At 43.6% G+C, this 288358-nt stretch overlaps 1 protein-coding gene across 1 annotated transcript; it reads right to left on the minus strand.

Moving 5' to 3' along the window:
• Positions 1-113203: 113203 nt before the first annotated feature.
• Positions 113204-238487, minus strand: PDLIM7 (PDZ and LIM domain 7). The gene is made up of 19 exons (XM_073654660.1): positions 238153-238487; positions 237957-238061; positions 201249-201400; positions 197676-197706; positions 185941-186237; positions 180148-180350; positions 156802-156859; positions 156151-156167; positions 155903-155992; positions 155601-155755; positions 153379-153415; positions 147567-147651; positions 145051-145208; positions 138242-138279; positions 133121-133364; positions 123341-123521; positions 120967-121087; positions 120764-120879; positions 113204-115645 (listed from the first exon to the last, which is right to left on the minus strand). Exons 1-19 carry the CDS (start codon positions 238381-238383, stop codon positions 115559-115561), a joined length of 2406 nt encoding a protein of 801 aa, XP_073510761.1. The 5' UTR covers positions 238384-238487; the 3' UTR covers positions 113204-115558.
• Positions 238488-288358: the final 49871 nt, after the last annotated feature.

The raw sequence follows: 288358 nt of genomic DNA on the forward strand, positions 1-288358 counted from the left end.
CGGTATCCTGTATCGTAAAAGAGGACAAAACCGGCAGTTGGTACTACACAGAGTATTCCGTAGGTTGGTCTTCAAAGAACTCCATGAAAACATGGGACACCTGGGAGTGGAAAGGACAACAAATTTGATCTGTGAACGTTTCTTCTGGCCGTACATGCAGAGAGATATTGAAAGGTACGTGACCAGGGAGTGTGGGTGTCTGAAAGATAAACGTCCCAACACATCAACCCGGGCACCTATGGGCAACATCCAAACTACGTATCTGTTTGAGATGGTCTCAATAGACTTTCTACATCTCGAGACGTGCAAGGGTGGTTTTGAATACATCTTGGAGGTGATGGACCATTTCACTCGATTTGCTCAAACATATGCCACCACTAATAAATCGGGTCAAACAGCAGCAGATGAGAGGAAAGACTGGAAGAGTTCTCTGTCAAAAGTGGTACATGCCTATAACTGTACAAAGAACGATGCAACGGGTTACTCACCGTTTTTCCTATTGTATGGACAATCGCCAAGACTGCCAATCGACATCATGTCCGATACTCCGGTGTCAGAGACTTACAGAACGTATCCGGAGTATGTTCGGAAATGGAAGGAATGGATGGCAGAGGCATACGACATAGCGTCCAAAGTGGTTACGCAAGGTCAGAGCAAGAGTAAGGAGTACTATGATCGAAAATGTTATGGAGCAAAATTGGCACCGGGAAGCCGGGTGCTAGTCAAGAACGTACGTAGGAAAGGCGGTCCAGGAAAACTTTGTTCGTACTGGGAAGACAAGGTGTATGTGGTCGTAAGGAGGAAAGCTGATGACAGCCTAGTGTATGAAATCCGATTGGAAACTGGAGACAAGAAAACCAGAATAGTCCATTGGAATTTACTGCTACCCTGTGATTATCTCCCACCACAACAAGACTTCCTAGAAGTAGACAGACATCATCCAAGATTGACTGACTAAGGGACCACCACAGACTGAAGCTCCGGAGGTGGATAGTGACCTTGAGAGTTCCGATGGAGATGAACACACCGTTGTATTTCTCGGATCGGCAAGGAGAGGGTTATACCGTCCTCAGGAGAGTGAACTAAGTCCTGAGACTCCAGAGTTTGTACCAAGGAGTACAGATGAAGTCCAATTCAGATCTGATGATCGAACGCTGGCCCTTGAAGAGACTGATCGACACTCAAGAGGGGTCGGAATTGCCAGACCGTGCGGAAACAAGCGATTCAGGAGAAGTACAGGAACTTACAGAGGCAGCTCCATGAGCAACTGAGGAAGCACGGGAAATGAGTGCGGTGGAAGAAACTTCTGTGACTGAAGAACCCATGGTCTCTGAGGAACAACCCTCCAGGAGTATGTTGACTTGAGAAGTGAGGAGGTCCGTGATGGTGACGTATGAGACACTTGGTGAACCGAGTCAAGTGTCAAGGACTCTCGACTGGAAACAGGTATCTCTGCCTGTGGACCAGGTAAGTCCACTTGAGTGGTATTCACCACCAAGAGGCAGTATGGAAGATGTTGCCTGGTGGAAAGACTTGTTTTCATGCTTTGATTTTCCTTAAAAGACTTTGTAGAAAAAAAGAAATGTTAAAGCATAGAGAAAGAGAGCTGGTTTAAGACGTACGAAAAGCTCCAGCTGAAGAGATGCTAATTGTTTTAATTGTGTAAATTGTTTGTTTCTTACAGGCATCGTACAAGAAAAAAGTCGTAAAATTAGGTTATCAATGTTTATGAACGTTATACCAATTTCACAATGCCAATTTGAATATAAAGTTATCCAACTTTCACCACTGTCTCAGAATTGGTTAGATTGACCAATTAAGACGAATGTCGAGGACGACATTCAAAAAGGAGGGAAGAGTGTGACATGCAGAAGTAGTGCTGTTGCTTTAAAAGCATTCAGCAACTATTAGAAGTAACACAAGCACATGAGACAAGAAGTGTTGTGCTCCAGAGGCATCTAGCAACTAGAGGAGTTAACACAGTCACAGGAGAAGGGGAGTGTTTTAGCAGAGCCCCAGGGGGGTTATGGGGAAGTTGTTTACTGTCTGGCTGGAGCCAAAGAGAAAGGTGGTGTCTGTGTTCTGTATCTCCCAGAAGCGCCCCTGCAAGTGAAAAGGATTCAAGTCAGGAGTGAAGCTAAGCACAGGTCAGGTAGAGTTCCTGAACTAACAGTGCAGAGTATTGTCAGGCAGAAAGATAAGGACTGGATGAAATGGTGTCACAGGGATCATCTCCCTTAGCAAACCCCCCCCCTCCTCCATCTCATTGTGCTGTAAAGAATGCTGTGTTCATTAATGTGCCTTCTCATTAGGACTGTGCTGTCCTATACTACTGGGAAGACTGTGAACTGCTGTGCTGCTAAGGAAACGGTACTGTTTTTTCACTGGAGCCTGTTGCTCATGAGACTTAACTTGCACTGGCTGTGCGGCTTCTTATTAAATGCTACTGTTCTACCGTTTATGAGGACTCTTGTCAAGTGTGTCTGGTCAGCAATTGAAACAACCTGAGTGTCTGTGCCTGAAGGTCAATATCCCTGTGTGCCTGAGAGAAGCTGCAGCACATGGTCTATGATCGCCCTGTGTAACTGTTCCCCCAGGAGTCCAAAGAATTCATGTAACCTGTCTCGCCTCTATCTGAACCTAGCGGCGTGCATGAAACATCCTGAAAATATTTCATACATTTTTATAGCAGTGGGCTGTGAAAAAGAAAAATTATTCTCCTTAAAACTATTTAAACAATGACTCCATTTTGGAGACCTGAACCCATCAAGGCATTTATTAAGGAGTGAACTGAGCATTTTAACTCCATATTAATTATCTTGAGATTACTATATAACAGAGGCGTACCACTTATAGCGACAGACCACACCAAAGTCTCCCTGATTCACCATTCAGCCTGTGCCTTTGCATCTGGGGCTCTGTGATGATGTCACTACATTGCGCCTTCAGTACGGAGCCTCAGCACACAACCTGCACAGGCTGGAGCAGCGCACCTGGGGAATGGGCCAGGGTAAGTAGTTTGTTTTTTTAATGTAAGTAGATTTGGGGAGCCTCATACTGTGTGGCGGACATCATACTGAGTGGGATAGAGTGAGTTTGGCTGTGGTGGAATTATACTGGGTGGGTGGTGGGCTGTTGGGGACTTCATACTGAGTGGGATAGATGCCCATAAATTAAGTTATGTGTAATAATGAGAATAACACAGGGAAAAAGTATTGAACGCACTTACTGAAATGTATTTAATACTTTGTACAAAAGGCTTTGTAGATGATGACAGCTTCAAGACGCCTCCTATATGTAGAAACTAGTCACATGCATTGCTCAGGTGTAATCTTGGCCCATTCTTACACACAAACACTTTTCAAATCTTGAAGGTTCTGTGGGCGCCTACTATGAACTCTGAGCTTTAGTTCCTGACATAAATCTTCTATTGGATTCAGGTGAAGTGATTGGCTGGACCATTCTAGCAGCTTTAATTTCTTTCTCTGAAACCAACTGAAAGTTTCCTAGGCTGTGTGTTTGGGATCGTTGTCTTGCTGAAATGTCCACCCTCGTTCATCTTCATCATCCTGGTAGATGGCAACAGATTTTTATCAAGAATGTCTCGATACATTTGTCCATTCATCCTTACTTCAACAATACGAAGTTTGTCAGTGCCATATGCTGAAAAATAGCCCCACACCATAATGTTCCCACTAGAGATGAGCAAACCTTTCAAGGTTCGATTCGGTTCTGATTAACGAATTTCCAGTGTTTTGCCCAACCGTTCGTCGAATGGTTCGTCGAACATATCCGAATCCCATTGCATTTAATGGGAGGCAAAACCAAACGCATAGACAACACCTACCAAGGGGCCCAAAAGCTGCCAAAACAGCTCAAATTAGGGACAGATACCAGGAAGTGTGGCATCAATTAACCCAGAGTACAAATAGTATAATTATTATTTATTATTATAGCGCCATTTATTCCATGCACTTTACATGTGAAAAGGGGTATACATAGAAAACAACAAGTACAATAATCTTGAACAAAAACGAGTCACTGACTGGTACAGGTGGAGAGAATACCCTGCCCACAAGGGCTCACAATCTACAAGGGATGGGTGAGGATACAGTAGGTGAGGGCAGAGCAGGTCGTGCAGCAGTATGGCGGAGCGAGGGTTACTGCAAGTTGTACGCTTGTCGGAAGAGGTAGGTCTTCAGGTTCCTTTTGAAGGTTTCCACGACAGGCGAGAGTTTGATATGTTGGGGAAGAGAGTTCCAGAGTAGGGGAGATGCACGGGAGAAATCTTGTATGTGATTGTGGGAAGAGGAGATAAGAGGGGAGTAGAGAAAGAGATCTTGTGAGGATCAGGGGTTGCGTGCAGGTAAGTACCGGGAGACTAGGTCACAGATGTATGGTGGACACAGGTTTTGGATGGCTTTGTATGCTATAGTTAGGGATTTCAATTGGAGTCTCTGGGCAACGGGGAGCCAGTGCAGGGATTGACAGAGGGTAAAAGCTGGGGAATAGCGGGGTGACAGGTGGATTAGTCGGCCAGCAGAGTTTAGGATAGATTGGAGGGGTGCGAGAGTGTTAGAAGATAGGCCACAGAGCAGGAGGTTGCAGTTGTCGAGGCGGGAGATGATGAGGGCATGCACTAGTGTTTTTGTAGATTCATAGTTGAGGAATGTGCGGATCCAGGAGATATTTTGGAGTTGGAGTTTGCAGGAAGTGGAAAGGGTTTGAAGAATAGATCAGAGTCAAGCTTGTAGGACGGGGGAGTGTGGGCAGCCATTGACTTTGATGGATAGGTCAGTTGGGGTGGATGAATAAGATGGTGGAAAGGTGATGAATTCAGTTTTATCCATGTTAAGTACTAAATATGTGTGCTTTATTTGTTTATTTTTGTTTGTACAAAAATATATGTATTTATTGCATTAATATTTTTATATTATTTTTTGTTATTTAGTTTGTAATTATTTTTTTTTATATTTTTACAATTTTAAAAAACTTTTTTCTTACTTTTTTACCTTGTTTCAAGATGGGACATCAACTTTCCCTGCCCTGATCGCTGATCTAATACTCTGCAAGGCTTTTGCATTGTAGAGTATTAGCTCAGTGTATCGCACACAGGGAGGAGGCATGTCAGTTCCTGCTCTGAGCAGGAGCTTACAGGCTACAATACCTGGGTGACCCCTTTGCAATCTTTCAGCCCATGGTCACCAGGACAACATCTAATAGTAGAACTCGGCACTCCTAATAGCAGGTGCACATGTAGGAGCCCAATCCGTAGTATATCTATGAAGAACTTGGCATTCAATTGATGTAGAAAAAGGTGATTTGTTTGCAATCCACAGTGAATATATATGACATTTCAGTCTCAGTTTAGACCTTCTTCAGATGTACGGATTGCCATAGAAGAATATAGGATTCAATTCTGAAACTATACAGGATACAGTGCATCTGGAAAGTGGGAATACCACTAAAGGTATGGCACCTAAAGAAGTTAGCATGTTAGCATGTGAGTCTTCATCAATTGAGTGGCAAGTTCTTCATAGATACCATGGAGAACATCGGCACAACGTGATCTCAATTGTGTTGTGCTGATCGAAGCAGAAAGGGAGCTCCCTCCGTCTGCAATGCCCATCACTGTCGTTGTCACTATAGACAGCGGCATAAGAGGGGTTAAACGCCCGTGATTGGTGTTAGCATTGATCGTGGGCATTGCTGCAGGTTGTCAGCTCTCATATAGCACTGACACAGGCTTTCGATCACATCGGCGTTCGGAGTGAACCCACATTAAATTCTTAAATTGGTGGTTTAAAAGACCCTCTATGGCAGGATAGACCCCCCACACGGTCGTAATCATGGGTGCTGAAACAACGGATACTGGAAGCCTGTGCTAGCATTTCTTCTGCGGTGTTGCTATCAGTGTGTCAAGAGTGGGAGAAGAGGGTTGCATTGACAATCCAACACAATGGGCAGCACTTTGAACACATTTTATAAGTGGTCATAAAGATGTAAAAAACTCATGAAAGAATAAAGTTATGTTAAAACCAAGCACACCATTGTTTTTCTTAGGAAATTCTCAATAATTTTGATGACCCTCTTCCCATTGAAAAAAATAAAGTTGGATCCAAAATGGCCAACTTCAAAATGGCCGCCATGGTCACCACCCATCTGGAAAAGTTTTCCCCCTCCCATATACTAATGTGCCACAAACAGGGAGTTGATATCACCAGCCATTCCCATTTAATTTAGGTGTATCCATATAAATGGCCCACCCTGTAGACTTCTGGGTTGAAGACGCCCACCACACATCTAGATTAATTCCTTGAGGGGCCTAGTTTCCAAAATGATGTCACTTTTGGGGGTTTCCACTGTTTAGGCATATCAGGGCTCTCCAAACACGACATGGTGTCCACTGTCAATTCCAGCATTTTGCATTCAAAAAGTCAAATGGCGCTCCTTCCCTTCTGAGCCCTGCCGTGCGCCCAAACAGTATTTTTTTTCCACATATGGGGTATCGGCATTATCAGGAGAAATTGCGCAACAAATTTTTTGGTCCATTTTCTCTAATTACCCTTGTGAAAATAAAAAAGTTTGGGTCTAAGGTAATATTTTTGTGAAAAACAGTTAAATGTTTATTTTTCCTTCCACATTGCTTCAGTTCCCGTGAAGCACCTGAAGGGTGTATTGGGTTTTAAGCTCCTTGAGGGGTGCAGTTTTTAGAATGGTGTCACTTTTGGGGGTTTTCTAAGGAAAAAATGTGGAGGGCACTACTATATCAATAAATATGGATCAACCCACCACATACAGTAATATAATGAATACACAAAAAGAGAGAAAAGACTGTATGCACAGGCAGGGATCACTAAACATCAAATATTTATTAATCAAAAAGACACACATAAACAAACCAAGAAATATTTTAAAAACCGGAATGTTTACAAATCAGTACCATAGCAACATATGATATGGTCAACCCTCATGATGCAGGCCAAAGAACAAAGCATTAAGAAATCAATTGTAACAGCAACACCCCATAGTATCATAAGTAAATAGAGGGTAATGAGGCAGCATCAAAAAGCTGCAATAAATTAGATACGAAATATGCTGCTGACACAAAGAGATTAAACAAAAGGCATAAGTGCCATGATGAAATATGGCCAAGAACTACTGCAAAATCAGAACATCAGTAGAAAAATCGGGAATGATATGCCCGGATCAAAAGGTGAGCCAAAAGCTATGCCTAAGAGGATAAGACACCAAAGACCCCACGCGTATCGCTGCTATGTTAGCAGCTTCATCAGGGGAGGCAACTATGGCATGGTTTGCTCATTGGTCTTTTATACATCCTGAATTAATATTAAATGTAACCAGCTGTGGGAGGCATGTGTTCGTATACAAATTACCTGGTATGAAATTACCTGGCTAGCGATCCAGAATCACATCCAGGGTGAGTTGTCAGAGGTAATAGCGCAATTACCTCTCTGAAACAGAAGCGGAAGTAGAAAGTTGCAGCGTGCGTTCCACCCTGGAGCACTCAAATGTAGTAATGCGCAGGCGCACATATGACCAATCAGGTCATTACCCGTGCGCACGCGCAGAAGGTCGTCCTCAGTTAGGGATGACAGCGTGCGTTCCACCCTGGGACGCACAACAGAATCAATACACGGGCGCTTATATAGCTGCAGCAGTGCACAGGTGCAAAATGCATTCCCAGACCAAGGTACGCCCAGCATATACAGAAAAAATTGTGGTACCACATCATCAGCAAATAAAAATGAAAGAAAGAAAATGAAAAATATATCATTTGCAGGCAAAAAATAAATTCCTGTTTTTAAATGTTTTTAATATACCGTATTTCTTGGTTTGTTTATGTGTGTCTTTTTGATTAATAAATATTTGATGTTTAGTGATCCCTGCCTGTGCATACAGTCTTTTCTTTCTTTTTGGGGGTTTTCTGTCATATAGGCCCCCAAAGTCACTTCAAATGAGAAGTGGTCCCTGTGAGGCAGTGAGGGGGATCATATGCGAGGGACGGTATATATCCCCCAGGATTTGCATAAAGGCATACTGATCCAGCTGGAGCGCATTGCAATCACAGAAATAGCTGTGTTTGCAGTGCAGAATAAAAGTAAATTTGAACTTGGTCAAGTTGTTTGAGCCGGGTAGTTTGCAACCACATATGGGGTATCGCTGTACCCAGGAGTAATTTCACAACACATTGTATGATGTATTTGCTCCATTACCCTTGTGAAAATTAAAAATTTGGGGCAAAACCAACATTTCTACGGGTAGAATTATTCTTTTCATTCTCACAGTTCAACATTATAAAATTCTGTGAAGCATCTGTGGGTTGAAGGTGCTCACCACACATCTAGATAAATTCGTTGAGGGGTCTAGTTACCAAAATGGGGTCACTTGGGGGGGGGGGGTTTCCACTGTTTAGGCACATCAGGGGCTCTCCAAATGCGACACTGCATCCACTCTCGATTCCAGACATTTTTCGTTCAAAAAGTCAAACTGTTCTGCTTCCCTTCTGTGCCCTGCCGTGTGGCCAAATAGTTGTTTTCCCCCACATATGGTGCATTGACGTACTCAGGAGAAATTGCACAACAAATTTTGGTGTTCATTTTCTCCTGTTTACCCTTGTGAAAGTAAAAAAATTGGAGCTAAAGTAACATTTTTTTAAAGTAAAATGTTCATTTTTTCCTTCCACATTCCATTTATTCCTGTGAAGCACCTGAAGGGTTAATAAACTTCTTGATTCTGGTTTTGAGGGCTTTGAACGGTGCAGTTTTTAGAATGGTGTCACATTGGGTATTTTCTGTCATAAAGGCCCCCAATGTCTCATCAAATGTGATGTGGTCCCTAAAAAATGGTTTTGTAAATTTTGTTGGAAAAATTAGAAATTGCTGATAAAATTTGAACCCTTCTAACTTCCTAACAAAAAAAAATTATGTTTCAAAAATGATGCATATATAGAGTAGACATGTGGTAAATGTTATTTCTTAATTATTTTGTGTGGTACAACTATTTGACTTAAGGATAGGAAGTTTCCAATTTTTTTTTCAAATTTTTGATATTTTCATAACTATATGCAAATCAAAATTTACCTCTAACATGAAGTACAATATGTCACAAATAACATTCTCCGAATCACTAAGATCCATTGAAGCGTTCCAGAGCTATTACCACATAAAATGACATTGGTCAGAGTTCACGGGAGCCAGAAAACTGCAGCATCTGAGTTCATGTACTCCTACATTGAATAGAAGCACTTCTCCCTCCTATTAAATGGTGCTGGTTTCTTACAGCAGTGCAGGAATTAAACTGCTCAGCTTTGAGTCTCTCTAGCTTCCTTCCTGGAAGTTCTCAGTGGTGGAGTATCAGCCACTACCCTCTCCTATATAGTCTCTGCTCTGGCAATCTGGATTGCCAGTGTTAAATCTTGTAATGCCTGGTGAGGAGTGAAGCATTCGGTTTTCAGTAGAGGCATTTAAGGACAGTTGTTCTGTTACTGTTGCTTGGTGTTTTGGCTGTGTGCATAGTCCCTTCCTCTTCTATTTTTGATCACTTTCCTAATCCCTTCGGTGTTTTCCCTCTGTTGACTGTGAGTGCATATTTTGTATGTTTTGTATGTTCACTTATCCCTGTACGTCCTTTCCTTGTTTGTCTGGTTTGTGTATTTACATACACTATTCCTCCCCACTTCCCTTGGGAGGGGACAGATAAGGGCTGATTCAGGGGTACTGATTTTGATCCATCATGAATCCTCTCTGCTGAATTCTCTGAATGCTCTGGCTGGGCTACAACAGCAGCTCAGTCTAGAGGTGGCACATCTTCGCTCTGTTGTTTTGCAGCAACTGAACACGTCCGGTTTGGGGACTGCGACTCTCAAACAGCCCCTGGTGGAGCCCAAGATTACTTTGCCTGACAGGTTCTTTGGGGGGCGTGATAAGTTTGTTGTCTTAAGGGAAGCCTGTAAACTATACTTAAGTTGCGGCCTCACTCCTCTTGTACTAAGGAGCAATGGGTGGGGATCGTAATTTCGCTTCGCCAGGATGACCCCCAAGCCTGGGCATTTTCTTTTCCGCACAACTCTCAGTTGCTAAGGACCTTTGAGGAATTTTTTCAGGTGCTACGTCACATATATACGATGACCCCGACCGCGTCTCCCTGGCCGAGTCCACACTACGTCAGCTTCAGGCAGAGGAGTATTGCTCCAAGTTTTGGAGGTGGACCACCAATACTAAGTGGATTGACCCCACACTCTGTAGCCAGTTTATTCAAGGGTTATCGGTAAGGGTAAAGGATGCCTTTGCTCTGCATGAGACTCCGGTCTCATTGGAGGCGGCCATGTCTCTGGCCATCTGGGTCTTAGTCAGAGACATAAGGAGACACTCTTATTTGCGGGGGGCTGGGTCTGAGGCTGCCATAGAACCCATGCAGTTGGGTGGGGTGGCACGTTCTGTGGGTGCAATGGTAATTCGGCGTAAAGGGGGAGTGTACTTTTTCTGTGGTGGAAAGGGTAATTTTGTGGGTATGTGTCCTTCCATATCCCCCTTAATCAGCCGCCGGAAAACTAAGGAGTCTGGGTCGCGGGGAGGTTGGCAATCAGGGTGTACTTATTTCCTCCGTTGGTAGATCTCAGTTTTTTTCTACTGACCGAGCTCCATCTGAGCAAAGATAAGGTGGTCATTTCTGCCTTTCTGGACAGTGGGGCGGGGTTTAATTTGATCGACGCCAGGTTAGTCTAGACCAAGGGCCTCAAACCACAAATATTATCTAAATCAATACTCATTATCGCTATTGACTCTGCACCCTTGAGCCAGAGGTATTTTACTCAGGCCGTTCGAATGTTGCATCTACAGTTAGGGGCCATGCACTCTGAATTTATAGACTGTTTTGTGCTAGAGGGTGTGCCGACTCCTGTGGTTCTAGGATTACCCTGGCTTATGCTACACAAGCCTGTGGTAGACTGGCAGACTCGGGAGGTGGTTAAATGGAGAAAGTATTGCTAAGAACACTGCTTGGGCACCCGGTTAGCCAGGGTGGGTACCCAATCTCTGCCTGAATATCTATCTGATTTTAGGGATGTGATTTCAGAACAGGGGTGTCAGGAACTCATGCAATAAATAAGGACGTCAGTCACAAACGTGTCTGCGGTTATTAATATTTGTGAATTTTAATGGACTTTAAATAAAGAAGAATTTTTTATTGGACCCTTTGCTGGATTTACACATTTTCTTCATGTCAGGAACTCCTTTCACATCGTCCCTATGATTGTGCCGTTCACTTTATTCCTAGGGCTATGTCTTAAGTGCTTCACAGAGGGACCAAACCAGCAAGGGTGCAGCCACAGACGCACTTGGCACAAGCTGCCCAGCTAGGTGAGCCCTTGAGGGCCGGGAACACTCTTCAATCTGCTCCCAGTAAATGGATGAACAGACAGTCGACTGACAGCTGGCGTCTGGTGACACGGCTGGTGCCTAGTCAAGGACCAGGTGAGTACCTCTGCAAGAACCCCAGGAATTGAAACCAGAAGAGAAAACGGGAAAACCCCTTAAAAGATAGCAAAACTTAATGCTAGCACCACTTGCCACTCACCACAAAGCACATAGGGAACTGCAATAAACAGCAAAGGACAGAGCAGGGAGCAGGATTAAATAGCCCGCCAAATGATCAGGTGTTGATTACCTCTCAATCATCCCCAGACAGCCACTCCCTACTAGCTTCAGCAGCAGATTGAACATAATCCCACCACTGCTTAGTACCAGACACAACAGCGTCCTGCGTCCTCACACATCCCACAACACCAGAACGCGACATTTTCCAAGATTGGGACCGTTTCCCTGCACGTGTAGTAGCTCCACTTCCAGGGTCAGGACAATGGCGACTCTTGCGACCAGAGTAGCGTAGCACCGGACATGCTCCATTCCCAGGTGGGAGCACAGAACGACGATTCATAACAGTATCCTTCTCCCTAGGAGAGACCTCTAGGCTCTCACCACCCACCTTGTCCGGAAACCTCTTATGGAACTTAGTGATGAGATGATTGGCATGTATATTACCTCTTGAAATCCAGGACCTCTCCTCAGGACCCTACCCCTTCCAATGAATCAAACACTGAATGGAGTTCCGAACGCTACAAGAGTCCACAATACTTTCTATCTCAAATTCTTCAGTATTATCAACCAGAATAGGAGGAGGAGGACCCTGGGTCACAAGTGGAGTAACTACCTTCTTTAGTAATGCCTTGTGAAAAACATTGGGAACCTGCATAGTGGAAGGCAGACCTCTCCAAAAGCCACTTTATTGACAACCTCGATAATGGGAAATAGTCCTAATAACTTGGGTGCAAGCTTAGGAGAAGGTACCTTAATCTTGAGCTTCTGTCCCCCACTCTGAGTTTGCAACCTTGCTGACGACGCTTATCGGCCTGCCTCTTCATGCTCTCCCCTACTTTCTTAAGATGAATATGGGCTTCCCCCCCCCAAACCTTCTGGAGGCAGTGGATAGTAGCAGAGTCTGCCAGAAGGACACCGTCCCCTCTCTCAAAACAAGGGATCTTGGATGGAATCCTAGATTACAGAGGAATGGACATCGATTTCTCTCCAGGCTAAATGTGCTCCCAATAATCGATAATACAGGTAAATATAGGCAAAAATTATTTCCAGTATGGTGAAATAAAAATTGTACAGGAAATAATGTTTACCTATATTTACCTGTATTATCGATTATTGGGAGCGCATTTAGCCTGGAGAGAAATCAATGTCCATTAAATTCCTATGACAACTCTGAAGGGGTTCTCAATAGCTACCAGGAACGTGCAGCAGACCAGCAGTGAAGGAAAACTCACTATTGTGATCCTTAAAGGGGTTGTCCGGTACTTTTAAAAAAATGGCAGTGTGTTTTAATGATAAATACAACCTTCTTTCTAATTACCTTGCGCTGCTGCTACTGCTTGTGAGCGGCGCTATCGGTGGCCGCTCACAGGCAGCACGTGACCCCACGCTGACGTCACGACAAGTGAGGCGTGACTCAGCGCTGGGGTCCCTGCAGTGGCTGCTGGGTTGTGGGCTGGGTTATTCCCCTGTGTCACACCTAGCATCCACCACACGCTTTCCCAATGAATAGGGAGAGGGAGAGTGCGCGGTGGATGCCAGGTGTGATGCAGATGAATAACCCCGCCCACAACCCAGCAGCCACCGGTGGAACGCGGAAGAGGGACCCCCGGCTGCAGCCGCAACTTGTCGTGACATTAGCGCCGGCTGCAGCCAGGGGTCACGTGCTGTCTGTGAGCGGCCACCGATAGCGCCGCTCACAGGCAGTATCAGTAGCGCAAGGTAATTAGAAAGAAGGTTGTATTTATCATTAAAACACACTGCCATTTCTTTAAAAGTACCGGGCAACTCCTTTAAGGATTGATATGCAAGACTGCAAGATCCATAAATAGGTGAGTACAATATTGATTTGTATGCACCCATCTTAGCAAAGTAGCTGCATTTAGATCTGTGCGTTCTCTGTTTCTTTCTCCTTCTTTTTCTACAGTGAACAGATTACAGAAGAAGGGAAACATTCCCAAACCCTCATGGTGTTTACAGCAATCTCTGCCAAGGCTAAGTATGAACTCCAATCATGCTGAGTATGGGAGCAAAAACATCTTAGATAGAACTCAAGACACTGGTTGGTTCGCTCCGTTTGCCCATTAGTTTGAGGATGGTATGCAGATGAAAATGAGAGTTCTGTCCCAAGGCATTTACAGAAAGCCCTTCAGAATCTGGAGATAAACTGGGAACCACAATCGGAGACAATATTCATGGGAACCCCATGTAATCTTACCACCTGAATAAGGAACAAATCTACCAAGTCCTGCGCACTGAGCAACTGAGCCAAAGGAACCAAATGGCATTGTTTAGAAAATCTGTCCACAATAACCCACACCGTAGTCATACCCTTGAAGTCAGGGAAATCAGTAATGAAGTCCATGGATATGTGGGACCAAAGAAGTACAGGAATGGGCAAAGGGAGAAGTTTCCCTGCTAGAGCGATGCAAGGCCCTTTGTTCCTGGCACAGATCTTGGATGCCTTAACGTAAGCTTCTAACTACAAAGAAAATGATGGCACTTCCACTATAAGAAATAGGTGTGAACAGGTGCTTACTAAGAGGAGCTACCTCCATATACAATGAAAAAACAAAGTAGCACTCTGTAACGCTGAGTATGTGAATATGAAGTATGAAATATGAATAGCATTACTGCTGTAGAAAATAGAAATAAATGAAAAATATTTGAAAAATTCACATACTCAGTGTTACAGCACTCTGTAACACTGAGTATGTGAATTTTTTAAATATTTTTCATTTATTTCTATTTTCTACAGCAGTAATGCTATTCATATTTCATACTTCATATTCACATACTCAGCGTTACATAGTGCTACTTTGTTTTTTCATTGTATATGGAAGTAGCTCCTCTTAGTAAGCACCTGTTCACACCTATTTCTTATAGTTGGAGTGCCGTCATTTTCTTTGTTACTAGATTTGACTGAGCACTCCACCCCCATGCCACAGGTGGTTTTAATTGCATCAGGATCTTACTTTCCCACACATAAGCAGACGGATGTCCCTTAGAGAGGTATTCACATTGGTAGGTCCGGACATTGAGAAACGCCTTATCGCGGCTATCAGGTACACATGAATTGGCCAATTTATGCGCTAAGGATTTCTCATTTATTTCTATATTCTACAGCAGTAATGCTATTCATATTTCATACTTCATATTTACACGCGCTAAAATTTTTCAAATATTTTTCATTTATTTCCATTTTCTACATCAGTAATGCTATTCATATTTCATACTTTATATTCACATACTCAGCGTTACAGAGTGCTCCTTTTTTAACGTAAGCTTCAACATCCTTACCCAAGGATGACCACCAATACTTTCTGCTCAACAGGTGACACGTCCCCTCAATTCCTGGGTGGCCCGCTGTGACCGAGTCATGACACTCTGAGTATCCCAACAATAACTGCACCAGAACGAATAATTTATCATGAGGTGTGCTGGACGGAGACATCCCCTAAGCCTTAACCACCTCCCAAGCTAAACTGACAGAAGAGACTACAATACCCTTTGGGAGAATGAAATCAGGTTCAAACTCACTAGGACAAAGACTCAGAGAGAGGGCATCTGCCCGAACATTCTTGGTCCCAGGGGGAGGTAAGAGATTGAAAAATTTAATCTAGAAAAAAACAAGGCCCATCGGACTTGTCACGACTTCAGCCACTTAGCATCCTCTTAAAAAAAACAGATTCTTATGGTCAGTAAGCACCGTGATTGGGTGCTTAGCTCTCTCAAGAAGATGCCTCCACTCCTCCAGAGCTAACTTTATGGCAAGAAGTTCACGATTGACGATATCATAATTGAGCTCTGGAGAAAAAAAACTCACAAGGCCTCAAATGCGATAGAGTAGTGGAACCTTGGTAGAGCACTGCTCCCACCCCTACCTCAGAGGCATCCACCTACACCACAAAAGGCTTATTGACATCATGCTGGATCAAAACAGGAGTGGAGGAAAAGGCCTTCTTAAGTGTATTAAAGATCTTAATGGCCTCTGGTCCCCAATTAGACACGTGTGCCCCCTTATGGGTAAGATTGGTGAGAGGTTTCACCACCTTGGAAAAACTCCTAATAAACCTCTAGTAATAATTGACAAAACCCAAGAAACGCTGCGATCCCTTGTGGTTAACCGGATGTGCCCACTCCAACATCGCCCTCACCTTCCCGGGGTCAATCTGAAACCCCATGGGAGACAGAATGAGTCCCAGAAACCCCAACTCCTGCACTTTGAAAACACATTTTTCTTTTTTTGACATAAAGAAAATGATCCTCCAATCTTTTCAGGATGGTGCACACATGCTCCCTATTTCCAGCCAGGTCCCTGGAGAAGATGAGGATATCATCGATGTAAAAATAACACAAATACCCAAAAGATCATGGAAAATTTAATTTAAAAGTGCTTGAAACACAGCGGGAGCATTACAGAGCCCAAAGGGCATGATGCAATACTCATAATGACCCTCAAGGGTATTGAAGGCCATTTTCCACTCATTCCCCTCCTTGATGCAAACAAGATTATAAGCCCCCCTGGAGATCCAGCTTAGTAAACCAACTTGCCCCTGCCAGTTGGTTAAAGAGGTCAGGGGGGAGAGGGTACTGATTGCATACAATTATGCGACTGAGCTCACGATAGTCAATACACGGTCTCAAACCACCATCCTTTTTGGCCACAAAAAGGAACCCTGCTCCAACCGGGGATTTAGGGGGGCCGATAAACTTATTTTTCAAATTTTCCTGAATATATTCCCTCATGGCTTGCCTCTTGGGTTCTGACTGATTCCAAATTCTGCCTTTAGGTAACTTTGCCCCCTCAATGAACTGGATGGAACAGTCATATGTTCTATGTGGAGGTAATTTCTGGGAAGCCTCTTCGGAGAACACATGTGGAAACTCTGCCACATTCCACGGGACTTGGGAGGTGGAACCTACTACCTTAGGAGGCTTGATAATACAAAGGGATTGGCAGTTGGAGGACCACTTAACAATATCCCTCCTTTGCCAGTCAATAATAGGATTATGAGTGCGAAGCCAAGGGAGACCTACTACCACAGCCGTAGGAAGATCCTGTAAAGTAAAAAAGCATGCCTCATCTTTATGTAGACAACCTGTGGTGATAGATACCGGTTCAGCGGTGTGATACCCAATAATCCGGGAAAATTATCAAGAGAAGATAATGTTATAGAAGCATACAAGGAGATAAGAGGAACCTCTAACTCTTTGGCCACGGCAGCATTTACGAACCGGGTGGACATTCATGAACCAGATGGTGCGAGGGACTGCATAAAAGACACTGTCGCCGATGCCATCTTTCCTGCCTTGACCACCGAGAGGTACCAACTCCACCAAGCTGCATGGGTTCTTCCTCAGCCTCAGGACCGGCAAAGAGTATGCATGAACTACTCCCGAGGGACAATTTTTCCCGACATCTCTCCCATCTTTTCCGATCAAGTCGCACACCTAAAGTCATGGCGGCCTCCAATGACCAGGGATGAGAGTGGGGCACTAGCATATCTTTAATATGTTCATTAAGCCCAGACAGGAAAGTACTACGAAGAGCGGTATCGTTCCACCCAGTCTCTATGGCCCAGCTACGAAATTGGGAGCAGTAGTCCTCCTCAACAGTAAGGTCCCACTGCCTTAAGATGGGATTCAGCTAAAGCCACCTGGTCCAGTTCATCATAAATCTTCCCCATAGCCTTAAAAAATTCATCCACTGACGAGATAATGGGTGAACATGAGGGTAATGAAAATGGACTGGGGATCCCCTCTAAGTAGGGAAATAACAAGACCCACCCGAGTACCTTCATTCCCGGAGGAAACAGGGCGAAGTGGGAAATATAATGTGCACCCCTTCTTAAAATTATCAAACTGTTTCCGATTTCCCCCCAAAAAAATCAGGAAGGGGCACCTTAGGTTCTATGGGAATGACCCCTGCAGATGGACTGAGTTTAGAACTGTGTCGGGGTCGGGGGGACCCTCTGAGCTAGGGTCTGGCTATGCTGGTTCACAGTGCCCGCCAAATCCTGGAACATTCCCAAAAGACCCTGCATCTGGTCAGTGCTGCTTGACCAAATCCATTTATTTTTTAGATATATATGGCTGTTTATTCTGTTAAAACTTCAATAAACAGCAAAGGACAGAGCAGGGAGCCTGTTAAATAGCCCACCTAATGATCAGGTGTTGATTACATCCCAATCATCCCCAGACAGCCACTCCCTGCTATCTTCAGCAGCAGATTGAACATAATCCCACCACTGCGGAGTACCAGACACAACAGCATCCTGCGTCCTCACACATCCCACAACACTAGAATGCGACGCTCCACAAAATTGGGACCGTTTCCCTGCACATGTAGTAGCTCCACCTCCTGGGTCAGGACAATGGCTGCGCTTGCGATCGGAGAAGCGTAGCACTGGACCTGCTCCATTCCCAGGTGAGGCACAGAACTACGATTCGTAACACTAAGCTGCTAAAAAGCAGATTAAATAACATCTCTGGTCCAGAGAGGCAAACCATGAAGGACTATATCGCTAAAAGTCTAGCAAAGGGTCATATCAGACCTTCTTCATCTCCCGTTGCTGAAGGGTTTTTGTTCGTTATCAAGAAAAATACAGGGGGTTACGCCCTTGCTCAGATTTTCGCTAACTCAATCGGATCATGGTACGGGATCCATATCCTCTCCTTCTCATCACGGACTTCTTTAATCAAATTGTGGGAGCCAAATGGTTTTCTAAACTAGACCTCAGAGGGGTCTTATAATCCTATTCGCATCAAGTAGGGGGATGAGTGGAAGACAGCTTTCAATACCCCTGAGGAACACTATGAGAACCTCGTAATGCTATTTTGGTTGACTAATGCTCCTGCCATCTTTCAACACTTTGTAAATGACATCTTTAGTCACCTGTCTGGCAGGTTTGTTGTGATCTACCTTGATGACATTTTAATTTATCCACCTGACCTCGACTCACATCAGTTACATGTCAGGCAGGTATTTCAGTTACTGAGAGTCAATAAATTATTTGTCAAACCGGTGAAATGCAGGTTCTTGGTTGAGGAGATCACTTTTCTGAGTTATTTTTTATCATCCACTGGTTTTTGCATGGATCTGGCGAAAGTCTGGGCGGCACTGGATTGGGATCGTCTTGATGACCTAAAAGCCTTACAAAGGTTTTTGGATTTTGCCAACTACTACCGAAAGTTCATCAAGGGTTTTCCAATGGTGGCCAAACCTTTCACAGATATGACCAGAAAAGGGACGGACTTTTTCTATTGGTCCAGTGCGGCCAGGGAGGCTTCTGATTCCTTGAAAAAAATGTTTTGAGTCTGCACCAATCCTTATACAGCCTGACGTCACTCAGTCATTTATTGCTGAAGTTGATGTGTCTGAAGTGGAGGTGGGGGTTGCGTTGTCGCAGGGTGCGTCTCCTAGTAAATGGCGTCTGTGTGCATATTTTTCTAAGAAACTATCATCTGCTGAGAAAAAATATGACATTGGTAACAGGGAACTCTTGGCAATTAAGTGGGTTTTTGAAAAGTGTCATCATTTTCTGGAAGGGGCAGTACATCTAGTCATGGTAATCACTGATCATAAAAATCTATTGTATTTAGAATCTGCTAAGTGTCTGACGCCTAGACTGGCAAAGTGGTCTCTGTTCTTTGACAGATTCAACTTTTTCATGATATATAGGCTGAGGGATAACAATGTTAGGCTGTGTGCCCACGATGCGTTTTTTAAGCGTTTACGCAGTGGCAAAAACGCTGCACAAACGCTTAAAAAACGCATGGTAGAAGGCCTGCCATGTTCCCCAATGATAATCCGCTTGTGCTGTGCACATGCTGCGGAAATTTCCGCTGCGGGTTATCATTGCGGAAAAAAACGCAGCACTACCAATTATTTTGCGGAAGCGCTGCGTTTTCGCAGCCATTGACTTGCATTAGAACGTATGTAATCCGCATCACTGGATCTGTAAATGCGGATTACATGCGTTTCAATGTGCGGATGGTACCCGGGTCTGGAGAAGAGGAGACTCTCCTCTGGACCCGGGTACCATAGTACCTGTAAAAAAAAGAATAAAATAAAAAATAAATATTATACTTACCTTCTGATGGCCCCCGATCTCCTTGTCTTCGCTTGCCGGCAGCTCGCGGTGGACTGAAGGACCTGCGCTGACGTCATTTAGTCATGTGACGGCAGGTCCTTCAGTGTAGTGTACTGCGAGCTGCTGGCAAGCCAGGACGGAGTGAAGCAAGACCCCGGGGGCCATCAGAAGGTAAGTATAGATTTATTTTTTTTTTTTTACCATTCTTTAAGGTCACAGTATATAAATCCATGCCGGTTGCATGGATTTATATAGTGTGACCAAGTTGTCAAGCACTTTCCAAGTGATGCTAAAATCGCTTGGAAAGCGCTTGTCAACCCGCATGCGGAAATGCATGTGAAGAACGCTTCACATCCGCATGTCCCTGGCAGGAAAAACACATGTACAATCCGCATGTACAATCCGCATGCGTTTTTTATGCCAGAGAGATGCAGAAACGCTCAGGAAAGAATCCAGAGCATTTCTGCATGGTGGGCACATAGCCTTAAGGTGGAGGCCTTATCCCGTTGTTTTCCTGTGGGTGGATATAATTGTGAACCGGCATCTATACTACAGAAAGGAGTAGTTCTTGCTGCTATAAGTTCTGACCTTGAGAAAGAGGTTATAGAGGCTCAGTGAGACGCCCCGGCTGCCTGTCCTGTAGGTAAACTGTTCATACATGTGACTCTACGTCTTAAAGTTATAAGTGAACATCATGACTCGGTCTTATCCAAAAACCCTGGAAGCCACCTCCTATCTCCTTACCCAGCATTTTTGGTGGTCTGGGGCCATCAGGATGTTCGGGAGTATGTGACTGCCTGTAGTAAGTATGTAGGTGAAAAATGCTGAAGAAACGCAGAAAAAACACTGAAAGAAGTGACATGCTCGATTGTGCAAAAAAAACATGCAAGGCACAAAATACTGATGACACAAAAACCAATGTGTGTGCATGAGATTTCTGAAATCTCAGACTTTGCTGGTACTGTAAAACGCAGCTGAAAATTTGCTTAAAAAAGTTGAAAAAACACCTAGTGTGAACATAGTCTTAAGGGAACCTGTTACCTCGTTTTTAGCTATTAAACTGGCCACAGTGTGCTGTTAGTGATGTAATGTACATCTGTGGCACCCCAGGGGTCTGGTTGCCACAGTAATAGAGATATTATGTCTGAGAGCAAGTGGGAGGTTTCTCTGGTCAGGAGCCCTAAGCATGCAACACGGCCCACCCAGACCTGGGAGGGGAGGAATCTGCCCTTATAAACTGGGTCTGGGGCGGGATTAGTGAGTGAAGTTCCAGACAGAGACGCAGTCAGGTCTGGAGGACAGCAGACACAGGGAAAGTGACAACAGGAGCTCTGTAGGAGCAGGAGCGAGTGCCAGAGGCTGGAAGCTAGAAAGCTCGCCTTGGCTGAAGACACTAAACCCGGACACGGAGTCCGAGGCTGTGGGGACATCCAGGTCCAGCAGCAGAATCCAACCGGCAGGGGATTTCATGTCCTCTGGCCTTAGAAACCCGAAGGCACGGTCACAAGCAAGGGACCAGCACCGCCATCGTGAAGCGGAGGCTAACGGAAGGCCCCAAGTCACCGGCCATACGGGTGAGCACCACACGGTATACTCAGGGACGTGGGCTACTTCTACCCGCATAGAGCAAGGTAGCCAGGAAAGAGTGCAGATAGTCGGGGAGGCCTACAACTCCACCTGGCCAGGGGAGATCCTGCTTGCTCACAGACTGACCAGGCCCCTACTGCTAACCAGTACTCCCGGGAGGGTCTGCTTTATACCACCAGTAAAGACCCTGAACTGCACCACACGTCTCTGTGTTTCATCGCCGCACCAGCACCATTACTACCGGGACGCTCACACCATCACTCCCATCATCTCACATTAGCTGCCCTGAGGCAATACTTCTCCCGTGGGGAGTTATTCCATACTCGGCTGCGCAAATTACATCAGCCTCAGCGGTCTGCAGCGCAGCGGCGGTCCCCACTGACCGCAATCCACGGGTGGCGTAGTCGGACATTGTTATTACCTAAGACTGCCACTGGTTTGACCGCCCTGGGCATGGACCGGGTCACCACCACACTGAGACTACATCCTCCAGCGATTCGGCTCCGGGTATCCCCTACACAGCACAGGCCCAGGGGGCGCGTCAACTTTGGCATAGTCGGCAGGATTTCGTGCCCGCAACCACCGGGTACTGCGTGCCTGAAAAAAGACTTTTATACTTACCTGTGGTGAAGTTTCCCGCTGTCCGGAGTCGTTTCCCGCCATCGGACGCCATCTTGGACCGTTTCCCGCCGTCTTCTGCCGTCTTCCCGCCATCCGCAGCTGCTTCCCGCCTTCGGACGCCATCTTCGGGACGCCGCACGGGAAGAAGAGGGGCGTGGACGCCGAAAAGCGCGCGAGATCCGAAGCTCCGCCCCACGCACTGACGCTGCGCAAGGTCCTGGAAGGGAGGAAGAGCGACGCTGACGTCATCGGAGCGCGACGCCAGGTCCTCAACCCCGACGATCGACTGCGGAGCCGCGGCCTACGGAAGAAGAGAATTGCAAGGTAGGCCACGGTCCACTAGGGGGGAAGGAGGATGTCGGACACCGAGGGGAGCTCCACCGCCACACCGGCCGCCAGCGCAACCGCTGCAGCGGTCATGCCATTCACCATGCCCTATATCCCGGGGGCAACCTGGCTACCCCAGTACTCAGGGGAGTCACATACCCTGAGTGACTTTAGGGAAAGACTTGATAGCCTCTTCCAGGTATACCCCCTCACAGAAGAGCAAAAAGTGAGCATTCTGGTGGCCCAGTTAATCAGGGCAGCCCAAAGGGAGGTAAAGTCCTGGTCACCAGGGAAGAAGAGGACTGTCAGAGAGATACTAGCCCGGCTGAAAGACACATTTGACACCCGCACCTCAGCCAAGATAAAACTAAGATTTTACGGGTGCAAACAACGGGCACATGAAAGTATAAGAGACTATGCTCTAAACTTACAAGAGGCCCTGAGAGCCATTAAGCAGGCAGACCCTGACAGCGTGGGAAATGAAGACAAGCTGTTGACTGAACAATTTATTGAGGGTCTACTGTGCAATGCCCACCGAACCCAGTTGCGGGCAATGGCCTTACAGGACCCTGACCTGGACTTTGCACAGTTCAAGGACAGAGCCATCCGGGTGCTCCGAGAACCGGCACCAGGTGGCGCTGTGACCCACAGGCGCCCTGCTATCACTTACCACCTGCACGCGGCGCCCTTGTCTGCAGGGCCTGTGGGAGCTGATGCGCAGGCTTTGAACAATGACCCGGCAACAGACCTGCACCATCAGGTCCAAGAGCTGACTAAGAGCGTTGCCGCGCTAAAGAGAACTGTGCAGTCTTTACAGGTCTCTTCTCCAGGAAAGATCCAGCTGGCATCCGGACCGGAGGACGTCCCGTGGCGCCGACTGAGGAGGACCCCACCGGCCAGAGGAAGACTCAGCGACAGATACGAGGACAGACGACCCATCTGCCGCCGCTGCAATCAACCCGGACATATAGCAAGGTACTGTCATTTAAACGGGCACAACCTGGGGTAGAGGGCCAACCCCCAGGCTTAAGATCATCAGGCCCATCAAACTGGCGTGACAAATACGTAGGGGGACGTCCGGTCTTGCCTGTGGTACTGGATGGCATTCCTATGAGTGCCCTACTAGACACCGAGTCACAGGTCACCACCATCCCGTACGTGCTCTTCAAGCGGTATTGGAATGACTCGGACATAACCCGCTATCCAGATGACGACCTGAGCATTATCGCCAGCAATGGTCAGCCCATGCCACAGATAGGATTTAAGGAAGTGACCATCAAGGTCGGTAAAGTTGAACTGCCGGCACAAGGACTTATCATTGTGGACATTGACCGTCGCGAGAGTCACCCAAAAATAACCCTAGGTACTAATGTAATCGAAAACTGTCTTGCAGAGGTGATTCTTATTTTGCAACAGGTTGCCAAGAACGCCAGTTCCAGTCAGCAGCGTGTCCTCCAAGAAGAGATCCGGGCACTGATGAAACGGCAACAGGTGGAACTATCTGGTGGTGAGATAGGTAGCGTGAGAATGTGTGACCCGTTCCCTATTGCCATGCCCCCGAAAAGTGAGATGATGATTTGGTGCTGGGCAGCTATTGGTCTAAGAGGTAGAGACTACCAAGCAATGGTAGAACCCGTCTACTCAGACAGTAGGCCCACCATTTTGACAGCACGGGGGGTGGTCGATGTACGCCATGGGAGGGTGCCCATCCGCATCATCAATATCGGGGAGAGAGAAGTATACCTGCCCCGGTATGCCACGCTAGCTAAATTGTTCACCATCAACCAGAACTCTGTACAGGCCGTGGAACCCTTGCCTCCATCTCAATCAGAGGAAGGTAACGGCTCTAATAAACCAATGAAGGACTGGTGTCAGCAACTGCATTTGGGTATTGACTCCACTCCCTCACACCAAAAACAGGGAGTCTATCGGGTGGTTCAAGAGTACGAGAGAGTGTTTAGTAAACACCCGCTAGACTTCGGGCGAGTAAAGGGGGTAGAACATCACATCCCCACGGGAGGCCATCCTCCCATAAAGGAGAGATACCGACCCGTACCACCTGCACACTATCAACACGCCAAGGGGATGCTAAAAGACATGAAGGAGGCTGGGGTAATTAGAGACAGCTGTAGCCCCTGGGCAGCTCCACTAGTCTTAGTGAAAAAGAAAGACAACACCATGAGAATGTGTGTAGACTACAGGAAGGTCAACCGTATCACACACAAAGATGTGTACCCGTTACCAAGGATAGAAGAGTCCTTAGCTGCATTAAAATCTGCTAACTTCTTCTCTACTTTGGATCTCACTAGCGGGTACTGGCAGGTTCCTGTAGCAGAGGCGGACCGGGAGAAGATCGCATTCACCACCCCGATGGGACTCAGCGAATTTAACTGTATGCCGTTCGGGCTCTGCAACGCACCAGGAACCTTCCAACGGTTGATGGAATGCTGTCTGGGACACCGGAACTTCGAGACGGTCCTACTATACCTGGACGACGTCATCGTCTATTCCAAGACCTATGAGGACCATCTGGAACACCTGGCAGAAGTGTTTGAAGCCCTGGCAAACTATGGCCTAAAGGTAAAACCCTCAAAGTGTCATCTACTGAAGCCAAAGGTACAGTATCTGGGACCCGTGGTGAGTGCTGACGGAGTGGCCCCCGACCCTGACAAAATCACCGTGATTAAGGACTGGCCAAGACCATCCAGCATAAAGGAAGTGCGGCAGTTCCTCGGGTTGGTAGGCTACTACCGAAGATTCATTCCCGGTTTTACCAAGAAGGCAGCTCCTATGCAGGACCTCCTGATAGGCCAGTCCAGGAAGGCCAAAAAACAGAAGCCACCCTTCAAATGGGAAAAGCTGGAAGAGGAGTCCTTCCGCCAGCTGAAGATGGCCCTCACGGGGGATGAAATCCTGGCGTACCCTGATTACAGCCAGCCCTTTATCCTCTACACGGACGCAAGCAACATCGGGCTAGGAGCCGTACTGTCCCAGATCCAGCAGGGGAGAGAACGGGTAATTGCTTACGCCAGCCGAAAACTGCGACCCACGGAAAGAAACCCTGAGAATTACAGCTCGTTCAAGCTAGAGTTCCTGGCAGTGGTGTGGGCAGTAACCGAACGTTTCAAGCATTACCTTGCCTCTTCCAGGTTCACCGTGTACACGGACAACAACCCGTTGACACACCTGGACACTGCAAGACTGGGTGCCCTGGAGCAGAGATGGATGGCCCGCCTGTCCAATTTTGAGTTCACAATCAAATACCGGGCAGGGCGCTCCAATACCAATGCGGACGCCCTGTCCAGGATGCCAAACCTACCGGACGAAGGGGAGGATCCAGAAGAATTGGAAGAGATCGAACTCCCTGCGTTTCACCGTCATGGGATTACCCAGTATTCCCACCGTGTGAGGGGCCAGCGATCCACTACGTTCAACCCCTTACCCCACTACAACTGGGTGGAGATGCAAGACAGTGACCCCGCAGTCCGTCTGGTGAAGGAGATGCTGACCCAGGCTGATGCCCGTCTGGACCCAGACGCTCCGGAAGAGACCAAGCAACTGTGGACGGAAAAGAGCAGACTGTTTCTCTACAAGGAGAAGTTGTGCCGCAGAATGGTTAATTCCCGGACACATGAACTGATCTGGCAGGTTGTGGTACCGAGACGGGACGCAGCTATGGTGCTGGAGGCCTACCACAATGGAGCAGGGCACTTCGGATGGAAGAAGCTGGAGTTCCTGCTGCGTGAACGGTTCTACTGGATAGGCATGAGAGGAGCCATTGAGAGGTGGTGTAGAGACTGTGGCCCGTGCAATCTAAGAAGAAGGGACCGTGCCAGCCAGAGGACTCCCCTGCAGCCCATCATCACCAGGCAGCCGCTGGAACTGGTCGCTCTGGACCATGTTAAACTGGCTCCAAGCAGAAGCGGGTATGTCTACGCCCTAACCATCGTGGATCACTACTGCCGGTTCCTGGTGGTGGTCCCTGTCAAAGACCTGACGGCTCAGACAGCAGCCAGAGCCTTCCAGCTGCACTTCTGCCGCCCACACGGGTACCCGGACCAAGTGCTGACGGACCAAGGACCAGCCTTCGAAGCGGAGGACTTCCAGGAGTTCTGCAACCTGTATGGCTGCAAGAAGATAAGAACAACGCCCTATCACCCCCAAACCAATGGACTCTGCGAGAAGATGAACCAGGTGGTGATAGATCTGCTAAAAAAATTGCCTCTGGAAGAACGCAGTCTGTGGCCTGAGAAACTGCCCGATCTGGTGGACCTGTATAACCACATCCCGGTAGGTTCCACCAACTGTACCCCGGCTTACCTAATGCGAGCAAGACCTGGTAAGCTGCCTGTTGACCTGGATATGGGAGTCCTGATACCCGAGGACACCTCGCCAGAGACAGACTGGGATACAGAACGGCAGCAGCAGTACCGGAAAGTACAGGAGAGCGTCGAGCGAAGTCTCTGTCAATCAAGAGAAAGGCAGGAGAGGACTTATAACCAATATGCTCCCGCTGTTCCCCTGGTACCTGGAGAGCAGGTCTTGAAAAGAAAAAGGCGGCTCCATAAGTTGGACGACCAGTGGGAAAAGGACCCGTACATCGTACTGCCCTCAAGCCACAATAATCCAAAGGTGTACGTCATTAGCAAGGATGGAGGAGAGACCACAGCCACTGTCTCCAGAGACCACCTGAAAAAGTGCCCCGAGAAGTTGCAAAGCACGGATGAAGATCAGGAAGACCCTCAACCCGTAGAGGAAAAGGAGGAAATGATCAGCACCGTACTCGGAGACTTTCCCCGGTCCTGGACACAAGTAAACAACGCTATCGTGGTGCCCGTCCTCACCTTTCTCCAGCCAGCCCCTCAAGTGCCTACAGAAGACCAGGTAGAGCTGGAAGAGCAGCCGGCCAAGGAGGCAGAAGAATCCATACCAGCAGCACAGGAGAATCAACCCTCTGCTAGTAGTGAGCCTGCCGTGCCCCTAGTGAGCCAAAGAGTGCGCAGACAGCTGCCCAGCTTGCCCATAACACCTCCTACACCCTGTAGTGCAGGACCAGTTAGTGAGCTCCATAGATCCACTAGAGTCATGCCCGCTCGCTGGAGAATCTAAAGTGATGCACTGTGAATTTATCTGTTTAACTGTTTATGGTTTATGTTTGTTGCCTGTTACTAATTATGTTTCTCAGTTACCCTGCAGATTTATTTGGACTAACAGGTTATGGACACTGGATAACCGGAACAGTTTTGTAGATAGTTGCACATTGTGCCTCTTGCGAAGACGGCCGCGGAAGAGAAAACCTGTCTGGCGTGGCCTCCTTGCGGCCCAAAGTAGCTAGCTCCAGCCTTGCAGCCACGCCCAGGGCCAACGCAAGGGGTTTGCTTTGGACAGGTCCCCTACTTCGCTTAAAGCTTCACCTTGGGTGACATGGACACCCTCTTGTTTCACAAACTTCACCTTGGGTGATATGGACACCCGGTTGCGGACACGCCGTGACCTTTAAAGAACTAAAGCTTCTTGTAAATATGTTATTGTGTTATTGTTATACCCTGCATTTATGTTTCTTTAAAAAAAAAAAATGTGTTTAGTCCCGGAGTACTAAAATTTACTAGGGGGGAATGTGGCACCCCAGGAGTCTGGTTGCCACAGTAATAGAGATATTATATCTGAGAGCAAGTGGGAGGTTTCTCTGGTCAGGAGCCCTAAGCATGCAACACGGCCCACCCAGACCTGGGAGGGGAGGAATCTGCCCTCATAAACTGGGTCTGTGGCGGGATTAGTGAGTGAAGTACCAGACAGAGACGCAGTCAGGTGTGGAGGACAGCAGACACAGGGAAAGTGACAACAGGAGCTCTGTAGGAGCAGGAGCGAGTGCCAGAGGCTGGAAGCTAGAAAGCTCGCCTTGGCTGAAGACAGTAAACCCGGACACGGAGTCCGAGGAGGCTGTGGGAACATCCAGGTCCAGCAGCAGAATCCAACCAGCAGGGGATTTCATGTCCTCTGGCCTTAGAAACCCGAAGGCACGGTCACAAGCAAGGGACCAGCACCGCCATCGTGAAGCGGAGGCTAACGGAAGGCCCCAAGTCACCGGCCATACGGGTGAGCACCACACGGTATACTCAGGGACGTGGGCTACTTCTACCCGCATAGAGCAAGGTAGCCAGGAAAGAGTGCAGATAGTTGGGGAGGCCTACAACTCCACCTGGCCAGGGGAGATCCTGCTTGCTCACAGACTGACCAGGCCCCTACTGCTAACCAGTACTCCCTGGAGGGTCTGCTTTATACCACCAGTAAAGACCCTGAACTGCACCACACGTCTCTGTGTTTCATCGCCGCACCAGCACCATTACTACCGGGACACTCACACCATCACTCCCATCATCTCACATTAGCTGCCCTGAGGCAATACTTCTCCCGTGGGGAGTTATTCCATACTCGGCTGCGCAAATTACATCAGCCTCAGTGGTCTGCAGCGCAGCGGCGGTCCCCACTGACCGCAATCCACGGGTGGCGTAGTCGGACATTGTTATTACCTAAGACTGCCACTGGTTTGACTGCCCTAGGCACGGACCGGGTCACCGCCACACTGAGACTACATCCCCCAGCGATCCAGCTCCGGGTATCCCCTACACAGCACAGGCCCAGGGGGCGCGTCACATCACTAACAAGTTTTTGCCAAAGAATAGCTCCCAGTGTTAGGTTTAAAAAACACTTTATATCATTAGGGGATCCCCTCACATACATTTTCTTTTAGTCATAGGGGTGGCGACTTTATCATGTCTTTTGGGGTGATGAGCTGTGTTGGTTTGGCGTGAGACACAGCCCCTCCCCTTCCCCTCAACTCAGACCATTTTCCCTGTCCCTGCTGCCTAAAAACATCCCCACAGCTTGATGCTGCCAACACCATGTTTCACTGTGGCGATGGTGTTCTTGTGGTGATGAGCTGTGTTGGTTTGGCGCCAGACATAGCGTTTACCTTGGTGGCCAAATAGTTCAATTTTCGTCTCATCTGACCACAGCACTTTCCTCCATACATTTGGGGAGTCTACCACATGTCTTTTGGCAAGCTCAAAACGAGACTTACAAATTTTGTGTGTAAGTAAAGGCTTTTTTTCTGCCCACTCTTCCATAAAGACCACATCTATGGAGTGTGCAGCTATTGTGGTCATATGGGCAGATACTCCAGTATCTGCTTGGGAACTCTGCAGCTCCTTCAGTGTTACCTTTTGGTCTCAGTGCTGCCTCTCTGATTAATGCCTGCTTTGCCCAGGCTGAGAGTTTTGGTTGGCGGCCCTCTCTTGACAGGTTTGTTGTGGTACCATGTTTTTTTCATTTGATAATAATGGATTTGATGGTGCTCCGGGGAACCATCAGACATTAGAATATTTTTTTATAACCCAACCCTGACTTGTACTTCTCAACAACTTTGTCCCCGACTTGCTGGGATATCTCCTTAGTCTTCATAGTGTTGTTTGGTTAGTGGTGCCTCTTGCTTAATGGTGCTGCAGCCTCTATGGCAGGGGTCTCAAACTCGGCTGGGTATATGGGCCGCACATGGAAAAAATTTGAATTTGGGGGGCCGCATTCTTTGTTCAATGTGACATTTTTAGTGATACCATTTTTTTTGTATACACCTTTTGAACATTTTTGCCGTGTTTATTTTTTTATGGCTTGGGTCGTTATGGATGTGGCGATAATAAACGTGCACTTTTTTGTGTTTACTTTAGTTTACATATAAAACAGCATTTTTAGTGCCCAATATTTTTTCATGCTTTATTTTATTTTTTATTTTTTTTACAATTTTATTTCCCCCAATTGGCCACATACAGTAATATTGTCTTACAATTAGCATCATATAGTAATAATGGAAAACATATTGTAGTAATGTTCTCCATCCAAGTCCCCATCTTGTACTAATGTGCCCCATCCAGGTCCCCATCCTGTGGCTATGTGCCCCATCCAGGTCCCCATCCTGTGGCAACGTTCCCCATCCTGGCGCCCATCTTGTACTAATGTGCCTCATCCAGGTCCCCATCTTGGGGCTATGTGCCCCATCCAGGTCCCCATCCTGTGGCAATGTTCCCCATCCAGGTCCCCATCTTGTGGCTCTGGTCCCCATCTTGTAGCTCTGGTCCCCATCTTGTGGCTCTGTGCCCCATCCAGGTCCCCATCTTGTGGCTCTGTGCCCCATCCAGGTCCCCATCTTGTGGCTATGTGTCCCATCCAGGTCCCCATCCTGTGGCAACGTTCCCCATCCTGGCGCCCATCTTGTACTAATGTGCCTCATCCAGGTCCCCATCTTGGGGCTATGTGCCCCATCCAGGTCCCCATCCTGTGGCAATGTTCCCCATCCAGGTCCCCATCTTGTGGCTCTGGTCCCCATCTTGTGGCTCTGTGCCCCATCCAGGTCCCCATCTTGTGGCTCTGTGCCCCATCCAGGTCCCCATCTTGTGGCTATGTGCCCCATCCAGGTCCACATCTTGAGGCTCTGTGCCCCATCCAGGTCCACATCTTGAGGCTCTGTGCCCCATCCAGGTCCCCATCTTGTGGCTATGTGTCCCATCCAGGTCTCCATCTTGTGGCTATGTGCCCCATCCAGGTCCACATCTTGAGGCTCTGTGCCCCATCCAGGTCCACATCTTGAGGCTCTGTGCCCCATCCAGGTCTCCATCTTGTGGCTATGTGCCCCATCCAGGTCCACATCTTGAGGCTCTGTGCCCCATCCAGGTCCCCATCCTGTGGCTATGTGCCCCATCCAGGTCCCCTCTTGTGGCTATGTGCCCCATCCAGGTCCCCTCTTGTGGCTATGTGCCCCATCCAGGTCCCCTCTTGTGGCTATGTGCCCCATCCAGGTCCCCTCTTGTGGCTATGTGCCCCATCCAGGTCCCCTCTTGTGGCTATGTGCCCCCTGTGCTGTTCTTCACACACATAAAATAGAAAAAAAAAAAGATGATTCTCACCTGTCCTCCGTTCCCTCGGCGGCCTTCCTGCAGATGTGGCCCGCAGGCACCACAGAGTCCGACCCCTTGACGATCCCGACCTGGTCCAGGAGGAGCCGCCGACAGCAGCGCTGCATTGCCGCACAGAGACCGTCTCCCAGCACAGCATTTTCAATGTCAGCCGCCGGCCAATCAGAGGCCAGCAGCTGACATCTGCATATGGCAATGACGTCATACTCGCTGCGCCGACACGCAGATATCAGCTGCTGGCCTCTGATTGGCCAGCGGCTGGCATTGGAAATGCAGTGCTGGGAAACAGTCTCTGTGTGGCAATTCAGCGCTGCTGTCGGCGGCTCCTCCTGGACCAGGTCGGGATCATCAAGGGGTCTGTGCCTGCGGGCCGCATAAAGCAGCCTCAGGGGCCGCATGCGGCCCGCGGGCCGCGTGTTTGAGACCCCTGCTCTATGGCCTTTTAGGAAAAGGTATGTATATACTGACAGACCATGTGACACTTAGATTGCACACAGGTGGACTTCCTTTCACTAAGTATGTGACTTATGAAGGTAATTGCTTGCACCAGGAATTTTTAGGGGCTTCATCGCAAAAGGGTGAATACGTATGCACATGCCAATTTTACGTTTTTCAATCATATAAATTTAATTTATGCCTATATTTTTCTCACTTCACCAACTTAGACTATTTAGTGCTGAGGCATCACTCACAAATCAGATTACAAAAATATTTAAACACAGGTTGTAATGTAACAAAATATTTAAAAAGCCATTGGGGTTGAATACTTTCGCAAGCCACTGTATGTGTGTTCATTGTATGGATTATTCCATCTTGGTTTGGCAATAATATGTGGTCCTGGTATTCAATCATATTCTACAAATTTTTGAGCAAATGTACTCCAGTCTCTCCTTGGATTGATTTAATATAAGCCTGAAATCTTTGTGCAAATGTCGCTTTCTAGCAGAAAGATCAACTTTTTGTGCTAAAAAGTCACAAAACTGTTTGAAGACAAAAATAAAAATGATTATTGATTTTGTACAAAATTTATGGACCACGTGGCCATTTTGAAAAATTTGGAGCAAAAAGCTTCAATGAATACCACGAGACAAAAAAAAAAGAAAATTACTCAAAAAACCTGCAACTGATGAATCAGGCCCTATATATCTTGGCAGACTAGTCTGAGGCAGGTTCCCAGCGGCTTCTGCCCAGCCCAATCCCTTTGTCTGACAAGTTTCTCCCTATATACATACACAAAAGGTGAGACGAGCAATATTGATGAGCAGATGGGTAGAAGCTGCTGCGACCAGACTTGATTTAGTCAGTTGAGAGACATAGTCCTCACCTCAGACTGTCATGACATAAATCTAGCATGACACTAAAATCCTACCCCCACCACCGAAGTTTAGTCTTTAGGCTGTGTGCTCATTATGCGTTTTTCAAGCGTTTTTGCAGCGGAATTTCCTCTGCGGATTATCATTGCGGAAAAATACGCATGTCCATTAATTTTGCGGACACGCAGCGTAATTGCCGCCATTGACTTGCAATTGAAACGCTTGATATCCGCATCACTACATGTGCACATGCGGATATGAAGCGATTCAATGTGCGGATGGTACCCGGGTCTGGAGAAGAGGAGACTCTCCTCCGGACCCGGGTACCATAGTACCTGTAAAAAAAAAGAATTTAAAATAAAAAATAAAGATTATACTTACCTTCCGATGGCCCCCGGTCTCCATAGCGATGCGTGCGGTGTGTTGGGCGGCTTGCGGTGGGGTGAGGACCTGACATGACGTCATTGAGTGGTCACGCGACCGCTGACGTCAGCGGTCGCATGACCTGTCACATGACTCAATGACGTCATCGCAGGTCCTTCACACCACCGCGAGACACCGGGGAGACTGGACGGAGCGGAGAAGGAGACCGCGGGCCATCAGAAGGTAAGTATAATCTTTATTTTTTATTTTTCACCATTCTTATACTTTTTTTTTTAACTATTACTTGGTCACACTATATAAATCCATGCCGGTTGCATGGATTTATATAGTGTGACCAAGTTGTCAAGCACTTTTCCAAGTGATGCTAAAATCGCTTGGAAAAGCGCTTGATAACCCGCATGCAGAAATGCATGTGAAGAACGCTTCACATCCGCATGTCCCTGGCAGCAAAAATGCATGTAAAATCCGCATGCGTTTTTCCTGCCAGGGAGAAGCGGAAAAAATCTGCAGCATTTCTGCATCGTGGACACATAGCCTTACCAATCAAGCTTAAAAGAAGGGCGGGATGTTCACCGGTCTTATATCTTGAATGGCAGCCGTTGGCCCCAGGATCATCTTCTTCATATAAGGTACCCTGAGATACCCCACCCCCATAGCCAAATTAACTAATCCTGACCCAGTCCCACCCCATGTGACCTAATTTCTGACCCATGCCCTCTAACTGCCCCTTCTGGTGTAGGTGCAAAACTAGCAGTTAACTCTTACCTAGCCTCCTACTTTCAAACCTCTGTCATGTCCGAGCCTAGTCTAGCTGCATCCGTTCTAGCATCCTATCTTTCTAATCACTTCTTCACACAACGCTTCTTGTGCCTTTTCTCTCTTCTAGTACTCTCTCTTCTTCCTTCTGACACTCTCCAACCTTACAAATCCTATAATGTTTACAGCATTTTATACCTTTCTGTACCTCCCTTTTAGGGCTCATGCAAATGTTCGTGCAAATTGGTCCGGTCTTGAACCACAATGCACTAGCTGACCGCAAGTCTCCCGACCGGAGCATGACAGCTTCATATATTTCTATGAGTCTGTCACACTCGGGTCAGGAGAGCCACTGCTGGTCCATTCTTGGACCGATTTACCCGGACGTCTGCATGAGCCCTTACTCTGATTTATCTATTCCCTGTGCCTTATGAACTGTTATCTCTTATGAGCTGGGCTCCTATGTAATACATCTTCTAAACACTGGAGCAGATTTACTAAAAATGTATAGTTACAGCAAAAGATACCATTTGAATTTGCTTTAGCTTTTTTATGTGGGTTTTTAACAGGAACACTATGTCAGATCCTATCTGGGAGGGCTTCTTTCCCCAGGAGAGCAGGACTTCAGAGGAAGCCTGATTTCTCGGCTATAATTAACTTGCCTTTCTAATGTGGGAGCTGTGAAGACACCTCTGTGGTGGGGTGACAATACAACCCTCATACATATGCAGAGGCTTCACACTGCTCACATTCTCCCGTTACTGGCATTTTCCAAGCAGGGTAAGGTGGAGATTACATATGTTGTTGTATAGAAACAATGTAAAGCAAGATCCTTTACTTAAAGATTCTTAGAATAGCTCAATAGGAAATGCTATATGTATGCTATCTTTAAGTATGTGGGATTCAGAGGGTTATTTTCAAATACAAAGACATTCCTTTTGTTAACTCTCTTGAAGGTCATAACAACAGGAAAACCATTGTTAACATACATTAGATCCTGGTGTGTTTTCATTTTAAGTAATAAATATCCCCTTTCCCCTATATTATACTGAGGGCCTCCAGTGATAGTCACTACCTCACATTCCTACCTATAGACTCCACTAAAAGAAAGAAGCGTAACTGACTGAGCATTATTTTTCCCATTTTCTAAGCAAAAGAGACCATATAAACGACCTAATGTACATGTTGCCATACTTGGATAGAACTGTGACTGATAGCTTCTTAGGTTAGGTTGACACAAAAAGACCAATTCATGAACCCTTCCGCGCCAGATCCTGTATTCACCTTCCTAATAAGGCCAATTTTTTCAATTCTGACCAGTGTGACTTTATGAGTTAATAACTCTGAAACGCTTCAATGTATCCCAGTGATTCTGAGAATGTTTTTTTTCATGACAAATTGTACTTCATGTTACTGGTAAATGTAGGACAATTTTTTTTGCATTAATTTCTGAAAATATCAGAAATTTGACAAAATTTTCAAAAATGTAATTTTCAAACTTAACATTTTCCACATGTCTACTTTACATCAGCATCATTTTTTAAACAATTTTTTTGTTGGGACGTTAGAAGGGTTAAAAGTTAATCAGCAATTTCTTATTTTTTTAACAAAATTTACAAAGTCTTTTTTTAGGGACACACATCATATTTGAAGTGATTTTGGGGGACCTATATGACAGAAATGTAACACCATTCTAAAAATTCAACCCCTTAAACTGCACATTTTTTCCTGAGCGTTTCTGCATCTCCCTGGCAGAAAAAAACGCATGCGGATTTTACATGCGGATTGTACATGCGGATTGTACATGCGTTTTTCCTGCCAGGGACATGCGGAAATGGAGCGTTCTTCACATGCATTTTCGCATGCGGGTTGACAAGCATTTTAGCATCACTTGGAAAGTGCTTGTCAACTTGGTCACACTATATAAATCCATGCAAACGGCATGGATTTATATAATGTGACCTTAAAGAATGGTAAAAAATAAAAAATAACTATATACTTACCTTCTGATGGCCCCCGCAGTCTTGATTCCCTCCGTCCTGGCTGCCAGCAGCTCGCGGTACGCTGCACTGAAGGACCTGCCGACGTCAGCATCGCGTGACCCGTCACATGACTATGACGTCAGCGCAGGTCCTTCATTCAATCGCGAGCTGCCGGCATGAAAGGACGAGTGCAGAGGGGGCCGCCAGAAGGTAAATATAATCTTTATTTTTTATTTTATTCTTTTTTTCACAGTTTCTATGGTACCCGGGTCCGGAGGAGAGTCTCCTCTCCTCTAGACCTGGGTACCATCCGCACATTGAAACGCATGCATTCCGCATGTCCTTATCTAGTGAAGCGGAATGCACGCGTTCTAATGAAAGTCAATGGTGGCGAAAACGCAGCACTTCCGCAAAATAATTGATAGTGCTGCGTTTTTTTCCGCAATGATAATCCGCAGCGGAAATTTCCGCAGCATGTGCACAGCACATGTGGACTATCATTGGAGAACATGGCAGGCCTTCTACCATATGTTTTTTAAGCGTTTCTGAAGCGTTTTTGCCGCTGCGGAAGCGCTTAAAAAAACGCATCGTGGGCACACAGCCTAACAGCTTGCCCTTAATGCCACCTTCCACTATCCAACCTCATGCACGGCCTATGGTCATCCCTGGCTTCAGTTTCATATTGGGGACAAGTATCAGCTATAATTGACACCATATGGGTTCGGGTTGTACTCTTTCCCCTTATCTAGCCTTATAAGACTCTCTCAAAAAACAACGAAAAAGCACTCAATCATTTTAAAATGATTCATTTAATAAATATACACATATAAATCAAAAGACATAATTACAGGAAGACAGACTCAGGGATATATAGTATAATAAATACCCAATAATTCATTTGTTGTGGGGCATAGATCAATGTAGGGAAAAATATAAATAGATCCAAACTATGTGTTAAAGTGCATAGTGCAAACAGATACATATAATAGCAGCCCAAAAGTAAATAAGTAAATTGAATCACAGTGGATATATATATATATATATATATATATATATATATATATATATATATTAAAGTGCTAAAAAATGCATCAAAGATGCTAAAGTAAACACATAGAAGGGAATAACTTCAATATAAATACCATATGGCTAGGCCCCACCACCTCCAATGCCGTTTCGCCGGATGGCTTTCTTAAGGAGTATATATATCTCATATACTCTTGGGGATTGCCTAGGACCATTACGCCTGGATTGAAGAGGGGGGGCGGCCGAGAGAGTGGAATGGAGGGATCATTTGGTGAAGGTCTGTAACACTAACATAGGTGGTCTAATCTAACAAGATGGCTTCAATAAATCAGAGTATCAACTTGATTGCATGTTAATTAAGCTGATGTAAGTTACATTGTTACTAAGTTCTTATATTGTTTTGCTTTACCAATCAAATATGTAAGAACTATTTCTTTATACCCTGTCTGCAAACAGGTATCTGATTATCACCTTAATCTGGTATGTTTTGTTTCTTTTTGAAAAAGTTAATAAAAATTATATATAAAAAAAAAGCAAAAAAAAAAAAACCATTTTTCCCACAAAAAATGTTTTAGCCCCAAATTTTTTATTTTCACAAGGGTAGTAAGAAAAAATGGATCTCAAAATTTGTTGTGCAATTTCTCCTGAGTACGCCAATACTCCATATGTGGTGGAAAACTACTGTTTAGGTGCATGGCAGGGCTCGGAAGGGAAGGAGCACAGTTTGACTTTTGGAACGCAAAATTGGCTGGAATCGATAGCGAACACTGAGTTTGCAGAGCCTTTAATGTGCCTAAACAGTGGAAACCCCCACAAGTGACCCCATTTTGGAAACTACACCCCTTGAGGAATCCATCTGCTGGTGTGATGAACATCTTGACAGGTGCCTCACAGAATTTTAAAATATGAGACCTGAAAATGAAATATTATGTTTTCTTCATGAAAAAGTTGATTTAGCCTCAAATTTCTCATTTTCACAAGGGTAAAAGGAGAAAATGGACTCCACGGTCGACTGCACAATTTCTCCTGAGTATGCCAGTACCCCATATGTGGTCAGAAACTACATTTCAGCGACAGTGCAAAGCTCAGAAGGGAAGGAGTGCCACATTGAAGAGCAGATTTTGCTGGAATGGTTCCTGGGTGAAATGTCCATTGGCAGAGCCCTTGAGGTGCCAGAACAGTAGAACCCCCCATAAGTGACCCAATTTTACAAACTATTCCCCTTAATAAATACATCCAGTGGTGCAGTGAGCGTATTGACCACAGCTGTTTCATAGAATTTTATACCATAGAATGATGAAGAAAAAATACGACTAAAATTACGACTAAAATGTTGTTTTAACCCCAGATTTTTCATGATAAAATAGGTAAAAGTGGCCCCTTAATTTGTCTCCCAATTTTTGCAATACCCTATATGTGGCTGTACAGTACTGTTTGGCAACAAAGCAGGACTGAGGAAGGAAGGAATGCTGTTTGATTATTGGAGCACAGATTTTCCTAGAATAGTTTGTGGACTCAATTTGCCGAGCTGCTAAGTGCCAGAACAGCAGAATTTCCCCTGAAGTGACCCCATTTTGGAAATTATACCCCTCTAGGACTACATCTATGGATATAGTGACCAGTTTCACTCCATGGATGATTTCCAGAAGCAAGCACGCTGTGGATGGTTTAGAGCAATCTAATTATTGCAGATATGCCATTGTAGTGCCTAATATATTGTGCCCAGCTTGTGTCTCTGGAGACATCCACCCCGGAAATTGCTAAGCGAGCTTTACTCGAATGTGTCATTCATTAAATAAACCATGTTTGAATGACAGAATGGGATAAATTAATACAGTTTAAAAACGTGGTTCAATGTGAAAGATTTTAAAGCAGTCAGTGAGGCATAAGGCTAGTGATGATGGTCAGTGTGGGCAATAATAGTAGTTTTCATGCCTCATTCCCCTTTTGGTACATACACATCTTCTCTGAGAGTTCTGGTTTCTGTTGCTGGAATGAGTTCAATAAAATGTCGCTCAGTGAGTATTTTGACATCCTCAGATTCTAATGGATGAGCGGGGCCAACATTTGCAAAAACAAGATTCTCACTTACTTTCCTTGATTATCAGGAAAAGTTATCTGAATTTCCTTTTTTTTTGTATAACACAGAAGAATTATATGTGACCACATGAAACAAGTAAATGACTAACTTTTTATACCAGGTATTTGATTTTCTTCATACCTGGTATGGCTGTAGAACCTGGTCTGCAAGGTCTACACCCCCCATGTATTTGTTGTAATCAATGACTGACAAAGGTTTTTGCTTGGAGTAATGGATCCTAAATTTGGAATTTTTCGCTGACCAATGATTGTGGAAACCTCGGACAGCTTTTACAAATAGTCCCTTAAGCCCCTAAGTTTAGTTCAACCAGACTTTTAAATAAGGGTATGCTGGTGTAGCAATTGTCTAAATACAGATTATAGCCTTTTTGTAAAAATGGAGTTATCAGTACACAAATTATTTTTCCAGATGTCTACAGATAAGTAGGACATTTTGATGGTAGGTCTGATTTTATATAGTCTGTCATGTTCTGGGGCATTTTTTGGCAGGCACTGACTATCGTTAAAATGCCAAACTCTCATAAGCATTTCATAGCGGATCCTAGGAAGAATGACAGAAAACATAGGGGTGGCTTGAACAGGGCGGTTGGACCAGTAAGACCTAATGCTCTTTTTTTAACAAGCCCCATGGCAAATGTAAGTCTTAAAAAAATTAATTTCAGGAAGATTAGTTGGGGTCCATAAATTTGACATAGCATACCAGGATCATGGATTCTGACTGATAAATTGGGAATCATATAAATTTGTTTGCAGGACAATCTGCTCTAGCAACCTAGCTGTCAAGCAAATGAAAAAAAATTAACTGGTCCAAAATCTTCCACATTTATACCAGGAATGGCATTAAAATCATGGATGAATGGAGTAGCCGAAGCCAAAGTGGCAAAGCATTGTACATCGGCATGTGCCAATTCACTAGTACAAAGGGCATCGCTTGTACTAGGCATTATTCACTGATTTGGAGACTTTTCTCCAGTAGCGCTATTTACCTCTATTGTACTGGTCCTTGTTGTTTTTGAGGATGGACCAGGATGACTGCTCATTTCTGAGCTATCACTGTTGCTGAAACTAAAGCCCTCCAAGTCATCATCGCCATCTGACATTACACTTTCTTCACTGTCAGAACATACATAAAAGGGCATACGACTCCTCTGCAGTATAAGACTGATGTGCCATTTTATTACTTTTTATATACAGTTATGGCCTTGACATTGTTCCTGAAAATGAAGCATTTCTTCAAGAAAATTATTGCAATTGCACATATTTTGTTATACACGTATATTTCCTTTGTGTGTATTGGAACAACATAAAAAAGAAAAAAAGGCAAATTGGACATAATTTCACACAACACCAAAAATGGTTCGGACAAATGGTTCGGACAAAATTGTTTGCACTCTCGACTTAATATTTGGTTGCACACCCTTTGGAATAAATAACTGCAATCAATCGCTTCCTATAACTATCAACAAGCTTCTTTCATCTCTCAACTGGAATTTTGGACCACTCTTCTTTTGCTAACTGCTCCAGGTCTCTCATATTTGAAAGGTGCCTTTTCCCAACAGCAATCTTAGGATCTCTCCACAGGTGTTCAATGGGATTTAGATCCAGGCTCATTGCCGGCCATTTCAGAACTCTCCAGCGCTTTCTTTCTATCCATTTCTGGGTGCTTCTTGAAGTATGTTTGGAGTCATTGTCCTGCTGGAAGACCCATGACCCAGGACGCAAACCCAGCTTTCTGAAACTGGGCACTACATTGCTACCCAAAATCCCTTGGTAATATTCATATTTCATGATGCCTTGTAAACAGTCAAAGCACCTGATGCCCGAGGAAGCAAAACAACCCCAAGCATCTTTGAACCTCCACCATATTTGACTGTAGGTACTGTGTTTTTTTCTTTGTAGGCCTCATTCCGTTTTCGGTAAACAGTAGAATGATGTGCTTTACCAAAAAGCTCTATCTTGGTCTCATCTGTACACAAGATGCTATCCTAGAAGGATTTTGGCTTATGTACATTTTGGAAAACTGCAGTCTAGCTTTTTTTTCTTTATGTCAGAAGTGGGGTCCTCCTTTATCTCCTGTCATAGTGTTTCATTTCATGCACCCTGAGCCTGCAGGACAGCTTCAATTTACTTCGGAACTTGATTGAGGCTGCTTATCAACCATCCAGACTATCCTGCGTTGCAGCCTTTCATCAATTTTTCTCTGCCATCCACGTCTAGGGAGATTAGCTACAGTGCCATGGGTTGTAAACTTCTTAATTATATTACGCACCGTGAACAAAGGAACATCAAGATCTCTGGAGATGGACTTTTAACAATGAAATTGTTTATATTGTTCAACTATTTTGTTTCTCAAGTCCTCAGGCAGTTCTTTTCTCTTTCTGTTCTCCATGCTTAGCGTAGCACATGCAAACACACAATGCAAAGATTGAGTCAAGGTCTCCCCTTTTTATCAGGTGTGATTTTCATATTGCCCACACCTGTTACTTACCACAGGTAAGTTTGACTGAGCATCACATGCTGGAAACAAAGATGTTTACCCATAATTTTGGAAAGGTGACAACAATTTTATCTGGCCCATTTTTGGGGTTGTGTGTGAAATTATGTCAATTTGCCTTTTTTTCTCTGTTTTTTTGTGTTGTTCCAATACACACAAAGGAAATAAACATATATAACAAAACATGTGTAATTGCAATAATTTTCTGGGAGAAGTTCTTCATTTTGAGGAACAATTTCAAGGGTGCCAAGACTTTTTGCCATGACTGTATAAATATACACTCAACAGTATTAGTTATATTTCAGTAGAAAATACAATTGAATCAAATTATCTATGTATAGTATTTGCATGTGTATATTAGTAAAAAATTAACAAATTAATTAACGCAACTAAATGATTAACGTAAGTAATTAATCAAATACTTGATGGAACTACTAATAAATGATTGGGAAAATCATGACGATCAAGCCTAACCCTATCGATTTATTTTAATTTTAAGAATATAAATATATTAATTCATTATTAATAATCCCAACTGATAAATTGATGGGACTAACTGGGAAATTGGTGAATCCTCACTGACAAAGCTCTTGTCAGCAGCACTTGTCACACTGTGTTTTATATGAGGCAAATCACCCGGGAAAGTTTGCATATGAGGCAACAAACTTTCCCAGTGATTGGCTTGCATGACGGGGGTCTCAAATTGGTTAAGGTATTTTTGCCAGAATTCTGACGTAAAAACACCTTTAAAATGTTGCAGTTTTTTGTGTAATGAGAAGTTGCACAAAAATCTTGAGAATTTTTGAGAAATGTGTAGAGCTGGGGTATAAAGTGTTGCATCTTAATGAATTAGGTGCATCTTATTCCACCTTGCCCCTTTATTAAGACTGGCATGTAAAGCACCGGTCTTAATTAATTGGGCCCATCGTTTTTTAGGACATTTTTTAAGCAGATTGGCTCCAAAATCATTTACAAAAAATGGTTCAAACATGCTTTGACTACTTTTCCTATTCATTTCAATATCAAATCCTCTATCCTGCATTTATATAAGGAGATTTTTGAGTGTTTTTCCTGATGAAACTTTGAAAAAACATCTGGTATAAAAAGAGATATCAACTCCACAGTAAGAGCTGCAATAAAAAGGCTTCAAAATATGCTTCAGAGGAAAAAAAAAAGCTTCAACGCCAATTCAAAACCTCCTAAAAAAAAAAAAACTTTATGAAAACAAAGAAATAAGGAATTCTTCCTGTAGCAGATTCCACGTGAAAAACTCTTTGGCTTTTTCCTCCTACAAAAACTGCCGCTATAGGAATATATCGTTTTCTTGAGGCGGCTTTGCCAGCAGCTGTGTTAACGTTACGTGGCCACCGTCTCTTACTCTATACCGTTAAGAATGAGCATGTCACTTCTATTAACCACTTCAGCATTTCCCAACTTTATGCATTATGTTAATTTTATGTGGCGCTTTTGCTGTGTTTTTTCAGGTGGATTCTGAGGCGGATCCCACTGAAAAAGAAGACATGTGCACACACACCTAAAATGGCTGTCCAGTAGGAAATAGATCATGTCATAAGTATGATTGAAGATGTTTCCAGAAAACCATTCCCCCTTTCTGACCACACCTTTTTTATGTGCCTTTTGCAGTGCCTTTTGGTGCTGTCTTAACCTTCAGAAACCTTTTTTCAAGGAGGATTTTGGAGGATTCAGCAGTGTCAAGGCTATTACCACTCCAGTAGTCCAAAAGTAACTGTAGGGCTAGAGGAGGAGAGAAAAAACTATATGCAGATGGGTAAGGAATTGGCTAAATGATAGGAAACAAAGAGTCATCATAAATGGTACGTTCTCTAAGTGGGATATAGTCAGCAGTGGGGACCACAGGGATCTGTGCTAGGACCGATTCTTTTTAACCTCTTTATTAATGACCTTATAGATGGGATTGAGAGTAAAGTGTCAGTCTTTGCTAACGACACCAAACTATGTAGGATATTAGAATCTGATTTTGACATTATAATATTGCAGAGCAATCTGGATAAGATGACTGAATGAGCAAACACTTGGCAGATGAGGTTTAATGTAGATAAATGAAGAGTAATGCATCTAGGACGGAATAATCCTATTGCTGCATATACAGTACATTAAATGGGAGTATACTCGGGCTACAGAATGTAACATCCCTGGTGGCGTGCTTGCATAGTGCACCACCTCCCACTATGCAAGACCGCAATCTTACCTGTCAGTCTAGCCTACAAACCTTGCTCCAGTTCATGCTGTGTGCATATCTCTTGACTGACTGCTTAGGGCGGCGGCCCGGTTACTTGCTGATTCTTATAGCTGCTGTGGGCGCACCCCTAATGCGTCTCCAGCCTATTGCTGTGAGTCACTGGATATTTAAACCCCCTCCACCCAGAAGGAGGTGCCTGAGCAACACCTTCACTCAGTTAGTCTTTGCTACTGAATTGCCAGGTCCTGTCCTGTTTCTAGTCTGTTTCCGCCTCTCTGGGGGCTGCATACCCAGACCTGTTACCTGTGACTTCTAGTCTGTTTCTGCCACTCTGGTGGCTGTATACCCAGGCTCGTTCTTGTATCTCATTGCAGTAGCAGTTCCTGTCTGAACTGTATCCTAGCCTGTTACCTGTTTGTCTCTATGTCTGTACCTTCCCTTTTCCTGCAGTATCGGAACCTGCACCTAACTCCAACTTGTTGTCTCTGTACTTCTGTTTGTGAGTTTTGTGTCCACTCGCTACTTCATAGGAAGTACCTTGTGTGTATCTGGTTCTGCTTGTCCCTTTTCCATTCCTCCGTACCTTCCTCCTGTGTTCTAGCCATCTTCCTGTATTTTCCAGTCTTTTCCATGTGAACAGAGCCCTGTCCTCTCTGCCTTGTCCACCGCACCTGCGGTTTCGCTCCGCTCTGTCTTGCCCACCGCTCCGGCGGCTTCTCTCTGCTCTGCCTTACCCACCGCTCTGGCGGCTTCTCTCTGCTCTGACTTGCCCACCGATCCGGCGGCTTCTCTCTGCTCTGCCTTGCTCACCGCTCCGTCGGCTTCTCTCTGCTCTGCCTTGCTCACCGCACCAGCGGTTTCTCTCTGCTCTGACTTGCCCACCGCTCCAGCGGCTTCTCTCTGCTCTGCCTTGCTCACCACTCTGGCGGCTTCTCTCTGCTCTGCCTTGCTCACCGCACCAGCGGTTTCTCTCTGCTCTGACTTGCCCACCGCTCCGGCGGCTTCTCTCTGCTCTGCCTTGCCCACCGCTCCGGCGGCTTCTCTCTGCTCTGCCTTGTCCACCGCTCCGGCGGTTCCGCTCTGCGTTGCCCACCGCACCTGCGGTTTTCGCTCCACTCTGCTTGCTAACCGCACCAGCAGTTCCTCTCTGCGCTGCCTTGTCCTCCGCTCCGGCGGTTTCGCTTTACTCTGCTTGTCTACCGCATCTGCGGCTCTGTACCTGTCTCCCAGTCTGTACTGGACCCTATCCAGCCTGCGCTCCAACCTGCTAGTATCTCCCTGTCTGCACTCCAGCCGTGCTTGCCAGTATCTCCCTGTCTGCATACCAGTCGTGCTTGCCAGTGCCCACCTGTCTGCATACCAGCCGTGCTTGCCAGTGCCCACCTGTCTGCATACCAGCCATACTTGCCAGTACCCACCTGTCTGCATACCAGCCATACTTGCCAATACCCACCTGCCTGTATGCCAGTCTAACCTGCCTGTTCCTGCATTCCCCGGTGTGGGTCAACAACTGTAACCGGGGTCTGACCTGGAGTCGCACCTGGTCCCTCTGCTCGGTTCCTCCTTGGTCCACGGAGTCGACTAGCCGCCGTGCGACCTTGGTTGGATCGGGTTGATACTTAGTTACGCCCCTCCAGGCACTCCTCGGTTCATGGTACAGTGGGATCACTAATCACGCTCACGCCAGTCAGTCCGGGCGCGAGCGTGACACAGAACAGGAGAAGGATTTGGGTATTCTTGTTACAAGTAAGTTGAGCAGCAGTACTCCATGTCAAGCAGCAGCCGCAAAAGCAAACAAGATTTTAAGATGTATAAAAAGAAATAAAATCCTGCGATCCCAATGTACTGTTACCCCTTTATAAATCACTGGTGAGGCCACATCTGGAATATGGGATCCTGTTTTGGGCTCTACATTTTAAAAAGGATATTCAGAAGTTAGAGTCAGTTCAAAGGCGGGCAACTAGATTATTACAAGGGATGGAAGGCCTCTCATATATGATGAGAGGTTGAAAAAGTTGAGCTTGTTTAACTTAGAAAAAAGACGCCTCAGAGGAGATCTCATTTACATGTATAAATATATGTGTGGTCAGTACAAAGGACTGGCACATGACTTATTCCTTCCAAAGACCATACTAAGGACCAGGGGGCACTCATTATGGGTGGAAGAAAGGTGATTCCGGTACCTAAACAGGAAGGTGTCCAAGGAGCACTCATTACAGGTGGAAGAAAGGCGATTCCGGCACCTAAACAGGAAAGGGTTCTTTATAGTCAGAGCGGTCAGGCTGTGTAATGCCCTACCACAAGAGGTAGAGATGGCCGACACTATACGCAGCTGTCAAAAAAGGGCTGGATGATTTCCTCGATACACATAACATTGTGGGTTATAGTTAAATTAGACAAAATATTACACCTATAGTAGTACATTTAATACGATAATAGTAATTACATAACTAGTACCATATTTAGGTTTGATCCAGGGTTCTAGGACTGATCGCCTTTTCTCAGGGTCAAGAAGGAATTTTTCCCCGTGATGCAAATTGGCTGAATGTGTCTTAGGGTTTTTGCCTTCTTCTGGATCAACAGATTTAGGCATATGGATTTTAGTAATACCATTATTAGAATCACAAGAGTAATACAAAATATAAAATGAATTAAAAAAATTATAAATGCGCACATTTTTAATTGTAATAGTACAGCAATAATAAAAATGGTAATAATAATACATTTGAGAGGCCTAGTCCCAGTTAGTTAATAAGTTAGTGTAGTGTTAGTTTAGGGAGTACAATTGGGGGAGGAAGGTTGAACCTGATGGACCTAGGCCTTTATTCAACCTACGTTTCTATGTAAAAAGGTCCCTTTGGGCAATTGAGAAGAACAATGCCATGAAATGTATTTGAGCTTTGAGGCTCTGTTGCAGACTATGTATTGGGTCACTTAAAGGGGTTGCACAGTCTTAGAAAATAGTCTGCAGTAACTCTACGTGACTACAGACTGACGAATTGTGAAATACAGTGGAGAAAATAAGTATTTGATATACTGCTGATTTTGCAAGTTTCCCCACCTAGAAAGAATGGAGAGGTCTGTAATTTTTATCATAGGTACTCTTCACATGTGAGAGACAGAATCTTAAAAAAATCCAGAAAATCACATTGTATGATTTTTACATAATTAATTAGCATTTTATTGCATGAAATAAGTATTTGATACAATAGAAAAACAGAACTTAATATTTGGTACAGAAACCTATGTTTGCAATTACAGAGGTCAGACGTTTCCTGTAGTTCTTGACCAAGTTTGCATACACTGCAGCAGGGATTTTGGCCCACTCCTCCATACAGATCTTCTCCAGATCTTTAAGGTTTCGGGGCAGTCATTGGGCAACATTGAGTTTCATCTCCCTCCGAAGATTTTCTATTGGGTTCTGGTTTGGAGACTAGCTAGGCCACTGCAGGACCTTGAAATGCTTCTTACGGAGCTACTCCTTAGTTGCCCTGGCTGTGTGTTTTTGTCATTTTTATGCTGGAAGACCAAGCCACGACCCACCTTCAATGCTCTTACTGAGGGAAGGAGGTTGTTGACCAAAATCTCACTAAACATGTCCACTTATATCCTCCCTTCAGTACGGTGCAGTTGTCCTGTCCCCTTTGCAGAAAAGCACCCCCAAAGTATGATGTTTCTCCTACCATGCTTCACAATTTGGACTGTGTTCTTGGGGTTGTACTCATCCTTTTTCGCCCTTCAAACACAGCGAGCAGAGTTGATACCAAAAAGTTCTATTTTGGTCTCATCTGACCACATGACCTTCTCCCACGCCTCCTTTGGATCATCCAGATGGTCATTGGCGAATTTCAAATGGGCCTGGACATGTGCTGGCATGAGCAGGGGAATCTTGCGTGCCTTGCAAGATTTTAATCCATGATGGCATAGTATGCTACTAATGGTAATGTTTGAGACTGTGGTCCCAGCTCTTTTCAGGTCAATGATCAGGTCCTCCCATGATGTTCTGGGCTAATTCCTGACTTTTCTCAGAATCATCCTTACCCCATGAGGCGAAATCTTGCATGGAGTTCCAGACCAAGGAAGCTTGTCGGTCATCTTGTGTTTCTTCCATTTTATAATAATTGTGCCAGCAGTTGTTGCCTTCTCACCAAGCTGCTTGCCTAGTGTCCTGTTGTCAGGACTCGAATCCAGCAGCTCTTGTGTACCAGGCAGCAGCTCTTCTCCTTGAGCTAGTATGTTTGCTGGAAAGTTATTTGCTAAAGCTGGTACTAGTGCCTGTGTTGTTCCTGATTGCCTCTACCCTGTGTTCCTTATTGCCACCACCCTGAGTTCCTGATTGGCTCCACCCTGTAATCTCCTGATTGAACACCCCACTTAAACCTGGCATTGTACTTCTTTCCTTGCGAGATTATTAAGCTCCCAGCTTTAGTCAAGCTCTCCTTTCACCTGCTGCCTCATCCAAAACTATACTGCTGCTCCCATGTAGCGACCTCTGGCTGATTCTTGACTACGCAACATGCTTATCCTTCAAACTATACTGCTGCTCCTGTGTTACCGACCTCTGTCTGATTCCCGTCTATGCTACCTGCCGGTGCTGTCACTAGTGGTTGCAATACCACTACTCCAACCCAGGTCAGTTAATAACAGAATAATGTCACACACAAAATGGAGTCTGTTGTAACCACCCTGAGTCAACAACTTGCTGAATTTTCTAAGTTGCAATCACTGGTGTTGGATCAGCAAAAAGAAATTATTGAGCTACAGCCGCAACTTCTAGATTTGCCAACTCGGGCTCGGAATCAAACACGCACATGCCACTGCCCGCAAAGTTCAGTGGGGATCGGCATCATTGCCATGGATTCCTTAATCAGTCATATTTATTTCCAGATGCACCCTTCTCCGTTTACCAGTGTACGTCCTAAAATTCCCCTCAAAATGGGGTCTGGACGTATGCCCCGACAGAGACGCATAACGCAATGTGAAAGCATCCTTAGTTTCTTTCATCACAGCTATGGATCAAGTGTTTGACACGAATTGTTGTGCTACTATCAAGGGCAGCGCTCTGTAGCTGAATATACCTCAGAATTTCGCTGCTGGGTGGCAGACACCAAGTGAAATTTAGCTGCCCAGGAGAGTCAATTTCGAAGAGGATTATATTATCAGAGCTAATAAAGGATGAACTTGCAAGGGTCAAGACCCCGGATAATTTAGAGCACTTTATTCAATTGTGCATCCGAATTGATCAGAGACTCACTAAACGAAAAGGAAAGACTGAGTATTCGGAAACAACCCTAACTACGCCTTTAGTCAATCAGCATTGAAAAAACAACAGGAAATGGAAAGTGTGCCTGAACCTTTGCAAATTTATGTCATCGGAAAACCTCTCTGTAGTAGAGAAGGAGAAGCGACCTACAGAAAATTTGTCTCTATTGTGGGGGCTCTGGACATATTGCCATTAACTGTCCTAATAAAAGGACTATAGCCTTATCAATACCAAAACTGCAAGTGACGCGCCCCCTGGGCCACGTGGGGAACCCGGAACCGGGCCTTTCGTGGGACGCTGGGGGTTGTAGTCACCGTGGCGGCGACCCGGTCCCGTGGCTCAGGGTGGTCAAACCAGTGGCAGTCTATTTGTAAGGTTTTAGGTTAATTGTCCGACTACGCCACCCGTGGATTGCGGTCAGGATGAACCGCCGCTGCAAGGCAGACCGCTGAGGCTGGTGTTGTAGGTGCAGCAGAGTGTAGTACAACTCCCCACGGGAGGAGTATAGCCTCAGGGCAGTGTAGAGTGAGATGATGGGAGTGATGGTCCACGGGCGTCCCAATACTAGTAGTGCTGACGCGGTGAGAAAGTACAGAGACAAGGTGTTGCAGTTCAGGTTCTTTACTCACAGTTCTCATCCAGGTCACTTGTGCACAGATAGGACCGCCCGAGCCGTGCTGCGTCCACCAGGCAAGGGGCTCGATCAACCCCCAGGCAATTCCGGAGTGTGGCACAGGACTCCCTTCTATCCTTTCGTCAGCCGTGCCCCACCAGTGACACTACTTCTGTCCAGCTGCCTCGGGTCTTCTCCTGGGAGGACTGGGTGTCCACTTCCCTGACCCTATGTGGTGTGCCTTTCTAGTAGGTGTAGTGAGGGGTCGCACCAGTAAATGGTCCCGACCGCTGGTCCTTGGTTAAGGATTAGTCGCCTCCACCAACTTGGGATCCGGTACCCTGTTCTGCCAACCCATCACCCGCAATCTCCTGGGTCCTTAGGGTTCCTTCTGCTTTCGTGTCTCTGGGCCCTTCTACACTTTGGATACTTCTCTTTCTTTGCTGTTCCTTTCTGTTTCTGTTCCTTTCCTCTGGCTCTGGCCTCCACTCCAGGCCTGCCTCGTGGAGCTGGGCCCAGACTGAGCCACAGCTCCCCGTCAGCCCTCTCTGGCTGAACTCCTTCTCTTCTCCAACTCTCTGCACGGACTTCTTCTCTTTCAGTGCTGGCTGGGCCTCACAGGCTAGGCCCGCCTCCGGAGCAGAGCTCCACAGAGGCCCTGCTCTGTCACTTCCTCTCTCAGACTGAACACTGTTCTAAGATGGTGCCCACCTTATATACCTCCCTCTCTGTGTATGAGCCCAGGTGACTTGCAACCAATGGGCTCCTACCTATGCCCAGAAACAGTCCCCTCCTGCTCCTACATCACTGGGTTTTCCTCCCCCCTCCAGCCAGGGACATGTTCTGTCGTGCCTGCATTACTGTACTAATGGGAGCACCGTTGAGCTGTCCCCCGGAAATGGGGTGTGTGTGATGCATGCAGCTAACTGAGTCCCGGTCCACACACCATCCTTATCCGGGAGTGGGATATCACACCTCTGGTTGAGGTGCAATACCTCTGTAGCGACCGAACCCTCGGGGCGCTACACAAGCAATTTAGACCTTTCTGAATGGCCAGATCTGGTTGTTAGAACCTTGCTCTTAGGTTTTTTCCTTTGCTGGTCACATGACCTTGTTGGCCTATTTAATCCTGCTCCGCCCTTCTGGCTTTGCTGGACTCCATTGTATATCTACTTTCTAGCTAGCCTGTGCTCTGTATCTAACTCTGTTAGTTTGCTTGGTCTACGGACCTCTATGTTCTATATATTTTGTTTGTTCGTCTGTCTGCTACTATTTCTGTTAGGAGGTGTCCCATATTCCTCCCAGTCCTTAGTACTTGTAGGGATTCCTTCCCCACATCTATAGGTCTCCGTACAGACTAGCTTAGGACTTTAGCAGGTCTGATCGCAGGATCAGGTCCCCTGTTACATCGTAGGGATTAAGCTGAGTTCTATCGTAGGGACAGATCTCCTCTCTTTCCTTAGCTCTGGTAGCAGAACATAACAGTAAGTCCAGCCTGCAAATTCTCTAAGGAAAGATTTTTCTGTTCCATCATGGTGTCGGTTCAGGATTTGGTTCATCGCCTGCAGGGACTCTCTCTGGAGGTGGCCGAGCTCTGTCAGCACGTGAGTAACTGTCCTGGAGCACATTTCTTGGAGCCTAAGGTATGTTTGCCGGATTTATTTTTTGGTGAACACCGAGAATTTTTTTCATTTAAAAATGCTTGCTTATTGTATTTTCGTTTGAGACCCAAGTCCTCTGGGGATGAATCCCAGCGCATAGGGTTCATAATGTCACTTTTGCGCAAAGAGCCTCAGGAGTGGGCCTTTTCTTTGCAACCTAGTGATCCATGCTTCAGATCAGTGGATAGTTTTTTTTCTGCTTTGGGACTATTATATGATGATCCTGACCGTGTCTCATCAGCTGAGACTGAGTTGAGACGTTTGAAACAGGGATCAGGTAATGTGGAAAAATATTGTACTCATTTCCGTCGTTGGTCTACTCAAACAGGGTGGAACGATTCTGCTCTGAAAAGTCTATTTCTTGCTGGGCTCAATGAAAGGGTTAAAGACCTGCTAATTGCTTATCCTACACCTGAAGATTTGCAACAGGCTATGCAATTAGCTATACGGGTGGATAGGAGACTGCGTGCAAGGGTTAATGAGAACAAATCCTCTGCTATGTCAGTTTCTGGTTATGAGAATGTGTGTACTAACAGTGGTGAACCGATGGAGATTGGATCGGTGGCACCTCGCTCTCAAGAAAAAGACCGTAGATTTTCTGAAGGCTTGTGTTTCTATTGCGGAAAATCTGGTCATTTGATTAAAGGCTGTGAGCTTCGTATTAAGAAAGAAAAAAAAATGGTCAGTCATGCCCGTATTGCCTGTTTAAATTCCAAGGGTGTATTTTTAGCTGCTTCCACGATTGCTCAGGAAAAATTAATGGAATTTCGGGTGTTTGTTGATTGTGGGTCTACTCTGAATGTAATTGATGGGGGATTCTTGGAAAGACTCAATTTAAAACCCGAACCTTTATCATCCCCCATTGCTGTGGTTTCTGTGGATGGTTCCCCTTTGAAGAATATTACTCTCAAGGTCTGTGAATTTCCTCTCACTATTAATGGTGTTCACCATGAGAAATTGGATTTGGTAGTTTTGAATAACTTGCCTTCTCCAGTAATATTGGGATTGCCCTGGTTAAAATTTCACAATCCTGTACTGGATTGGTCTACCAGTGAAATTAAATCCTGGAGCCATAAATGTTATGTTACTATTCCTGAGAGGAAGGCTTTGGAGGAATACATACAGACAAGTTTGGCCGCCGGTCACATTAGGCCCTCTAAGTCTCCTGTGGCGGTTGGATTTTTTTTTGTAAAAAAAAAGGACGGCGGTTTACGTCCTTGTCTGGATTTTCGTGAGATTAACAAAATTACTGTACGCAATCCTTACCCACTGCCATTGATTCCTGATCTGTTTAACCAGTTAATGGGGGCCAAGTGGTTCTCTAAAATTGACCTTAAGGGGGCATACAATCTGTTGCGCATGAAGGAGGGTGACGAATGGAAGACTGCTTTTAACACTCCTGTGGGTCATTTTGAGAATCTGGTTATGCCTTTTGGTCTTACTAATGCTCCTGCATTTTTTCAGAATCTTATTAATGACATCCTTAGACCTTTGATCGGCAAAAATGTGGTTGTGTATTTGGATGACATTTTGATTTATTCGCCGGATCTGGAGTCTCATTGGCGGAGCGTACGTGAGGTATTACAGTTATTAATGGACAATTCGCTTTTTGCTAAGCTGGAGAAATGTGAGTTCGCGGTACAGAGAATTAGTTTTTTGGGTTACATTATCTCCAGCGAAGGTTTTGAGATGGACCCGGTTAAAGTTCAAGCTGTACAGGAATGGCCTAGGCCTATTGGTTTGAAATCGATACAGAGGTTTTTAGGTTTCGCCAATTATTACAGAAAATTCATAAAAAAATTTTCTAGTATTGTCAAACCTCTGACCGATCTCACCAGGAAAGGTGCTGATGCGGTTCAGTGGTCTTCTGAGGCCATTGAAGCTTTTGTGTATCTCAAGGAGAGGTTCACCTCTGCTCCCATCCTTATGCAGCCTGATGTGACTAAGCCGTTTTTGGTTGAGGTTGATGCTTCCTCTGTGGGGGTTGGCGCAGTATTGTCTCAGAATAACGGGGATGGATTACATCCCTGTGCCTTTTTTTCAAAAAAATTTTCGGAGACTGACCTGAATTACGATATTGGTAATCGGGAATTATTGGCTATTAAACTCGCATTTGAACACTGGCGCCACTTCTTGGAAGGTGCGGAATTTCCCGTTCAGGTTCTTACGGATCATAAAAATCTGATATATCTTGATGCTGCCAAGCGCCTGAATGCCCGTCAGGCTAGGTGGGCACTGTTTTTCTCGCGGTTTAATTTCTCCGTTACTTACATCCCTGGTACTAAGAATGTTAAGGCGGATGCCTTGTCTCGCAGTTTTTCTCCCATAGTCGGTGCTGAGAAAGAGGAGAACATTTTACAAGAAGGTGTTGTGATAGCTGCTTTGGACTCCGTTTTGGAAGATGAGATTCTTAAAGCACAGGAGAATGCCCCATCTAACACTCCTCATGGGAGGTTGTTTGTGCCTGGGACCTTTAGGAGAGATTTGTTTGTTGAGTGTCACGAATCTCGGTTGGCAGGTCATCCCGGAATCTCTGAGACCAAGAGACTGGTGGGTCGCAGTTTTTGGTGGCCTGGATGGCAGAAGGAAGTCATTAAGTGGGTGCGTCAATGTACTATATGTGCTAGATCTAAGTCCTCACATACTCCTGCTGCGGGGTTGCTTTGTCCTTTGGAGGTTCCCAGTGCTCCTTGGACACATTTGGCTATGGACTTTATAACTGACCTTCCCCCCTCTGAGGGTTTTATTGTCATCTGGGTGGTCGTGGACCGTTTTAGCAAGATGTGTCACTTGGTTCCCTTCATCAAACTGCCCTGCGCTAAAACTCTCGCTAAGGCCTTTGTCAAGGAAATTGTCAGACTTCATGGCGTTCCTACTGACATTGTTTCTGATAGGGGTCCTCAGTTCGTGGCTCGTTTTTGGCGTGCCTTTTGTGACAGGTTGGGAGTTCATTTGTCGTTCTCGTCCGGATATCATCTTGAATCTAATGGCCAGACAGAAAGGAAAAACCAGGATGTTGAGCAGTTCTTGCGTTGTTTTGTGGCAGACAATCAAGAGGGGTGGTCTGAGTTTCTGCCACTTGCTGAATTTGCTCTGAACAATCATACATCTTCTTCTGCTGGTTGTTCGCCTTTTTTTTGTTGTTCTGGGAGACATCCGTCGTTTGGGTCGTTCTCCAAGTTGGGATCTGCCGTGCCTGAGGAGGAGAATTTTTCCGGTGATTTGGAGAGAGTTTGGACGGATGTGCGTGGTAATCTTGAGGAGGCCAACAGAAAATCTAAAGACTACTTTGATAGGAAACGACAGGAGGTTTTGTTCGCTGTTGGTGACATGGTTTGGTTGTCCTCTAGGAATCTGCGGTTGAGGATTCCTTCTAAGAAATTGGGTCCCAAGTTTGTAGGGCCCTTTAAGGTGCTTCAGGTTGTCAACCAATCTGCTGTTAGGTTGGAGGTTCCTACCTCCTGGAGAATTAATCCGGTATTTCATGTCTCTCTGTTGAAAAAAGCTGTTGTATCGGATTGTGACGCCTCTGCCTCTGTTCCTCCGGTGGTGGAGGACGGGGAATATGAAATTTCTCGCATCCTTAACTCTAGATGGTATAGAGGTAGTTTGCAGTATCTTGTGGCCTGGAAAGGCTTCGGACCCCAGGATAACTCTTGGGTGAGGTCGGATGATGTTTCCGCGTCCAGACTTATCAGAGCGTTTCACAGGAGATTTCCTGATAAGCCTGGTCCTAGGGGATCCGGAGGATCCTCTTAGAAGGGGGGGTACTGTTAGAACCTTGCTCTTAGGTTTTTTCCTTTGCTGGTCACATGACCTTGTTAGCCTATTTAATCCTGCTCCGCCCTTCTGGCTTTGCTGGACTCCATTGTATATCTACTTTCTAGCTAGCCTGTGCTCTGTATCTAACTCTGTTAGTTTGCTTGGTCTACGGACCTCTATGTTCTATATATTTTGTTTGTTCGTCTGTCTGCTACTATTTCTGTTAGGAGGTGTCCCATATTCCTCCCAGTCCTTAGTACTTGTAGGGATTCCTTCCCCACATCTATAGGTCTCCGTACAGACTAGCTTAGGACTTTAGCAGGTCTGATCGCAGGATCAGGTCCCCTGTTACATCGTAGGGATTAAGCTGAGTTCTATCGTAGGGACAGATCTCCTCTCTTTCCTTAGCTCTGGTAGCAGAACATAACACTGGTAATACAGACCATCTCATCTGTATTGCTGGATAAAGGCAAAGAGCAATTACCATCTTCTCATTTTATCAGGTTATAATCGGGAGACAAAAAATACAATGCTCTGCCATGTTAGATTCTGGAGCAGGAGGGAATTTCATGGAATTAAAATTTACTCTTGATAATAACATTGCAAGTAGAACTAAATCCATTCCAATCGATATGAAAACTGTGGGTGGATCACCTTTATCTTCTGGACCTGTTACTCAAGAGAGCTTGAAATCTGGATTGAACCAAATCATCATGATTTCCATAAATTTCCATTTATTCTACGAATTCCCTGGTTTTCCATTCATAACCCTTCTATCAATTGGGCATCGAGGACCATTACCTACTGTAAGGATAATTATCATGCAAATTTATCTGTTCTCAAACAAATTAAAGTAGGCGAGATTTCTCATCAGAATAATTATAAACTATCACTTCAGTACCAGCAGTTCAGTGAGGTCTGCAGTAAGAAGAAAGCTGATGATTTTCCTACTCATAATTCTTATGACTGTCCCATTGAATTACTTTCTGGAGCATCCATTCCATTTGGGCGAATCTACAATCTCTCTGAACCAGAATTGAAAGAACTAAAGAATACCTAGATAAAAATTTAGAGAAAGGCTTCATTCAACCTTCTTCTCCAGCTGGAGCCCCTTTGTTTTTTTGTAGAAAAGAAGGACTCAACCCTGCGGCCATGTATTGATTGCAGAGAAATAAATAAGATTACCATTAAAAATCACTACCCACTTCCCTTAATTCCGAAGTTACTGGAGAGACTGCGTTCTGCCATTTTTACCAAACTTGATCTAAGAGGAGCTTATAATCTCATACGAATTCGCCCAGGAGATGAGTGGAAAATCGCCTTTAGAACTAGATATGGACATTTAGAATACCTGGTTATGCCTTTTGGCCTTAACAACGCCCCTGCCACCTTTCAGCATTTCATTAGTGATGTTTTTCGAGATTTCCTGGATCAAGTAGTTGTTGCTTATCTCGATGACATTCTTATATTTTCAGATACTCTGGAGGAGCATCGCAGGCATGTCCTGTTAGTCCTGGAACATCTACAGAAGAATCATCTCTATTTTAAACTAAAAAAAATGTGAATTTGAACAAACCAGGACTCAATTTCGTTGATATATCATCTCCGCGGAACGTCTGAGCATGGATCCTAGTAAAATCAGAGCTGTAGTTGACTGGCCTACCCCAAGAAATCTAAAAGATGTCCAGCGCTTTAGAGGATTTACAAATTTCTACAGAAGATTCATAAAAAAAATTGCAAAAATCGTTTTACCAATTACTTCACTCACAAAGAAAACCAAAGTATTTTCCCAGTCTCCAGAGGCACAAGTGGCTTTTGACAAACTAAAGACTCTTTTCACTTCTGCACCATTACTAGCCCCTCCAAATCTTGATCTGCCGTTTGTTGTCGAAGTAGACGCCTCAGACTGCGGTGGGAGCCTTTTTGTCACAGCGAGTTGGAGACAAGATGCTGCTTCATCCATGTGCATTTCTTTCTCATACCATGTCATCTGCAGAAAAGAACTATGACATTGGAAGTAAACAACTTTTAGCTATTAAAGTTGCCTCCTCTGAATGAAGACATCTTTTGGAAGGGGCCAATCATCCAGTGACTGTCCTTACTGACCACAAAAATTTAGAAAACCTCCTAGCTATATGGATGAAATCTACAAGACAAACACATTGGGCCTTTCCCGCAGCTGTGACTGTCACCCAGATGACTACTACCCCCATCAGCAGGCACCTGCTGTCATTGTAAATAGCAGGCGCCGCTGGATGGGAGCAGTAGTCTCATCAGCGGCGCCTGTGCCGAAAGTAAAAAAAGTTAAAATTAATAAATAAATATTGAAATAAAATTAAAAAACACATTAAACTCCCCTACATCAAGTCCCCAATGCCCTCTTCCCCTGTAACCTTAATGCATAATCCCGATGCTCATGTCACCGGTAATAAAGAAAAAATAATAAACCACCATAATCCTCATCTATCCGCCATAGTCCTGAGTGTCCCAATCAGATCTCATTAACAGAACAGCCACATCGTTAGCTGTGACCGCTCTATTCAGCAGCCGGCGATACACTGACAGGAGCGTAATTGCTCCCGCAGTGTATAGCGCTGAGCTGCCGGGAGTGAAGTCACTGAAGTTCATCAGATGATGAAGCTCCGGTGACCTCACTTATGGCACAACTGCTGCGTGACAAAATTAATATGCAGAGAGCTGTCTAAGGACACCAGGGACAAAATTTTCGACCTGTACAAGGCTGGGATGGGCTACAGGGCAATAGGCAAGCAGCTAGGTGAAGAGGCAACAACTATTGGCACAATTATTAGAAAATGGAAGAAACACAAGATGACTGACAATATTCCTAAGTCTGGGGCTAGTGGTAGATCTGAGGTAGACACGGGAACACTGGCTCTTTAAATTCTTCCCAGGTTTATTAGACAGGCAGCATAAAACGTGGTGAAGTAAAAATAAACACGGCCCTTTTGGCAAAAACGGGAAAACAAAACAAATTGGTAGCACAAAGAACAGTCCTTGTAGAAGCGGGGATCCGCCTGCTCAGAGTTTAGCAAAAAAATGGTTCAGTTTTTCCTTGTCAGGACACAAAGCACTGGCATTCCTCTCTCCAGCTCTACCGAACACTGAATGATTCAAAAGGCTGGCTATTTATAGCCTAGGCCACACCCTGGGGTGGAGATATGGTGAACAGCTTCCCACCTGCTCTACAACTGTTTACATGAAAACCTAGCCCATAAAAAATGTCCATTTAACCCCTCAGCACATAACATGCTGGAGAAAATTTCAAGGTTTCACATTACTGAAGCTAATAGCCTCAGTGAAACATATCTCCCCTCCAGTACTTTGCCAATGACTTTGACACAGGCTCCATGCAAGATCTCGCCTCGTGGGGTAAGGATGATTTTGAAAAAGGTCAGGAATTAGCCCATAACTACACAGGAGGACCTGGTCAATGACCGGAAGAGATCTGGGTCCACAGTCTAGAACATTACTATTAGTACCACACTACGCCACCATGGAGTAAAATCCTGCAGGGCACGCAAAGTTACCCTGCTCATGCCAGCAAATGTTAGGCCCGTTTGAAGTTCACCAATGACCATCTGGATGATTCAGAGGAGGCATGGGAAAAGGTTATATGCTCAGATGAGAACAAAATAGAACTTTTTGGTATCAACTCCACTCAGCGTGTTTGGAGGAAGAAGAAGGATGAGTACAACCCCAAGAGCACCGTCCCAACCGTGAAGCATGGTGGGGGAAACATCATACTTTTGGGGAGCTTTTCTGCAAAGGGGACAGGATGACTGCACCATATTGAAGTGAGGATGTATGTGAGATTTTGGTCAACAACCTCCTTCCCTCAATAAGAGCATTGAAGATGGGTCGTGGCTGGGTCTTCAAGCATGACAATGACCTGAAACAGACAAACTGGGCAACTAAGGAGTGGCTCTGTAAGAAGCATTTCAAGGTCCTGGAGTGGCCTAGCCAATGTCCAGACCTGAACTCAATAGAAAATCTTTGGAGGGAGATGAAACTTAATGTTGCCCACTGACAGCCCCGAAACCTGAAAGATCTGGAGAAGATCTGTATGGAGCAGTGGGCCAAAATCCCTGCTGTAGTGTGTGAAAACTTGGTCAAGAACTACAAATAACGTCTGACCTCTGTAATTGTAAACAAATGTTTATGTACAAAATATTAATGTCACGACTCTGTTGTCGGGTATCCCAGGGCCAGGGGCTCCTACCCTGTTCCCAATGCTAGGGGCACCCTAGCTGGCCCTGTTCCCCAGATTACTTCTAAAGGTGAAGACGCCGGGACCACGTACCTTGTCTGAGCTCCTCAATCCGCCCTCAGTCTGTTCCCTTCTCCCTCCTGGGAAGAGGGGAGTAGTAGTGTATGGCAGTACAGAAATCAGATTAACAAGGTAATACAAGCAGGGCTAAAGGACAATACCAATCATACAAATATATGCACACAAACAACAGAGGTTAACACCGGGAAGTGGAGGATGGGGAACAAACCAAAATAGGAGAAGAATAGGATTAACACCAAACTAAACCAAACAGTCTAAGCTGAAATCCACCAAACGCCTTCTCAAATAACCACTCTCCACCACACTCCTAGAACCGTGCAGCTTAATCTAGCTCTGGAAAAGCCCAGTATATATAGCAGGGGCGAGTGGCTAACACTGGACAGCTGAGAGCCTAAGTGAAGGTAAGCTTCCAGGAGCTCACAACTGAGCAGATTAACCCCTACATTGCTATAAGAAACCTGCACCGTTTAATATGAAGATGAAAGGCTTTTAATGAGTGCAGGAGTGGGGGGAATCAGACCCTGTGGTCTTCTGGCTCCTTTCTGTTGCGGTAAACCTGTGACAATTAAGTTCTTTTTTTTTCTATTGTATCAAATACTTATTTCATGCAATAAAATGCTAATTAATTATGTAAATATTGTACAAGTTATTTTCTGGATTTTTTTCAAGATTCTGACTCTCACAGTTGAAGTGTACCTACGATAAAAATTACCGACCTCTCCATTCTATGTAGGTGGGAAAACTTCAAAAAATTGATACACTGCAAAATCGGCAGTGTATCAAATTTCTTATTTTTCCACTGTATAGTAACTGTAAACCTTTTTTCTAAGACCGGACAATCCCTTTAAAGAATACCTATCACCTCATGGGAAATCTAATATAGGAAAAGCACATTTATTAAGGGTATGTGCGCACGATCAGGATTTGAAGTATAAATTTCCTGAGCGTTTCTGCATCTCCTTGGCAGGAAAAACGCTGGGCATTTTTGATGCATTTTTGCCGCGTTTTTGATGAGGTTTTGAAGCGGTTTTGTACATCAATTAATGCTTTTTGGAGCTAAATAAAGTTATTTGGTGGGACATTGCTTAAACCTTTGGATTACCGTCAGAACTGAGGTGAGTATATTGGTTAATTTGAATGATTAAAGACTGTGTCTGTTGTATTTCAAATAAAGTGTTTGCTCTGTGTCTGTGTGTTTATTTAACTCGTTACTTTACTTTAATTTGGTCATGAAAAGGTCAGATTGACACCTTGTCATCACCAAACAAAAGAGCTGGGTGTCAGCTAGTCCCATTCACCCAATCTTCATTAGCATTTCTATTCATGTAATTTATGCGGCTGCTGTGAGCTGGTATTTTTAGCCTGGGAAGGTGCTATTTGCAAGCATGGTCCCTGGCCATTAAATAACATCTCACAGCTGGTTCGTTAGCCACTACGTCCCCCCAATGAGCGGAACACTCATCAGCGCTTTGGACGCAGCGCATTTTTGTTGCGTCCAAAACGTGGTGTTCTAATGCCGCACTTTTGTTGTCGGTACATGTGAATCCACACATCGGTCAAAATCTGCAGCGGAGACTAGTGTGTCCGCTACAGAAATTGACATGCTGCGGGTGAATTTGGGTACGTGGCCACGGTCAGGAGCCACTGCAGGTTTGACGCTGTGTGTTTATACAGCGTCACACCTGCAGTGTCCAGACGTTACGGTATAGTGGATGGGATCTCTAGAAATCTCATGTCCACTATGCGTGCATCAGAGGCTGCGGATCACCCGTGGACACTGACATGCAGCGCGTCTTTCAGGACTGCAGCATGTCAAATTCTCTTGCGGAGTCGCTAGTCTCTGCAACAGAAATTTGACCACTAGAATGTATAGAATGCGGTAAATCCGCATGGTTCAGTGAACACATATGAATTTACCTGCGTTCAATAGAATGCAACGTTTTGGACGCAGTAAAAAATATGTGTCCAAAGCGCTGCTACGTCCGGATCGTGGACACAGAGGCTAAAATGTAAAAAAAAAATGGCGTGGGCTCCCACGTCATTTTTATAACCAGCAGAGGGAAAGCCGACCGCTGGGGGCTAATATTAGTAGCCGGGGAAGGGGCCATTAGCCAACAATGTTTCCTGGCTATTAATATCAGCCCACAGCTGTTCGTTTAGCCTTTACTGGCTAGATTACAGGGGGACCCCAGAAAAAAATTGACGTGGGGTTCCCCTATAAAATCTAACCAGCAAAGGCTAAACTAGACAGCTGCGGGCTAATATTAATAGCCAGGGAAGGGGCCATGGATAGTAGCCCCCTCCGCGGCAATTAATATGACCCCTAAGCAGTCCCAGAAATGGCGCATCCATAAGATGCCCTGTAGTGGTGGTAAGTGGGGTAATGGGGTTGGGGTTCACGTCATCCTTGTATTGGCGGCTGACGTGAAGCCCAGGTTAGTAATGGAGGGCGTCTATAAGACACCCCCATTACCAACTGCGTAGTAAAATGGTCGCCGCTTTTTCAATAAAAGAAATGGCCAGAATAAAGTATTTTAATGACAGAAAAACACACGGTTCTTCAATTTTTTTTATTACACTCCTTCAGCAAAGCCAACGATCTTCTGACAAAAACGTAAAATAACAAACAACCATATCCCTCACCTGTCCGCCATCAATGACGCAGTCCACGGATAGCCAATGATTGTACCACAGCGACCCGGGTCACTTCTACAGCAGTGACATCAGCCATCACTGATATCACTGTTGTAGAAGACAGCACTTTATACTGACAGGGGTGTAAAATGACCTCTATCAGTATACATGCTGCAGGAGGTCACTGGGGTTCATCAGCTGATCAGCCCCGGTAAGCTTACCGCCCTGGGAACATTCTTGTGAATGTTCCCAGGGTCAGGTGAGCATCAGCTGATCGGTCACGTGACCGATCAGCTGATCGCTGACGTCACTGATCAACTGATGTTCACGTGACCATCAGCTGATCAGTGACGTCAGCGCAAGTCCTAGCAGCTTGGTACACTGCGGGAGAGTATAAGGTTTTTTTATTGTTTTTTTTTTTACTTTTTTTTTTCACCACGGGCTGGGCAGAGCAGACTACTGCTCCTCTCATCCAGACCACTCTTGCAGTTATCAGCGGGAGCAGCGGCCGGATAAAAGGAGTTGTAGTCCTCCTCTCCCGACCGGTGTACCACCCGCACCGCATTTCCGCCACAAATTCACAGCCATTGGCTGAAATTGAAACGCAGTAAATCAGCAGGTATAGATATTATACCTGCGGGTTTGCTGCTGTTCAATGCAAGTTAATGGGCGCGAATTTGCAGCAGGATCAGGCAAGAAATGGTAATCTGGAGTGGAAATTTTCTCATCATGTGCACAGCACGTCCGGATTACCATTGCTACAGCTGGCAGACCAATTAACAAGCGTTTTCTCAGCGTTTCCGTGGTGAGAAAACCGCCATGGAAACGCATCAAAAACGCATCGTGTGAACTTAGATTTAATGTATAATTAGAAAAATTAAAACATTTAATGTTAAAAGCTCTGGTCCTTTAACCCTAGAACGCATGACCATAAAAATCTACACTTTCATATACCTGGGGCTTTTTAGGCCCGTGTGCAAATAACATGGAATAACTCAAACAAAAATGACAAACAACTATATGACTGAGGAATACCTAGAGTTTCAAAATTCTAACTAAAGTAATCTTGCAGAAAATAGAAAACAATTAACAGGGCGGGCCTGCGAGGCCCCAGGTATGCGTTCTAGGGTTAAAGGGTGTATGTCACCCCTAAAACTAAAACTGAACTAATTAGATATTGATATAGGGGACGTAACCACTATAATCATATTTCTACTGTAGATTTTCGTAATGTAGTTTTATGTAAAAAATAAATTACATATATAAATGATGGGACATCCGCTGATGTCACATCAAGTTCCGGCTGCGGCTGGGGCGTGACCCAGTGACGCACTCCCCGCTGATTGATGGGCTATGGGTGGGGTTTCCCCGTGCATCACAGCCCAGCATTCACCGCGCGCTTTCCCTCCTGCATTCATTGGAAGTGGGGCGTGGTGGATGCTGGGCTGTGACATGTGGTGAAACCCCGTCCACAGCCCATCAATCAGCGTGGGAGCGTGTCACTGTGTCACGCCTGTCTGCAGCTGGAACTTGATGTGATACCAGCGGATGCCAGAGCCGGCTGCAGTCGGTGGTCACGTGATGCCTGTGAGAGGCCAGCGATAGCGCCGCTCACAGGCAATAAAGACAACGCAAGGTAATTGCAAAAAACTTCTCTCCATAATTTAAATACATTGGGGGCATTTTAAATAGTAGTGGACAACCTCTTTAAGCTGCAGAGCCACAAGCTCTAGTGATGTCATTACTAGAATTCTGTCTACTTGATCTGTAGTACAGGATCTGACTAGGCTGAATGTACTGATTGTACATAACAGTGTATTTCTATGTATATATTTTTATTCTAGATGGAGAATAAGAGATTTTTTCAGCCTGCAAAATTGCTAAAAAATAATAATGAAAAACATTTGACAATGAAAAAATATTGTCATTTTTAATGTGTTTTGTAAAAAATAATGAACATCACAAATCAGCAAATAGCATGGACATATTTTGTCTCTGTAATCGTAACAACCTGCAGAACACAGCGATCAGATTATTTATGGGGCTCGGTAATCGTGATTGATATTTTTTCTCTATTAAACCCATAAAAGATGTAATAACACTTTAAAGCTGAGGTCGTGTTCACACGTAGCGTAAATGCTGCGTTCTTTCTGCTCCTTTTTTTCTGCAGGTGTCCTCACCACACTACGCAGTAACAATCTTCTCTGATTTGTTTGCTGCGTTTCTTTTATGCGTTTTCCCGCTTATTTGATGCGATTTTGCCGCAGATGTGAAGCAGAGTTTTTAACACTTTTAATAGTACAGAAAAGCTTTGATTTTGCACTTAGAAATGCAGCTGCTTTTTTTTTTTTTCTTGCGTTATTTTCAGAAGAAACCTAAAGAGAGAAATGCTCCAAAACCACAGAGCTCACCAGCGTCTTCACACCACAGAGAGCAGAGATTTCATGGAATCACATGCACTTTACTTCAAAGTTTAGACCGTGTTCACATGTAGCGTAAATGCTACATTTTCTCTGTTGCTTTTTTTGACCAAAAATTCTGCTGTGTTTAATTGTCGAAGCAAAGTGGATGTGATTTCATGAAAACTGCACCCGCTATTAGAATTCAAGAAACAGTATTTTACATTAGTAAGTTAGTATTTATCTATATGCGTGTCTCTCCAACTGTTTTACTGGTATCCTTCCTTTCCCTTTTCTTTCCTTGCCTTTCCCGTTCCTCTTCTTCCCCTCCTACCTCTTAAATGTTTTATATATAAGGTATCTTATATGTGTATCGTAACCCCTTTCCCTTGCCTATCCTGTACATACCAAACTTTTTCATTTTCCTTCTATCCCTTTAAATTTTTTAGTTTTCCTTTTTCCCCATTTTTATTAATAAACCATATTTTTACTCCCCCTTCTCATTCTTAACTCTTTCCACCCATTATTTTGCTTATATCTTTCATCCTTTAAATTTTGCTTTTTTGCTTTTATTTTGTTCTTGTTTCTGTCTATATTACTGTGTATTAATAATGTCTCCCCCCCCTTTTTTCTATATTACTGTGTATTCATAATATGTCTCCCCCCTTTTTCTTTACCCCATTTATGTAAAAAAAACCTTGATAAAAACTACTTTAACAAAAAAGGCGCCTGCTGTGTGTCCAAGGACGCGGCTGAACTGTGCGGTTTTGGTGCTTTTTTTCCTCTAGATGCTTCTATGTGGAGTCTAAAAAAAAGCAGACACTTTATTAAGTGCAGAATCAAAGCTTTTCTGTACTATAAAAAGCACATTAAAAACGCGGCTTCACATCTGCACCAGAAACGCATCAAATAAGGGGGAAGAGATTGTTATTGTGGAGTTTGGTGCAGACATCTGCTGAAAACAAAAAAGCCGGATGTCGTATAATGAAGCTACATAAAGATGAGAAAGTTCTGGCGGCTCCAACTGTGAATGAGGGAACAAAAAATAATCCACAACTAGAGATGAGCAGGATGCACAGATGACGTTGGAAGATAAGAGATTCACGGCCTCCTGTCCAGCCGCCAGGTAGCACTGAACTGGACTGATCTGGACGCTGGACTGGAGACCCAGGAATCCATCCGCTCATCTCTAGTCCCAACCGTCCCGGATACAGCGAACAGTCCTGGATTTGGGTCTGCGCCTTGCAGTCTCGAGCATCTGCTGAATGTCCCTCACTACCACCGCCCCTCTGACAACTCTTCCTGCCAGGGGAGAAAGATAATGGTAAATGGGCGTGGATTGGGGTGTGACCAGGTGCGTGGCCAAAATTTGCCGCGGCACATTACGCGCGCCACATGATTCATCCCCCTTTCTGTTCCTCAAAAGTTGGGAGGTAAGCATACTGACACTGTAGGGGGCACAGAGCACACAGTGTCCGTGTGTGTAAGAGCGGAGTTCTGATCCGAGTCCTGGCCGCTTGCTGCATACAGGGTCAGGAAGCAGCGGGAGACCTATGCTAACCATAGAGTAGATGAAAACGGGCACACTGTTAGGGTGGGTGTGCTCTCATCTCCCTCTTCTGTGCATTTCTGTGTGCAGCGGGTCAATAAAAATGTGTTAGTTCTGCGACTCAAAAGCCAATACTTGCAACGGGCCACTGGATGTGAGTGCCAGGTACGGGTCTATTAGACTACTTTAACAAAGAAGTGTGCAATTTTTTTTAACAACATGCACACTTTGTGAGGTAGACAATTTATTTTAAACCTATGGATTTTGGAGATTTGTGTTAAAAAAAAAAAAATTCTTAAGCCTAGGTTTCAAGATTATTTTTACTAGCAAAATTAGGACACAGGGGACGCCCACCTGACCAAGCCTGACATTATTAGCCCTCACTGTGACTCTTCAGAAGTGTGTGAAATAAAGCAAAATGTTTTTTTTTTCTGGGCCTGTTTTCAAATTCGCGGAGACCTGAGAATTTCACAAAATTTAACTCAAAATCAATTACTCCATCCAATAATCTCTATTTAGGATACCGGTAATCTGTGACAAGAATTATTTAATCGATTATCCCATTGTATTTAATGGTGAAGCAAGTGGACAAAACAAATTGATGAGTCCACTGTTAATCCTACAGATCTATCACTCCAAGCTGTGATCATGAGATTCATATGGAACGACAAAAGGCATAGAATCTCCAAACAAACTCTCACCGCTCATAAACTTCAGGGGGGACTATCAGTACCAGAGATTGTTAAATACTATTGGGCTACTCACTTGAGAAGGATTCCATCGTGGGCATTGTTATGGGCTTTAAATAAATGGACTGAGATAGAGAACTTGTGGATGGCTCCGGTGCACCCGAACTCTCTCCTGTGGTAGACTAAGATAGTATTTTCACGCTTGGGCCTATCCAGTTCACAAGAGAGATCTCGCTCTCATGTATGGAGGTTTGGTTTGGCCTCTCCTAACTCACCAATCATCTCCTTCATTTTTCAACCTTTAATACCAAATAGCTTGGAACCTGGGATGGTTCACCCGTGGATTTCAACAGGTCTGTTTATATATGCAGACTTGGTTAACAAGACTCATTGGAAATTCACTCATTTTATTTTAAGAAAACCAAATTCCCTATAACCAACCACAATTTTTTCCAGTTTATGAAAATCAAAACACTTAGGCTATGATCACACATTGTGTTTTTTTCAGCGGCAAAACCTGATCTCTTGCCAGGAGGTTTGTTCAGGATTGTTCTTGCTATTTTGCTTGCTTTTAGCTGCATTTTTGATGCATTTTTTTTCCATTTTTCATTGTCCTTTTGTCTTTGTGCATGTACATAAAGTTCAATGAAAAAAAAAAATCTCATTCTATTTCATCAGGTTTTGGCACAAAAAACACTGAAAAAACTGACACCTGCGTTTTTACTGCATTTTTTCAGCATTTTTTTTCACCACCCATTATTTCCAATGGGTGAAAAACTCTGAAAAAACGCTGAAAGAAATGACACGCTCTATTCTGCAAAAAAAACCATGCAAAGCACAAAATCCTGATAAATAAAAAAAACAAGAAGTGTGCATGAGATTTCTGGAATCTCATAGACTTTGCTGGTACTGCAAAACACAACTGAAAATTTGCAGAAAAAAACGCAATGTGTGAACATAACCTTAGTGTTATCTCTCTTTGGGTCATTGAGTGTATCCCGGCCAACAGAATTTGAAAAACTATGCAAGAGAGGTCCTTCAATTAAGAAGATGATTTCAGATATTTATAGGATAATAAATGGCCCTCAGGCAGACCCCCCGGCAGACCCCCTGACAAAACATTCATACAGTAGAGTTCAAAATAATAGCAGTGTGTTTAAAAACATGAGTTAAGCACAAAATCTTTATACTAGTTTTTATTTCCATGCATTGGGAACATTGCACACTGTTTTCTAATTCAAAACATGAAGAGAAATGTATATAATTTTTATCTACTTTACAGAAAATAACAAAAAATTAACATTAGGCTGTTCTAAAAAATAGCAGTTTCTGCATTTGTCTCTACAAACTCACAATATGTACTCTCTTTTTTTGAGGATTTAGCATTCCTGTTAATCACTAACCTAATATTTAGTTGTATACCCACAGTTTTTTTTAGAACTGCTTCACATATGGGCAGCATGGTGGCTCAGTGGTTAGCACTACAGCCTTGCAGCGCTGGGGTCCTGGGTTCAAATCCCACCAAGGACAACATCTGCAAGAAGTTTGTATGTTCTCCCCGTGTTTGTGTGGGTTTCCTCCCACACTCCAAAGACATACTGATAGGAAATGTAGATTGTGAGCCCCAATGGGAACAGTGCCCGTAATGTCTGTAAATTGTCTGAATTGTAAAGTGCTACAGAATATGTTGGCGCTATATAAATAAAAAGATTATTATTATTATCTACGTTGTATAGAGGCAACAAACTTCTGGCACCTTTCAACTGTTATTCCAGCCAAGTATACTTTGACTACATCCCACAATTTTTTGCCATTTGTTGACTTTGCCTCAGAAACGGCATTTTTTATGTCACCCCTCAAGTGTTCTATTGGATTAAGGTCTGGGGATAACCTCAATTTTGTTGAACTGGAACCAAAATTTTCCTCATTTACTGGTGTGTTTAGGGTCGCTGTCTTGTTGAAATTTCAAGGGTATATCCTCTTCAGCGTAACGCAACATGACCTCTTCAAGTATTTTAATATATGCAAACTGGTCTATGATCCCTGTTATGCGGTAAATAGGTCTGGCACCATAGTAAGAGAAACATGCCCATATCATGATGCTTGCACCACCATGCTTCACTATCTTCAGAGTGTACTGTGGCTTGAATGCAGAGTTTGGGGGTCGCCTGACAAACTGTCTGTGGCCCATGGACCCAAAAAGAACAATTTTACTCTCATCAGTCCACAAAATGATTCTCCATTTCTCTTTAGGCCAGTTGATGTGTTCTTTGGCAAATTGTATCCACTTCAGTACATGTCTTTTTTTTTAACAGCGGGACTTTGCGGGGGCTTCTTGCTAAGAGATTAGCTTCACACAGGCGTCTTCTCACAGTACTCACAGGTAACTTGAGACTGTCTTTGATCATCCTGGAGCTGATCATTGGCTGAGCCTTTGCCATTCTGGCTATTCTTCTATCCTTTCCAATGGTAATCTTCCGTTTTCTTCTACGTCTCTCTGGTTTTGCTTTCCATTTTAAAGCACTGGAGATCATTTTCGTTGAACAGCCTATCATTGTCTGCACTTCTTTATAAGTTTTACCTTTTCCAATCAACTTTTTAATCAAAGTATGCTGTTCTTCTGAACAATGTCTCGAATGACCCAGATTTCTCAAGCTTTCAATGAGAAATGCATGTACAACATGTGCTGGCTCCGCCCTTAAATAATGACCACCTGATTCACACCTGTTTCTTCACAGAATGGTTAACCTCACTAATTGAACTCCACACTGTTATTATTTTGGACACACCCCCTTTCAATTAATTATTCAAATACACAGACTCAAAAACCTGCAGATCATGAATGCGGAGTCTGTTGGTTTTCTTACAATCTACTGCACCAACTGGTAAAATGTTTGACATGTGGTAATATAATTTATACCAAAAACAGTGATTCATCCGGTTAGTCATATTGGACTGTTATTATTTTTAACACCACTGTACATGATTAAATGGGAGACCTTTCTGGAGGTAGAGTTGTCACCTAGGAGCTGGCAGACTATCTGAGATAAAGCTGCAAAAACTTCTTTGTGTTCATTATACAAGGAGAATCAATACAAGATCTTGATGTTCTGGTATCATACCCCAGATCTTCTCCATAAATTTAACCCCCTGGTCCTGGATAGTTTTTGGCGCTGTGGTACTTTGGTCTCAAACTCACATCGTTTGGGCATATCCTAGACTGACTAGAGATTGGGAGTCAGTCAAGTCCCTCTTACAAAAGGTTCTATATGCGGAAGTGTCATTGAACCCTGCAGTTTATTTACTCAATATAACCCCTAAGGGATGGGAAAGAGCTCAGCTAAATTACTACTCCATATGCTGACAGCAGCTAGGTGCTTGATAGCTCTCCACTGGAAGCAGATCAATCCTCCCTCCTATCAGGACTTATTAAACAGGATCTCCGACATACGCCGTATGGAATATATGACAGCAATCTTGAATACAAGAGTAGACATATTATACCATTTCGGCCCCATGGGACTATTTCTGGGCTCAACATAACAATTAAGACCTTCATAAATCCTAGATCCCCCCTTCCGTTTCTTGTCCTGTCGTTTGCTATGTGACTGTCTTGTGGTTGTTGTTTGTCTTTGGTTACAATGATAAATATATATATAGGTTTATGGGAATGGACTTATCCTGATTTTGATGGGAGGCAGACTCTCATCTGAGGATCACCTGGAACTACAAAAGCACTTTTTATGTATAGATATTTAGTTTTTTTTAAAGACTAAGCAGGGATCTATAGGTTTAGTAACAATGTTCCTTACAAACATTATGTTTGTATTAATCATTCTCATACTCTATAATTTTTCGGTGTTCACAATGTGTGTTGAACTTTATAATCTTTAATAAAAATTACAGTTACAAAAAAAAATTCCTACAGAACTAAGCACAAGGCTACATTTACAATTCGGAGGCTGTATAGAACCATTATCCCTCTCTGTTGGCACATCCTAACTAGTGATGAGCGAGCATGCTCATTACTCGAGATTCATGAGCATGCTCAGGTGTTTTCCGAGTATCTTCGGCGTGCTCGAATGTTATGTTTGAGTCACTGTGTGTGCATGATTTGTGACTGTTTGACAGCTTTAATACATGTGAGGAATGTTTGTTAGGTATTCCTCACATATATTAAAGCTGTCAAACAGTTGCAAATCATGCACACACAGTGACTCAAACATAGCATTCGAGCACGCTGCAAATACTCAGCGAGCACTCAATCATGCTCGCCAAAAGGGTTAACAGAACACACTCGCTCATCACTAATCCTAACCTAACCAGATTTTGAGCAGATTGTGGTAAAGTGAAATTAAAATCTGCATCCTTGTAATGCTGAGAGAAATGAACTAGTTTCCTAATGATATGCATTTTAGAAAAATCTTATAATTTTATCCACCATCACTTCAGCCATTTTTCTCAGAAATTATAGGTCTTTTTAAAGTTAAAGGTGTTATCCCACAAACAAGGTACATTTTAATCAATAGATTGTGGAATAATAATTATAAATTATACAATGGATGTGTTAAAAAAATTGTTCCTGTGCTGTCCGACAGTGCAGAGCTGCTCCAGTTCATGGCGGCACATACCACAGCTCCTGGCCAGGGGAAGCTGGCCATAAGTCACTTATTATAAGTGAGTATGCAGACGATCCAGCAGGGGCTCACAGCTGCTGCTTTCTGGGATAACATAGTGGCCATTGGAGACTATGTTACTGACTTGATTTATGATGACCTCAGAAGGCTCCAGATGCGGTAGAAAAATTTGCTACTGTGATAAAACAGGCAGGAAAATGTGTTACATCAGAAAGCAGCACTTGCAAGCTCCTGCTGTGTCGTCTGTACACTCTCTTATACACTGCTCAAAAAAATAAAGGGAACACTCAGATAACACATCCTAGATCTGAATGAATGAAATATTCTCATTGAATACTTTGTTCTGTACAAAGTTGAATGTGTTGACAACAAAATCACACAAAAATCATCAACCTCCTGATGAGATTGCGGATGGTCTCCTGTGGGATCTTCTCCCAGACCTGGACTAAAGCATCCACCAACTCCTGGACAGTCTGTGGTGCAACATGACGTTTGTGGATGGAGCGAGACATGATGTCCCAGATGTGCTCAATTGGATTCAGGTCTGGGGAACGGGAAGGCCAGTCCATAGCTTCAATGCCTTCATCTTGCAGGAACTACTGACACACTCCAGCCACATGAGGTCTGGCATTGTCCTGCATTAGGAGGAACCCAGGAACAACCGCACCAGCATATGGTCTCACAAGGGGTCTGAAGATCTCATCTCGGTACCTAATGGCAGTCAGGCTACCTCTGGCGAGCACATGGAGGGCTTTCATCTGTGAAGAGTACAGGGCTCCAGTGACGACTTTGCCAATCCTGGTGTTCTGTGGCAAATGGCAAGCGTCCTGCACAGTGTTGGGCTGTGAGCACAACCCCCATCTGTGGACTTCGGGCCCTCATACCACCCTCATGGAGTCGGTTTCTAACCGTTTGTGCAGACACATGCACATTTGTGGCCTGCTGGAGGTCATTTTGCAGGGCTCTGGCAGTGCTCCTCCTTGCACAAAGGAGGAGGTAGCGGTCTTGCTGCTTCGTTGTTGCCCTCCTACGGCCCCCTCCACGTCTCCTGGTGTACTGGCCTGTCTCCTTGTAGCGCCTCCAGCCTCTGGACACTACGCTGACAGACACAGTAAACCTTCTTGCCACAGCTCGCATTGATGTGCCATCCTGGATGAGCTGCACTACCTGAGCAACTTCTGTGGGTTGTAGAGTCCGTCTCAAGCTACCATGAGTGTGAAAGCACAACCAACATTCAAAAGTGATCAAAACATCAGCCAGAAAGTATTGGTACTGAGATGTGGTCTGTGGTCCCCATGACGTGCCTCCCTGGCAGCCGGGCCTCTGGTTGCTGGGGGATATCACGGTAGCTGGCCCGGTCCGTGACCCAGGGTGGTCAGTAAAAGGGGGAATAGTTTATAGGGGATTTGGGAAAGTGTTTGTGACCCCACCTGTGGATTGCGGCTAAAGGGTGCCGCCGCTGCGGGGCAGTCCTCTGGAGCTGGTGTTATGGCAGCAGGGATGGTGTGGCTCTCCACAGGTAGAGCTAGCTCTAGGGCAGCGTGGGGTGAAATGAATGGTGGTGCAGGGGAGAGACGGCAGGACGGTCCGGGAGGAAAGACGGACACTCACACGGGGGTAAGCTTCAGTACCTTTACTGGTGATGGTGCAGACGGTCCAGGGTACTCCGGACGAAGGGCGCACTTTTGGACTCTCCCCAGTGAGCATGTATAGGGCCTCCTGATCCGTGGCTTTACTTGCTAAGCTTCTGGCCTGCCTGAAACTAGGCCTACCTTGGTTACTGTCTCTCTTTGCACCTGCTGACCTGGTGGTAGGGCCTTCTCTTGGAGATCACTCTCCCTGGACGCTGGGGCCTCCGTGACTCCTAGCCCTGGTACTGTAGTCAGCGTTTGGTGAACCTGGGACCTGTAGTCCTCCAGGGTTTCCGGTGGTTCCTACTGGGTGTAAAGGGTCCCTGTAGGCGCGGACCCGGTGTCCAGTATATATATCTCGGGGTGAGCCTGGTATGCTCCTCTGCCCCCTCGCTACTTCTTCCTTCTCCTCTCGCCTTCGGCCACACTCTGGGCCCTCACTAGGCTTCAGTGCGTGCTGTAGGCCTCAACTTGCCTCACACAGCAGCCTGCGTTCTGCTCTCTCACTGAGCACACTCTGACTCTAAACTAGACTAGACTGAGCTGCCTGGCTCCACCCTCCCTATATATGTCCCTAACGGGCACCCTCTGCTGGTCTGAGGTAGTAGGGTGGAGGTGTGTGAATGTGTGAGGGCCTCTTATGGAGAAGTCCATCCATGCACCCTTCTGGGTTCTGTGGCACCAATGCGCAGCAGGGCGCCACACCCACCTGCAGAACCACTCCTTTATTGAGGGCGTCTTGATAATTGCCAATAATTTCCATCTATTGTCTATTCCATTTGCACAACAGCATGTGAAATTGATTATCAATCAGTGTTGCTTCCTAAGTGGACAGTTTGATTTCACAGAAGTTTGATTTACTTGGAGTTATATTCTGTTGTTTAAGTGTTCCCTTTATTTTTTTGAGCAGTGTACTTTCTACACAGCAGGGGCACATGTATAAGATTATTTCAGCACAGGAACAATTTTGACACATCCAATTGTGGAAATTATTATCATTCCAAAATCTATTGATTAAAATATTCTTTGTTCATGGGAAAACCCCTTCAAGCCACTGTCTGCATCTAATATCAGTAATAATATCAATAATAAGTTTTAGGCACAGTTGTTGATATCAGCACCAACATTAGTTACTGTGAATCTTTTTCAATTCAGATTGAATTCCCCGAATTACAGAACAATTCTAAAAGTATATCAAGATTATTGGCTGTATAGGCTGAAAAATGTATTTTATTTGTAGTCTGTAAACTACTGCAGAAGCTCATATGTCGGCATAATGACTAAATGATAATATTGTAATACTGTGCAAAAAAGGCTTAAGATAGTGTGAAAATAATCATCCAAAAGGTTGATTGAACCTCCATTAACCCAGTTTGGTAGAATTTAAAAAGGAAATACTTCCTGTTAACTGGAGTGGGCTATATTTCAAGCTGAATAAGAGGTGGCCTAATGTGTCCAGACTGTCAGTAAAGATGAAGCTTTTAGATGTGAAATATAAAGCTAGCCTGGTTTTTTTACGGCTGTGTAATTGACCCATCTGCTTGACCCCTCCGCTTGATTGTTTCCACACACATGCAGAGCAATATGCATGGTTTATGAATGCATATAAATGTGCTGATATTTATGGATTTTCCTATGCTGACAGTAGTATAGGGGCTTTATTTTATGCAGCAAGGACTGACATTTATAATGTATTCTTATATTTATAGCTGCCTTTATTATTCTCTCACTGCACATCTCAGATAACCATTTTTTATTTAGCATCTTTATGCATTAAGATGATTTGCATAATTTGACGCATTTGCGACCTTTGTGATTTCATGCTAATTGCTTCTCAATACTTGATAACCCGATATACAGTACATACATATGTGTCTTTAAAAGGAGAAGGTAGCTTGCTTTCCTTTTTAACCCTTGTGCTCAAGTATTTTTTGGGGTAAATGTCTACCCCATAAATAACTTAGCATAGATAAAAATAGAAAAAGAACAATGGTGCACCTCTAAGGTAGTGTGTCGATAATTTGGTGAAACGGAAAACAGATAAATACTCACCTGTATAAGTTGTGCTAAGATTTATAAACAACTCTAATGAAACATTAAATCCTTTCTTTGTCCCCATAATCCGTGGTCCAGAAAGCATTTACATAGTTATGTAGGTTGAATACAGACCTAGGTCCATCAAGTTCAATCTTCCTCCACCAATTGTACATTTTGTCTAATTTAACTGTAACCCACAATGTTATGTGTATTGAGGAAATCCTCCAGCCCTTTTTTGAAAGTTGTTATATTGTTGGCTCTGACTGTACAGAACTCTTTCATATTTAGCTGCCGGAATCGCCTTTCTTACACCCGTAATGAGTGTCCCCTGGTCCTTAGTAGGGTCTTTGGAAGGAATAAGTCATGTGCCAGTCCTTTGTACTGACCACACATACAGTACAGACCAAAAGTTTGGACACACCTTCTCATTTAAAGATTTTTCTGTATTTTCATGACTAGCTGCTAGGAAACCACTGCTAAGGACAGGCAACAAGCAGAAGAGACTTGTTTGGGCTAAAGAACACAAGGAATGGACATTAGACCAGTGGAAATCTGTGCTTTGGTCTGATGAGTCCAAATTTGAGATCTTTGGTTCCAACCACCGTGTCTTTGTGTGACGCAGAAAGGGTGAATGGATGGACTCTACATGCCTGCTTCCCACCGTGAAGCATGGAGGAGGAGGTGTGATGGTGTGGGGGTGCTTTACTGGTGACACTGCTGGGGATTTATTCAAAATTGAGGGCATACTGAACCAGAATGGCTCCCACAGCATCTTGCCGCAGCATGCTATTCCATCCAGTTTTTGTTTAGTTGGACCATCATTTATTTTTCAACAGGACAATGACCCCAAACACACCTCCAGGCTGTGTAAGGGCTATTTGACCAACAAGGAGAGTGATGGGGTGCTACGCCAGATGACCAGGCCTCCATAGTCACCAGACCTGAACCCAATCGAGATGGTTTGGGGTGAGCTGGACCGCAGAGTGAAGGCAAAAGGGCCAACAAGTGCTAAGCATCTCTGGGAACTCCTTCAAGATTGTTGGAAGACCATTTCCGGTGACTACCTCTTGAAGCTCATCAAGAGAATGCCAAGAGTGTGCAAAGCAGTCATCAAAGCAAAAGGTGGCTACTTTGAAGAACCTAGAATATAGGACATATATTCAGTTGTTTCACACTTTTTTGTTTAATGCCACATGTGTTAATTCATAGTTTTGATGCCTTCAGTGTGAATGTACAATTTTCAAAGTCATGAAAATACAGAAAAATCTTAAAATGAGAAGGTGTGTCCAAACTTTTGGTCTGTACTGTATACAGTATTTATACATATAAATGAGATCTCCTCTGAGGCGTCTTTTTTCTAAGCTAAACAAGCCCAACTTTTCTAACCTTACATCATATGAGAGGCCTTCCATCCCTTGCAATAATCTAGTTGCCAGCCTTTGAGGTGACTAACTTCTGAATATCCTTTTTAAAATGTGGAGCCCAAAACTGGATCCCATTTTCGAGATGAGGACTCACCAGTGATTTATAAAGGGGTAACAATACATTGGGATCTCGGGATTTTATCTCTCTTTTTATACATCCTAAAATATTGTTTGCTTTTGCGGCTGCTGCTTGACATTGAGTACTGCTGCTCAGCTTGCTTGTAACTAGAATACCCAAGTCCTTCTCCTGTTCTATATTCCCGAGTATACTCCCATTTAATGTACTGTATATGCAGCAATAGGATTATTCCGTCCTAGGTGCATTATTCTACATTTATCTACGTTAAACCTCATTTGCCAAGTGTTTGACCATTCAGTCATCTTATCCAGATTGTTCTGCAATATCATAATGTCAAAATCAGATTCTAATGTCCTACATAGTTTGGTGTCGTTAGCAAAGACTGACACTTCACTCACAATCCCATACACAAGGTCATTAATAAAGAGGTAAAAAAGAATCGGTCCTAGCACAGATCCCTGCGGTACCCCACTGCTGACTATATCCCATTTAGAGAACGTACCATTTATGACGACTCTTTCTTTCCTATCATTTAGCCAATTCCTTACCCATCTGCATATAGTTCCCCCAAGTCTTTGCTTCTGTAGCTTCAGTATAAGGCTGTTATGTGGTACAGTAACAAATGCCTTTGCAAAGTCCAGTTAAATCACATCAGCCACATTACCAACATCCAGATTTGTACTTACCCCCTCCTAGAACCCCAACTTGGTTAGACACAACCTATTTTTCATGAATCCGTGCTGATTATCATTTATTATATTATTCTCTGCAGGTCATCTCTTATGATGCCCTCAAAAACTTTGCACACTACCGATGTCAGACTTACTGGACGGTAGTTACCTGGATCCACCTTCTTACCTTAAATATCGGTACCACATCCGCTATCTTGTGGCACCACCCCTATTACAAGAGAGTCTAAGAATATGAGATACAGCGGTCTGTAAGTTACTGAGCTCAATTCCCTCAGTAGCCGTGGATGAGTGCAATCTGGGACAGGGGATTTGTCAATGTTTAATTTGCTCAGACGCAGGTGTACTTATTTTTTTGTTAAACTAGTTATATCAGATGATGAACTTTGATTTTTGCTTTGTTGAAAGGTCCCTGGAACAGACGGTTCGTTGGTGAACACGGATGAAAAGTGCCTATTTAATATCTCAGCCTTTTCTTTGTCATCTATAATAATTATCTTGTTATTATCGTTTTTTAAGGGGCTGATACCATCTGTATGTTTTTATTTTTGGCATTGATGTATTTATAAAAAATTTCGGGATTTATTTTAATGTCGTTGGCGATTTGTTTCTCTGTAGATAATTTTGCTAGCTTGATTTCTTTTTTACATTCTATTTCTGTATTCTCTGCCTTCAAGATTTTGCATGCTCTTTGTTTTTGTCTTATTAAACTTTGCAATGTCTTATTTATCGATAATGGTTTCTTTTTATTCCTTGACATTTTATTACCAGAGGGTATAAGTTTCCTACAGGGTTCTAGTAGTATTTCCTTAAACATGCCCCATTTATGTTCAGTATCCCCAGTTCCCATGACATGGTCCCAGTCTACACGATTAAGCTCTTCGCTTAATTTGTTGAAATCAGCTTTCCTAAAGTTCCAGTTTTTGGCACTTCCCCTTTTGAATGTTTGATTGAAGATTACATTGAAACTTACCATATTATGGTTGCTGCTTCCCAAATGCTCCCGGACCTTTAGGCTGGGCCCACTATGCGTTTCTTAAGCGTTTCCGCAGCTGCAATTCCGCTGCAGAAACGCTTAAAAAACGCTTGGTAGAAGGTCTGCCATGTTCCCCAATGATAATCCGCATGTTCTGTGCACATGCTGCGGAAATTTCCGCTGCGGATTATCATTGCGGAAAAATCCGCAGCACTATCAATTATTTTGCGGAAGCGCGGCGTTTTCACCGCCATTGACTTGCATTGGAACGCATGGAATCCGCATCACTGCATCTGCAGATGCGGATTCCATGCGTTTCAATCTGCGGATGTTACCTGGGTTTGGAGAAGAGGAGACTCTCCTCCGGACCCGGGTACCATAGTATCTGTAAAAAAAAGAATAAACTAAAAAATATACATTATACTTACCTTCTGATGGCCTCCGGTGTCCTTAGCTATGTGTTGCGGCTTGCCGGCAGCTCGCGATCGTCTGAAAAGGACCTGCCATGACGTCATTTAGTCATGTGACGGGACACGCAACAGCTGACGTCGGCAGATACTTTAGTCTACCGCGAGCTGCCGGCAAGCCAGGACGCATCGGATAAAGACACCGGGGCCATCAGAGGGTAAGTATAATATTTATTTTTTAACATTCTTTCTGTCACACTATATAAATCCTTACCGGTTGCAAGGACTTATATTGTATGACCAAGTTGTCAAGTACTTTCCAAGTGATGCTAAAATCGCTTGGAAAGCACTTGACAACCCGCATGCGAAAATGCATGTGAAGAACGCTTCACTTCCGCATGTCCCTGGCAGGAAAAAGCATGTACAATCCGCATGTACAATCCGCATGCGTTTTTTCTGCCAGGGAGATGCAGAAACGCTCAGGAAAAAATCCGGAGCATTTCTGCATCGTGGGCACATGGCCTTACTTCTAAAATTCTTCTATTTGACAGAACCAGATCCAGCAGATTACCTCCCCGGGTTGGTTCATCTACCAGCTGAGAGAGGTAATTGTCCTGAACTGTGGATAAGAACTTGCAGCTTTTAGCACAACCGGCAGATTCTATGTCCCATTGAATGTCTGGATAGTTAAAATCCCCCATAATAAGGACCCTATTATTATTTGCTGCCTTTTTAATTTGTTGCAGCATTTCATCCTCTACCTGTTCAGCTATATTAGGAGGTTTGTAACAAACTCCAATTAGAAGCTTTCCATTATTGCTATCCCCATGTACATTTACCCATACTGACTCTACATTGTTGCAGCTCTCCCCAATGTCATCATTGAGCACAGGTTTTAAGTTAGATCTTATGAAAATACACACCCCTCCACCTTTTTTGTATTTCCTGTTCTTTCCAAATGTAGTGTATCCCTCTACATTTGTCACCCAGTCATGGCTTTCATCCAGCCAGGTTTCCGCAAGGCCCACCACATCATATTCTGTGACCGACAGTCTCCAGTTCATTGATTTTGTTTGCAAGACTTCTTGCATTTGCCAGCAGACATTTAATACTATTAGCACCTTTGTTACTCCTACTCAGCTATATGTCTACATATTTACACATTGTACATGGCCTGATCAAGAAAACACCACACCATTTATTTTATTTAATTGTTCATTTTACCCAGCATATACGCAGCGCGTGCTGAATACATCTCCCATCATTGTCTCCTGCTCTCGCAGATCTCAGAGTGAGCAGGGAACAATGATGAGAGTTTCCTTCAGCAGCTGGTGCCGGGGAACAGCGTGAACTGTACCGCTGATTCCCAGGCACCGATACGTGTCACGTTGATGACATACGGATGTCATCCGTGTGTCATCAGTGTGCACGTGTGCAGCACGCATTTTGTCCATGCTGCGCAAAAAAACCTTGCATGTCTGCGAGTTTTTCATATGGATCCACGGTCCGTGTGAAAAACCTGACATGTGCGCACACCCATTGAATACAATGCGTGTGCGTATGTTCGTATCTGCAGTCCTTAAAATACGGACCGCATACAGACATACAAAAACGGACGTGTGAAGGGGGCCTAATACTGACAGGTCTATTACCCTGCAATGCAGAAGTATTGCATGGTATTAGACCTGCGAACAAATGACTGAAAGTTAATGTCCTATATAGGGACTAAGTGAAAAAAATTAAAAAAAAGAGTAATTAAATTTGTAAAAAAATATATATATTTATAAAAAAAAACAAACAGAAAAATGTCGCAACTAAAAACAGTTTTTTTTGTAAAACCAAAAATAAATCCGAAAACTATATATAGTTGGTATCGCCGTCTCTGTAAAGACCCAACCTATAAAACTGTCATATCATTTAACCCATATGATCAACAGCGTAAAAAAATAGTCATGCCAAAAATATTACTTTTTCTTTATACTGACATTCAGAAACTGATCAAAAAGTAATTTATTAAAAAAAATATCTTATAGGTATCAGAATACAGCAAAGCAAAAACAAATCATTGTTTGTAAAAAATAATATAGGTTTTAGTGAGAAAATGCTTCATCAATGTGATAGAACTGACCCAAACAAACTTGTTTTATCAATTTTACAGCAGTGAATGGCCTAAAAAATAAAATAAAGTAAAAATATATACAGTATATATGTGTCATATATATACACTGCTCAAAAAAATAAAGGGAACACTCAAATAACACATCCTAGATCTGAATGAATGAAATATTCTCATTGAATACTTTGTTCTGTACAAAGCTGAATGTGCTGACAACAAAATCACACAAAAATCATCAATGGAAATCAAATTTATTAACCAATGGAGGCCTGGATTTGGAGCCACCCCCAAAATTAAAGTGGAAAAACACACTACAGGCTGATCCAACTTTGATGTAATGTCCTTAAAACAAGTCAAGATGAGGCTCAGTATTGTGTGTGGCCTCCACGTGCATGTATGACCTCCCTACAACGCCTGGGCATGCTCCTGATGAGGTTGAGGATAGTCTCCTGTGGGATCTCCTCCCAGACCTGGACATCCGCCAACTCCTGGACTGTCTGTGGTGCAACGTGACGTTGGTGGATGGAGCGAGACATGATGTCCCAGATGTGCTCAATCGGATTCAGGTCTGGGGAACGGGCGGGCCAGTCCATAGCTTCAATGCCTTCATCTTGCAGAAACTGCTGACACACTCCAGCCACATGAGGTCTGGCATTGTCCTGCATTAGGAGGAACCCAGGGCCAACCACACCAGCATATGGTCTCACAAGGGGTCTGAGGATCTCATCTCGGTACCTAATGGCAGTCAGGCTACCTCTGGCAAGCACATGGAGGGCTGTGCGGCCCTCCAAAGAAATGCCACCCCACACCATTACTGACCCACTGCCAAACCGGTCATGCTGAAGGATGTTGCAGGCAGCAGATCGCTCTCCGTGGTGTCTCCAGACTCTGTCACGTCTGTCACATGTGCTCAGTGTGAACCTGCTTTCATCTGTGAAGAGCAGAGGGCGCCAGTGGCGACTTTGCCAATCCTGGTGTTCTGTGGCAAATGCCAAGCGTCCTGCACGGAGTTGGTGTTACGATCTGCAACAAGTACTAAGGAAAGATAGGGGAAAGCTGTCCCTACAGTAAGACTAAGCTGAATCCCTACGATGTAGCGGGCTGCCTGTTCCTAGTGAACAGACCCGCCTTAGTCCTCGGCTAGTCTGAACGAAGACCTATAGCATAAGGGGAGGGGTCCCTAAAAGAACTAAGGACTGGGACAAAAAAATGGGACACCTCCTAAACAGAGAAGTTGTTGCAAAACACAAAAAGACAAACAGACAAAAAGATACTAGAGGTCCCAGCAGGACCAAACGAACTGACAGAGAAAGGCACAGAAGCAGCAGGCTAGAGAAACAGTCGAACACTGAAGACCAGCACAGCCAGGAGGGCAGAGCTGGAATATAAAGGCAGGTGGTCACGTGACCGCAACACACAAGATGGAAAAACAAACAGGAGGGTTCTAACAGTATCCCCTCTTTTATGAGGATCCTCCGGATCCTCCAGGCCCAGGCCTATCCGGAAATCTCCTGTGGAAAGCTCTAACAAGCCTAGGAGCAGAGACATCATCCGCCCTTACCCAAGAGTTATCTTCGAGACCGAAACCCTTCCAGGAGACAAGATACTGTAATCTCCCTCTATGCCATCTAGAATTCAGGATACGAGAAATTTCATATTCGCCGTCTTCCACCACAGGAGGAACTGTGACAGTGGAATCCCTATCTGATACATCAGCCTTTTTCAACAAGGAAACATGAAAAACAGGATTAATCTTCCAGGAAGTAGGGATATCCAACCTAACCGCAGACGGGTTAACAACCTGAAGCACTTTAAATGGACCCACAAACTTAGGACCCAGTTTTTTTTAGAGGGAATCCTCAACCGCAGGTTCTTTGAGCACAACCAAACCATGTCACCCACAGTAAACAAAACCTCCTTACGTTTCCTGTCAAAATATTTCTTGGACTTCTTGTTAGCCTCTTGAAGGTTGCAACGTACAGTACAGACCAAAAGTTTGGACACACCTCATTTAAAGATTTTTCTGTATTTTCATGACTATGAAAATTGTGCATTCACGCTGAAGGCATCAAAACTATGAATTAACACATGTGGAATTAAAGAAAAAAGTGTGAAACAACTGAAAATATGTATTATATTATAGGTGTGCCCTGTCAGGTTGAACAAGTGGGATTTCTTGCCTTATAAATGGGGTTGGGACCATCAGTTGTGTTGTGCAGAAGTCTGGTGGATACACAGCTGATAGTCCTACTGAATAGACTGTTAGAATTTGTATTATGGCAAGAAAAAAGCAGCTAAGTAAAGAAAATGAGTGGTCATCATTACTTTAAGAAATAAAGGTCAGTCAGTCTGAAAAATTGGGCAAACTTTGAAAGTGTCCTCAAGTGCAGTTGCAAAAACCATCAAGCGCTACAAAGAAACTGGCTCACATGAGGACCGCTCCAGGAAAAGAAGACCAAGAGTCACCTCTGCTTCTGAGGATAAGTTTATCCGAGTCACCAGCCTCAGAAATCGCAGGTTAACAGCAGCTCAGATTAGAGACCAGGTCAATGCCACACAGAGTTCTAGCAGCAGGCACATCTCTACAACAACTGTTAAGAGGAGACTTTGTGCACCAGGCCTTCATGGTAAAATAGCTGCTAGGAAACCACTGCTAAGGACAGGCAACAAGCTGAAGAGACTTGTTTGGGCTAAAGAACACAAGGAATGGACATTAGATCAGTGGAAATCTATGCTTTGGTCTGATGAGTCCAAATTTTAGATCTTTGGTTCCAACCACCGTGTCTTTGTGCGACGCAGAAAAGGTGAACGGATGGACTCTACATGCCTGGTTCCCACCGTAAAGCATGGAGGAGGAGGTGTGATGGTGTGGGGGTGCTTTGCTGGTGACACTGTTGGGGATTTATTCAAAATTGAAGACATACTGAACCAGAATGGCTACCACAGCATCTTGCAGCGGCATGCTATTCCATCCGGTTTGCGTTTAGTTGGACCATCATTTATTTTTCAACAGGACAATGACCCCAAACACACCTCCAGGCTGTGTAAGTGCTATTTGACCAACAAGGAGAGTGATGGGCTGCTACGCCAGATGACCAGGCCTCCATAGTCACCAGACCTGAACCCAATCGAGATGGTTTGGGGTGAGCTGGACCGCAGAGTGAAGGCAAAAGGGCCAACAAGTGCTAAGCATCTCTGGGAACTCCTTCAAGATTGTTGGAAGACCATTTCCGGTAACTACCTCTTGAAGCTCATCAAGAGAATGCCAAGAGTGTGCAAAGCAGTCATCAAAGCAAAAGGTGGCTACTTTGAAGAACCTAGAATATAAGACATATTTTCAGCAGTTTCACACTTTTTTGTTAAGTATATAATTCCACATGTGTTAATTCATAGTTTTGATGCCTTCAGCGTGAATGTACAATTTTCATAGTCCTGAAAATACAGAAAAATCTTTAAATGAGAAGGTGTGTCCAAACTTTTGGTCTGTACTGTACATTAGTCCAAACTCTCTCCAAATCACCAGAAAAATTCTCCTCCTCTGGCACAGCCGACCCCAATTTGGAGAACGAATCAAAAGATGGATGTCTCCCAGTACAACAAAAAAAAGGAGAACACCCAGCAGAGGAGGATGTATGATTGTTAAGAGCAAATTCTGCGAGAGGCAGAAACTCAGACCACACCTCTTGATTGTCCACCACAAAACAACGCAAAAACTGTTCTACATCCTGGTTCTTTCTTTCAGTCTGTCCATTAGACTCAGGATGATACCCAGACGAAAATGACAAATGGACTCCCAACCTGTCGCTAAAAGCACGCCAAAAGCGAGCCACAAACTGAGGTCCTCTATCAAAAACAATATCCGTGGGAACGCCATGGAGCTTGACAATCTCCTTAACAAACGCCTTAGCGAGTGTCTTGGCGCAGGGCAACTTAATGAATGGAACAATATGACACATCTTACTAAAACGGTCCACGACCACCCAGATGACAGTAAAACCCTCGGACACTGGAAGATCAGTAATAAAATCCATTGTGAGATGTGTCCAAGGTGCACTAGGAACCTCCAGAAGGCAAAACAACCCTGCAACAGGAGTATGTGAAGCCTTTGACCTAGCACACACAGTACATTGACGCACCCACTGGATGACTTCCTTCTGCCATCCAGGCCACCAAAAACTGCGACTGATAAGTCTCTTAGTCTCCGAAATTCCTGGATGACCTGCCAACCGAGACTCATGACACTCCACAAACAAATCTCTCCTAAAGGCTCTAGGCTCTAGGCACGAACAACCTCTCATGGGGAATGTTAGATAGAGCATCATCTTGAGCTTTCAGAATCCCATTCTCCAAAACGAAGTCCAATGCCGCCACCACAACTCCTTTCTGTAAAATGCTCTCCTACTCCTTGGCACCGACCGTAGAAGAGAAGCTGCGAGATAAAGCATCGGCTTTAACATTCTTAGTACCAGGGATATAGGTAACAGAAAAATGAAACCGAGAAAAAAAAGTGCCCACCTAGCTTGACGGGCATTCAAGCGCTTGGCAGCACCCAGATAGATCTAATTCTTATGATCTGTGAACACCTGAATAGGAAATCTAGCGCCTTCCAAAAAATGACGCCAATGTTCAAACGCAAGTTTAATAGACAGCAACTCCCGATTTCCAACATCATAATTCAGTTCGGTTTCCAAAAATTTTTTCGAAAAGAAGGCACAAGGATGTACTCCATCCTTGTTCTCCTGAGACAAAACTGCTCCGACCCCCACCGATGAAGCATCGACCTCGACCAAAAAAGGCTTGGTCTCATCAGGCTGCATAAGGATAGGGGCAGAACTGAACCTCTCTTTGAGATACTCAAACGCTTCAATGGCCTCAGTAGTCCACTGGGCCGTATTCGCACCTTTCCTGGTGAGATCGGTCAGAGGCTTAACAATTACAGAAAAATTCTTAATGAATTTCCTGTAATAATTGGCAAAACCTAAAAATCTCTGTATAGATTTCAAACCAATAGGCCTAGACCATTCCTACACAACCTGAACCTTCACCGGGTCCATCTCAAAGCCCTCGCTGGAGACCATGTAGCCCAAAAAACTAATTTTCTGCACAGCGAACTCACATTTCTCCAGCCTAGCAAACAGTGAATTATCACTCAATAACTGCAAAACTTCACGTGCCAATGGGACTCTAGATCTGGTGCATAAATCAAAATGTCATCCAAATACACAACCACATTCCTACCAATCAAAGGTCTCAAGATGTCATTAATAAGGTTCTGAAAAAATGCAGGTGCATTGGTAAGACCAAAAGGCATCGCCAGATTCTCAAAGTGACCTACCGGAGTGTTAAAAGCAGTTTTCCATTCATCACCCTCCTTCACTCGTAACAAATTGCATGCCCCCCGGAGATCAATTCTAGAGAACCACTTGACCCCCACCAACTGGTTAAACAAGTCAGGAATTCACGACAATGGGTAGGAATTGCGTACGATAATCTTATTAATTTCACAAAAATCCAGACATGGACGTAAACCGCTGTCCTTTTTTTTAACAAAGAAAAATCCAACTGCTATTGGCGACTTAGAAGGTCTAATGTGACCAGCAGCCAGGCTAGTCTGTATATACTCCTCCAAGGCCTTTCTTTCAGGGATAGTCAGATTAAACAAGCTACTCTTGGGAAGAGTAGCTCCAGGAACAAACTCAATGGCGCAATCATAATCCCTATGAGGAGGTAAAACTTGCGACTCCTCCTCTGAAAAAACCCTCCAAAAATCTTGAATAAGTACAGGTAATTCCCCTTTTTCCACAGGCGCGATGCGACCATTACAACATTTATCATAGCACTTCGGACTCCAAGACTTAATCACATTAGTAGACCAGTCCAGCAAAGGATTGTGCAGTTTTAACCAAGGCAAACCTAAAGCGACCGGAGAGGGTAAATTATCTAATACAACCAAGTCCAAAATTTCTTGGTGAACTCCATTGATAGTGAGGGGAAATGCAGCAACCTTGTGAGTAATGAATTTCAAGGGAGTGTTATCAATTGCAATCTCAGAAATACAGTAGGTGATGACAAAGGTTTGGATTTCAATTTAAGGTTTACCAAAAACCCTTTATCAATCACATTAAGTGTCGAACCACAATCCACAAATACCTGAAATTCAATCAAATTTTCCTGCAAAGTAGTACTCCCAAAAAGAAATACTCCTGCAGAGCGTAAACAAGCTATACGGGTGTAACTGACCTTTTTTTTTTTCTTTACTTAAACGAAGCTAACAATACTTAATCAAATGGTCAGCTTTACCACAATAAAGACACAATCCCTCGGTGAACCTCCGGTCTCTTTCCTGAGAGGGGAGCGACTTCGCCCCAACCTCCATCGGTTCTCCGCCGTCAGAGCAGATTTTCTGGGGACCTGGCACTACAGGAGTGTTTACCTCATTCTTTCTAAATCTCAGTCTCCTATCCACATTAACAGCTAATTGCATGGCATCCTGCAGAGTCTTAGGTGCGGGGAATGCAATTAGCAAATCCTTAACCCTTTCACTCAGACCAGCAAGAAATAGACATTTCAGAGCAGGATCATTCCATCTAAATTCCGAGGCCCATCTTCTGAAGTGTGTGCAATAATTTTCAACATAACCTGACCCCTGATTCAAATGCCTGAGTTCTGCCTCAGCAGATGAGACTCGATCAGGATCATCATATAATAGCCCCATAGCAGAAAAAATTCTTCTACAGACCTTAAACATGGATCATTAGGTTGGAGAGAAAAGGCTCACCCTGTGGTTCTTTGTGCAAAAGTGACATAATAAAAACAATGAGCTGTGATTCATTCCCAGAGGACCTTGGTCTCAAATGAAAATATAACAAACAAGCATTTTTAAAGGAAAAAAAATCTTGCTGTTTACCATAAAAACATCAGGCATTCCTACCTTGGGTTCCACAAAATGCGCTTCAGAACAGCTACTCACATGTTGCTGGAACTTGGCTACCTCCAGAGACAATCCCTGCAGGCGTTGAGCCAAATCCTGGACGGAAACCATACTGATCCCCGAATTTCTTTCCTTTTAGTTTTTTTGGGCTGGACTTACTGTTATGATCTGCAACAGGTACGAAGGAAAGATAGGGGAAAGCTGTCCCTACAGTAAGACTAAGCTGAATCCCTACGATGTAGTGGGCTGCCTGTTCCTAGAGAACAGACTCGCCTTAGTCCTCGGCTAGTCTGAACGAAGACCTATAGCATAAGGGGAGGGGTCCCTAAAAAAAACTAAGGACTGGGACAAAAAATGGGACACCTCCTTAACAGAGAAGTTGTTGCAGAACACAAAAAGACAAACAGACATAAAGTTACTAGAGGTCCCAGAAGGACCAAACAAACTGACAGAGAAAGGCACAGAAGCACCTGGCTAGAGAAACAGTCAAACACTGAAGTCCAGCACAGCCAGGAGGGTAGAGCTGGAATATAAAGGCAGGTGGTCACGTGACCGCAAAACACAAGATGGAATAACAAACAGGAAGGTTCTAACAGTTGGGCTATGAGCACAACCCCCATCTGTGGACGTCGGGCCCTCATACCACCCTCATGGAGTCGGTTTCTAACCGTTTGTGCAGACACATGCACATTTGTGGCCTGCTGGAGGTCATTTTGCAGGGCTCTGGCAGTGCTCCTCCTTGCACAAAGGAGGAGGTAGCGGTCTTGCTGCTTCGTTGTTGCCCTCCTACAGCCCCCTCCACGTCTCCTGGTGTACTGGCCTGTCTCCTGTAGCGCCTCCAGCCTCTGGACACTACACTGACAGACACAGCAAACCTTCTTGCAACAGCTTGCATTGATGTGCCATCCTGGAAGAGCTGCACTACCTGAGCAACTTCTGTGGGTTGTAGAGTCCGCCTCATGCTACCACGAGTGTGAAAGCATAACCAACATTCAAAAGTGACCAAAACATCAGCCAGAAAGCATTGGAACTGAGATGTGGTCTGTGGTCCCCACCTGCAGAACCACTCCTTTATTGAGTATGTCTTCATAATTGCCAATAATTTCCATCTATTGTCTATTCCATTTGCACAACAGCATGTGAAATTGATTGTCAATCAGTGTTACTTCCTAAGTGGGTAGTTTCACAGAAGTTTGATGTACTTGGAGTTATATTCTGTTGTTTAAGTGTTCCCTTCATTTTTTGGAGCAGTGTATATATCTCGTATACACACATATATACTAACTGTACCCGTCCACACGTTGCTGTGGCTCAGTGTGGTTAAATGGAAAAGAAAGAAAAGAGAAAGCGCATGTTTCTAAAATATTTAATTTCACAATGACTATGGGTATACAATATTTTTTGTTGTTCCGTGTCTGTGTAGATATAGAGATTGTCTGGTTTGCCGACTCTAGAACACGCAACATATAATTGTCCATGTGAGAAGCAATCCGTGTCTAGATTTAAACCGCACAATTCTAAAGATTGGCCCTGAGCTTTGTTGATGGTGATTGCAAACGCCAATCGAATTGGGAATTGCAATCTCTTAAATTGAAATGGCACATCCGTTGGAATCATAGGAATGCGAGGAATGAGGACATCTTCACCTCTGATAGGTCCTGTCAAGATTGTTGCTTCAACCACGTTGCTCATTAATTAAGGGAATGTGACAGGAGGGGGCGCAGAGATGAAGGCAGGCGGTGGCAGAGGAGGAGGGGGTGATCCGCTTGACATGACTCGGACCAGTACCGGCCAGATCACAGCACCGCCCCCCCAGTGGTGCAGTACGATTTGCAATCGCTCGCTAGCCGTCCACTGCTGTGAGGATCTGGCCCAGCTCAGCGCCCAAAGTGGAGACCGCAGCCTGCGCCTCTCCGTGCAGACTCCCTATCGTCTTCCCTCCCCCGCTTGTTGTTACGCAGTCGGAAATAAGACTCGCCTGCCGGAGAAGCCACAGCAGCAGCGGTGCCGGAGAGCAGAGGCGGCTGCCTCTCAGGTGGTGGTGGTGGTGAGCAGCAGCGTCTTTTGGCCTTGAACAGACAGTCTCGTCAATCCCCTTCCCTCCAACCCCCACGGGGGACACGAAAGAAGCAGAGCACAAGCAGCGGCTGGGGCGAATGGAGGAGATGGAGAAGGGTTTATAAATGTCACTAAGGGGATAGAATGCCAGGTGACCGGGGAAAGTCAGCCTGGGACTGAGCTTGTAACACCCCTCTGTCGCTGTTGCTTTTATGTCCAACAGCTGGTATATAAAAACATGCGTGTATTTGAATGCAACGTGGTGTCAAAATTTCAAAGCAATCAGTGAAAAACTTTTGGAGATTTAAGATTTTGAACAAACGAACATTTACATTTTTATTTATACAGATATACACACACAACACATAAAAATATATATTAGAGCGATAGAGCGGCTTGCTCAGCTGTACATGAAGGTAGACATGGAACACTGTCTCTTTAAGGTTCAGATTGGTTTATTAAAAATACCAACCTAAAGTTCATAAAGTAAACACAGCCCATTCGGCATAACAGCAAAGCAAAAATAAAGTTACAGCACAGTCCATATATCGGCTGGGGTCTGGCCACTCAGGGTTAACAATAGCACACGGTCCAGGTTAGCACAAAACACAAGCTCTTCTCTCTCAGGAGCTAGCTTCTCCATACACTGAACAACACCTGAGTCAAAAGGCCGGCTATTTATAGCCCAGACCACACCGGGAGGTGGAGGACATGGAGAACAACCTCCCGCCCGCTCTATGGTTGTTTTCAACAAAACATGCCATTTTAAATATGGCTGATTAACCCTCTCTGCACCTACCATGCAGGAGAATACTTCCACGTTTCACATCACTGAAGCTAATAGCCTCAGTGAAACATATCTCCCCTCCAGTATTCTGCCAGTGACACACACACACACGCATAAAAATATATATCTGCTTGGTTTTGTTTACTTTGCCTCAAAAAAATGTTATGTAGTCAAAAATAATACTAATAAAAACTTCAAATCATGCTGCAAAAAAGCAGCCACCCACACAGCTCTATTGGTGTAAAAATAAAAAAAGTTATAGCTCTAAGAATATGGTGATGCAGAAACCAGGGTTGTGGAGTCGGTAAGCCAAACCTCCAACTCCTCAATTTCCATGACACCGACTCCATCTCCCTCATACATGGCTCATGTGTAAGTGATAAATTTACTGTAGCACAGATTCATCTCAGCTAAAAGTCTAGACCCTTAGATCAGGAATAGGACAGACATTTATAGGACATTTCATAACTTTCCCAAATTCTTATGAAAAAAATATATGCCCCACAAACTGCATTTTACTACTGTACCCAATTTATTATATACTTTAGGAGTTGGAGTCTGTCCATTTTATACCGACTCCACCAAAATGGACACCGACTCTAACTTAATGACTCCGACTCCACAGCCGTGGCAAAAACAAATACATTTTTGTACAAAAGCGATTGTGTATAAAAATAGCAAATTATAACAAAAAAGAACTATATTAACCTGGCTTCGCGGTCATTGTACAGACCTGATGACTAAAGTAATCTTTTACCGCACTGTGAACAGATTAAGGCAGTGTAAAACAATTTAAAGACAATTCCTGATATTGCTGTTTATTTGTTCATTCTGTTTAATAAAAATTGGAATAAAAAATATTATGTACCATGTTTGCACCTTACTAGTAGCTTAAAGGTGCTGGAAAAGTGACATGTCTGTCTCTCAAAAAACAATGCAGCAACATCCACGCTCCGACAGCCAAATGCGAGCTCCATCCGAACCCTGCAGTGTGCCCAATCAACAGTTAATGTGTACATGTATGGCATCGCTTCTGAGGGGAGAACCAAATTAAATGGGTTCTCCGGGTCTAATCAGTCATGATCTATATGCTGGATAGTACGTGAATATGAGATTGGTGGGGGTCCGAAACCCAGGCACATCCACCAATCAGCTGAAAACTGCTCCGGCAGCAGCCATAACTAAGTGATGTGCGGTATGGGTGGAACACAGCAGCGCTCGTATATTGCTTAGTGGTCTGCAGCGCTTTAACACCCATTGAAGTGAATGTACTTCAGTACTCGGCAGTAATGTATGGGACTGTAGTGTTCTGTCTGTACACCTCTTAGTTTTTCATGAAATAAATGTAATCTTTCATTTTCTCATCTCAATTAACTTTCAAGAAGCACCTGTGATCCAAAAACATCTCTACATCCATAGATAATTCCCTTGATAGGTGCAGTTTCCAAAATAGTATAATTTGTAGGGGGCTTCTGCTGTTTTGGCAAATTGGAGACTCTGTAAATGTAAAATTGCGTCCTCAAACAATTCCAGCCAAAATTGTGCTTCAAAAGTCAAATAGCACACCTTCAGAGACCTGTTGTGTGCCAAAAAATTTTTTTCTGACCACATATAAGGTATCGGCATACTCAGTAGAAATTGATTTACAAATTGTCCAATCCATTTTCTCTTGCTATCTTGGAGTAAATTAAATATATGGGGCTAAAACAACATTTTTGTGGAAAAAAATGTAATTCTTCTTTGCATGTCCCAATGTTATAAACTTTCGTGAAGCATTTGTGGGTCCAAGAAGGTTACTACAATCCTAGATGAATTCCATGATGGTGTCGTTTCCAAAATTGGGTCACTTGTGGGAGAGTTTCTTCTGTTTCGGCACCTTTTGAGGCTCTGTAAGAGCAACTTGGCGTCTATAATCAATTCCACCAAAATTGCGTTCCAAAAGTCAAAAAGTGCTCCTTCCCTTTCGAGCCCTGCCGTGTGCCCAAACAGTAGTTTCTGATCACGTACGGGGTACCATCATACTCAAGAAAAAATTCTTTACAAATTGCGCTGTCTATTTTTTCCTGTTATCATTGTGGAAGGGAAAATTTGGGGACAAACATTTTTATGGAAAAATGTAATTTTTCATTTTTATGTCCCAATGTTAAACACTTTTGTGAAGCACCTGTAAGTCAAAAAAGAGAATTACACCCTTAGATGAATTCCTTGAGGGTGAAATTTCCAAAATGAGGTAACTTGTGTGGAGTTTCTGGTATTTTGGCACCTTGATGGCTCTGCAAATGTAACATGGGGTCCACAATCTGCTCCAGCCAAAGTCAGACTCCAAATGTCATTCAGCAGACCTTCCCTTCTGTGCGATGCTGTGTGCCCAAACAGTAGATTCTGACCTCATATGGGGTATCTAAGCAATTTCTACGGAATGTGTAAACACATTTTTGGGTCCATTTTCTTTCATTACAGCTAGTGAAAATTAGAAATTTGAGGCAAAAGCAACATTTTAGTTGAAAAAATATAATTTTTCATTATTTAATTCCATTTTGCATTAGTTCCTGTGAAGCACCTGAAGGGTTAACAAACTTTCTGAATGTAGTTTATAATACAGTACAGTTTTCTGACAAATATGCCTTTCAAAGTCACTTCAAAACTGAATAGGTCTGGAAAAATAGATTTTGTAAATTTTGTTGAAATAAAATTAAAAATGCTGCTAAACTTTTAGGCTGTGTGCACACGATGCGTTTTTAATGTGTTTCCGCAGCTTGCGGAAACGCATTAAAAACGCATGGTAGAAGGGCAGCAATGTTCCCCAATGATAATTCGCATGTGCTGTGCCCATGATGCGGAAATTTCCGCAGCGTTTATGCTGCGCTCAAAAATCCGCAGCATGTCCATTAATTTTGCGGAAACGCAGCGTTTTCGCCGCCATTGACTTGCATTAGAACGCGCCAATACAGCAAGACTGCATTTGTACTTGCGTTATTGGCGCGTTCTAATGTGCGGATAGTACCCGGGTGTGGAGGACAGGAGACTCTCCTCCACACCCAGGTACCATTAAAAAGCTGTAAAAACAAGAATAAAATAAAAAATAAAGATATATTCACCTTCTGACGGCCCCCGGTCTCCTTCCCTCTGCTCGCGTGCAAGACTGAAGGACCTTCGGTGACGTCACAGTCATGTGACTGCAGGCCCTTCAGCGCAGTGTCTCGCGATATCCCGGCAGCCAGGAACTAGCCAGGAACGAACGCGGCAGCACACGCCGGGGCATCAGAGGGTAAAGTATAGCTTTATTTTTTTATTTTTTACCATTCTTTAAGGTCACAGTATATAAATCCATGCCGGTTGCATGGATTTATATAGTGTGACCTAGTTGTCAAGCACTTTCCAAGTGATGCTAAAATCGCTTGGAAAGCCCTTGTCAACCCGCATGCGGAAATGCATGTGAATCCGCATGTACAATCCGCATGCGTTTTTTCTGCCAGGGAGATGCAGAAATGATGCAGAAATTTTCTGCTTCATTTCTGCATCGTGGGCACATAGCCTTAATCCTTCTAACATCCTAACAAAATAAAAGGGCATTTCAAAAATGATGTTGATGTAAACTAGACATATGGGAAATTGTATTTATTATTTTATCTGATATTACTGTCTGTACTAAGGGCATAAAAAATTTTGAAAGTTTGAACATTGCAATATTTTTAAAATTTTCTCCAAATTTCTGATATTTTTATAAATAAACTTAAATGTTATCTACCTAAATTTACAACTATCAAGAAGTACAAAAACAGACTCAAATTTGCTGGGATTGGAAGACGTATTCCAGAGTTATTACCACATAAAGTGACACTGGTCAGAATTGAAAATTGGGGCTCTGTCAGAAAGGTGAAAACAAGCGTTGGCGGTTAAACAATTCTTAATTGGTGAGCACTGATTTAACTGTGTTCCTTTTGCGATATGCCAGACCCAGCTTCACATACTGACATCCAGTTCATATTAGAGACAGAGTCCTAAAATTTGATTTTCAATTTTTACTTAAGCCCTTGATTTCATGTATACCAGAAATTCCTGAGATTCCACGTTCTCAGGCTTCCTGTTGAATGACCTGTCCACTCTTATTCTAGTAACCTTGTCGAGAACCTTGATAGTAATACTAAAATAAGGAAACATAAACCTCCAGATAAAGACTGAACCAGCACATATCTGTAGCCTAAGCACAGAAGACTGATGACCTTATAGGATGAATTTCGCTAACTCTAATAAGGTTATGTTATGACTAGGAGAAATATTTCTCGGCTAGGTCCTTGAAGGGAGTAGAATGTTTAGTCTGATATGGAGCAGAGACAGGGATAGATTAGTCATTCTGCTTGCAGAAAATTCAACGGAATTTCTACAACCCTTATTACGGCTCCCAGTGGTCAATACATTTACTGACAGTCATTAAATATAGTAACCAGAATAAAATGATTTTTCTGCACGAGTGGATATTGCTGACGACTCGCGTAAAATACTTGTTGACCAAACAACCTTAAAAATAAATAAAGGGAAAAGGACCCAGGATGGTGCCACAAACCTCTGAAAATGCATCTCTCCTAAGGAAGAGAATAGTCTGGCATGTTGTATTTTAGTATCCACAATCCTTGGTGTCCGCCGATCATTGTCAAACATCTGGAGACGATCAAATCTGTAGCTTTGAAAAAAATATTAATGTAATGTATATGCCAGCTAAAATGTAGGTATCTGATCACATTAGAGCCTGAGTAGAGCGTATGTTGCCAGGGGAAGTTGAGGAAAGCCGAATTTTTCTCCTGTAGAAGAAAAATAGCCTTCATGGCAGCCATTGTGGTAATGGTTGCCATTGTCATACATGCCGACTTCAGTCAGTCACAGTGGCTCTCCGTTTTGACTCATAAGGGTGATAATGATCATAAGGGGTGTTAAAAATAAAAATGATAAATCTTGCAATTCTGCACTGGCCACTTGTGCCACTTGTGGTTTTTTTTTTTTTTTTTTTTTTTAGACAGTAACTTCCTGTTTCAGGAAATTCAAATGTACATGAGTCACAATGAACTTTGACTATCTTTTGTACTGAGCATGTGCAAGGGTGATTGTGAAGGGAGGGGGTGCAGGGTCATCTGTGACAATAGGTGATGACCTATTGTGATTGGATACGCTCATTGGTCTTATAAGCTGTGTTTGTTTTTTTTGTAATAAAGATCGTGATTTGAAAAAAAAAAAACATTGCCAAAATGTTTTTAAAAAATTCACGTAACACAAACTTGATTTGAACAATAGGTAATTTTGTGATGGCACATTGCTTTTAAGTACTCCGGAATTGTGTTGTTAAACCTCTTACCGCCGAAGCCTGTTTTCACCTTCTCGACCAGGCCAAATTTTTCAAATCTAACGTATCACATCATGCGGTAGTAACTCTGGAATAAGTCAACATATCCAAGTGATTCTGATATTTTTTTATGATGTACTTAATGTTAGTTCTAAATTCCGGTCTATAACATTTACGTTTATTTGATAAAGTGTCTAAAATTTGACTAGGATTTAGAAAAAGTATCTACATTTTTGAACCTTGAATCTTTATGCCTTTAAAATAGTCATACCACACAAAATTGTTAATAAATAACATTTAACATACAGTGGGTCTACATCATGTTAACTTTATTTTTAAAATGTAAAATGTCATTTTTTGTCACAATGTTTGAAGGCTTAAAGGTTTAGCAACAATTTTTTAATTTGCTCAATGAAATTTACAAAACCTGTTTTAGGGACCACTTCACTTTTGAAGTAATTTTGAGAGCCTACAGATCAGAAACTTCAAAAAAGACCCAATTTTAAAAACCACACCCCTCAAAGTATTCAAAACTGCATTCAGGAGGTTTGTTAATCATTCAGGTACTTCACAAGAATTAACGCAAAGTGGAAGGGAATTTTTTTTTACTAAAATGTTCATAAAGCCCCAAACTTATTATTTTCATAAAGGTAACAGGAGGAAATGGACCTCACAATTTTTTGTGAGATTTCTCCGAAGCACGCCGATACCCCATATGTGGACAGAAACTACTGTTTGAGTGTTCGGTGAGGCTCGGAAGGGAAGGTGAACTATTTGGTATTCAAAGTAGGTTGGATTAGATTGCAGATCACAGGTCGCATTTTTAGAATCCCTGAAGTGCCGAAACAGCAGAAACTCCTGTATCATTGGGCCGTAAAGATGAAAATTACACTTTTTTTCCATGAAAATGTTGTTTTTGTCATAAATTTTACAGTATTTGAGTACATCAATTCTTCATATGTGGTCGGCAACTACTGCTTAGGCACATTGCAGGGTTCAGAAGGGAAGGAGTGTAATTTGATTTTTGGAGTGCAATTGTGGCTGGAGTAGATTGAGGACACCATCTCGCATTTGAAGAGCCCATGAGGTACCAAAACAGCAGAAAATCCTACAGGTATACCTACTTTGGAAACTATACCCCTAAAGGAATAAATCTAGGCTTGTGGTGAGAATTTTGAATCCACAGGTGATTCACTGAAGTATATATACACTGCTCAAAAAAATAATGGGAACACTCAAATAACACAACCTAGATCTGAATGAATGAAATATTCTCATTGAATACTTTGTTCTGTACAAAGTTGAATGTGCTGACAACAAAATCACACAAAAGTCATCAATGGAAATCAAATTTATTAACCAATGGAGGCCTGGATTTGGAGTCACCCCCAAAATTAAAGTGGAAAAACACACTACAGGCTGATCCAACTTTGATGTAATGTCCTTAAAACAAGTCAAAATGAGGCTCAGTATTGTGTGTGGCCTCCACGTGCCTGTATGACCTCCCTACAATGCCTGGGCATGCTCCTGATGAGGTTGCGGATGGTCTCCTGTGGGATCTCCTCCCAGACCTGGACTAAAGCATCCGCCAACTCCTGGACAGTCTGTGGTGCAACGTGACGTTGGTGGATGTAGCAAGCAAGACATGATGTCCCAGATGTGCTCAATCGGATTCAGGTCTGGGGAACGGGCGGGCCAGTCCATAGCTTCAATGCCTTCATTTGCAGAAACTGCTGACACACTCCAGCCACATGAGGTCTGGCATTGTCCTGCATTAGGAGGAACCCAGGGCCAACCGCACCAGCATATGGTCTCACAAGGGGTCTGAGGATCTCATCTCGGTACCTAATGGCAGTCAGGCTACCTCTGGCAAGCACATGGAGGGCTGTGCGGCCCTCCAAAGAAATGCCACCCCACACCATTACTGACCCACTGCCAAACCGGTCATGCTGAAGGATGTTGCAGGCAGCAGATCGCTCTCCATGGCATCTCCAGACTCTGTCACATTTGTCACATGTGCTCAGTGAACCTGCTTTCATCTGTGAAGAGCACAGGGCGCCAGTGGCGACTTTGCCAATCCTGGTATTCTGTGGCAAATGCCAAGCGTCCTGCACGGTGTTGGGCTGTGAGCACAACACCCATCTGTGAACAGCGGGCCCTCATACCACCCTCATGGAGTCGGTTTCTAACCGTTTGTACAGACACATGCACATTTGTGGCCTGCTGGAGGTCATTTTGCAGGGCTCTGGCAGTGCTCCTCCTGTTCCTCCTTGCACAAAGGCGAAGGTAGCGGTCCTGCTGCTGGGTTGTTGCCCTCCTATGGCCCCCTCTACGTCTCCTGGTGTACTGGCCTGTCTCCTAGTAGCGCCTCCAGCCTTTTGATAATTGCCAATAATTTCCATCTACTGTCTATTCCATTTGCACAACAACATGTGAAATTGATTGTCAATCAGTGTTGCTTCCTAAGTGGACAGTTTGATTTCACAGAAGTTTGATTTACTTGGAGTTATATTCTGTTGTTTAAGTGTTCGATTTATTTTTTTGAGCAGTGTATCGATGAGCAGGGAGATAGAAAATTATTATTTTTTTCTATTAACCCCTTTACAACCCAAGGTAGTTTGCACGTTAATGACCAGGCATATTTTTACAATTCTGACCACTGTCACTTTATGAGGTAATTACTCTGTTTTTTTCGTGACATATTGTACTTCATGGCTGTGGTAAAATTTCTTCGATATCACTTGCGTTTATTTTTGAAAAAAATGGAAATTTGGCAAAAATTTTGAAGATTATGCAATTTTCAAAATTTTAATTTTTATGCCCTTAAATCAGAGAGATATGTCATACAAAATAGTTAATAAATAACATTTCCCACGTGTCTACTTTACATCAGCACAATTTTTGAACCAATATATATTTTTTTTTTTATTAGGGAGCTATTAAGGTTAAAAGTTGACCAACGATTTCTAATTTTTCCAACAAAATTTACAAAACCATTTTTTTAGGGGCCACATCACATTTGAAGTCACTTTGAGGGGTCTTTATGACAGAAAATACCCAAAAGTGACACCATTCTAAAAACTGCACCGCTCAAGGTGCTCAAAACCACATTCAAGAACTTCATTAACCCTTCAGGTGCTTCACAGGAACTTTTGGAATGTGGAAGAATAAAATTAACATTTAACTTTTTTCACAAAAATGTTACTTTAGACCCATTTTTTTTTTATTTTCGCAGGGGTAACAGGAAAAAATGGACCCCAAAATTTGTTGTGCAATTTGCCCTGGGCACGCAGATACCCAATATGTGGGGAAAAAAAGACTGTTTTGGCGCATGGCAGGGTTCGGAAGGGAAGGAGCACCATTTGACTTTTTGAATGTAAAATTTGCTTGAATAATTAGCGGACGCCATGTTGCGTTTGGAGAGCCCCTGATATGCCTAAGCAGTGGAAACCACCCACAAGTGACACCATTTTGGAAACTAGACCCCTCAGGGAACTTATCTAGATGTGTGGTGAGCACCTTGAACCCCCAGTTGCTTCACAGAAGTTTATAACATTGAGCCATAAAAATAACATTTTCACATTTTTCCCACAAAAATGTTTTTCAGCCTCCACTTTTGCATTTTCATTAGGGTAACAGGAGAAATTGCACCATGCAGATTGTTGTGCAATTTCTCCTGAGTAAGCAGATACCCCATATGTGGGGGAAAACCACTGCTTGGGCGCAAGGCAGGGTTCGGAAGGGAAGGAGAGCCATTTGACTTTTTGATTGTAAAATTTGCTTGAATAATTAAGGGGCGCCATGTTGCGTTTGGAGAGCCCCTGATGTGCCTAAACAGTGGAAATCACCCACAAGTGACACCATTTTGGAAACTAGACCCCTCAGGGAACTTATATAGATTTCTGGTGAGCACCCTGAACCCCCAAGTCCTTTACAGAAGTTTATAACATGGAGCCATGAAAATAAAAAAAATCAAACATTTTCCACAAAAATGATGTTTTAGCCCCAATTTTTTTATTTTCACAAGGGTAAGAGGAAAAAATGGACCCCAAAAACTTTTGTGAAATTTCTCCTGAGTATGCCAAAACCCCATATCTGGGGAAAATACAGTGTTTGGGCGCACGGCAGAATTCAGAAGGGAAGGAGCACTGTGTGACTTTTTGAACGCAAAGTTGGCTGGAATCGAGAGCGGACGCCATATCGCGTTTGGAGAGCCCCTGATGTGCCTAAATAGTGGAAACCCCCCACAAAAGACCTCATTTTGGAAACTACAGCCCTCAAGGATTTGATCAAGGGGTACGACACAGAATTTGATAACATTAGGTCATCATATTGAATAAGTTGTCATTAGTCTTGAGCGCAAGTGCTCGCTACTTGAGTTTGCATCGGGTACTCAGGTATGCACCATGTATCACGGGCGCTCGAGTCCCTGCCTGCATGTTTCACGGTTATTAGACACCCAAAAAAAAACATGCGGGGATCGCTAGTGCATGGCAGGCAATCCCCGTAAGTTTTTTTTGGCCGTGAAGCATATGGGGCGGAGACTCAAGCACCCGCGATACTCAATGCATACCCAAGCACCCGATGCAAACTCAAGTAGCGAGCACTTGCGCTCAACACTAGTTGCCAAATCTTCATATTTTTTTCTTTTTGTTTTTACTTTTGAAAAAACTCCCAACCCTAACCCGAGCCCAACCCTAGCCCAACCCTAACCCTAGCATAACCCTAGCTCAACCCTAACCCTAGCCCAACCCTATCCCTAGCACAACCCTAACCCCAAACCTAACCCTAACCCGAGAGTTTATTTTTTACGCCGTTCCTCGTGCTGTATAAGTGATTAGACGACTTTATTCTTCGGGTCGGTGCGACTACAGAGATAGCAGAATCATATTGGGTTTTTATGATTGACAGCTGTCACACACTAAAAGACGCAATTTTTGGAAAATCTAGTATTTGCATCGCCATATTTTGAGAGCTATAATTTTTCCATATTTTGTCCGACAGTCATGTGACAGCTTGTTTTTTGCGAGATGAGTTGACGGTTTTAGGTGCCATTTTCAGGCACGTGACATTTTTTGATCGATTTCTATTCCGATTTTTGGGAGGTAGAATAAACAAAAACCAACAATTCAGGAATTGTTTTTTTTTATATTTTTTTATTCTGTTCCGCGTGTGGTAAAATTGATAAGGTAGCTTTATTCTTCGGATGAGTACGTTTACAGCGGTACCACATTTATATTGTTTTTCTATGTTTTGGCGCTTTTACATAATAAAAGCAATTTTATAGAAAAAATTATTTTTTTGCATCGCTTTATTCTGAGAGCTATGACTTTTTAATTTTTTGGATAATAGAGCTGTATGTTTTTTTGCAGGACGAGATGACGTTTTCAGCGGTACCATTTTTATTTATATTCGTCTTTTTGATTGCGTGTTATTCCATTTTTTGTTTGGCGGTATGATGATAAAGCATTTGTTATGATCTGCAACATGTACTAAGGAAAGATAGGGGAAAGCTGTCCCTACAGTAAGACTAAGCTGAATCCCTACGATGTAGCGGGCTGCCGGTTCCTAGTGAACAGACCCGCCTTAGTCCTCGGCTAGTCTGGACGAAGACCTATAGAATTAAGGGAGGGGTCCCTAAAAGAACTAAGGACTGGGACAAAAATGGGACACCTCCTAAACAGAGAAGTTGTTGCAGAACACAAAAAGACAAACAGACAAAAATGTACTAGAGGTCCCAGAGGACCAAGCAAACTTGACAGAGAAAGGCACCGAAGCACCAGGCTAGAGAAACAGTCAAACACTGAAGTCCAGCACAGCCACAAAGGCGGAGCTGGAATATAAAGGCAGAAGGTCACGTGACCGCAAAACACAAGATGGAAAAAACAAACAGGAGGGTTCTAACAGTACCCCCTCTCTTATGAGGATCCTCTGGATCCTTCAGGCCCAGGCCTATCCGGAAACCTCCTGTGGAAAGCTTTAACAAGCCTAGGAGCAGAGACATCACCCGTCCTTACCCAGGAGTTATCTTCGGGACCGAAACCCTTCCAGGAGATAAGATACTGCAATCTCCCTCTATGCCATCTAGAATTCAAGATACTAGAAATTTCATATTCGCCGTCTTCCACAACAGGAGGAACTGTGACAGTGGCGTCCCTATCAGATACATCAGCCTTTTTCAACAAGGAAACGTTAAACACAGGATTAATCTTCCAGGAAGTAGGGACATCCAACCTAACAGCAGACGGGTTAACAACCTGAAGCACTTTAAATGGACCCACAAACTTAGGACCCAGTTTTTTAGAGGGAATCCTCAACCGCAGGTTCTTCGAGGACAACCAAACCATGTAACCCACAGAAAACAAAACCTCCTTACGTTTCCTGTCAAAATACTTCTTGGACTTCTTGTTAGCCTCTTGAAGGTTGCAACGTACATTAGTCCAAACGCTCTCCAAATCACCGGAAAAATTCTCCTCCTCCGGCACCGCCGACCCCAATTTGGAGAACGAAACAAAAGACGGATGTCTCCCAGTACAACAAAAAAAAGGAGAACACCCAGCAGAGGAGGATGTATGATTGTTAAGAGCAAATTCTGCGAGAGGCAGAAACTCAGACCACACCTCTTGATTGTCCGCCACAAAACAACGCAAAAACTGTTCTACATCCTGGTTCTTTCTTTCAGTCTGTCCATTAAACTCAGGATGATAACCAGACGAAAATGACAAATGGACTCCCAACCTGTCACAAAAAGCACGCCAAAAGCGAGCCACAAACTGAGGTCCTCTATCAGAAACAATATCCGTGGGAACGCCATGGAGCTTGACAATCTCCTTAACAAACGCCTTAGCGAGTGTTTTGGCGCAGGGCAACTTAATAAATGGAACCAAATGACACATCTTACTAAAACGGTCTACCCAGATGACAGTAAAACCCTCGGACACCGGAAGATCAGTAATAAAATCCATTGTGAGATGTGTCCAAGGCGCACTAGGAACCTCCAGAGGGCAAAGCAACCCTGCATCAGGAGTATGTGAAGCCTTTGACCTAGCACACTGACGCACCCACTTGATGACTTCCTTCTGCCATCCAGGCCACCAAAAACTGCAACTGATAAGTCTCTTAGTCTCCGAAATTCCTGGATGACCTGCCAACCGAGACTCATGACACTCCACAAACAAATCTCTCCTAAAGGCTCTAGGCACGAACAACCTCCCATGGGGAGTGTTAGATGGATCATCTTGAGCTTTCAGAATCCCATTCTCCAAGACGGAGTCCAATGCCGCCACCACAACTCCTTTCTGTAAAATGCTCTCCTCCTCCTTGGCACCGACCGTAGGAAAGAAGCTGCGAGATAAAGCATTGGCTTTAACATTCTTAGTACCAGGGATATAGGTAACAGAAAAATGAAACCAAGAAAAAAAAAGTGCCCACCTAGCTTGACGGGCATTCAAGCTCTTGGCAGTATCCAGATAGATCAAATTCTTATGATCTGTGAAAACCTGAATCGGAAATCTAGCGCCTTCCAAAAAATGACGCCAATGTTCAAACGCAAGTTTAATAGCCAGCAACTCCCGATTTCCAACATCATAATTCAGTTTGGTTTCCGAAAATTTTTTCGAAAAGAAGGCACAAGGATGTACTCCACCCTTGTTCTCCTGAGACAAAACTGCTCCGACCCCCACCGATGAAGCATCGACCTCGACCAAAAAAGGCTTGGTCTCATCAGGCTGCATAAGGATAGGGGCAGAACTGAACCTCTCTTTGAGATACTCAAACGCTTCAATGGCCTCAGTAGTCCACTGGGCCGTATTCGCACCTTTCCTGGTGAGATCGGTTAGAGGTTTAACAATTACAGAAAAATTCTTAATGAATTTCCTGTTATAATTGGCAAAACCCAAAAATCTCTGTATAGATTTCAAACCAATAGGCCTAGGCCATTCCTGCACTGCCTGAACCTTCACAGGGTCCATCTCAAAGCCCTCGCTGGAGACAATGTAGCCCAAAAAACTAATTTTCTGCACAGCGAACTCACATTTCTCCAGCTTAGCAAAGAGTGAATTATCACTCAATAACTGCAAAACTTCACGTACACTCTGCCAATGGGACTCTAGATCTGGTGAGTAAATGAAAATGTCATCCAAATACACAACCACATTCCTACCATACAAAGGTCTCAGGATGTCATTAATAAGGTTCTGAAAAAATGCAGGTGCATTGGTAAGACCAAAAGGCATCACCAGATTCTCAAAATGACCTACTGGAGTGTTAAAAGAAGCAGTTTTCCATTCATCACCCTCCTTCACTCATAACAAATTGTATGCCCTCCGGAGATCAATTTTGGAGAACCACTTGGCCCCCACTAACTGGTTAAACAAGTCAGAAATTAACGGCAATGAGTAGGGATTGCGTACGATAATCTTATTAATTTCACAAAAATCCAGACATGGACGTAAACCACCGTCCTTTTTTTTTAACAAAGAAAAATCCAACTGCCACAGGCGACTTAGAAGGTCTAATGTGACCAGCAGCCAGGCTAGTCTTTATGTACTCCTCCAAGGCCTTTCTTTCAGGGATAGTCAGATTAAACAAGCGACTCTTGGGAAGAGTAGCTCCCGGAACAAACGCAATGGCGCAATCTTAATCCCTATGAGGAGGTAAAACTTGCGACTCCTCCTCCGAAAAAACCCTTCAAAAATCTTGAATAGGTACCGGTAATTACCCTTTTTCCACAGCCACAATGCGACCATTACAACATTTATCATAGCACTTCGGACTCCAAGACTTAATCACATTAGTAGACCAGTCCAATAAAGGATTGTGCAGTTTTAACCAAGGCAATACTAGGACAACTGGAGAGGGTAAATTATCTAAAACAACCAAGTCCAAAATTTCTTGGTGAACTCCATTGATAGTGAGGGGAAATGCAGCAGTCTTGTGAGTAATACATTTCAAAGGAGTGTTATCAATTGCAATCACAGAAATAGGTGATGACAAAGGTTTGGATTTCAATTTAAGATTTTCCAAAAACCCTTTATCAATCACATTAAGTGTTGAACCACAATCCATAAATACCTGAAATTCAATCAAATCTCCCTGCAAAGTAGTACTCCCAGAAAGAAATACTCCTGCAGAGAATAAACAAGCTATACGGACGTAACTGACCTTTTTTTTTTCTTTACTTAAACGACGCTAAAAATACTTAATCAAATGGTCAGCTTTACCACAATAAAGACACAATCCCTTGATAAACCTCCGGTCTCTTTCCTGAGAGCGGAGTGACATCGCCCCAACCTCCATCTGTTCTCTGCCGTCAGAGCAGATTTTCTGGGGACTAGGAACTAACATTACAGGAGTCTTTACCTCATTGAGCCTGCACCTCAGTCTCCTGTCAATACGAACAGCTAACTACATAGCATCCTGCAGAGTCTCAGGTGCAGGGAATGCAATTAGCAAATCCTTAACCCTTTCACTCAGACCAGCAAGAAATAAAAGAATTAAAAATATAACAAACAAGCATTTTTAAAGGAAAAAAAATCTTGCTGTTCACTATAAAAAACATCAGGCAGTCCTACCTTGGGTTCGACAAAATGTGCTCCAGAACAGCTACTCACGTGTTGCTGAAGCTCGGCCACCTCCAGAGACAATCCCTGCAGGCGTTGAGCCAAATCCTGGACGGAAACCATACTGATCCCCGAATTTCTTTCCTTTTAGTTTTTTGGGCTGGACTTACTGTTATGATCTGCAACATGTACTAAGGAAAGATAGGGGAAAGCTGTCCCTACAGTAAGACTAAGCTGAATCCCTACGATGTAGCGGGCTGCCGGTTCCTAGTGAACAGACCCGCCTTAGTCCTCGGCTAGTCTGAACGAAGACCTATAGAATTAAGGGAGGGGTCCCTAAAAGAACTAAGGACTGGGACAAAAATGGGACACCTCCTAAACAGAGAAGTTGTTGCAGAAAACAAAAAGACAAACAGACAAAAATGTACTAGAGGTCCCAGAGGACCAAGCGAACTTGACAGAGAAAGGCACCGAAGCACCAGGCTAGAGAAACAGTCAAACACTGAAGTCCAACACAGCCACAAGGGCGGAGCTGGAATATAAAGGCAGATGGTCACGTGACCGCAAAACACAAGATGGAAAAAACAAACAGGAGTGTTCTAGCAGCATTGTTTTTTGCTTCGTTTTTTATTTTTATTTTCTTCCGTGTTCACTGAAGGGGTTAACTAGTGGGACAATTTTATAGGTCAGGTCATCCGGACGCGGCAATACCAAATATGTGTACTTTTATTGGTTTTTTTTTCATAATATTTACACTGTGTGCAGAATTATTAGGCAAGTTGTATTTTAGAGGATTATTTTTATTATTGATCAACAACTATGTTCTCAATCAACCCAAAAGACTCAAATATCCAAGCTTAATATTTTTGGAAGTTGAAGTGGGGTTTTATTTTAGATTTGGCTATCTTAGGAGGATATCTGTTTGTGCAGGTAACTATTACTGTGCAGAATTATTAGGCAACTTAATAAAAACCAAATATAATCCCATCTCACTTGTTTATTTTCACCAGGTAAACCAATATCAGTGCACAAAATTTAGAAATAAACATTTCTGACATACAAAAACAAAAAAATTAGTGATCAATATAGCCACCTTTCTTTATGATAACACTCAACAGCCATACATCCATAGATTCTGTCAGTTGCTTGATCTGTTTTCGATCAACATTGCGTGCAGCAGCCACAACAGCCTCCCAGACACTGTTCCGAGAGGTGTACTGTTTTCCCTCCCTGTAGATCTCACATTTTATGATGGACCACAGGTTCTCTACGGGGTTCAGATCAGGTGAACAAGGGGAACATGTCCTTATTTTTTCTTCTTTTAGACCTTTACTGGCCAGCCACGCTGTGGAGTAGTTGGATGCATGTGATGGAGCATTGTCCTACATGAAAATCGTGTTTTTCTTGAACGATACAAACTTCTTCCTGTACAACTGCTTGAAGAAGTTGTCTTCCAGAAACTGGCAGTAGGTCTGGGAGTTGAGCTTCACTCCATCCTCAACCCGAAAAGGTCCCACAAGGTCATCTTTGATGATACCAGCCCATACCAGTACCCCACCTCCACCTTGCTGGCGTTGGAGTGGAGCTCTCTGCCCTTTACTGATCCAGCCTGTGGCCCATCTATCTGGCCCATCAAGAGTCACTCTCATTTCATCAGTCCATAAAACCTTTGAAAAATCCGTCTTAAGATATTTCTTGGCCCATTCTTGATGTTTTATCTTATGTTTCTTGTTCAAAGGTGGTGGTTTTCAGCCTTCCTTACCTTGGCCATGTCCCTGAGTATCACACATCTTGTTCTTTTTGATACTCCAGTAACGTTGCAGCTCTGAAATGTGGCAAAACTGGTGGCGAATGGCATCTTGGCAGCTTCACGCTTGATTTTCCTCCATTCATGGGCAGTTATTTTGGCCAACACGCTTCTTGCGATCCGGTTGGCTATTTGCCATGAAATGCTTGATTGTTCGGTGATCATGCTTCAAAAGTTTGGAAATTTCAAGACTGCTGCATCCCTCTGCAAGACATCTCACAATTTTGAACTTTTCAGAGCCCGTCAAATCTCTCTTCTGACTCATTTTGCCAAAGGAAAGGAAGTTGCCTAATAATTAAGCACACCTTATATAGAGTGTTGATGTCATTAGTCTACACCCCTCCTCATTACAGAGATGCACATCACCAGATTTACTTAATTGGTAGTTGGCTCTCAAGCCTATGCAGCTTGGAGTAGGACAACATGTATAAAAAGTATCATGTGATCAAAACACTCATTTGCCTAATAATTCTGCACATAGTGTATTGATGGGTACATTATAATTTTTATTTTTGGTGGATTATTTTTTATATATTTTTTTTTTATATTTTTACTATTTTTTTTTTCACTTTCTGACATTTTTTTTACTTTTATACTTTGTCCCACTATGGGACTTTCACTTTTTTTATTCTGATCGCCTGCATAGCACAGAAATGGAGCAACATCCCTGAGCTATGCAGGCTGTCAGCACTGCACAGGGAGAAGATAATTTGGTCATGCACTGCGCATGACCAAAATATCTTCCTGCTGTCTGGTGAGCCGGATGTTGTCATGACGACATCGGGTCATCATGGCAACATCCGGGAAGCCGCGGCAGACAGTGCTGGAGGCCGGAAGAGGAGGTGAGTATTGCGATCACCTCCCCTTGCCACCGCAATGCTGCGATCGACTTCGATCGCAGCATTGCGGGGGTTAATGTGTCGGGAGCGGTGCAGGACTGCTCCTTGCACATAGTACTGGGTGTCAGCTGTGACAATCAGCTGACACCCGGCGGCGATCGCAACGCACAGCCTGTGTGCGGGCGCGATCGCAAACACGTACTAATACACGTCAGGCTCTTAAAGCCCAGGGCGCAGATACGTATTAGTACGTCTTGGGCTTTAAAGGGGTTAAAATGATGCTTTAGCACCAAATTTTAAATTTTAACAAGTGACAATAGAAAAAAAAAAGATTCCATAATTTGTTACACAATTTCTCTTGAATGAGGCAAGACCATATGTGATCAGGCACTACTGTTTGGGCACAAGGTACGACATGGAACTAGAGGTGTGCGAGTTCTCTTCTGGAGTGAAATTTTGTCTAGAATAGAATATGGGCACGATGTCGCACTAGTAGAACCCCCGAGGTGCAAAACAGCAGAAACCACCCACAATTTGCCATATTTCGGATACTCTGTCCCTCAAGGGATTCATCTTAGAGTGTACTCAGCATTTTGATTTCATAGGTGCTTCATTACCGAATCCTGCCACGCAGGCCATGAAAAATTACACCCTGACACTGGCTAGTGTTGTACTTTGTGGGTGGAGTCACCGCACTCCCTCATTGACAACAGCAGTGGCGGCAGCAGCCCTTCATGTCTCCTGTGCTGTATTTGCCCCAGCCCCTACAGTGATATATAAGTTTACATACACTATATAAAAAAGACACAAATGCATGTTTTTCTCAATATCTGAAATGAAATAAGAATAAACCTTTCCTGTTTTAGATTAGGATTACCATAATTTTTACTATTTGCCAAATGCCAGAATAATGAGAGAGAATGTTTTAAGACATTTTTATTACTTACTGCAAAGTCAAAAGTTTACATACACTATTACTATGCCTTTAAACAATTCTGGACTGCCCATATGATGATGTCATGTGTTTGGAAGCTTCCGATTTCTTTTTTTTTGGCAACATCTGAGTTAATTAGAGACACACCAGTGGATGTATTTTAATGCACACCTGAAACACACTGCTTTGCTGTGTAGCATCATGGGAAAGTCTAAAGAAATAAGCCAAGATATCAGGAAGAGAATAGTGGACTTGCACAAGTCTGGCTCATCTTTGGGTACAATTTCAAGATACCTGAAGGTGCCTCGTTCATCTGTACAAACAATTATATGCAAGTACAAGCAAGATGGGAATGTCCAGCCATCATACCGCTCAGGAAGGAGACGGGTTCTGTGTCCCAAAGATGAATGTGCTTTGGTCTGACATGTGCATATCAACGCAAGGACAAAAGCAAAAGACCTTGTGAAGATGAAGGCGGAAGCTGGTAAGATTGTGTCAATATCCACAGTGAAACGAGTACTGTATCAAACATGGGCTGAAAGGCCACTCTGCCAGGAAGATGCAATTACTCCAAAAGAAACACAAAATAGCCAGATTAATGTTTGCAAATGTACACAGGAACAAAGGCCTTAATTTTTGGAGACATGTCCTGATGAAACTAAAATTTAACTTTTTGGGCATAATGACCATCGATACGTTAGGAGGAAAAAAGGAGAAGCTTGGAAGCCTAAGAACACCATCCCAACTGTGAAACACAGGGGTGGCAGCATCATGTTGTGGGGTTATTTTGCTGCAGGACTGGTGCACTTCACAAAATAGATGGCATCATGAGAAAAGAAGATAGTGTGGCAATACTGAAGCAACATCTCAAGACATTCACCCAGGAAGTTAAAGCTTGGGCGGAAATGGGTCTTCCAATTGGACAATGACCCGAAGCACTGCCAAAATGGTAACAAAGTGGCTTAAGGATAACAAAAGTCCATGTTTTGGAGTGGCCATCACAAAGCCCTCATCTCAATCCTATTGAAAATTTATGGGCAAAGCTGAAAAGGCAGGTGCGAGCAAGGCGACCTACAAACCTGGATCAGTTACACCAGTTTTGTCAGGAGGAATGGGCCCAAAATTAAGACCAACTATTGTGAGAAACTTGTGGAAGGATTTCCCAAATGTTTGACTCAAGTCATTCAGTTTAAGGGGAATGGTACCAAATACTAATTAAATGTATGTAAACTTTTGACTTTGCAGTAAGTAATAAAAATGCCTTAAAACATTCTCTCTCTCATTATTCTGGCATTTGGCAAATATTAAAAATGATGGTAATCCTAATTGACCTAAAACGGGAAAGGTTTATTCTGATTTCATGTCAGACATTGAGAGAAACATGTATGTGTGTATTTTTATATAGTGTATGTAAACGTCTGGTTTCAACTGTATACGCTCCAGCCCCTACAGTGCTGTATATATGCCCTATGTCTCCTGTGATGTATATAACCCTAGCCCCTCTTGTTCTATATATGCTCCAGCCCCTCCAGTGATGTATATATGCCCCAGCCCCTCCAGTGATATATATATATGCTCCAGCCCCTCCAGTGCTGTATATATGCCCCATGTCTCCTGTGATTTATATAACCCTAGCCCCTCTTGTTCTGTATATACCCCAGCCCCTCCAGTCATGTATATAAGGATCAGTCCCTCCAGTGATATATATATATGCTCCAGCCCTTCCAGTGATGTATATATGTCCCAGCCCCTCCAGTGATGTATAAAAGCCCCAGCCCATCTTGTGATGTCTATATGACCCAGACCCTCTTGTTCTGTATATGCCCCAGTCCCTCCAGTCATGTATATAAGGCTCAGTCCCTCCAGTGATATATATATGCTCCAGCCCCTCTTGTGTTTTATATAAGCTCCAGCCCCTCCTGTGATGTATATGCCGCCAGCCCGTCATGTGATGTCTATATGACCCAGCCCCTCTTGTGTTTTATACAGTTATATGAAAAAGTTTGGACACCCCTATTAATCTTAAGCTTAATGTTTTCTTAAAATTGGTGTTTTTGCAACAGTTATTTCAGTTTGATATATGTAATAACTGTTGGACACAGTAATGTTTCTGCCTTGAAATGAGGTTTATTGTACTAACAGAAAATGTGCAATCTGCATTCAAACAAAATTTGACAGGTGCATAAGTATGGGCACCCTTATCATTTTCTTGTTTTAAATACTCCTACCTACTTTTTACTGACTTACTAAAGCACTTTTTTTGGTTTTGTAACATCATTGAGCTTTGAACTTCATAGCCAGGTGTATGCAATTATGAGAAAAGCTACTTAAAGTGGCCACTTGCAAGTTGTTCTCCTGTTTGAATCTCCTCTGAAGAGTGGCATCATGGGCTCCTCAAAACAACTGTCAAATGATCTGAAAACAAAGATTATTCAACATAGTTGTTCAGGGGAAGGATACAAAAAGCTGTCTCAGAGATTTAACCTGTCAGTTTCCACTGTGAGGAACATAGTAAGGAAATGGAAGAACACAGGGACAGTTCTTGTTAAGGCCAGAAGTGGCAGGCCAAGAAAAACATCAGAAAGGCAGAGAAGAAGAATGGTGAGATCAGTCAAGGACAATCCTCAGACCACCTCCAGAGAGCTGCAGCATCAACTTGCTGCAGATGGTGTCACTGTGCATCGGTCAACTATACAACGCACTTTGCACAAGGAGAAGCTGTATGGGAGAGTGATGCGAAAGAAGCCGTTTCTGCAAGCATGCCATAAACAGAGTCGGCTGAGGTATGCAAAAGCACATTTGGAGAAGCCAATTTCTTTTTGGAAGGCGGTCCTGTGGACTGATGAAACCAAGATTGAGTTGTTTTGTCATACAAAAAGGCGTTATGCATGGCGTCAAAAAAACACAGCATTCCAAGAAAAACACTTGCTACTCACAGTAAAATTTGGTGGAGGTTCCATCATGCTTTGGGGCTGTGTGGCCAATGCCGGCACCGGGAATCTTGATAAAGTTGAGGGACGCATGGATTCCACTCAGTATCAGCAGATTCTTGACAATAATGTTCAAGAATCAGTGATAAAGTTGAAGTTACGCAGGGGATGGATCTTTCAGCAAGACAATGATCCAAAACACCACTCCAAATCTACTCAGGCATTCATGCAGAGGAACAATTACAATGTTCTGGAATGGCCATCCCAGTCCTCAGACCTGAATATCATTGAACATCTGTGGGATCATTTGAAGAGGGCTGTCCATGCTCGGCGACCATCAAACTTAACTGAACTGGAATTGTTTTGTAAAGAGGAATGGTCAAAAATGCCTTCATCCAGGATCCAGGAAATCATTAAAAGCTACAGGAAGCGACTAGAGGCTGTTATTTTTGCAAAAGGAGGATCTACTAAATATTAATGTCACTTTTCTGGTGAGGTGCCCATACTTATGCACCTGTCAAATTTTGTTTGAATGCAGATTGCACATTTTCTGTTAGTACAATAAACCTCATTTCAAGGCAGAAACATTACTGTGTCCAACAGTTATTACATATATCAAACTGAAATAGCTGTTGCAAAAACACCAATTTTTATAAAACAATAAGCTTAAGATTAATAGGGGTGCCCAAACTTTTTCATATGACTGTATAATCCCCAGCCCCTCCTGTGATGTATATGCCACCAGCCCATCCTGTGATGTCTATATGACCCAGCCCCTCGTGTTTTATATAAGCTCCAGCCCCCCTGTGATGTATATGCCGCCAGCCCGTCCTGTGATGTCTATATGACCCAGCCCCTCTTGTGTTTTATATAAGCTCCAGCCCCTCCTGTGATGTATATGCCGCCAGCCCCTCCTGTGATGCATATATACTGCTGAGAGTTCTTTTCAAAATTCATTGCCAAAGACTCACCTGTGCTCCAGACTGACACAAACCTGGAAAATCAGTTGTGATTAGTATAATCCATACCACCTAACATCACAGCCGCACCAAAGAACAGCGGCTCCAGCCATTACATTAGCGAGGAGTTAATTGTTTGACCAAATATAGCAGGGTAAATTTCAAGTTGATAATTTTGTGCGGCCCCCGAATGATGTAATAAATATCCAAATGGCCCCTGACAGAAAAAAGATTTCCCATCCCTGCCTTAAAAGGAATCTAAGAGTGATTTCACCCACCCCCCTCCCCAACTGCTTATATCTGCTGGTAGCTTTTGCAAACACAAATCCATTAGTACCTTTAGCTAATCAGTCTGTTCCTGAGAAATCATGGTTTGAATCAATATGTAAATGGCGCTGAAGTGCTTTGGGAGTGACAAAGAACATCTATTCCCTGCCTAGCACACCTTCCCCTGACTTTGAAGTCACACAGCAAAGGAGAAAATGGATAAGTCATCAATATCATCATAGTGGAAAACCCCTTTAGGAACTGTTGAAAAATCTGGTGCAGCAACATTTCGGAACAGACTGGCACACCTCTTTTATGGGGTGCCAGCATTAATAACATCCCCCGTGTGTCCACTGCTAAAGCACAACTTTCATCTGCTACATATCCACTAACATCTAATAAATCAAAAATAAACTCGCAAACAGTAAGGATATAGCTCATCAACGGAGAAGCATTTATTAATGTGTGTTACATTAAAGCTAAGTGACAAATAGTGAGACCTTGAAGATAAAACAACATTCTTCATAGCACACACGTCTGATGAACGCCTCCATAAATATCATGGCCTAGGCAGATAAATGACTGGAGTGTATACTGCTAGCTCGTCATCACTGCACAATTATTCCCTTACTTGCTCGTATCTGAGGAAAGCTATATAGTTTCTTTTTTTCCTACTTGATCAAGAATCTAAGACTTTTGTAAGAAAGTGTTGTCTGTCTAAATAAAACAAGGGTCTAATATATATTTATTTTATGTAGTTTTAGCCAACAAGAGCTTGCACTAAAAGCACAGTAAATCATAATCAAACAACCTTGACAAGTGATACGCTGCCTTATGTACTGCTTAGGACACATAATAACCTATGAGCGTTTGACCATTCATACAAGGATGCACAATATTAGATTTTTCAGCATACAAGATAGCTAAAAAACAGTCATTAAGAACATCTATGTCACTATAAGTCTTATAAAAGACATACTTGCATTTGTAATATTTTGCTGACAATGTTAGTAAGGCATTTGTATGTCAGAACATGGCTGAATGCTGTACACAGTGCATCTAAATTAGTACGGTCTGTTATTCTCATTAGAAGAGATAGATAGCCTCTACATGTGTTATATTCACCTACAGTATTCATTCTAAATGCCATTCTGCCTGATGGCCTAAAATTGAAACAGAAATCTATATATTAATGTACACCACGTTGTATATCTGTACACAATAAGGTAAAATGTTGTAAACTGTGTCCCATGTAAACGTCCCCTCTAACACCATTTCGCTTAGCCCATTATTTGTAAACTAACTGGATACCTCTTGTAAACGTTTCAACTCTTGTCATGTGCCCCTTTACCCATGCCTCTACCTGCCATTGATGCTGTACTTTACTAAACATGTCTAAGCTCCTAACATGAGCCTTAAATATACCGGAGCCTTCAAAATACTGGAAAAAGCAGCATAAAATCAGATACTGAGCAGGTGACGGCACTGGCCAATTTTATCAGTGCACCCCAGAAGTGTACATAGGAGAAATGATTCCTAGGGGCCCAGCCTACAGTTAGAAAGATATGTGTGCATGTCCAAACTCAAACCATCAATAATAGTTTTAGTATCATCCAAAAAAGCATAGACTGTAATGGCAACTGATCTGCTCCAAAGACTTTAATTGTGCTTGTCCTCCGTTGGATTTTATGAGTTCTTTGGTATTGTGTAAACTTTTACCCCCTGGAAAACTCTCTGCTTGTATTATGTAGGCCTTGACCCTCTGGAGGACCCACTGCTTGTATTGTATAGGTCATGTCCTACTGGAGGTCACTCTGCTTATATTGTGTAGGCCATGTCCTACTGGAGGACCCTCTGCTTGTATTGTGTAGGCCATGTCCTACTGGAGGACCCTCTGCTTGTATTGTATAGGTTATGTCCCGCTGGAGGTCACTCTGCTTATATTTTGTAGGCCATGTCCTACTGGAGGACCCTCTGCTTATATTGTATAGGTTATGTCCCGCTGGAGGTCACTCTGCTTATATCGTGTAGGCCATATCTTACTGGAGTACCCTCTGCTATGTATTGCGTAGGCCACCTCCCACTGGAGGACCCTCTGCTTGTGTAGTGTAGGGCACGACCAGCTGGAGGACACTCTGCTTGTATTATGTTATCTTTGACCCGCTGTAGGACCCTCTGCTTGTCTGTGTAAGCCTTGACCCAATGGAGGACCCATTGCTTGTATTATATAGGCCATGACCCGTTGGAGGACACTCTGCTTATATTATGTAGGCCTTGACCCGCTGGAGGACCCTCTGCTTGTCTGTGTAAGCCTTGACCCGCTGGAGGACCCTCTGCTTCTCTGGTGTGCCAGTCTAATGCTGGTGAATTCACTTTTCTTTGCTTTAAAAGGATCTTTAATGATTAATGCACCTGACATTTTTCAGCTGAATAAAGATTTCCTATATGTTTGTTCTGTGTAACCCCCGCCAATCCAGAACACAAGAGATCAGACACACATGAATTTGTATGGCTAATTTCTCATATATGAGATAGCCAATTAGCACCTAACATTATAAACCATTAAAACTTTAGTGGGAAGCTGAAATGTAATTACAAACGATTATATATTGTTTCCAGCAATTTCTTCACTTGTGGTGCTGATGACATAGCTGATGTACATACATATATATATTGTGGGTCACTAAAGGCTCCTCGGTATTCTTACTGCATGCAGGCAGCTGTAGTGTGTATGAGGTGTGAATGTCTGTGAAATTGTGAATGTGCTGCTGAGCAGGTAGGCCACTGATCACACATTGGAAAAGGCGTGGGTCTTGCAAAGAGGTTTGTCTTTCTTGGAATAAAATGTCTTGCCTTCCAAATTTGTCTGACATATCTAAGTGAAAAAAGAAAAAAAAAGTTTTTAGAGCTAAATCCCAGTGATGTGTTATAAGAAGTGTGATCCAACAATATTTTACTGTACACATTCATAAGCAATAATAAAGACATTAAACCTGGAGGTATTATATAATGTGAAATCCAAGCATAGGACATCCAAATATCATTTTATATAAAGGGAATCTGTCAGTAATCCACACCTTTACTTACACAACCTGTATACCTCTATACAAATGAGGCTTAAGTGCTCTGGAAGTGTCAAAGCACTTCCCAAGACCCAGCCTCCCTGGCTCTAGTCACCACTCAGCCCCAGCTTCCTCTGCTTGTCTGACAGCTTGATGGCTGACTATAGTCAGTGAGCTGTCAGTCACTCAGAAGAAGGTGGAGCTTGGCGAGAAATAGAACAAACAAAATGTATTAAAAAAGTAGCCAATAATGGTATATAAATTACTTAATTAAATAATTGAGAAGAACTGACTAAACTTGTCCATTGAGAACTTGTATAAAAGCACAAAGGACATGATAAATGGAATATTGTAAAAAGGACGGTGAGTGATGTGCCATAATTGGAAATTAAAATACTAAATCATTCAATTTATTAGCAATAACAAATGTAAAAGTGCAGTGTGTATTGTGCATATGAATTTGTTTAAATACATGATTAGTTGATAATAAAGAACTAAATAAATATAAATGTCTAGTGACCAAAGAACAATATCATGCATTAAAGTACGATGACAAATAAATATTGCACAGTGCCCAGGTATAGAGATCCCATTTCAGGGATCAAAATGAATAACCATACAAAAACTGGAATAAAGGAGTCGTAGACGGCACTCGGGTGTGCCCGAATAGGGTTCCAATCCATATATGTAGTAAAATTGAAACTCGGCACTCAAGAGGATACATGGCAAAAATAAGTGAGTTTATTAACAATGGATTAGTTTGTAGAACACAGCAGGTAGATAATGTTTCGGTCCCACATGGACCTTCATCAGATAAATGCTGAACTGTTGTGGTGGAGGGTGAGTATGCTGATACTCACTGGAGCCAGAGGGGGTTGTATGGACTAAGTAAGATGTCTGCGCTGAAGTATGGTGGCCTGAGCCACTATCAGGATGATACTGACCAAGTATAGTACACTACACCCCCGTCACACCACTTCATGTGCGTTTCGCTATCGCTTCGTCAGGGAGTTTTGGGCGAGAATTACTGCCTGCAGGCCCACAGCACTTAAGCCTCATTTGCATATTAATTAAAACAATTTTTCAGTCAGCAAACAAAAAATTTCCTAAAGGGAATCTGTCAGCAGGTTTTTGCTACCTCATCTGAGAGCAGCATGATGTAGGCAAAGAGACCCTGAATCCAATGATGTATCACTTACTGGGTGCAACCATTCTGACACAAAGATTTTAGATTTAGCAATGCAGCAGATGCCCCCGCACAAACCACAGCTGACCATGCCCACACCAGGCTCTCTATGTACATACTCTATAGATATTGAGGTGCTTATCATAGGAATCACAAGAGGGGGCGGAGTCGGACTAGGGCTCTTGCGCTTCTGTAGCTGCTCTAGTCCGAGCAAGCATAATCACCAGGTGATTAAAGCTTCAGTCTAAGTAAACAACAGCACACAGCCGGAAATATGACACATCGTTGAGTTCAGTGTTTTAACCCCTACCTCATCCTGTCCTCAGATTACAAAGCAAAAATCTGCTGACAGATACCCTTTAAGTATAGGTGTGGATGACATTATGTTTCGGGTGCAACATGGCCATATCAACAGTTTGGGGGTTGTAGCGTACTGACAGATTCTCTTTAAGTTGTTGGACAGAGGGAGTGGGCTCCTTGAGTCATACATAGATATGAAGTAAAAATATTTTTTATACCACATGCAGAACAGAGTAAAAAACAATAGCAATTCCCCCACAAAATTAATAAAAGTTAATAAATGTCTTTATCATTATTACTATTATTTAAAATTAACATTATACAACATATATAGTGGAGTGAAAAAGTGTTTGCCCCCTTCCTAATTTCTTATTCTTTTGAGGGTTTGTCACACTTAAATGTTTCAGATCACAAAAAAAAAATTAAATATTAGACAAAGATACAAGCAAACAAAAAATGCAGTTTTAAATGAAGGTCTTTATTGTTAAGGGAAAAAGAAATCCAAACCTACAGGCCCTGTGTGAAAAAGTGATTGCTCCCCCCCCCCCCTTTAAAACATAAATTAACTGTGGTTTATAAAATATTTAGGAAGCGGAGTTAAATTTACCTAGCCACACACAGGCCTGATTACTGCCACACCTGTTCTCAATCAAGAAATCACTTAAATAGAACCTGCCCGACAAAGTGAAGTAGACCAAAAGATTCTCAAAAGCTACCCATCATGCTGTGATCCAAACAAAATCATGAACAAAACAGCAACAAAGTAACCGAGATCTATTAGTCTGGAACTTATAAAGCCTTTTCTAAAGCTTTGGGACTTCAGCGAACCAGAGTGAGAGCCATTATCCACAAATGGAAAAAACATGGCACAGTTGTGAACCTTCCCAGGAGTGTCCGGCTGACCAAAATTACCCAAAGAGCACAGCGACGACTCATCCAAGAGGTCACAAAAGACCCTCAACAACATCTAAAGTACTGCAGGCCTCACTTGCCTCAGTTAAGGTCATTGTTCATGACCCCACCATAAAAAAAAAAAAAGAGACTAGCAAAAATGGCATGCATTGCAGAGTTCCAGGACGGAAACCACTGCTGAGCAAAAAGAACATAAAGGCTCATCTCAGGTTTGCCAGAAAACATCTTGATGATCACCAAGACTTTTGGGAGAATACTCTTTTTGGAATGTGTACGTCCCACTACATCTGGTGTAGAAGTAACACAGCATTTCAGAAAAGGAACATCATACCAACAGTAAAATATGGTGGTGGTAGTGTGATGGTCTGGGGCTGTTTTGCTGCTTGAGGACCTGGAAGACTTGCTGTGGTAAATGGAACCATGAATTCTGCTGTCTACCAAAAAATCCTGAAGGAGAATGTCTAGCCATCTGTTCGTGACCTGAAGCTGAAGCGCACTTGGGTTATGCAGCATGACAATGATCCAAAACACACCAGCAAGTCCACCTCTGAATGACTTAAGAAAAACAAAATTAAGACTTTGGAGTGGCCTAATCAAAGTCCTGACCTTAATCCGATTGAGACGCTGTGTCATGACCTAAAAAAAGGCGGTTCATGCTCGGAATCCCTTCAATGTGGCTGAATTACAATTTAGCAAGGATGAGTGGCCAAAATTCCTCCAGAGAGTTGTAAAAGACTCATTGCCAGTTATCGCAAACGCTTGATTGCAATTGTTGTTGCTGCTAAAGGTGGCCCAACCAGTTATTAGGTTTAGGGAGCAATCACTTTTTCACACAGGGCCCTGTAGGTTTGGATTTCTTTTTCCCTTAATAATAAAGACCTTCATGTAAAAACTGCATTTTAAGTTTACTTCTGTTTTCTTGGTCTAATATTTAAATTTGTTTTGTGATCTGAAACATAAAAGTGGGACAAACATGTAAAAGAATAAGAAATCAGGAAGGAGGCAAACACTTTTTCACACTACTGTACATTGCTACAACATATGGACAAAAATATTAGGATGTATGTCTTAATCATTGAAATCAGGTTGTTCAGTCAGTCTCATTGCCACAGGAGTGTACAATTGTCCAACCGGACACCCCGCCGATCAGCTGTTATCAGTGTCGGTGGCCGCTGGCCGGAAGTACTCACTTGTGGAGCTGGCCGTCTTCTGATAGTGGCCGCCGCAGGGTACTGCACAGCCGCCTCCTATTGATTTGAATAGGAGGCGGATGTGCAGTACCAAGCCTCGGCCACTACCAGAAGACGGAGCAGCTTGCCAAGTGAGCACTTCCGGCCGGCGCCACCTGTAAACAACTGATCGGCAGGGGGGCCGGATGTCGGACCCTGACCGACTAGACACTGATGACCTATCCTAAGGATTGTCCACTGCTTTAACATTGATGACCTCTCTTTTTAAATTGAGTGACAGGACACCGTGTTTGACCAATGCTCCATTCAAATGTCTCCTCATTGCACAATAGGAGGCTAGGTAACGTTATTTTAGTTATCGGTGGTTGTGCCAGTGATGGGGCTCCCAGAGATCAGGCATTTATTATCTATCCTGTGGATGTCTATTGTGGGGAAAACCCAATTAAACGTCCACGGCCAATAACCTGTTAGCAAAGTGAAAAATCTGACTAGCTTCACATTTTATAATTTGGAATGGTATGACATGACTGCTGCCAACCAACGCCATCTACCCTGGTTGCGGGCTGCCGGAATGTGGGGTGCATGATTACTAATAGATGTTAGATGCACTCATGATGAGGCTGTGAAATTAAAAAAAAACTAATCACATTTCCTATCTAGACTAACATAATTGCCTCTTTTTCAAGGAAGTTATTTTTCACTTGAGAACTTCTTTAATGACAATTGGGAAAACTATGCAAATTAGCATGAAATGAAAAACAGCATAACATGTTATAATAATGTTCTATACACATAGAGAATCTGTAACGGTAGCATTGGCATGCACCTTTGGAACGCTGTGCCGCCTTATACCACCATCAGGACAGGCAACAGTTCACTTCAATGCCGACTCCAAGGTACATTACAATACATGGCTATATCATGAACCTGGGACTGTTATATTGTTTTCTTTCTGCATCCTAATATGAACTGATCACTTATTTCTTCGGAAGTGTGACCAGTCGGGAGAAACATCCCAGAGTTATGGAAATGCAATCATTATTACCTGAGCCTATGTTTCTGTAATACAATCCATGTATACTCTATAAAGACTGGGACAAATAATCCACTGGGCACGAGAGCGCCATGCAGGAATGGTGGCCGGTACTATGGGAGGGGGTGGCGTTTATTTTAGACATCGAGAATCATTTCAGTATTCCATTCACAATATGTCATTGTGATGTAACTGTATACTGAATATCTAGTATTGTCTATTTCACATACATTTCAGTTAAGAGTCATTAGCTCACATTTTGAATTAAGAACAGCAAGTGTGTGTCCAGTGAATGTGAATTAGAGCTTACCGCACAGACGAAGCAGGTGTCATGCCAGCTGAACCCTAGCGCTTCCAAGAAACGGTCACCGGCATCAATCTTGAAATCGCAGCCACGACACTTAGTACCAAACATCTTCTCATAATCTATAAAGCAAACAGGAGGCATTTTCAGCAGGAACATCCAAGAATGAAAGCTTTCTTACAGCCTTATCATTATCTCTGGGATCTCACCTCGTTCACAATAAGGCTGTCCTTCCTCCATGTAAAAGGCACGATTGCGAATAGGGGTCTTACAAAAAGCACAGGTGAAACACTGAACATGCCAAGTCATCTTCAGTGCATGCATAATCTCCTGAAAATGTGAGACATAGGAAGCGTGCTGACAATTAATCAGATAACAAAATACACTAGGACATATCAGACAAGTAAATGTCACAGTGAGTTATCAGGAAAATCCAAGAAACGGCCGGCTTAGGTTTATTAACAGAAACCTCCGTGCCAGGCATACCAAACAAGAAAATAACAATGCAAACACTGGAAGAAAAAGGAAGTGGAGAATAATAACTAACAGCTGGCCCTCTCCTTTGTTCTGTAGCCTTTCTCGCAGTGGCGTCATTAACCACACAGTAGCCCTCCTTACACTAAGAATCTTCTTAATATGAGGGTGCCTACACCACAGCTTTACAAGGAATTGCCACGTTTCTCAGTTCGCACAGTTTTTACAGACTGGCACACAGAGAATCACAATGGTTTAATGGGTTTTCTGCTACAACAATGTTGATAGCATATCATTGGGATCTTGAAATATTCAGCTTTTTACACACAGAACAGCAGCTGAACATATGATCGTTATTGACCTTTTTATCTATGGACATCTAAAACAAAATCCAAGTATATCTTCTCAAATCTAAGCGGATTGTTAGAAACATCTCAGTTGCCCGATGATGTCTCTACATATGGGCGACTTTAAGATAAACAGTTATGGATTGCATTATCAATAACTCGGCCAATTATAGTTACTATTGATATTGAATGTACTGCAGGTAAATTATTATCAGCAGCAGGATCAGTAAATGTAAGGATCACTTATAGTGACATTCACATTACTGGAAGGCAATACCACCAGTGCTCACCTTTATGGAAGGCCATATATAACTCTCCATGTGTGAGTAGTAAAGGTATAGGTATTTCTAACTTTTGCATAACGTGAGATGTATGTGTTATCAGACTTTATTGCTTCTGATGCTGGTCATAATAACCTCAGATGCATATTTTTAGGTTCTTTTTTTTAAAAAGACAATCTTGTTGAAAGAAAAAAAAAATCAATAAAAAGAGAAATCATTGATGTTTCTATATGGGGTGCATTGAAAAACATTGTTGAGGTATGTCTAATTGCTCACACTGCCAAATTACATTACATCCAAGTGCAAATTGTTTCTTCCGAGAGGAAGAGAACTAGAACTCTAGCGCCACCTATAGGAAATAGCAATCCTAAAAGTCAGTATCGACTCTCTAACGAGCCTTGTCACATGACTTAGAATAATAGCCAAAACCAAAATCTCAATTTGCAGACACTGTGTTTCGGGGTACTGCAAGGCTCTTTAAAGGGTTGATATTGACTTTTAGGATTGCTACTTCCTATAGGCGGTACTAGAGTTCTAGTTCTCTTCCTCTCTGAAGAGACAATTTACATATTTCCCAGAGGAGTATTGCGGCTTAAAAGTCTCCTCAGCTTGACATGCTTAACATGTCACTCTCCACAAGGAGAAAAATTACCCCTTGGATATTATATCCAAGTAACACAGGTGTACTGCTGCACCCACAATATGTCCATGACGTTGTATTGTATCTCAATGCCTTACATTTGATATTAAAGGCAATCTGTCACTATGTTTTTGCTACCCAATCTGATAGCAGCATGATGTAGGGGCTGAGATCCTTATTACAGCGATGTATCACTTACTGAGCTACTTATTCTATTTTTGATATAAATCACGGTTTTATCTGCTGAAGATCTACCAGTTCTCTGAATACTGAATTCTGTATAAACCCGCCACCACCACTTAATGGCAGTTTTCTGTGTACACTGTGCATAGGCAGAGAGCTTCCAATCAGTGGTGTGGGCAGGGTTATACAGAGCTCATGAACATGGAGAACTACCTGGCAGCAGGTATACTAGTTCTCTAGTGATAATCTCCTGCTGATAAAACAATGATTTTATCAAAACTACAGCAAACAGCCCAGTAAGTAAAACAGTGGGGTCTCTGTCTCCACATTATGTTCAGATTAGGTGACAAAAACCTGATGACAGATTCTCTTTAAGACAAATGGAGGTCTATTTTTTGTCTGATTCTAGATGAATGTGACAGAAAATATGAATTATAGTCATAGATGTATTCTTCTCTGAAAGTATTCTGATTTTCATGCCAACTGTGTAATTTGGATTATTTTTGAGAAGGAAAATCACGCATGTAGATACGGTAGACATTGGCAACATGTTTGGATGTTTCTGTTATAGTGGCATGACAAAATGCCTAAACTCTTTTCCACGTCATGGTTCCTTATGTTTTATGATGGTTTCCAATCAGTGATCCAATCTCCTCACCCCTGTAATCTTCTTTTTACACTTGGCACAGTTTGGAGCAAACCGGACATCATAACAGCGTGGACAGAATATAGATCCCTTCTCCTCAAAGAAACCTCCTTCCTCGACCACTTTGTGACACTGGTTACAAGTAAATTCCTCAGGGTGGTAGTAACGTCCTAGTGCCAAAAGATATCGCCCTCTGTAAAAACAGTTCAAAAAACAACATTACCCCTTTATAATTATTAATGTGAAGAGCGTTCACACACATGCAATACATATGGTGTATTTATATATACAGTTAGGTCCATATATATTTGGACAGAGACAACATTTTTCTAATTTTGGTTCTAGACATTACCACAATGAATTTTAAACAAAACAATTCAGATGCAGTTGAAGTTCAGACTTTCAGCTTTCATTTGAGGGTATCCACATTAAAATTGGATGAAGGGTTTAGGAGTTTCAGCTCCTTAACATGTGCCACCCTGTTTTTAAAAGGGACCAAAAGTAATTGGACAGATTAAATAATTGTAAATAAAATGTTCATTTCTAGTACTTGGTTGAAAACCCTTTGTTGGCAATGACTACCTGAAGTCTTGAACTCATGGACATCACCAGACTCTGTGTTTCCTCCTTTTTGATGCTCTGCCAGGCCTTCACTGCGGTGGTTTTCAGTTGCTGTTTGTTTGTGGGCCTTTCTGTCTGAAGTTTAGTCTTTAACAAGTGAAATGCATGCTCAATTGGGTTGAGATCAGGTGACTGACTTGGCCATTCAAGAATATTCCACTTTTTTGCTTTAATAAACTCCTGGGTTGCTTTGGCTTTATGTTTTGGGTCATTGTCCATCTGTAGTATGAAACGACGACCAATCGGTTTGGCTGCATTTGGCTGGATCTGAGCACACAGTATGGCTCTGAATACATCAGAATTCATTCGGCTGCTTTTGTCCTGTGTCACATCATCAATAAACACTAGTGACCCAGTGCCACTGGCAGCCATGCATGCCCAAGCCATCACACTGCCTCCGCCGTGTTTTACAGACGATGTGGTATGCTTTGGATCATGAGCTGTACCACGCCTTCGCCATACTTTTCTCTTTCCATCATTCTGGTAGAGGTTGATCTTGGTTTCATCTGTCCAAAGAATGTTCTTCCAGAACTGTGTTGGCTTTTTTAGATGTTTTTTTTAAGCAAAGTCCAGTCTAGCCTTTTTATTCTTGATGCTTATGAGTGGCTTGCACTGTGCAGTGAATCCTCTGTATTTACTTTCATGCAGTCTTCTCTTTTTGGTAGATTTGGATATTGATACGCCTACCTCCTGGAGAGTGTTGTTCACTTGGTTGGCTGTTGTGAAGGGGTTTCTCTTCACCATGGAGATTATTCTGCAATCATCCACCACTGTTATCTTCCGTGGGCGCCCAGGTCTTTTTGCATTAATGAGTTCACCAGTGCTTTCTTTCTTTCTCAGGATGTACCAAACTGTAGATTTTGCCACTCCTAATATTGTAGCAATTTCTCGGATGTTTTTTTCTGTTTTTGCAGTTTAAGGATGGCTTGTTTCACATGCATGGAGAGCTCCATTTACCGCATGTTTACTTCACAGCAAAACCTTCCAAATGCAAGCACCACACCTCAAATCAACTCCAGGCCTTTTATCTGCTTAATTGAGAATGACATAAAAAAAGGGATTGCCCACACTTGTCCATGAAATAGCCTTGGAGACAATTGTCCAATTACTTTTGGTCCCTTTAAAAACAGGGTGGCACATGTTAAGGAGCTGAAACTCCTAAACCCTTCATCCAATTTTAATGTGGATACCCTCAAATGAAAGCTGAAAGTCTGAACTTCAACTGCATCTGAATTGTTTTGTTTAAAATTCATTGTGGTAATGTCTAGAACCAAAATTAGAAAAATGTTGTCTGTCCAAATATATATGGACCTAACTGTATATATATATCTATATGTACAAGAAACATGTGACAGACTGATACATAGGGGGAGAGGACTACCCTGTGGGCGTGTTTGAGTTTCATTGCTTACAGTGAACCTGTCACCTTGGAAAACACTATTTACCCACAGATATGGGGTTGACCTGCAGCTAATGCTGCCCGGCTGCCTTACTGAAAGTGGGCCTACCAGGAGAAAATGAAGGCTTTCAGTCATAGATGTGCTGCAGAGCGAGCTGTCAGAGTGCTGAAGTGTGCTTACAGCCAGCACTGACTGCACAGTCAGCGGTAACTGTAATCGCTCCGTGTATGTTCCCATGACTGAAAGCAGCTCACAGGAGGAAATACACCAAGGTTACTTACCGGTAGCCGGTTTTTCCTGAGCCCATGACAGCACACCTTGAGAGAGAGGATCCGCCCCATCAAGGACAGGAAACCGTCTGAAATAAAAGGGCGGCACCTCTCCCTTGCTTCAGTTGTTTACAGAGCATTGAGAGGACCTCCCTAAACAGGTTAGGCATATAACCAACACCCACAATATACATATACACACCACCCAAAACAGTGCACACCAGGGTGTGAGAAACATAGAAAAAATATGGGGGGGAAACCTACGGGTGCTGTCATGTGCTCAGGAAAAACCGGCTACCGGTAAGTAACCTTGGTGTTTTCCCCTCCCCCATGACAGCACACCTTGAGAGAATTTTGGAGAATTTATGAACACCCTAGGGAGGGACCACCGCCTGAAGTACCCTTCTCCCAAAGGTGAGATCAGAAGAGGACAGATCCAACCGATAGTGCTTAAAGAAGGTGGATGGTGTAGAGCAAGTAGCAGCCCTACATATCTGCTCGATCGAGACGTCTGCCCTCTCTGCCCAGGAGGTTGCGACGGCTCTGGTGGAATGAGCTCTCACATTGTCCGGGGCGGGAACCCCTGTGGACGTATAGGCTAAGCAAATGGCCTCCCTAAGCCACCTAGAGATGGTACCCTTGGACACCCCGTGACCTTTCCTACTCCCTTGAAAGGCCAGGAACAAGGAATAGTCCTTCCTCCACAGACTAGTCATGTGAATGTACTGTAGCAGGGACCTCCTAACATCTAGGCTATGGAACCTGACTTCCCCTGGATTCTTGGGATTGCTGCAGAACAAGGGTAGCACAATCTCCTGACTACGGTGAAATCTAGATACCACCTTGGGAAGGTATGCTGGATCTGGCCGCAAGGTGACCCCATCCTCAAAGATTTGTGTGTAAGGAGGATTAACTGAGAGGGCCTGCAGATCACCCACCCTACGGGCTGACGTTAAGGCTACTAGGAGGATGGTCTTGAGGGTGAGAATCTTTGGAGAGACCTTGTGTAGGGGTTCGAACGGTTCGCTGGTAAGAGCGTTCAAGACTAAATTCAGGTCCCAAGGAGGAACTCCCATGAACCTAACCGGTCCTGGTCTGGCACAGGACTTGATAAACCTCGAGATCCACGTATTCCCAGCCAGATTACAATTATAGAGTGCCCCCAAAGCTGAAACCTGAACCTTAAGAGTCCCTGTAGCTAGACCCAGGTCCCGCCCCTTTTGTAGAAATTCCAGGATCCCTCTGATCGGAGGTCTGCTCGATAAAGGAACATCTATAAACTCTAGGAATTTACCCCAAACCCTGCTATAAATCTTAGTTGTAACTGGTTTTCTGCTCCCCAATAAAGTAGAAACTAAGCCTGGTGAAAACCCCTTGCTACTCAATAGTGACCTCTCAAATTCCATGCCGAAAGATGGAACCCCCTGGCCTGGGCATGGAATACTGGTCTCTGCATGAGAAGGTCCGGCCTTTCTGGTAGAATCCAGGGATCTAACACCGACATTAGCCGAAGCAGAGAGAACCAAGGCCTCTTGGGCCAAAATGGAGCTATCAGAATCACCCTGGCGCCTTCCTCCCAGATCTTCCTCACCACTACTGGAATCATCACTAATGGTGGAAAGGCATAGGCCTTCCTGAACCCCCAAGGAATCTGGAGGGCATCTACGGCATGGGGATTCTCTGCCGGATATAGGGAGCAAAATCTCTGCAACTTCCTGTTTGCCCCTGTGGGGAAGAGGTCTGTCTGGCTGCCCCCATAACTGGACAATCTGGTGGAAGACCTCTGGGTTTAACCCCCACTCCCCCTGTCTTAGGGTATGGCGGCTTAGAAAATCTGCTTTCACATTTTCTACCCCCTTTATGTGAAGGGCGCTGAGGGATGGGAGGTTTCGCTCTGCTAGACGAAGGATCCTGTCTGCCACCACCATCAGAGGGCATGACCTTGTCCTCCCCTGGTGATTCACATAGGCTACTGCTGTCCGGTTGTCGGACCTGACCTGGACATGGTGACCTTGGATGTGAGGGAGGAAGCCCCTGATGGATCTTTCTACTGCCCAAAGCTCCTTTATGTTTAAGGATGACCCCCTCTCGTGGTAAGCCCAGTGACCCTGTATTGAGAGTTCTGCCAGATGACCCCCCCATCCGGAACTGCTTGCGTCGGTCGTAATTACCCAATCTACTGGTCTGGACCACTGAACGCCAGTGGTCAGATTTCCCCTGACTGTCCACCACGAAAGGGAATCTACTACTTCTGGGGAGAGAGAGAGCCTGCCTTCTAAATGCCCGTTGCAGGACCTCTGTGCTGACAGGACCTCCCACTGAAGCCGTCTCATATGCCCCTGAGCCCACATTACTGCTGGGAGACAGGCCGTCATAGAACCCAGGAGGGACATTGCCTCTCTCAGAGACATCCCTGGAGCTTGAATGGCCTTCGAGACTAACGCAATCAACCTGCAGATTTTGTCCTCTGGGAGGAAGCAGGCTTGGCGATGAGAGTCTAGGATTAGACCCAGAAAGGTCTGAGTCCTGGAGGGGGTTAGTCTTGATTTTTGGAAATTCACTAACCACCCCAGCTGATGCAACACTTCTGTGACCTCTAGGAGCTGACTGGAGCAGTGGACTTCTGATTTCCCGATTATCAAGAAGTGGTCTAAATATGGCACGATCACTACGTTCTTGATCCGCAGAAAGGCTGTCACTTCTGCTATTCGTTTCGTAAATATTCTCGGGACAATGGAGAGGCCAAAGGGTAGGGCAGCAAACTGAAAATGCCTCAGCTCCCCCTGAATAGACAGGGCTACTCTCAGATATTTCTGATACTCTGGATGGATTGGGACGTGATAATATGTGTCCTTCAAGTCTATTACAGCCATAAAGCAGTTGTGATGTAAGAGCTTCACTGCTGAGCTTACTGACTCCATCTTGAAAGTTTGGTTTTCTACTACTTGGTTCAGACTCCTGAGGTTGATGATGGTCCTTAAGGACCCGTTTGTTTTTTTTATCATGAATAGTGGGGAATAGAACCCCTTCCCTCTCTGTGGTGTTGGTACTTCGAGAAGGACCCGCTTCTCTACTAACTCTAATACCTCTGTTTCCAGGGCTAACTGTTCTTCCTGGACCTTCCGTAGGGGGGTAACCACAAAGGTCCGACAGGGGGTCTGGCTGAACCGGATCTTCAGGCCCCCACTGATAATTTTTAGAATCCAGGGGTTTGTTGTAACCGCCTCCCAAGCTGGAAAAAAGTGGGAAAGCCTTCCACCCACTTCCAGCCTGGCGTCATTGGGAGGATCTCTTTGAACTTGAGGATGGTCCCCCAAACATGTAGCTTTTTGGTCTTGGCTTCCCATCTCCTTTTGTCTCCCGGAGGACGACCTCGATTAAATTTCCTCCTCCGAAAACCAAATCTTCTTGATTCCCCCAAAAATCCCGGGAACCCTTTGCTTTTATCGCCTGCTTTTTCTAACAGGTCTTCTAATTCTTGGCCAAACAGGAGTCTAACGTCACACGGGAGGGAGCACAGCTTCTGTTTTGAAGGTAGGTCGCCTGGGCAACCTTTGAGCCACAAGGCCCGCCTGGCTGCGTTAGATAGTCCAGCTGCCCTAGCTGAAAGCCTGACCGAGTCTGTTGAAGAGTCGGCCAGGAAGGCTGATGCTGCTTGCATTAGAGGTAGATCCGCAAGAATTGCCTCTCTGGAAACCTTTTTATCTTTAAGCTGGTCTTCCAGCTGTTGGAGCCACACCATCAGGGATCTCGCCACACAGGTGCCAGCCACCGCTGGTTTTAGGCCTCCTGCCGCTGCCTCCCACGTGTGGCGCAGGAAGGAGTCGGCTCTTTTATCCAGGGCGTCTTTTAGGGCGCCAGAGTCCTCCAAGGGCAGGGAAGATTTTTTCGATGACCTTGCTACAGTCCCGTCTACCTTGCGGATCTTATCTCAAGGTCCCGCGTCCTTCTCTTCGAAGGGGTACCTTCTTTTAGAGAAGGAGGGTAAAGCTCCTGATCTCTCTGGTCTCCTCCACTCCCGGTCAATGAGGCCCTGAATCTTACTGTTAACTTTTTCTCTCCCAAGCCCGCAAACATGATGTCCTCCCGGGATTTAGATGGTCTCTCTTCCTCCAGACCCATGGTTGATCTTACTGCCCTAACCAGCCTGTCTGTATTCTCAATGGGGAAGCAGGGTCTACCGCCCCCCGATGAGGAAGAGGATGACGAATCCCACTGCTCCTCGGACTGGGAGGAATCAGAGACGGAGGAAACCTCTCTATGGGGTCTTTTCTTCCCTCTAAGGAACCCTTTCAGGGACCCCTGAACTTCTGCGTGCACTATGGACTTCAAATTTGCAGCGAAATCCCGGGAATTCTCAGCTATGGTTTTGGTCACACAGCCCTGGCAAAGTGGTTTCTGCCACTCTACAGAGAGGGAAGCTTGGCAAAGGGCACACATCCTATGCTTTTGCTTGGCACTACTCTTCTTAGGCTCCTAAAAAAAAAGGAAGCACACAAGAGACTTCCCGTTACTAACCAGTGACATTCACGAAGCTCACTCATCCCCGGAGGTCATAAACGGGTACCGGATTCAGAGGCTGTCGCGGAACCGATGATTCCATTCTGGATGGTCCCGAGGCACTTGAAGCCTTACTCCTACGGCTGCCACTACAATTACTCGAGCGGCTGTCTGTATGCGATGCATCCCTCCGCTTTTTCCGTTGCCGAGGGGGGGGGTAAGCTGCTGCTCCTGGTTATCCTGGTCAGCCATGTTTCAGAAGCGTACCACGCTTCCAGGATAGCCCCCCCCCCCTTAAAAATAGGGCCATCCAGCCTCCTCCGGTTCGTGGGCCCTCCCCCTTCCCGGAGCTCTATCAAAAAAAACTCCGGCCTGGAACGCTCCGATGGGCGCCGCCATCTTGGATCGGGCGCCGCCTCCTGATGTCACCCAGCGCGCCGCTCCCAGGGTGCCCTGCGCCGTGACGTCAGGCACGTCACACCCGGAAGCGCTGACGCACGGCAGGGGGAGGACGGCGCCGCGGTCTCCGGAAGGACAGAGCCTGCCTCACCGCGTGCGCCCCGCTCGGCGCAGAAACCCCAGGGGAAGCTGCGGACGGCGCTTCTGGGATACTGAACCCGGTGCACAGGCCAGTGCCCGCTCTTCCACACCGGGACAGCCCCAGGTAAGTCTTCTATTCTTCCTGAGACAGGTTCCCATCAAGGACAGGAAACCAACTGAAGCGAGGGAGAGGTGCAGCCCTTTTATTTCAGGCGGTTTCCTGTCCTTGGTGGGGCGGATCCTCTTTCTCAAGGTGTGCTGTCATGGGGGAGGGGAAAAAGGACATTTTCTTTAGATGAGAAATAGTGGACGTCTGTTCCCTTGGGGTATAAGCTTGACAGAATTACAAAGTGTGTATGCTTTATGGCAGCTGCAGTGAATGGGAGTTAATTGGCAGAAAAATGTTGTATATTGGTGCAGCAACGTCTAGATAGTGAACCCCTTCTTCACAGACTAGAAAGTAAGGCTGGCCATACACATTAGATGGCTGTTGACCAAATCATGCTTCGGCCGACAGCAATCTCAGCAGACTCTCCCATACTCAGGAACACTTGCTCGGCCATACGGTCCTGTGTTCTCTAGGAGAAAGCCACCAGCTGGCAGTTTATCACAAGCAGAACAAAGCGAAAGGCAGTCCGAAATCAGACATGAGCGATAGACATCTCTTACGAGCACCAGTTGGCTGGCGCCCCCATACACAGTAGACAGGAGGCCAAACCGATCAATGTCAGTGGGTTTCAGCTTACATTTGCATAATGTGTATGGGGGCCTTAATATGAGAAATATCCCCAAAACCTTATCTGTTAGATTCCAGATAATCAAGTACAGGAATTGGCACTATTTCGTGCTCATCAGTACTAGAACATGAGTCTCTCTCCAGCTATAGATGCCGTGGTGCTTTATTAACAATCCAGGAGAAGCATGGTGCTGGCCTCCAGCAGAACATTAAAGGGTCATTAAAGGGAGAAGGTCAGCTTTGGAATCCATATCAAAGTAAGCACAGATCCCTTGTGCTTAGATGAGACAAATATTTTGTTCAACAACCAACTGGATAGCTTAGGAGAAAACATTCTTTATGTTCATATGTTAACGGTTGCTTGGGCCGTGTGAGTGGGGTTGCGCTGTCTAGAGCACCATTCCTCCAATAATTGTGCTGGCTTGCCTAGAGTTGACAATAAATGAAGTGGGGGGCAGAGCACAATTGTTGGATGACAAGTATTCTGGACCATGGTCAGGTGCTCTTGGGTATGAACCTAAAGTAGTCATATGACAGACTCCCTTTAAATATTGCTCCATCTGCTGACCCTGTCATGCTACAAAGAACAGGGGAGCTGTACTAAAATGAAATATCAGTTTAGTGTGTCTGCTCTAATGGCCAGTGTGAAAACTGGAATATTTTAAGATTTTTTGAAGGATAGTTAGATAACAAAATGTAAAAAGTACCAAGAAAATGTATATCATATAAACCTAATTTAAATAATATGGCGTTTTCTGATTTTAGAGAGTTTTCCTGTCTTAGGCTGTGTGCACACATTGTGTTTTTGCTGGGTTTTATCAGTGCAGATTTGTGACAAACGCTGAAGCGTTTCCTGATGCCAGCAAAGTGAATGAGAAGCCTGAAGTCTCATGCACACGTTGCTTATTTGTGACTTGCAGATTTGATGGAGATTCAAATCTGCCGCATGTCAATTCTTACACCATTTTTGCTGCAAATTTTACCCCTACTAACGAGTGGCGAATATGTCTGCACCAAAAATGCAAGTAAAAAACACAGCAAAACCATGGCAAAAACGTGCGTTTTTGCAGCTGAGTTTTTCCTGTCAAGAGGTGCAGAAATTTCTGCAAAAATACTTAATGTGTGCACATACCCTTAAAGTGATGGCGTGTCACTAGAAAGGAATGTGAGAATGAAGGCAATTCAATGTTAATGTACTGCTGCAACCCCGTGTGACCCACTTTATTCTCAGAATCTGTGGGGGGGTCCCAGAGTTTCAAATCCCACTGATGGCATATCTTAGCAACATGCCATCACTAGTGATGAGAAAGCATGTTCTGTTAACCCTTTTGGCGAGCATGCTCTCGTGCTCTCCGAGTATCTTCCGTGTGCTCGGGTGTTATGCTTGAGTCACTCCGTGTGCATGATTTCCGACTGACTGACAGCTTTAATACATGTGAGGAATGCCTGTTTCTTAGGCATTACTCACATGTATTAAAGCTGTCAAAGAAACAGGCATTAAAGCTGTCAAACAGTCGCAAATTATGAGCATGGAGTGACTCAAACATAACACACGAGCACACCGTAGATACTCAGAAAACACCCGCGCATGCTCGTAAATCTCGAGTAAGGAGAATGCTCGTTCATCACTAGCCATCACTTTAGGAGATAGGAAATGTTTTTTAAGGGGAAAAAGAACTGTTTATTGCACCGATGGCATTATTGTGATCTGGAGGAAAGCACTTACCGGATAACTTTATTGCACTGTGAACAAATAGGAGTCTTATCACCAGTGGAGGTGGGTTGAGCCGCCAGAAGGATGGAATTGCGGTTTTGGGCAGGGGTGAGTGTGGCTGGCTGACTATGTTTAGTCATTACAGTGGTAGTTTTATCAGGTGCATAACGCTCAGCAAAAGAGGGATCTGTGGTCCAAGGAGGGCGGACAGCAGGTCCTGAGGGAGGCGGAGGAGGAGCTGGGAAATCGGTGGAATCTGAAAAAGAATAATCATTTATCAGAGCAGTAAGAGCGGCTCAGCAGAAAGCCGCAGATGTAATACTCTAGTTTCCCTAGTCATTAAATGCAAAACTGATAAATGAGGTCATTATCACTGAGCGTGGTTCTTGGTAAAGATATTTGGAGGTCCCCTTTAAATTGTATGCTAAACAAATAAAATATTGTTTTAATAACACAAGTCACATTTATACATTCCGGTGTTTTATCATAATTAAATACCTAGAATTGCACATTGAAAAGTGTGCTATTGCAAGTATAGCTAAGATCTACTGGGGGGGGGCAAAAAAGAGAGTGATACTATAAATTGATGAACACTGATTTCTTTTGACATTCAAAACTGGAAATTCATCAGCATTGTGCAGTGAAGAGAAATGTCCATAACGTGTAAATATCACAAGTGGGAGGATACACAGCAGAGGGAATGGAATGAGCACATCCAGCCGATGTAGACAAAATCATTAACAGGTATTATGGAGAAATAGCAGTAATCACTCATTACAAGTGTCCTGGTGAAAGGGCAGAGACTTTGGAAATATAAATGTTCGAAGAAAATTGGAGGTACAATTTTGGATGTTAGATGGGATACCAGAATCAGTGTACCAAGAACATAATATCTTATTTGCTTTAGGACTGTAGGTGGTAGCTTGGGTCACCAGCTGTATGATATTCTTAGTTGGTCAATACCGTGCTGCTTTATCATGTGAACAGAATAGTTTCTAGAAGTAACTGAACTTTCAAGTAACTTTTCAGAATAAGCTGTCCTGTGTGTACATGAGGAGTAAAACTATCTTGGAACTTTATATAACTTATATCCTGCATTTTCACCTGTTTTCCCCTCTGAGGGCTCTATCTTTTAATTTGCAATGAGCTGGTGGGAGGAGACAAGCTGCTATGATATAGCACACACCCATCACAGCACACAGTGAGGGACTACTGCTTTTCATTCCTTAGTTACAGTGCCAGGCAGTCCGGTTCTTTTTCATGATCTGGCTTTACTCACCAAAAAGAGCCAGTTCTTTTGGATCCTAAATGGATCCCTATTAAATATGTGTTCACCATGGGTGAACACATATTAAAGATGACGAAGGTGCCACCGAAACTCCGCCCACCCATGGATAAAAACCCCACCCACTCTCAATTAGCCAATTAAATTGAAAAGTGGGTGGAGTTTGGTTCGGGTAGGCGGAGTTACGGACGCAGATAGCTGCCATTTTAGAGGCATTAAGAGAAGTTAGTGACTCTCACTGGGGGGAGCAGTCACAGCAGGGAGTCGCCTCTTTGTGTCGGATTGTTCACGACTGACATCACTACTTAGTTAGCACACACTGAGACAAGCAGCAGAGTAGCATGGAGAGGATTATACAGCAGTACTAAACTGGGTAGATAAAAATCCAGCTCTGGGGTGAGGTAAAAGCTTGTTAGAAACCTCAGCACAATCTGTCTGTGTCTGCCTCTACCTGTTTTCTCACTCTGGTCCTCAATCATCCTTCCTCCCCCTTCCACACTCCATAGAGTATAATAAGATGTGTAATCTGACACCTTTCTATGCTTGTAGTCTGGTTAGTCTTGAGCAAGAGTTGAGCTGTTCTTTCAGAGTAGATGAAAAGTTCAGGGTGGAGGGAATAGGTGTTGAAGTGTCTCATAAGCTGATGAAGAAGCAGAATTTTCTTATAAGATATATTACAAAGTTTTTTATATTCTCCTGTACTATTAATGTATGCAAAGTTTGTTGAAAGTACAGTTACCTTTTAAGACTCATGAAAGGCAACCTCTTAAGAGAGATAGGTTTATTTAATTCATATGCACCGTTACTGGTAATATAGTTACAGACCTAACAACAATGTGTAAGAGTACGGAGGAACATAATTTCTGTGATTGTATGAGACTGTTACATTTTATGCACGGTTGATTTATTTCCAGTAGAAAATTACCATTTCTATCACTTTCCACACTATTTTACCCAGTAAGCCTCAACATCCATTTTACAAGTACAACGCCAAATTTAAAACATGTTACCAATGAGGATGCATCCTGTGGACAGACTTGATGGATAGAGATTAAAAACATGATGCTAAATAATTTCCTATTTGGGAAACAGTTATTAAAGGACCGAGTGGTATCACTAATGTCTGTTCCCTGCTAGTAGTAAAATACCAGCCATGGTCTTCTCCTCTTCCCAGTGCCACTCCAGTCCTGATCCATCATCTTGTGACAGCAGCTCCTGTCTGATCGGGATTCAGGGCTAACAGTCACAAGATCTCAATATAAGGCTATGAGAGGCAAAATGAGGCTCTCATAGAAATACATTGAGCAGTGTTGGGAATAGTAGGAGACAGTGGCTGGAACGTATTTTACTACAGGCAGGGAACAGACATTAGTGATAGAACTCCAGCGGTGAAATAAGAATAACGCTGGAAAGGTTCTTTAATTATGTGATTGTACTGGAGAAATATTATGGGGGGGGGGGGGGGGGGGGATATAGTATCCAGTATTCTTTACACAATAACTACACAGAGCACACACTGACAATCAGGTGGGGCAATAGTAAACAAAAAATATGTTATTGTACCTCACCTCACCACTTACAGGCGCTTTTCACAAAATTAGAATATCATCAAAAAGTTAATTTATTTCACTTCTTCAATACAAAAAGTGAAACTCATATGTTATATAGAGTCATTACAAACAGAGTGATCTATTTCAAGTGTTTATTTCTGTTAATGTTGATGATTATGGCTTACAGCCAATGAAAACACAAAAGTCATTATCTCAGTAAATTAGAATAATTAACAAAAAACACCTTCAAAGGCCTCCTAAGCGTTTAAAACGGTCCCTTAGTCTGTTTCAGTAGGCTCCACAATCATGGGGAAGACTGCTGATTTGACAGATGTCCAGAAGGCAGTCATTGACACACTCCACAAGGAGGGTAAGCCACAAAAGGTCATTGCTAAAGAAGCTGGCTGTTCACAGAGTGCTGTATCCAATCATATTAATGGAAAGTTGAGTGGAGGGAAAAAAGTGCACAAGCAAAATTTGGGGGAGATTCACAAGGAGTGAACTGCTCAGTGGTCCAAGGTGTTGTTTTCAGATGAAAGTAAATTTTGCATTTCATTTGGAAATGAAGGTCCCAGAGTCTGGAGGAAGAGTGGAGAGGCACACAATCCAAGCTGCTTGAGGTCTAGTGTGACGTTTCCACAATCAGTGATGGTTTGGGGAGCCATGTCATCTGCTGGTGTAGGTCCACTGTGTTTTACCGAGACCAAAGTCAGCGCAGCCGTCTACCAGGACATTTTAGAGCACTTCATGCTTCCCTCTGCCGACAAGCTTTTTGGAGATGGAAATGTCATTCTCCAGCAGGACTTGGCCCCTGTCCACACTGCCAAAAATACCAATACCTAGTTTACAAACAGTATCACTGTGCTTGATTGGCCAGCGAACTCGCCTGACCTTAACCTCATAGAGAAGATGAGACACCAGACCCAACAATGCAGACGAGCTGAAGGCTGCTATCCAAGCAACCTGGCTTCCATAACACCTCAGCAGTGCCACAGGCTGATCGCCTCCATGCCATGCCGCATTGATGCAGTAATTGATGCAAAAGGAGCCCCGACCAAGTATTGAGTGCATTTACTGAACATACATTTCAGTAGGACAACATTTCGGATTTTAAAAACATTTTTTCAAGCTGTTGTTATAAAGTATTCTAATTTACTGAGATAATGACTTTTGTGTTTTCATCGGCTGTAAGCCATAATCATCAACATTAACAGAAGTAAACACTTGAAATAGATCACTCTGTTTGTAATGACTCTATATAATATATGAGTTTCACTTTTTGTATTGAAGAACTGAAATAAATTAACTTTTTGATGATATTCTAATTTTGTGAGAAGCACCTATATATAAGTCCTGAAAAAAGGGGTAATCTATCTTTCTAGGAGAGGAGACTTCTTACTCCTTAGGGAATGCACCTAAATGATTTACATGGATCTGCCCACTTTCCCAACATGAAATATTAAAGCACCACTCCAGCGTTTTTTTTTTTAATTTCAGCACTGGAGTGGTGCTACTAATCTAAGTTCCCTGCCCCTTGTATTATTTTTACCAGTTGTTGTCTTCAGCTGTTTCCGGCGCCGCTATGGTCCCGATCCGCCATCTTGTGACTGCAACTTCTGACTGACCGGAAGATAGAAGCTCTCAACATAATTCTATGAGAGCCTCGTACGGTCTCTCATAAACTTAAATTGACTAGTGACTTCCAGATCACCCAGGAAACTCTGGAGACGTTACAGCAGGTCACACACTGCAGAAGACTGACTGGAGTGATGCCAATAACAGAAGATGGCAGCTGATATACATAATACTGGGGGCAGGAAACTTATATATTAGTCGCGCCACTCCAGCGCTGCAATAAAAAACATTGCTGGAGTGGTGCTATAAAGTGAACACGACATGCTGCCCAATACACAGGCAGCATGCATCAGCACTGGCTGTATGATCTCAACCAGGTATGTTTGATTCTGAAACGCTGCAGCATTTCAGAGAAACACATACTTTAATAGTCGCCCGGTTTAATAGGCTTCTCCTCCAACACTGATCTGGAGTGACAGATCTCTGCGTGTATAGGCAGAGACCTGTCAATGAACGCAATGTTTCCGAGTCAAGCATACATGGCTGAGTTCATACAGCCAGTGTCTGATACATGCGGCCAGTGGATCGGGCAGCATGTATCAGCTGTCATGTTCCTTTTAAGCCCTTGTTTTCAATACTTGTGATAACATTAGAAAGTCAGGGCTGAAAAAAACTAAATGTCGTAGTGCACTTTATTCATAAAAATATCATCCTATCATTTACCTTGGCCGTAATTACCAGACACATTCTTCACGCCTTGCCTGTCAGAGAAAAAAAAAAAGGGAGAGAAACTATAATGTTACAAATTGGACAAAATGTTGATTATTACATATTCTTCTTGGTAGTTGATCTTCACATTATGATTTTAAGAAACTTCATAAAAGGTTTCATCTTGCCAACCCCTTACTTTGGTTAAATGACCAAAACATAATTTTAGTGTCCTTTCTATAATATGAGCATAGTCTTAGTGGTTGAGAGGTCCTGGGTTCAAATCCCACCAAGGACAACATCTGCAAGGAATTTGTATGTTCTCCCCGTGACCTTGTAGGTTTCCTCCAGGTTCTCTGGTTTCCTCCAACACTCTACAGACATCCTGATAGGGAATTTAGATCGTGAGCCTCAATAACAGCAATGATAAAAGCATTATAAAACTAAAGCTAGATAAATAAAATAATTTGTGCCTGTAATGGAGGAGCTTCAATGTTCTGACCTTCCCATGCATCATGGTATCCATAAACTCTGCTCTGTAACTGCTTCTATCTTCATCACTTCCTAGGAGCTCCAGCTTTGCTTTAATCTGCATTACTGCATATATAAATCAGTGTTGTTGTCATCCAATTACAGATGGAGCCATCGGCATATACTCGATCCTTTCAGTATTACAACTATACCATATCAAGTGGTGGAAAGGCTCATCTCTGAGCGCAGAAATATGACTGTTCCTTCACCAGTTATCAATGAGAATGGTTCATGTTACATTTATACTTTATTACTATACATTTACTCGATTATCCTATTGGCAAATTTAGATTTAGTAAGAAGCCATCAACGTTTGCCCTGGCTAGAAGTTAAGTGGCTAATGCTGCAGATTTCCAGACACTCAGAAACCATGATCCCCCTCCTCCCGGCTTGAGCAGACATCTGTCACCAGCCTGACTATGTGTAGGAATTGCATTAGAACGTGTCATGTCCTGGAGCTCAGTCATTACACATGTTACATAAGAGGCATTGCTCTATTCATGTACAACACAATGAATGTGATTGACGCTGTACTTCTCGCCTGCGCACACATGTACATAAGAATCTGCATAGGAGTGACAGTAAGCTGCCCTCGCTGCACTAGCTCATGATTGCCGCACTACTGTAGCTTCATTGAGTTTCTATGGGCTGGAGCATGTCGCAGTGCTGAGATCAGCATGTTCCTGCAGAATACTAAGACATCTACACAGAGAGAATGGGGGTCCTACCGCCGTTTATTCATGAGCCGCTTAGTAAAGACACCAGCTATTGTTCTAGTCTGCCTGGAGGTGGAATATCCATGCCAGGCATCACACACAATTAATAAGGCTTTCACCTTCACCTGTTTAGGGCACCGAGATACATCAATGTAAGGTATTGTTTATTCTGTATCTTTACAGTGAATATCATTTAATGCAGCTGACAGCCATAAACGCCATGCCTATTAATATATAAGAAAAACACTGAAAGTACACATCTCGAATATATTGATATGCATTTTATGAGCATTCAAAATCAGGAAAATAAAAAGTATGCTGGGTGTTCTAGTTTCTCAGTCGCTGAATTGCTTGGGTTAAATGGTTGTTCTTGGATGCCTCTGATCAGGATTGACAGACATGACCGGTTTGGGTGCAGTTACATGTGTGTAGGGGTTATGGCTAATTGCCGAGATGCATCTGGACTTGCCATGGTTTTAGGTTGCATCATGTAGTGTACAGTGGGACGATTAGTGGTAGACTGTGAGTGTTTCCCATGGGCACTAACGCATGTGTTATAACACCATTACTTATGGAAGGTGCTTATTTGCACATAAAAAAAACAAACAAATAAAAGTATGTGAGACTATTAAAATTAGACAAATCTTACAATTGGGCAAGTATGAAGCAACAATAATTAATGAACAAAGAAGCAAAAGGAGAGATGTTTCTGCCCGTAAGAGCTTACAATCTAAATGTGTTGGGAGGTATGACATTGTAGGCAAGTTAGGATAAAGCGCATATCTTACTTCCTCTTCATTGTAATAAGCTCTGCTACAATATGCTGTATATGGTAAATAGTATGTAGCCATTTGACCATGACACCTATTAGACATCCCATTACAAAATCATGGGTGTTAAAGTAGAAACCCTTTTGCAGTTAGAACAGACTCAACTCTCTTGGAAAGGTTTGTAGTCTGTGGGAGATTGAGCCCATTCAACCAAAAGAGTATTTATTCGTGGAGTACGACACAGATGTTGGATGAGAATGTCTGGCTCGCCATAGGTATTTCAGTTCATCCCAAAGTAGTTTAATGGGGTTGAGGTCAGGGCTTTGCACAAACCACTTGAACTTGGTCTTATAGACCGCCCTTCTGGAGCAGGAAAGCAATTTTAAACACAGAGCCATACCTTTTTACCTCGTCAAATGTTTATGGCTACAGTAAAATTTGGCCTAGAACAAATCCATCAGACTACCTATTCCACCATGGAGACTCAGTTCATGAAGGTTCCACCACACAGTTCTTGTGCTGCTAACATTTCCAGAGGTAATTTGGAGCTCTGTGTTGAGTGACGAGAGAAAAACATAGGCAATTCTTTTTGTACCATTTCCAGCTCTGGGAGTGTCCATGGTCTACCAATACGTATTTGTGGTGCTGTTATTCCAAGACATATTCATTTATAGTTTACTGGGACAGGTCTAGCTGATCAGAAAGTTCTCTAACTTGCAGTGAAGATGGCATTCTATGACAGACCGACTGATACTACCAACAATGGCTGTCTATAGAGATTGCATCACTGTGTGCTTGATTTCATGTATCTGTTTGCAATAGGCATGGCTGGAACTCCCATGAGGATGGGACGGGACAAACGTTTAGCCATGTAGTGTACTGTGTCTAAAACATGGTTACCATTACGCTCTTCAAGAACTCTGCGCGCAGCCATTAACTTGAAAGTTATGCAGTTTGCTTCCAGACAATAAAAATCTATCTTCGCCATTTAGTGATTACAATATGGAGGGGCTTCTTACAGTTACAATGCAGTTTTCTCTTGTTAGAGAAGGAGCTTTTGGCATGGAGCTGAAACTATGGGAACTATCTTGAAAACAAGTCTCTCCTCTAGATACAAGTACACTCTCCAGTGGTCTCCCTTTCCATCTACCTATACACTTTATGTCAGTCGATCTTGCGTTGGTTAGGCTAGGCTCACAACATATTTTGTAGAAATAGCAGCAGCTTTGAATCTAAAGCTGCTTCTCTAACAAGAGAAATACTACATGGTAACCGTAATGAGCAATGCAGCTGACTGATCACTACATGGCCAGGTGTCACGCAAGGTGAGGGAAGGACTAAGTGCACAACGATGGGAAGAGGGGGAGGAAGCCCAAACACTAGGGAAAGGGGGAGTAGAGACCCCCTAGGCAGATCTGACAACACCCTGAATCCCCTAGCATCCCTAAAAAGGTTCTGCACCTTTCGCCAAGCAGGACACCTAATCCCTGACTGCCCCTAGCGATAGGCCCTGGATAGGGAGGGGACGGGGTGAGCAATAGTCAGCCCCCTCTGCAACTAAAGACGAACAGGTAAACAGGCAAGGAATAAACTTAGCTTGAGAAGACACCAGAGAGATCACGTCAACTATCCTCCAAGGGAACTCCAAGAAGACACTACCCAACTACTTATGCTTCAAGCCTAGACAGAGGAAAATAGAGCCATCACCGGCGACTCTCTGGAGAGACTGAAGATATTTAAACATCCAGCAAGGGTGTGTCAATTAGCAGCAGAAAGTATAGGTCACTGCTAGGTCCTAGAGGGAGAAGGATATCACTACACTACACAGATGAAAAGATCAAGAAGGTGCCTGCAGAGCCAAGTGCAATGACCTTCTACAGCTGGATCTAGAAAGTCTGTCACACCTGACACACCCGTGACACCAGGACACATTTTCACCCCCTTTAAAGTAAACAACATAAATTCCTATTCAATGACCAGAAGCAGAGATCTTGCAGTGAGTAACTAATAAAACATGTTAGAAATAAACTTAAAACTTTTTATATTATGATGAATAAAATGTATTTTCTGAAGCAGGAATAACCCTTTAAAAGAAAAAAAGCCTATTCTCCATGAAGCTTAACAAAGCGTGTATTCATTATTATTAGCAAGATCTTCCTTTAAAACAGAAGACAAATGCTGAAGGATGTTTAAAGCCCAAACTGTGATTTCCCTGGTATCATACTGAGCTGTGCAATGACATGTCACTCACACTGACATTTATCTCACAATGTGGAGGTGGTTAGAAAATGTACAGCTAACACTTTACTACAGCATGATATACAATCCCTCAAGGATACGCTAGGCAATCATCCTTGTTTCACAGACAGAAGAAACTAATGGTAGGTTCAAATCTCATCCAATGGAGCATCCACATCCAAGCTACTCAATGTAGTGTCTTGCAAAATCATACCAATTTATTGTATTTTTGGACTCTCTTATACACAGTAAACTTGGCAAGGAGAAAAGAGGAGAAAAAAAGAATATTATATTTAAAGTGGTTGTCCAACTTGAAAAAAAAGTTGTTTAAATTGATGAAGAATGAAAAAAGATGAAAATGACTAATATCTGCCCCAACACCTCCACTGCTGACTATGTTTTGACGGAAAACAGAGCTTCCATTCTCTCCATGTGAATGACATGTGTAAAGGGGGCAGGCAGACTGGCTCATTTCAATACACTAACAGCACTAGCAACATGCAGTCTGGGGTTGTCGTATTGAAAAACGGTTAATTCAAGACAGGGCTCTGCAGAACTCTGTTCCCTGGGTTCTATAGGTCCTATCTTGGGATCGCAAGGGGTTCCAGTGATGGACCACCAGCAATCAGTAAGTTATCCTCATGAATAGGGCAGGGATCCCCAACTCCAGTCCTCAAGGCCCACCAACAGGCCATATTTTCAGGATTTCCTTAGTATTGCTCAGGTGATAATTGCATCACCTATACGGGCAATAATTCCATCACCTGTGTAATAGTAAGGAAATCCTGAAAACATGACCTGCTGGTGGGCCTTGAGGACTGGAGTTGGGGAACCCTGGAATAGGGGATAACTTAATACTTTGGGAATAAACCTTCAACATGAACATTATTTTTCCTGCATTTTTCAGAGACCAGTGCAGGATAGCAAAGAGGAGCCGGAGGTCCTGACATGGAGAGGTACAGGAACTTAAGTAAAGTTGCAAGTAAATACTGTGGCAGCATCTGAAATTGAGTTTTTTCTGCCAAGTAATAGGCTTTGACCCACATTCACTGTTGATCAGTCAAGTATGCGAGGTCACAGGTCAGGCTAGTCAGCTATCAGCATGTAAAGGAGGCTGCTAAATAATGCATTGAATGGATATTCATGAAAAACCCTTTTGATACATAGCGGACTGTGAGAAAGGTAAAATTGTAAGAATAAGAAATTAAATAAACTTCAAATGAAAATCACCATTGTTCATTCTGGTGACTGATGCCCTTTAACTCTATATGTTAAGACTTCTAAATTAGCAGTTTTGAATTTGTGGTCATTAGGTCATGATTTCTTTTACCTACCAGATGCTTTGTCCCTGGAAAGTGAAGGGTTATATGAGGAGCAGCTCGCAGCCTAATCAGCCAGCATGTGTAGAACATCTGTTGGGTTTTTTGGTCAGGAGGAGTGCGTGGGCAGACACAGGATTACTTCCTAGCAGGAGAATCTGAACACAAAGCCTGCTGCTCAGAGCCTGCCCTCTGTACCAGCTGCCCTGGGCTCAACAGAGAAAGGAGAATTCTTTGTCACTGCTGGAACCTTCAGCGAGCAGAAGCTTAACCCTCCGTTTGGTAAAATGCAACTGGAAGATGTTCTCATTCATTAAAATAATGTTACTGAAATTGTATAGACCGACTGATGTTGAAGTCCTACAGGTAGTAGATAGGGTTAAATCGCCTTCCCACTGCGATGATTCCAATACATTTCCAATTAAACATGTGAAAGTCGCACTGGAAATGTACAATGACTGGTATTACTGAAAACAGAGTGCCGCCTGTCTGCTGTTTGTACTGTAATACAGGTACCATGAAAAAGATTACATGCAGCATATAGAAATCTTTGTAGATATTCCAACCCCCAAATCTTCAGATCAGCCCAGATTACTCAGCAGTACCTATACTTACCTGCTCATATCACAGGTACAAAGCTGACTAATAAAGGACTACATCAGCATAATGTGAAATGCAAAAGACTCCATCTCTGCACAGGAAACAGATAAAGAAGACTGGTGGCCACGTTCTCCCCTGCAATGAATGGTAAGGGGGTAACCAAGAGCACTTGGGCATGATGGCACCTGGAGAAGGGCCCATGTTAGCACCAGACAGGGGCAGACATCGGTATACACCTGGTATGTATGAAATATAGGATTCTGGTGATTTTCTTTTATTTGTGGGTAGGTCTCTTGTGGCAGATACTCAGGCACAGGTCTGTGGTTCCACAGGTAAAGATATCAGTACATTTACCAAAGTTGTTCCAATAAGTTCTCTCAAACTGAGAGGAATGGAAATGTTCGGTCTGAATGTGGAGCGCTCCTTGTATAGGGACATGTAAGCTCATCATGGGCTGATCCTTCCCAATAATGCACGTGTGACCTGCTGCCACCTGTTGCTTCCTCCATGTGCCTTCTGCGCCCAGCATACCATTCCATGTGATCTTATTTCTGATCATTTCCGTCCCATGTGCACATCATACATGACTATGAGATTATAGGGTACAAAAGACTTGATTGCCAGGTAACAGTGAGCACATATGTGCTAACAATGCAGACGTCAGGTATTGAGTTGAGTTGTAAGGTTTGATTGTGTCTCCCATGTACTGACTCAGAGTTTTCAGCAAAGGCAAACAGAAGAGCTTAGTCACAGAAGTACTGCAGTTTGGGCTAACGTCATAATCATCTTTCACTGTGAAACAATGGGCCTGAAAGAAGCGATAGAAAGAAATGGAAGTGTATACTCTAGCAGCACTGCTAACAAGCTAAGCAGAGCCTCGGGCACCAAGGGTAATTCATATTCTTTTTCCTGCCTTATAGAAATGGTTACTTTTAAGTTTGAAACATTATATTATGAAAAGCTATAATCCTATACACATGGTACATTGCAGGCCGTTCATCAATAGGGCTGTAAATTCAGAATATAAAAACTGAGATTCTCAACTTAAAAGGAAAATGTCAATAGGATCAACCCTTCTAAGCTGTCTATATAGGCATGTAGGTAATAGGAAGCTGAATAACTTGATACCTTGATATCTGCAATATGATGTCTTATTAAGAAAAAAATTGATTTCTCTGAAATATGTAAAATGACATGTTAAAATCTATGGGCATGACATAGATCTCCCTGAGAATCTGCCTCCAGAGCTTACTGTAAATGAAAGGGGGAATTGTGAGAGTGAGACATGTAATAGCAAACAGTCTGCTCTCCTGATCTATATGTCTCAAGCTGGTAATGCCCTTTTTCACTTACAATAAGCTCTGGAGGCAGATTATCAGGGAGATCTATGTACTGCCCATAGATCTTAACAGCTCATTTACATATTAAGAAAAACATGGATTTCTCTGGAATAAAACATATCACAGATATCAAGGTATCATTTTACTCATTAATTTATTTCTATGATCTGCATGCACATATAGATGGCTGACAGATGCCCTTTAACAACTTCAGCGAGTAGCATGCAATCGTTATTGAGAGAAAAAACTGGAGAATGCAAACAGCTGTAACTGGGAATTATTTCTAATAAGATCCTGGGCAGTTGTGAATGCAGATCTGGACTATAGTACAGGTAATGCAGGGTGTAACTTATGAGAAGTAGAAGATAAACTATGTAGCATATTCCCAAAGTTATTCCACTTACATTTTTATGAAAAAGCCAACTGAAATACCATTGAAAGGTGGCTCTACGGGAAAGGACAACTTTTAGACAGTATGTAAAACTGAAAAACAGGACCCACAAAAAATAGGTCCTGTGAGCCTAAACCTAAATACTTTTAATTACATCAGTTCATAGGAAATAAAAAAATGGGGAGTGGGGAGCAATCTGCCCCTTTAATGCTTGCAGTGTATTCCTCTTGTAGGTTATTTAGTCCTGTTGTGTCCCAAAAAAGTGGGTTTGGTTGTGAAAGATATACCTAGGCGCACCAGCAACTGGTAGTGTCGTGGATGATAAGATAATGTTCTTCTGGACCTGCTGTTCCATTGAGAGTCTACACCAGCACTAGGGGAGCTAGTCAACACCTCCTATAGATATGCCGCTGTTGGCACATAAAGAAACCCACCCACTCAAAGTTTTAATGATTCCCTCTTTTGCACATAAGATATTTGATCACTTACAGCGCCTAAGGCCTCATTATGGCTCTGTAAAGTGATAGTGATCCTATTCTAGTGCATCAGCCCTTTACAGTACCTCCTCCATATGGCCACATTCAGAGTTTTTCCCTGTCAGATTACATATGAATCCTACACTAATAAAAAGTGATCTGCTTCATCATGTCATAAATATAGACATATTCTCCATTCAAACATGGTAGAAAGATCTGTTCAAACTGGGTCATGGCTTCCATTTTTACACCTTTGAAGATCCACCATCATTTGTTACGATGCATTTCACTGATGTGCAAATAAAAATTAACAAAAAACACTGCAACATAAAGCAATACATGAAATATATTTATTGTCTCTTTGCTTCCATTGTCTCAGATCTCCCAGTCCCTTTCACAAAATCACTTGTTTTCCCTGCACATACAAATGGGGTTCACCATAACTACACACTAAGTAATACAGAAGCTGCTAGATGTTACAGTCATGGTAGGACAAGTCCTTAATCATGCCATAGGGTCAGGAGGGAAAATAAAGGTGGAAATCACACAAAACACTTGGCAGTGTGTGCACGGGAAAAGAGGAGCATATTTACAACATTATCCCTTGAAGTATTGTAATAGTATGTATATTTATTGCTCTTTATACACAGATATGGACTGAGATCCATAAAAAAGACAAGTTTCTCTGGTAGGACACACGGCATTAGCTAAGCAACAGGCAGTGGAGTAAGGGTTAATGACAGGCAGGTAGGCAGAGATATATGATGTATTTACAAATGCTGAAACAGAATGGTTGCAGACATCATGCAACAATTGGTCGGAGAATGCGCAGCACTGGGAGTGGCTAACAAGACAAAGAATAGTTAGGACATCATTGAAGTGCATCAGCTTCCATGTCGTCTTCCAAAATACTCTTCCCCACCTGGTCCCGCCCCTCTTTCCTCTGCTCAAGGCTTCACATTAAGGGAACAAGCCGATCTTTCATGGTGCCAGTCACGCAAACGGGTGTAACGAGGGCTCTGCAGTTCGGTGATGAACTTTTCCCTGTCTCATGGGAAGTGGGGGAGGATGGGGATATTGAAAATGGAAGGGAAAGATAAATGAAAAGTGAGAAAGAAAAGGAAGATGTAAGAGAGAAGAACAAACAGACAAAAGCAAGTTCAGAGCTCTTCAGAAGGCGCTCAATGGCCTGATTTTAATGAGCCCTTGTAGGGCATGAGAAAAGTGTACTTTACAATTGGCACGCTGCAGCGTCCATCTATTACAGCCCATACGTCATGTGGATGACGGCTGGAGAACGCAGAGTTCTGTCTGCAAGATCCAACCGTGCAGTACAGCAATATACAGGACAGTAGCTCCACTCATCCTACCTGTCCAGGGGAAAAATACTAAATGCCCACTAAATGCTCTCTACATAGCTCCTGCAAGTATAGGTATGCTACCAAGCCAGTGCCCAAATGAGATTGACCAGCAGCCTGAAACAGCCATACTCACACTTTTTCCTCCGTCCCCTAAGAATAAGCTGGGGCTTCCACAACATCCATTTTTTCACTTTTTCCTCCACTCCCTAAAACAGTGCAGGGCTTCTTGAGAAAGACTGAGCCATCCATGGCCTGATGGATTTACTATACTTTATGGAATAATTTGGAACAAATGATATTGGAAATCTAAGGACCAGACTCTGTGGCTCAAAACTGACAAATGTGCGCCCTTTAATACATTTGCTGCATTTCACTCCAGAGTGCTTTGGATGAAACCTATGTCCCCCTGTGCCTCTCTTCACCCATGTGATGGCCTTCCATACACCTCCATTCTGCAGATTAGATTCAGATGAGCTATTAAGAGTCCATGGTTTGCTCACAAGTCAGTGGCCTATTGAGCACTAATGTGAGTGAGGTGACAGGTGTAATGAGCGGGGTTAACTACAGCTGCTGCATTTACTCTGCGCCGTTATTTATAGGATCCAGAGGCTGGTGATCCACTTAAAAAGGAAATGGTTCCCAGTATGTAATTAATACAGCCTAGCAAAACCATAAATTAAAAGTATGTTATATGCGTAAAATAGTAACTAGCAATCTAGGACATCACACATTGATTTGAATTTAAGTAAACCCCTTCTCCTGAATAGTGCAAGCTACAATATTGGAGAGATGGTGGCTAACTGTGGCCTCCACTAGGTCCCACTATTGTCTCAGACTACAATACGAATACTACCTCCAAAAGCGGGGGTGGATACACCACTAATGTAACCTGTGCAGAGGGGCCCAAAGGTACAGGGCCCACATCAACCACCAAACAGAAATGAGCTTCTGTCACGGGCACATTAACAGGTGCGCAAAGGGCCCATGTTCTGTTCCTGCACAGAGGCATTCTTCTATGTCCACCCCTGCTCTAAAGACTATATAATCTGATAAGAGAAATCTCACAAGTCCACATGGAGGTGTATGGGCATCACTAACACCTGTGACAGGCTGCACCAATTTTGGCAGAAGAAGCTTCAATTTTGCAAAGCCCATCAGTTGAAAAATAAACCTTCATTTTTAATGTAAAGAGGCCAATCTAACTAAATGAACTGACTTCCTGAATTATCAACACTATTGTGAGTAGGTAAAAGATACAATGGGGAATGGTCTAGTACATTTAAAGCGCACCTGTCAGCAGGATTGTGCTCACTAAACTACAGGCAGTGTCAGGTGGACAACATTACACTGATTAAAATGATACCTTGGTTGATGAAATCCGTCCTGTGGTTCTTGTGTAATCTTTACTTTCAGTTTGGAGATAATGATATGCTCGTGCTCCGGGGCGGCCTGTAAGGGGCATTCTATCTGGTGCTCTGCTTACATATTCATCTGTATGCTCTTATGACAGTTCACTGTGCCGTCACTGACCTGCCTCCTATTTTACCTAGCTCCGCACTACTAGATGCATTATGTAAAATAGGAGGCCAGTCAGTGAACGATCAGTGAGCTGTCATAAGAGCATACAGATGAATATGTAAGCAGAGCACCAGATAGAGTGCCCCCCCACAAGCCGCCCCAAAGCACGAGCATATCATTATCTCCAAACTGAAAGTAAAGATTACACAAGAACCACAGTTCGGATTTCATCAACCAAGGTATCATTTTAATCAGTGTAACGTCGCCCACCTGACACTGCCTGTAGTTTAGTGAGCACAATCCTGCTGACAGGTGCGCTTTAACCCCTTCAGGACCCAGCCTATTTTGACCCTAAAGACCTTGGCATTTTTGTAAATTCTGACCAGTGTCCCTTTACGAAGTAAAAACTCTGGAACACTTCAACGGATCCTAGCGATTCTGAGATTGTTTTTTCGTGACATATTGGGCTTCATGTTAGTATTAAATTTAGGTCGATAATATTTGCGTTTATTTGTGAAAAAATCAAAAATATGGGAAAAAATTTGAAAATTTTGCAATTTTCAAATTTTGAATTTTTTTTCTACTAAACCAGAGAGTGATGTGACATAAAATAGTTAATAAATAACATTTCCCACATGTCTACTTTACATCAGCACAATTTTGGAAAAAAAAAAAAATGTTGGTAGGAAGTTTGAAGGGTTCAAAGTTCATCAGCAATTTATCTTTTTTCCAGCAAAATTTACAAAACCATTTTTTTAGTGACCACATCACATTTGAAGTCCCTTTGAGGGGTCTTTATGACAGAAAACACCCAAAAGTGACACCATTCCAAAAACTGCACCCATCAAGCTACTCAAAACTACATTCAAGAAGATTATTAACCCTTCAGGTGCATCACAGGAACTAAAGCCACATGGAAGAAAAAAATGAACATTTTTATTTTTCTAACAAAAATTTTCTTTTAGCCTAAATTTTTTAATTTTCACATGGGTAACAGGATAAAATGCATCCTAAAATTTGTTGGTCAATTTCTCCTTAGTACACTGATACCTCATATGTGGTCATAAACCACTGTTTGGGCACACGGCAGGGCTCAGAAGGGAAGGAGCGCCATTTTACTTTTTGAATGGAAAATTAGCTCCAAAAGTCAAATTGCGCTCCTTCTCTTCTGAGCCCTGCCATGTGCCCAAACAGTGGTTTATGACCACATATGAGGTATCAGTGTACTCAGGAGAAATTGACCAATACATTTTAGGATGCATTTTATCCTGTTACCCATGTGAAAATTAAAAAATTTAGGCTAAAAGAAAATTTTTGTGAAAAAAAAAGTACTTTTTTGTTTTCACAGATCATTTTGTGAAGCACCTGGGGGTTCCAAGTGCTCACTATGCATCTAGATAGGTGCCTTGGGGGGTCTAGTTTCCAAAATGGGGTCACTTGTGGGGGAGCTCCACTGTTTAGGCACATTAGGGGCTCTCCAAACGCAACATGGTGTCCGCTAACAATTTGAGCCGATTTTCCATTCAATTTGTTAGCGGACACCATGTCGCGTTTGGAGAGCCGCTGTGTGGCCAAACATTGGAGCTCCCCCACAAGTGACCCCATTTTGGAAACTAGACCCCCCAAGGCACCTATCTAGATGCATAGTGAGCACTTGGAACCCCCAGGTCCTTCACAAATTAATCCGTAAAAATAAAAAGTGTTTTTTTTTCCACTTTTTCATTTTTATGAATCAATTTGTGAAGCACCTGGGGGTTCCAAGTGCTCACTATGCATCTAGATAGGTGCCTTGGGGGGTCTAGTTTCCAAAATGGGGTCACTTGTTGGGGAGCTCCAATGTTTGGGCACACAGGGACTCTCCAAACGCAACATGGTTCCAATTTGTTAGTGGACACCATTGTGTAGTGTATGTCAGGTTGGTGTGCGGTGTGGTATATTGTAGTGTATACACCACACACACACACACACACACACACACACACACACACACACACACACACACTACAACACACACACCAACCTGACAGCCTCCTAAGCTGAGTACGCCCTAGACTGGGATGAGTGGGACGGGCGGGACATTTTGTGTGCTGTGTGCGTGTGTAAAAAAAAAATAAAATAAAAAAAAAAAAATCGAAACTTTATTATAGTGTGAGTGTACGTGTGTGTGTGTGTGTGTGTGTGTGTGTGTGTGTGTGTGTGTGTGTGTGTGTGTGTGTGTGTGTGTGTGTGTGTGTGCTTGGTGTAACCTTCTGCAGTCACGTGTGGGGGCTGTCAGGCGTAGGGGGCTGTCAGGCATACGGGGCTGTCAGGCGTACGGGGAGGGCTGAAGAGATGGAGGAGCCAGCAGCTGCAGCAAGGGGGGTGATCACTGGGGCAGGAGCCGGCAGCAGCAAGGGGGGTGATCACTGGGGCAGGAGCCGGCAGCAGCAAGGGGGGTGATCACTGGGGCAGGAGCCGGCAGCAGCAAGGGGGGTGATTACTGGGGCAGAAAGGGGAGCAGGAGCCAGCAGCAGGGGGGTGATCACTGGGTTTGCAGGGGGGGGGGATGATCACTGGGATGGGGGGGTGCACACTGGGGATGGGGAGTGAACACTGGGGACAGGGGGGGTGATATCACTGGGACTGGGGGATGGTGGGTTTGATCACAGGAGCAGGGCATTTACACTGAGCCTGCTGCTGCTGTGATCACAGTCCACCGGCTGTCAGAAGGAGAGCAGCAGCCGGTGGATGAGGGAGCAGAGGTCGGGGTGCAGGTATGAAAGTGGAGGGGGGGGGGGGGTCGGGGGTGGAGGGGGGGGCAGGGTGGAGTGGAGGGGGGGATCGGGGGGGGAGCGGGGGCAATACTACCTGATGCAGATCAGCGGCGGCAGCAGGCGATCAGCGGCGGCAGAAGCGATCCACGGGGGGGCAGCCGCAGAGGGTCCACGGGGGGGGCAACAGCAGAGGGTCCACAGGGGGCAGCAGCAGAGGGTCCACAACGGCCGGCACCCGATCCATGGACGGGCAGTTGCGGCCATCATTAAAAACTCCCTCCACATCTGATTGGGGCTAGTATCCATGTGACGCTAGCCCCCCAATCAGATCTGGGGGGAGGGGGGGGACAGAGGTGACACTCCCCCCAGCCAATGGCTGATGCTGTAAGCATCAGGCCATGCCCAGATTTAAATATTACACCAATTTTCATTGGTGAAATATTTAATTCATACCGATTGGCAGTTTCATTAAAAGTGAAAATGAAACAGCCAATCGGAGGGGTCCCAGGCACGGGGGGGTTAATCCACCCCCCGGGGGGTCGATTTCAGGATGTCCAGTTGCAGTAGCAACTGTGACACCTGAGCGACCCCGCTCGCAGGCGCTGCATGGGCTCTTTCCCTCCATGTCACAGACGCTGTGACATGGGTCGGGAACGAACTGTTTTCCATGTCACAAACGGTGTGACACGGGTCGGGAAGGGGTTAAGCCTCATACAGATTTTTGTCCTAACCATTATATTTTATAGGCCTTTCAACATGCTCAATTTTTCCTGGAACATCAATTTGCAAATAAAAACAGAGACATGTTCATGTTTGGTCCCATTTCCCAATCAAAATCGGCCATTCGGACCTGTGTTGCAACCTAGAGTTGTCTGCTTTTCACTGTCTTACAGGTAGGATAGAGCTTGGAAATCTTTTATTTTGTATATGCAAAAAAACTGATACTACCATGATAGTAAGAATGGACAAATTTTTTTTTGGATAAAACAGGACAAAAAAAAAAAAAATCTGATTAAAAAATATTGATAAAAATCTGTTCTTGTACATACAAAACATGACATATGAATGAGGCCTAAGTCACAGAGGCACAGACATAAGGTGGGCTCCTTTAATGGAGGAAGCAAGTGGTGCATGCTTACCTCACCCTTTTCATGTGCTCATCATCAGGGTCTTGCACTGCAATCAGTGACAGTAAAGAGAGAAAGTTGGAAGAAAAACAGAAGAAATGAGAGAAAACAGACAAAGAAAGGAAACCAATCTGTAATGAGAAGAAGCAGATACTAGTAGACTGTTTCCATGTACCTAACATGTAGGCACAGATGATTGTAGAAAAGAGTTCTGCTAGACAAAAGTAATAACTGTGATAAATGACAGAGAGGAAACACAGCACTCCCAGTCAGAAGTAGGTGGGTGGATAGGATCACAATCCGTAATACTAAAGTAAGAAGAAAAATCGGCACTCTGAGGTGAGTATGGTGAAAAAACATGAAACTTTTACTAAAGTGGTCCTATTAGATACTGTGTATCATATGTGATGTTTCAGTCAATGGAGACCTTTGTCAAAAATACACGTGTATTAGGCCACAGGGTATGGGAGAAGATATAGAGGAGGCAGCACTGTGTGTATGAGCGACCTCAGTCACTGGAGCATGCTACATGTATAAGCAACGGATACACAGTATCTAATAGGACCACTTTAGTAAAAGTTTCATGTTTTTTCACCATACTCAACTCAAGAGTGCCGGATTTTTCTTACTACTTTAATAACTAATATTCAGACCAAAGGATTTTGGAAATTGCGCTGGTAAATCAGACAAACAGTTTACTCGTGAAATAAAAGGTCAGACCCTTACTAAATTCTTTTAGACGCCATAATCCTGTTTATCACTGTTTTTCTAGTGCTCTTGGTGCGGGCAGCAGTCTACACCACTGTTTTTGGTCTGGGTGCTATGGTCTGCAGGGACAGGTCTACAATACTACTGTAACCATGATTATTTCATGTAGTTTGTTTCATGATGGGAAAAAAATAACATCCTTGTGCTTTCTAAACTTCACATGTGTAAAATCATAGGCCAGAGGTTCAGTACAGCACCTCTCTGTCATAACTGCTAAAAAAAACTACATGCCATTTTTTCCAATAAAATGCTGGACACCGTGATTATGGAGTCCGCTGCGCATAATTTGTGTCCATTATACGACATATCCAGAAGATCATTTTAGTATTTTACTGCCTGGCAATATAGAAAAACAGAAATGTTTAGTGCAAATGTGAACCTAACCGTATCTATATATTGGTAAAGTAAGAAAAGATTGAAGAACATTTATTTCCATGTATAAATATACACTTTCCTGGACAGGGTCATGACATCCAGAATAAAAAGTTTGCTTGTTTCTATGATGATGCATTATTATTTCTACAGCAGTTTCTACCAAATAACTGCATACGTCTATGTTTGTGTGTGTATATAGACTAGCTGTTAGTATGTAAGGTTATGTTTGCATGGTTGTGGTGGGGGTGTATGTTTTCAGTGTAATGTTATATGTTTGTTTGTGAGCATGTATTTTGTGTGTGTGTATTGTGTGTGCATGGTTGTGAACGTGTATGATTGTCTGTGTACAGTACAGACCAAAAGTTTGGACACACCTCATTTAAAGATTTTTCTGTACTTTCATGACTATGAAAATTGTATATTCACACTGAAGGCATCAAAACTATGAATTAACACATGTGGAATTATATACTTAACAAAAAAGTGTGAAACAACTGAAAATATGTCTTATATTCTAGGTTCTTCAAAGTAGCCACCTTTTGCTTTGATGACTGCTGTAGATAGTTTTGTATGTGTGTGTATTGTTGTGTGTGTATGGTTGTTTGTATGGTTGTCTGTGTTTATAGTTTTGCATGTGAGTGTACCGTCGTGTATGTACGTGTATGGTTGTCTGTGTATAGTTGTGTGTGTGCGGTTTTAGGTGTGGTGTTTGTTTTTGTATGGTTGTGTGTGTGTATAGTTTTAAGAGTGGCGTTGTTGGTTTCTGTATGTTTGTGCGTGTTTTGTTGTGTTTGTGTGCACATGTCCAGAAACGTCAAGGTTTTTATTTTTTCAAAAAAATACGATTACACATACAGGATTTAGTAGGAGTAACTTTGGTAGCATTGCATGACCCCACTTCTTGATAACCAACGTCTAAGCTTTTGTAACTCCAGGATTGAGTCCAAGAATTGGTTAAAGTGGCCTGTAAAGATTTTTGATTATAGGCTGGGCCTCATGTTAGTTGATGAGAAAACTCTCTTATAGTGATCTGCATTGGGAAAGCTAGAAATCAACTTGGTTTGGGGGCACATCTGCTCAGATCAACTTACTGAAATCTGTGCCAGTGAGCTGTGCCAAGATGCGGAAGGAGCGGGACTGAGTGGTCCCTGTACGAGGTTTCCAGTCCTCGGTGTCCTCCATCAGCCTCTTTTTACTGGAGTCATTAGCAAGGAAGGCAGGCTGAGAATCCATCCTAAGAGAGTGTCTAGTACAGAAAGAAAGAGTGCAATGGAGAGGCAGAAGGACAGACAGGAATAGAAGAAGAATAGTGTTACTCATAAGACGCCTTCTGGAAAGCGTGTAGAACTGGAGACTGCGTCACCTGCATTATCAGGAATTGTGATGCACTTACTGATCGTCTAAGAGAAAAGCGTTGAGAGAGGCGTGGGTCAGTCCGTTCAGGGCCTGGGAAACGTTCTGCTCTTTGGGGTTTTGGGCAACTCTGTGAGAGTGAAGAACATGAAAAACACTCCAGGAAACGGACTGGACACACAGCACTCCAATCCTTAGTCATCATGCAGGGGAGGACCATAATGTGGACTATTACTACACCAAAGTACACAAGACAGACACACACAACAAGCAAGAAGGCTTACTGACTTTTCTAGGTTTTCAACCTGCAATGCAAAAAGAAAGATAAAGGAAACGGAAGGACACAAATGATGGGAAAGGAAAAAAGGAAGAGAATGGTGCAGATTTAGTTATGGAAAAACATCTCATTCATATGACACACAATAAATGAGAAAAAGACTGAACAGTACAACTGTATGAACAGTACAACCTAGCTGGCATAGGAAGGGTGGATGTGGTAAAGCCACATCCTCAGAGGCAAGTGCCCAGAAATGTACCAAGCGACATGTAATCAGACCACGCGGATACCTCTGCAGCCTGTAGCTGGTATAACGCAATGCGAACAGAGACCTAGAGGAAACTGCAACTCCCAAGTGCATCTTCAGGCATATCTGCGATAAGGCACTAGTCATGTCATCCTCCCTCCCGAATATATCGTATTCTACAGCCCAGCACAACAATTTCCACATCAGGTATACAGCGGGCTATAACCCGTGCTATTGTAAGTTCATCTTTGTCAGGTCCACGATATCACAATCTTACTCACTACTACTCAAAATTCCCTCTTCACAAGACTTGACAATCTGCTCAGAAGCAATAAATGCCAGAGTCCGATTTTATATAGGGCTACTAAGGAAGAAAGAAAATCTCTGTATAAAATGTATGATGAAAGTAACATACCTGCCTGTATGGAAGGATGTGACCAGCTCCAATACATAGAGAGCTTCTGTCACTGATCCTTCAGTCTGCCAGCCCCAATATAGCCACAGGTCAAATTACTCCAGCCCTAGTAAGGCTCTGGCAAGAGGTTCCAGTGCAGTCCCCCACCCCTAATACACTGATCAGAACATAGGTGGGGGGCGCCTCCAATTACACTGCAATTCATACAGTAAACAAGAGCAGATCCCTGTTGTGCAGGCTGGAAGCAATGTATGCCATTTCCTAGCATTACAGCAGACCAGGGAACAGACAGGTCAATAAGAAAACAAGTTGCTCTTTTCCTATTGTTGTGGTTAAATTGTATCTAAATCCAGGAGAAACACAAAACCATTAGTGCCCCCTAGTGGCAGACATGTGAGCTACATTGTTTACCAGTTGATAGCCTGCTGGTCAATTCATTTCTACTGGATTTTACTGGGAAGACAAACCAGGTAATGTCAAGACATATCCACGTTGCATCGGGAAAATGCGCAAAAGCTTGCTCCCAATTTAAGGTGTGTTTTATGCTCATCTCTCAATGAAACAATTCGGTTTAACCCCTGATTTTATATTAGGCAGAGGATGACTTAGCAGTTGATGTGGAAACCACCTACGAATGGGAGTAAATTTCCATAGCCATCAGATAAATACTGCATACAACATGCCAGCCTGAACCAACTGGGAGGCGCCATTTCACACAATTTGGGGATAAAACGTGTAATGTGCATGCACAAGGTGGGCAACAATCAGAGGTGAATGTCCTATTCCACCATATGTATATTAGATGACCAATAGGATATAGTTCAGTGTCCTGTGAATGTATGAGAAGAGGTATTTTGCACAGGTTCAGCTATGATTTAGAGCACAGACATGGTGTACACCTATTGGAAGACATGGATATATTTAGCTTATAACTACAGATCATATTTTCCTAGCTAAGCATGATGTCACATGTATAAGACGGACAATGAGAGGAATGTCGCTGGCCTATAGATTGCATAATAGTCGCCATAAAAGTTCTACATGACTGTAAAAAGCAAAGCAAAACTCCCACTCATAGGTCACTCCAATGAGAGAATAGTGCCCTCAGCTGGACAGAAGCAGCATCACAAGAATACCAGTGATCCACAGGCAAAATACTCAGAGGCAGAATGCCAAGAACATTTACCATACTTTTGTGGATAATAAAAAAAATATATTATTTATGAACAAATAGAAATTGTCCCATGCAGGACAGTGAAAGAGTAAGAGGATCTTTGGCCCCTAATTCTGTATTTTATGGAACCCAATAATGGCCCCAAGATAGTACTAAAGGCATATTCATATAATAACAAAAACCTATAAGGAAAGGAAGCTGATTTCCAATCAAATCAGAAAAAAATCTTTATTATTAATTCAAAGAAACAGTAAACACATGTATAAAAAGGAAAAAAACAAATGCAGAGTGCTACATTACGCAGAAAGATAACCAAAACTCACTTTCCCACATGAACCCCGACAAAAAAGGGGGAATACCTAGAAAATATTCATGTAAATCAGATATAGCTAGTATGATAGTTAGAATAAGAAGCGCAGTCCTAAAAATTGTACAGTATAACTGATTACTGAAATGAAATAGAGTGCAGTACACAGAATAAAAACATATCATATTCTATTCATACAACCCAGTGGTTTAAATACACAAGATATGGATTGTGCAAATCTCATGCAATTATACTGTACTGATACACGTAGATATTATCTATACATAGGCCACACAGCTAATATACATGCAATATATGAATAAATAGAAGGTGCTAGATAAGGAAGAATGCCCAATGAATCACACAAAGTGCAGTGTAACAAGGGCTCCGCAATCATAGTCACCAGGTAGAGTTCTACCATAATGGGTGCCATAATAAACACTCCGACACAGGTCAACCCCATGAATAAAGTGCAGAGCAGCAGTATAATGGTTTACAACACCACAGTGCTCAAACTCATTGACATAGCATTAACGTGATGATGAAACATGGCAGGTACAGACAGAGGGAAGGTCAAGACATAATAAAACATTTTCTGCTTTGATATCAGCTTTCTTTCCTTATATGTTTCCTTATTTTATGGTTGGCATCTATATACAAACAAATACAAAGTGCTCCAGTATCTGAATATTATCTAGCATCATGATCTAATGGCAAAGCATGGCATTACCCCCCAAAAGTTAAATGATTAATAGTTATGTATACTTAAAAGGAAATCTATCAGGTTTTTGCCACACTAATCTGAGAGTAATATAATGTAGAGACAGGGACCTTGATTCCAGAGATGTATCACTTACTGGGCTGCTTGCTGTAGTTTTGATAGGATCAATGTTTTATCAGCAGGAGATTATCACTAGAGGACCAGTAAACCTGCTGTCATGTTGTCCTCCGTATTCATGAGCTCTGTATAACCCTGCCCAAACCACTGATTGGCAGCTTTATGCCTATGCACAGTATACACAGAAAGCTGCCAATGTGTGGGCAAGGTTATACAGAGCTCAGCATTCAGAGAACTGGTAGATCTGTAGAACATAAAGTTTGATTTTCACAAAATGACAGCAAGCAGTCGAGTAAGTGACGTCACTGGAATCAGGGTCTCTCCACCTACATTATGCTGCTCTCAGATGGGGTCAGAAAAAACAGTGACAAATTCTCTTTAAAGGGAACCTGTCTGTTTTTAGAGAAGTAGTGGTATGGCTGTAAAGGTACTTGCTCTCAAAAATATACACTGCTCAAAAAAATAGGGAACACAAACAACAGAATATAACTCCAAGTAAATCAAACTTCTGGGAAATCAAACTGTCCACTTAGGAAGCAACACTGATTGACAATCAATTTCACATGCTGTTGTGCAAATGGAATAGACAATAGATGGAAATTATTGGCAGTTATCAAGACGCACTCAAAGGAGTGGTTCTGCAGGTGGGGACCACAGACCACATCTCAGTACCAATGCTTTCTGGCTGATGTTTTGGTCACTTTTGAATGTTGGTTGTGCTTTCACACTCGTGGTAGCATGAGACAGACTCTACAACCCACAGAAGTTGCTCAGGTAGTGCAGCTCATCCAGGATGGCACTTCAATGTGAGCTGTAGCAAGAAGGTTTGCTGTGTCTGTCAGCGTAGTGTCCAGAGGCTGGAGGCGCTACCAGGAGACAGGCCAGTACACCAGGAGACGTGGAGGAGGCCGTAGGAGGGCAACAACCCAGCAGCAAGACCGCTACCTCCGTCTTTGTGCAAGGAGGAACAGGAGGAGCACTGCCAGAGCCCTGCATAATGACCTCCAGCACGGCGACAAATGTGCATGTGTCTGCACAAACTGTTAGAAACCGACTCCATGAGGGTGGTACGAGGGCCCGACGTCCACAGATGGGGGTTGTGCTCACAGCCCAACACTGTGAAGGACGTTTGGAATTTGCCAGAGAACACCAGGATTGGCAAAGTCGCCACTGGCGCCCTGTGCTCTTCACAGATGAAAGCTGGTTCACACTGAGCACATGTGACAGACGTGACAGAGTCTGGAGACGCCGTGGAGAGCCATCTGCTGCCTGCAACATCCTTCAGCATGACCGGTTTGGCAGTGGGTCAGTAATGGTGTGGGGTGGCATTTCTTTGGAGGGCCGCACAGCCCTCCATGTGCTCGCCAGAGGTAGCCTGACTGCCATTAGGTACCGAGATGAGATCCTCAGACCCCTTGTGAGACCATATGCTGGTGCGGTTGGCCCTGGGTTTCTCCTAATGCCGGACAATGGCAGACCTCATGTGGCTGGAGTGTGTCAGTAGTTCCTGCAAGATGAAGGCATTGAAGCTATGGACTGGCCCGCCCGTTCCCCAGACCTGAATCCGATTGAGCACATCTGGGACATCATGTCTCGCTCCATCCACCAATGTCACGTTGCACCACAGACTGTCCAGGAGTTGGTGGATGCTTTAGTCCAGGTGTGGGAGGAGATCCCACAGGAGACCATCCATAACCTCATCAGGAGCATGCCCAGGCGTTGTAGGGAGGTCATACAGGCACGTGGAGGCCACACACAATACTGAGCCTCATTTTGACTTGTTTTAAGGACATTACATCAAAGTTGGATCAGCTTGTAGTGTGTTTTTCCACTTTAATTTTGGGGGTGACTCCAAATCCAGGCCTCCATTGGTTAATAAATTTGATTTCCATTGATGATTTTTGTGTGATTTTGTTGTCAGCACATTCAACTTTGTACAGAACAAAGTATTCAATGAGAATATTTCATTCATTCAGATCTAGGATGTGTTATTTGAGTGTTCCCTTTATTTTTTTGAGCAGTGTATTTTTAGTAGACATCTGATGTGGCACTCATCAGAAATATAGAATAAAAGCCTTATGCAGATCAGGCTGGAGGTGCACTGGGGGTGTGTCAATTCAATTGGACGGCTTCTTCCTATTACACCGACAAGCCCCCAGTGCACCTCCAGACTGATTTAATAAGCTGATGTGTATCTGGTTACACAGCAGCCAGCGTTCAGTCATTGCTGAGAGATGCAGGGGGAGCGATCCCCTCATATATACAGCGGACTCATACTTGTGAGTCGGAAATAACCTACACAATTAGCAGTGTAGCTTTGGATGACATGGGAGTGACCCTGCAGCAATAATATTGTGCCCTACTACATCTTACTACTGGGGTATATGGTAGGAGTTTAATAGATCCATATGGTGGGGGCTTAGTTATCCTCTCTATAACGTATACTACACTCCCTGACAGAAGTTATGTCGCTTATCCATGTTAGGTAAATAAAAGCTTATAACCGGGCGTTAAATTCATCCATTGGTTTTATAAATTACTCTTTTGCAAGCTGAAACCCTCCCGAATTTGGTTTAGGTTAAGAAAATAAATTGGCATCAATGCTGAAATATTGATCATTTAATGAACACAGAATGGTAAGATTTTGGCAAGACAAAAGTTTTGTTGCCTGGTCATATAATGCACACAATCCTAGTTTACATCCTCACCAGTGCTCAGTAAATGATTGGTTAATTAGTGGGTGTGTATAAAAAGAAACCCAGCACCCCAGACCTTCACTTGAGCTCTGACAACATGCCAAAAATCCACCCTGCGACCAAAGCCTTGATTATCAAGAGGCTGAAGACCAGATCCCCTGAGAGGTGGCTGGCACCTTTAATGTGTCTCAGCGTCAAGTACAAAGAATTAAAAAAAGATATGAAGAGACTGGAGATGTGCTTGACAAGCCCAGGTCCGGCAGACCCCGAAAGACAACTGCTCAGGAGGAACGTTTGTTGGTTAGAAAATCCAAAGCAAGCCCCTCTTTCACTGTAGCAGAGCTCCAACAGGCCTGGTCACCTCAAGTCCCTGTGTCAACTAGAACAGTCTGTAGGATTCTGTCTCGAAATGGCCTCCATGGTCGAATCAGTGCCCAGAAGCCAACACTAAACAAAAGGCAAATAAAAAACCGCGTGGCATTTGCAAAGTCCCACAGCCTGCTAAACAGATGGACGCTGGAAAAGTGGCAGAAGGTGGATTTCTCTGATGAATCTTCAGTAGAATTTACACCACAGCCGCCGCAAATACTGCAGGAGACCTAACTGGAGCCCGTATGGAACCAAAATACACCCAGAAAACAGTTACATTTGGTGGTGGAAAGATCATGGTCTGGGGTTACATTCAGTATGGGGGTGTGCGAAACATTTGCAAGGTGGAAGGCAATATCAATAGCCTAAAATATCAAGAAGTACGAGGGGCGATCCAAAAGTAATGATAATCGGTTATTTCTATTGCACACAGAAATTAAAATAAAATGTTTTCTTCTCTCTTAGGTACCCACTAGTCCAGGAAAAAAAAAATCACTTAAATAGGCCACGATTCCCGGGAGCTACATTCATTTGAATAGGAACTGCCGAGGAGTGAACATCAAAATGGAAAAAAACGATCTCAGAACTGTCATCAAATACCTCTGCTTGAAAAAAATGACTACCAAAGACATACACAGCGACTTGGTGGAACCATTGGGGGACTCTTCTCCTCCATATTCCACAGTTGCACGCTGGGCCAAGGAATTTAAGCTGGGAAGAACATCGATGGAAGATGAACATCGCGAAGGACGCCCATCCACGTCCCTCAATGAAGAAAACATGAAAAAAGTTGAAGAAGTTGTATTGGCCAATCGAAGAGTGACTATCAGGCATGTAGCTGAGGTCACATGGATCTCATATGGCAGTATTCAAAGAATCCTTGCAAAAGAATTGCATATGAGAAAGGTCTCGGCGCGTTGGGTGCCAACAATGTTAACCGACGAGCAAAAGAAGAAACGAGTTTTCAATAGCAAATCTCGAAAAGTTTCAAGCAGACAAGGAGAATTTTTTGTCACGTTTTTTGACCATGGACGAGACCTGGATCCACCACTTTGATCCCGAAACGAAACAACAATCGATGACATGGAAACGAGCCAAAGAACCGACGCCGAAGAAATTCAAAGTGTCAAGCTCAGCAGGGAAGGTTATGGCGTCCGTTTTTTGGGACGCTGAAGGAATTATTATTATGGTGGACTATTTGGAGAAGGGAGCCACTATTACGGGCTCCTACTACGCAGAACAAATAAGAAGATTGCGGGAGGCTATCAAGGAGAAAAGGCGCGGCAAACTGCGGGCTGGAGTGCTGTTTCACCAAGATAACGCGCCGGCTCACAAAGCTGCAGTTGCCATGGCTACCATTCAAGAAGCGGGCTTTGAACTGGTGGAACACCCCCCATATTTGCCAGATCTAGCACCCAGTGACTTCTTTCTCTTTCTTCGGCTCAAGGAACACCTCCGGGGCAAGAAATTTGACGACAATAGCGATGTGATAACCGCTGTTGGGGATTTTTTTGAGGGTCAAGATCAAGAATTTTTTTCGAAGGGAATTCTAAGTTTAGAAAAGAGATGGACTAAATGTATAGACTTGTTAGGAGACTATGTAGAAAAATAATATTTTTTTTTTTACTATATTCATTGTGTTTAGTATTGATTATCATTACTTTTGGATCGCCCCTCGTATTAGCTACCTCTTACATTCCAAATCATAAAAGGGGTCAAATTCTGCAGCAGGATGGTGCTCAATCTCATACATCCATCTCTACAACAAAGTTCCTCCAGGCAAAAAAGATCAAGGTGCTCAAGGACTGGCCAGCCCAGTCAACAGACATGAACATCATTGAGCATGTTTGGGGTAGGATGAAAGAGGAAGCTTGGAAGACAAAACCAAAGAATCTAGATGAACTCTGGGAGGCATGTAAGACTGCATTCTTTGCTATTCCTGATGACTTCATTAATAAATTGTATGAATCATTGTTGAACCGCATGGATGCCGTCCTTCAAGCTCATGGAAGTCGCACAAAATATTAAATATGACTCTAATAGCACCACAACTTCATTCACCAATGTTATTCAACATATATTTGTATTTTAAGATAATTATTTGTTTGAATATCACATTACTTTCTGTGGGCGACAAAACTTTTGTCTTGCCAAAATCTGACCATTCTGTGTTCATTAAATGATCAATATTTCAGCATTGATGCCAAATTATTTTCTTAACCTAAACCAAATTTGGGAGGGTTTCAGCTTTCAAAAGAGTAATTTATAAAACCAATGGATGAATTTAACGTCAGGTTATAAGCTTTTATTTACATAACATATTATTATATGTAAATTTACTGTCATGCTCGGACTGGCCCAAAGGAGATCAGGAGAATCCTCCGGTAGGCCCCTGTGAAGGAGTGCTAATGAGTAGTGCCATTATACTTCATTCACAATTTGCAGAAAAAGGTATAATCTAAATCATTCAGTAAACAAGCTAGCCAAGTTATTACATAGAAGCAAAAGTACATTTGTGTCAGGTTACTCTTGCATGCAGCTGAACAGTGGGCCCAAGAATCATTGTTACTGGCGAGCTTTTGCCAACCGAGTCCAACACGGTTTACAGCGCACAACAACCTGGAGGATGCGGTCTCTGTATACAGTATATCACACACATGCAGGGACCTTTTCTCATCCTGTTCACAGATCCAGAAATTGCCAACATTATATAATTGGATCACTCTCTTTAGTCCAAGCAGCAATGGATCTGGAAAACTAATAATCGCCAATGGGACTGCAACAGCTAATAGTTATCAGATTTACAAACAGAAATCAGATGGTTTTGATTCCAACCCAATTGGCGGCTTAAAGGGGATTAAACAGCGGCTTTACAAATGTGAAAACCGCGCATTACACTGAATTTCCCTTCCTAATATTACATTACTGACATGGCTTTCATTTCCTACATGCTGTTCTCTATGTGATTTTGTGCCGACAGCCTGATGTGTACAAATGTTTAGACTGCCATCCAAAATTGTTTATTCTCCTGAGCAGATTTTTATCCAGAATCCCACTTGATTAAAATTTTATGAGTGGAGGAAAAATAAAAAGTAAAACAAAGAGTATTGTTGGGACAGTGCCCTGCTGGGGCAATAGCAGAAACATGAGCCTCGTATTACAGCTCCATGTAGGATTCAGTGTGGATCTGGAAGTTCACATAAAAAACATCCAAAATTATCTGCTAGACAGAAAAACTGGTGCCCGTGGCAGCAAAACTTGTAGGCACTAAAATCCCCAATAACCCCTCTGCTGCCCACTATTCACCATCCAGTATGAGCTGGAAGGAGAAGGGCAACGCAATTTTGCAGGTAGGGAAAATGTTTGGAAAGGCCTTTTTTCGTGCTGCACATTAGAGTGACGATGCTGCTTCCCCCTATTATTCTACAGAAGTGGCGGGTCACCGTGGTATATCTTGCTCGCCCAGAATTTGACTGTAGGACAGCCATGTGCGTTGCAGTCACTAATGCATGGGACGTTTAGGAGTTTTGGAAGTGCAAGAAAGTTTTAGGATCGATGAAGCCTTGGGGAAGACAGTAGACATTTTGCCTTTCTGCCATAGTCTTCTTTAAAGGAATGTACCGTATATTTTTTTTACTAATTAAACCAGATGCTGCCATCCATCTCTTATTCTAATGTGTTTTCATTTACTGATTGTTGAATTCTTATTCAATGTTCTGCGCGTGGTTCAGGGGCGGCCACCTTGCCTGAGCTGCTGCTCTGCGCTGTTACCCTATGTTCACACGGGGCGGAATAGTTGTGGAATATTTTCTGCAGCAATTCCACCATAGAGCAACATCTGCAGTACCAAGTTCCGTGCCATACTGTTCAGATTTTAATGTCAATTTATGTGCGAGTTGCTAATGGAAATAGGTTAAAAAATACACTATATTCACCACCCCCGGTGTATCGTTAGCTTCTCAGTACAATCTGTGTCCTGCTGCAGCCGTGAACTGGAGGAAGATAATTACAGAAGGCCGGAATATACACAGACCTACATGGGAACAGTCATGGGAGGGGAATATAGTGTACATTTTAGGTGAGGGTTTTACTGTGCATCTGCAGGTATTTCAGCAGATGAATGCGCCACAAATAAACTCAATGATAAAAATCAATGCAAGGCATATGCAAGAGGCAGGACTGAGCAATCTTTTGTCCTTCCGCAGGCAGTTTTGGTTTACCCAAATACAGGATAGTGGGAAGCAGGAAATATTGGCTGATTTCATGGGATGCACCGTGTTTTTGCAACTCTATTTGGGAGCAGCATGATGCAGGGACAGAGACCCTGATTCCAGCAATGTGTTACTTACTGCTTCCAGCAGTTTTGATAAAATTACCGTTATATCCGCAGCAGATCTACCAGTTCTCTTAACGCTGAGCTCTGTATAACCCTGCCCATACCACTGACTGGCAGTGTATACACTGTGCATTGGCAGAAAGCTGCTAAACAGTAGTGGAGTTGGGGATATACAGAGCTCATGAATATGGAGGACTACTTAGCAGCATGTTTACTAGTCCTTGAGTGATAACTCCTGCTGATAAAACTGTGATTTTATAAAAACTACACCAAGAAGCCAAGAAAGTGACATCACTGGAATCAGGGTCTCTGTCTCTACATTATGTTTCTCTCAGATTTGGTGGGAAAAACATAGGGACAGATTCCCTTTAGGACTATAGTTTCATAAGGCATTGACGTGCCCTATCCTGAGTTTATTAACAACAATAAGAAATTAAAGGAAGCTTTTTGGGATTTTGTGTCTGGAGATGACTATGATTGAGCCTTTGAGAGCAGGTGAAAGGTTATGAGCAGGGCTGTGGAGTTAGAGTTGGTATAAAATGGCCTGACTACGACTCCTAAAATATATAATAAATTAGGTACAGTAGTACAATGCAGTATGTGCTGTAAATGTTTTCATAAGAATTTGGGAAAGTTATGAAGTATCCTATAAGGATAAGTGCCGACGATGCAGAAATGCTGCAGATTTTTTCCGCTTCTCCCTGGCAGGAAAAACGCATGCAGATTTTACATGCGTTTCTTCCCGCCAGGTAGAAGCGTTTGTCAAGCGTTTTTGCATGCATTTCTGCATGCGGGTTATCAAGCGCTTTTCCAAACGATTTTAGCATCACTTGGAAAAGTGCTTGACAACTTGGTCACACTATATACCGACGTCAGCGGTCGCGTGACCTGTCACATGACTAAATGACATCATGGCAGGTCCTTTCACACCACCGTGACCCATACAACAGACCGGACGTAGCGGAGAAAACTTTTCCAAGTGATGCTAAAATCGTTTGGAAAAGCGCTTGATAACCCGCATGCGGAAATGCATGTGAAGAACGCTTGACAAACGCTTCTACCTGGCGGGAAAAATGCATGTAAAATCCGCATGCTTTTTTTCGTGCCAGGTAGAAGCGGAAAAAATATGCAGCATTTCTGCATCGTGGGCACTAAGCCTAAATGTCTGTTCTGTTACTGATCTAAGAATTTAAGCTTTTAGTTGAGATGAATCTGTGCTGCACTTTATGTACACGCTCAGTAGTGAGATGAATCTGTGCTGCACTTTATGTACACGCTCAGTAGTGAGGCAGTGAGATGAATCTGTGCTACACTTTATGTACACGCTCACTAGTGAGGCAGTGAGATGAATCTGTGCTGTACTTTATGTACATGCTCAGTAGTGAGGCATTGAGATGAATCTGTGCTGCACTTTATGTACACGTTCAGTAGTGAGGCAGTGAGATGAATCTGTGCAGCACTTTATGTACACGCTCAGTAGTGAGATGAATCTGTGCTGCACTTTATGTACACGCTCAGTAGTGAGGCATGGAGATGAATCTGTGCTGCACTTTATGTACACGCTCAGTAGTGAGGCATTGAGATGAATCTGTGCTGCACTTTATGTACATGCTCAGTACTGAGGCAGTGAGACGAATCTGTGCTGCACTTTATGTACACGCTCAGTAGTGAGGCAGTGAGATGAATCTGTGCTGCACTTTATATACACGCTCAGTAGTGAGGCAGTGAGATGAATCTGTGCTGCACTTTATGTACACGCTCAGTAGTGAGATGAATCTGTGCTGCACTTTATGTACACGCTCAGTAGTGAGATGAATCTGTGCTGCACTTTATGTACACGCTCAGTAGTGAGGCATTGAGATGAACCTGTGCTACACTTTATGTACACGCTCAGTAGTGAGGCAGTGAGATGAATCTGTGCTGCACTTTATGTACACGCTCAGTAGTGAGATGAATCTGTGCTGCACTTTATGTACACGCTCAGTAGTGAGATGAATCTGTGCTGCACTTTATGTACACGCTCAGTAGTGAGATGAATCTGTGCTGCACTTTATGTACACGCTCAGTAGTGAGATGAATCTGTGCTGCACTTTATGTACACGCTCAGTAGTGAGGCATTGAGATGAATCTGTGCTACACTTTATGTACACGCTCAGTAGTGAGGCAGTGAGATGAATCTGTGCTGCACTTTATGTACACGCTCAGTAGTGAGGCAGTGAGATGAATCTGTGCTGCACTTTATGTACACGCTCAATAGTGAGGCAGTGAGATGAATCTGTGCTGCACTTTATGTACACGATCAGTAGTGAGGCAGTGAGATGAATCTGTGCTGCACTTTATGTACACGCTCAGTAGTGAGATGAATCTGTGCTGCACTTTATGTACACGCTCAGTAGTGAGGCAGTGAGATGAATCTGTGCTGCACTTTATGTACATGCTCAGTAGTGAGGCATTGAGATGAATCTGTGCTGCACTTTATGTACACGTTCAGTAGTGAGGCAGTGAGATGAATCTGTGCAGCACTTTATGTACACGCTCAGTAGTGAGATGAATCTGTGCTGCACTTTATGTACACGCTCAGTAGTGAGGCATGGAGATGAATCTGTGCTGCACTTTATGTACACGCTCAGTAGTGAGGCAGTGAGATGAATCTGTGCTGCACTTTATATACACGCTCAGTAGTGAGGCAGTGAGATGAATCTGTGCTGCACTTTATGTACACGCTCAGTAGTGAGATGAATCTGTGCTGCACTTTATGTACACGCTCAGTAGTGAGATGAATCTGTGCTGCACTTTATGTACACGCTCAGTAGTGAGATGAATCTGTGCTGCACTTTATGTACACGCTCAGTAGTGAGGCATTGAGATGAACCTGTGCTGCAATTTATGTACACGCTCAGTAGTGAGGCAGTGAGATGAATCTGTGCTGCACTTTATGTACACGCTCAGTAGTGAGGCATTGAGATGAATCTGTGCTACACTTTATGTACACGCTCAGTAGTGAGGCAGTGAGATGAATCTGTGCTGCACTTTATGTACACGCTCAGTAGTGAGATGAATCTGTGCTGCACTTTATGTACACGCTCAGTAGTGAGATGAATCTGTGCTGCACTTTATGTACACGCTCAGTAGTGAGGCAGTGAGATGAATCTGTGCTGCACTTTATGTACACGCTCAGTAGTGAGATGAATCTGTGCTGCACTTTATGTACACGCTCAGTAGTGAGATGAATCTGTGCTGCACTTTATGTACACGCTCAGTAGTGAGATGAATCTGTGCTGCACTTTATATACACGCTCAGTAGTGAGGCCGTGAGATGAATCTGTGCTGCACTTTATGTACACGCTCAGTAGTGAGGCAGTGAGATGAATCTGTGCTGCACTTTATGTACATGCTCAGTAGTGAGGCATTGAGATGAATCTGTGCTGCACTTTATGTACACGTTCAGTAGTGAGGCAGTGAGATGAATCTGTGCTGCACTTTATGTACACGCTCAGTAGTGAGATGAATCTGTGCTGCACTTTATGTACACGCTCAGTAGTGAGGCATTGAGATGAATCTGTGCTACACTTTATGTACACGCTCAGTAGTGAGGCAGTGAGATGAATCTGTGCTGCACTTTATGTACACGCTCAGTAGTGAGGCAGTGAGATGAATCTGTGCTGCACTTTATGTACATGCTCAGTAGTGAGGCATTGAGATGAATCTGTGCTGCACTTTATGTACACGTTCAGTAGTGAGGCAGTGAGATGAATCTGTGCAGCACTTTATGTACACGCTCAGTAGTGAGGCAGTGAGATGAATCTGTGCTGCACTTTATGTACACGCTCAGTAGTGAGATGAATCTGTGCTGCACTTTATGTACACGCTCAGTAGTGAGATGAATCTGTGCTGCACTTTATGTACACGCTCAGTACTGAGGCAGTGAGATGAATCTGTGCTGCACTTTATGTACATGCTCAGTACTGAGGCAGTGAGATGAATCTGTGCTGCACTTTATGTACACGCTCAGTAGTGAGGCAGTGAGATGAATCTGTGCTGCACTTTATATACACGCTCAGTAGTGAGGCAGTGAGATGAATCTGTGCTGCACTTTATGTACACGCTCAGTAGTGAGATGAATCTGTGCTGCACTTTATGTACACGCTCAGTAGTGAGGCATGGAGATGAATCTGTGCTGCACTTTATGTACACGCTCAGTAGTGAGGCATTGAGATGAATCTGTGCTGCACTTTATGTACACGCTCAGTAGTGAGATGAATCTGTGCTGCACTTTATGTACACGCTCAGTAGTGAGGCATTGAGATGAACCTGTGCTGCAATTTATGTACACGCTCAGTAGTGAGGCAGTGAGATGAATCTGTGCTGCACTTTATGTACACGCTCAGTAGTGAGGCATTGAGATGAATCTGTGCTACACTTTATGTACACGCTCAGTAGTGAGGCAGTGAGATGAATCTGTGCTGCACTTTATGTACACGCTCAGTAGTGAGGCAGTGAGATGAATCTGTGCTGCACTTTATGTACACGCTCAGTAGTGAGATGAATCTGTGCTGCACTTTATGTACACGCTCAGTAGTGAGATGAATCTGTGCTGCACTTTATGTACACGCTCAGTAGTGAGATGAATCTGTGCTGCACTTTATGTACACGCTCACTAGTGAGGCCGTGAGATGAATCTGTGCTGCACTTTATGTACACGCTCAGTAGTGAGGCATTGAGATGAATCTGTGCTGCACTTTATGTACACGCTCAGTAGTGAGGCATTGAGATGAATCTGTGCTACACTTTATGTACACGCTCAGTAGTGAGGCAGTGAGATGAAGCTGTGCTGCACTTTATGTACACGCTCAGTAGTGAGGCAGTGAGATGAATCTGTGCAGCACTTTATGTACACGCTCAGTAGTGAGATGAATCTGTGCTGCACTTTATGTACACGCTCAGTAGTGAGATGAATCTGTGCGGCACTTTATGTACACGCTCACTAGTGAGGCCGTGAGATGAATCTGTGCTGCACTTTATGTACACGCTCAGTAGTGAGATGAATCTGTGCGGCACTTTATGTACACGCTCAGTAGTGAGATGAATCTGTGCTGCACTTTATGTACACGCTCAGTAGTGAGGCAGTGAGATGAATCTGTGCTGCACTTTATGTACACGCTCAGTAGTGAGGCATTGAGATGAATCTGTGCTACACTTTATGTACACGCTCAGTAGTGAGGCAGTGAGATGAATCTGTGCTGCACTTTATGTACACGCTCAGTAGTGAGGCAGTGAGATGAATCTGTGCTGCACTTTATGTACACGCTCAGTAGTGAGGCAGTGAGATGAATCTGTGCAGCACTTTATGTACACGCTCAGTAGTGAGATGAATCTGTGCAGCACTTTATGTACACGCTCAGTAGTGAGATGAATCTGTGCGGCACTTTATGTACACGCTCACTAGTGAGGCCGTGAGATGAATCTGTGCTGCACTTTATGTACACGCTCAGTAGTGAGATGAATCTGTGCGGCACTTTATGTACACGCTCAGTAGTGAGATGAATCTGTGCTGCACTTTATGTACACGCTCAGTAGTGAGATGAATCTGTGCGGCACTTTATGTACACGCTCAGTAGTGAGATGAATCTGTGCGGCACTTTATGTACACGCTCAGTAGTGAGGCATTGAGATGAATCTGTGCTGCACTTTATGTACACGCTCAGTAGTGAGATGAATCTGTGCTGCACTTTATGTACACGCTCAGTAGTGAGGCAGTGAGATGAATCTGTGCTACACTTTATGTACACGCTCAGTAGTGAGGCAGTGAGATGAATCTGTGCTGCACTTTATGTACACGCTCAGTAGTGAGGCAGTGAGATGAATCTGTGCTGCACTTTATGTACACGCTCAGTAGTGAGATGAATCTGTGCTGCACTTTATGTACACGCTCAGTAGTGAGATGAATCTGTGCTGCACTTTATGTACACGCTCAGTAGTGAGATGAATCTGTGCTGCACTTTATATACACGCTCAGTAGTGAGGCCGTGAGATGAATCTGTGCTGCACTTTATGTACACGCTCAGTAGTGAGGCAGTGAGATGAATCTGTGCTGCACTTTATGTACATGCTCAGTAGTGAGGCATTGAGATGAATCTGTGCTGCACTTTATGTACACGTTCAGTAGTGAGGCAGTGAGATGAATCTGTGCTGCACTTTATGTACACGCTCAGTAGTGAGATGAATCTGTGCTGCACTTTATGTACACGCTCAGTAGTGAGGCATTGAGATGAATCTGTGCTACACTTTATGTACACGCTCAGTAGTGAGGCAGTGAGATGAATCTGTGCTGCACTTTATGTACACGCTCAGTAGTGAGGCAGTGAGATGAATCTGTGCTGCACTTTATGTACATGCTCAGTAGTGAGGCATTGAGATGAATCTGTGCTGCACTTTATGTACACGTTCAGTAGTGAGGCAGTGAGATGAATCTGTGCAGCACTTTATGTACACGCTCAGTAGTGAGGCAGTGAGATGAATCTGTGCTGCACTTTATGTACACGCTCAGTAGTGAGATGAATCTGTGCTGCACTTTATGTACACGCTCAATAGTGAGATGAATCTGTGCTGCACTTTATGTACACGCTCAGTACTGAGGCAGTGAGATGAATCTGTGCTGCACTTTATGTACATGCTCAGTACTGAGGCAGTGAGATGAATCTGTGCTGCACTTTATGTACACGCTCAGTAGTGAGGCAGTGAGATGAATCTGTGCTGCACTTTATATACACGCTCAGTAGGGAGGCAGTGAGATGAATCTGTGCTGCACTTTATGTACACGCTCAGTAGTGAGATGAATCTGTGCTGCACTTTATGTACACGCTCAGTAGTGAGGCATGGAGATGAATCTGTGCTGCACTTTATGTACACGCTCAGTAGTGAGGCATTGAGATGAATCTGTGCTGCACTTTATGTACACGCTCAGTAGTGAGATGAATCTGTGCTGCACTTTATGTACACGCTCAGTAGTGAGATGAATCTGTGCTGCACTTTATGTACACGCTCAGTAGTGAGGCATTGAGATGAACCTGTGCTGCAATTTATGTACACGCTCAGTAGTGAGGCAGTGAGATGAATCTGTGCTGCACTTTATGTACACGCTCAGTAGTGAGGCATTGAGATGAATCTGTGCTACACTTTATGTACACGCTCAGTAGTGAGGCAGTGAGATGAATCTGTGCTGCACTTTATGTACACGCTCAGTAGTGAGGCAGTGAGATGAATCTGTGCTGCACTTTATGTACACGCTCAGTAGTGAGATGAATCTGTGCTGCACTTTATGTACACGCTCAGTAGTGAGATGAATCTGTGCTGCACTTTATGTACACGCTCAGTAGTGAGATGAATCTGTGCTGCACTTTATGTACACGCTCACTAGTGAGGCCGTGAGATGAATCTGTGCTGCACTTTATGTACACGCTCAGTAGTGAGGCATTGAGATGAATCTGTGCTGCACTTTATGTACACGCTCAGTAGTGAGGCATTGAGATGAATCTGTGCTACACTTTATGTACACGCTCAGTAGTGAGGCAGTGAGATGAAGCTGTGCTGCACTTTATGTACACGCTCAGTAGTGAGGCAGTGAGATGAATCTGTGCAGCACTTTATGTACACGCTCAGTAGTGAGATGAATCTGTGCTGCACTTTATGTACACGCTCAGTAGTGAGATGAATCTGTGCGGCACTTTATGTACACGCTCACTAGTGAGGCCGTGAGATGAATCTGTGCTGCACTTTATGTACACGCTCAGTAGTGAGATGAATCTGTGCGGCACTTTATGTACACGCTCAGTAGTGAGATGAATCTGTGCTGCACTTTATGTACACGCTCAGTAGTGAGGCAGTGAGATGAATCTGTGCTGCACTTTATGTACACGCTCAGTAGTGAGGCATTGAGATGAATCTGTGCTACACTTTATGTACACGCTCAGTAGTGAGGCAGTGAGATGAATCTGTGCTGCACTTTATGTACACGCTCAGTAGTGAGGCAGTGAGATGAATCTGTGCTGCACTTTATGTACACGCTCAGTAGTGAGGCAGTGAGATGAATCTGTGCAGCACTTTATGTACACGCTCAGTAGTGAGATGAATCTGTGCTGCACTTTATGTACACGCTCAGTAGTGAGATGAATCTGTGCGGCACTTTATGTACACGCTCACTAGTGAGGCCGTGAGATGAATCTGTGCTGCACTTTATGTACACGCTCAGTAGTGAGATGAATCTGTGCGGCACTTTATGTACACGCTCAGTAGTGAGATGAATCTGTGCTGCACTTTATGTACACGCTCAGTAGTGAGATGAATCTGTGCGGCACTTTATGTACACGCTCAGTAGTGAGATGAATCTGTGCGGCACTTTATGTACACGCTCAGTAGTGAGGCATTGAGATGAATCTGTGCTGCACTTTATGTACACGCTCAGTAGTGAGATGAATCTGTGCTGCACTTTATGTACACGCTCAGTAGTGAGGCATTGAGATGAATCTGTGCTGCACTTTATGTACACGCTCAGTAGTGAGATGAATCTGTGCTGCACTTTATGTACACGCTCAGTAGTGAGGCAGTGAGATGAATCTGTGCTACACTTTATGTACACGCTCAGTAGTGAGGCAATGAGATGAATCTGTGCTGCACTTTATGTACACGCTCAGTAGTGAGGCAGTGAGATGAATCTGTGCTGCACTTTATGTACACGCTCAGTAGTGAGGCAGTGAGATGAATCTGTGCTGCACTTTATGTACACGCTCAGTAGTGAGGCAGTGAGATGAATCTGTGCAGCACTTTATGTACACGCTCAGTAGTGAGATGAATCTGTGCTGCACTTTATGTACACGCTCAGTAGTGAGACATTGAGATGAATCTGTGCTGCACTTTATGTACACGCTCAGTAGTAAGGCAGTGAGATGAATCTGTGCTGCACTTTATGTACACGCTCAGTAGTGAGGCAGTGAGATGAACCTGTGCTGCACTTTATGTACACGCTCAGTAGTGAGATGAATCTGTGCTGCACTTTATGTACACACTCAGTAGTGAGATGAATCTGTGCTGCACTTTATGTACACGCTCAGTAGTGAGGCATTGAAATGAATCTGTGCTGCAATTTATGTACACGCTCAGTAGTGAGATGAATCTGTGCTGCACTTTATGTACACGCTCAGTAGTGAGATGAATCTGTGCTGCACTTTATGTACACGCTCAGTAGTGAGATGAATCTGTGCTGCACTTTATGTACACGCTCAGTAGTGAGATGAATCTGTGCTGCACTTTATGTACACGATCAGTAGTGAGGCAGTGAGATGAACCTGTGCTGCACTTTATGTACACGCTCAGTAGTGAGATGAATCTGTGCTGCACTTTATGTACACGCTCAGTAGTGAGATGAATCTGTGCTGCACTTTATGTACACGCTCAGTAGTGAGATGAATCTGTGCTGCACTTTATGTACACGATCAGTCGTGAGGCATTGAGATGAATCTGTGCTGCACTTTATGTACACGCTCAGTAGTAAGGCAGTGAGATGAATCTGTGCTGCACTTCATGTACACGCTCAGTAGTGAGATGAATCTGTGCTGCACTTTATGTACACGCTCAGTAGTGAGGCAGTGAGATGAATCTGTGCTGCACTTTATGTACACGCTCAGTAGTGAGGCATTGAGATGAATCTGTGCTGCAATTTATGTACACGCTCAGTAGTGAGATGAATCTGTGCTGCACTTTATGTACACGCTCAGTAGTGAGATGAATCTGTGCTGCACTTTATGTACACGCTCAGTAGTGAGATGAATCTGTGCTGCATTTTATGTACACGCTCAGTAGTGAGGCATTGAGATGAATCTGTGCTGCACTTTATGTACACGCTCAGTAGTGAGATGAATCTGTGCTGTACTTTATGTACACGCTCAGTAGTGAGGCATTGAGATGAATCTGTGCTGCACTTTATGTACACGCTCAGTAGTGAGATGAATCTGTGCTGCACTTTATGTACACGCTCAGTAGTGAGGCATTGAGATGAATCTGTGCTGCACTTTATGTACACGCTCAGTAGTGAGACATTGAGATGAATCTGTGCTGCACTTTATGTACACGCTCAGTAGTGAGGCAGTGAGATGAATCTGTGCTGCACTTTATATACACACTCAGTAGTGAGGCATTGAGATGAATCTGTGCTGCACTTCATGCACATGCCCAGTAGTGAGGCATGGAGATGAATCTGTGCTGCACTTTATGTACACGCTCAGTAGTGAGGCATTGAGATGAATCTGTGCTGCACTTTATGTACACACTCAGTAGTGAGGCATTGAGATGAATCTGTGCTGCACTTTATGTACACGCTCAGTAGTGAGATGAATCTGTGCTGCACTTTATGTACACGCTCAGTAGTGAGGCAGTGAGATGAATCTGTGCTGCACTTTATATACACGCTCAGTAGTGAGATGAATCTGTGCTGCACTTTATGTACACGCTCAGTAGTGAGGCAGTGAGATGAATCTGTGCTGCACTTTATGTACACGCTCAGTAGTGAGATGAATCTGTGCTGCACTTTATGTACACGCTCAGTAGTGAGGCATTGAGATGAATCTGTGCTACACTTTATGTACACGCTCAGTAGTGAGATGAATCTGTGCTGCACTTTATGTACACGATCAGTCGTGAGGCATTGAGATGAATCTGTGCTGCACTTTATGTACACGCTCAGTAGTGAGGCATTGAGATGAATCTGTGCTGCACTTTATGTACACGCTCAGTAGTGAGGCATTGAGATGAATCTGTGCTGCACTTTATGTACACGCTCAGTAGTGAGGCATTGAGATGAATCTGTGCTGCACTTTATGTACACACTCAGTAGTGAGGCATTGAGATGAATCTGTGCTGCACTTTATGTACACGCTCAGTAGTGAGGCAGTGAGATGAATCTGGGCTGCACTTTATGTACACGCTCAGTAGTGAGATGAATCTGTGCTGTACTTTATGTACACGCTCAGTAGTGAGGCAGTGAGATGAATCTGTGCTGCACTTTATGTACACACTCAGTAGTGAGGCATTGAGATGAATCTGTGCTGCACTTTATGTACACGCTCAGTAGTGAGGCCGTGCTGTGGAGTCGGGAGTCAGGGAAATTGAGGAGTCTGAGTCAGTGGTTCGGCTTACAGACTCCACAGCCCTAGTTATGAGCATACTCTGTAACATGTGCAGAGATCTCTATGCAGGGAGAAGGGGAGAGTAAGCTGTGGCCATCACTTATTGTTCATAGTGGATCCTAAAGCTCCAGCTCAATAAGGGGAATATTCACACATGACAAATTTTGTCGCAAAAGTTTTTATGATGGAAATCTGAATAGTGTTGTTCTGGCAGTAAGCGTGTAGACTTCAAGTTTCAATAAAATAAATGGAAAAATTCCATAACTTTCTGCAATAAGATCTGCAGCATGTGAATCCACCCTAAATAGAGGTATTATCTTTGACAAGAAGCATATCTGTGATGGAATTCAATGAAAATGTTTTATGGTCTCTCCCAATATTAAAGGGAACCTGTCACTAGAAATAAAGCTATAAACCTGCAGATATGTGGTTAATCTGCAGGTTAATAGCGTTATTTTGCTGCCCGGTGCATGCACACAGCTCGAATGCAGCGGAGAGAAAATTAACTTTATTCTCCCCGCCAGAATTCGGTCTCAGTCATGGAGGGAGGAGCACCGCGGGTTCAGTCATAGCTCTGAGAATACAGAGCGGCCGCTGTAACCATGCCCCCGGCCCAGATTGACAGCCGGCCCCAATGAAGAGGGAGTGTCAGTCAGGGCTGGGGGCATGGTTATAACAGCAGGGAGAATAAAGTTCATTTTCTCCCCACTGCATTCAGCTGCATGCAGGTGCCGGGCAGCATAATAACACAGTTAACCTGCAGATTAATCGCATATCTGCATTATTATTAATCTGCATTATTTCTGGTGACAGGTTCCCGTTAACATACATGGATTAAACAGCAGTGTAGTTAGTTTTCTAAGCATTCAGTTGAATTCTCTGCTTTAATTTTCAGAATCTTACAGGCTCTTAAGTGTGGCCCGAAAGTCAGTTTCTCTATGCATTTCTATAAAAGCCTCAATGTGATTCTCATAGGAATTCATAGATAGCCTGTATGAGTCTGAGCACAGTCATGTGACACAAGAGAAGGACCAGAAGAGGGCCTATAATTCCCTAATAGAGTGCTGAGTATAAGAACTCCACTACTATATAGAGTGCTGAGTATAAGAACTCCACTACTATATAGAGTGCTGAGTATAAGAACTCCACTACTATATACCTAATGTACATTACTATCAGTGTGAGACAAGGGAAGGACCAGGAGAGGGCTTATAATTCCCTAATAGAGTGCCGAGTATAAGAACTCCACTACTATTTACCTAATGTACATTACTATCAGTGTGAGACAAGGGTAGGACCAGAAGAGGGCCTATAATTTGCCGGGATATCATTAACAGGCAGAGGCAAAGCAAATTGCTGTTGTCTGTTGTCTAGCCCTGACAATGTAAAAAATGGTAAATGTGGTCGGAGTTAGATCTTACTACTTTTCTTGACTGATTCAATCTGACCAAATACACACACCAGATCACTATTCATAGGTCATATGAAAGCTGCTCCAACACAAAGAGACCTTCTCCTGAGGACAGGTTTACTTTAAAAGGTAATTATAGTGAACCTATCTCTTGGGTTTCTGACAGTAGATAGCGACCACCATGTTATTTTCATTTTTCACTGCCTTACTGGCATGCCACTATATAAAACTTTTTAAAAAGGCCTAGTGTAAAAAAAACAAAGTTATAATCCAATACATGACATATGCAATACCTGGGAGTAGTCATGTGGATGGCATCATTCCTAGGAATAGTCACGTAACTCTATATGCATTTAGGAAAATGTAATTATTGGGAGAGCACCTGTGATATAGTTATTTACAGTAGAGGCCAACGTTTCGGCCCATTCATGACCACAGTCACAGCCTATTTCTTGGTAGAGGTATGAGCGCTCCAGCTTGTGTCTTCACGTCTCTATAATTATTGGATTGACATCCTACTACATAGCACCAGAAACTTGCCCTGAGTGACAACCACACTTTTATTCCAATTGGGCTGTAACCACAGTTATCGTGGTTTAATTGATGTCCCATGGCGCATATTATGCAAACCAGATGATAACTTTGTTTCTTACAATGTGCCTACTCAGAAAGTTCTTATATAACATTCTTGTAAAGACTGAGTGATGAAGAGCATGGTGATGGTGATTTAGGGTGGAAAATCCAAGCAACAGGTTCCCTTTAAATATCTGAACAAAAACATATCTGCCTACTTCATGGGTCTCATGCATAAAAGCTGCGCAGGCAAAAAAAATTTGTCAGAGTTGCCAACAAACAATCAGATTGAAGCTTAATTTTTGTTAAATAGTACTGAAAATGGAATAAGTAAGAATAAGAATCTGATTGGTTGCTATAAGCCGACATTGTACATTTTTTTGACGCCATGAGCCCAGACAACTCTGTTGACCATTAAAATGCATGGTACCACTGTTTGTTTATATGCCAAAGACATTCACATACCCGTTCTGCTTCTGGGCCTGGGGTGTCGGACTGGTGGTATAGGATGGTGGCGGGGGGTTGTATGTCACTGGCTTGGTAACCTGAGCTGCCCGAGAGTTGTCTGGGGGTGGTGTCCCAGCACCAAATGGTCGGGCGGTTTTGTTGAGAGATGCACTCGGTGAAAAGTTATACTTCACGCCTTGATTATCAGCAGTAATCACACCCTTTGGGAGAAGACAAGGGAACAAACCAGGCATCATGCAGCCATATTAAGCAATCTGTGCCCCATACAACCCACCCCGCAAATTTGTCACCTTATTACTTAGCAAGAATGTTATTAAAAGAGAGTTTGTATAGATAGAATATTAGCACATGCATATAAGTAAGGAGTAAGACAGATATAGGGATATTTATTAAACTAATCCAAGAAGAAAATGTGATTGCAGCTCTGGGCAACTCCTCCACATTTCCATTAGTTTTCATAAAGGTCCCCCACTGACACAGACAATAAGTAATGTCAATCAAATATTACAATAACATTAAAAACAGTAACAATGTAAAATGGCAATGAAGATAATGGTTTATAACAAAGAGCCAAATGCGTATTAACATAGATGTCACATGCATTCACCTGGCATTTATAGGATTCTCATTAAATGTTTCTCTAACAATGTATGTGCAGCTCCATTCACAAAGTTCAAGCTTTGTTTCCACCAGATTTGGACAAGTGGAGTTAGGGGATTACTTTCAAGGAAAACCAATTTATCAATAGCATGGGGATAACTTACTTGCTGCTGGGGGTCCTACCACTGTGCTGTCAGCAACCTGGTCCTGCAAAGCCCAGTCTGAATGGAGTGAAAGTGGAGCATGTACACCTTCACTCCATTCACTCCATTCTTTCTGTATGGGGCTTCCAGATTAATCCAAGCGCTGTACTCAACAATCACTGTCAGACCCATATAGTCAATGGATCAGAGGTGTGCATGCTTGAACTCCACTCCATTCAAATGGGGCTCCTTGACAAAAAGACCTGGCTCTACGGATAGTTTTCGAGATGTTCCCCCTCGAGCAATAACCTTCACTAGCTCCATGTGAAAATTAAATGTGAACTGTACTTTAAAAAAAAAAAAAAAAAACAACTTGCATAAATTCATACTACAGGCAAATATAAGAAACTTTTTAAAATATCTTATGAAATAAAAATTAGTCACTTTTCCTACACTTCCTGCACCCTGAATTTTTATTCTGCTCTGAAAAAAACACCGCTAAAATCAATCTTGGTCAAAGTAAGAAAGACTGTCAGCACAGAAAGGTGACAAGTTACACCTCCTATTAAACTCTATGGAGAGGGGAGGAGGAGAGAGGAGCAGAGTGAAAAAACAAGTAGAGAGAGAGACAGAAAGATTGTGCTTGTTCAACAAGTCTTTTGCCTCATCCCAGTGCTGGATTCGTATCCAGACAGCTCAGTACTATTCTATCATGTAGGTAATGCTACTGTTGCTTCTGTCTATGTGCAAAATAAGGAATGAAAAGCAGGAACCCACTCCTGTGTATAGAAGACATCATAGCAGCAAGTCTCCACCCAGCAGCTCAGAGTCAATGGCAAATTAATAGACAGAACCTGCCGAAATTGTGTTACTCATTATGTACACACAAATGAAGGTTCATTTTGTAAAATTACTTGAAAGCATAATTCCACTGTAAGTTTACAACTCTTGCATTAAAAAAACAAAATACAACTAAACTGATAAGTTCACCCTCTTATAAGTGTAGGAATAACATTAGCTTTTTCTGAACAGCGGTTACCCCAGTCCAGACTATACCCTAAAATTCATACATACCCCAGATTAGACTTTTTATTCATATTACATCAGACTTTTAAATTAGTTATACCCCGAAGTAATCAGACTACAGACCCCTAAGGTTTCATACCTCTAAATTATCAGACCACAAGCCAGACGCTAAAATTCATTCAGATCCCAGATCAAATCATAAAACATATTTCAAAACCCAAACCGGACCCTTATAGTTCATCAGACAACGAGCCTCTAAATTATCAGAACCCAAACTAGACCTGCAAGTTCATCAGTTCAAAGATAAATTCCTAAATAGACTAATAGTTTAGAAATCTGATAAATTATGAAACCCGGAACCCGACCCTTAAATTAGGGGTCCTAACTGATTAGACCCCAAACCAGACCCCTTAATAAATTAGACTTTGAACCAGACCAAACTAAGCAAAAAAAAAACATTCAGAGCCTAATATACCGGGATCTCAGGTCTTTTCACTAATCTCAACTTCTGGGCACCAGGATACAGAAACGCCTGATTTTTTGCACATCCACATGTAACACGCCCAACAGGAAGTGGACACAAGCCAGGTTTCTTTCAGCAGTCTTTATTGTAACTTGACCATACAATTTGAAGTGGTACTTTTACCAAGTACATTGTACAATTCCAAGTTCTGATACAAGGTGACATGGTCATTTCCTGAAACAATGATCACAAGACTCGTCAACATTTCACAATTGAAATTAACTTGTAAAGATGAACTTAAACAGATGTAAACTTGCTGCCAATCTTCACCAGTTCCAACACCTCAAGAAAAGTGGTCACAGTCCATGGGATGGCTTCACTGGGGCACTTAGATCATGGGCACTCACCCCTTGGATACTACATTATAAAAATAGGGTTGTTAATCTGTAACCCCCATGCTGACAAAGGGGTCTAAGTAGTAATGATCAACAGGTCCCATTGGCTGTACATGTGGCAGTGCTATTCACACAGCCTGGGACTTCACCCCTCTTATTATACAGTTATATGAAAAAGTTTGGGCACCCCTATTATTCTTAAGCTTATTGTTTTATAAAAATTGGTGTTCTTGCAATGGCTATTTCAGTTTGATATATGTAATAACTGTTGGACACAGTAATGTTTCTGCCTTGAAATGAGGTTTATTGTACTAACAGAAAATGTGCAATCTGCATTCAAACAAAATTTGACAGGTGCATAAGTATGGGCACCTCACCAGAAAAGTGACATTAATATTTAGTAGATCCTCCTTTTGCAAAAATAACAGCCTCCAGTCGCTTCCTGTAGCTTTTAATGAGTTCCTGGATCCTGGATGAAGGTATTTTTGACCATTCCTCTTTACAAAACAATTCCAGTTCAGTTAAATTTGATGGTCGCCGAGCATGGACAGCCCTCTTCAGATGATCCCACAGATGTTCAATGATATTCAGGTCTGGGGACTGGGATGGCCATTCCAGAACATTGTAATTGTTCCTCTGCATGAATGCCTGAGTAGATTTGGAGCGGTGTTTTGGATCATTGTCTTGCTGAAAGATCCATCCCCTGCGCAACTTCAACTTTGTCACTGATTCTTGAACATTATTGTCAAGAATCTGCTGATACTGAGTGGAATCCATGCGTCCCTCAACTTTAACAAGATTCCCGGTGCCGGCATTGGCCACACAGCTCCAAAGCATGATGGAACCTCCACCAAATTTTACTGTGGGTAGCAAGTGTTTTTCTTGGAATGCTGTGTTTTTTTGCCGCCATGCATAACGCCTTTTTGTATGACCAAACAACTCAATCTTGGTTTCATCAGTCCACAGGACATTCTTCCAAAAAGAAATTGGCTTCTCCAAATGTGCTTTTGCATACCTCAGCCGACTCTGTTTGTGGCGTGCTTGCAGAAACGGCTTCTTTCGCATCACTCTCCCATACAGCTTCTCCTTGTGCAAAGTGCGTTGTATAGTTGACCGATGCACAGTGACACCATCTGCAGCAAGTTGATGCTGCAGCTCTCTGGAGGTGGTCTGAGGATTGTCCTTGACTGATCTCACCATTCTTCTTCTCTGCCTTTCTGATGTTTTTCTTGGCCTGCCACTTCTGGCCTTAACAAGAACTGACCCTGTGTTCTTCCATTTCCTTACTATGTTCTCACAGTGGAAATTGACAGGTTAAATCTCGGAGACAGCTTTTTGTATCCTTCCCCTGAACAACTATGTTGAATAATCTATGTTTTCAGATCATTTGACAGTTGTTTTGAGGAGCCCATGATGCCACTCTTCAGAGGAGATTCAAACAGAAGAACAACTTGCAAGTAGCAACTTTAAGTAGCTTTTCTCATGATTGCATACACCTGGCTATGAAGTTCAAAGCTCAATGAGGTTACAAAACCAAAAAAAGTGCTTTAGTAAGTCAGTAAAAAGTAGGTAGAAGTATTTAAAACAAGAAAATGATAAGGGTGCCCATACTTATGCACCTGTCAAATTTTGTTTGAATGCAGATTGCACATTTTCTGTTAGTACAATAAACCTCATTTCAAGGCAGAAACATTACTGTGTCCATCAGTTATTACATATATCAAACTGAAATAGCTGTTGCAAAAACACCAATTTTAAGAAAACATTAAGCTTAAGATTAATAGGGGTGCCCAAACTTTTTCATATAACTGTATATAAATGAATCATAGAATGGTAGAGTTGGAAGGGACCTCCTGGGTCATCTGGTCCAACCCCCTGCTCAAAGCAGGATTCACTAAATCATCTCAGACAGATGTCTGTCCAGCCTCTGTTTGAAGACGTCCATTGAAGGGGAACTCACCACCTCTCGTGGCAGCCTGTTCCACTCATTAATCACCCTAACTGTCAAAAAGTTTTTTCTAATATCTAATCTGTGTCTCCTCCCATTTAGTTTCATCCCATTGCTTCTAGTCTTTCCTTGTGCAAATGAGAATAAAGATGATCCTTCTACAATGTGACAGCCCTTGACATATTTGTAGACAGCTATTAAGTCTCCTCTCAGTCTTCTTTTTTGCAAGCTAAACATTCCCAAATCCTGCAACCGTTCCTCATAGGACATGGTTTGCAGACCAGTCACCATTCTGGTCGCTCTTCTCTGAACTTGCTCCAGTTTGTCTATGTCTTTTTTAAAATGTGGTGCCCAAAACTGTACACAGTATTCCAGATGAGGTCTGACCAAAGAGGAGTAAAGACCGATAATGACTTCACGTGATCTAGACTGTATGCTTCTGTTAATACATCCCAGAATTGTATTTGCCTTTTTTGCTGCTGCATCACACTGTTGACTCATGTTCAGTCTATGATCTATTAGTATACCTAAGTCTTTTTCACATGTACTGTTGCTTAGCTCTATTCCTCCCATTCTGTATATGCTTTTTTCATTTTTATTGCCCAGATGTAGTACTTTGCATTTTTCCCTGTTAAAAACCATTCTGTTGGTTGCTGCCCACTGCTCCAGTTTATTTAGGTCTTTTTGAATCCTCTCTCTCTCTTCTCTAGTATTAGCTATCCCTCCTAGCTTTGTGTCATCAGCAAATTTAATCAGTTTACCCTCAATTCCTTCATCTAAATCATTGATAAAGATGTTGAACAATACAGGTCCCAGGACGGAGCCCTGTGGTACCCCACTTGAGACATTCATCCAGCTGGATGTGAAGCCATTTACAATCACCCTTTGAGTCCGATCACTAAGCCAGTTATGAATCCACCTAACAGTTGCCTGGTCCATTGCATACTTGGTCATTTTTTCAATAAGGATGGTGTGAGATACTTTGTCAAATGCTTTGCTGAAGTCAAGATATACTATATCTACAGCATTTCCCTGATCCACCCAGTCAGTGATTCTGTCATAGAAGGAAATTAAGTTAGTCTGACATGACTTGTTAGTTATAAACCCATGCTGACTCTGGTTAATCACTTCATTCTTATCCAGGTACTTACATACATGTTGTTTAATAATTTTTTCAAAGATCTTTCCTGGTATAGAAGTCAGACTCACCGGCCTATAGTTCCCTGGGTCCACCTTCTTCCCCTTTTTGAAGATAGGAACAACATTTGCTCTTCTCCAGTCTTCTGGGACTTCTCCTGTTCTCCAAGAATTTTCAAAGATTATGGAGAGTGGTTCTAAAATTTCTTCTACGATCTCCTTCAGTACTCTGGGGTGTAATTCATCTGGACCTGGAGACTTGAACTCATTTATGTTAGCTAAATATTCCCTCACAATCTTTCTGTTTACAGATAACTTGGATTCTTCTATTCCTTTAAAAGGACAGTGAAGATCAGTTGATGTTACATTTTCTTTCTGAGAGAAAACAGATGCAAAATAGGAATTAAAAAGTTTGGCCTTCTCAACATCCTCTCTTACAATTTCTCCATTTTCAGCCTGTAAAAATCCTATAGCATCTTTGACTTTTCTTTTACTTTTGACATACCCCCAAAATCCTTTTTTATTGCTTTTGACATCTCTTGCAAGCCTTAATTCATTGTCAGCTTTAGCTAACCTGATACATGCCCTGCAGGATCTGCAGACTGCATTATAATCTTCTTTAGATATGCCTCCCTCTTTCCATTTAATAAACATTTCTTTCTTTCTTTTTAGCATGTGTTTAAGTTCTGTGTTCATCCATCCTGGTTTCCTTAAATGCTTCCCATTCTTCCTACTTTTCGGGATTGTTAACGATTGTGCTTTGAGAATCTCATTTTTAAAAATTTCCCATCCTTCCTGGACATTTTTGTCCTTAAGGACATCCAGCCATTGGATCCCTCCTATTCTCTTTCTGAGTCTCTTAAAATCTGCCTTTCTAAAATCTAACCTTGAAGTTTGAGTCTTCACATGTCTTCCTCCTCTAGTTATCCAAAATTCTATAATAGCATGATCGCTGCCTCCTAGGGTCCCAGCCACTTTTACCTCCTCAACCATTTCCTCCTTGTTTATAAGGATTAGATCCAAAGTAGCAGATCCCCTTGTTTTCTCCCCTACCTTTTGGAAGATAAAGTTGTCAGCAAGAGAGGATAAGAATTTGCTTGACCTGTTAGTTTTACTTGAGAGAGATTCCCAACAAATGTCTGGATAGTTGAAATCTCCCATGACCACTACGTCATATTTTTTTGAGAACTTGGTCATTTGATACATAAAGAGTTCATCCATATCTTCAGCTTGCCCAGGTGGCCTGTAGTAAATGCCTACAATGGTGTCCTTTCCGTTGTTCTCTCCTTGTATTCTTACCCAAACAGTTTCCACAGAACTCCCAGTCTCTGAAGCTTCAATCTCTGTGCAGATATACGCTTTTCTAACATACAATGCGACACCTCCTCCTCGTTTATCAAGTCTGTTTCTTGCAAATAAGTTGTATCCTTTTAGCCTTTTATTCCAATCATGTGTATCGTCCCACCAAGTTTCAGTGATTCCAATGACATCATATTTCTTTTCCTGCGTTAGTAGTTCTAATTCTCCTTGTTTGTTGCCCATGCTTTGTGCATTTGTATAAAAACATTTTAGTTTGTGATTGGTTTCTCTTCCTCCCATATTTTTATTATTTAAATTGTTTTGTCTTTGTTCTTCCTTTCCACTTTCAGTAGCAGAGATCTCAATAGTATTTGTCAGCTGTATGGCTTTTTCTGGCCTTTTGCTTCCCTTCCCACATTGTTCTAGTTTAAAGCTCTCCTGATGAGTGCAGCAAGGCAATTTCCAAATACATGTTTTCCAGTCTTCGTAAGGTGCACCCCATCTCTAGCAAGTAGTCCATCGTATAGGTAATTCATTCCGTGATCCAGAAATCCAAATCCTTGTTGACGGCACCATCGACGTAGCCAGTTGTTCACCTGTAGAATCTTATTCCACCTCATTGTTCCATGGCCATCCACTGGGAGGATGGATGAGAAGACCACCTGCGCTCCCAATTCTTTCACTTTCTTGCCCAAGTCTTCAAAGTCACTGCAGATGGTTTCCAGGTCCTTTCTTGCAGTGTCATTTGTCCCCACATGTATTAGCAAGAATGGGTAGTGATCTGTAGGTCTGAAGAGTCTTGATATCCTGTCAGACACATCTTTAATTTTTGCTCCTGGAAGACAGCACATTTCTCTTGAGGTTATGTCTGGTCTGCAGATAGCAGCCTCTGTTCCTCTTAACAGGGAATCCCCCATGACCACCACTCTCCGTTTTTTCTTCACAACATTCTTCTTTCTCCATCCAGGAGGATTCTGAGGGCTTACAAGGTTATTCATTGCTGGCAAAGTCTTATCTTGCTGTATTTCTTCATGGTTCTCCTGCGAGAGAGCCTGGTACTGGTTCCTGAGCAGTATAGGTGCTGACTGCCTCTCTATCCTCCTGCTTCTCTGGGTCACATGCTTCCATTCCTCTGTTTCGTCAGGTGCAGTTCGAATTTCTTCTCTTTCTGAATCATGAAGAGATAATTCTGCTCTGTCTAAGAACTCTTCACCTTCCTTAATGATTTTCAAGGTAGTTAACCTCTCTTCTAGATTTCGCAACTTTTCCTCCAACAGGGACACAAGCTTGCATTTCTGGCATGTGAAGTTTGGCTTTTCCACTGGCAAGTCTGTGAACATGTAGCAGGATATGCAGCTCACCAAATGGCTCCTGGACTCTTCCATGTTCTTACTGTTAATGTTCTGAAAACAGTGAAAAAAGCTTAAAAAAAAAGCTTCAAAATGCGCGCGCCGGTAGGCGCGCGGTTTACCGATGTCCTCTTTTCAGCTCCAACAGCCAAAATCCAGTGTTCTTTGAGCTCACGGAGACTCTTCACTTACCCCAAAATGCAGTGGGAATATGCAAATTATCTCCTCAGGACTCCTCCCCTGGTTTGAAGGGCCCCTTAGAATGCTGTGGTGTCTAATCACCTCCATAACTGGCCTTCTTATTGGGCTAACAATTCTCTCCCTGTCCGACATCTAGTATTGATGTTGCGATGATGGCACAACCATTTACACAACTCTGGAAGCCAAAAATCCATCACTGTTACATGCCTCCTCACAGTAACAATTACTTAGCAGATAAAAAGCAAAAGCAGAGGGTGACCAAAGACGCAAAGGGGGTTAGATAAGAGCCACCAGGAAAAGACTGGGGGGGGGTTTGTCACTTCTACAGGCACACTTTAAGAAATTGTGTGCTTGTCCAGGTGGACTGGCCGCCGGGATGGCCGTAGTTACACCAGTGATCAAGACATTATAGATCCTAATGAACAGTGAGGGATGCTTTCCACTAAGGTCAATTGTCATATAATACCATTGACTAAAAATAACAATAAATTGGAAACAAAAGTGATCCATTCTAAATCAACGGGTGTGTCATCCTCAATAAAGATCTGTGGATCCATTAAAAAAATGGTATTGCTCCTGTATTAAGGAAAGCTCTGACAGAGCGAACAGAGTCTTCTACAGAGTTACCACAGAAAAAGTTCCATTTCTGAAACTACAAAACACCACTATACCTATAGTGTGACATAGTGCATATTAGCAACAGGTGAAATCACAATGCAAGAGAATACTGATCAGTGGATTTGTATAGCACTTATTCTGAAATGGAGAACTTTAAGCAAATAGAGAGTTTATTAGATTTCTGTATAAGAAATTCCCACCACAAGATACAACGTAGCACTATTCTTCAACTGGATTAATATTTGGCACCGGGAGTAGAACTACTATGGAGAGATCAAATTTATTGAACAGGCTCAATTACTTATAACCGTACCATGCAAAGGTTTGGAGTCACTATGTGTAGCAGAAATTACAGTAACTCTATATGTCGTACATTATTTTTCATGTAAGTGTCATAGTCATCATGTCACATTCATCACTAACCTGTATATTGCAGTCTTCTAGCGATGGGTAACTGTCAATTTGCAATTACCCTAGTTTGTTTTAAAAATAAAACAGGCCTGACTTTATGCTACAGTTCAACCTATAGGAACGACAGGCTGCCATTATGGAGACTATCACGTTAGTTAACCCATCTAAGGGCAGGTGCAGACTACCATAGTTTCTCTCATCTGAGAGAATTGGGCCGATTATGCAAATCACACTCTGATCAGTTGAGGAGAAGATGGAGTAAAAAAATTTCTCCATCTTGTGCATTGTGTCAGTCCGTGAAAACTGTACTGCACTCAGATGACATCAGAGTGCAGTCCAATGTTTTCCACGGACTGATTTACTTGCATGGCTGAGTGCGATCCAAACATCGGATCACATTCAGGAATGCAGTGAAAAAAATTGAACATGTCCACGGACCCATAGAATAACATTGGTCTGAGTGCAATCTAATATTTGTCGGATTGCACTTGGACTGAAAATAGAGTCATGTGCAACATCCCTTACTGGTTCTACATTAAATACTGAGCTAAGAAATATATCTGTCCTTCTGTATGAGGACATTTGCACCACCCTGGCTCTGACGACAGAAGACAATATTGTAAAGATAGCTTGACTACATTATTATTCCTGGGACTATCGGCCCAGTTCATCAAGCAATTTCTCAGGAATCCTGGCACAAAACTGCTCAAAGTGTCACAAACATTTTACACCTCCTTAAACGACACCAAGCACTCCTCCACCATACTTACATTTCTTCTATGTCCTACAAGTTCTGTTCTTTGATCATCTTTTTACTACTTTCTCGCTACAACTTGGTCTGTAGAGTCAGCATCCTTTTTACTGCTGCAGATGACATTGCTATTTGCCCAGTCCTATTTAAGGACACCAGTATGGCATCGCTTTCTCATTCTTCGTGTGTATTTTCTTCCTTTGCTATCCTGGTTAGATCTGTTTATCTTCAGTACATGATCATTTACAAAATCTTTATTTTTTTTCCATTATAATGTATAGAATACCTTTCACTTTACTGAAAAGACTGACTTGTTTCATGAGAAAGCGGTTTCTTCGGCCATTTATTAATTCAGAGTCAAACTTTAGAAATGCCATGGGCTGAGCAGTCTTGTCTGATTAATGATCCACAGTTCCACTATTTTGAGCAGTAAAAGTGATTGACATGATAAAGTTACCTGTATTTTTTAAATTGTAAGTTCATGAAAAAAAAGAGCATAAAATCTTTAGAAAGAAATAGGCTTCAAAAATGTCAAACCTTTGCATAGTACAGTATAAAATAAGTAATAACTGCTGACATTAAACAACCACTGAGCTTCTACATGATTGACGATAGGCAGCAGTTTAATAAACCATTTAGACATTCACACAGAATGATCGATAGTAGATTGTTCTGTGCGCATAGGTCTCGGCAGCACATAGCAATGCGCTGTTGAAAAGTAATGCACCCTAACGCTGGCTATCTACACAGGTGATCTTTTGCCTTTGGTCTAGTAAGATTGTAGATTATCTGCATAGGAAACAAATGCCAGATGAAAAGTACTGATGAACATTAAAGGGAATCTGTCACCACTTTGGAGTTATCAGACCTTTACTATGGGCATACAGGTGATAGAAATGTATGTAACTCTATACATGCCTGTATGGCCATAGTAGAGGTCTGATGGGAGTCTGTCCCCCCTGGGAGATATCTGACCTCTACTATGGGTATACAGGTGATAGAAATGTAACTCTATACCTACCTGTATGGCCATAGTAGAGGTCTGATGGGAATCTGTCCCCCCTGGGAGATATCTGACCTCTACTATGGACATACAGGTGATAGATATGTAACTCTATACCTACCTGTATGGCCATAGTAGAGGTCTGATGGGAATCTGTCCCCCCTGGGAGATATCTGACCTCTACTATGGACATACAGGTGATAGATATGTAACTCTATACATGCCTGTATGGCCATAGTAGAGGTCTGATGGGAGTCTGTCCCCCCTGGGAGATATCTGACCTCTACTATGGGTATACAGGTGATAGAAATGTAACTCTATACCTACCTGTATGGCCATAGTAGAGGTCTGATGGGAATCTGTCCCCCCTGGGAGATATCTGACCTCTACTATGGACATACAGGTGATAGATATGTAACTCTATACCTACCTGTATGGCCATAGTAGAGGTCTGATGGGAATCTGTCCCCCCTGGGAGATATCTGACCTCTACTATGGACATACAGGTGATAGAAATGTAACTCTATACCTACCTGTATGGCCATAGTAGAGGTCTGATGGGAATCTGTCCCTCCTGGGAGATATCAGACCTCTACTATGGGTATACAGGTGATAGAAATTTAACTCTATACCTACCTGTATGGCCATAGTAGAGGTCTGATTGCAGAGAAAATCACTTTAATCAATTCTATTTTGTACAGGCTTGGGGTCCAGGGGACGCCAAGCAATCCCCGCCTATGTGCTTATTATTCCCCCAAATCCTCGGCTATATTTTTTATTATCATATCCCCCCCCTCCCCTGCGCGTCACATGTCTCTGTGACAGGCCCTGTGTCGTGCACTGTGCTCCCTGACTTCCGGGCATGCGCAAAGAGCCACTCACATAGCGCTTTGCTTCATCCCAGCCCATCTGCCTGTGATCTGCGCCTCAGGTTTCTATTGCGCAGGCGCCGGGGAGTCACTGTCACTTCCCGGAGCCTGCGGCGCAGTGCACAGAGAGACGTGGCCGGGATGAAGCAAAGCGCTATGTGAGTGGCTCTTTGCGCATGCCCAGAAGTTAGGGAGCACAGTGCACGACACAGGGCCTGTCACAGGGACATGTGATGTGCAGGGGAGGGGGGGGGGGGATATGATAATTAAGAATATAGCTGGGGATTTGGGGGAATAATAAGCACATAGGCAGGGATTGCTTGGCGTCCCCTGGATGCCAAGCCTGTACAAAATAGAATTGATTAAAGCACTTTTCTCTGCAATCAAACCTCTACTATGGGCCATACAGGTAAGTTTAGATTTACTTTTCTATACCCTGTATGCCATAGTAGAGGTCAGATATCTCCCAGAGGGTGACAGATTCCCTTTAAGGGAAAATAGGGCAAACCCACAACTATCAGCAGGAACAGCCAAGTGACGTGAAAAGGGGGCCCTGACTATGCCTTGCCAAAAGATATCTGGGAAAGAAGAATTAGGCATGGTGGGTTTCATCATTCCTGATCCTTTGTTTCTGCAAGTGGAAACAAGCCCCAGCATGAGCAGCCTGGCAGCAGCTTTTACACCTGGCCCCACTGAATATATATATGCATGCTCAGTCAAGATGAGAGTGCAGGTACATGGAGGAGGCTGGTTGAATTGCTGTTGGCCATGCAATAGTTTGCCAGACAGCTATCCATATTATTACGTAGGAGAGTATTTAGACTCTCTCAAGTTTCATGCAGATTTTCCAACTCTAAGCTTTCTACACTTGAATGCTTATTGGATGAGGAGGATCAGGTGATGTGTATTAGTGTAATGAGTCAAGCTGTGGCCTAAGGATAGCAACAGCCTTTATCAAGATGTGCAGAATTATTAGGATGGGGTCACATGGCCGTCAATTTTCTCTTGCAAGAGAATCGGTCCGATTATGCGAATGACACTCGGCTCAAACTCCGAGTGTCACCTTAGTGTGATCCAATCCTCTCCCATGAGAGAATCACATCACAGGTGCGGAGGAGACGGGAAAAGTCATTTCTCCATCTCCTCCATTACCAGAGTCTGTGGTAATCAGACTGTACTCAGGTGACATCCGAATGCAGTCCGATGTTTCACATGCATCCGCATTTGCAACATTCTCAGTCTGATTTGGCATGTGAAAAAAATCACAGCTCTGCACTGCCCCTTAGTATAACATTTATACACTTGTGTGCGTGCAAGCCCTTAGGCAGCTTGTTTTCCTCAGACAATATGGGCCAAAAAAATTTAACTGACTCTGAAAAGTCAAAACTTGTTACAAGTCTTACAGAGGGATGAAGCACTCCTGAAACTGCCAAGATATTGGGGTCTGATCACAGAACCATCAAAAGTTTTGTTGCAAATAGTTAACAGGGTTGCAAAAAATGCTTGGAGATAAAAAAAAAAAAAATGATGCACATTATCTGCCAAAGATTTGAGAAGAATCAAAGTGAAGCGACCAGGAACCCATTATCCTCCAGTGCTGGCATATTCCTGATCTGCAACCTCCCTGGAGGCCCTGAAGGACAAGGTGTTCAGTGCTCAGAGACATGGACAAGATAAGGGAGGCTGATAACCGACCACCACTGAACAGAAGTTGAAACGCCAGTAATGGCAACAGAATTCCATTCGGACACCAGCAAGATGAGGGTGGGTACTGCTATGGGCTGGTATTATTAAAGATGAGATAGATGGACCTTTTCGAGATCAAGATGGATTCAAAATTAACCCCCGAACCTACTGCCAGTTTTTAGAAGACCCTTTCTTCAAGCAGTGGTACAGGAAAGTCTACATCTTTCAGTAAAATCATGATTTTTATACAGGACAATGCTTCATCACTCCAGCACTGCTTGGCTACCACTAAAGATCTTAAAGATGAAAGAATAATGACATGGTCCCTTTCTCACCCTATGAAGAACTTGTGGGCCCTCCTTAAATAAGAGATTCACAGTGAAGGAGAACAGTCACCTCTCCGTGCGGTGTCTGGGAGGTTGTGGTTGGTGCTGCCCATAAGGTTGATTGTCAACAGATTAAGAGTCTGCCATACTCCATGGCTGGAAGGCTGATTATGATTGTTGTGGCAAAGAATGGCAGCTATCTTGGTCACTAAAATGTTTTGGGAAATGTCATAAATGTATTTTGTACATTTTGAGTAGTTTGGCTATTATTCTCACTGCAACAGATGAAAAACAAATTGAAATAGGAAAATTTAATTTAGTGGCATATAGCATTTTATAGCATTTTGTTGCATATTTTTCCAATTTTTTAAAGGCAGTCAGATATTAGTTTAAAGTCTATAGTGAAATATGAAAATGTCTACATATATGGTACCTGGCCTGTGGTGGTTTAGTGGCATTTTTTGTGACAAGTTGGGTCCAAACCCACATACAATAAGTCTACATTTAAAAAAATTACTATTTAAAGGAATTGTGTAATTAGAAAATGGACTATTGTTTAAATCAAGTTTTTGAGTTAAAGAAGTTGTCCACTGACGTCACGACAAGTGAGGCGTGACATCAGCGCTGGGGTCCCCGCTTTCCCAATGAATGAGGACAGGGAGAGCGCGCTGTGGATGCCGGGTGTGAGGCGGGGGTAACCCCACCCACAGCCTGGCATCCACCGTGGAACCAGGAAGATCGTGACCCCCGGCTGCTGCCAGCACTTGTCGCGATATCAGCGGATGTCAGAGCCGGCTGCAACCGGGGGTCACGTGATGCCTGTGAGCGGCAACCGATAGCGCCGCTCACAGGCATTATCAGCAACAGAAGGTATTTACAAGAAGTCTTAGGGGCCCCGGGGGGATACATGGGGGGGGGGAATATAAAGTAGTGGACAACCCCTTTAAATGTATTTAAAAAAATAGCAATGTTTTTTCCCTATACCACAATCTTTATTAAAAAAAAAAATAAGAAATCTTGCAGTTTTCGTACTGGCCACTGAGACTTTTTAGACTCTAACTTCCTGTTGTTTCAGGAAATCCACATGTGCCGTAGACAATGACCAGACTCAGAACCTATGTTTTGTAATGAAACTTCTAATGAGCGTGTGCACAAGTCATCGTGAAAGGAGGGCAGCAGCGATGCCAGCAGCTATTTCAGCTGGATGTGCATCCGAAGACGCATTGTGGAGCAGAGACCCGTCGGGTCCCCGCACTGCAATACACACCGCCGGCCAATCAGAGACCGGCAGCTGATGTTGACATTTAAGTCACTAGCGGTGCATGGCAATGATGCCAAGTGCTGCCTATCGCTTGCCAGCTGAAGTCAGCTGCTGGCTTCTGCGCCTGCTATGGAAGAGGACGCAGCACGTCGTGGGAGCAGGGGAAAGCAAGTAGAATCGTTAATTTTTTTTATAGTTGTTGGCAAAGAGCTGCAAAACAGGGAAATTATTACTGGAAAAAGCCCAAGATGGGGGAAATATATTACTGCAAGAAACCTGGGATGGGGGGCATTATATCAGGATGGGGAAAAAGAAAACAAGACTATGTTCCACAATCCTAATAAGGATGAAATATTCAACAACCATATGTGCCAACAGACAAAGAGAACCTTATCTAAAGGGCTGTGATTAAAACTTAACTTTAAATAAATTATATTGATAGTAAGACGCTCTACCCAACAATTCAAAAGTACAAGCTCAATTATTCATATTGTGTCTATCTAATCTATTAGAATTAGATTGGAAAGACATTGTATCAACAATTGTGTGTCTATGTTTAATTGTTAAGTAGAGCTTTTTATACGAGGATGGGGGGCATATACTGTATTATTGGAAGGGGTCCGGGATGGGGGACATTATTACTGGAATGGGGCCAGGATGGGGGAAAATACTACAGGAAAGGAGCTGAGGATGGGGAACATTATTACAGGAAGTAGCCAGGATGGAAGACATTATTACAGAATGGAGGACATTGTTATACAAGAATGTCTTCACAGAATGTCTTCACAGGATGTCTTCACAGGATCTGGAATGCTACAAGGATCCATATATCTGACGAACATACATGTTGGGGCCCAGGTTCAAATTTTGCACTGGGGCCTATTGGACTGTAGTAACACCACTGCGGGGCAGGGTCATCTGTGACATCGTCTATTGTGCTGGTGGATCCTGTGTTATCAGCTATGTACAGAGGTGTTACCAGTCATTGCAATCATGAGACTTGCTGATAGGAGCCTGGCTGAAATATTTTCCTGATACAACAGTCTAAAAAGCTCCAGTGGCCAGTGTGAAGATTGCAAGTATCCTAATTTTCATTTCTTTAAATAAAGATTGTAATATGAAAAAACATTGGCAATTTTTTATCCATTTAGCACAACATCCTGATATAAAGAACAGGTGATTTTTTTGATGACACATTTCCTTTAAATGACATTTGGGAGCAGTGTTTTTTCCCCGTTAATCATTATGCATGGATGTTAATTGCACCCACACATAAATGATTTCTGCCTGGAAATGCTTTTATACCAATAACTCAGAACTTAGAGTGACTTTTCCAGAATACATTACAGAACAGAAGCATATTGCTGCTTGATTGGGTGATGTTGTGCAGCTATGAATGCTTGGAATGATTATATATAATATATATATATGTACCAATCAATGTGTTATTTCGATAAGACATAATCAGGTATCGGCTTTTTAGTGGAACATTCTTTTAAGGCTGTGAAAGCCTCTAAATTTGTTTCTGTATCTCTATTTGTAATACCATTCACAAACTAGGTTAGAGCTAACTGATGCCACAGTTAACATGTAAGTGATAATTCATCTTCCTCAAGTAACACGTTCCCATGAGATCACCAGATTCCTGCAGCTTAGAATAAGGCAGCCCCTGTTTACCCTGCGGGCACATAGAGCTCCAGGAAGATGGGAGAAGAGAGAAAGCAGGCACTGTGCGATGAGACAGGGGTATCAGGGACTGGTGGTAAGCTAACCAAAGTCAGAGGCAAAGGGCCACAGCAGGAAGGAGACAGTCTCCAAGTGCATTTGTGGATAATGTTATTGATTAGATTAGAAGAAGAATAAAGCAGATTCATTTTTTAAGTGAAAAGTCAATGTATGAATGAAGAAAGCGAGGATAGATAAAAATACATCAGGTACAAGTTGTTAAAAATAGCTAGTCTGCTCCCCACCTTCTCACAGTCATACAGACAACACCCACACACCATTCATATTCTTACGTACTGATGTAAGAAATTTACCTTTGGCTGATTCCCCAGTCCCATGGAGAATCTGAAGAGAGAAAAACAGGTAATTTTACATTTTTATACTGTGTATGGTTTTTTTTCATATATATATATATTATATAGTAAATCAAGCTTCTGTGAAATCAAACTGTCCACTTAGGAAGCAACAGTGATTGACAATCAATTTCACATGCTGTTGTGCAAATGGAATAGACAATAGATGGAAATTATTGCCAATTATCAAGACACCCTCAATAAAGGAGTGGTTCTGCAGGTGGGGACCACAGACCACATCTCAGTATCAATGCTTTCTGGCTGATGTTTTGGTCACTTTTGAATGTTGGTTGTACTTTCACACTCGTGGCAGCATGAGACGGACTCTACAAACCACAGAAGTTGCTCAGGTAGTGCAGCTCATCCAGGATGGCACATCAATGCGAGCTGTGGCAAGAAGGTTTGCTGTGTCAGTCAGCGTAGTGTCCAGAGGCTGGAGGCGCTACCAGGAGACAGGCCAGTACACCAGGAGATGTGGAGGGGGCCGTAGGAGGGCAACAACCCAGCAGCAGGACCGCTACCTCCACCTTTGTGCAAGGAGGAACAGGAGGAGCACTGCCAGAGCCCTGCAAAATGACCTCCAGCAGGCCACAAATGTGCATGTGTCTGCACAAACGGTTAGAAACCGACTCCATGAGGGTGGTATGAGGGCCCGACGTCCACAGATGGGGGTTGTGCTCACAGCCCAACACCGTGCAGGATGCTTGGCATTTGCCACACAACACCAGGATTGGCAAAGTCGCCACTGGCGCCCTGTGCTCTTCACAGATGAAAGCAGGTTCACACTGAGCACATGTGACAGACGTGACAGAGTCTGGAGACGCCGTGGAGAGCGATCTGCTGCCAGCAACATCCTTCAGCATGACCGGTTTGGCAGTGGGTCAGTAATGGTGTGGGGTGGCATTTCTTTGGACGGCCGCACAGCCCTCCATGTGCTCGCCAGAGGTAGCCTGACTACCATTAGGTACCGAGATGAGATCCTCAGACCCCTTGGGAGACCATATGCTGGTGCGGTTGGCCCTGGATTCCTCCTAATGCAGGACAATGCCAGACCTTATGTGGCTGGAGTGTGTCAGCAGTTCCTGCAAGATGAAGGCATGGAAGCTATGGATGGACCCGCCCGTTCCCCAGACCTGAATCTGATTGAGCACATCTGGGACATCATGTCTCGCTCCATCCACAAACGTCACCTTGCACCACAGACTGTCCAGGAGTTGGCGGATGTCCAGGTCAGGGAGGAGATCCCACAGGAGACCATCCGCAACCTCATCAGGAGCACGCCCAGGCGTTGTAGGGAGGTCATACTGGCACGTGGAGGCCACACACAATACTGAGCCTCATTTTGACTTGTTTTAAGGACGTTACATCAAAGTTGGATCAGCCTGTAGTGTGTTTTTCCACTTTAATTTTGGGGGTGACTCCAAATCCAGGCCTCCATTGGTTAATAACTTTGATTTCCATTGATGATTTTTCTGTGATTTTGTTGTCAGCACATTCAACTTTGTACAGAACAAAGTATTCAATGAGAATATTTCATTCATTCATTCAGGTAGGATGTGTTATTTGAGTGTTCCCTTTATTTTTTTGAGCAGTGTGTATATATATCACTTTTTATATATAAAAGGCTAAAGAAATCAGCCAAGATATCAGGAAGAGAATTGTGGACTTGCACAAGTCTAGCTCATCCTTGGGTACAATTTCAAGATACCTGAAGGTGCCTCATTCATCTGTACAAACAATTATACGCAAGTACAAACAAGATGGGAATGTCCAGCCATCATACCGCTCAGGAAAGAGATGGGTTCTGTGTCCTAGAGATGAACGCGCTTTGGTCCAACATGTGCATATGTGTCTTTTTATTTTTATATAGTGTATGTAAACTTCTGGTTTCAACTGAATAATATAATATATTAGGCTGAAATTTTTGCTCATTCTTCATTGCAAACCATCGCTAGCTCAGTGAGATTAGATGGAGAGCGTCTGTGAACAGCAATTTTCATGTCTTGTGACAGATTTTCAATGGGATTTAGGTCTGGACTTTGACTGGGCCATTTAAACACATGACTATGCTTTGATCTAAACCATTCCATTGTAGCTCTGGCTGTATATTTAGGGTCGTAGTCCTGCTGGTTTTCCTCCAGGATTGCCACATATTTAGCTCCATCCATCAACTCTGACCAGCTTCCTTGTTCTTGCTAAAGAAAAGCATCTCCACAGCATGATGCCACCACCATGTTTGACGGTAGGGATAGCATTTTCATAGTGAAGTGCATTGTTAGTTTTCTGCCACACATAGCGTTTTGCATTTGGCACAAAAAGTTCTGATCAAAGCACCTTCTGGCACATGCTAGCAGTGTCTCTTACATAGCTTTTTACAAAAGAGACTTATTATGGATTACTTTCAAAAATGGCATTCCTCTTGCCACTCATCCACAAAGGCCAGATTTGAGGAGTCTACGATTAAGGCCACGGTCCCCTTGGTCAGTATTCGGTCAGTATTTTTTTTTTCAGGAGAGGAAGCCAAAACCAGGAGTGGGTGATAAATGCAGAATTGGCGACTTGTTTCTATTTTACCTTTTCTCTGATTGTTCCTCACTTGGTTTTGGCTCCCACTCCTGAGAAACAAATACTGACCAAATACTGATAGTGAAGTGGGGGCCTTAGAGTTGTCATGTGGGCAGATTCTCCCAGCTGAGCTGTGTATGTCTGCAGCTCCTCCAGAGTAACCATGGGTATATTGACTGTTTCTCTAATTAGTGCCATCGTTGCTTGGGATGTCAGTTTAGGTTGACAGCCATGTCTTGATAGGTCTGGAGTTATGTCATAGTCTTTCCATTTTTGGATGATGGATTGAACAGTGCTCTGCTAGATGTTCAGAGTTCGGACTTTTTTTTTTTTTTTTTTTTTTATAACCCAACCCTGATTTACTCTTCTCCACAACCTTATCCCTGACCTATCTGGTGTGTTCTTTGGTTTTATGATGCTGTTTGAGCTCTAATGTTCTCAAACAAACCTCTGAGGCCTTCACAGAACAGCTGTAAGTATACTGAGAATAAATTACACACAGATGGACACAATTTACTAATTACATGACGTCTGGAGACAAATGGTCACTCAGGATTTTATTTAGGGGTATGGGTTAGACTACAGGGGGCTGAATACAAATGCATGTCACAATTTTCAGATTTATATTTTTTTAAATAATTAGAAAACCATGTACAATTTCCTTCATGCTTCACATATACTTGCTACTTTGTGTCAGCATATCACATAAAATCCCAATAAAATACATTTAAGCTTGTTTGTATTCTGAAAAAACATGGAAAAGTTCATGGGGTATGAATACTTTTTCAAGGCACCGTATATACCTGGCTGCTACAGCTACAGGGATAATATGATACACTACTGAGTGCATTGTAAGCAGACATACAATAACATCTACATAAAGTAGCCCTCTGGCTTTACACCTGATAGTCCCCATATGCACCTCCAATCATTTTGGTTAGCGGTGAGCTGATGAGCACCATTTCTTACCTGCTCAGAGCTAGGCCTAGATTGTTGCTGCAGGCTCGGATCTTGTTCTGGGCTTCAATGTGGGTCATATTTGAGGTGCTCTCACCGTCAATCTGAAGCAACCAGTCCCCAACATTCACTCCAGCCAGCTCAGCTTTTCCCGCTGGAGTCAGCTGTAACAGAATTCGGACAGGTTACTTTTAGACATGAGAATTATTTACAATGATATCTATCAAGTTACATAAGTCTAGCTTAAGACTTTTACTGGGTCTAGACCTCCTGTCACCAGCATCCTGGCGATCATCTGATCAGCAAGATAAAGAAAGTCCAATTTAGAGGAGCCACTAATTGGGGAACAAGCATTTGCAGGAGCACTCGTTTCCAACTATCGGCCTGTCTAAGGGCTCATCTAGACACAATGCATGGACTGGTTGTGGGTCTCCTGACCCGAGTGTGACAGCCTCATAGAAATATATGAAGCAGTCATGCTCCTGTCGGGAGACCCACAGCCACTCCGTGCATTGCAGTCCGTGATTGGACAGAGATCTATGGACATCTCCATGAGCTCTAAGCAGGTCATCAAACAATCCAAAAACTAGCAAATGCTCGTTTGTTGAGTGAGGTTTGCAAGCTAGCTTAAAAATCATTTTTCTTGGTATTCTATGAAGACAGGTGATGTGCTCACAATAACATGATCTCCTACACGCACAAGACGATCATATTAACATCGTTCCATCTGAGTGATATTGATACTTCTGCCTTTCCAACCCTAATTGTCTTAAACCAGCACATCTAAGGGGTCATTTAAATATGCTGACCATAGTCATTTAACAACCACCAACTGGATACATGTAAGGCGGTTGTTTAATGCAAACCACGCTTCCATGTGCACAGAGTGATTGTGCAGGTAGGGTACCATGTTATCAGCAGCACACTTACTGTTTGCAGAGGATGATGTGCTACCTAGAACGATGATTTTAAACTTGCTTAAAAATCATCTCACCTGACGATCAAGTGTTTTGCTCAATTGTTGGGTTCCTAGAAATGCCTGTTCTCGATTATCAGTTTGTCTAAATGGAATCTCTTAACTCCTGATTCTATCCCTCAGTCTTCACATCAGCCCTGCCAATTGAAATTGCTGGGGCTGATGCTTTAAGACCAGGTTCACGTGAGCTTATTTCACAATCCATATACATATATGTGGGTTTAGGAGGCCTGTGGACAGTCTGTATGTGGACCATGAAATACACTCATGTGAACCCGGCCTTATAGAGACAATCCTGGACTCCCAGGTCTTTCCTCATGAATTTATTTTTAAGCACATAAAATACATAATGAATAAATATAATAGCATACATAAAAATGTAAACTACAATGTAGTAAAAGATGGAAAAAAAGAATGCTCTAAAGGAGTTGTACCATGATTAAATATTATTCATGCAGTTAGATCTCGCACAATAATACATTTTTTTTTATTAAATCCATTTAAAAAATTCTCCTGTGTCTTGATATTGCAGTTACATACTTGTTTTTGCACCCCTGGTGCTCATTTTATTCCCTCTCAGAGCATCAAATGTTATTTAAGTTATCTAATAGAATAAATACATTTTATCCATGGGACAACCGATACAATTATACATGATTTACTAATAAAAACAAAAAGCTGTTTTTACTGGATAAAAATCAGAATGAACATAAAAATATTTGTCATTCACATATGATTGCAAGAAGCTATACAAAATTAAGATATCATGACTGTTCTGTGGACAGAATTAATAAAAAAAATGGCGAACTGATTTTAAAAGTACCATTAAGTAATGACATCAAAACAGGTTATGTTGTTTAACATTTTAAGGTTAAAATCTATTAAAGTCGGATTATACAAAACAAAACAAATAAAAAATAATAAACTAGATTCTAGACCTCACACAGTCAACGCTATAATCCTAGGAATTAGGCGAGACAGAACAGGAAAATACCATGCCGCCTCCTAAGGTAAGAAATGAATTCAAAGTCACCAACATAAGAGAGAACATTTAAAAGTTGGGTTTATTAATTATTTATTTTACATTTGAGCAAACAATGTTCAATGAGCAGTATATATAGGCAAAATGGCCTGCCACTAAGCACAGATAGGACACGGTCATTGGATCTCGCTGGACTGAATGGATTTTGCTGATAGCTTTAGCCTGCCTCCATTTATTTGGTGGTCATTTATTAGATTCCCATTATCATGGATAGTTAATAAAAGCTTAAATGATGTGCTCTACAGGCAAGTGGACAAAATGTAAGCCATGTCAGTGCAAATCACCAGCAAGAGAAAAACACATGGCTGAGTGTCCCTGTAGTATTAATAACCAAAAATTGCACAACCTCAGCACTTGAGAGCAGCCACATGACGGCACCATCCCACCTGTCCCTTTTATTCACAGTCCTCCCCTGGCAGTCACGTACAAAACAATCTGCCCCACCACAAGTGTGAGAAACCGCATTCATGTTATCAGAAGAGAATGATGAGGGCAATGTGCAGTTTTGCCACAAAAAATAAAAGTGTGGCCTATTTAGATAAGCCAATAATTCCGGACAAGGGTGTATAGGAACGCTCAGTCCTGACTAAGCAGGCCAGTAACCACCTAATGAACAGGCATAATGCTCAATCTTTGGGTGTTATGATTTTTACGCAGGTTTAAAAATTATGATTGGTAACACATCGCCCTATATAAAGAGATGATGTGCTGCGGTTACATCACATTTTGTCAACGATTGTTCTGTGCACATAGGATATTCGTTGGCTCGTCTAAACAGGCCAGAAAACCAATGCTGTTTGGCTTGTATACCGCGGTCATTTAACAGCCTGATTCGGCTATGTTCACATGCAGCATTTTCGTAGAGTTTATTTTATGCAAATTAAAAGCCGCTTGTTACAGAGCCAGGAGAGGTTGAGATTTCAGAAATCTTGTGCACATGCTTCTTTTCATTTTCCAGACCAAATTTGAAAACTGCTACGTTTTTGAAATTTGCAGTAGGTCAGTTCTTTCAGCGTTTTTTTAACAATAGAAATCAATGAGAAAGTGAAATCGTGTTTTTTAAGCTTTTTTGGTATTAAAACTAACCTTATTATTAAACATATGCTGTAGACAGGCAAACATGTAAATGCTGAAAAATAGCCGTTCTGAATGCAGCATTTTTACTGCCAAAAGTTCTGCGTGTGAACATAGCCTAAGGGGTACTGGCCATATAATGTAACCATTTCTAGCAGACATCCTAACAGCCATACCCAATGAGATCTGACTATAAAGTACATATCAATGAGCTGAATATAAAATCCGCAGTGAGAAACAATTGTTTTGATGTCTACACGGATGACCTCATCATTAGGAAGCCTTTTACTGTGTGCCATAGTCAACAGATGAGATCATTGTTGTGGCTCATAAAACCAGGGTGTGGGGGTGAGTTTATGATACTTATTGCATGATACTACAGATCCTCAGGAATGATTTAACCTTGGACTGGTAATGACTCCATGTTCCTCAGCCGCTGCTGGAGCATTTATTCTTACAACTCTGCATTCTGCTGTCCTTTTGTAATTACTCTTGAACATTATATACATAAATTGATGATCAACTGGGTGTTACCATTTCCCTTGTCAAATTGGTGTGTCTCTACACACTCTGGAACAAGAAAGCGGAGAACACGGAGGAAACTCACACAAACATGGGGAGAACATACAAACTCAACAGTGCTAACCACTGAGCCAGGACGCTGCCCTATGTGGGGACATGCCTCCAATTGGTAACACAGTTGTCAAGATTTTCACAAATTTCTATGAGTAATAAGAGAGGAACAGCGCGACACAGCGTTCTAAGAACAGATTTCCCAGAAATCTTACTTTGTAGGGTATTTATTAATGCAGACAGCTCAGGGGTGGTGACAGATCATAGCCTAGTAACTTTGGGTTCATAGGGATGTTAACTATAGCTGAAGAAACAACAAAACTATACGACAGACTTGTATTTAGTGCTTAGGTACATTACATTTTTGGTACAATAGTATCCACAAATCAATACGGAAAAATCCCCACAATAAATACAAATACTGCATGAGATGCAAAGCATTTCTATAGACGCCCTAACTGGCCAGCACTGGCCCGCTAACATTGTGGTGTGGGCCACACAGACACACGGGTGTGCACACATCCAAACACCTCTGCAAGTCTATACAAACATCACAATATGTACAGCAGGGGAAAAGGTAGATGTAAGAAGACCACTGCGGGCAGAGGCAAAGCAAGGAGGGTCCCTGGTGTATGAGGCTCCCTGGCAGGACAGCTCACACGCTTCCACACTAAGTGCTATCTGAGGACGGAGAAGATCCCAGCAACAGTGCGGTAATTAAAGACACACAAAAGGACATATGTAGTGAGACTTTAATGTGTGGTTGTAAAGCATGCCATGAGTGGGCGGTGAGGAAGGAACAAGCTGTACAGTGCAGCTCCCAGGGGAAGAGATATTAATAGGAGTCATATGGAGCTGCTTACACAGTACAGTTCAGTGCATGAGGCACGCTGTCCCTGGGCACAATAGCAGAAGCACTTTCCTATCCACATGTTACACCATTCAAGAAAAGCTCGATTCAGTATGAAGCTTAGAAGCGTTGTGACCTCCACTTGTTCTGTCCATTCCTCCATCAGCCATTTAGCATTCTTCTAGCAAATAGATCCAGGGATGATTCAGTCTCCCGGTTTCCATAAAAATTGAAATCCACAGTGGGAGATTCACTAATGGCTTTAAAGAGGACCTATCACCAGGTGAAAAGTGACCAGTTTTTTCTCTTATTTTATTACATATACATATAATTGGGCATTTTAGTTTAGAGCTAATCTTTAGAGGTCTTTATTAAGGGGTCTTGGCTCACAGGATAATAATACAGAGCAGCCTGAAGACATGCCCCCAGAGAACCCCATGATCCACGCCCCTTAGTGAAGACTATAAAAAATGTGCACTATATAAAAAGGCCCATATCCCTGCAACCCTATGGCAGATTTTACAAAAGAAAAAAACAGCACACTCCGGGAAGCAATGGGAATACAATAAGAGCAAAAACCTGCCATGTTTGAACTGGTGACAAGTCCACTTTAAGCCTAATTAACTCAAATGACACATACAATACTCTAGAACATTTCATAGAGTGGCTAAGAGGGAGGGGTGACAGTGTAGATCTGACCACTTCACACATCCAGTCTGGATGGGAGATCAATCATAGCTTTGTCCCCTTTTTCACTTCTGTTTTGGGTAAGGTAACAATTGTCCTGTAAAATTGCCACTGAATAATCCCAACCGACCCCCCGTAGAAGTCATTAAGAACACATTTAAGGGTGGAGCAAATCTGCAGAATTTGCCAAGTTACATCACTGGCTACAGGAGTCTTTCTATACAGTTATTCCAGAGGATTATGAAACCTATTCTTGATTTAGGGCCAAACCATTTCCTTGCTGTCAATATACTACACATATACACTCCAAGTACAATAGCAAATGTGGTTAGTGAGGACACAAATGGGCCAAGCAGCTTTTCCCCACCTAAATCAGTTTTTAACATAGAACATGCAGTCTGATCTGCCATCAGCAGTTTATGGAGAAGCTCCTGACATTCATATATTGAATTATAATAATATAATTATAGGAAATTATTCATATGACTTGAATTTTATTTCTTGGAATCCCCGCTCATTCTGGGGCGGTCCTCATCAGTGACACAACCTTCCCTGTAACAGTCTGCATACAGGATTGTCAATCACTGATGAGAAACGCCTCCTTGACTCCTAAACCAAGAATGAGTAAGAAATCTAAAGAATAAAGTACAAATTACTCCACCTGCTGGCAGTTCATACTGCATGTTCAATGTAAGAAGTAAGATGATTATGACACCTCTCAGCCAGGAGTGTCACCACATGGTTCCTATTAGAGCGGAGCCAAAACATTCATAGGACCCTGATTGGGCATAAACATCAGTACTCCATAGTAGCTGGTCCAGGGTCCTAGGAATTTCCTGAGCAGACAGTTAAAAGCCAACATCCTGGGCACCTCTGGTGATAAGTAACTAGGTCTCACACAAAGTCATGGTGACCTTGTAAAAAAAGAGGCCAAGGAAGTTCACAGCACGCTGGTCCAGGTGTCACAGAGTACTAATATGCATGCTGACAAGGGTACTGCCAATCTTTATCTACTCTAGTTCTAATTGGACAGAGATGACAACAATGGAGCTACCAAGAAATACAAGTCTGACACAAAGGACATCTGTCCTTCTATACAAAACCTAAGAAAGGATAATCTTATTGCTTTCATTTCCCACAAGGAGTTAAAACTGCTTTTGGTGCACATACCATTCTAATTTGTCCTGATTCTATTGCTCTGAACAGTTACCTGATTCTGTCAGCACTACAGGTGCAGGAACTTACATTACATATACCTTTGTTCAAAAGCTTCCCTACTCCAAACTGAATGCAGTCACTCTGTTATACCTGTGTACAATTTGACAGAAAGGAGAATAAGAGCAGAGATTTGACTCCACTTACTGTAATTCCTTTCTGCGACTATCTCAACAAACAGTGTATTTTTTTTTTTTTTTTTTGGGGGGGGGGGGCATAAAACATCATAGGAAATAAAGAGATCTGAAATCCAGTGACAATTTAACTTATTTGCAAACTTTGGGAATGAGTGTAATTAACCATTCTTTGAATCTTTTGAATGGCAAAAATGCCTCGAAGATGGCAACATAGGTGCATAATCAGGCAGACATGCCCATACTATAGCCATTATCAGTACCTCTTATTTCTATGGATGGAGGGATATAACAGATGTCAGACACCCCTGACATAGCAGGTCTCAAAGAAAATAAAGATCTGCCAATATAACCTATCCTATCACGGTGAAGCGGGCGGCCCCAATAGACAGGACTTTTGGTGGCTCTTATCAAAATCAGAAAGATTTCCATTGAAAATCTCATATCTTTGGCCAACTTTAGAACATTTCTGCCTGCTACAGTACGTACAGGCCATATCGTAAGGGCAAGCTTTTCTTAAAAATAGCACTTTCCACTAGTTTACTTACGTATATTGCATGTAACTGGCCTTGGCGGAGGGAGTATAAGTGAGGGGTACAAGGCTATAGAATACAGTAGATAACTTCCAATACAAAGCTTTTTTTAGCTGCTTTATATACGTAGTCACCCCTTTTGATGTGTCACTGACCCCATGATATGCTCCATTTCACACTTATAATCAACTTCGCAGCTGAAATGCTTACCATCTAATTTGTGATATTGGTGACGCAGATCTACAAGGACCACCTACATCACAGGCCAACGCTAGCGGGGGTGGAGGGATCTAGCCCTTTTCACAGGTCTCCTGGCAACAGTTACCTTTTTCACTTATGCTGTGCCCTTGTCTCCTGGGCTCTGGCATGGCTTGTCTTCAAATAGCCCTGCTCTAAACAGCAACCTGTTGTGCTCCGTGCAGCCAAATCTATTTTAAAGGAAAGCCTGCGGGGATGCAAAACTGTTGACGGAGGGGGTTTGTAATTACACGAAAGCACTCAGCTTAGCCTAACCTGAAAAAACGCCAGCATGATTGCCCGCTAAAGTGTGTGAGGCTAAGGACAAAAAAAAGCCTTTAAAAACTATTTCATCTTTCTTCTAAAGGACGGTTAACCTTTCACTGTCATTGTACATATGGGTTCTGAAAAGGACAAAAAAAATAAGCCAATACTACAGCAAACTAAAGAAGTGACACTTGAACAACGGCTTTGGCAACCAAAAGAGCTTTCATAGACATCAACTGGGAAATTAAACATCAGTAAAAAAGAATTGTGGGAATAATATTCCAAAGCTGACAAACAACTTCATTAGGAAGTCATTCCAATAAAAACTAACTATGCCCACAATGCCTATATAGTAGTTCTTGGCTCCACATTGTACAAACAATATAGGGTATTCCCATCGCCAAGATCCTATCGTAATATGTAGTAGATGTAATAATAATATCAGCAAATACCTCCAATTAGAAATATAGTATAGTTCTTCTAATTATCTATGTCACTTACCCCATGTGCAGGGCATTGCAGTAGCTTAGGCATCCATGGTTATGACCACTAGCAACTAACTAATTCAAGATGAGTGGTCGTAACCATGGATACCTAACCTACAGCAATGCCCAGCACATGGGGTAAGTGACATAGCAAATCAGGACAACTATACTACATTTCTAATTGGAGGAATTTGCTAATATTATTAATTATTCTAATCATAATTATTATTATTACTACACCTACTACATACTGGAATAGGATCTTGAAGATCCAAATACTCCTTTTAAGAGTGTTTAAAGGGGGGCTACTAGAATATTAATAGGGGGTGGAAAAATTTGGCCTGTTCAGTTTGGAGAAAAATTAGCCTCAAATTTATTCTCATTTTAGGCAGACTCTCGCATTTGTGTTTTGCGGTCTGAGTACAGACTGAAGTGCATGGACTGGCTGTCCTAGGAGGATGTCAAGTTTGAGGCAGGAGACCGACCTGCGGCCGGTCCGTGCATCACAATCTTTACTCAGACCACGAAACACAGATGTGTGAATATAAGCACATGTGCAATCAGTAAAAAATGGCACATGATGTATCACTTCCAAGGACCTTGCAAAGGACCAGATCACATTCAATATGTGTTGAGTGACTGTAAGTTGGATGTTAAGCAGGAAATGGTTCTTTACAAATAGAGTATGCGCACAAGACATTATTTTCAGGCGGATTCCATGTGGAAACCCGATCAGAAAATGCTCAAAAGAATGAACATCTGCACTACTATGTAAAGACGACTTGCTGTGCATATGTTCAGGCTTTTGAAAGGCTTACAATACAAGTCAATGGGAAATCTCAAAAGAAGCACAAAAAATGACCGGTGTTTTGAAGCGTTTTGCTATCGATTTTTGCTCAAAAAACATCTTGAGGCTTCTTCATTATTCAATGGAGTGAAAAAGCAACTGGAAAATGACAGCTTAAAGAAACATGACAAAAAATGGGAATTGCCCCCACCCCCACAAAAAAGAAAAAAAAAAGTGTGAGGCCAAAACTGTCAAAAAAAACACTCAAAAGGCTATAAATAATCTAAATTAAAGTGATTTACGACACTTCATGCAAGAATTCTTTTCATTTCATTTTATTTTGCATTGGTCAGTATCATGTCTGCCATGATTACAGTTCATGAACTAAATTACTTTCCTGTACTTTAACTCGTCATGGCCCATGATACCTAAGAAAAGTCTTATTGAAGTAGGTCGTTGGGCTCACACATTGCGGACGCATGGCGGCTTAGGTGATGCAGCTGAAACTGAGCCAACACTGAATTGCCATGGTTTCCAAGTGGACTACAAGTAAAAAAGAATACTGGTCACGCGGTTTACCACGCAGCCATTAATAAGCAGCAGTCAACGGGAAACGCACGCCAGGGCGCAGGGCTTCCAAAATGTGTGCACCCAGCCTGCTATCAATCAGCAAATGTTTATTAATTAAGAGGGTCGTCTCACAACAAGAAGCCATGTATGGAAATAATCAGGACGCCCGCTGGCACGCCGCTCCTCCAAATATGTAGTGGCTAACATCAATTTATGTATATTTAACTAGACATTTCGGTTAGAGACTAATTCTTCTGTGCCAATATACAAATCTTTATCCTAGAAACCTGCGCGTGGTGGAAGCTATAAGGCAGAAAAGTGATGGCTCCTCATTAAAGATAAGGGACAATTTCCTGGGACAGATGCTGCCTATTGATGAACAGATAACAGAAATAACATTAGAACCTGGATTAGGAGCTAAGATCTCAGGCCATATCATGGCGTTTTTACACTCCGGCTGGTGTCATATACCGAAGCACTTTCTGCTCACAGTCATGTATTTCACAACCGCTGCCACAAAAGATCATTGCCTGAAAGCACAAGGTCACAAGATGTCGCTGTCTTCTTTCCAAGTCTGAGCGGTGCTCAAGAATACACATCAACTCCTTTCAGCTGTATGGGAGTTCATATACGGGACAAAATGGTTATATGGACAATGTCAGACATCAGACTGCAATACAAGCTCTCACCCTCAGGCTATGTGCCCACGTTGCATTTATGAAGCAGAAAATTTCTGCTGCATAAATGAAAGTTCTCTCCCGGAAAAACGCATGCGGAATTCCGCACGCGTTTATCGCGCATTTTTCGCGCGTTTATCACGCGTTTTCCACATGCGGAATTGCCTTGCGTTTTTTATGCATTGGACAAAGGCAATTCCGCTTGCGGAAACGCAAAATTAAATGACATGCTGCGGATTTTTGAACGCGGCATAAACGCTGCGGAAAAATCCGCAGCATGTGCATAGAACTTGCGGAATCCCATTGGGGACCATGGGGTGCGGATATACATGCGTTTTTCAAGCGTTTACGCTGCGGAAATTCCGCAGCATATACGCTTGAAAAATGCTACGTGGGCACACAGCCTCAGGCACTCAGATACCACTAATTAGGCTTTATTCGCACATCAGTATTTTTGTTCAGTATTTGCTTGCCAAGATGTGCCTCCGAAACACAGAAGAGGTGTCAACCTTTCAGTCATAGTTTTTCTCTGTAAGGCTGTGTGCCCACTATGCGTTTTTTAAGCGTTTCTGCAGTGGCAAAAACGCTGCAGAAACTCTTAAAAAAAACGCTTGGTAGAAGGCCTGCCATGCTCCCCAATGATAATCCGCATGTTCTGTGCACATGCTGCGGAAATTTCCACTGCGGATTATCATTGCGGAAAAAAACGCAGCACTATCAATTATTTTGCGGAAGCGCTGCGTTTTCGCCGCCATTGACTTGCATTGGAACACATGGAATCCGCATCTCTGCATCTGTACATGCGGAATCCATACGTTCCAATGTGCGGATGGTACCCGGGTGTGGAGGAGAGGAGACTCTGCTCCGAACCCGGGAACCACAGAACCTGTAAAAAAAAAAGAAGATCGGGGTGGACTGAAGGACCTTCAGTGACATCATAGTTATGTGACGGCAGGTCCTTCAGTGTACCGCAAGCTGCCAGCAAGCCAGGACGGAGGGAAGCAAGACTGCAGGGGCCATCGGAAGGCAAGTATAGATTTATTTTTTACCATTCTTTATGGTCACACTATATAAATCTATGCCGGCTGCATGGATTTATATAGTGTGACCAAGTTGTCAAGCACTTTCCAAGTGATGCTAAAATCGCCTGGAAAGCGCTTGTCAGTCCGCATGCGGAAATGCATGTGAAGAACGCTTCACATCCGCATGTCCCTGGCAGGAAAAACACATATACAATCCGCATGTACAATTCGCATGTACAATCCACATGTACAATCCACATGCGTTTTTTTCTGCCAGGGAGATGCAGAAACTCTTAGGAAAAATCCAGGGCATTTCTGCATCGTGGGCACATAGCCTAAGTCCCACTCCTGGTTTGGGCACACAAACACTGACGTGTGAATGAGACCTCAGCCAGTGCTCAGACATCAGTATTTTTCATATGTGTTCTATTCATGTATTTCATGGAGAGAATTTGTACCTATTAGGCCATGTGCACACGTTAAATATTTGGTGAGTTTTTTACCTCAGTATTTGTAAGCCAAAATAAGTAAGTTGAACAATCAAATTAAGGGCTCACTCACACTAGTGCATAAATCGGAATAGTGCAATCGCACTGCGCTCGGACCAATATTACTCAGTGAGGCAGTGCTGATCTGTGTATTTGTTCTCAGCTGGATTCAGCATGAAAAAAAAAAATCACAGCATACTGCGATTTGACTCCAAAGTATGGCATCTGATTTTCACGGATAAATTGTAGTTCTGTAGCATAGGAAACTGTAAATGATCCTGTAAAAGATTAAAAGCTGCTGATTAGAAAAACGGATTGTACACGGATAGAACATGGACAGCACACGGATGACAAGTGAGAAAAATATTGTCCTACTTTTCTGGATGAGAATGGGGCTGATTTTTTTTATGCGCCAGTCTGAGCGAGCCCTCAGTGGAACAATCAGAGGAAAAGTATAATAGAAACACATCACCACTTCTGTATTTATCACCCACACTTGGTTTTGGCTTACACATACAGAGGTAAAATACTCCCCGCATACTCAATGTGTCCACGTGACCTTAAAGTCTATGTGTCTGTTCACATGTCTGTGTATCTTCACTCGGCACAAAATCACGGGTCAGTCTCACCAATGCAAGTCTATGGATCTGTGAAAATATTGGACAGCACTTAGAAGCAATCCGTGTATTGTCCTTTTTTCATGGACCATTTGATAAGAAAATGTGAAGAAATCTCAATCTTTTTTTTTTTTTTTTTTTTTTTTATCTCAGAAAAACTGAAGAAACTCTGATCAAACTTTGATGGTAAAAACTGAGACACTGATCAAACTCTGAGGAGTAAAAGAAAATCACTGACATCTCAATGATCCCTAAGGCTGTGTTCAGACTGCCAAACTAGGCCTCGGACCAGTCATTACTGCAAATTATGGAAGTAACTGTCCCCAGAAGCTGCCTGCTACTTGCATACACTAGTCTTGTCCATAAATCAGACCACAGTAGCGTATGTTGCTCACCTATGGCAGAATCGGCAACAGAAAAGTTTTTAAAATAATTTTACATTTTTCTTTTGTTACATAAGCCAAGAAAATTTGTTACATGCCTTTTCAATTTTAATTTATAGACAGCATAACTGCCACAAAGGATGATCATTATCAGTGGGCTGTAGAAAAGAGCTTCTAAGTGGAGACATCGACCACGGAAAGATCTCACACAGTGCCAGTGCGAATACATCTTGGGAACTAGTGTTTGCTCCTTGAAACCCATTCAGACACCTTCCTATTAAGTGTTGAACCGTCACTTTCATTTTTTTTCATTCAACAACTGATGTTTGGCATCCAGACACACACCATCACGTTGACAGTCCGCTATACACAACTTCTAGAAATACTCACTCTTTTGATAACAACTGCATCTAGTAACACTTAGGACTGGAAAACTTCAGCTTGACAGCAGTTACGTAGAGAGCCAAAAATAAGCCGACAGAGGCTAAACTATTACATTACTGCTACCTTCTATGAAAGCCACTTTAAGATTTCCATCATATTATATTTATCCGCATAGAGTATATTACCCCAGGAAAAACTCTAAAGGGTATGAGCACACATTAAGTATCTGCTGCAATACTAAAGTGTTGGCAGCAAAAAGTACGCTCTTCTTGACATGTTTTTTTTTCCATGCGTTTTTCTAATGCATTATTTTCCCATTCATTAGACTATGTTAACACACAGCTTTTTTGCAGCATTTTGTTTAATGCAAATTTAAAGCTGCGATTTCAGAAATCTCATGCACATGACAATTTGAAAACTGCTGCATTTTTTAAAATTTGCATCATGTAAATTCTTGCAGAATTTTTTCACCCATAGAAAGCAATGAGAAAGTGAGAAAACGCTGCAAAATATGCAATGACGTTTTTAACGACGGTACATGTGTGCTTTGTTTACAGTACATGTAATCCGCACCCAAAAAATGGTGCAGCAAAAAAAAAAAACACCACAAAAAAGGCTGGAACACAGGCACTTAAAAAACAAAAAGCAGCAAAAACTCTGCGTGTGAACATAGCCTTAAAATAGGTGAAAAACAAAAAACGCAGAAAGAATTGACATGCTGCAGATTTGAGAGTGCAAAGTAAAAATAAGCAACATGTGCATGAGCCTACAATAATCTCATTCACTTTGCTGGAACTAGGAAATCCTTCAGTTTTTGCTACAAAACTGCAGGGGAAAAAACATGACAAAAACGCAGCAAATACTTGTGCACATGCTATATACACGTTTCGTTTTTGCAGTTTTGTTTTTTTTTGCTGTGTTTTTTTTTTGCTAATTAAAAGCTTTTTACCAGCAACAGCTGAGACCTCAGAAATCTTATGCACACGTTTGTCTTTTATTTCTGACTGAATTTGAGACTGCAGCGTTTCTTAAATCCGCAGTATGTCAATTCTTTCAGGATTTTTGCAGCTTTTTCTACCCATAGAGAGCAATAAGTTGCTGTTTTTCACAGTATTATTGGTGAATAAGCCATGTACTGTCGACAAAGCACACATGTAATAAGCAGCCCAAAAATGCCAAGACAAAAAAAAACGCAGCGTGTCAACTTAGCCTAAAAGTAAATGCTAAGCTATGTGCACACTGTGTTATTGTTTTTTTTGCAGGCAACTACCAAAAATCCTGTGATCTTGTGCTGAAATATCTGTATTCTCTTTTCCTTCTCCCCTTCCTGCCCAGGAGCTGTGGTATGATCAGACCATGTTCCTGCACGGTCAGACACAGCCATTACACAGTACACAGCAGGGGCACATTTATAAGATTATCTCAGCACAGGAACATTTTTTATAACATATCCAATTGTGGAAATTATTATCATTCCAAGATCTATTGATTAAAATCAACTTTTGTTAGTGGGAAAACCCCTTTAAGTTTTTAATTAATTAAATATGCGTGTATGTGCATGTAATGTGTGAATTCATTAATATATTCCCATACCGTTACTATCTCCAGTGTCGGTTCTTCTCCTCTTACAAGTAACATTACCGCAATTGTGAATAGCCGGCTCCTTCTACAGTCTATGTGTGAGCCGGAAGTCTCTTTTATAATGAAAGCCTATGGAGCCTCGTTCTGACGCTCTAGAGATTTACATTGTAAAAGCCACTTCCGGGTCCCGCAGAGCGCAGCATGCCCCCGAAAGTCTGCAGAGCGGTGACTTTGCTCAGAAGCAGAGAAGAACAGTGCTGGGTACAGGAGACAGCAGTGGTGGGAGACTATGTTAATACAATCACACATTACATGCACATATACACACATTTAATTAAAAGCTCAGTGGGAGGGCATCTTTAAATTGGGCTATTTAGTGTGAATGAAAAAAAAAAAACTTTTTTCTAAATTTGCATCACAAAAAATCAATATAAATTAACATTATATCTGCCCCTAAAAAGCGCAAAACAAATACATTTCTCCCACATAAAACAAAACTTCATACAACCATGTTAGTGTAAGAAAAGTATAGCTACTGAACTGCCAAGAAGCAAAAAAAAAAAAAAAAGTTTTAAGCCCTTTTCCGGCCTGGTCTTTAGGGGTTAGGGAGTAGATCTCAAAAATGGTCTGTTTTTGCCATTATTTTATTCCCACTATTCCCGTCAGTATCCCATTTTTTTTTTTTTTAAGATCCGCCAAAGAATTCCAGATCTATGTTTTTTTTTATTTTGTGTGGCCAACATGATATTTTATATGGTATTTACAAAGAGGGTAGCACAAATGATTCTCTGGGGGCGTATCTTTAGGCTGCTCTGCATGGTTAGCCTGTGAGGCTTACTGTATTGATGACCTACCCTAAGTTGCATTATTTGTTTTTTTTATTATTACTTCCTTGTTAGAAGTTCTAATAATATAAATATATTGGTGTACCCCGGACTCTCAAGAAGGGAAAGCATGGCATTACCATTATGTCTGGTTCCTCTCCTGAAAGGGTTAAATGGCGGGAAAAGGTCTTTCCCGCCGTTTTCAGTTCTGCGAGTCCACCGGATGTTTAACATCTGGATTGGTGTACAGTGCTGACAAGTCGGGTGGCAGTCGCAGGGGAAGGTGAACTCATCTGCCCCGGTGACGGCCGGTGACAGAGTACCAAGGATGGAGTCTGCAGGGGATAAAAGGATGGCGTCGCCCGGGAAGGGGGGTTTGTGTCTATCCACCGGCATCATCATACCTGGAGGAGCTGCCCCACCTTCCCTTGTTAATTGTCACGGCCGTGGGGTTAGTCATTCAGGTATCTGAATGGACAGAACTGTTTGTTGGTTAACGGGCTTGAGTTTTTACTAAGCTGCGGTTATTGATGGTAAAGTTTGGGTTCTGAAAGTTAAGTTGTTGAATTTAAAGGTTATGTTCTGTATAATTATAATTAAAGGACGTGGCCAAATTTATCCACCCAATTCAATGTGTCAGTATTTTTTATTTGCGTACTTTGTAGGTAAAATATAATTGTATATTGTGTAATGCCATGAGGCGGATCCATCAAGACGTGGTGTAGCACACGCTCGCACTATTCCAGTCTTGATGCAGTAGAAGTGGTGAATTCATTAAGACGCGCTACCCACTTCAGCAGCTCTTCTGAGTGGAGTCCATCTCCATGCGCCACCCCAGAAATGCTACTCCAGTCAGGAACTGGAGTAGCATTTCTGGCATAAAAAACGCTGTCACTTTTCATGAATTGGCCAACCATATCCCTTCCCAAATCTTCCCCACCTATGCTGAAGTGGACTGAGCTGATCTAAAGTTGGCGGTCGGCCCATACAGATGTTATGTGGGCGCGGAGACTGAGCGGTGGGCAGACAGTGACCTCAGAGGGTAGAAGTGCCTAGCCCATATTATAAACTATAATGGAAATCTGGGTCAAGTTGGCCACCCCAGGCGAAGTGGGACCTAGCCCTGGTTTGCAAGGTGCAGATGCCAGCTACACCCAAAAATGCATAGTTGTACAACATATATTTTAACTGAAAATTAACATGACTGACTTCCCCATCAACATCCATTAAAGCAGCTGTGCCATAACAATCGCTTTTTATTTTAACTTCCCTTACACATCATATCAGTCATAAAAAGTACATTATTGTAACAAATCTGTCAACTCAAAAAGGGCATCCACAGTCAGACTTGGCGCCAGCAGGGTCCAGGAACTTTCTGGTTTCTACCCTTTAACATCTATACAGGGATTTGGCTTTCAATGACGGGGTCTTGGGGTAGTTAGTGTCTGTGAATTAGCTGCTGGCTGGTGAAGAGAGCTAAGATCAAACCTAACAAGCCAGGTCTGTACCAGATCCAAATATGAAGTCAGGGGAAGCCAGATCCGAGCATCAGAGGCAAAAAACAAAATTACTCAATCCAGGTCAAACCAGTAAGGGCGTCAAGAAGTTAAAGGGGTTTTCCCACAAACAAAAGTTCATTTTAATCATTGTCTGTGTCTAACCGTGTACAGAACATGGTCTGATCATACCACAGCTCCTGGGCAGGGGAGGAAGCAAATAAGTATACAGACATTACAGCACGGGGATTGCAAATGATTTTTTTTTAGGAGTGAAAACATTGTTTGAAAACAGGCAGGGAAATGTTTTACCTCACAAAAAGAATCAGCTGCGACCTGTGCTGTAATGTCTGCATACTCTTCCTCCCCTGCCCATGAGATGTGGTATGATCAGACCATGTTCTGTACACAGTCAGACACAGCCATTACACAGTACACAGCAGGGGCACATGTATAAGATTATCTCAGCACAGGAACATTTTATTTAAACACATCTAATTGTGGAAGCTAGTATTATTCCAAGATCGATTGATTAAAATCAACTTTCGTTCGTGGGAAAACCTTTTAAATCAGGAGAACGGTTAGGCTATGTTCACACATTTTGTGATTTACAGCGTATTTTGCGGCAGATTTTAATGCAAATTTTCAGCTGTGTTTTGCAGTACCAGCAAAGTCTATGAGAAACCAGAATTCTCTGTTCACACATTTTTTCTTTTTTTTGCTGCATATTTTGTGCCTTGGTTGGGTTTTTTGGAAAATAGAGCATGTCTGCTCCCCATGGGCGTGGGGAGCAGTGAATATCAATTTTCCTTAATAACCGGCACACTGTGCCCGCAGCGCGGCTCCTGGTATGTATGGCCCCCCTCACCCCGGTATGTATGGCGCCTTTCATCCCTGTATGTATGGCCCCCCTCATCCAGGTATGCTTGGCACCCCCTGTTCCCTGTCACGCTGCACACAAAAAAAATAAACAATCATACTCACCTCCTCTCTCCTTCAGCGCTGTGTTCCGCTCTCTGCCGGAATAGTTACTGCTCCCTACGCCGGGACTGCGTGCATGGGGCGCAGTGACTATTCATTCTCCCCAATAGCGCGCACACTTTAGCTGCAGCGCAGCACTCGGCTGTCAGTGTGCCCGCTATTAAAGGCCATGAATATTCACCACACCCATGGGAGTGGTGAATATTCATTGTCTTTAATAGCGGGCACGCTGACCGCCGAGCACAGCAGGAGCCGCGCTGCAGCTAAAGTGTGCGCACTATTAGGGAGAATGAATGGTCACTGCTCCCCATGCAGGCAGTCCCGGCGTGGAGAGCAGTGACTATTCCGGCAGAGAGCGGGACACAGCGCTGAAGGAGAGAGGAGGTGAGTATGATTGTTTATTTTTTTTTCTGAGCAGCTTGACAGGGATCAGGGGGTCATAAATATAGGGATGAAGGGGGGCCATGCATACAAGGATGAGGCATGAAGGGGGCCATACATACCAGGAAGAGGAATGAAGATACCATACATACCAGGAAGAGAGATGATGGTGCCATACATACAAGGATGGGTGTGAGGGGTGCCATACATACCAGGAAGAGGGATGAGGGGGCCATGCATACCAGGATGGGGGATTGGGATGCCATGCATATCGGATGAAAATAAGGGCCACGTATAACAGGAAGGAGGGAGCCATATATACCAGGATGGGGGATATTAACAGAATTGGGGGACATTACCCCTTATAACAGTGTCAGCAGCAGATCCCCTCCCCCCTTAACAGGGCATCATGACCACATTTTTTGCTTACATTTTTTTTCTATTTTCCTCTTCTAAAACCTAGGTGCGTCTTATGGTCCGGTGCGTAATACAGTCCGAAAAATACGTCAGTTTAATAAAATTTGCCTATTGGTCACAACAATCATATTAAGCAAGCTGAAAATGTAATAACCTATGAAGCTGTAATGAAATGGAATTATCTTTAGGTTTAATGTCTGCAGACAAGCAAAGTGGAGTAGGTAGCTTAGAATATTAAGCCCATCAAAAACAGAGGTAGGTGAGAATGCTGCGACTTGATGGTAATTACCTAGGTTATAGCTGGGCGTATTACCACTTAAATACCATAATAATCCCCTTGTATGAGATCACTGCTTAGAATCCAAATAGCTGCCAAATGTAGGTTTTATTTCATGGGCTGCAAATTAAAGAGTAACTAAACTTTATTAATTTGATAGAATTTTGTCCAGTCGCTAGCATCAATGCTGGGAGAAATAGCTCCTGTGTCTGTGATAATAAAAAAGACAGCACACTTAGATTACATATCAATAAAATAAACCTCCGGATGTGGCCAGAAAAATGCTGGGTGAAAAGCGTCTAGGTAGACCATAGATAGGATAATGTAGCTCTATACCTCTGACAGCAGCCATTGAATGACTACAAGAGAGTGTAGTCTGAAGTGAAGAGAGCACTGTATATAAGGGAATAAAGCTAAGGATGGGTGACTGAGTGCTCACAAACCGCTTAATCCAGTAGTGCTATATATTAATAGCTGCTGAATGTTAGTGTTATTAGGAGTGATTAATACAGCAGGCTGCTTAAAATAATAATAATAATACCGTGTCTAATTAGTGGAGGAGGTATATAGAGGTTTCAAGGTGTACACTATTCCAATTGGGAGGTAGTCTCCTGTAATTTAAGCAGCAAACTATAGGCTTCAAGGGGTTAAGTGGAGCTATTCCAATATTGCTGATTGTTGTCATGATACCTTTATTATCAAATAGACATGGTTAGGCAAAATATCGCATTTTATAATTCGTATCTTGGTCTGACTAAGCAATTGGCCAGATCAGATAAGACTGCACAATAGTACGGTGGATCGAAATATTTTTATCATAAGAATTTAATAAAAGGTTATATTTTAATGTAGTGAGTCCACTAAGTCAGTGAATTTATTATTTATTGGACTCCAACTTTGTGGCGTCTTAAGTTCCTCAATCAGTGAATTTACAGTTTCCTTTTCTGACAGATTGCAAAATTTGGTTTCTTTTCAGTACAATTATAAAATCTGAGCTACCTGCAGCCATCACCAGGGCGCACCTATCAGGAGCTGTGTACATCTCTGAGCTCCCTCTAGTGGTAGCTGTAGGCAAACAGAATGTAATCATCTAACTATGGCTGTGTAATGCACTGCAGCAATGGCAAGTGCACCATTTCATTTACCATTTATACATTGGGATCCAATATATACTAATGTTTTATCGTAATACGTAAAACTGCCCAATTTACCTGGACAAACATTCCTTTAACCAAAAAAGTATTCAAATTAATCTTTGCTTTGAATGCTCTTGTGTGCTCATGGCCTTAGTCTCTTAAAATCTAGTAAATCTAACTGGGGTCTGCACTGTTGCTGGTGCGTACCATCAGACACCACAATAGCAGGCAGGAGTACCAGCATTATCGGAATAGGTATGTCACTTAACCTTTGTCCTCTGATCATAGGCCGCAGACTTAGCTCCTGTAGATTTTGCACTGAAATGACTTGCAATCAGAGAAGATTGAAGCTCCCAGGCCCAGATGTGTAACATCATCATATTCCATTTGTAATATTGCCTTCTTCTGACTTTATATCGGGACATGCAAGAAGATTGAACCCAGCATCTCAGGGACTGTGCCATGCTTCTGCCATATGGCGGCAGACTGACAATGAAATGAATACGACTACATATAAAATATGGATAGGTGGTGCTTCCAGTCATCAACGGAGTGAATAAAGGAAAGCCATGTGCGTGACCCGTGGAAGTGGCACTCCCATAGACATCATTTTATCTAGACAGACTTCAGATCACATGCACGTTCTAGTTTTCAGTACAAAAATCTGAGAGCTAGAGGGATACTACAAAGTCTTCCATTTATTTAGAAGATGGCTACATTTAATCCCTCAGGAATCCACATTTGAGCTTTTCACCCTGGTCTAATCAATGCGGAGAGCTCACAGCACATAACTCAGATGGTGGAAATGCTGCTCATATTTCCCGAGACTGGACACTTTACACTAGAATGTTAATGAGAAAGCTATGGGTTAGTATCTCACTAATGTAAGGCCACATTCAGATAACTGTCACTTGGGAGCTGCCAAGAGAAGAATCAAACTCCAGAAGGACAAAGCAGATCAGCCTCCTCAAGTGAGTAAGAGTGGGGAATCAAGATCCACTCACTTTCGAGTACGGTGTAGGACAAAACAGTAAGATCCCCATAGTGGCCAACATTTCTTGGGATAGTTAAGGCCGCTCCCAAGACCTGACCTGCTTCTCTCGGAAACACAATCACCCCAACCAGTAATACCCTCAGTGCTCCCAAGAACAGCCACTTTGTGCTGGCTTTCCATAATCCCTGCCCCTCTTTGTCCCAGAATCTCAGGCAATGCTGGACAGTATGCACCTAAGGATCCTCAGCAATCAACCATTTATTACTAGAGTTAGTGCAAACTTATTAGCAGGTCCCAATCAATCGGCCACAACAGTGGTCTGTGGCAACTGCACAAGAAAGAAAGTATGGCCCCTACCTGATGACATCAGCGGCTCTTCTCTTAATTAGCCTACCTGGCATGACATCACATGAGTATCACAATGCAATGATGACGTCGCACCAGGCATGCCAATCAAAAGAAGAGCAGCAGTTGCCGGCCGGTAAGAGTATTCCCGCTTATGTGCAGCGGCCACAGACTGCTGTCCTGGCCAATGGACTGGTGCAACACTATTTATTACCAATGAGGACAAAACTGAAGGCAAGAAGACTCACAAATAAGCAGCAACTGAAAATAGCTGTAGAAATGGCAAGAAAAAGCACTGACATTGCACTCATTCATTGCTAAAGTATTAGCATCCAAATATTAAAGAATATCATGCTTTTATTAATAGTTGTTTGATTACTTTTTTTTTTTAAAACCTGTGGAAAAGGATAGACTGTACAAAAGATGGATGCAATTCCTAAATGGTTAATGCAATGTCTGCATAGACCCATATGAACGAAAGCTAAGAGTCGAAGCATTTTGAGCACATGGTGATGGTTTTGTGTCACATCCATTCTACTGGTGAACAAAGGCTCAATAATGGGAATTCTGGCACTGTCCAAATATTTTTTGACCCGAAGTATAAAAGCAGTGAAGGCTCTTCTAAGTCAAACATTAAATCCTGTAGTTGTTCTTTGTATTTTAAAACGCCTGTGCCTCAACCCCAATGACATGACCAGTAAGGTTTCCGTCTCTCGAATGTTTGTATTCACTGTCAGCAAAGAAAGAGACAAATATCAAGGAACTGAAATGCAATGTAAACTAATAAATGACAGAACATTTGTTATACTTTGGCTTAGTTTTGTATACATAAGACTGGAAAACCTCCGCAAAATGACACAAGTCGCCTGAGGGGTGTACATCCTGCAATTACTGTAGGACCATGGCTCTAACCAACACGGACTAAAAGGTAGCCAGCAATGAGAGACCCAGTAAACCATTATGTCCTGACACAGGGAGCCCCCTACCTCTGCCAAACAGTAGCTGTTCAACAAGGCATGATCTAAGGATATGTTCAGAGTTTGTCATATTGAATTTGTCCCTTATTTCTTGCCAAAACCGTCCCAGAAACTACCATCTATTGATTTCAATGGGAAATCTGTATTGCCAGTCATTTCGTCAGGGATTTTCACAACTGATTTGAAAACCACTTCATCAAATGATACGCAAATTCTGCCTAAAAACTGCGGAGGGTGGATTAGCTGAACTGAAAGTCACCTTGTACATCTGCAACAGTTCAGACTGCAAATCTGTGTTACAGATTCAAGGGTGAACCTCAAATTTCAGCAGTGGCTTTCACTGCAAATGCACATTTTTCCACATAAAAATGTGCTGTGACAATGTATCCTAAAGAGTTAAACAGATGAATTTTAGCTAAGGGCACTGCAGCCAGATCAAATAAATAGGAAAGTGTAAAGATCTCTACATTCATTGCATTTTGCTTAGTGGTATTTTTTCTCCAAAAAAACATCATGCTCTGGTAGCAGCATTTTTCAATGTGCCTTAAAAATGCATAAACACACAAGGTGGTAATTTAAAGGATATAGGCACCTCCAAGGTGGAAAATTATTCTTACATATTATAGTGGCTACCTTTAGTTTCAGACTATAATCTTCATTCCTTCGTTCATTTTTTGAGACCCCTTAATATGCAGCCTGATTCAAGTTTCAGATTTTTCTCTTGTGGGAATGTCCCTCCCAGGAATATAGGTTGGATGTGAGCTCTTTGTGTATCCAGGCTGTTGTGGTCTTCATCAGCTCATATAATCAGCACAGATTCTACCCTGCACTTATTTCTTCCTCATGTGCTTTCCTCCTTGTCTATATTGTGTTCTCTGCTCTTCCTGAAACTGTAGATGGCTTCCCCCCCTCTACACACTGTGAAGATCTGTGCACAACTCCAACTCTGCTGCTATTTTTAAGGGCTCATTCAGACATCCATGGACCACTAATGCATGGACTGGCCGCGGCTCTCCTGACCCGAGTGTGACCGCTTCATATATTTCTATGAAGCGGTCAAGCTCAGGTCGGGAGAGCAGTGCTGGTCCGTGTACTGCGGTGTGATCTCAGACCAATTTGCACAGACATTGGAATGAATGTTCCCTAATAGTGTTGAGCGAGTATGAATTGTTAACCCAAGCGTGCTCGCCGAGTATTTGCCGGCGTGCTCGGCATCGATGAAAGTGTCGCCACGTCTGCATGTGCCACATCTGTCTACACCTGTGACACATGCAGGGATTGCCTGTTTGTTTGGCAATCCTTGCATGTGTCACAGCAGTCTAACAGCCGTGGCGACAGTAAAAGAAATGCCGAGCACACCAAAATACTCGACGAGCGTCCAAGCATGCTCATTCAAAGGGTTAAACGAGCATGCTCGCTCATCACTATTCCCTAACACTGGGAGAAAGGAAGGGAGAGCAGAGAGAACTGAGTAGAAGCTCTGATGAATTTGTTCTACTTTTCAAAAGCCCTTAGCAAAATAAACAATTTATAGGCTGTCTGCAGCAGCAAAATGGGAGAAAGCTGAGTGAAGACTATTTTTTATATAATGAAGACTATTAAGAAAGTTGCCAAGTTTTGCAATTAAGAAGAAAATTTAAAAAAAAGGTTTCAGTAAAGAGGTGTAAATAACTTAACATTACTCTTTTCTGAGGTGAAACCATGTGCGGTTTCAAAATGTCCCTTTGTGCTGGACCTGTTTCTTTTCTTAAAAGTAGTTGGGGCTTAGCTATAGGAGGGGAAGAAAACCACAGCGGGTCAAATTTACCATAACGTACCTAAGAAATTTGGCCGACTCCGCAGCTGAAATCTACTGCAGTTTTGAACAATTTCATTTTCTAGTTTACAGGCAACCAAATTCATTAGGAAGCGTGCGATTCTTAAAGAATAAAAGATTTTATCCTCTTAATACATTGCAATCAGCATATTATATGGCACTGTGTACTTACAATTACTCATTTTGCCTTTCTACCCAGATAATTCTTCTCTTTTCCATTAGGTCTATGACATCACGTGATTAAAAATAGACTAGCTGAATCCTTCTAAGCTCTATGTAGAAACAGGAGGTCAATTATCTCCGCACAAGGCGAGTCACTGCAAAAGTCCCCGGCAGAGGGAGCAGCTGGGTCAGGAGGTGAAGAGGGGAATTATTTATGCAGGGAAAAGAGACTTCCTGTTTCTACATAGAGCAGAGAAAAGAGAAGAATTAGCTGGATAGAAAGGCAAAATGAGCAATTGTAAGTACACAGTGCCATATAATATGATTGCAATATATTAAGAGGCTAAAATCTTTGTTTCTTTAATAAATTTATTGTACCTTATCCCAGTGAGGTGTAGGTTCAAAATTACATTCTGGATGAAAGACCTCCAAAATACAAAAAGACAACTAAAAACACATGCACTTTAAGAAAATTGTACACCCTTACATCGGTACAATGATAAAAAAAAAAACTTGTGCGAGTCTGGCCTATGAAAGAGCAACACAGAAAAGTAGTGGGAAAGGCTAATTATATAGCGGTTTATGACCCGGGCCATACACAGAAGCCATAAACAGAATACAGGGTTATAAAAGAGGAAAGATAAACACAGCTGTATGTCAGCCGGGATGGAAGCGCTCTACTACACAAATGTCTCCTGAAGGCCAGTTACACAGCCTATAGCAGATATAGGATATTCTTCTGCTACGTAAAACTAATACTTCTACATCATATACATTGATATTTACTGTATCTCCCTTTATACTTATTGTAAGAATGCAAATAAAAGAACTTATGTAATCCAAATGTTACATTTACAGCAGTAAAATCTTTTGGCAAACTCAGAGTGAGAGCAATCCTCTGTGAGCTGCAAAGATCACTCAGCTAGTTTGCTACAATGTATCTGTCATGCCGGGGAGTGTCACGCCGGGGAGTGTCCCGCCTTTTCAGCGCCACACTGCTCTACTCCTCCCTGTGTCAGGCCATTGCGCTGAGTCCTCATGCAGCACTTCCAAACCTTTCTGCATATTCCTGCTGTCTCCACCTGGCTATAGGGAGCAGCGGCCAGATCATGCAGGAATTTATCCCTGCTGTGTCCTGCAAGGTTTGTCTTCCCCAACCAATCCCCTGTCAGGCAAGGGATATATTAGACAGTTCCTCCCTCCTCACTTTTGATTGAGGTTAAGTTCTAGTGGCATTTGTCATTCGATTCCTGCCAAGGTGTACCTCAATTTAGTCTCCTCTGTTATGGACCCAGCTCATCTATTCTAATCTCTCCACTCCTGACCCTGGCTTGTATAGTGAGCCCGTGCTGCCTGCCCCGACTACGGACTGTCTGACTTGCCTCTGTCTCGCCCTCCTGTACTCTGTATACCTGCTCTGACCTGTGTGTCAGCTGCTGCCGGTACGGGGACTGCCCTTGAGTGACACCTGGCAACTACCTGCGGCCAAGCCTATCCTCACCACCAGAGGCTCTAGTGAAAACCTGGCTGTCGTTTAGTCTCGCCCCTCCAGTGTAAGCCTGGCCCGTGGCACAGTGAGCCCACACCCACCAGTCTTACGGTATCTAGTCTGCAGTCACACAGCTTTGTGTTGGCTCTTGGAGCACCAAGGCCACTTCCGTTACTACAGCCAACTGGAGCTGTATCATCAGATTGATGGTCCATTCCCTCAGATACTGGAAGAGTACCAGAAAGCCCTTAAATAACAGATTTACTGTAACATCTATTTGGACGTGTCCTTAGGCTTGTCCAATTACAAAAACAGAAATTTGAACTCATAGACTGGATATACTACAAAGCTATTCTGTGATGGAAGAGATGACCCCTAAATACAATAAGCACCATGATAACAAGAAGTGAAAAACACCACCCTGTTTATTCTTGGTCAAATTAAAAGAATGGACCCATTATTTTTTCTGATTGAGCATGCAGCATATACACCTTAAGAATAATTTATGTACAACAAGGTCGGCCCTCACATCTCTTCCCAAGAAGGTAATAAATGCTGGAACAGTGCACAGACTTATCCATGACCTCAGTGTGTACAAGTATGTGTCTATAGGCCCAGCTGTCACTGCCGCTCTGGCTCTGTGATACCTTACATTACAAGACGCCATACACACAGGTCTGCAATCAAAACTCTCGCCTTAGGTTTTACATTAGAGGTACCTAGCCCGTTACTCAGAAACTACTGTTACAGATCTAGTCTGTCATTTAGCCAACACATTACAATTCAGTTATTTCTTAGTTAGGGATGATCCTGGGGACTAATTGGCACAGAGCTTTCCTATGGCATTGGCTTGTGCCACACAACTACATGGGTCACTGTAAAATGCCGTAATGCACTCACAGAGCCTAAGGTAATTCTACAATTTAATGGCGAGTCCGGCAGGCAAATGTGGCAGTGTAACTCCAGCACAGTGCTTGACAAAATATAGGCTAATAATTTGCCAATACATCTTCCTTCCTATCCAACCGAAAATCAGATTATAGTGTGTAGCATATCACACCGTCTATGGGCAGCTCCACAAGTCTGACATTCAGGGTCCAAGTACAGATCACGATGTCCAGACTGGAACCAGGCATCCTGATCTGAACTTATCAGCCTCATATATGCCTATGAAGTTGTTATAGGGGTATTCCCATCTCGAAGATCCTATCCCAATATGTAGTAGGTGTAATATTAGCAATACCTCCAATTAGAAATGTAGTATAGTACTTCTTATTCGCTATGTCGCTTAACCCATGTGCAGGGTATTGCAGTAGCTTAGGTATCCAAGGTTATGATCACTAACAACTAACTGTCACTATATGAGTGGTCGTAACCATGGATATATAAGCTATTGCAATGTCCTGCACATGGGGTAAGCAACATAGCAAATCAGAAGAACTATACTACATTTCTAATTGGAGCTATTTGCTATTATTAATATTATTACACCTACTACATATTGGGATAGAATCTTCTTGTAAAACCAGACTAAGGCGTCTTTCAGACGGAAAAACCAGTACCGGAGATATCCATTTCTGTGTGTGTGATACGTGGGGTACACGTGTGGCAACCGTGTGCCGCATCAGTATCACACGTACGCCTGGGAATCAGCGGTACAGTTAGCGCTGTTCCTAAGCGCCGGGTGCTGAATGCTGCCCTCATCATTGTCCCCTGCTTGTGCTGCAATCAGTGCTAGCAAGGGATAAGATGAGAGTAGTATTCTGCTCCCGATGTGTCCTGTGTAAAAATAAGAATAAAATAAAAAATTCCTTATACTCACTTGTCCAAAGATGTCCACCATCTGGCTGCTGACGCCGAGGAGCTGGGGAGAATGACTCCTTGCAGTGAGCGGTGTCCTGTCACTCACTGAGCTCAGCACAGAGCAGGGGACCGCTCGCAGTAGCACGTCATTCTCCCCAACTCCTCGGCATGAGCGGTCAGATGGATTAGAGTGGGGTACATCTTCGGACAGGTGAGTATAAGGATTTTTTTATTATATTCTTATTTTTACACCAGGACACAGTGGGAGTAGAATTACTACTCTTATCCTTGTCCCTCGCTAGCGCTGATCGCAGCGCAAGCAGTGGACAATGATGAGGGCAGCTTGATTCCCAGGCGCCAGTACATGACACACGGATGACATCCGTGTGTCATCATTGTGTACGTGATGTTTTGTGGCCCGTGCTGCGAGAAAACAAAACTGACATGTCAGCGTGTTTTGCCCACAGACACACAATCCATGGAAACACACTGACCTGTGCACAGACCCATTCATTTGAATGGGTTAGGCGTGTGTATGTGTCTCCAGTATGTGTGTAAACGGACACCACACTTACTCAAAACACCAACATCTGAAAGGTGCCTAAGGCAAAGTTCACACTAGCGTATACATTAAAAAAAAAAAAAATCCATAAAACTCAAACTTTTTTCCCCCTTTTGTCTTCCGTATACAATCCGTTTTTAAACATCAGCAGTTATTAAAAAGATCAAGCTTCCTATTTTAATGAATTGCAAAATATCTGTAAAAATTTTGGATGATATAAGAATGAACAGTAAAAATAAAATTTTTTAGGCGCACCCATATACTTGAATGCATAAGACTCATCCGACACACGGAAGAAACTACCTGCTGTGATTTTTTTTCATGAGCAGGTTCGGTCTGTTAAAAAAAAAATACTTATTTGCACTGCCCACCTGAATGACATTGGCATGAATGTGGTCTGTGTGCTGTCCATTTGTTTCACGGACAGCACTCAGACTGAAAACACGGTTATGCGAAAGATAAACATGGCAGATTTGTTGTAATACTGTGAAAAAGGAGTCTCCAACTCCAGATATGAGCTGGTATTGTTGGGAAGAGGTTCCTCTAGTGACACATTGCAAGGGAAAATGCAGCACAACATAGCGGGCATTCAATATTGATAGGAAGGGACCACCTGAGCAGAAGCCTCTCTGAGGGTGAATTCACACATGGCTAATTTGCTGTGGATTTTACCTGCAGATTATTCTGATTCTCATATATTTGTTTTGTGGGATAGTGCTTGTAAATACAAACAATTTTGCTATTTACTGCTCACTAAAAATTTCAGCCATTCTAGAGATATTACCACTTTACAGCTTGTTGCCTTGGAGACAGACCACCGCAGCTAGATATCAGAACATGCACGGTGCTTAGAAGCACTAGTCTGAAGCTGGCCAGGATTGCTGCAGCGCACTGTTACCTCCTAATCCAGGACAGCTTTAGCACAGAGCTTACAACATCAACAGCAGTGGTGGTGGTCAGTCTCCTAGGTAACGAGCTGTAAACAAAATAAGTGTTAACATTAACAAGGAGTAAATTGTAGAAGCGCTTGTTTTTATTACAATCACTATCTGAAAATATCCATCTATGAAGATGGGAATAAATTAAACCACAGATTCAAAGTATCAGGGAAGTGGATGAGATTTGACAAATCTCATTCACATGGTTTAGATGTTCTCCATGTGGAAATACAAGCATGCGGAGAATTCTCCAATCTGTAACATGCACATTCTGCTGCAGAAATATAGTGGATTTTCACAACGGAGTTCATCACTTTCAATAGAAGGCCACGGCTCCACTATCAGTATTCAGTCAGTATTTTTTCTCAGGAGTGGGAGATAAATATACAGAATTGGTGATTTGTTTCTATTATACCTTTTCTCTGTTCCTCACCTGGTTTTGGCTCCCACTCCTGAGAAAAAATACTGACCGAATACTGACCCAATACTGATAGTGGGGCTGTGGTCATAGTCTGCATGTCAGGAAACCCCCCTTTATGCTTGCTACCACAGACCTGCAAAATAGAAGGTTGTTGTTCAAACACAGAAGAATTAGGTTGAATTCACAGTCGGAGTACAGACAGTGAGGTCCACAGCAGCTGCAGGTCTTCAGACCACTACTGACCAGTCTCGTAACCAGGAGACCTGCAGCTGATCTAAAGTTCCCAGTCCGGTCTCAGGGTATGAATATCGGACGTGTGAAAATGGCCTTAGGATTTATTTTCTGGTTATTTTTTGTTCCTCTTTTTTTAAGCTAAACTCAAAATGAAATAGTTTTTTTTCCTGACCACCAGGTATAACAACGGAAAATGTGGTATACCAAATGTTCAAGAAACAGAAAGCTGACATTTCCTTCCTAACACCTGTTCACACAAGGAAATGAAAAAACACATTACAATTAGCTTTTGTCGCACATATGCCAAGACCACTGCCACCGAAGGTGTCAGAAATGGCAGCTTGAAGGTCACAGTCAGAGACTTTAACCAGAATTTCCCATTTCCTCTGGTAACAGACACTTTGACAGTAAATATTGGTATAAGCCCCTTGATTACCATAGGGTGATTACACAGCAATGATGAATCACCAGGATAAGGGAAGGCCTGAGAACAAGGCCAGTAAATTGGGCTTTGTAAAGACAAAAAGTGAAATAACACCTTCATACCTGGAAAGGACGGTGTGGACAGACATGCTATACAAGACTAGCAGTGTCTGCAGCCGCCGTTCTCACGCCAACCTCCAAAACAACCCCAAGCACACTCTTGTCTGGGCAGGACCTCCCCTCATACAAACATTAGGGCAGAGCAAAATGCTTAGTGTGTAGGGAATGATTGTCTGAACATGGCACAGAAGCAAAATCAACAAACCCAGGAACAAAAGCCGCCCCACCCAGGGAAGAGGGTGTGAAGTGAGCGGCAGACACTCCACTTTTCAGCCCCCAAACTAAAAAAAAAACTGGAGTGACCTGTGAACTTTCCACACACCCTCCACCCATCATTCTATAGTTACCAGTGACACCCACCCAGCTGCCTACAGCCACATATCTGCCATGTCACTCATGTGAAAGCCATTCACCCTTTCAGTGCCAGCACCCAGGTGACTTGTCCTCTGTGTTCTCACAGGTCAGTGCTAGACTGAAAAAAAAATCGGAAACATATCCGTCATTGCTGAAGTTACACCTAACATTGATGTCAGTTATGACACTATCTGTACAACTCTGTGGAATATGTCAGAGCTATAGAGGAAAGCGTCAATTAAGAAAACTTTTTCCTGCCAGTGTCAGGAATTTCCAATAGCAATAAGTGTGATAAAAAGCAGTCGGAGACAAAAAAGTTATAACCGGCAGTTACCATTTATAGCACCGCTGGTCTCCTCTGCAATAGGGGGACATGGGCCTCGTCAGGGAGCACAGCCGTGCCACCACTCCCCCTTACCACGCCATCGCTGTCCTAGGGGGCCGACACTCACATCTAAGGCAAACATTTTGTCAAATATAGAAAAAGCATCCTGAAGCCATGTTTTCCTCAATGTGACCCCGTCATGTTACATCCTGAGAAGTATCATATATAGAATAATGTATGCCCATACTGTATATGTATAGAACCATGTGAGCAATTATGTATGCATATTATGTATATGTGCATATAGTCGTGTGTACTGTACATGTGTATATATAGTCGTGTGTGTACATGTGTATATATAGTCGTTTGTGTACTGTTCATGTATATATAGTCATGTGTGTGTACTGTACATATAGTCGTGCTTGTACTGTACATATATATATATAGTCGTGTGTGTACTGTACATGTGTATATAGTCATGTGTATACAGTCGTGTGTACTGTACATGTGTGTATATATATATAGTCGTGTGCGTAGTGTACATGTACATATAGTGGTGTGTGTACTGTACATGTGTATATAGTCATGTGTATACTGTTCATGTATATACAGTCGTGTGTACTGTACATGTGTGTATATATATATAGTCATGTGCGTAGTGTACATGTACATATAGTAGTGTGTGTACTGTACATGGGTATATATAGTCGTATGTGTACATGTGTATATACAGTCGTTTGTGTACTGTTCATGTATATATAGTGGTGTGTGTACTGTACATGTGTATATACAGAGTCGTGTGTGTACTGTACATGTGTATATAGTGGTGTGTGTACTGTACATGTGTATATATAGTGGTGTGTGCTGTACATGTGTATATATAGTGGTGTATGTACTGTACATGTGTATATATAGTGGTGTGTGTACTGTACATGTATATATAGTGGTGTATGTACTGTACATGTGTATATATAGTGGTGTGTGTACTGTACATGTGTATATATAGTGGTGTGTGCTGTACATGTGTATATAAAGTGGTGTGTGCTGTACATGTGTATATATAGTGGTGTATGTACTGTACATGTGTATATATAGTGGTGTGTGTGCTGTACATGTGTATATATAGTGGTGTGTGCGCTGTACATGTGTATATATAGTGGTGTGTGCGCTGTACATGTGTATATATAGTGGTGTGTGCGCTGTACATGTGTATATATAGTGGTGTGTGCACTGTACATGTGTATATATAGTGGTGTGTGTACTGTACATGTGTATATATAGTGGTGTGTGTGCTGTACATGTGTATATATAGTGGTGTGTGTGCTGTACATGTGTATATATAGTGGTGTGTGTACTGTACATGTGTACATATAGTGGTGTGTGCACTGTACATGTATATATAGTGGTGTGTGCACTGTACATGTGTATATATAGTGGTGTGTGTGCTGTACATGTGTATATATAGTGGTGTGTGTACTGTACATGTGTATATATAGTGGTGTGTGCTGTACATGTATATATAGTGGTGTATGTACTGTACATGTGTATATATAGTGGTGTGTACTGTACATGTATATATAGTGGTGTGTACTGTACATGTGTATATAGTGGTGTGTGCTGTACATGTGTATATATAGTGGTGTGTGCTGTACATGTATATATAGTGGTGTGTGCACTGTACATGTGTATATATAGTGGTGTGTGCTGTACATGTATATATAGTGGTGTGTGTGCTGTACATGTGTATATATAGTGGTGTGTGCTGTACATGTATATATAGTGGTGTGTACTATACATGTGTATATAGTGGTGTGTGCTGTACATGTGTATATATAGTGGTGTGTGCTGTACATGTATATATAGTGGTGTGTGCACTGTACATGTGTATATATAGTGGTGTGTGCTGTACATGTATATATAGTGGTGTGTGTGCTGTACATGTGTATATATAGTGGTGTGTGCTGTACATGTATATATAGTGGTGTGTACTATACATGTGTATATATAGTGGTGTGTGCTGTACATGTGTATATATAGTGGTGTGTTTACTGTACATGTGTATATATAGTGGTGTATGTACTGTACATGTGTATATATAGTGGTGTGTACTGTACATGTGTATATATAGTGGTGTGTGTACTGTACATGTATATATAGTGGTGTATGTACTGTACATGTGTATATATAGTGGTGTGTACTGTACATGTGTATATATAGTGGTGTGTTTACTGTACATGTATATATAGTGGTGTGTGTGCTGTACATGTGTATATATAGTGGTGTGTGTACTGTACATGTATATATAGTGGTGTGTGTACTATACATGTGTATATATAGTGGTGTGTGTACTATACATGTGTATATATAGTGGTGTGTGCTGTACATGTATATATAGTGGTTTATGTACTGTACATGTGTATATATAGTGGTGTGTGCTGTACATGTGTATATATAGTGGTGTGTGCTATACATGTATATATAGTGGTGTGTGCTGTACATGTATATATAGTGGTGTATGTACTGTACATGTGTATATATAGTGGTGTATGTGCTGTACATGTATATATAGTGGTGTATGTACTGTACATGTGTATATATAGTGGTGTGTGCTGTACATGTGTATATAGTGGTGTATGTACTGTACATGTGTATATATAGTGGTGTATGTGCTGTATATGTGTATATATAGTGGTGTGTGTACTGTACATGTGTATATATAGTGGTGTGTACTGTACATGTATATATAGTGGTGTGTGTACTATACATGTGTATATATAGTGGTGTGTGCACTGTACATGTGTATATATAGTGGTGTGTGCTGTACATGTATATATAGTGGTGTGTGTGCTGTACATGTGTATATATAGTGGTGTGTGTGCTGTACATGTGTATATATAGTGGTGTGTGCTGTACATGTATATATAGTGGTGTGTGCTGTACATGTATATATAGTGGTGTGTGCACTGTACATGTGTATATATAGTGGTGTGTGCTGTACATGTGTATATATAGTGGTGTGTGCTGTACATGTATATATAGTGGTGTGTGCACTGTACATGTGTATATATAGTGGTGTGTGCTGTACATGTGTATATATAGTGGTGTGTGCTGTACATGTGTATATATAGTGGTGTGTGCTGTACATGTATATATAGTGGTGTGTGCTGTACATGTGTATATATAGTGGTGTGTGCTGTACATGTATATATAGTGGTGTGTGTGCTGTACATGTGTATATAGTGGTGTGTGTGCTGTACATGTGTATATATAGTGGTGTGTACTGTACATGTATATATAGTGGTGTGTGCTGTACATGTATATATAGTGGTGTGTACTGTACATGTGTATATATAGTGGTGTGTGTACTGTACATGTATATATAGTGGTGTGTGCACTGTACATGTGTATATATAGTGGTGTGTGCTGTACATGTGTATATATAGTGGTGTGTGTACTATACATGTGTATATATAGTGGTGTATGTACTATACATGTGTATATATAGTGGTGTATGTACTATACATGTGTATATATAGTGGTGTGTGTACTATACATGTGTATATATAGTGGTGTGTACTGTACATGTATATATAATGGTGTGTGCTGTACATGTGTATATATAGTGGTGTGTACTGTACATGTATATATAGTGGTGTGTGCTGTACATGTGTATATATAGTGGTGTGTGCTGTACATGTATATATAGTGGTGTGTGCTGTACATGTATATATAGTGGTGTATGTACTGTACATGTGTATATATAGTGGTGTATGTGCTGTACATGTATATATAGTGGTGTATGTACTGTACATGTGTATATATAGTGGTGTGTGCTGTACATGTGTATATATAGTGGTGTGTGCTATACATGTATATATAGTGGTGTGTGCTGTACATGTATATATAGTGGTGTATGTACTGTACATGTGTATATATAGTGGTGTATGTGCTGTACATGTATATATAGTGGTGTATGTACTGTACATGTGTATATATAGTGGTGTGTGCTGTACATGTGTATATATAGTGGTGTATGTACTGTACATGTGTATATATAGTGGTGTATGTGCTGTACATGTATATATAGTGGTGTATGTACTGTACATGTGTATATATAGTGGTGTGTGCACTGTACATGTGTATATATAGTGGTGTGTGTACTGTACATGTATATATAGTGGTGTATGTACTGTACATGTGTATATATAGTGGTGTATGTACTGTACATGTGTATATATAGTGGTGTGTGCTGTACATGTATATATAGTGGTGTATGTACTGTACATGTGTATATATAGTGGTGTATGTGCTGTACATGTATATATAGTGGTGTATGTACTGTACATGTGTATATATAGTGGTGTGTGCACTGTACATGTGTATATATAGTGGTGTGTGTACTGTACATGTATATATAGTGGTGTATGTACTGTACATGTGTATATATAGTGGTGTATGTACTGTACATGTGTATATATAGTGGTGTGTGTACTGTACATGTATATATAGTGGTGTATGTACTGTACATGTGTATATATAGTGGTGTGTGCTGTACATGTATATATAGTGGTGTGTGCACTGTACATGTATATATAGTGGTGTGTGCTGTACATGTATATATAGTGGTGTATGTACTGTACATGTGTATATATAGTGGTGTATGTGCTGTACATGTATATATAGTGGTGTGTGCTGTACATGTGTATATATAGTGGTGTATGTGCTGTACATGTGTATATATAGTGGTGTGTGCTGTACATGTATATATAGTGGTGTGTGCTGTACATGTATATATAGTGGTGTATGTGCTGTACATGTGTATATATAGTGGTGTGTGCTGTACATGTATATATAGTGGTGTGTGCTGTACATGTATATATAGTGGTGTATGTACTGTACATGTGTATATGTAGTGGTGTATGTGCTGTACATGTGTATATATAGTGGTGTGTACTATACATGTGTATATAGTGGTGTGTGTACTATACATGTGTATATATAGTGGTGTGTGCACTGTACATGTATATATAGTGGTGTATGTGCTGTACATGTGTATATATAGTGGTGTGTGCTGTACATGTATATATAGTGGTGTGTGCTGTACATGTATATATAGTGGTGTATGTACTGTACATGTGTATATGTAGTGGTGTATGTGCTGTACATGTGTATATATAGTGGTGTGTACTATACATGTGTATATAGTGGTGTGTGTACTATACATGTGTATATAGTGGTGTGTGTACTATACATGTGTATATATAGTGGTGTATGTACTGTACATGTATGTGTAGCATCACATTTTATCTCACAGCCTGAGCACAAGCCATTCTGATGTGTCATGGAAATAAGACTCTTTACTTCAAGGAATTCCAGCCATGAAACCGGACCCGCACTATTTTTCTTGCTACACTCCTATTAGTAGAACTTTTACAGCTTTGAACATTGTAGTTGCCAGGGAGGTCTGTGACACAGCCACACAATGGCCGGTGATGGTAAGAAGTATGTGCCACCTCTGTGGTACAGATATACCCGCTTATACACATATACATTATTCTCAAGGTGACATCTTTCCCTTCAGCAAGTTAGTGGTTAATCTTTCCTCACAAGTCAGTGAGTGGCCAATCCTCCCAGCAGTGCAGCCATGGCCAGCAGTCACTCACCCTGGAGATGGAAAGGGGCATGTTAAAGTCCTTGCCTCCCTGCAGGCGGAAGCCCCAAGGGGCTGGTCCATCCAGGGTCACTTTGTAATCCTCCATGTCAGCAATCTGCAGAAGAGACAAGACAGAGATGTCAGCAGTGGAGGGGTTAAGCCGCAGTCTCACCCCCACAGCTGACTACAGGGGCACAGTCACCCACTGGAGCCGCGGCACCTATGGGAGCTCCATGCACCTCCGCGTCTCCCAGTAGTCTCACCCGGGGCAGCAGGCGGCGAGTCCTGTCCGCTCTCCCGGCCGGCGCCCAGGCTATATAAGGAGTGTAAGACGACACCGTGCCGGGGCCGGGGGATACGGGGAAGTGAATCATACTGGGGCTTGGGAGGGACCAGCACAGCGCACATTCCCAGCTCCTAACGGGAGGGGGGCACATTCCTCAGACACAGGACACAGGGATGGCTGAGGAAGGATGGCTCTGCCACCAAAGGGAGGCCGTGTGTGCCAGTCCTGACACTGGCCATTGCACTGGCAGCTGTGGGCTGGGCACATGTAGCAGGCGGGCTGTCGGCGCCTCATCAGAAGTCCTATGTGGGTTTGTGGGGTGCTCTCCACTGTCCCAGGGAAAGTGTGCCACATAGAGCAAGGTGGCACATATGGTATGGCTGCCTGGGGGCACATATGGTATGGCTGCCCGGGGGGGCACATATGGTATGGCTGCCCCAGAGGGTACATATGGTATGAATGCCCGGGGGAGCACATATGGTATGGCTGCCCCGGAGGGTACATATGGTATGGCTGCCCGGGGGGAGCACATATGGTATGGCTGCCCGGGGAGAGCACATATGGTATGGCTGCCCGGGGGGAGCACATATGGTATGGCTGCCCGGGGGGGCACATATGGTATGGCTGCCCCAGAGGGTACATATGGTATGAATGCCCGGGGGAGCACATATGGTATGGCTGCCCCGGAGGGTACATATGGTATGGCTGCCCGGGGGGAGCACATATGGTATGGCTGCCCGGGGGGGGGGGGGGGCACATATGGTATGACTGCCCGGGGGGGGGGGCACATATGGTATGGCTGCCCCGGGGGGGTACATATAGTATGGCTGCCCCGGGGGGGCACATATGGTATGGCTGCCTGGGGGGGTACATATAGTATGGCTGCCCTGGGGGGGCACATATGGTATGGCTGCCCGGGGGGGTACATATAGTATGGCTGCCCCGGGGGGGCACATATGGTATGGCTGCCCGGGGGGCACATATGGTATGGCTGCCCCGGAGGGTACATATGGTATGGCTGCCCCAGAGGGTACATATGGTATGAATGCCCGGGGGAGCACATATGGTATGGCTGCCCCGGAGGGTACATATGGTATGGCTGCCCCAGAGGGTACATATGGTATGAATGCCCGGGGGAGCACATATGGTATGACTGCCTGGGGGCGCACATATGGTATGGCTGCCCGGGGGGAGCACATATGGTATGGCTGCCCGGGGGGAGCACATATGGTATGGCTGCCCGGGGGGAGCACATATGGTATGGCTGCCCCAGAGGGTACATATGGTATGAATGCCCGGGGGAGCACATATGGTATGGCTGCCCCGGAGGGTACATATGGTATGGCTGCCCGGGGGGAGCACATATGGTATGGCTGCCCGGGGGGAGCACATATGGTATGGCTGCCCGGGGGGAGCACATATGGTATGGCTGCCCGGGGGGGCACATATGGTATGGCTGCCCCAGAGGGTACATATGGTATGAATGCCCGGGGGAGCACATATGGTATGGCTGCCCCGGAGGGTACATATGGTATGGCTGCCCGGGGGGAGCACATATGGTATGGCTGCCCGGGGGGAGCACATATGCTATGGCTGCCCGGGTGGAGCACATATGGTATGGCTGCCCCGGAGGGTACATATGGTATGAATGCCCGGGGGAGCACATATGGTATGGCTGCCCCGGAGGGTACATATGGTATGGCTGCCCCAGAGGGTACATATGGTATGAATGCCCGGGGGAGCACATATGGTATGACTGCCTGGGGGCGCACATATGGTATGGCTGCCCGGGGGGAGCACATATGGTATGGCTGCCCGGGGGGAGCACATATGGTATGGCTGCCTGGGGGGGCACATATGGTATGGCTGCCCCAGAGGGTACATATGGTATGAATGCCCGGGGGAGCACATATGGTATGGCTGCCCCGGAGGGTACATATGGTATGGCTGCCCAGGGGGAGCACATATGGTATGGCTGCCCGGGGGGAGCACATATGGTATGGCTGCCCGGGGGGAGCACATATGGTATGGCTGCCCCGGAGGGTACATATGGTATGGCTGCCCGGGGGGGCACATATGGTATGGCTGCCCAGGGTCACAATGTACAGCACTATAATGACAGCACTTTCTTTACACCAGGGGATGTATAGGACAGTTTTTGTTTTTTGCGCTCTCATTTTTCCATCTTTACGGGAGCCATAACTTTTCGTAGCCGTATCAGGACGAGTTGTAGTCTTGGATGACGCCATTCATTTTACCATACATTGTACTGAAATACGGGGAAAAATGGAGGTGGAACAGTCAAGAAAAAATATCATTTTTGGTGATGAGGAGTTTTTCTAGTGTTCACTGTATGGTAAAAATGACCTGATTACACGATCCTCCAGCTCAGCATGGTTACTGACATACCAACATTTTATAGGTGTTTTTTTATTTTATTTTCGTGGGGAAAAAATCGTTAGTGTCCCATTTTCTGAGACATAACTTTATTAGTTTTCCTTCTTTGGAGCTGTGTGACGGCTGTTGTTGCGTGTGTTGGGAGAGCTGTAGTTTTATTGCCTGTACTTTGTAGCACATATATTGTTTTCGGCACTTTTTATCCCATTTTGGGGGATGTGAGCTGACTGAAGAACGCCAATTCTGGCATTTTAATTTTCTTTATGGCATTTATTATATAGATTAATTATTTTTAAAATGTCTTAGATCGGACATATATGGACTTGGTGGTTCCAAATATGTCTACTCTTAAAATGTTCGTATTAATGTATTTTTAAATAGAGGAGTGATCCAAACTGGCTGCCATGTAAGCCATTGGGCCTTACGTTCTCGTCAGGTGCGCAGACAAATCGCGACCATTTAAGTGCCGCTGCTGGAAACCGTGCAGAATCTAAGTGGTTAAACCATAGCGATTGGAGCTGGCTCCTTTTGTTGTTAGAGGCAGGTGGCGGCTGTATGACGCAGCCCACACCCACTGTGTGTGGACCATGTTCAGTTCCTTGGCCTGCAGCATACAAACACACCCGACTTTCTTTGTCAAGAAGGGGTTAAACCCATATACTACACTTTATTTAATATTACCATTTTTACTGATGTCTTCATAGGTATATTTAGGCTGTGCTGCATGCGAAAAATCAAATGTGTTTTTGCCACAGTGTTCAATGCAGTGTAGGTTTACATTGTAGATGAAATATATGACAGCTCATAGCTGGCATCAATTTAATGTCGAGAGCACGGATGATGGGTTAGATTTATTACGTGGCATGCTCCACTGCAGACTTCAGGGTTATGACTGGCGTGCGGGGCTCCTGTGCCTGAACAGTATGTGTAATGCCCCCTTTTATGTGTCTGTGACAGAAGCAGCTTTGGAGGTGAAAATGGGCCCCTATACCTCTTGGGCCCCACAGATTGCAGCAATGGTGTGGCATATGTAATACCAGTCCTGGTGAATTCCCCCCTATAGAATCCAATGATATAATTATTATCTCTGAACCCATGTACACTTCCCTGCAGTAAGCATTTGTGCACTCAACTTTTTTTTTCATACGGAGTCAGGCTAAAAAAACCCTGAAAAAGCGCCTAAAAATACACCAAAAGGAATGAACATATGCACTGCGATGTCAGAACCTCTTGCTGTCCATGTGTTGTCTTTCTGTGCCTCGCTCAACTCCTTCAGGCTTTGAAAGCCGCTAAGCTTTTAAAAGAAGTGAACTGACCAAGCGGATGCCGCCCACTATTAATACATACCATTTAAAAAACGCAAGTGGCAGTGCCAACGTTAAAGACGTTACAAGACATTTCAACAAAAACACCACTGACGTTTAAACGTCTTTTGCAAGAAAAACTCAGTGGATCCACTGGTATCTAAAGCCGCCATGTGCACATACCCATAGCCTGTAATGGCCCGTGCAATGCAACAACTCATCTAGTTTATCTATAAATTGTTGGTGCTCAGAAGTCCGTGTATTACAACACAGTGTTTGCAGCTTACTGCGTGGTAATGCCAATGAGTTCAAAGACAAAAATGATATAGTTGGAATCTGTGATTTTTCAGATATTCAGCAGATTATAGTGGCTTAGAGCTACTATAGTGGGACCAATTCAATGTAGAAAAGTCACAGAAGGTCCTTTTAACATATGTGCAAATGGGGACTTTTAGGAGGATTCATCCCAAAATCCACCTGAAAAAGTGCTGCATAAGCACCCCATAAAATTAACTAATACACAGCAGTATCAAAGTGGCTTTGCTGTGCTCATGTTCGATCGTATGTATGTCATGTCTTTTAACCACTTCCAGATTCCAAAACTGTGAGGCTGTTAAAAGAAGTGACCTGTCCTACTGTGTACTCTTGAAGTATAGAGTAAAAGAAGCCAGCAGAAGAATTGCGCAAAAACATTGTAGGGATAGTACTCACTCAGGTGCGTTGAGAGGCAAACAGGAGGCAGGTTCCTTTAAATGTCCACAACTGTTTATTCACTTCATAAACCCACAAAAGTAAAAAGTGCAAATAAACATCCTTTAGATCAGGCAAAACAAAGGAGAACAGTACTTTGAACATAGTCTCTGGTACACCGAACCTGTGGTCACACAGGCTGATGAGCGTACAGCACACAGCTCAGTCTTGAAACTACACACAGAAGGCCTTCTCCCTCCAAACATAGCCCATGTGTCAAGCAACAACCTTTCTTATATAAGCTGGAAACCACACCCAGAGGTGAGGTATGTGGGTTGATGGTCCCGCCCATCTCTCCTAGCATCCCGTACCCCGACTTCCGGCTGCACCAATTAATCCTCTTAGTGCATGCGTGCACTAGAGAAAATACATCGGATTACATCCCAGAGACCAGCCATCTCTGCGATACATACCTCCCATCGATTACAAGACCATTAGCCACCTTACATACCTCCCCCTCTGCCTAAAGCCGTGGCGCTTGGCACCTTCTACCACTAGACAGGGGATTCTCGAGAAGGCATCAGCATTACCATGTAGCTTCCCTCCTCTATGTTCTACATGGAAGTTGAAGTCCTGTAGGGCTAAAAACCAGCGGGTGACCCTAGCATTTTTACCCTTTGTTTCCCTCAACCATCTGAATGGGGCATGGTCGGATACCAATCTAAACTTACGTCCTACCAGATAGTGCCGTAACGTGTCCACCGTCCACTTTATGGCCAAGCACTCTTTGTCTATGACTGAATAATTCCTCTCGCATGAGGACAGCTTCCTACTCAGGTGTAGAACAGGGTGCTCCTCCCCATGTATCTCCTGGGAAAGGACTGCTTCCAAACCGACATCTGAGGCATCTGTTTGGAGTATAAACTCTTTTGTAAAGTTGGGGGCCACCAGAATCTGTTGCTTAGACAGCGCCACCTTCATTTCTTGAAAGGCTGACTCCACCTCTGAAGTCCACTTGGCCATAGCCGATTTCGTCCCCTTAAGGAGGTCAGTCAGGGGTGCGGCCATCATGGCCAAGTTTGGGATGAACCTCCTGTAGTATCCCACGATCCCCAGGAAGGCTCTTGACTTGTTTTTTTGACAGCGGTCTCGGCCAGGTTTGGATTGCCTCCACTTTACTGATCTGGGGTTTAATGTCGCCTCTACCCACTACATATCCAAGGTATTTGGCCTTTTCTTTACCCATGGCACATTTCTTCGGGTTTATCGAAAATCCCGCCTTCCTTAGTGCATCAAATATGGCCTGGACTTTTTCCAGATGACTCTCAGTGTGGGCTGAATATAACAATATTGTCCAGGTATGCTGCAGCGTATTTCTTATGGGGTGCAAGGATTCGATCCATGGCTCCCTGGAAGATGGCAGGGGCCCCCTGCAGTCCAAACGGCATCCGTACATACTGGAAGCATCCGTCCGGCATAGAAAACGCAGTCTTCTCCTTGGCTCCCTGTGCCATGGGGATCTGCCAATAACCCTTTGTTAAATCTAAGGTGGTTATGTACCTTGCTGGCCCAAGTCGCTCGATGAGCTCATCGACATGTGGCATGTGATATGCATCGAACTTGGAGACTTCATTCAACCTCCGATAATCGTTGCAGAATCTCCATTCACCATCGGGCTTTGGGACCAAGACAATCAGGCTCGACCAACCTCTCTTGGATTCTTCAATGACACCAAGTTTCATCATATGAGCCACCTCTTTGGAGATCACCTATGGACGATCCTCAGGTATCTGATAGGGCTTCACGTTCACGTGCACTGCAACCCCGCAATTCCGAGAACAGATCCCTGTTCTTGTGCAGCAACTCCCGACACTGCTGCTTTTGGGCCTTTGTGAGCGTTTCCGCTATTGCAACTCCTCCAACATCACCTTCTGGCTTGCCCAGCAAGCATGGAGCTTCCACAGCCTCTCTGTCTTGCCACGGCTTGATGAGGTTGACGTGGTATATCTGGTACGGCTTACGTCGTCCCGGTTGATGAATCTTGCAGTTCACCTCACCAACTTTTTCCACCACCTCATACGGCCCTTGCCACTTGGCCAAGAACTTGCTTTCCACGGTGGGAATGAGCACGAGGACTCGGTCACCAGGGTTGAATTGCCGCACTCTGGCTGAGCGGTTGTAGATCCTGGCCTGCGCCTCTTGTGCCTGGAGGAGATGTTCTTTTACGAGGGACATCACCTTCGCAATCCTCTCCTGCAACATAGCGACATGCTCGATGACACTTCTGTGGGGTGTGACTTCAGCTTCCCAGGTTTCCTTAGCTATATCCAGGAGACCTCGCGGATGTCGGCCATACAGCAGTTCGAAAGGCGAGAACCCCGTTGAAGACTGCGGAACCTCACGGATGGAGAACAACAGATACGGTAGGAGACATTCCCAGTCTCTACCGTACTTTTCTATGACTTTCCTCAGCATACTCTTCAGCGTTTTATTGAACCTTTCCACAAGGCCATCTGTCTGAGGATGGTACATTAAAGTCCTCAACTGGGAGATTTTCAGAACCTTGCATAACTCCCTCATCACCTTACTCATAAAAGGTGTTCCTTGGATGGTCAGGATCTCCTTTGGTAAATCCGTCCGAAAGAAAACATGAACCAATTTGCGGGCTATACTCTCTGCGGAGGAGTTTCTCAGGGGAATTGCTTCAGGATAACATGTGGCATAGTCCAGGATAACCAATATGTACTGATGCCCACGAGCAGATTTAACCAGTGGACCAACCAAGTCCATAGCAATTCTCTCAAATGGCACTTCAATAATGGGCAATGGCATGAAGGGACTTCGAAATTGAGAAGTGGGGGCGGTTAACTGACACGTAGGGCCGGACCTGAAATAGTTTTATATGTCCCGGTGACACCCAGGCCAATAGAACCTCTGCACAATCTGTTCCTGCGTTTTTTCCACTCTGAGATGTCCCCCCAGGATATGTGAATGGGCCATGTCCAACACCTTCCGTCTATAGGGGCCTGGCACTAACAACTGTTCCACCAGCTCCTCCCTCACTTTTGTGACGCGGTACAATAATTCCCCATTCATCATAAAATAATGAAACCTTGTGTCAGCCCCCGGCTCCTGTACAACCCCATTTATGACTGTGACATTATTAAAAGCTTCCTTCAGAGTTAGGCCCCTATGTTGAGCAGACCCAAAATTCTCACTGGTCACCCCTAACTCTGGTATGTCCGGCTCAGGGGACACTACCTCCTCATCCCCCACAAGAACACAAAAGGGAAACCCATCTGATTCTGGGTGTGGTCATACCTCTTCAGGGTTACCTGGCTTCTTAATCGCGCCAGTGAACCCTGAACCCTTCCCCCACAGATCCCAAAATAAGCAAAAGTCCCGGCCTATAATGATAGATGCCGACCTAGTGGGACTCGGTACCATGGACTGTTTCAATGTCCACTCTAGCCATTGTATAGTCCATAGCATCGCCATGAATGCACCGTACACCGACTTTTTTTCCCGGGATCAGTTGGAGGGGAAGAGTGGCCCTCACAAGGGTCACCAGATTGCCGTAATCTAGCACTGCTGTTACCTGCCGCCCGTTCACTTTCACAGGACATGCTTGTGGCCCCTCGCTGGGTGAACAATTTACACTGCAGGCCGGATACGCATAGTATGAACAGCGGCGTCCCAAGCTGCAGTCCATCTGCTCGGGGACTAGGGGATAATGCGCCGCTATGTGGCCTGGGCCGTGGCACCTCAAACAAATAACATCACCTGAAGGGACCTTCTCCCTGCCCCTTTGGACCTTGGGCACCCCACCCCCTTTTGGGCCTCTGTCACATGTTGGGACCCCCAATATGGAGTGGGCTGCCTTCCCATTGAACCCTTAATCCCCTGGTATCTCTCGACCAATCCAATTAGTTCATCGACATTCTGGGGATCACCCTGGGCAACCCAAGTCTGTATGGGTCTTGGCAGGGAGTGCACAAACCTGTCCATTACAACTCGCTCCACCATCTGTGCAGGCGTGGAGGACTACGGCTGCAACCATTTTCGGACCAGGTGCAACAGGTCAAACATTTGGGAGCAAGGTGGTTTGTCCTGGTGATACGCCCAGCGGTGAACCACTGCTCCCTGATTGTCATTGTCACCCCCAAGCGTGCGAGGATCTCAGACTTTAGCTAGCCATACTATTTGGCGTCCTGCAAAGTTAAGTCATAATACGCCTTCTGGGGCTTTCCCGTCAAGTATGGCGCCAGTACCTCTGCCCACTGGTCTGGTGGAAGCTTCTCCCTCTCGGCGACCCTTTCAAACATGGCAAGGAAGGCCTCAACATCATCCCCCGGGGTCATTTTCTGCAAAGCCCGTCTTACCGCCTTCCGGACGTGGGTCTTATCAGCTGGACTTGGGGTTGGGGCGCTCGTCCTGCCCTGGATGGCGGTCGCCAGAAGCTGCATCTGCTGCCGTTGTTCCTGGTGGTGCTGCTGGATCTGCTGTAATAACAGCCTGTTGGTCTCCTGCTGCTGCTGCGACTGTGTAATGCAGGTGTCAGGATGCAATGCGCAGAGTCACAAAATGAGGGCAGTCAAATAGCTATAAATAACAATTTATATATGCATATACAGGGTGGTCCAAAAGTAGGTGGACAGAAAGTGTAATAAGGTTATGAAGGGGGAGATTTATCAAACACTAAATTACAGCCACCTGTCTGGATCATCCTCCAATAAACCATGAATTAGACGTGGACGATAAGCTTTCCACCCAATAGATTTCAGGATTCGCATGATAGAAGCTCTTGAAATTCCCAATTCCAAAGAGGTTCTTCTGGTGGACTTTTTTGGACTCTGAACAAATGTTTCAGCAACAAGTTGTTTATTATCTTCTGTACAGACTGTTTTGGGTCAGATTCCACCTTTCATTTTCCAAAGAGTCTGTGAGGAATGAAAAGTGGAATCTGATTGGTTGCTAAGGGCAACTGAGCCAGTTTTACTTTACACCATGTTTGATAAATCTCCCCCTTCATAACCATATTACACTTTCTGTCCACCTACTTTTGGACCACCCTCAATATAAAACAAAGCTGACAGGGATTGCAACAGGGGTTAGTAATGAGAACAATAACAAATACTTATGAAATAGCAATTAAATCCTTCTCTACAATACTGTATCTAGCCCAAATATGGGATTAATTACTGAAGTCCATTGGTTCTGCAAATGGCCCTAGCGGGGGTCTCCGGTTATTCCCGCTAGGCCTTTAAGTCTTTTTCTGACAAAGTCAATTAGATCTCGTTTGGCTTGTTCCACCTCACCCGACCTGATACCCTAAACCCGATTGTTCCCGGTACAGTGAGGGAGCGGTTGAAGTGACAGCCCTGTTCAGTGATGACACTCGTCGGCTTTTGCTGACGTGATCTCTTCGGCACGACTCGTTTCTATCCTCTCTTTGTCCTGTCAATCGGGGCGGTTTACCACGTCGTGGGTAGGAGGGTCTTGTACATTTCCTTAATGTCGTATCCAAGTCCCGGTCCTCTTCCGTAGCCGTAACACCCGAGGGACCGCTGCGCTGAATCCCGTCTTGCCTTACAGGTCTCTCACCCCGGTCTCTCTCCCTGGTTCCTTCAGCGCGTCTGGCCTGCGTCACGTCTCTCTCTGTGTCTGGCACTGAAATCACCTCAGGCCCTGCGCGCTCGACCTTTACATTTTGAAATCCTCTGCTGGAGGTCACCTGACCAGGTCCAGGGTGCAAACTTGAAATGCTCACCAGATGGCGCTCTTTCTCCTTATTACATACGTCTCGCATTGATTCTCTGAAAGACTTTTCTCCTTGTATTACATTTGGACCAAGTGTTTCAGCAGGTCCTCCATCTTGTCTAGCGTTGCTTGTTGGCTTGTGACAGACTTGACCCAGGACATTCAGTCCTTCCTGTTGTAATCACACGTCTCTGCTGGGAACGCTGCCCGCATGTCTAACACCAATTGTAGCGATGGTACTCACTCAGGTGCTTTGAGAGGCAAACAGGAGGCAGGTTCCTTTAAATGTCCACAACTGTTTATTCACTTCAGAAACCCACAAAAGTAAAAGGTACAAATAAACATCCTTTAGATCAGGCAAAACAAAGGAGAACAGTACTTTGAACATAGTCTCTGGTACACCGAACCTGTGGTCACACAGGCTGATGAGCGTACAGCACACCGCTCAGTCTGGACACTACACACAGGAGGCCTTCTCCCTCCAAACACAGACCATGTGTCAAGCAACAACCTTTCTTATATAAGCTGGAAACCACACCCAGAGGTGAGGTATGTGGGTTACTGGACCCGCCCATCTCTCCTAGCATCCCGTACCCCGACTTCCGGCTGCACCAATTAATCCTCTTAGTGCATGCGTGCACTAGAGAAAATACATCGGATTACATCCCAGAGACCAGCCATCTCTGCGATACATACCTCCCATCAATAACAAGACCATTAGCCACCTTACAACATCTTAAAAGGCACCTGTGAAGCCGCTTCTGGAAAACGACTGCTGGCGTTTTCCTGATGCAGCTTCGCCCTAAAAACAGATGCCGTGCGCACATAGCCTTAACATTTTTACAACCATTAAAATTCTGGTATGAATTTCAGTTGTTTTTCATAACTGTTATAACAGGATGTTTTTGGTGGTGTTTTTATTTTGTTATATTATAAGGGCCAGCTCCAGGTTTTTGTGGGCCCCGGCGAAAGAGTCTCAGTGGGCTCCTTTAACACATACCACAATTCATGATGCACAGATACCGCAGAGAAATATATATAAATATATACAGTGCCTACAAGTAGTATTCAACCCCCTGAAGATTTAGCTGGTTGACACATGCGGAATTAACTTGGCATTGTGACATTTGTACTGTAGATCAGCCTGGAAGTGGGAAATGCACTGCAGCAAATATTGTTTTGTTTTTTTTTTGTTTGTTTTTTTTAAAACGTTAAAAGTTAATTCAGAGTGTCATTTATTATTCAACCCCTCAAACCACAAGAATTCTGTTTGGTCCCCCTAAAGTATTAAGAAGTAGTTCAGGCACCAAGAATAATGAGCTTCACATGTGTGGATTAAAGATCTCTTTTGCCAGCCTTTTCTGACTATTTAAGACCCTCCCCAAACTTGTGAACAGCACTCAGACATGGTCAACATGGGAAAGACAAAGGAGCATTCCGAGGCCATCAGAGACAAGATCGTGGAGGGTCACAAGGCTGGCAAGGGGTACAAAACCCTTTCCAAGGAGTTGGGCCTACCTGTCTCCACTGTTGGGAGCATCATCCGTAAGTGGAAGGCTTATGGAACTACTGTTAGCCTTCCACGGCCTGGACAGCCTTTGAAAGTGTCCTCCCGTGCCGAGGCCAGGCTTGTCCGAAGAGTCAAGGCTAACCCAAGGACAACAAGGAAGGAGCTCCGGGAAGATCTCATGGCAGTGGGGACATTGGTTTCAGTCAATACCATAAGTAACGTACTCCACCGCAATGGTCTCCGTTCCAGACGAGCCTGTATGGTACCTTTACTTTCAAAGCGTCATGTCAAGGCTCGTCTACAGTTTGCTCATGATCACTTGGAGGACTCTGAGACAGACTGGTTCAAGGTTCTATGGTCTGATGAGACCAAGATCGAGATCTTTGGTGCCAACCACACACGTGACGTTTGGAGACTGGATGGCACTGCATACGACACCAAGAATACCATCCCTACAGTCAAGCATGGTGGTGGCAGCATCATGCTGTGGGGCTGTTTCTCAGCCAAGGGGCCTGGCCATCTGGTCCGCATCCATGGGAAGATGGATAGCACGGCCTACCTGGAGATTTTGGCCAAGAACCTCCGCTCCTCCATCAAGGATCTTAAGATGGGTCGTAATTTCATCTTCCAACAAGACAACGACCCAAAGCACACAGCCAAGAAAACCAAGGCCTGGTTCAAGAGGGAAAAAGTCAAGGTGTTGGAGTGGCCTAGTCAGTCTCCTGACCTTAACCCAATTGAAAACTTGTGGAAGGAGCTCAAGAATAAAGTCCACATGAGACACCCAAAGAACCTAGATAACTTGGAGAAGATCTGCATGGAGGAGTGGGCCAAGATAACTCCACAGACCTGTGCTGGCCTGATCAGGTCTTATAAAAGATGATTATTAGCTGTAATTGCAAACAAGGGTTATTCCACAAAATATTAAACATAGGGGTTGTATAATAATTGACCCACACTTTTATGTTTAAAATTTAATAAAATTCAACTGAGCAACATAACTTTTTGATTTGTAAGATTTATGCTTCTGTTCATAAAACCTACTCTCGTTTGCAGTTTGAAGGCTCTAACTTATTTGCATCTTATCAAACCAGCTAAATCTGCAGGGGGTTGAATACTACTTGTAGGCACTGTATATAGTACAATGCCAAAAATTTCACTTCTTACATTACATGAGCGATATCTAGTGTAAATTCTACAAAAGCTCAGAAACCGGTGAATCCTCGCAGCGCACAGTGCAAACTGGACAGTATAGTCCTCCATACAGTATTATGGGCACCACTAAGTCCTCCATACAGTATTATGGGCCCCATGTAATGCTCCATACAGAATAATGACCCCACATAGTCCTCCTTACAGTATTATGGGATACTGGCCCCTACATAATGCCCCATGCAGGCTGTGCCCCCACATAATGCCCCATGCAGGATGTCACTCCCCCCCCCATATAATGCCCCATGCAGGATGTCACCTCTCCCCCCCATAAAATGCACCATGCAGGGTGTCACCTCTCCCCCCCATATAATGCCCCATGCAGGATGTCACTCCCCCCCATATAATGCCCCATGCAGGATGTCACCTCTCCCCCCCCATATAATGCTGCATGCAAGATGTCACCCCCCCCCATATAATGCCCCATGCAGGATGTCACCTTCCCCCCATATAATGCCCCATGCAGGATGTCACCTTCCCCCCATATAATGCCCCATGCAGGATGTCACCTCTCTCCCCCATAAAATGCCCCATGTTGGGTGTCACCTCCCCCCCATATAATGCCCCATGCAGGATGTCACTCCCCCCCATATAATGCCCCATGCAGGATGTCACCTCTCCCCCCCATATAATGCCCCATGCAGGATGTCACTCCCCCCCATATAATGCCCCATGCAGGATGTCACCTCTCCCCCATTTAATGCCCCATACAGGATGTCACCTCCCCCCCCCCCTTATAATGCCCCATGCCTCCATACATATAAAACCAAAAAAATCAAATACTCACTTCTCACCTGCTGCCGCTGCTCTGCTCCGGACTCCGGCGTCTTCCCGCTCTGCTGTGACTGCTCAGGAGAGAGTGGGATGGAAAGACGTCACCGCGCCCTCTGACCTGATACGTCACAGTGCAGCAGCCGCGGAAGAGACCGGAGCTGCTGCGGAGGCACGGGGAGGGGTAAGTATTGTGCCAGCTGCCGAGGCCCTGCCGGGGGGGGGGAATGTTGTGGCGAGCGTTGGCACTGGCACCGCTCACTGGTCCCATAGCACGCCGGGGTGCCCGACTATGAGTAGGCCCCCCTCTGCCTGCTCAGGGCCCCGGCACTTGCCCGGGTGCTGACGCTGGGCCTGAGGGAACCCCCCCAACTTACTGTCTCGTTCCCCGTTCCTGTAGAATGTAAGCCCGCAAGTTCAGGGTCCTCCTTCCTCTGTACCAGTCTATCATTGTTAGTTTGTTTACTGTAAGTGATATCTGTATTTGGTATGTTACCCCTTCTTATGTACAGCACCATGGAATCAATGGCTCTATATAAATAAATAATAATAATAATATGTGATTTATGCTGCCTGGACCACAGACTGCATGAACTGCAGGTTCCTTTATTACAATAGCCATGATTCCCACTTTAAACAGGGGCAAATAATGAGGTGATAAAGATGAATAGTCACCAAGGAAGGCATCCTCCCACACTCCTGCTTATTCTGCATGACTGCCATGTCTCTACCTATACACAACTTGTTCAGCCCCCCTATTTAGCCTCATCCACATGTCCTTGTTTAACCCCTTCACCCCTGGGCAATTTTCTGGTTTTCGTTTTTTCCTTTTCTTCTTCCAATTGCCATAACCTTTTTAATTTTCCGTCGGTATGGCCGTATGATGGCTTGATTTTTGTGGGACGAATTGTACTTTTGAATGACACCACTCATTTTACCATATAGTGTACTTCAAAACGGGAAAAAAATTCCAAGTGCAGTGAAATTGCAGAAAAAGTGCAATTCCACAATTGATTTTGTTTCTTTTTTTACTTACCATGTTCACTATTTGGTAAAATTGATTTGGTAATATGACTCCCCAAGTTAGTACGAGTACGCAGTGCTGAAAAAGTGCTGAAAAAAAATTCAGAAATTTGTATGAAAAAAACTTTTTACCTTTGTCGCCATTTTCCGAGACCAGTAATGCTCTCATTTTTTGTGATCTGAGGCTGGGTGATGGCTTCTTTTTTACACTGCAAGCTGACATTTTTACTATTTTGGGGTAGATACGATGTCTTGATCGCCTGTTATTGCATTCTGCCATTTTGATTTTTTTTCTCGTTACGCCATTTACCGATCAAAATAATTTAGTTTATATTTTGATAGATCGGACATTTTTGAATGCAACGATACCAAATATGTGTATTTTTTTAATGGGGCAAAAGGGGGCTGATTTGAACTTCTGTGTTTTTTTTTATATGTTTAAAAAATGTTTTTTTTTACTTTATTGAATGGTCCCCTTAAGAGACTTGAAGCAGGGATCATCTGATTGCTTGTGCTATACATATCGGGGCTTCAGCGCTACTATGTGTAGCAAAATCACGATCTCCTATGAACACTGGCCACGAGCCGGCGTTCACAGGAGTATCGTAATGATAGGCATGGGGGTCGGACTGGTCAAAAGGTATCAGCAGGTCGAGGGTTCCTTGGGGAGGCAAACCACTTCATACTGCGAGTCCCAACAGGGGGTAGAGGCCCAAAAGGTGGTGGGGCGTCCAAGGTCCAAAGAGGCGGGGGAGGTTATGTTGAAGGTCCCAGCTGGCGATATTATATGCTAGAAATGTCACGGCCCAGGCCATATAGCGAACCATTGTCCCCAGACCTCCGAGCAGATGAACTGTAGCCTGGGTTGTCGCTGTTCATACCATGCATATCCGGCCTGTAGTGTGAACTGTCCACCCAGCGAGGGGCCACAAGCTTGTACTGTAAAGATGAATGGTCGGCAAGTGACTGGACTGCTAGACTAAGGGAGTTCGGTGACCCTTGTGAGTGCCACACTTCCTCTCCAGCTGATCCCTGGGAAGAAGGTTGGCATCCGCTGCATTCATGGAGATGCTAAAGACTATCCAGTGGCCAGAGTGGAGATTGAAACTGCTCAAGGTACTGAGTCCCACGAGGTCGGTGCGGTCCTGGACTTATTGCACACCATTATCATAGGCCGGGTCTTTTGTTTGTTTTGTGACTTGTTGCAAACGGGGACAGGGCTCGTTTGCTCGGGTAAGAGATGGGTCGCCTCTAAAGAAGTGTCACCACAACCAGAGTCTGACGAGTTTCTCTTCTGTGTCCTTGTGGGGGATGAGAAGGTAGTGTCCCCTGAGGCCAAAATTCCTGAGTTAGAGATGACAGGCAAAAATTTTGGGTTCACCCAACATAGGGACCTAACTCTAAAGGATGCATTCAATAATGTAACAGTCATAAACGGTATAGCAAAGAAGTCAGGGCTGACTCCAGGTTTCCATATTTTATGTTGAGTGGGGACTTATACCGGGTTACTAAGGTCAGATTGGAAATAGTGGAGCAATTGTTGGTACCAGGGCCCTGTAGGCGGAGGGTGTTGGACATGGCCCATTCACATGTCTTGTGTGGCCATCTGGGCGTGGACAAAATTCAAGAATGAGGAGGTTCTATTGGCTCGGATGTCACCGGGAAATCTCAATGTATTGCTGGTCCTGTCCCACCTGCCAGATAACCGCCCCTCCTTTCACTTTCGAAGTGCCCTCGTGCCATTACCCATCATAGAAGTGTCATTTGAGCGAATTGCCATGGACTTGGTGGGTCCCCTGTTTAAGTCTGCTCCTGGCCACCAATACATATTGGTCATCCTTGACTATGCTATGCGGTACCCTGAATCGGTTCCCCTGAGAAATTCCTCTGCGAAAAGTATAGTTCGCGAGTTGGTACAGGTTTTTCCCTAACAGGGTTACCGAGGGAGATTCTGACAGACCAAGGAAAACCCTTTATGACTAAGGTGATGAGGGAACTGTGTAAAGCCCTGCAAATTACACAACTAAAGACGTCCGTGTACCATCCACAGACGGACAGACTTGTGGAAAGGTTCAATAAAACATTGAAGAGTATGCTGAAGAAGGTCATAGAGAAGGACAGTCGAGACTGGGACTGTCTCCTACCGTGTCTGTTGTTTTCTATCTGGGAGGTTCCACAAGCCTCTACCGGATTCTCTCCGTTTGAACTTCTGTATGGCCGACATCCACGGGGTCTCCTTCATATATCGAAGGAAACCTGGGAAGCCAAAGTCACGCCCCACCGGAGCATCATCAAGCACGTCACCCAAATGCAGAAGAGGATTGCAAAGGTGATGACCATCATAAAAGGACATCTCCAGGCACAAGAAGTTCAAGCTAGGGTCTACAACCGGTCAGCCAAGGAGAGGCAGTTCAGCCCTGGGGACCAAGTCCTCGTACTTATTTCCACAGGGGAGAGTAAGTTCTTGGCCAAATATCAAGGCTCCTATGTGGTGGTGGAGAAGCTTGGTGAAGTTAACTACAAAGTTCATCAGCCAGGAAGACTAAAACCGTATGAAGTGTACCACGTCAATCTTATCAAGCTGTGGCAAGACAGGGAGCCTGTTGAAACTCCGTGTTTGCTGGTCAAGCCAGAAGCAGATGTTGAAAGAGTTGCAATAGCTGAGACACTGTCGAAGGCCCAAAAACAGCAGTGTCGGGAGTTGCTGCAGCAGAATAGGGACCTGTTCTCAGAATTGCCAGGGTGTACAAAGGTCATAGAACACGAGGTTCTGATGGAACCCCATGTGCGGGTGAATTTGAAGCCCTATTGAATTCCCAAGGCTTGGTGAGAGCTGATCTCCAAAGAAGTAATGCGTATGTTGAATCTCGGAGTCATTGAGGAATCCAAGAGCGGATGGTCTAGCCTGATTGTCCTGGTTCCAAAACTCGATGGCGAATGGAGGTTCTGTAACGATTACAGGAAGCTGAATGAAGTCTCCAAGTTCGATGTGTATCTGATGCCGCGTTTCTATGAGCTGATCGAGAGACTTGGGCCAGCAAGGTACATAACTACCTTGGCTTTAATAAAGAGTTATTGGCAAATCCCCATGTCACAAGAAGCCAAGGAGAAGACTGCTTTTTCTACACCCGACGGATGCTTCCAATACGTCCGGATGCCGTTTGGACTGCTGGGAGCCCCGACCACCTTCCAAAGGGCCATGGACCGGATCCTCGCACCCCATAGGGATTATGCCGGACATACCTGGACGATATTGTAATCAGGGCCGGCTCCAGGTTTTTCTGGGCCCCGGGCGAAAGAGTCTCAGTGGGCCCCTTTAATACATACCACGATTCATGATGCACAGATACCGCAGAGAAATATATATATATATAGTACAATGCAGAGATTTCACTTCTTACATTACATGAGCGATATCTATTATAAATTCCACAATAGCTCAGAAACCGGCGAATCGCTCCACACAAAATACTGGCCCCCATATAAGGCTCCAAACGGAATACTGGCCCCCATATAAGGCTCCATACGGAATACTGGCCCCCATGTAAGGCTCCATACGGAATACTGGCCCCCATATAATGCTCCATACGGAATACTGGCCCCCATATAAGGTTCCATACAGAATACTGGCCACCATATAAGGCTCCATACGGAATACTGGCCCCCATATAAGGCTCCATACGGAATACTGGCCCCCATATAAGGCTCCATACGGAATACTGGCCCCCATATAAGGCTCCATACAGAATGCTGGCCCCCATATAAGGCTCCATACGGAATACTGGCCTCCATATAAGGCTCCATACGGAATACTGGCCCCCATATAAGGCTCCATACAGAATACTGGCCCCCATATAACGCTCCATACAGGATACTGGTCCCCTTATAAAGCTCCATACAGGATACTGGCCCCCATATAACGCTCCATACAGGATACTGGTCCCCTTATAACGCTCCATACAGGATACTGGCCCCCATATAATGCTCCATGCAGGCTGTTACCCCCCCACATAATGCCCCATACAGGCTGTCCCCCCCCCTTATATTGCTCCATGCAGGCTGTTACACCCCACATAATGCCCCATACAGGCTGTCCCCTCCCCCTTATAATGCTCCATGCAGGCTGTTCCCCCCACATAAAGCACTATGCAGGCTGTTTCCCCCCCCCTTATAATGCCCCATGCAGGCTGTTCTCCCCCCTTATAATGCCTCATGCAGGCTGTCACCCCTCCTCTTTATAATGCCCCATGCAGGATGTACCCCCCCTCTTTATAAGGCCCCATGCAGGATGTCACCCCCTTCTTTATAATGCCCCATGCAGGATGTCACCCCCCCTCTTTATAATGCCCCATGCAGGATGTCACCCCCCTCTCTTTATAATGCCCCATGCAGGATGTCACCCCCTCTCTTTATAATGCCCCTTGCAGGATGTCACCCCCATCTCTTTATAATGTCCCATGCAGGATGTCACCACCCTCTCTTTATAATGCCCCATGCAGGATGTCACCCCCTCTCTTTATAATGCCCCATGCAGAATGTCACCCCCCCTCTCTTTATAATGCCCCATGCAGGATGTCACCCCCCCTCTCTTTATAATGCCCCATGCAGGATGTACCCCCCCTCTTTATAAGGCCCCATGCAGGCTGTCACCCCCTCTCTCTACAATGCCCCATGCAGGATGTCACCCCCCCTCTCTTTATAATGCCCCATGCAGGATGTCACCCCCTCTCTCTATAATGCCCCATGCAGGCTGTCATCCCCTCTCTCTATAATGCCCCATGCAGGATGTCACCCCCTCTCACTATAATGCCCCATGCAGGATGTCACCCCCACTCTCTTTATAATGCCCCATGCAGGATGTCACTCACCCCCTCTCTCTATAATTGTTATGTTCTGCTACCAGAGCTAAGGAAAGAGAGGAGATCTGTCCCTACGATAGAACTCAGCTGAATCCCTACGATGTAACAGGGAACCTGATCCTGCGATCAGACCTGCTAAAGTCCTAAGCTAGTCTGTACGGAGACCTATAGATGTGGGGAAGGAATCCCTACAAGTACTAAGGACTGGGAGGAATATGGGACACCTCCTAACAGAAATAGTAGCAGACAGACGAACAAACAAAATATATAGAACATAGAGGTCCGTAGACCAAGCAAACTAACAGAGTTAGATACAGAGCACAGGCTAGCTAGAAAGTAGTTATACAATGAAGTCCAGCAAAGCCAGAAGGGCGGAGCAGGATTAAATAGGCCAACAAGGTCATGTGACCAGCAAAGGAAAAAAAAACTAAGAGCAAGGTTCTAACAGTACCCCCCCTTCTAAGAGGATCCTCCGGATCCCCTAGGACCAGGCTTATCAGGAAATCTCCTGTGAAACGCTCTGAGAAGTCTGGACGCGGAAACATCATCCGACCTCACCCAAGAGTTATCCTCGGGTCCGAAACCTTTCCCGGCCACAAGATACTGCAAACTACCTCTATACTGTCTAGAGTTAAGGATGCGAGAAATTTCATATTCCCCGTCCTCCACCACCGGAGGAACAGAGGCAGAGGCGTCACAATCCGATACAACAGCTTTTTTCAACAGAGAGACATGAAATACCGGATTAATTCTCCAGGAGGTAGGAACCTCCAACCTAACAGCAGATTGGTTGACAACCTGAAGCACCTTAAAGGGCCCTACAAACTTGGGACCCAATTTCTTAGAAGGAATCCTCAACCGCAGATTCCTAGAGGACAACCAAACCATGTCACCAACAGCGAACAAAACCTCCTGTCGTTTCCTATCAAAGTAGTCTTTAGATTTTCTGTTGGCCTCCTGAAGATTACCACGCACATCCATCCAAACTCTCTCCAAATCACCGGAAAAATTCTCCTCCTCAGGCACGGCAGATCCCAACTTGGAGAACGACCCAAACGACGGATGTCTCCCAGAACAATAAAAAAAAGGCGAACAACCAGCAGAAGAAGATGTATGATTGTTCAGAGCAAATTCAGCAAGTGGCAGAAACTCAGACCACCCCTCTTGATTGTCTGCCACAAAACAACGCAAGAACTGCTCAACATCCTGGTTTTTCCTTTCTGTCTGGCCATTAGATTCAGGATGATATCCGGACGAGAACGACAAATGAACTCCCAACCTGTCACAAAAGGCACGCCAAAAACGAGCCACGAACTGAGGACCCCTATCAGAAACAATGTCAGTAGGAACGCCATGAAGTCTGACAATTTCCTTGACAAAGGCCTTAGCGAGAGTTTTAGCGCAGGGCAGTTTGATGAAGGGAACCAAGTGACACATCTTGCTAAAACGGTCCACGACCACCCAGATGACAGTAAAACCCTCAGAGGGGGGAAGGTCAGTTATAAAGTCCATAGCCAAATGTGTCCAAGGAGCACTGGGAACCTCCAAAGGACAAAGCAACCCCGCAGCAGGAGTATGTGAGGACTTAGATCTAGCACATATAGTACATTGACGCACCCACTTAATGACTTCCTTCTGCCATCCAGGCCACCAAAAACTGCGACCCACCAGTCTCTTGGTCTCAGAGATTCCGGGATGACCTGCCAACCGAGATTCGTGACACTCAACAAACAAATCTCTCCTAAAGGTCCCAGGCACAAACAACCTCCCATGAGGAGTGTTAGATGGGGCATTCTCCTGTGCTTTAAGAATCTCATCTTCAAAAACGGAGTCCAAAGCAGCTATCACAACACCTTCTTGTAAAATGTTCTCCTCTTTCTCAGCACCGACTATGGGAGAAAAACTGCGAGACAAGGCATCCGCCTTAACATTCTTAGTACCAGGGATGTAAGTAACGGAGAAATTAAACCGCGAGAAAAACAGTGCCCACCTAGCCTGACGGGCATTCAGGCGCTTGGCAGCATCAAGATATATCAGATTTTTATGATCCGTAAGAACCTGAACGGGAAATTCCGCACCTTCCAAGAAGTGGCGCCAGTGTTCAAATGCGAGTTTAATAGCCAATAATTCCCGATTACCAATATCGTAATTCAGTTCAGTCTCCGAAAAATTTTTTGAAAAAAAGGCACAGGGATGTAATCCATCCCCGTTATCCTGAGACAATACTGCGCCAACCCCCACAGAGGAAGCATCAACCTCAACCAAAAACGGCTTAGTCACATCAGGCTGCATAAGGATGGGAGCAGAGGTGAACCTCTCCTTGAGATACACAAAAGCTTCAATGGCCTCAGAAGACCACTGAACCACATCAGCACCTTTCCTGGTGAGATCGGTCAGAGGTTTGACAATACTAGAAATTTTTTTTATGAATTTTTTGTAATAATTGGCGAAACCTAAAAACCTCTGTATCGATTTCAAACCAATAGGCCTAGGCCATTCCTGTACAGCTTGAACTTTAACCGGGTCCATCTCAAAACCTTCGCTGGAGATAATGTAACCCAAAAAACTAATTCTCTGTACAGCGAACTCACATTTCTCCAGCTTAGCAAAAAGCGAATTGTCCATTAATAACTGTAATACCTCACGTACGCTCCGCCAATGAGACTCCAGATCCGGCGAATAAATCAAAATGTCATCCAAATACACAACCACATTTTTGCCGATCAAAGGTCTAAGTGTAACGGGTCTGGGAGGCGGAACCTCTGGGCTACTATACAAGGGAGCGGTCCTTGTAAGGGAGCGGGTGGCGACCAGGCAGGCAGTCACAGCAGGTGACCGGGACAGTCTCTGGGTGTACGGGCTGGAGGTCACGGCAAGTGACCGGGGCAGTCTCTGGAAGAACGGGCTGGAGGTCACGGCAAGTGACCGGGGCAGTCTCTAGGTAAAGGGTAGGTACGACCTGTGATGGCTGAACCTCCAGGTAGGCTAGCAAGGCAGATGGAGGATGTGTGCTCCCAGGTGAGCAAGCGAGAGTCTCTGGAATAGCAGGTGGTCACAGCACGTGACGGCGGAGCCTCCAGGTAGGCAAGCAGGCAGGTAGCGGAGAAGCGCTCCCAGGTGAGCGGGCAAGAGTCTGGAATAACTGGTGGTCACAGCACGTGACAGCGGAGCCTCCGGGCAGGCAAGCAGGCAGGTAGCGGAGAAGCTCTCCCAGGTGAGCGGGCAAGCTGGTCCATAGACAGACTGACCGGAGTTGTAAGGCAGACCGTCGGACCTCAGGCAAGCAGGCAGGTAGCTGATGTGCGCTCCCAGGTGAGCGGGCAAGTTGGTCCTTAGACAGACTGACCGGAGTTGTAAGGCAGACCGTCGGACCTCAGGCAGGCAGGTAACAGGAAATCAGGCAGGATTAGGACAGCAAGCTGGCAGGAATCTGGCAGGTAACTGGCAACGGGACCTGAGGGCTGAAGCAGAGTAGAACGGTGCAACAACATTGCTCGGGCACCTCCATTTTGGAGGAGGTGCCTTATATATGGTAAAGTCCTCTGGCCATTGGCCGGGGACTCCTTAGGACGGCGCGCGCGGCCCCTTTAAGAGGGAGGGAGGGCGCGCGCGCGCGCCCTAAGCACAGTGGCCGGGAAGGAGCGCGCGCTGCCAGCAGAGCGGGAGAGGGACGCCGGGCACGGAGCAGAGCGGTGAGGGGAACAGCGTCCCTGCCTAGCAGAGGGCAGGGACGCCGGCACTACAGTACCCCCCCTTTAGGCCCCCCTTTTTTAGGCCAGATAGAAATTTAGCTAGGATGAGAGGGGCATGGATGTTCTCCCGGGGCTCCCACGTTCTCTCCTCAGGACCAAACCCCTTCCAATCTACCAGAAAAAGGTCTTTCCTCTTACCCTTTTGGTGGCAAGAATGTTCTCTACCTCAAACTCGTCCTCAGCAGAAACCGGAGCAGGAGGCGTACCTGTAGACTTGGAAAAAGAGTTAAGCACCACGGGTTTGAGGAGAGATACATGGAAGGAGTTAGGGATCCGTAAGTCGGCCGGGAGTTTCAATTTATAGGCCACCGGGTTGATCTGACTGATGACCTCCAGAGGACCGATGAACCGAGGCCCTAACTTGTAAGAAGGTATCTTGAGTCGAACATATTTAGATGAGAGCCAGACTTTATGTCCTGGACGAAATTGTGGAGGATCCAGGCGTTTTTTGTCAGCGTGTCTTTTCATACGCTCGGATGACAGAAGGAGTGCGGACCGGGTACTCTCCCATATGGAGGAAAATTTGCTAACGAGAGATTCCGCAGCCGGGTTGTCCACAGAGATGGAGACAGGAAAAGGAATCCGAGGATGCTGACCAAAGACTACAAAAAACGGGGATTTGGAGGAGGATTCGCTCTCGTGATTATTATAAGAGAACTCGGCCCATGGTAGGAGATCCACCCAGTCAGAATGGTGGGCATTAACGAAGTGCCGGAGGTAACTGGTCAGGTTCTGATTGATCCGCTCCACTTGACCATTGGACTGTGGGTGGTAAGCGGAAGAGAAGTCCAGGGTGACGTCTAGTAGTTTACAAGTGGCTCTCCAGAAACGTGAGGTGAACTGTACCCCACGATCCGACACGATGTGGAGGGGCAGGCCATGAAGACGGAAGATGTGGCGGATAAAGTCTTTAGCCAGCTCGGGTGCAGACGGAAGGCCTGGCAGGGGAATAAAGTGAGCCATCTTGGAAAAGCGGTCAGCGACCACCCAAATGACCGTACAACCGGCAGAGACGGGGAGATCAGTTATAAAGTCCATTGCTATATGCTGCCAGGGGGCAGCAGGTACAGGAAGCGGAAGGAGGCGTCCGGCTGGCAGATGTCTCGGGACTTTGTTGCGGGCGCAGGACACACAGGCAGAAACAAAGTCTATTATGTCCTTGTGCAGGGTAGGCCACCAATAGTGCCGGGCAATAAGCTGGAGGGTCTTTTTCTGACCGGCGTGGCCAGCTAGTTTAGACGAATGGCCCCAGTGTAGGATCTTCTCCCGATCAGGTACTGAAACAAACGTCTTACCGGGAGGGAGACGATTTAGACTCACGGGAGCCACCTGCATTACTCTGGCGGGATCGATGATATGTTTATTTTCTTCCTCGAGATCGGACACCAGAAAGGATCGGGACAAGGCGTCTGCTTTGACGTTTTTGTCTGCCGGGTGAAAATGAAGAACAAAATCAAAGCGAGCAAAAAACAAGGACCACCGGGCTTGGCGCGGGTTAAGTCTCTGGGCATGCTGGAGGTAAGCCAAGTTCTTGTGGTCAGTGTAAATTATTACCGGATGAAGAGCCCCCTCGAGTAGGTAACGCCACTCCTCCAACGCCAGCTTGATGGCCAATAACTCTCGGTCTCCTATGGAATAGTTGCGCTCAGAAGAGGAGAAGAGTTTGGAGAAGAAGCCACAAGTTACCATTCTCCTGGAAGATGATTTTTGAGTAAGTACCGCTCCGGCTCCAGAGGAGGAGGCGTCAACTTCCAGGAAGAACTGCTTGTTGCCGTCCGGGCGATGCAGCACCGGGGCGGAAGAGAAGGCCTGTTTTAGGGAAAGAAAGGCCTCCTCTGCTTCGGGCGGCCACTCTTTGGGATTAGTACCCTTACGGGTGAGCGCGGAAATTGGGGCAGTACGGGAAGAGAAGTGCGGGATGAAGAGGCGGTAATAGTTGGCGAAGCCCAGGAACCGTTGAATAGTCTTCAACCCCTCTGGTCGGGGCCATTTCTCGATGGCAGACAGTTTCTCAGGATCCATTTGTAGGCCGGTCTGAGAGATAATGTAGCCCAGAAACGGAAGCGAGGTCTGCTCAAAGAGGCACTTCTCATGTTTAGCGTAGAGATGGTTCTGCCTGAGCCTGAGCAGGACCTGACGAACATCCCTCCGGTGAGTTTGGAGATCCGGAGAGAAGACCAAGATGTCGTCCAGGTACACCACTACGCAGGAGTAGAGAAGGTCCCGGAAGATGTCATTGACCAACTCTTGAAAGACGGCAGGAGCGTTACAGAGGCCAAAGGGCATTACCAGATATTCATAGTGGCCGTCCCGGGTGTTGAATGCCGTCTTCCATTCATCCCCCTGACGGATACGAACCAGGTTGTACGCCCCACGGAGGTCCAGTTTGGTGAAGATTCTAGCCCCCCTCAGACGATCAAATAACTCCGGAATGAGCGGAAGGGGGTACTTATTCTTCACCGTGATCTGGTTAAGGCCTCTATAGTCTATACAGGGACGGAGAGAGCCTTCCTTCTTTTTGACGAAAAAGAAGCCTGCTCCCGCCGGGGAGGTAGATTTCCGGATGAATCCCCTGGCCAGATTCTCCTCAATATATTCGGACATCGACCGGGTCTCAGCAGCGGATAATGGATAAATACGCCCACGGGGAGGAGAAGTACCAGGTAACAGGTCGATAGGGCAGTCGTATGGTCTATGAGGGGATAGTGTCTCTGCCTCCTTTTTATTAAAGACATCAGCATAAGACCAATAAGGAATCGGAAGTCCAGGTAGATTAGCTGGGGTAGGAGAAGGACGGACGGGATGAACGGGAACCAGACAGGTCTTATGGCAGCCCTGTCCCCAGCGAAGGACTTCTCCGGTCTGCCAGTCAAGAACGGGTGCATGTTTCTGGAGCCAAGGTAGGCCTAGCAAGAGGGCGTGAGAGAGTCCAGGCAGAACATGGAAGGAGATACTTTCAGAATGCAGCATTCCCACCTGCAGAGTAATGGATTCGGTGATGAGTTGGATGGGGCGTGGTAAGAGCCCCCCATCCACGGCAGCAACAGACAAGGGTACAGCCAGAGGTTTGGTGGGGATGCGGTATTTCTCTACCAGGGACTGTGAAATAAGATTCCCGGCTGCTCCAGAGTCCAGTTGGGCTAGTTCGAAGTAACGGTTCTCCCCATAGACGGTTGAAACTGACAACAGCAGGGATGGAGAGGATTAATTCTTGTCTAGGTGGACCTCTCTGAGCGAACCTAGACACAGGCGTTTCCCGACCTCTCCGGGCAGGCACGGATCCGGTGCTCCTTACTGCCACAGTAGAAGCAGGTCCCCTCGGCACGGCGTAAGTCCTGACGGATCTTGACCATCTTGGTCTGGTCGACCTGCATAGGCTCAGGAGGGTGTACCTGGTTAGAGACAGAAGGAGTGACGGGTTTCTGAAAAGTAGGAGCTAGACGTGGTGACCTCCTCTCTCGGGTGACCTCTCTGGCACGCTCCTGGAACCGTAGGTCAATCCGGGTGGCAAGAGTTATTAAGTCATCGAGAGTGGTAGGAATGTCCCGACCGGCAAGTTCATCTTTAATACGGCCGGACAGACCCTCCCAGAAGACGGAAACCAGAGCATCGTTATCCCAGGCCAGTTCCGAGGCAAGGGTACGGAACCGTATGGCATATTGGCCCACGGTGAGACTTTCCTGACGGAGGCGTAGCAACGATGATGCGGATGAGGTCTTCCGTCCGGGTTCGTCGAAGACTTTCCGGAAAGCCGTGAGAAAAGCAGGCAAGTTGGACACCAGGGGGTCTCCTCTCTCCCATAGAGGATTTAGCCAGGCCAGGGCCTCCCCGGTGAGATGGGACATGATGAATGCAATTTTGGCTCGGTTGGAGTTAAACTGGTGGGACAATAGTTCAAAGTGCAGGGTGCACTGATTTATGAAGCCCCGAGCCTGGGCTGAGTCGCCACCGAAGCGAGGAGGTGCAGAAAGCCGAGGTCCGGAGTAGGATATCATGGTGTTAGTGGACAGCGGAGCTGCCGGATTGCAAGACATGGCACTGGCGGAGGTTGTTGGTGGAGCAGTCAGAGTGTCCAGGCGAGTATTGACATTCCGCAGGTGACCCAGGATGGACTCCTGTTGGGACCTTTGACGGGACAGTTCATGACACAGGTCCGAGAGCGAGGGAGCTTGGGTGCCACCGGGTTCCATGGCCCGAGCAAACTGTAACGGGTCTGGGAGGCGGAACCTCTGGGCTACTATACAAGGGAGCGGTCCTTGTAAGGGAGCGGGTGGCGACCAGGCAGGTAGTCACAGCAGGTGACCGGGACAGTCTCTGGGTGTACGGGCAGGAGGTCACGGCAAGTGATCAGGGCAGTCTCTGGAAGAACAGGCTGGAGGTCACAGCAAGTGACCGGGGCAGTCTCTGGAAGAACGGGCTGGAGGTCACGGCAAGTGACCGGGGCAGTCTCTAGGTAAAGGGTAGGTACGACCTGTGATGGCTGAACCTCCAGGTAGGCTAGCAAGGCAGATGGAGGATGTGTGCTCCCAGGTGAGCAAGCGAGAGTCTCTGGAATAGCAGGTGGTCACAGCACGTGACGGCGGAGCCTCCAGGTAGGCAAGCAGGCAGGTAGCGGAGAAGCGCTCCCAGGTGAGCGGGCAAGAGTCTGGAATAACTGGTGGTCACAGCACGTGACAGCGGAGCCTCCGGGCAGGCAAGCAGGCAGGTAGCGGAGAAGCGCTCCCAGGTGAGCGGGCAAGCTGGTCCATAGACAGACTGACCCGAGTTGTAAGGCAGACCGTCGGACCTCAGGCAAGCAGGCAGGTAGCTGATGTGCGCTCCCAGGTGAGCGGGCAAGTTGGTCCTTAGACAGACTGACCGGAGTTGTAAGGCAGACCGTCGGACCTCAGGCAGGCAGGCAGGTAACAGGAAATCAGGCAGGATTAGGACAGCAAGCTGGCAGGAATCTGGCAGGTAACTGGCAGGTAACTGGCAACGGGACCTGAGGGCTGAAGCAGAGTAGAACGGTGCAACAACATTGCTCGGGCACCTCCATTTTGGAGGAGGTGCCTTATATATGGTAAAGTCCTCCGGCCATTGGCCGGGGACTCCTTAGGACGGCGCGCGCGGCCCCTTTAAGAGGGAGGGAGGGCGCGCGCGCGCGCCCTAAGCACAGTGGCCGGGAAGGAGCGCGCGCTGCCAGCAGAGCGGGAGAGGGACGCCGGGCACGGAGCAGAGCGGTGAGGGGAACAGCGTCCCTGCCTAGCAGAGGGCAGGGACGCCGGCACTACACTAAGGATGTCATTAATAAGATTCTGAAAAAATGCAGGAGCATTAGTAAGACCAAAAGGCATAACGAGATTCTCAAAATGACCCACAGGAGTGTTAAAAGCAGTCTTCCATTCGTCACCCTCCTTCATGCGCAACAGATTGTATGCCCCCTTAAGGTCAATTTTAGAGAACCACTTGGCCCCCATTAACTGGTTAAACAGATCAGGAATCAATGGCAGTGGGTAAGGATTGCGTACAGTAATTTTGTTAATCTCACGAAAATCCAGACAAGGACGTAAACCTCCGTCCTTTTTTTTTACAAAAAAAATCCAACCGCCACAGGAGACTTAGAGGGCCTAATGTGACCGGCGGCCAAACTTGTCTGTATGTATTCCTCCAAAGCCTTCCTCTCAGGAATAGTAAGGTTAAATAAACGACTTTTAGGAAGAGTCGCTCCAGGGACAAATTCAATAGAACAATCATAGTCTCTATGGGGAGACAAAACCTGCGATTCCTTCTCAGAAAAAACTCTCCAAAAATCCTGAATAGGAACAGGCAATTCTCCCCTATCCAAAGCTGCAATACGCCCGTTACAACACTTGTCATAACATTTATGGCTCCAGGATTTAATTTCACTGGTAGACCAATCCAGTACAGGATTGTGAAATTTTAACTAGGGCAATCCCAATATTACTGGAGAAGGCAAGTTATTCAAAACTACCAAATCCAATTTCTCATGGTGAACACCATTAATAGTGAGAGGAAATTCACAGACCTTGAGAGTAATATTCTTCAAAGGGGAACCATCCACAGAAACCACAGCAATGGGGGATGATAAAGGTTCGGGTTTTAAATTGAGTCTTTCCAAGAATCCCCCATCAATTACATTCAGAGTAGACCCACAATCAACAAACACCCGAAATTCCATTAATTTTTCCTGAGCAATCGTGGAAGCAGCTAAAAATACACCCTTGGAATTTAAACAGGCAATACGGGCATGACTGACCATTTTTTTTCTTTCTTCATACGAAGCTCACAGCCTTTAATCAAATGACCAGATTTTCCGCAATAGAAACACAAGCCTTCAGAAAATCTACGATCTTTTTCTTGAGAGCGAGGTGCCACCGATCCAATCTCCATCGGTTCACCACTGTTAGTACACACATTCTCATAACCAGAAACTGACATAGCAGAGGATTTGCTCTCATTAACCCTTGCACGCAGTCTCCTATCCACCCGTATAGCTAATTGCATAGCCTGTTGCAAATCTTCAGGTGTAGGATAAGCAATTAGCAGGTCTTTAACCCTTTCATTGAGCCCAGCAAGAAATAGACTTTTCAGAGCAGAATCGTTCCACCCTGTTTGAGTAGACCAACGACGGAAATGAGTACAATATTTTTCCACATTACCTGATCCCTGTTTCAAACGTCTCAACTCAGTCTCAGCTGATGCGACACGGTCAGGATCATCATATAATAGTCCCAAAGCAGAAAAAAAACTATCCACTGATCTGAAGCATGTATCACTAGGTTGCAAAGAAAACGCCCACTCCTGAGGCTCTTTGCGCAAAAGTGACATTATGAACCCTATGCGCTGGGATTCATCCCCAGAGGACTTGGGTCTCAAACGAAAATACAATAAGCAAGCATTTTTAAATGAAAAAAATTCTCGGTGTTCACCAAAAAATAAATCCGGCAAACATACCTTAGGCTCCAAGAAATGTGCTCCAGGACAGTTACTCACGTGCTGACGGAGCTCGGCCACTTCCAGAGAGAGTCCCTGCAGGCGATGAGCCAAATCCTGAACCGACACCATGATGGAACAGAAAAATCTTTCCTTAGAGAATTTGCGGGCTGGACTTACTGTTATGTTCTGCTACCAGAGCTAAGGAAAGAGAGGAGATCTGTCCCTACGATAGAACTCAGCTGAATCCCTACGATGTAACAGGGAACCTGATCCTGCGATCAGACCTGCTAAAGTCCTAAGCTAGTCTGTACGGAGAATTATAGATGTGGGGAAGGAATCCCTACAAGTACTAAGGACTGGGAGGAATATGGGACACCTCCTAACAGAAATAGTAGCAGACAGACGAACAAACAAAATATATAGAACATAGAGGTCCGTAGACCAAGCAAACTAACAGAGTTAGATACAGAGCACAGGCTAGCTAGAAAGTAGTTATACAATGAAGTCCAGCAAAGCCAGAAGGGCGGAGCAGGATTAAATAGGCCAACAAGGTCATGTGACCAGCAAAGGAAAAAAAACCTAAGAGCAAGGTTCTAACAATAATGCCCCATGCAGGCTGTCACCCCCTCTCTCTATAATGCCCCATGCAGGATGTCACCCCCTCTCTCTATAATGCCCCATGCAGGATGTCACCCCCCCTCTCTTTATAATGCCCCATGCAGGATGTCACCCCCCCTCTCTCTTTATAATGCCCCATGCAGGATGTCACCACCCCCTCTCTTTATAATGCCCCATGCAGGAATGTCACCCCCTCTCTTTATAAGGCCCCATGCAGGATGTCACCCCCCCCTTATATTGCCCCATGCAAGATGTCACCTCCCCCATATTATGCCCCATGCCTCCATACATTAAAGAAAAAAATCAAATACCTCACTCCTCCTCACCTGCTGCAGCTGCTCGGGTCCGGACTCCAGCGTCGCCGGTATCTTCCCACTCTGCGCTCCCTGTGACGGCTCAGGGGAGCGCGGGGTGGAAAGACGTCACCGCACCCTCTGACCTGAGATGTCACAGGGAGCGCAGAGCAGGAAGACAGCGGATCTGCGGAGGCATGGGGAGAGGTAAGTATCCGGCTGCCGGGGCCCTGAGCAAGCGGGAGAGAAGGGTGGGCGCTGACACCGCTCTCCTCCGCCCATAGCCCGGCGGGGTGCGCGACCGCCAGTGGGCCCCTCTGCCTGCTCAGGGCCCCGGCACTTGCCCGGGTGTGCCGGGTGCTGACGCCGGCCCTGATTGTAACCTTCAGTCCAGATTGGGGAAGTCATCTGCTAAAGGTTCAGGCGGTGTTTGATGCTCTTAGGAATGTGGGATTTTCGATAAATACAAACTTTGCCATGATGGCCGCACCCCTGACTGACTTCCTTAAGGAAGCCTTTGAAGAACTGAAAGTGGTTCTGTGCAAGCAGCCGGTCCTGGTTGCCCCTAACTTTAAGATGGAATTTGTACTCCAGAGAGATGCCTCAGAAGTCAGTTTAGGAGCAGTCCTTTCTCAGGAGATAAATGGGGAGGAGAACCCCGTGCTCTACCTGAGAAAGCAGCTGTCGCCATGTGAGAAGAATTATTTCATCGTAGGAAAGGAATGCGGTGGACACATTACGATACTAATTTAAATTTTCACCCTAACAGTTAGTATCAAACCATGCCCCACTTAGGTGGATGAGGGAGAAAAAGGGGAAAAATGCTTGAGTTACCCTCTGGTTTCTAGCCCTGTAGGATTTCAGCTTCCATGTGGAACATAGAGCAGGGAAGCTACATGGTAATGCCGATGCCTTCTCAAGAATCCCATGTCTAGTAGTAGAAGATGCCATGCTCCATGATTTTAGGCAGAGGGGGTAGGTATGTAAGGTGGTTACCGGACACATAGTTGATGGAGGTATGTATCACAGACGTGGTTGTCATCTGTGATGTAAACCTGGAGTATTGCTCTAGTGCACATAGTACTAAGAGGCTAGTTTGGTGCATTGGGGCCAGGTTTTACGTGCAGCCAGAAAGATGGGCGGGTCTGTTTGCCCACATTCCCCACCGCTGGGTGTGATTCACAGGGTAAAATGGAGTTTATTTGTTTGACACATGGTCTGTATCTGAAAGTGAGAAGACTTCCTGTGTGATGACTCCAGACTGAGACGGTATGCTGGATGCTATTCAGCCTGTGTGTCCTGGACTGTCTCTCAAACAGAGAGCTTTTTAATGGCGCTGAGGAATAATAGTGTAGCACCGCCCTGTGGCTGAAACTCCCGCGGGTGTCAGCTGTATATGACAGCTGACACTCTGCAATATCGGCCCCGGCCGGTTTTGATGCCGATCGGGGTCTATTAACCCCTTAAATACCGCTGTCAATCGCGGCAGCAGTATTTAAGTTGTTTCAAGGGGGTCACAGTAGCCATCGGTACAGTGACCTGTGAGATCCAATGTCATATAAAAAAAAGTGAAATAAAATGTGTAAAAAAAAAAAAAAAAAAAAACACAAATCACGAAAAGCCATTTCGGTACACAAAATGCAGCGTTTGTGATAAAACATAAACATAATTAGTGTCACCTCATCCAGAACGACCCGCTCTATCAAACTGGCATTTTATTTATTCCGTACGGCGAACACAGTAAAAAAAAAAATAAAAAACACGCCAAAAATGCCGCTTTTTCATCATACTGACTCACAAAAAAAGTGAATAAAAAGTGATCAAAAAGTCGTATGTAACAAATACGACCCACAAACCGTTCAACAAAAAGCAAGCCCTAATGTGGCAAAAAAATAAAAAAAGCTACAGCTCGCAGAATATGGCGATGCAAAAACAAATTCATTTTTGTAAAATATTGCTTTTTAGTCTGTAAGAATAGCAAATCATAAAAAAATATATGAATCTGGTATCGCTGTAATCGCACCGACCAGATGAACAAATCGATATTATCACTTTTACCGCACGATGAACAGCACAAAAGATAAAACATAAAAACAATAACTGTATTGCTGGTTTTTGTTCATCCTGTGTCTGTAAAATCTGAATAAAAGCGATCAAAAAATATTATGTGCCCTAAAATGGTACCAAAAAAAGTAAGTCCTCAAACAGCTCTGTTCGCCAAAAATAAAAAAGTTACTGCTCTCAGAATATGATGATGAAAAAAACTACTTTTTATTAAAAAAAAGCATTTTTACTGTGTAATAGCAGCAAACCAATATAAATCTGGTATCGCTGTAATCGCACTGACCAAAAGAATAAAACCGTCTTATCATTTATACCGCATGGTGCAGAAATAAAAACTGTTCTTGTACTGTTGTCTATTTGTTCATTCTACCTCCCAAAAATCGGAACAAGGCTCTGCTCAGACTTATCCTGCGCTCTCCGATGAGCGGTTACGTCGGGGTTTCCGTGTAAATTCACAAAAAAACGCGATTCAGACAAAATTCCTGAAGGAATCACTCACTTATGAGGCAGATGGAGTCACTTTAGACTGGTCTGTTTACCGGCTGTGTCCCATCATTTTAGGCGTCTTCTTAGCGCACAAGTGGGGGCGACCACAGATCTGTGCACGCCTAAAAAGATGGATAACACCAGAGCCGACGCCAGACGAACTCCAAAGTGTCTCCATCTGCCTCATTATGGTGGGTGGCTCCGTCGGGGGTTTAGTCTGAATCACATTTTTGTGGAATTTACACGGAAACCCCAACGTAAGTGTTCATAATAGAACACAAGAACGTGATCCCAGCCTTATTCTGGAAGCGAGCGGAAAATATTATATACCCCAAAATGTTACCAATAAAAACCCTAAATTATCCCACACAAAACCAGCCCCCACTCAGGTCCGTCATCTGTCACAGGAACTGTAGGGGATTCCCACGTTAGTGGTAGAACAAAGACCTTGGAAATGCGATATAGCTCCCTCCTCCACAAATAAAACCAAGTAAATTCTGCACTCCAAAATCCAAATGCCCCCTCCTTCTGAGCCTCACAGTGCCTAAACCATAGCAGACGGCCACATGTTTGGCATTATTGTAGTGGGGAGCGAGAATTTAACAATTTATGGGGTGCGTGCTGCCAGAAGCACAAGCTGGGCACAATGTATGGGGGCGCTACAATATGTGGGGGCACAATGTATGGGTACTAAACTGGCATATTTGCAATTCTCCAGAAAAAAAGCATGGCGTGAATGTTACAAAATAGTCAGTGCAGCCGTAGAAGAATTAATTTAGAGGTGTAATTTCTACAATGGGGTCACTTTTGGGGTTTTTCTGCTGTTCTGGCACCTAAGGGGCTCCGCAAATGTCGGCCGCAAATTATTGTAGCAAAATCTGTGCTCCAAAAGCCAAATAGCGCTCCTTCCCTCTCAGCCCTGACGTGTGGCCTAAGGCCACGGCCCCACTATCAGTATTTGGTCAGTATTTTTCTCAGGAGTGGGAGCCAAAACCAGGAGTGGGTGATAAATGCAGAATTGGTGACTTGTTTCTATTATACCTTTTCTCTGTTCCTCATCTGGTTTTGGCTCCCACTCTTGAGAAAAAATACTGACCAAATACTGATAATGGGGCCATGGCCTAATAGTAATTTCTGACAACATATGGAGCATCACTGCGTTCGGGAGAAATTGCGCAATACATTATGGGTCTAGTTTCACCTATTAACCCTTGTGTAGCTGACAAATTTGCAGCAAATGCAAAAATAATATTTTTGCCACTAAAATGTTTCCACGTCTCAATGTTATAAAATTCTGTTAGGCACCTATGGGTTCAAAATACTAAATACACCCCTAGATGAATTTCTTAGGCAATGAAGTTCCCAATATGGGGTCCCCTGGGGGGGGGTTCTGCTGTTCTGGCACTCCAGGGGCTTGGCTAATGGATCCCACAATCTATAAAAACAGAATCTGCGTTCTAAAAGCCAAGTATCGCTCCTTCCCATCTGGCCCCTGCTGTGTGCTCAAGCAGTAGTGTACAACCACATATGGGGTATCACTGTGTTCGGTAAAAATTGTATAACAAATTATAGGGTCCATTTTCTCCCATTACCTCTTGTAAATTATAAATTTCGTGCTAAAACATTATTTTAGTGGAAAAAAAATATTTTTTTGTTCTCACATCTAGAAGTTATAAAGTTTCATGAATCACCTGTAGGTTAAAAATGCTCAGTACACCATTAGATTAATTCCCTTGAGGGATGTAGTTTCCAAAATGGGGTCACTAGTGGGGGGGTTTCCACTGTTTAGTCACATCAGGGTATTTGCTAATATTATTATTATTACACCTACTACATATTGGGATAGGATCTTGGAGATGGGAATACCCCTTTAAAGTCAAAATTGGCTCAGTCACTAACGGGTTAAGGGTATGTGTGCACGTTCTGGATTTGATTGCAGAAATTTCTGCAAAGTTTCTGCATCTCTTGGCAGCAAAAATGTGCATTTTGATGTGTTTTTTTATGCATTTTTGTAGCTACGTCCCCATGATCAGCAAATAGCAGCGCTTTGGACGCATGTATTTTCTCTGCGTCCAAAATGCTGTGTTCTAATGCCACACTTGTTTTGTCAGTACATGCGGATCCACCGCATGTAATGACATTTCATTTGGTCAAAATCTGCAGCAGAGACTAGTGTCTCCACAACAGAAATTGACATGCTGCGGGTGAGTTTGGGTACGTGCCCATAATCAGGAAATGCTGCGGGTTTGAAGCTGCATATCTATGCAGCATCAAACCCGCAGCGGTCAGATGTTACAGCATAGTGGATGATATTTCTAGAAATCCCATGTCCACTAGGCATGCATCTGAGGCTGCGCATCCCCGGCGGACAATGACATGCGGCACGTCTTTCAGGACTGCAGCATGTGTCGCTCCGCAACAGAAATTTGACCACGAAAATGTATTGAATGCGGTAAATCCGCATGGTTTAGTGAACACATGCGGATTTACCTGCGTTCAGTAGAACACAGCGTTTTGGATGCAGAAAAAATATCCTGCGTCCAAAGCGCTGCTACATCCGGATCGTGGGCACATAGCCTAAAATTTAAAAAAATGGCATGGGCTCCCACGTCATTTTCATAACCAGCAGGGGAAAAGCAAACCACTGGTGGCTGATATTACTAGCCGGGGATGGGGCCATTATCCAAAAAATTTCCCTGGCTTTTAATAACATCCCACAGCTGCTTAGCCTTTACTGGCTAGATTACAGGGGGACCCGAGAAAAAAAATTGACGTAGGGTCCCCCTATAAAATCTAACCAGCAAAGGCTAGGCAGACAGATGTGAACTGATATTAATAACCAGGGAAGGGCCCATGGAGCCTGGCCTTCTCCGAGGCTAATAATATCAGCTCTCATTTGAACTGGCGCATCCATAAATTGCTTCAAATCTGGCGCTTAGCCTCCACTCTTCCCACTTGCCTTGATGCGGTGGCAAGTAGGATAATAGGGTTGGAGCTCATGTCAGCCTTGTATTGGCAGCTGACATGAAGCCTAGGTTAGTAATGGAGAGGCATCTATAAGACACCCCCATTTCTAACCCCATAGTAAAGTTTTTGAAATAAAGAAAAGGCCATAATAAAGTCTTTTATTTTAAATAAAAGTCCACACGGTTTTAATCATTTATTTAAAAATTAAAAACACAGTATACTCACCTAACGCGTATTCCATTTGAAGCCATTGTCACCTGTAAGAAACCAAAAATAAAAAACAACCACCGCTGTGGGACATCGAGATTACGCTGGACAGGTGAATATAAGGTGTTTTTTTTATTTTAATATCGATTTTATTTTAACTTTTTTTTTTACACTGCGCACAGACGCTGGCTGAGGAGACTGCGCCTGCTCTTGCTATTATCAGCGGGAGCGGCCATAGGATGATGGGAGGAGTAGTCTCCCGCTAGCAATTCTTTGTGCGTTTTTGCGGCATTTTTGACTTATTGACTTGAATTGAGTCAGTGAAATATGCAGCAAACATCCGCTGCAAATCCATCTGCAAATATTTTTATACCTGTGTTTTTGCTGCGGACTTGACTGACTCAATTGAAGTCAATGGGTGAAAAACGCTGCAGGAATGCACAAAAAATTTACATGCTGCAGATTTAAACGCAATGACAATACTGACAGGCAAAAAATCCAGATCATGTGCACAGCACTTCAGGATTATCATTGCATTAGCTGGCACACGGATTACCTAGCATTTTTGGCCCATTTCCGCGTGTAAAAAACGCACGAAAAACGCACCGTGTGCACATAGTCTAAGAGGGCTAGGTTCTTTTTATTTATTCCTATATGCAAATGCACCGTAATTGACAATATAGTTAAATTCCTAGAGCAATGTGTAAGAGTATTGGGTATGGAAGTGCATAACAAGTATATTTATTGTTGCTTTAACGTTTTATGAGGGTTGATTTTTTTGCAGAATAAGGCTAAGTGCCCGCAATGCAGAAATGCTCCGGATTTTTTCTGCATCTCCCTGGCAGGAAAAACGCATGCGGATTGTACATGCGTTTTTCCTGCCAGGGACATGCGGATGTGAAGCGTTCTTCACATGCGATTTCGCATGCGGGTTATCAAGCACTTTTCCAAGCGACTTTAGCATCACTTGGAAAGTGCTTGACAACTTGGTCACACTATATAAATCCATGCAACCGGCAAGATTTATGTTGTGTGACCAAGTTACAATGCTGCAATGCAGCATCAATAGTAAATTTGGAAATATTGGTGGATAAAAAAAGGGAGATAAGTGTCTGCTCTTCCCTTTTTTTAATAACCAAACAGGACAACTAAACTTCATTTCAAAATTGGTTCCCATTCTGAAACAAATGTTTTTATACATTGCACATGTTTTTTTTTACAAGGGTGGGCTAGTAACAGCGATTGGATTGACAGTGACATTTTCTTTTATTATTTTTTTACCTAATATTTTTTATTTATTTTACATTTATTTTCCACATCGTGCCCCTATATGGTCAAAAAATACCTTTGGGGGAATGCAAATATTGAAATATTTTTATTTTCAGCCTATTTTCCTTGTAATTGGGGTTGGTATATTTGCCTCAGTTACAAGGAAAATGAAGCCTCTGCTGCATAGCAGAGTTATCTGAGTCTCCTAAAACTCACTGTGTATGGAAGAGGCAGAAGCGTCGGCAGCACCTTGTTTAGCGCTGTGTATACAGCGATGGAGAAGACACAGACAATAATAAACTGTCTGTGCCTTCTCTGTGCAGACACTGGTTGTAAGCTACACAAACTCGTGTAGCTGTGCTTTCATTCAGTGACGTTTTAGAATATCACTGTAGAGTAGGAGAGTGAACATCGGACGTTTACAGTCTATGGGCGGTCTGTAGGCAGATATAGATTATTTATATATATATATATATATATGAGACAATGAGGGGAATCATATGCGGGGGCCGTTATGTATTCCCTAAGATGCGCATAGATGCATATTAAACTCCCTGGAGAGCATTGTAATTACTGACGCAGCTGTGATTACAAAGCAAAATAAAAGTAAGTGTGGACCTGCTATTTGACCAGGTCAGATATAGGAAAACCTGATATGGGCTTTTATTTTTGGAGAGATCTATAAGATCGGTAGTGGGATGGGTCTCTCCCTCCAGTCTGGGTCTTATATATATATATATATATATATATATATATATATATATATATATATATATACATATATTATTAGTATTTTTTTTAAATGGTTTTATATTATTTTAGTTCACTATTTCTCCTTGGGACTTGAAAATAAATTTTTTGATCACTTATACAATACACTGCGCTATTACTGTAGTGTAGTGTATCATTCATTTCTGTCAGAATTCTACTGACACCCAGCCTATTAGCGATGGATACTGCTGGCATATGATCGCGCTGTTTTCTGACGTTATGTTCCTGGGCAATTTGTTGACTGATGAAGGTCTGAATATTATTGTAGGTCGGAACGTTTCACTTTTCTGGATTGTCCATTATAAATAAATCTCACCGTTTGCATCATTTTGGAGTGCCGAATTTACTTTCGTTAAGTTATAGATTTCATGCTGACTTGTGGTCTGTAGTTTCTGAATATGATATTTGACCTAGCTTGTATTGACGACTCAGTTTGTCTAACTCTTAGATTACATATGTTACTGACCCTGGACTGATTTAGTCCTTTTGCTTGTTTGAATATTATTCCCTTGATACCATCATCCCAGTTCTGACTGGCTATAATCCTGGCTATGACTCTCCCTGGTTTTATCTTTGTCCTAGTTCTTCTTTTTTTGATGTCTATACAGCTGCTCTACTGCCAACTCAATCAATTGTCCAGCATTTCCCTGCTGTGATGCTGCTAGGTATTGAGTTAGATTGACACCTCTGAAAAAAAGATGAGGTTGACCCAATTGTCAGTCTGACACCAATACCTAGCACCAGCTCAGTAGGAGAATGAGGGAGTGTGCCACTGTGGATGCAGATTAGCTGAGCAGTGCATAGCTATAGCCATCACTCCTGAATACCGGCGAGGCCCATCAGGGAATTCACCGGTTCCATGGTGGGCCAATCCGAACCTGCCATAATGTAATTATCAGTTTCTCTCTACTTAACAGGTGTTATGGGGATTGTTCCTGAAGATCTGGCAACTCTTAAAAGGGCTTCCAGAGCCACTCCATCTATATAGTCCCTGTTATACATAGTTATGTGTCTTAGTTGAAAATTGATCCTCCAGCTGTTTTTCATTAGGACCAGCCTATTGCTAACCCTGTCCCAACTTTTCTGAGATGTCTTTCTGCCATAAATTTCTAAATAAATGTAATTTTTCTCAAATGAAATGGAAAAATATCTAACTTTTACTTTCTGATATGTGTTGCATGTTCATGTTGTGAATACAATATGGCTATAATAGATATTTTCAAATCATTGCATTATTGTTTTTCTTATATTTTATACAATGTCCAAACTTTTTGGGAATTGGGCTGTAGTAATGCTGACCGTGTATACCAGTGTTTCTCAAACTCCAGCCCCCCGACACATCAGGTTTTCAGGATTTGCTTAGTTTTGCACAGGTGAGAGAACCTGTGACAATTTCTGATGCCTTGATAATAATTCCAACACCTGTGTAATGTTGCACAGCTTCTGGATACCCACAGTTGTGGTAGAAGCTTCACAGAGCAGATTACATGGGATAACAAGCTTTTACTTCTCAGAACATGAGGTAAAGGAAAAAACGCACAGTCACACAGTACTGCACCAGGAAGTAAGAACAAAACAGAAAATACAAGAGAGGCTTTTTTCTTTTTTACAATACATCTACTGTCAAATCAGCATAAATTCCTCCTTCACACAAACAAAGAAGTCCACAACTGTTGCATATACCAACATGCAATACTAAGGAAATCCTGAAAACATAATCTGTTGGGGGTCTGTGAGGATGGGGTTTGGAAACCACTGGTTTATACTGATGATTGGACTTTATTGTTTACGGTAACCAATTTTCTGATCTCAAAAACAAATGCTGAAATCTAAATAGTTGCTTTGGGAACAACTGAGAATCTCAGAAATAAGATATCTGTGTATTGCGCTAAGGCCACGGCCCCATTATCAGTATTCTGTCAGTATTTTTTCTCAGCAGTGGGACCCAAAACTTGGTGAGGAACAATCAGAGAAAAGGTATAATAGAAACAAGTCACCAATTCTGCATTTATCACCCACTCCTGGTTTTGGATCGCACTCCTGAGAAAAAATACTGACCAAATACTGATAGTGGGGCCGTCGCCTAATACTCAGTGACTTATTAAGGGGAGTACATTTCTATCAACTCAGACTGCACACTTACCACAGTCCAATCCATACTTACGGTACCTCATGAAATTATCCTTTGCAGTCATCAAGTATGGAAATTGTGATCTTCATTGAATACTGTGACTGATATAGGAACAGTTTCTGTAGAGGTTTCCTGAAATTGTCAGCGCTTTAATAATAAGAATAAATATTTTTTTGGTAGAAATGTATCTAAATATGTAATTTAGGTACTTTAAAAAAAAATAAAAAAATAAAACCTAAACAAAGAGATGAAAGTACTGCCACCATTTATGGGAAATAAAAAGCATTTGGAATGATATGACAGAGATAGGAAAAATATTTAGTCTTGTGCATTTTTACTAACTACTGCTGTATAAAAATGGATTGCATATGGATGACAAATGAGAAAAATATCATCTGCATTTTCTGGACTCAGACAATTTTTTTATACGCTAATGTGAACCCAGCCAGAAAGTCATTTTAAATAGTTTCCAATTGTAAGAGACAGTACAAATCATTCTTTCAGGTCATTAAAAATAAAATTTGGGGGGTCGTATAACACCAGATTCTCTAGATGACATATGGAACAGGAATGAGCAGCTTAAATGTCTGTTTTCTTTTCCTTGCTGTGAAACCAAGATTTATTTTTCTACCCAAGAATGTGAAGTATTTAGATATTGTTCAAAGCAGCATATTATTTTAAAGGAGTTGTATGAGACTAATATAGTGATAACCTATCCTGAGTATAGGTCATGAATATCAGATCGATGGGGTGATCCAACACCCAGAACCCCCATTAACCAGCTGTTATCTGCTGTGGCAGAGGTGCGATCAAAACGATATATGGTGCTGGACCAGCGAGGCTCCGTACATTGTTTAGTGGCTGCTTTTGGACACTGAACTTTTTCTGTGATTCACTATGAGACATACGGTGCAGTATCCTGGAGCGGATACCCATACAACCCCTGTAATGATACCAATTTCTTTCTTTTGTTATAAACATTCATGGTGATTAAAGGGGTATTCTGATGTTCATAAATGATCACCTATCCACATGATAGGTAATAATTGTTAGATTGATGTAGGTCCCCACAGCTAGGATCCTGGCCGATCATCTGTGTACTCTGTTGTCTCCTCTGTTAGAGCTGAATAAAGTGGCTAGTTACACACATGCCATATTATGCAATTCGTAGCCTATAACACTGCAGATTCAACTCCCCTTGCCTACAGTTTTGGATCATGGATTTTCAAGTACACCAGCCTCATCAGGTAAGGAGAACTATTTTGTATTGTGAACTCTAGTGACAGATCTTCTTTAAAAGGGTTGTCACTGCGCGCTGTGTGGATTCTTCGGGGCCAGTGGCAGATGCGTGACCTCAAATATGTGATTTGCATGTATGTGGCCAGAAGAATGCTCCCGTCACCGGAGAATGTTCACAGCACGTTGTACACGCGATGTGAGGATTCAAAAGTCTGCAGACTTGGAGCCTAAGGCCGGAAAACCCCTTTAAACCCTTAACAACCGCCGATATACATTAAAACAGCGCCCGCTAAAGGGCCTTATTCCCTGATCGGGAAAAAGTCTATAGCGCCCCCAGAGTCCGAAAATCTCCAGGGTCTCTGCTATTTCCTGCTATACACGGCAATCCCTGCATGTTTTCTTGGGGGTCTAACAACCGTGAAACATGCGGGGCAGGGACTCCAGCATGTCACTCGAGCACCCACGATACTCGGTGAGTACCCGAGTACACGATGCAAACTCTAGCAGCGAGCACTTGCGCTCAAGACTTATGACATATTCAGTATGACCACCTAATGTTATCAAATTATGTGTAGTACCTTTGGGTTCAAAATCCTCACTATACCCCTGGATAAAATCCTTGAGGGGTGTAGTTTCCAAAATGGGGACATTTGTGGGGGGTTTCTGCTAGTTAGGCATCTTAGGGGCCCTGCAAATGCGACAAGTCTCCCGCAATCCATTTCAACCAATTTGTGTTCCAAAATATAAATGGTGCTCCTTCCATTTCAAGCCCTGCCGTTTGTCCAAACAGAACTTTTTGACTATGTGTGGGGTATTGCTGTGCTCAAAAGAAAGTGGGTAACAAACTGTGGGGTTGAATTTTTCGTGTTACCTCAAAAGTAAAAAAATTGGGGCTAAAGCAACATTAAAATTAAATTTATTTTTTCATTCCACTTTGCATTAATTCCTGTGTAGCACGTGAAGGGTTAAAACAATTTCTGACAACAGTTTTGAAGTATTTGAGGGGTGCAGTTTTTTAAATGGTATCAATTTTGGGGAGTTTCCAATATATAGGTGCCTCAAAGTCCATTGAAATCTGTCCCTAAAGAAACAGGTGTTGTAAATTTGTTGAAAAAATGAGAAATTGCTACTAAACTTTTAACCCCTCTAACATCCTAATAAAATTATGTTTGAAAAATTATGCAGATGTAAAGTAGACATATGGGAAATGTTAGTCATGCTGTCCAAAATAATTAATAAATAAGTGGTTTAAGGATATAAAGATTGAAAGTTTGAAAATTACTATTTTTTTCTCAAAATTTTCTCCAAAATTGCGATATTTTCACAAATAAATGCAAGTCATATCAAACACATTTTACCACTATCATGAAGTATAATATGTCATGAAAAAAACAGTCTCAGAATCACTGGGATACATTGAAGCGTTCCAGAGTTATTACCACATTAAGTGACACTGGTCAGATTTCAAAAATTTGGTCTGGTCATTAAGGTCAAAATTAGCTTGGTCACTAAGGGATGTGTATATTACAATGCCGTTAATCTGAGTTCATTTATCATGTGTATATATTTATATACTTGCATGAAATTTACTTAAGTGGATTATGCATGAACAATGTTCATAAAGCTTTGAATTTTACCAGGATAAAAATATAGAATTTAATATAAAACTTATACAACATTCTGACCATATTATGCAGTACATGGTTCTACAGCATCGATAGTGTGCCTGTGTTTTATTCTGGGAAGCACGCTTATCTTGGTTAAAACATCTGTTACAGCATAGGAAACCGAACTATTCAACACCCCACTGATAGTATTCCTTTGGCGCTCGGCAATCAGCGGTTTTGGCAGTTAGTATGCTATTTTTTTGTTGGCTGTAACAAGTGTACTTATTCAGTACATGGTTTTCTGGCTGTAACAAGTGTAACTGCTCAGTACTGAAAATGTTCCCAAAGATATGTATTGTAGTAGGCATCCTTGGTGTTACACAAATCAGATGGTGGGAAAAGCTTTTGGATGCCCAGTGCAAAGTTAGTGGTACGTGCCTTCCCACTCATACAATACTCCCATATTGGTGCTCATATCATTCAGATATGCATTCATTTAAGGCATAAGACAGTCGCAGAAGAACAACTGTGTGGTAGGCATGCTGTGTGATTGCTACTAGTTAGACTGGTGGTACACACATGCCCATTCTTTGTCCTGGCTTTGTAGCCTTAAAACATGAAAAAAAAAATTTCAGAAAAGCTAAGATTGTCTAAACAATGGTGTACATAGGGATGGGGGGGCAAAATTAGATCTCGTAAGCTGATGCTTGACAAAATCTTTGGTATGTATAACCTTGGGATTAAAACATACAATAAAACTAAAATAAAAGTTAAAGATTTTCGAATTTGATATTACAGTCTAGTGCTGGTGTCATACACACCATGATTGTTTTGCTGTTTGTTTCTTTAGGGTTTTTTTTCCCCTAAATAAATAGACACACCAATGTATTTACCCTCAGTCATGATTTATACATTTTCGGTACATATCAGTTATGTTATATTCCTCACCCTACAAAATAATTAACTATAATCCGGGTGCACTGAATCCGGGTACAAAGGAAAAAAAATAGAAGAAAAAGAAGGCAGTGTATCAAAATGCAGAGCGATTGACGTATGATTCTGAATTTTATGTTTGACTTTTATGAAGTCCAGTTTTTGTGCTAATCTAATACTGTATATCACACATTCTGGGCTAATACATGGTATAATACTCACCCTTTATATGTAAGATGTATTATTTTCTTCAGAGATTTATAGAACCTTAACCCCTTAAGGATTGAGCCATTTTTAGGTTAATAACCGGGCCTCATTTTTTAAATCTGACCAGTGTCATTTTATGTAGTAATAACTCTGAAACGCTTCAACGGATCCCACTGATTCTGAGAATGTTTTCTCATGACATATTGTACTTCATGATAGTGGTACAATTTGTTCTCTATGACTTGCGTTTATTTGTAAAAATATCGGAAATTTGGCAAAAATGTAGCAATTTTCAAACTTTTAATTCTTATGCCCTTAAACCAGAGATATGTCACGCAAAATAGTTAATAAATAACATTTCCCACATTACATAACATTCAGACTTAACATCAGCACAATTTTTGAAACATTTTTTTTTTTTGTTAGGAAGTTAGAAGCAATTTCTCATTTTTCCACCAAAATTTACAAAACCATTTTTTTTGGAGACCACATCACATTTGAAGTGACTTTGAGGGACCTATATGACAGAAAATATCCGAAAGTGACACAATTCTAAAAACTGCACCCCTCAAAACCATATTCAAGAAGTTTATTAACCCTTCAGGTGCTTCACAGGAGTTAATGCAATGTGAAAGGAAAAAAATGAACATTTCACTTTTTTTCACAAAAAATTTAATATGCCCCAAATTTTTTATCTTCACAAGGGTAAAAGGAAAAAATGGAGCCCAAAATTTGTTGTGCAGTTTCTCATGAGTATGCCGATACACCATATGTGGGGGAAAAATACTGTTTGGGAGCATGGCAGGGCTCGGAAGAGAAGGAGCACCGTTTGACTTTTTGAACCCAAAAATGGCTGGAATTAAGAGCGGACATTATTTTGCGTTTGGAGAACCCCTGATGTGCCTAAACAGTTGAAACCCCCACAAGTGACACCATTTTAGAAGCTAGACTCTCAAGGAATATATATTCATATGTGGTGAACACCTTGAAATCTAAGGTGCTTCACAGAAGTTTATAACATAGAGCCGTGAAAATAAAAAAATCACATTTTTTAAACAAAAATATTTTTAGCCCCAATTTTTTTTTATTTTCACAGGGGTAACAGGAGAAAATGGACCTGAAAATTTGTTGTGCAATTTCTTCTGAGTATGCTGATACCCCATATGTGGTCGAAAACTACTTTGAGGCATAGTGCAAACCTCAGAAGGGAAGAAGCGCCATATTGTAGTTGAGATTTTGCTGGAATGGTTTGACGGTTCTATGTCACATTGGCAGAGCCCTTGAGGTGCCAGAACAGCAGAAACCCACCATAAATGATGTTTTCCAAACTACACCTCTCAATTAATTCATCTAGGTGTGCAGTGAGCGTATTGACACCACATATGCTTCACAGAAATTTATACCATTGGATACCATTGGAAGAAAGAATACATTTTTACCGCTAAAATGTTGTTTTAGCCCCAGATTTTTAATTTTTATAAGGGCTAATAGAAAAAATGGACCTCACAGTTTGTTGTGCAATTTCTCCTGAGTGCGCCACTACCCTACATATAATCGGGAACTATTTTTGAGGCACAGTGCAAATCTCAGAAGGGAAGGAGCGCCATATTATAATGCAGATTTTAGTGTTATGGTTTGCAGGTGCCATGACCCACTGGGAGAGCCCCTGAGGTGCCAGAACAGCAGAAACCCCCATAAGTGGCAACCGCTCACAACGTGCTATGTCCGTCATTCGTCGTTAAGGGTATTTATACTGCAAGCTAACCCTGAACTAATTTGGTATCTGCATACTTGTACTGACCCGGAAAATCAAGGTTGGCCCACGGCTTTGTCCAAGCTTTTAATTTTGTCCCTCTGTGTATTTGAGTTTGACATCCCTGGCTAAAAGCGTTATTCTCATCATGATAAAGGGTTACAATTGAAAAGAGGTTGTAAAAACAAACAACTTTGCAATTTTACTTTTGATTAAATATCCTCTCCATTCTCAAGAACAGACCTCCACTGCAATTGGTGGCTAGTAATCTTAGGCTTGGAGTGCGGCGCTTACAAGCTCTTTGCTATAGACTCTAGCGCTCTAATGTATGAGTTGTTTTTCTAAACTAAAACCTCAGTATTCAGGTTAAATTGGAGTGTTGGCACTTTACGATAAAGTGAGTTTTGGTTTGCAGTTTGGGCACTCGGTCGCTAAAAGGTTCACCATCACTGGAACATACTATAGATTTCTGACAGCTATTGGTGCTCCATAGTATACTGAAATTCCTCCAGATCTCTTTTCAGGTTTTGAAAAATGGACCATATTAGATTTGTACGTAACATTTTTCCTTTCATCTCCTGAAAAAATGTTTTTCTTTTTTTTTTGTAGATACTTACGGAAGATGGTTTTTCAGGTTGTATGCAGAGGATAGGCATATGGTTTTAGTTTACTGTATATATTTTTTTCTCTTTATGGTATTCACTTCTGGTTTTCCTTTTAAATTGTGCATATTACAATGCAGAAATATGTCAACAAGGACTAATGGCTGCAATGACTACTACAGTTGGAAAAACTTCTTTAGAAGTATGGACCATAAATGTAGCCATGCCTACGGCAAAATGAGGTCATTCAAAGACATTGCACAATTACTGCCTGGTATAGTGAACTAGTGATTCACTTGATGATACACAGACATTGACTAGACAGTGACCGAAGCATAAAGCTTAAAGGGATTTTCTCAACTTCTTTTCTTCAGAAGTATACGGTTCCTGACCCCTGGCTTCCTGCTTTGCAGGTGGCAGTGTTCTACTCATGAAGAAAAGTTCAAACAAGCAGCATGGTCTGAATTGTATGTTCTCCCAAGGGCACTGAGGCTGGTAGGATCCAGTGATCTGTCCATCCGAGCAGTGCGACCAGGCTCTAAAGCATAGAGACTGCTAGCAGCGTATGCTCCATACCTAGGTAACTGGTCACCCTGACACGGTAGGCAACAAGCTGTGCAGTATTGAATTAAAAATACCTCCGTTCTTGAGAATGAAGAGGATTTTTAATAAAAAGTACTGTAAGTTTCAGTTGCTTGTTTTTATAAGCAGCTTGCAATTTTAACCACATAAGAACTTGAGACAAACCTTTTAAACTGGTTATCCAACATTCGATTTCTTTTTTTAAAGTTTGAGCTTAGCACCGCTCACCCCTCCCTCCTGGTTGACATTATCTTCACAGTACACTGCTTATTTGACTTCAGCAGCAGCATGCACAGGACACTCCAAACCACCCTTCTCTTTGGCCAGCTTCCTTAGTCCCCTGTATTTACACGCAGTCACAATATTTAGCTCACTGTCTGCTTCTTGGCAACCAGACTTTGCTCAGTTAAGCAGCAAAACCACTCCTCTTCCAAAAACTTGCCCAAGTACGGTGTGGGGGAGAAAACCGCTGAGATCCAAAGCAGTCATCAGAAGAGAGTTCCCCAGAGACCCAGAGAATGAATGGAGCGATGGTTGAAAATGTTCTCTGCTGCATCATTCATTCGGGGAACAAAAGTGCCTCATTCTACCGTACGGTGGAGGTCTAAACCATCTTATCACCTGTAGATAGGGGATACCTTCTTGTTACTGAAACACCCCTTGAAGTAGACCATTTTCAGTATGTACTGGCAGGCCACATTTGCCACTGGGCACTGGAGGTCAAGTGCTCAGGATGGCAGACTACGGTTCAGTACCAGACCCTGTCATCAAAATATTTTTTTGCAAACTGCCTCACTGCTTGTCTCCCCATTAAGACTGACATCTTTTCAGGTGAGGGTGGGCAGAGGGGTGCTTCACAGATCACGTCAAAGAGAGAGGGAGATGTGCAGTTCCACCAACACAGAGTGCAGTTTCAGCAGGTGACTAGACCCTGATAGACAACAGGAGGTGGCAAAGACAGAAAAGCTCTGGAGAGAAGGTAAAGTGGAAAAAATAAGTATTTGATACACTGACAATTTTGCAAGTTGTCCCACCTACAAAGAATGGAGAGGTCTGTAATTTTTATCGCAGGTGACATCGCCATGACTGAGAAATTTGCGGAGTACTTGTCAGGCTCAGAAGTACAAGTGCGGACGGACAATAATCTTTTGGCTCATTTGGAAAACGCAAAGTTGGGTGCATTGGAAGAACGGTGGGTTGCAAGGATTTCTAGATATCAGTACAAAATCGCTTATCGGGCTAAGGCCCGGAACACCCGTGTAGATGCTCTGTCCCGGGTCACTCAGATGGGGCCGAAGAGAGATATAGATGAAGAGCTGGAAGGTGACGAGACTCCGGATTTTCGTCAATTCGCTGCAGCTGTAATGCTCAGAACTCCAAAGAAAAGGCAAGGCCCACTCAAATCCTGGGTCGCTCAAGACACAAGTGGATACAGTTGCAACAGTTTGACCCCGAGTTGGCAAAGCTTAGGGAATGGGTCACTCTAGGTCAGAGACCCGACCAAGAGGCTAGAGCTGCTTCACTCCCAACTACCCTACAAATCTTAGGTCAGTGGGAAAGACTCTTCTTGAAGGATGGCTTGCTATGCCGGAAAATCCAGCTACCTTGAGAGTTTGACGTGACCTGGCAGGTATTAGTCCCAGGAACACTAGTAACACAATTAGCCCAGGACGCTAATGAAAGAGGTGCCCATCTCGGAGTGGAGAAGACCTTCCGGTGGTTACAATGACTGGTATATTGGCCCCAACTGCAGCAAGAAATCTAAGAAGTTTGCCGAAAATGTCGGCAATGTGAGTCGAGCAAGCCTCCTGAACAAAGAGCTCCCATTCAGACCATCTGAACTTCTGCACCATTAGAGGTTCTGATGATCGATTATCTGACGATCGGAGCTTCATACAAAGGCTACGGGCATTGTTTGGTAATGACCGATCACTTCACCAAGTTTGCAGTGGTGACACCTACTCGGGATCAGACGGCAGAAACTGCAGCCAAGGCCATTTGTCAATATTTCATTCGGATCTATGGGTGTCCGAAGCGGACAAGGGGCCTGCTTCTAAGGTCGAGTCATGGATGAGTTATATCATATTTATGGGATGAACAGATCTCGAACAACCGAACCTTGTTGCAGATGTTACGGACGTTGGAAGAGGACAAGAAAATGAAATGGCCCGAGTTCGTGTCCG

The sequence above is a fragment of the Phyllobates terribilis genome, unplaced genomic scaffold (genome assembly GCF_046119375.1).
Source record: "Phyllobates terribilis strain yellow unplaced genomic scaffold, ASM4611937v1 Scaffold_11__3_contigs__length_659146591, whole genome shotgun sequence".
In the NCBI taxonomy this organism is placed as follows: domain Eukaryota; kingdom Metazoa; phylum Chordata; class Amphibia; order Anura; family Dendrobatidae; genus Phyllobates; species Phyllobates terribilis.

Excerpts from the sequence above, each read along its gene's own strand:
- PDLIM7 (XM_073654660.1), bottom strand. The coding sequence starts at position 238,383 with ATGTGCCCCCCTCCCGTTAGGAGCTGGGAATGTGCGCTGTGCTGGTCC. Across the intron at positions 123,522-133,120 it reads CAGTGCAATAAAGTTATCCG|AGGGCGATATCTTTTGGCAC; the intron begins GTAAGTGCTTTC and ends CTGTTTTTACAG. Across the intron at positions 115,646-120,763 it reads ACACCTGCTTCGTCTGTGCG|ATATGTCAGACAAATTTGGA; the intron begins GTAAGCTCTAAT and ends TTTTTCACTTAG.